General features: G+C 44.0%; 7 protein-coding genes across 16 annotated transcripts; 2 read left to right on the forward strand and 5 right to left on the reverse strand.

Annotated features, from left to right (window-relative positions):
* The first annotated feature begins 393 nt into the window (after positions 1-393).
* On the forward strand, positions 394-41,237 carry NPHP3 (nephrocystin 3). 4 transcript variants are annotated; one of them, XM_081164359.1, is made up of 28 exons: positions 394-2,132; positions 2,373-2,498; positions 2,994-3,144; positions 5,125-5,277; positions 5,971-6,104; positions 7,464-7,624; positions 8,199-8,346; positions 9,275-9,349; positions 10,783-10,962; positions 12,507-12,610; positions 15,452-15,566; positions 17,992-18,135; positions 20,047-20,144; positions 23,158-23,260; positions 25,148-25,230; positions 26,526-26,664; positions 27,880-28,044; positions 28,654-28,751; positions 29,348-29,470; positions 31,820-32,009; positions 32,916-33,157; positions 33,983-34,058; positions 34,153-34,280; positions 35,940-36,180; positions 36,475-36,600; positions 39,041-39,156; positions 39,514-39,701; positions 40,277-41,237. In XM_081164359.1, exons 1-27 carry the CDS (start codon positions 1,779-1,781, stop codon positions 39,692-39,694), a joined length of 3,954 nt encoding a protein of 1,317 aa, XP_081020485.1. In that variant the 5' UTR covers positions 394-1,778; the 3' UTR covers positions 39,695-39,701; positions 40,277-41,237. The 4 variants fall into 4 exon arrangements, with proteins under 4 accessions (XP_081020485.1, XP_081020483.1, XP_081020484.1 ...); XM_081164357.1 differs by having other exon boundaries at positions 394-1,225; positions 1,495-2,132; positions 39,514-41,237; XM_081164358.1 differs by having other exon boundaries at positions 394-1,121; positions 1,495-2,132; positions 39,514-41,237.
* A 1,566-nt stretch (positions 41,238-42,803) lies between these two features.
* UBA5 (ubiquitin like modifier activating enzyme 5) lies at positions 42,804-55,263 on the reverse strand. Of its 2 annotated transcripts, none has more exons than XM_081164802.1 (12): positions 54,978-55,263; positions 52,955-53,000; positions 52,779-52,868; positions 51,709-51,818; positions 51,342-51,428; positions 50,395-50,479; positions 49,506-49,610; positions 49,217-49,344; positions 48,286-48,421; positions 47,992-48,067; positions 47,204-47,310; positions 42,804-44,259 (listed from the first exon to the last, which is right to left on the reverse strand). In XM_081164802.1, the coding sequence occupies exons 1-12, from the start codon at positions 55,124-55,126 to the stop codon at positions 44,176-44,178; spliced, it is 1,203 nt and encodes a 400-aa protein (XP_081020928.1). In that variant the 5' UTR covers positions 55,127-55,263; the 3' UTR covers positions 42,804-44,175. The 2 variants fall into 2 exon arrangements, with proteins under 2 accessions (XP_081020928.1, XP_081020927.1); XM_081164801.1 differs by having other exon boundaries at positions 47,201-47,310; positions 54,978-55,254.
* Positions 55,264-56,266: 1,003 nt separating this feature from the next.
* On the forward strand, positions 56,267-96,514 carry ACAD11 (acyl-CoA dehydrogenase family member 11). The gene is made up of 20 exons (XM_081164549.1): positions 56,267-56,469; positions 61,868-61,967; positions 64,174-64,299; positions 66,048-66,209; positions 67,401-67,565; positions 71,851-71,998; positions 73,409-73,530; positions 74,301-74,407; positions 74,586-74,712; positions 75,742-75,819; positions 76,677-76,815; positions 77,355-77,462; positions 79,324-79,422; positions 88,006-88,072; positions 89,860-89,945; positions 91,341-91,412; positions 91,859-92,013; positions 93,306-93,422; positions 94,954-95,063; positions 96,253-96,514. Exons 1-20 carry the CDS (start codon positions 56,333-56,335, stop codon positions 96,365-96,367), a joined length of 2,340 nt encoding a protein of 779 aa, XP_081020675.1. The 5' UTR covers positions 56,267-56,332; the 3' UTR covers positions 96,368-96,514.
* On the reverse strand, positions 80,818-87,999 carry ACKR4 (atypical chemokine receptor 4). 4 transcript variants are annotated; one of them, XM_081164863.1, is made up of 3 exons: positions 86,842-87,999; positions 85,586-85,700; positions 80,818-82,134 (listed from the first exon to the last, which is right to left on the reverse strand). In XM_081164863.1, exon 3 carries the CDS (start codon positions 82,124-82,126, stop codon positions 81,071-81,073), a length of 1,056 nt encoding a protein of 351 aa, XP_081020989.1. In that variant the 5' UTR covers positions 82,127-82,134; positions 85,586-85,700; positions 86,842-87,999; the 3' UTR covers positions 80,818-81,070. The 4 variants fall into 4 exon arrangements, with proteins under 4 accessions (XP_081020989.1, XP_081020988.1, XP_081020987.1 ...); XM_081164862.1 differs by having other exon boundaries at positions 85,586-85,841; XM_081164861.1 differs by lacking the exon at positions 85,586-85,700.
* Positions 96,515-97,009: 495 nt separating the features above from the next.
* On the reverse strand, positions 97,010-164,812 carry DNAJC13 (DnaJ heat shock protein family (Hsp40) member C13). 3 transcript variants are annotated; one of them, XR_014000935.1, is made up of 58 exons: positions 164,577-164,812; positions 158,496-158,576; positions 154,983-155,058; positions 153,246-153,395; positions 152,072-152,113; positions 148,108-148,308; positions 147,269-147,475; positions 144,962-145,057; positions 144,614-144,705; positions 143,548-143,714; positions 143,338-143,417; positions 143,088-143,257; positions 137,982-138,081; positions 136,882-136,989; positions 136,394-136,549; positions 135,543-135,599; positions 134,054-134,175; positions 133,493-133,568; positions 132,913-133,008; positions 132,578-132,721; positions 131,300-131,314; positions 130,539-130,621; positions 128,224-128,377; positions 126,264-126,367; positions 126,019-126,178; positions 124,869-124,931; positions 123,381-123,482; positions 123,091-123,195; positions 122,065-122,267; positions 121,475-121,559; positions 121,154-121,308; positions 120,753-120,798; positions 118,708-118,862; positions 118,306-118,507; positions 117,144-117,259; positions 116,468-116,546; positions 115,156-115,291; positions 114,328-114,512; positions 113,686-113,760; positions 112,489-112,608; positions 111,886-112,065; positions 111,193-111,360; positions 110,426-110,539; positions 109,088-109,204; positions 108,363-108,540; positions 108,039-108,130; positions 106,952-107,051; positions 106,121-106,195; positions 105,855-105,967; positions 103,946-104,115; positions 103,587-103,629; positions 102,848-103,021; positions 101,608-101,787; positions 100,612-100,752; positions 99,465-99,608; positions 99,162-99,261; positions 98,713-98,828; positions 97,010-97,837 (listed from the first exon to the last, which is right to left on the reverse strand). XR_014000935.1 is itself a non-coding variant. In XM_081164253.1 (57 exons), the coding sequence occupies exons 2-57, from the start codon at positions 158,561-158,563 to the stop codon at positions 97,740-97,742; spliced, it is 6,738 nt and encodes a 2,245-aa protein (XP_081020379.1). In that variant the 5' UTR covers positions 158,564-158,576; positions 164,577-164,811; the 3' UTR covers positions 97,010-97,739. The 3 variants fall into 3 exon arrangements, 2 of the variants coding, with proteins under 2 accessions (XP_081020379.1, XP_081020380.1); XM_081164253.1 differs by lacking the exon at positions 98,713-98,828 and having other exon boundaries at positions 164,577-164,811; XM_081164254.1 differs by lacking the exons at positions 98,713-98,828; positions 131,300-131,314 and having other exon boundaries at positions 164,577-164,810.
* An 8,286-nt stretch (positions 164,813-173,098) lies between these two features.
* Positions 173,099-181,994, reverse strand: LOC308570067 (zona pellucida sperm-binding protein 3-like). Its single transcript, XM_081164689.1, has 11 exons — positions 181,527-181,994; positions 179,886-180,004; positions 179,702-179,805; positions 179,394-179,574; positions 178,529-178,649; positions 178,143-178,234; positions 177,925-178,067; positions 176,844-176,966; positions 175,306-175,422; positions 174,068-174,184; positions 173,099-173,964 (listed from the first exon to the last, which is right to left on the reverse strand). The coding sequence occupies exons 1-11, from the start codon at positions 181,914-181,916 to the stop codon at positions 173,873-173,875; spliced, it is 1,599 nt and encodes a 532-aa protein (XP_081020815.1). The 5' UTR covers positions 181,917-181,994; the 3' UTR covers positions 173,099-173,872.
* Positions 181,995-193,087: 11,093 nt separating this feature from the next.
* LOC308569459 (prostatic acid phosphatase-like) lies at positions 193,088-209,635 on the reverse strand (the record flags this gene model as incomplete). Its single annotated transcript, XM_081163381.1, has 12 exons — positions 193,088-193,129; positions 194,820-194,994; positions 196,589-196,695; positions 198,319-198,392; positions 198,905-199,037; positions 200,465-200,569; positions 201,588-201,689; positions 202,795-202,947; positions 204,068-204,102; positions 204,437-204,527; positions 204,854-204,952; positions 209,585-209,635. 12 exons carry the CDS (start codon positions 209,633-209,635, stop codon positions 193,088-193,090), a joined length of 1,167 nt encoding a protein of 388 aa, XP_081019507.1.
* Between the last annotated feature and the right edge of the window lie 7,964 nt (positions 209,636-217,599).

The following is a 217,599-nucleotide window of genomic DNA, read 5'->3' on the forward strand; positions in this document are numbered from 1 at the left end:
TCACAGGAGCCTACACAACACAAATCACTGTTGCTGTATGTAGGTTGTTTTTTTTTAATCTTATAGTTTGGAAACATACATCCCGTTTCCCCCCCTTAATTTTTTTTTTGGGGGGGGGGCCAAGAGAGTGAGGCCCTAAGCTATAGCTTGTTTAGCTTATTCGTAAATCCAGCAATGACTTGACTTGACTAAACCTCTGGCAGAAGTTTTTTTTAAAAATTAGTTTTTGTTAAGGGTTTTCTGTGCGTGTGTTACAAAACAGATAAAAGGTACCTCTATCAATTCGTAAGAGTCTTTTTTCACAGTTTGTTTACATTGAGCGAGAGACATTTTTTTTGGTCACAGACACCTCGCCTCCCTCGGGAGGTTGTGAAATCTCCTTCCCTGGAGGTTTTCCTAAGCAGCGCTTTAGCTGAGATTCCTGCATGGGAGAGGGATACGGGGTTGGACTAGATGACCCTTGGGGTTCCCTTCAGACTCTGCGGCTCAAGCACCCTCAGGCCGTTGACCAGCTGCAAACCCTCCGGATGGGGCTGAGCTGCGAAAGTTGGGAGAAAGAGAAGTAACCGCGCGGTGGAAAGGGCGAGCGCAGACACCGGCGCTGCGCCTTCTTCCCTCGACGGCGCCTCCGTCCGCTGCCCGAGGCAGAAGCGAGGGAGGGAGAAGCAGCCACGTCACTGCCTCCTCCTCCTCCTCCCTCTTTCCCCTTCCCTCCTTCCTTTCTCCCCCTCCGTTGCTGCGGGAAGCAGCGAGGGAGCTGCAAAAAGTCAGTCAGACAGAGGAAGGCGGTCTAGCGCTTAGCCCCTCCTGCCTTCTGCGTCGGGCGCTCTGGGAAACTTTTGGCGACTTCTGCCTTTCTAGCAAGAGGGGTGGAGATATTGACCGGACTGGGCAGTCTTGGGTCATCCCTGGGAGGGTAGGAGGGTTTCAGCCTTTTAGAAAAGTCACGTCAGAATGCAGCCCGGCCCTGCGCTCGCGTTTACTTGCGAGTCAGCGGGACTCGCCCCCTAGTAAGCGTGCATTATTAGGAGAGCGGGACAGGACGGGGTTTGCGCTGCAAATCCTATACGCGTGTCTGCTCAGCAGGGAGCCCCATTGAGTTCACACGAACTTGCCCTCAGGTAAGTGTGTCTAAGGGCTGCACTGCTGTTCTGTCAGCCGGTGCCGGGGATGAAAGTGGACCGAAAAGAAGACTCACCCAGACTGTTTCAGGAGACATTTATCGGTGAGTCAGGGATGGTCAGCTGGCCGGGTAAATTCAGAAGTCGGGTGTGGTAGTACTGATGGCTAGACTCACAAAATCTTTACCATGTGGCTGCAGTCTTGGCAGTGTAAGAATTGACCCAGGAGGAGAATCCAGTGCTTGGTAGTGTGTTGGGGTTTAAGAAAAATAATAAAATAAAATAACTTTTGTCAGGGGGAGTAGGGTTGTCATTCTTCATCTGTACGTGCTGATTTGCAAATTTTAAAAATATTTCCTTGTTGAGTATCTAGAAGATGCAGAGCCCTGAAGACTGTGCATTAAAAAACCCTGGCCATGTTGCGAACATAAAGAGCTGGCTAGCTGAAGCAGCCGGACAATCTTGGAACAGTTCATGGCTAAGTGGAATGGGAGAATGGAGGCCGACCTGTGGCTATAGGGCTGGCACAGAGCTTTAAAGCTGCAGTTGCAGGTCTTGGCATAAATACTGAGGATGGGTGAATGCCTGGCATTTTGGTGTAACCTTTGAGTAAGGCAGTAACTTCCATCAAGAAGAGACGGGGTTGAGGAAGGCGCTATGGGGACTGCTTCATCGTTGGTGAACCCCATCGGCACGGTCGGGGAGGTGATTGAAGACACTTACGAGGGAGGTGGTGGCGAAGCTTGCGAGATCCCCGTGGAGGTGAAGCCCAAAGCCCGCCTCCTGCGCAGCTCCTTCCGCCGTGTAGGGACGTCGCGGCCTGGAGGCCTCATCGGAGCCAGCTTCAAGTCCACAGCGTCCGTACAGGAGCTGGAATGCATGGCAGAGTACGAGCGCCTGAAAAAGGAATACGAGATCTTCCGCATCAGCAAGAACAACGAGGTGGCCTCTATGATGAAAAAGGAGAACAAGCTGGATAAGGAGAACAAGAGACTTCGGGCAGAGCTACAGGTAACTTGAAAGGCTGGGGCAGCCATCTTGGGCTAGCAAAAAGAGGCATAGGTTTACAAGACCAAACATAATAAAACAACAACAACAACACCGCTTTGGAATTGGAGAGCAGCTTCTTGCAAGCTGCCAATTTTTCTATTCTGACACTTAGACGTTAACAGTCAAAACCATTGCTTAGCTGTAATTTTTCATCCGAGGGAGAACTCTCTCTCTTTCTCAATAACACCGGTCTTTTTTTAGGCACTTCAGAAAACCTATCAAAAGATACTCCGGGAGAAAGAAAGTGCTCTAGAAGCCAAATATCAAGCCATGGAGAGAGCAGCTACATTTGAACACGACCGGGACAAAGTTAAGAGGCAGTTCAAGGTAAATCGCTCCTTCTAGCAGCCAATTCAGGTGCTGAGTGCCGGTAGCTTTTGAAACCAGGACTGGCCGCTGCGAAACAAAAAGGAGGTATCAATATGCTTTGGGAATATTCAAGGGGAGACCTCCCTGCAACTCGGTGGGCACTGAACATGTATGCTGAGTGTCTGTTAATGGGAGAAAACACAAAAGTAGAGGAAGGAATCAAATGGAGCATTTTGAAGAAGGAAAAGTGGCCGAAACCCTAAACAGGGCCACTCCACACTGCAAGATTTTGTTGCAGTTCCCATTTGTGTCTACTTATTTTCCTTCTGCCTTTCACATTGCGTCGTGGTGGGGGCTGAGGGTCCTGTTGCTTGTACAACGGACTGTCCCAGCTGGTGTTAGTTTCATGCCAGAATGAAAGGACTCTCACATACTATTAAGTGGTGTTTTATAACAGCTGTAAATTCTGGCTGGTCGTTAGGTTTATATAGTTAACCTTACTTTTTTATATAGATTTTTAGAGAAACCAAGGAAAATGAAATTCAGGATTTACTGAGGGCTAAGCGGGATCTGGAGGCAAAACTGCAGAGGCTACAGGCCCAAGGCATCCAGGTCTTTGATCCTGAGGAGTCGGATTCAGATGACAGCTGCACGGAGGTTACCGGTAAGAATTTTAACCTGCAGCTTTTGCCAGTAATTTTGGCAGTAATCCTCACGTGCACCACTGCCAAAAGATGCTATTTGACCCCCAAATGTAATGTTGCACCCCACCCCAAACTCCTAGCGGTGCAAGATTCCGTGGGTCTTAGGCGCTTCCCCAGTGTTCATGTTTCCTTTTGGAAACGAGGCACAGCAGAGACTGCGGTGTCTTTATGATATAAAGTTTTATCTACACATATATACAACCTGAGCCTATGATGAAGGGGTTGCAGCATTAACACTCCAAAAAGGTCTTGATTTTCCTACAGTTGCAGTGTTGGATTCAAACAGAAATCAAACAATTGCTCTCAAATACTGTTCTGACTCTCCAGCTTACTGATTTAATTCTTGGTCACATCACTGCAACTCAACTCCTAAACTCAGGCTTTGTCCTTCTAACTATTTGCCATCTCACACTGAGCGTCTTTCCTTTGTTTCCCTTAATGGCCAAACACCCAAGATATTATATCAACACCAGAAGCTAGCCTGGGTTATACAATGATAATAATCTGATTAAAAAAATTCCTTCCAGTAGCACCTTAAAGACCAACTAAGTTAGTTCTTGGTATGAGCTTTCGTGTGCATGCACACTTCTTCAGATACACTGAAACAGAAGTTGCCAGATCCTTCTATATAGTGAGAAGGTGGGGAGGGGTATTACTCAGAAGGGTGGTGGGAATGGGAGATTGGCAGATAGCTGAGATGAGCCTGTTGACGACTCTTAACGACTGTAATAGGTCTTACAGGAAAAGGCAAGGGGTGAGAAGGTGAGAAATGGCTTAGTCATGTATAATGAGATAAGAATCCAATGTCTTTGTTCAGACCAGGTCTCTCCATGGTTTTAAGTTTGGTAATGAGTTGCAATTCAGCAGCTTCTCTTTCCAGTCTATTTCTGAAATTCCTTTGTAGTAAAACAGCTACTTTGAGATCTTGTATAGAATGTCCTGGGAGATTGAAGTGTTCTACTGGTTTCTCTGTTTTGTGATTCTTGATGTCAGATTTATGTCCGTTTATTCTTTGGCGTAAGGTTTGGCCTGTTTGTCCAATATAGAGAGCTGAAGGACACTGTTGGCATTTGATGGCATACACAATGTTAGACGATGAGCAATTAAATAGTCCCGAGATGGTATGTGTGATGTTGTTGGGGCCAGTAATGGTGTTGTCCGGGTGTATGTGGCAGCAAAGTTGGCATCTGGGTTTATTGCAGGCTCTGGTGCCAGTGTCCGTGTTAAGTCTGGTTGTAGTATTATTGTGGGTTAGGAGTTGTTTAAGATTGGGTGGCTGTCTGTAGGCAATGAAAGGTCTTCCTCCCAGAGCTTGAGAAAGAGAACTGTCATTGTCCAGGAGAGGTTGTAGATCTCTGATGATTCGTTGTACTGTTTTAACTTGGGAGCTGTATGTGATGACTAGAGGTGTTCTGTTATTTTCTTTTTTGGGTCTGTCTTGCAGCAAGTTCTCTCTGGGTATCAGTCTGGCTCTGTTGATCTGTTGTCTAACTTCATCTGCTGGGTATTTTAGTTCTGAAAAGGTTTGCTGTAGATCTCTTAGGTGAGAGTCTCTGTCTGTAGAATTGGAACAGATGCGGCTGTAACGTAGTGCCTGGCTATATACAATGGACTGTTTGTATATACTTCTGTTTCAGTGTATCTGAAGAAGTGTGCATGCACACGAAAGCTCATACCAAGAACTAACTTAGTTGGTCTTTAAGGTGCTACTGGAAGGATTTTTTTTATTTTGACTATGGCAGACCAACACGGCTACCTATCTGCAAAATAATCTGATTGTGTTTTAAGCTGTTGTTTTATGTTACCTAATTTGATCATTCATCATTTGATTTATGTTATGCTGATTAAATTGTTGCATGTCGCCTAAATGACTAGGCAATTGATGACCAGTCTATGTAAACAATAGGTATCCACCAGTAAATGCTTGTTTCATTTTTAAGCCACTGGAGCTCAGACCGAGTATTGGACTGGCGGAGCTTTGGGAAGTGAGCCTTCCATGGGCAGCATGATACAGCTGCAGCAGTCCTTCCGAGGCCCTGAGTTTGCCCATAGCTCCATAGATGTGGAAGGGCCATTTGCAAATGTCAACAGAGGTAAGGGCTTGGTTCTCTCTGAAGCAAGGGTGATTAAAATTTTAAAAGACCTGAGACAAAATCTTGCAGTGTTGTATCACTTCAAGACAAACTGTGGCTGAAATGCGGAGTCGACCTGCAGAACAATTCATCTTTTCATCAGTGTTTTAGTTATATCATGTACCGGCACAAATTCCAGCTTCTTTGCAGATGACCTGTAGTGGCAATTGAGGTTTAAACTGGTGAAATAACGATTGATTGATTGATTGATTGATTGATTGATTGAATGAATGAATCTTCCCTCCCTATCCTGAAATGGGTGTTGTGTTGTGTTGTTGTGGTTGTTAGAAGCATCACTTTTCAAATTCAGAAGTCATATGTGTGTCTCTCTTTGTGTGAAGCCACCCAAAGGGACTTCTTTTCTTTTTAAAGAGAGCACTACGGCACACGTACTTGGTAGCACAGGATATTTTCATTCGCTGCTTCGAAACGTGACATTCAGTTTAAAGAAATATTGATGAATGAGCATCATTTTGTGGACCTTAAGTTCCAGCCTGGCAACATTGACAGGCCAGGCCAATTGCATACCGTCCCCTGTGGCTGTTGGAAGAGCTTGGTGGGAGGGATGGACTGGCTGGGCTGCATTAAGCTGATTGGTGGTTTTGAATCGGCTAACAATGTGTTTGTGTGTGTTGTCTTTTCTTACGTTTGCAGATGACTGGGATGCAGCTGTCGCTAGTTTGCTGCAAGTCACTCCCTTGTTTTCCCACTCTTTGTGGAGCAATACAGTTAGGGTGTATCTCATCAGTACGGAAGAGACTCAGCACGAAGTAGACATCTTCATACAGGTGAGAAAAATGCGTGCAGGATATACTAGTGATTTTCTACACTTTTCTGTGTTCTGTTGTCACAACACTTTGCAATCTGCTTCACATGGACAATAAACCGTATCCAGATTTCACAGTTTTCGAAACAGGGAACATTGCCCAGTTAGTAAAGCCTGTGTTTTGTATTGATAAGATTTCTAGGTTACTGCTTGCCATTTTCTAGTTTAAAAGTAATTTTGAGTCATATTGCTGAGCAAGGTGTCTGCCTCAAGGTATAGAGAACTGCTACCCACCAGAGCAGACAGTATAAGCCTTAAATATATTACTTGGCTCATAAATAATGTGGCTTTTTTCTGTCATATGGAGCGGAATTTTCTGAATTTATGTTGCCTTGGTGACCTGGTGTGTGACACAATGAATCACTTCAGTGCAAAGAGTGTATTATTCTGGCTGTGTGACACAGCAACTTTATTTTGAATTTTGGTTTGATCAGAATGTAACTTCCACCCACCTGGTTGTAGTCCACACTGTCATTTATTTACCTATCTACCAACAAAATCTCAGTATAATGTACAGCAACTGGATAAGTGTTTTATTATAGTTATGCTTAGCTTGAAATGCCCCTGGGCTTTTGCAAACCTTTTTGAGAAAGGGAAGTTCAAACCCCTCCAAACCAGAACTGCTGCCTTCAGTTTGAACCTACCTGAGCACTAAAATCAATGTTGAAATCTGGATTCTGCGACCATTGGAGGTGAAATGGGTGGGAGGTCCAGTGTTGTGGAACACTCTTCCAACAGGGGTCCGTCCGACACCATTGCTACCCATGTTTCTTGGAGCAATGAAAATACGTCTGTTCTAGTTAGCTTTTGGGTCTTACGTCAACTGATTTGAAACTCTTCTATTTTCAGCTGTGCGTGAAATTGTGCTGTGATCTTGGATATTATTCTTGTGCTGGTATAATATATTATTTTGGTCTTTCAGTACTATCTTTGCTCGGTTGTGTGGACCAGTTTGAGTATCCTTGTATAGAAAAGCGAGTTATAAATTATTGTAAGTAAATAAATCTGAGAAACGAAAGAACGGGACTGTCTCTAGGCATGTCCTTGGCATCATCCAGAGCGTCTTGTAGCTAACTGGAGAGAAAATAAATCGATTTAGGAAGGAAGGTGGTTTCCAGCATGTCAGGCTTACAACCCACTACTAGTAATCATTTATGAATGACTGTGGCTGAGAGTAGACTTAATGGTTAACAGTGATTACTGCTAGCCAGAGTTTCTTGTGTTAACCCAGCGAAACAATGGCTTAGCTTGCTCAATCTTGTTTTTTGTGATGGCAATTTAGCGCCCATAACAAAACCCACATTTTCCTCTTAACTTTCAGAAATACTCTCCCAAACTTCGGAAATATTGTGAAACAATGGAATACTTCTTCCAAGCTGTCCATTTTCCAGTAGAAACCGAAAGTACTTTCCAGGCTGTGAGAAAATGGGAAATTGAGAAAAGCTCTTTAGCCATTTTGTTCTTGCATCTAAATTTGCCAAGGTGAGTTAGCAGCTTAGGAAACCGTTAAACAGAAACAGGCAAGTACATCAGTCAAAGTGGACTATGTCACTAAGATGTTCCTGGGTATATGGAATATATTTTCAATCAGTTTTATTTTTAAATACTTGAATACAGAACCTGCCTTAAACCAGATTTAAAAAACTCAACTTGTCTCAACACCACAGGTTTTCTAACATATTCCAATTGAAGTACGCTTACTTTATTCAAATGTATACACCAGAATTCTTCCTAGGAAGAATACTAAGAGCGCAATGTCTAATGCCTACTTACTGTGTTTAATGGGGTTTATAGGATTGCAGCCTAAGGGTACTTTCCCTTAAAAGACCCATTTGGTTTTATTTATTTTTGTTTCTTTCTTTACAACTCTGAATCTCAGTACGTTTTTGCCCTCAGTTTTTTAAAGGCATGTTGCTTGTTTTGTGATAAAAAGGCTTGTCCCTTTTTGACTGGAGCCTTTTGTAGAAAAAAGTGCACCCTTGCGGCTGATGTTGATGAAAACTGTGTGCTACAGCAGAATAGTATATAGCACAAAAATGCTGGCTTTTCAATCTAGCTGCCTGCTGGATGAGTGTGAAGAAGCCTTCTTGAAAAACCCTGAAGGGAAGCCCCGGCTTATTTGTCACCGACTGGAAGATGGACAAGTCGGTTCGGATTCTGTGCAGCGATTAGTTGAGCAAGTTCGTTATGTGAACAAAACAAAGGTAATCAGAATGTGCTGAAGGTTGGTACGTTTATCAGTTTTCTTATTTTGTAACCGTTTGTAGAAGCTGGTGTTAACATAATTTGTATGTGACGCCTTAAATAATTTTTTTTTTTTTTAGGATAGTGCATGCAGGAAGATAATGGAATAGCACACATTCAGGCAATTGAATGCAACCTGATCGTGCAATCCCAAATCAATTTTGCTTCCCAGATAGTTGTTTACTGTCACGCTGCAATAGTTGTTTCTGTCTTTAATATAAATATCTAGTGGAAAAAAGGTTGAGGTTTCCCAAAAGAGATATTGCTTCTAAGATTGCTGTGATAGTAATATTATTCACCTTGAACCTTAATGAGGAAGGATTTTTATTTTTATTTTTTTGGCCTTTAAAATGTGCTTTTGTTTATGTAGTTCACTTCTGAAAAAAATGTTCTGTCCTTAAAATTAATTTGATTCAAAGAATGAAGATACTTCGAATTACTCTTCCCTACTAACATTCATGTTTGTCTTCTGTCATTCCTGCTCTTTGTACTACTGAGTTTGGCTATGATTGGGTGGTTATTGCATATTGGTGCAAATTTTAAATACAGCCCTTCATCCAAATACGCAGCTTGGCCTGATGATCCACACCCTTTGAAAAGCAACAACCCCGTTTAATTCTTTTTGTGATATTTAATTTTAAAATGTAAATAAGTTTGTGTATGTAACAAAGTAATTTTTAAAAGGAAAAGAGTAGCTCATCTAGGCTTCCTATGGAATCAGGAGATTGAATTATTGTTGCCTAGGAGAGTAGTATGCTGAACTGACTTTCTGTTTTTTTAAAGTGTGCAAATCTTTTCTGAATAAGATGTCCCAGGTCTGTAAAAACAACTTACTTCTATCTGGAGACGTAGTCTTTTCAGAATCATTTCTCTCTCCTCCTACCCCAGATCATCAGCCATATGGGAGGAGAAGAGGAAGGAGCCCGTGAAGTCTATAATTATGTGGAAAAGACCATAAAACAGGTATTTCCCCAAAGGCCAGTTGTCTGGTGGAAAAGCAGTGTATAAATGCTGTGATTTTTTTTAAAGGAATACAGTGGTGCCTTGCAAGACGAAAAGAATCCGTTCTGTGATTCTCTTCGTCTAGCGGTTTTTTCGTCTTGCGAAGCAAGCCCATTGACGGATTAGAGGATTAGCGCTATTAGCAGCTTTTAGCGGCTTATCTGCTGATCGGATCAGCTGATAAGTGGCTTAGCGGCTTAGAAAAAGGGGGGGGGAAAAACCATCAGGAACTCGCAAGACATTGTCGTCTTGCGAAGCAAGCCCAGAGGAAATTCGTTTTGCGAAGCACCTCCAAAACGGAAAACTCTTTCATCTAGCGAGTTTTCCGTCTTGCGAGGCATTCGTCTTGCGGGGCACCACTGTAAATAAACATGGGGTTCTTGACTTTCGTTTGCATAAATTGGGGTTGCTTCACACATTGCATTATTATATGCATATCTAAAGTATATTTTAAAGGATCTTATTTAAAGCCAGAGGGGGGAAGCCAAAAGCAATTTGGCTTCAGCTTTAAAACTAATTGCAGGTTTAGGTAATATGCAAACTTCAGGAAACTGTGGGTTGCTTTAACTATGGTTGGTGAGAACAAGCAAAGATCTGAAATTATGATTTGACCCCGGCTTGTTCTCAATAACCACCCTGAAATTGTAAAGAAGAAGAAAGGTAAATGACCCCTGGACTGTTAAGTCCAGTCAAAGGTGACTATGGGGTTGCGGCGCTCATCTCACTTTCAGGCCGAGGGAGCTGGTGCTTGTCCACAGACAGCTTTCCAGGTCTTGTGGCCAGCATGACTTAAACTGATTCTGGCGCAACGGGACACCGTGACGGAAACCAGAGCACACGGAAATGCTGTTTACCTTACCGTCACAGCAGTACCTATTTATCTACTTGCACTGGCATGCTTTTGAACTGCTAGGTTGGCAGGAGCTGGGACAGAGCAATGGGAGATTTAAGCCCCTGCACCTCCTTCTTTAGGGACGCGGGTGGTGCTGTGGGTTAAACCACAGAGCCTAGGACTTGCCGATCAGAAGGTCAGCGGTTCGAATCCCCACTACGGGGTGAGCTCCCGTTGCTCGGTCCCTGCTCCTGCCAACCTAGCAGTTCGAAAGCACATCAAGTGCGAGTAGATAAATAGGTACTGCTATGGCGTTTCCGTGCGCTGCTCTGGTTCACCAGAAGCGGCTTAGTCATGCTGGCCACATGACCCGGAAGCTGTATGCCAGCTCCCTCGACCAGTAAAGCGAGATGAGCACCGCATCCCCAGAGTCGGTCACGACTGGACCTAATGGTCAGGGGTCCCTTTACCTTTACTTTACCTCCTTCTTTGGACACTGACCACTTTATAGACAAGAGTCACTCACTGCTTCTTCATAGGATTTGTTTTTCTGCTAACATAGGATATACTGGGCTGTGAAATTACACAACTGGAAAGGAAGGGCGCAACAGACAGTGCTGAGCCTTCCATTCCCGAAGAGGAAATTTTTGGAGACGTGCTGTGGGATGCTCACGATGAACAAGAACAGATGGAGGCATTCCAGCAGGCGTCCAGTTCAACTTCTGAGCTTGGATTTGAGAAAGTAAGTTTGTGCCCTATTTTAAGGCACACAATAAGTGTTTGTGTCTGTTTTCCTTCACTTGCAGCAGGGCTGCCACTCTTGCAGGAAGAGTGGGGTTTGCAAACATCCCCGGAGGCTTTCAGTCTTCAGGCTGAAGGAGGCCATATGTCTCAGGCAGACGATTCGGTTGGTTCTGGGACAATTGCCAAATGTGCCTATACCAAGGAGGAAATGTAATGATCATATTCCAGCTGGCTGTATGCTTCCTTTCTGTTGAAGTAACAAGTACAGTGGTACCTCGGGTTACATACGCTTCTTAATTCGTTCTGGAGGTCCGTTCTTAACCTGAAACTGTTCTTAACCTGAGGTACCACTTTAGCTAATGGGGCCTCCTGCTGCTGCCGCGCGATTTCTATTCTCATCCTGAAGCAAAGTTCTTAACCCAAGGTACTATTTCCAGGTTAGCGGAGTCTGTAACCTGAAGCGTATGTAACCTGAAGCATCTGTAACCCGAGGTACCACTGTACTCACGTTAGAAATGTAGCTCACGGAATAGTGGTGCTCCTAGAGTTCAAAAAGTCATACATTGGAAGAAATTGTTTCATGCTAAGTGAATTTAAGAGTTTTGCGGATGTATCTTTTCTATCACATTTATATAAATCTATGTTGGAAGGATTGCATCTGTTTATGGGTATGTTGAATTTCAGTATATTGGCTGTAAGAGGCGATTCTGCATTTTGGTGGGGAAAGGGGCCTAGGCTAAAAGCAAAGCGGTCCCTCCAGAATTTTGAAGAATCATACTAAATCTTTTAGTTATAAGAGCATGTGCTATGACACTTTCAATGACATGATGCTGAGAGACCCCCTAATTGAATATCTGGATTTTTTTTTAAAAAAAGGGCAAAGGGATCCAGACATTCAAGTCTACTTGTGAAATATTTACCGTATTTTTCGCTCTATAACATGCACCCGACCATAACACGCACGTAGTTTTTAGAGGAGGAAAATCCGTAGGCATGCCACCCGTAGGCATTTCCTCCATAACACGCACAGACATTTCCCCTTACTTTCTAGGAGGAAAAAAGTGAGTGTTATGGTGCAAAAAATACGGTATGTGGCTTGCATATGATGGTTAGTGGTTTGCTGTGATCATGCCTTGGAGAGCTCTATTGCTCCTCCCACTCATGCATAGAGGAAATAAACAATGATCCCTGGTTCAGACATAAGCATGAAACCAGCGGTCATTACTTGCTAGCCTATTAACCATGTGGTGCATGAGAAAGTAAACTTAGCTCAGCTCTGCCTCCGCTGAGTGATGGTGAGCTAATCTGTGACCAAGACAGTGTCCTTAAGAATACTAATGTGGACACAGCCAATTAAATTCAGCATGACTTACGAGTCAATGTGGTTAGAACTGAGCGTTTGGGGGACCCAAGATGCTGTTATATCTTCTTATTATATCACACAGAGCCTCAAGATGAAGTAGATGCTTAGTTTTTTGAATCACTCTGTTTCTTGACTTAACCCCAGAGCTCTTTGTTACGATGCCTGATTTTCGTTTGCAGTATTACGAACGCCTGAATGACTTGGTGGCAGCCCCAGCGCCAATCCCGCCCCTTCTCGTGTCTGGAGGGCCAGGCTCAGGAAAATCTCTCCTTCTGTCAAAATGGTATAGTCTTTTAAGTGTTTTCCTTCTTTGTTTTTACGAGAGCCAGTGTGGTGTAGTGGTTAAGAGCGGTAGTCTCGTAATCTGGGGAACCGGGTTCAAGTCTCCGCTCCTCCACATGCAGCTGCTGGGTGACCTTGGGCTAGTCACACTTCTCTGAAGTCTCTCAGCCCCACTCACCTCACAGAGTGTTTGTTGTGGGGGAGGAAGGGAAAGGAGAATGTTAGCCGCTTTGAGACTCCTTAAAGGGAGTGAAAGGCGGGATATCAAATCCAAACTCTTCTTCTTCTTCTTCTTCTTCTATGGGTCCCCATAGTTGTACCCAATAAAGTTGCAGGATATAACGGAGAAAGTTCACAAGAGCAGCCTTTCAGAGCTGAACCAGATATGCCAGCCCTAGCGTGACAGCTAAGGGGACGTAATGGGGGTTCAGTTGCCTTGCTTAGAGCAGAGTTAGTGTTTCCTAGGGACCTTCTTTTGCAAAATGGAGTCAAAGCTGGACTCTAGCTCCTGTAGCAGGACAGGGTCTGTTCCTGCTCTGTCTCCTCCTCCTCAGCCTTTCAGTTCTGTGTGGGGTTTTTTTTAACAACCCCACCCCCCGATATTCCGTAGCAAAGATGGGGAAGCCATGATCCTCTGGGTGTTGATTTCCCTGCCTAAATCCCATGGATGCTGCTGAATAAGAAGTCCCAAGTCCACAAAATAGCTCTTGGATAGAAATAAACCTGGCAGATAGAAGGTACTCTGCAAATGTTCAAAAGCACGGTCCTTTTGGAAGCCAAGAGAAACTATTTCTCTTGGAAATAGGACCCTCGTACCTACGGGACTGCCTCTCCTGGTATGCCCCATGGAGGACCTTAAGGTCCATAAATGGCAACACCTTAGAGGTCCCGGGCCCTAAGGAAGTCAGATTAGCCTCAACCAGAGCCAGGGCCTTTTCAACACTGGCTCCGGCCTGGTGGAACGCTCTGCCTCATGAGACCAGGGCCCTGCAAGATCTGATTTCTTTCCGCAGGGCCTGTAGGACAGAGTTGTTCCGCCTGGCCTTTGGCTTGGAGCCAATTTCATTCCCTCCCCCTCTTTCTTTTTTCCTTTCTCCTTCTGTGATGGAACTCCTATTTGGGGACTTCCCTGGCTTTTGACATTTTCATCCCCCCCAAAGTTTTTGATTTGAGTTTCCACGGAAATGAGGCTGTATTTTAATGTTTTAATGTTGTATTTTAATCTTGTTTCAAGTTGTATTTAAATCAGTTTTTTTATATCGGGTGTTAGCTGCACTGAGCCTGGTCTTGGCTGGGGAGGGCGGGGTATAAATAAAATTATTATTATTATTATTATTATTATTATTATTATTATTATTATTATTATTATTATTGTTATGTAACAGGTGGGCAGCCTGTTGCCTTCCGGCTGTTGCTGAACTACAGATCCCATCAACCCCAGCCAGCAAAGCCAATGGTTGGGGATGATGGGATGGTAGTCCAGCAACATTTGGATGGCCACAGGTTCTCTGTCCTGCTTCTATTGTGGCCACGCCCAAGTGTTTTGCCTTTCTGTGGGTCGGAAGGAAATCCCGCACATGCCTAATAACTGCAGGGTCAGGTTTTTGCCATCTTTTTAGTGGTCTCAAAATGGTTGAAGAGCAAATCTGAGGTGGCTGGGAGGTGATCACACAGACCTTCCTCACCCACTGATTAACTACCTCTGTCCTGTTGAGAGAAATCATTCGGCTGATAAGCCCCATAAGCACGAATCCCCTTTGGACAGAGTGGGTTGTCTCCAAATAATATGCTGTACAGACTTTAAGTCCAGACAGCTGGCTGCTTCTGTTTGTCCACTTTCAAAATATGTGTATACACCCCCGGTTCCCTTGCAGCAAGACATGGATGGTCAGAATGGTCAATTTGGCTAATGCCCCCTGAAAGCACAGTGCATTTATAAGTGCTGTCAACAAACTCAGTGGCAGGGCACATGTTGTGCATGCAGAAGGGTCCAGCACCTCAAGCCGGGCTGGGAATGAACCCTGCCTGAGAACTAGTACAGTGGTACCTCGGGTTAAGTACTTAATTTGTTCCAGAGGCCCGTTCTTAACCTGAAACGTAACCTGAAACTGCCAACCTAGCAGTTCGAAAGCACGTCAAAGTGCAAGTAGACAAATAGGTACCACTCCGGCGGGAAGGTAAACGGCATTTCCGTGCGCTGCTCTGGTTCGCCAGAAGCGGCTTAGTCATGCTGGCCACATGACCCGGAAGCTGTATGCCGGCTCCCTCGGCCAATAAAGCAAGAGGAGCGCCACAACCCCAGAGTCGGCCATGACTGGACCTAACGGTCAGGGGTCCCTTTACCTCTACCTCTGGTTACGTACTTAATTCGTTCCGGAGGTCTGTTCTTAACCTGAAACTGTTCTTAACCTGAAGCACCGCTTTAGCTAATGGGGCCTCCTGCTGCTGCCACGCTGTTCTCATCCTGAAGCAAAGTTCTTAACCCGAGGTACTATTTCTGGGTTAGCAGAGTCTGTAACCTGAAGCGTATGTAAGCTGAAGCATATGTAACCCGAGGTACCACTGTACTGGGCTAAACGGACCAATGGTTTCAACTTGGTGCAAAGCATCTTCCTACATTCCTATACTGGTCCCAATATTTCCCGCATACTGATCATCCTTCTCTGCTCATTTTTTTTTACATTTAAATACAGCCGTCTCAAAATATTAAAAACAGTAAAAACAGTAAACTAACATTCCAAAAGATCATTGGCACCATTTAGATGCCGTAATGCAACTTTGAAAATGTATGTTCATGAGAAACCCATCTTCTGCCTTGTTTGTCTCTCCACCTTCTCCCTAGGATTCAGTTGCAACAGAAGCATTCGCCAAATACTCTCATCCTATATCATTTCGTTGGGAAACCTTTGTCTAGCAGTTCAGAGCCTGCGCTGATTCTCAGACGTCTCACTTTAAAGGTATTTCAAAAAAATAAAATAAAGTGAAAACTGGGCAGGGCAGAATCGTCAAAGTCTTTTTAAGGACCTGAATGCCTGTGTGCTAAAGAAAAAGTCAAGAACTATTTTAATGGAATTTGAATTTCTGATTTGACAGTAAGCCATCATATGGTGTACTGTGAACATTCTGATCCCTGGCAAGGAGGTCATTCCCATTTTTTCCTTCCCTGGGCCTTCGGGTCAACACGGGATTGCAGCGAAGCAAAGGTTAGGCTTAGTATGTTGTGGAATCTTGGACCACGGTTAAGGCCTCCCCTTGTTAACCATGGGGCGTAGCCAAGATTTGGCCTATGGTTACAGGTTGTGGTTGAGGAGAAGAGGCCTTAACCATGATCTTGGTTTTGGATGACATGTTAAGCCAAATGCTGGTCTAGCAGGTGTGCTCCATTGACCCCCATAACATGGAGAAGAGCAAAATGGCTGCATTTTCCTTCTTGGGAGCCAGTTAAAGATGGACTTCACATGATATTTGGACGTGAGCAATATCTGCTTTGTCTCAAATGCCATGAAACTGCAAAAACAATCTCTAGGACACTGAAATATATATATATCTTAGGAATACCAGTTAGTTCATAACAAAAAAACAACAACCCTGAGAGTTAATGCACTGAGTAATATGTTTTCCTGGCTATTCCCAGCCATCTGGACAAAGAAGTAGAGACAGGTGGTATTTCGTCTGTTTGAGGCTCCAGGCAAACCCAGTCGGCGTTTTTCAGTTGGCAGCACACTGCACTGCTGCTGAGTTCGTCTCTCTTGATTTAGATACATGCAGTCATATTTTTAGAATAATACCCTAATTCGGGGACCCGAAAGTAGTGTGAAGGCAAAGTGAATCAGTGTCTACTGTTGAAGCTGGGCTGTTCTGGCCTTGTGAGCTGCCTGGGAAGGGAACCATATGCAAGCCATTCTGCGAAGTATAAGTGTAGCAGTTGTTTAAAGATATGACTGTTCTTTTTTTAAAAAAGACGATGGTTCATTATGCTTGGCATTGATTCATACGTGGGTCCTCAGTCCCCTCTCCCTGCCACCCAGGATGTTGTGTGGTTCCTCATATGCTGGGCAATGCCAGGTCAACTACTGGGACAAAAATGGTGATGTAGCACTTATAACGACAGAGATCCCTTCTCCTGAATCTGAGCCAGTAAATCAACATTCTTCTCTACCCATCCACCTATTTTGCATTCTACGGACTATTCAGCCCCACTGGGAAGAAGCAGGTCTACATTCTGGAGAGGTCTACCATCCCATCATATACAGACAAAAGTTTTAATAGGATACCGCTAGGGCTAGGCAAGAGATATAGATATAGATATAGATATAGATATAGATATAGATATAGATATAATGTTGTTGCTGTTTAGTCATTTAGTCGTGTCCGACTCTTCGTGACCCCATGCACAAGAGCACGCCAGGCACTCCTGTCTTCCACTGCCTTCCGCAGTTTGGTCAGACTCATGCTGGTAGCTTCGAGAACACTGTCCAACCATCTCATCCTCTGTCGTCCCCTTCTCCTTGTGCCCTCAATGTTTCCCAACATCAGGGTCTTTTCCAGGGAGTCTTCTCTTCTCTTCTCTTCTCTTCTCTTCTCTTCTCTTCTCTTCTCTTCTCTTCTCTTCTCTTCTCTTCTTTTCTCTTCTCTCTCTCTCTCTCTCTCTCTCTCTCTCTCTCTCTCAATACCCAGATCGAAGTCCATATTGTGATATCGGTTTCATAATTTTTGACCTGGCAGTATATATTGAATCATGGTGTGTGCGTGTGTGTGCTATGCAACAATCACAATGTGAGGGAAACCGCGAAGCCAGCCAATTCTTCTCTCGATCACAAGAGGAGGTGCTGGGGGAAAATCACAATTCAGGAAAAACCGTAAAGCCAGCCAATGCCTCTACATAGCTCCATCATTATTTCAAACATTGTGATATACCGGTAGATCGCAATGTTTAGCTAGTGATTTATCACAATGTTGAAAAGCAGATATTGCCCACCATGACCTATTATGATGCAAGCAACAATTTGTAGCAAATCTATAGGGCTGGGCAGTCAGTGATAGCATAATGTGTCAGCGTCCAATTCTCAGTATTTTATTCTCCTTTCAGGAGAATAAAACCAACCTAATGCTCTTCAATCCTGACACGTCATAAAAGACTATATTTAATTTCAGCATCGTTCACGTATCTCTGGAAAGAATTATTCATCTTCTTATTTTGATAAAATCATTTTAAACAGATGGATACGGTATTTTAATCCGCTTTTTGGTTCTCTTTACAACGAAAATGTAATTAACAAGAAATAGCATGGGGTCATATATTGCCTTTAATTTACTGTTTCTGTGTGTTCCCTGCTGGAAAATTAGGTAAAGCATATTTTACTCACATTTACAATGTTGTAGCTTATGCAGCATTCCTGGTCAGTCTCACCTTTGACACTCGATCCTGTAAAGCTATTAGAAGAATTTCCTCGTTGGCTGGAGAAACTTTCTGCTCACCACCAAGGCGGCATTATAATAATTATTGACTCTATTGATCGGATCCAGGTAACATTTGCAGTATACTTGACTTGATAACAGTACTGAAAAATGAATTTAGAATTGTATTGATTATTGTGCATTAGCTATTTCACCATTCAGCCTTTTCGTTGCTAATGGATGATGCTTATTCGATATTACTGAGGTGGTTTTTAAAAAAAAAGTTTGGGAGTAGTGGGCCTAGAACACAACACTGACACAACACACACAACTCTTGCAACGCATTATGTAGAAGGGGGTGGGGGAAATTATAGATGTTTACTGCATTCCCAGTGGCCACAGATACATAGACTTGGAAAGTGAAAACCATTTCAGGGCCAGATTTAGGGTTAATGAGGCCCTAAGCTACTGAAGCTAATGGAGCCCTTTATATGCCCAACAAATTGTCGCTGTTTTTTGTGTTGGACACAGGTGGCACTGTGGGTTAAACCACAGAGCCTAGGACTTGCCGATCAGAAGGTCGGTGGTTTGAATCCCCGCGACGGGGTGAGCTCCCGTTGCTCGGTCCCTGCTCCTGCCAACCTAGCAGTTCGAAAGCACGTCAAAGTGCAAGTAGATCAATAGGTACCGCTCCAGTGGGAAGGTAAACGGTGTTTCCGCTGCTCTAGTTTGCCGGAAGCGGCTTAGTCATGCTGGCCACATGACCCGGAAGCTGTACGGCGGCTCCCTCGGCCAATAAAGCGAGATGAGCACCGCAACCCCAGAGTCGGCCACGACTGGACCTAATGGTCAGGGGTCCCTTTGCCTTTACCTTTAAACCATTTTAACCATTACCTGAAGGTAATGGAGCCCTTTATATGTCCAGCTGTTCTTTGTCAACAACAAATTGTCGCTGTTTGTTGTGTTGAATATATGCTCTATGGTAATTTATGGACTTAACAGGTATCTAAAGCCATTTGCACATGTTGCCATGCAACCAGTCCATGCAGAATGAGCAAACCGGTGATATTTTAGGGAGCAGGCTAGCAGGCAGGGCCCATTACTTACATTATAGGAGCCTACACGACACAAAACACTGTTGCTGTATGTAGGTTTTATTTTGTTTGTTTTTATCTTACATTTTGGCAATGTACCGTATTTTTTGCCCCATAGGACGCTCCGTCCCATAGGACGCACCTAGTTTTTTGGGGGGGGAAATAAAGGGAAAAAAAATCCCTTTATTTCCCCCCCAAAAGCAGGTCGGGGAAACAGAACCAGGTCGAGGAACAGCGGGATGGCGGCGCTGCGCCTCCTTGCTGTCCCCCGAGCTTGTGGGGCTGGCCGATGTCTGCCCCGCGCGAGGGGCGCTCTGCATCAGGGCGCCCCCCCCTGCGGGGCCGGCAGGCTGCTATCCGCAGCGTGGGGAGCCTTGCCGGGAAGTCCGGCAAGGCTCCCCACGCTGCGGATGTCTGCCTGGTGTGGGGGGCGCTCTGCTTCAGGGCGCCCCACCCGCCGGGCGGCAGGCTGCTATCCGCAGCCTAGACATCCCTGCCGGACCTCCCGTAGGGCTGCCTAGGCTGCGGATCTGTTCCTGAAGCCTGGAGAGCGAGAGGGGTTGGTGCGCACCGACCCCTCTCGCTCTCCAAGCTTCAGCAAAAGCCTGCATTCGCCCCATAGGACGCACCCAGATTTCCCCTTCATTTTTGGAGGGGAAAAAGTGCGTCCTATAGGGCGAAAAATACGGTACATCCAGTTTTTTTCTTTGATTTTTTGGGGGGCCCTCAAGAGAGTGGGGCCCTAAACTAAAGTTTGTTTCACTTATACATAAATCCAGCACTGCACCATTTTTCTGTTGGGGGCTATAGGAAATCCGTGCATTTGTGACTTATGGGGACTGCTGAAAGGGAAAAATCAGGGGTGTAACAGTTGTCCTGCGGTGGGGTGAAATCTGTGTTCTGTTCAGCATGCTTATGAGTTTGAATTCAACTCTTTGTTTCTTAGCAAGCTGAAAAGCATATGAAATGGCTGATTGACCCCCTGCCAGTGAACGTGAGGGTCGTAGTGTCTGTGAATGTTGAAACTTGTCCCCCAGCGTGGAGGTAAGTTTGTTCTGGAGATGCTCAAATGCAATCTGCTTAAACTGTTCAGTTGGCAGGAGTCAGGAGGTGCCTTTAAGTTGTCAACAAAGGGTGTTCTGCAAGAGCCTCTTCAGTCACAAACTTGATGCTCAAACGGCGCTTGCAGCATGACACCCTTTCCCAATACAGTGGTACCTCTAGTTAAGAACTTAATTCGCTCTGGAGGTCTTTTCTTAACCTGAAACTGTTCTCAACCTGAGGTTTTTATTTTTAATTTATTTAATCGTTTTTTCAATACAAACAGCAACCACAAAAAACACATACAAATAAAATCACAATAACACTAATAACACAATTTAACAATTCAGATTTGAGTACTGATATACCTATAACTACACCTTTTTGACAATATTTCCCCACGTCTCCTCCCCCTACTTCCCACCACTGTCCACCTTATTCCTTCCAGATTTCGTCATATTTATCCATTCTTAATTTGCGTTGATATGCAGTTTGTTTGTATGTAGCTGGTCTGTCCATATTATCAATCCATTTACTCAATGGAATCTTTTTGCGGCTCTTCTGATTCATCAAAACAAGTTTTTTTGCTTCTAATATGTCACGGTACATCCATTTTTATTTTTTTTTACCCCTTGTAATCGCCCACATTTCCAGTATATAATTTAGAATTAAATTCAAATCCCCTAAATAACAATTTCTTAACCTGAGCCGCGCCACCGGAGCACGGTTTCTGTTCTCATCCCGAAGCAAAGTTCTTAACCGAGGTACTATTTCTGGGTTAGCGGAGTCTGTAATTTGAAGCGCCTGTAACCTGAGGTACCACTGAATAAGAAATGGGGCAAGAGAGAGATGTAGGGGGAGCCACATTGCATTTTCCTGCTGGGGGAGGGAAGGATTAACTGCACTGAAAGAGGCCTAGGAGATGATTCAGAAAAGGCATGTATGGTCCTGGGACTCTAGCACTTCAGAGTGCAGGTGACAGGCGGCTTGTTCTCGTATCAAAAATGCCATGCATTTTAAAGCTGTCTCATGGGGGGGGAGAAGGCTAGGTTGTGATTCATCCTTGCGTCAAAGCTTTTGTTATATGCAATGTTGTCCCCACATAAACTGCATTCAAATAGGAACCCCTATGCACCCAACCCTGAATTATGAATCATTGGTAGACCCTGGAACTGGAAGGCTAAATTTTCTTTTGTTGTGTTCAGCGTGCCTTACTTTTAGGAAAGTGTGCATAGAATTGGCAGTCTTAATCTGGGCATTTCCATTTCTCAATTTTTCCAGCAACAGAGCAATACTAGAAGCAGGAGGCAACCTGACTGCTTTTCTTTTGATGGTGATGGTTTTATTATTATATGCCACCCATCCGACTGGGTTGCCCCAGCCACTCTGGGCAACTCCCAACAACATATTTAAACACTAAAAACCTCAAACACTAAAAACCTCCCTGTACAGGGCTGCCTTCAGATGTCTTTTAAAGGTCAGGTAGTTGTTTATCTCATTGACATCTGATGGGAGGATGTTCCACAGGGCAGGCTCCACTACCGAGAAGGCCCTCTGGCTGTTTCCCTGAAACTTCACTTCTCGCAGTGAGGGAACGGCCAGAAGGCCCTTGGAGCTGGATCTCAGTGTCTGGGTTGAACAATGGCGGTGGAGACACTCCTTCAGGTGTAGAGGGCGAAAGCCATTTAGGACTTTAAATGTCAGTACCAATGCCTTGAATTGTGCTTGGAAACATAGGGAGCCAATGTAGATCCTTTGGGACTCTATTATATGGTCCCGTCGTCAGCTCCCAGTCACTGGTGTCTAGCTGCCGCCTTCTTGATTAGTTGTAGTTTCTGAGTCACCTTCAGAGGTAGCCCCATGTAGAGTGCATTGCAGTAACCCAAGCAGGAGATAACCAGAGCATGGACCACTTTGGTGAGACAGGGCACAGGCAGGTAGGGTCTCAGCCATCATACCAGATGGAGCTGGTAGTCAGTCTCCCTGGACATACAATTGAACTGTGCCTCCAGTCTTAAGGTAGCTGCAAGCACTTCTGTGGCAGTAGGTAATGCACACTCAACAACAACAATTTAAAAGTCTTAGCGGTGGTGATGGTGGAATGAGTCCATAAAATGTGCGGGCCACTTAGGAAGGTGGTGCTTAGTCTCCCTATCATCAGTGATCATTTGGGCATAATGCAGTACAGTCATACCTTGGGATGAATATGCTTCAGCTTAAATATTTTTGGGTTGCGCTCCATGGTGACCCGGAAGTAACAGAGCGCGTTACTTCTGGGTTTCGCTGCTCGCGCATGCGCAGATACTCAAAATGACGTCACGCGCATGCGCAGAAGCGCCGAAACGCGACCCGCGCACGCACAGTTGCGTCTTACATTCGCTTCAGGATGCGAACGGGGCTCCGGAACGGATCCCGTTCGCATCCAGAGGTACCACTGTATGTGCAATAGCATTTGTGCAGCCACATTCGCTGTAGCACTGCAACAAGATGCAGCTGCTGCATAACCTGGAAGAAGAAGGTTGCCCCAGCAAAGTTATACAGCTAGGGAAATGTGGCATCCTTCCAGATCCTGTGCAACAAATGAACAGCCGCTGTGATTGTGCTGCATGGTAATCTAATGCCCGGAAAGGTCTCTCACCCATTTTAGGTCTTTGTGCAGCAAGGCTGATAATGGCTGGAATGTACCAAGGAGTAAAAAAGTGTTCAGTTCATTCTCTTCTAAGTGTTCCCTCTTAGCAGAGAATGGTAAGTCTCCCCCGTATTTAGGGCTTTGAAATACAACCATTATCTCAAAAAAAAAAAAAAAAAATATCTCCTGTGCGCTAATCTTGGGTATGTGCATGTAGGGACTTGCAGTACTTTGATATAGTCAGACTGCATAGATCAAAACTATATTGTCATCCAGAGCTCAATAGTAAAGGCTTCAAATTGTGCATTAGATTTTTTTAAAAAAATACTGTTCTAGTCTTTAAATCTGTTCTTTACAAGGAAGTGATTTCCACTCTCTCACTGAAAGGTTGTGGCCAACCCTTCATCTTGATCCATTAAATGCGAAGGATGTGAAATCTCTCATTAATGAAGAATGCAGCTGTGTGGACCTGAAACTGACAAAAGAACAGGTATTGATTCTTTATATATGTGTGAATGCTTTAGCCTGGGAGACGTTATCTACTGACAAAGTGAGAGAGACCTTGACTCAAGAAGAAAACTCCTAAAGCTCTACATGGGTAACTAAATTCTTTGTTAAAATGAAGCAAAACGCTGTAAAATGTGGAAAACCAATAACTGTAATTCACTCAAAGGGCTTGATTCATCATGCATAAAATCCCTTTGGAATTATTTGGTTAAAAAGGTAAAGGGACCCCTGACCATTAGGTCCAGTCGTGACCGACTTTGGGGTTGCGACGCTCATCTCGCTTTATTGGCTGAGGGAGCCAGCGTACAGCTTCCGGGCCATGTGGTCAACATGACTAAGCTGCTTCTGGCGAACCAGAGCAGCGCATGGAAACGCCGGTTGCCTTCCCGCCAGAGCGGTACCTATTTATCTACTTGCACTTTGTGCTTTTGAACTGCTAGGTCGGCAGGAGCAGGGACTGAGCAATGGGAGCTCACCCCATTGCGGGGATTCGAACCGCCGACCTTCTGATTGGCAAGTCCTAGGCTCTGTGGTTTAACCCACAGTTATCTGCATATAAATGCGTGCTTGCATTTCTTTCCTCCCTTTTCTCCAAGGATCCCACCCATTTTGTCTTCTTAATAACCCTGTGGTGTTGACTACACTGAGCTTGACTAGCCTAAGGTCACCCGGTGGTTATTTGAACGTTGGTCTCCCAGGTCCAACAGAGTAACCACTGAACCACACCAGCCCCCACTCCACAAAGCTTTGGCTTTTGTAGTGTTAGATAAATGAACAAGGAGAGAGAATTCTGATCATCTACATATTTATTTGCCAAAAAGAGTTAGCAAAATCTTTGACCTTACCAACACTTAAGCCGTCATTAGCTCAACCCAAATATCACATCAAATGAAAGGCAGCTAAACTATGATTTGGTATGTCTGAATTGGCAGATCATGGTTTGTGATCAGGCAAGCAAACCAGAAACTATAGTTTAAAGTGGTTTTTGCACACCATAGCCTGGGCTATAGCCAGAGTAATTTTGACAAAAACCTAGTTATAGTCATTGTTGTACCTCAAGAGGCCACAACACTTTAGAAATCAGGGTATTCAGCAGATGGAGAAAAAAGTAAGCAAGTCACTGTGAACCATGGTTTGCTGGTATGGCTTGGGAAAAAAACATGGTTTGGGTTCTAAACTATTAGTGCAAACCATGGTTTGACGCGATGTCTGAATTGAATCACTGCATTCTTCAAACTAAAACAGTACAAAAAGATTGCGGAATGAGTTTCCTGTGAGTAAGCATTTCTATGAGTGTGGCAGTTTGTAGACAATACAACATAAATAAGCTCAGCAAGTTACTCTCTAGTCTGTCATGTGCTTTATCTTTTCCCTACTGCAAAAAAGATCATCAACTAGAATGATGGCAATTGATACAGTAATGTGGTTTTTAAAAAAAGTCATATAATTTACATTGCACCGTCCTGAGTATATTTTGTACAGTGGTACCTCGCAAGACGAATGCCTCGCAAGACGAAAAACGCGCAAGACGAAAGAGTTTTTCGTTTTTTGAGTCGTTCCGCAAGACGAATTTCCCTATGGGCTTGCTTTGCAAGATGAAACGTCTTGCGAGTTCTTGCGAGTTTGTTTCCTTTTTCTTAAAGCCGCTAAGCCGTTAATAGCTGCTAAGCCGCTAATAGCCGTGCTTCGCAAGACGAAAAAACCGCAAGACGAAGAGACTCGCGGAACGGATTAATTTTGTCTTGTGAGGCACCACTGTATACTGCCCACAATGTGTTGCTGTTCTTGTGCTCTACTTCAGCTTGTATATTTGTGCAGAATTTTCAGATTCTCATAGAATCCTTAACGTTTGTGTTCAAACCTACTCTAGGAGAAGAAGCTTGAGAAACATGGTCATTCTGCTACAACTTGCAATGCCCTGTATGTCACTCTCTTGGGCAGAATGATGGCTGGGTATGTTGAAAGAAATACGGAAACTGTAGTGCTTCGCATGTGTTCTGTAACCACAAACTGTGGATGAAAAGTTAAAAGCTGTGTTTTTGGAATCCAGATCCACTAAATTCAATGGGACTTCTTCACTGTTTTTAGTGGGATCTAGATTTCACAGCGGCCTGATTCAGATATAATGGTACAATATTTTTTTAGTGCTGCATATGAACTGACCTGGGCTTTAAGATCCTTTGTGGAGGTATTCCCCAGAGGAATATAAATTTAATAAATATAAAATTTAACAAGCAATAAATTTTAAGGAACAAGACTCAGACTTGGTTGTCCTCGTCTTCTTTTGAAACATCCACTTCCTGTTTAAAACTAACCATAGTTTATCATGACATATTAACTGGAGGGAACTCTGTCTAGTTTAAACTATGACCTGATTTAGAATGTAAACTAAAACCATGGTTTAGTGCAAGGACAAAGGAACTACCATGGGTTCATGATGTCTTACATCCTTCTTCTCCTCCTCCCACTAAACTTGGACAAAGTCTAATTTCACTTTCCACGTGCACCCAGAGATCATCGGTTAAAACCAACTTTGGTTAGTTAAACAAACCAGCTTCACATCTCATGGTTTGAATTTGGCTTGTTAAAAAACCTGATGTGTTTGTTGGAAATCACAGCCCCTTGTTTGTACCTTGTGTCATGGACTGGCTGGATGCAGAGGAATTGGTGGTGGTGGTGGGGGGAGAGAGAGAGAGACACCAGCTGGGGAACCCCCCCCCCCCAAGGGAAGAAGACTCAGAGCCAGGGAATTGGTGGTGGGATGACAAGGAGTTGTCCGGAGGGAGAAGAAAAATCTGCAAAGAAAAACAAGCAAAGAAACGGTTGTAATTCTTGACAAGTGTCAGCAGCAAGGCTTATGTGGAATCACACCATAAAACATTCATCGCACAGATGTTTATGAACAATCCTTGTTTATTTGTTATACTTAATTTAGGACTCAGCTTGAATGTAATAAATATCTGCCTTGCTTTAAGTGTTTTTGTGCTAGTAGCTTTAATCTTTTAAAAAACAAAACTCAAAACTCTTACTTTATAGGATTTTTTTTTAACCTGAAGGCATTTTGCTTTGTGCCTGATATTTTGATTTCCCACCCCCACCCAAATTTAGAAACATACACCAGCAGATGTTTTTCCAGTTGGGCACAGGCGTGGCTGAAGTCCATAATAAATAGTCATTTTCTGTAGTAATTTAAATACTCAGTTTCAGGTTTCTTTTTAAATCCTTTGTTTCCTCCTCCTCCTTCCCAGTGCTGGAAGTGCAGAAGACATTGACGTAATCCTTCAGAAGTTTTTGCAGTGCCAAGACACAGTGTCACTGTACAAGCTAGTTCTGAATTCAGTCGAAGAATCCTTGAAAAGTGAAAAAGACAAAAACCTCATGAAAGAGGCAAGTTACGAAGTCTAAAGAAGCTCTCTTTTTTTGGAGGGGGGGTGAAATGTGTATGTACTTTAATAGAAACAGTTTTTTGTTAGTAAAATGAAAAGCATAGGGTGGTGGTAAACTCAATGGCCCCAAGTCCAAATTGTAAAATCCACATTTAGATCCCCACCTTTCGCCACCATGTTCAGTTGGTTATAACAATTGTACCGTAGTCTGTAGCACAGAGGGTTAAAGATGCCATATTCTACCACATGGCAATGTTGGCCTCACTTTTGTAGACCTTCCCACATCTCAGCAGATTTCAAGGACATGTACTACACACATAGTTTCTGCAGAACATGGACACATGCACAGCAACATGCATGCTTTATAATTTAGTAGATCAGGCGCAAGCAGTGCTCCATTAAAACAAAATTAAGTGCTTTACGAGAAGGCCCTGCCTTCAGGCTTGCTATCTAAAAATAAACTTTTCCATTCCAAAGTCAATGACCAAATGCACATTCAAAGCAATTTGATTTATCATGGAGTTTTATTTGGGCCGGCAAATAGGAAATTCTGAACAGTTGAAATGCTGACATTTTAAAAGTTACTGCTTGTTTAAAAGATAAATCCGTTCTTTCTTCAGTGCTCTGTTGTAGGTCTGCGGTGGCTAAAATCTTTTGTTACATCTCTTCAGATAAAGTATCTATTGAATTTATACTAATAAGACGAAAGATTTGCAGCAAACACAATTTATGCTGTAGCCAGTTTTCAAAAGCAGTAATTGATAAGTTTGCAGTCATGTTTTCATCTTTCAGCTCTTCTGAAAGAGCTAATATCAAAATCCCTTAGATCTAAAATCTTGTATGCCTGTCAAGCATTCTGAAAGCTTCTTATATTGTTTAGGCACATTTAAATCTCTGTGCTGAGATTTTTATGAGGTTACTTTTTGTTGTGGGAACTCCCCCACTTTTTTAAGAATGTAGACAGAACTGCCTGGAGAGCTGTCCATCATCTAGATTCAATGCTAATGCTTATTACGTTAATTGTTTCAATATTTTTTTAGCTTGATCCTGAAGCATCTACTGGTTTTGTTTTGCTGCTGTGCTGTATTATTTATTACTGGTCATACACCAGACTCAGAAAATAAATAATTTAATAAATTAGTAAAATAAATTTTATTAAAAAAGATAAATTAATAAAATAAATTTTATTAAAATTATTTGTATTCTTGCACTGTAGATACTTTGCCTCATCAGTGTTAGTCACAACGGAGTCAGCGAATCAGAACTGATGGAACTATGTCCTGCGCTGTCATGGGAAGTGCTGGCCTCGTTAGTTTACAGTTTGCACAAGATGTGCTTTTTGACGTACGGCTGTGGCTTGTTAAAGTTTCGACACCTTCAGGTAAGATGTTCTTGCAAAGGTATCTGACACCTGCCAGCTTCTTATAGAAGGCAAAATGAAAGAATATATGCATATCACTCCTCCTCCTTGCATTTTCAAATATTTTCTACAAAAAAAATCTTTTAAGATCCATTCTGTTATAAATTATAGTTCCAGTCCTGATGGGAAGCTTTGTCTCCCTCTTTCTCTTGCACACAGACATGCCCCAGGCATGAGGAATTATGTTCTTAATGTAAAATTCATTCCAGATTTTTGGATTTCCTTGCCTTACCAGCCTTATATTAAGCAGTTAAGTTATGCAATGTACCAGCCTTGGTTTTTCTTCATTGCTTTCTCTGATGAGACTTCGAAATCCTCAGTTCACGATTTACTAATCTGAGAGATTAATGCTGCACTCCTAAACCTATTTTATTAACCGAACCCTATTGTACGTACTATGACTTATTTCTGAGTAACATGCATAGGATTGCATTGTAACGCACACTTACCTGGAAGTAGGTCTAATTGGACTCTGTGGGGCTTACTTCTGAAAAGATATGCGTAGAATTGTGCTGCAATTTATACAATGCAACCATTGTCTTCTGTGTGTTTTATGTGTGTGTTTTTTAGGCTTGGGAGACTGTCAAGCTGCAATACATGGAAGACGGTCAGAATGTTTTTGCTACTTTCAGAGAAAAACTCATAGACTACTTCACCATGCAACTAAGGTAGACTTTTCAGGAAATTAGAGAAACAAATAATTCAGTATTTCCTATAGTTGACAGATGGTTTTTATAACTCAGTGGCTAAAAGTCTGAACTGTAGACCAGGAAGTCTTCATCTCAGATTTCACTTCTGCTATAGACTCAGTGGGTGGATTTAGGCAAAGCATTAACTTGGGACCAGGGCAAGATTTTGGTGATTCCCAGGCAAAAATCTGGCAATAGGGTCTCAACTTGGTTTTATCTGCTTTTTTTCATCTTCTGTTAAAGGTGTTTTAATAGTTGTTGTTTTTTCAATATCCTTTGCTTAGCTGCTTTGGGTGCTGATTTTTTAAAAATGCAGGATATAAATTGAAACAATGTGTGGTTTTATCCATCTAAGTTCTACTCAGAGGAGACCTATTGAAAGTAATAGACCAAAGTTAGGCATGTCTATTAATTTCAGTGGGTCTGCTCTGACTATGGCTAGTATTGGATCTAACCCAATACATTAGATAGACTCTATGCAGATAAGGCATTTTGCAGATGATGTGTTGTAATATTGCCCAATGTGGATGACTATTTTATCAACCCCTGTATTTTGCTTTCTGTTCTCCTATCAGCGAAGAAAGAGTGACTTGGAGGAGTGCAGATGAACTCCCCTGGTTGTTCCAGCAGCAAGGGGACAGGCAAAAGTTGCAGAAGTGCCTGCTGAATCTCTTTGTGTCTCAGAACCTTTATAAAAGGTAAGAAGAACTATGCCTTGGTTTGCAGGTTCTTATTGCTAGTGTGTCATTTCTAAATAAGCACACAGTCCTAGAAATACATACAGACACACTCATTCCAGATAGTAATATTGAGTAACATCATGAGTATCTAATTCAAGCACCCCAGCTGCTCAAGAGTTCTTAATTCCCTTTCCTCGGTGCAAATAGCAACAGAGGCTTTGGTTACATTTTCTTTTTGCGCCTTATTTCCCCCATATTTTTTGGCTCATGCAAGGGAGCCCTGGGTTCAAAAGAGAGGGAACTGCCAGGACCTTTGATGCTATTGTGTCAGGACTGGGGAGAATGAAAGAGAATCTGATATGTGTAGTAAGCGGGAAGACTCTGCAAAAGATTGTGGTAGTCAGAATTTGGGGGAACGAACTAAAGTGTGTTTTTCCTCATCTTTTGTGGGACTGACCAGTAAGGCAGAACCAATGGCTGTGTTGATTCATTGATTCATCATGCTGAGCCATAGGTGAGAATGAGCCTTGGGCTCATGTAAGGAAGAGTTCAGAAACCTTATAGAGTTGAGAAGACTCTCTGGTAGTAGATCTGGGAAAGACCTGGCCTTGGAGAGCTGCTTTCTTTTTCTTTTTTTAAAATAATTTTTATTAATTTACAACAAAAACACACAATAGTTTCACATCCAATTTTTCACAAAATATTTCTTTTCTGGACTTCCTTCAGCTTCTCCGTAAATTATCCATAGTCAATATTTAAGTTACGCATTCCTTAAGTTTGTATTGTCATTATTTAATTCTTTCCCCTTCTAGTCCCTTTTAACAATACTTCTCAAATTTCACAGTGCTTCTTTAAATCCCTCTAGCGTTATCTGCCCCTCACTTATACTTCTCAGATATTCCACAAATTTCCCCCAGTCCTCGATGAACTTTTGGTCTCTTAGATATCTAATCTTCCCAGTCAATTTGTCCAACTCAGCATGGTCTAACAGCTTCATTCTCTATTCTTCCATCGTCGGTATTTCCTGTTGTTTCCATTTCTGAGCCAGTAACACTCTTGCAGCTGTAACTGCATATTGAAAAAATTTACAGTCTTTTCTCTTTATCTCATTTCCTAAAATCCCTAACAGAAAGGCCTCTGGTTTCTTTACGAATGTGTATTTTAGTATCTTCTTCAATTCATTATATATCAATTCCCAGAAGCCTTTCACTTTCTTACACTCCCACCACATATGATAAAAGGAACCTTCTTTATCTTTACATTTCCAACAGAGCTGCTTTCAGCGGGAGTGGACAGTGCTAGGCTAGATAGCTCCTTTTGGCCATACATGTTTATAATTTAACATACTTAAATGGTGCAGCTCTTCTTATACGGTTTTAGACGTAGTTGAATTAAGCAGCAAATGACAATTGAGAGAGCCCATGTGTATACTTGCGAAAGAGTTGGCACGTATACTGATTGTGAGGGGGGGAGTGTCATTGTGCTGTCCTAGAGACCTCTCCCAAAACTTTGACACATTTTGGATAACTTGCTCACCCAGCAGCTCATAACAAAACGAGACTCAGAAGCCCTCCTATCAATTGCTCACCATGGTCTAGCTTCATAGGTTCCTGACTAGAGAAGGAGGACGATTAAATTGGATACTGTTATTAAGAGCTTGATTGGGGTAGTAATTTTGGGGGGATGAGCAGCCCTCAGACCTTGATGGACTGCGTTGGCTGTTTTAGACCCAGCGTGATGAACATAAGGAGTAACATAGGTGTCCACCAAATGAATTTATGGGGCCAGAACCTTTATTAAATGTTCTAGATATAGGTAGGTAGCCGTGTTGGTCTGCCGTAGTCGAAACAAACAAACAAACAAAAAATTCCTTCCAGTAGCACCTTAGAGACCAACTAAGTTTGTTATTGGTATGAGCTTTCGTGTGCATACACACTTCTTCAGATACACTGAAACAGAAGTCACCAGACCCTTATATATAGTGAGAGGGTTGGGAGGGGTATCACGATAAAGCTATTTTTGGCCATCTCACCTCTTGCTTTTTCCTGTAAGACCAATTGCAGTCATTAACAGTCGTCAACTGGTTTACCACACCTATCAGCCAATCACCCATTCCCACCACCCTTCTGAGTAATACCCCTCCCCACCCTCTCTCTCTCTATATATATATATCTTACTATATATAAGGGTCTGGTGACTTCTGTTTCAGTGTATCTGAAGATGTCTGCATGCACACAGAAGCTCATACCAATAACAAACTTAGTTGGTCTCTAAGGTGCTACTGGAAGGATTTTTATTTTATTTTATTGAATGTGTTTAGAATTTACTCCTTGGAACTTCTCCTGCATCGTATTTCCTTGCTTGCAGGGGCCATTTTGCAGAACTGCTGAGTTACTGGCAACTTCTTGGGAAAGATAAGAGCTCCATGGCGGCAGAGTATTTTAGCTCCCTTAAACTTTACGAGCAAAGCTGCGAGGGGGAAGAAAGCATGATCTCTCTTGCTGATCTTTATGAGACTCTGGGGCGATTTCTTAAAGACCTGGGTCTTCTCAGTCAGGTAAGTGCATTTGGTGGGCAAAAGAGCAAATGAAAATCTTATGTCCCACAGTGACACGCCACGGGTATGCCATTTTGCGCAGTTTTGGATACACGGAGAACTGTAGTTTTCATTCAAATGGTTCATTATTTTTTGCTATTACAGTGGTACCTTGGGTTAAGAACTTAATTTGTTCTGGAGGTCCGTTCTTAACCTGAAACTGTTCTTAGCCTGAAGCACCACTTGAGCTAACGGGGCCTCCCGCTTCCGGAACACGGTTTCTGTTCCCATCCTGAAGCAAAGTTCTTAACCTGAGGTACTATTTCTGGGTTAGCAGAGTCTGTAACCTGAGGCGTATGTAACCCAAGGTACCACTGTATTTTGTAAAAAGCTTTATCTATTTTTTTAATGGAGATAACTATATTTATCCCGGGGAAGATTACGGTGGAGGAGAACACCCACAGTCATTCTGTTAGGTCTCAAGAGACCAGAGATGGAATCTTCGGCTCACATCAAGCCTCTTAAAAGACAATTCAGACCAATCTGGAGGTAGTCCGTTGAAGGACTGGCATAGTTGTGGAAAGTGATTGGAAAAACCTGTATAAGGTGTACGCGGCATCTCCCAACACCCAGAGAAAGCAGTGTTTCATTTCCTCCTTCACAATGTATGCAACTACGTTTTTATATGGAGTCAAACAGACAGTTCGATTCACCTAGTGGAAAGTTTTCAGAGTCATAGAATCATAGTGTTGAAGGGAGCCCGAGCATCATCCAGTCCAATCCCACTACAATGCAGGTATCTCAACATGTGGTCTCCCATCCAGTTTAAAACTGTACCGGACCCTGCTTAGCTTTGCAAATGTCCTGGCACACACACACACACACACACACACACATATATATATATATATATATATTCTTTTACAGGCCATTGCTCCTTTGCAGCGCTCACTGGAGATTCGGGAGACTGCCCTTGATCCAGACCACCCCAGAGTTGCCCAGTCACTCCATCAGTTAGCTGGCGTTTATGTGCAATGGAAGAAGTTTGGTAATGCTGAACAGTTGTATAAACAAGCTCTGGAAATCTCTGAAAATGCTTACGGGACCGAACATCTCAGGGTCGCTCGTGAACTTGATGCTCTCGCAATGTTGTATCAAAAACAGAACAAGTAAGCACAGCCATTTTCTCCTTCATCTCTCTCTCTCTTTTTCTCCTCCCTAAGATGTTTCTCCAGAGTGGCAGCTGGGCTGCAAAACCTCTGGGGCAAAGAAATTTGGTTTTGGGACATCGGAAGGGTAGTTTGGGAAGGAGGTTGTGGAAGCCTTTAGGCTGGGGAGAGAGCCTCCCTCTCTTTAGGCGGACTAGTATGGCAAGGGATGTATGCTAATGATGCTTTGATGTTCAGCATTATTTTATGTCTCCCGAAAAATTATAGAGTGGGATAGGAGATTGGTTTGAGGCAGAGAGTACTGTTAAATTGCCTGGTAGCCTTCTTCTTTTCGGTCATCTGTACCAACTGATTTTGTGGGTCTTTTGAAATCAGGTTTTAAGGAATTGTTTTTGTTGGGCTTCACAGATGCTTGCTTCCATCCATGGGCCAGTTTAGATATTTATGCTCATGTTAATGTGATACAATGGGTGTCGAATTACACCCATGTCCCACATCTCACCTGGGCACCTGCAACTGTGCCTAATTTCTGTAATCCATGCAGCAAGTGGAATGAAAAGAGGAAATGTGCTTCTGTTTATACAGAAACCCAGTCACTGGTGGCTTTTTATAGGCAGCGGCGGCGGCTGTGTCGTCCTCCATATATAGGCCATTACAGTACTGAAACAAACCCTGATAAATACTTGCTCATTAAATTGCACCCCAAGAAGTCAAGATCTCCCACTAGCCTGGTGAGAAAGAAGGGTTATATCCCCCCGTTAAAAGCACTGTTGAACTCTTAGTAAGTTAGTCAAACAAAATCGTAATTGATTTTATTCATTTTAGATACGAACAAGCTGAACAGCTAAGGAAGAAATCCTTAAAAATTCAGCAAAAAGCTGTGAGACGTAAAGGAAGCCTGGTAAATGTTTTATTCCTTTGTTATATGGCTTTTGCTATTTCAAGGCTTAAAATATAGAAGGTCAAGGCAGTGAGTTTCTTAATCTCCTTTTTAGTATGGATTTGCTCTTCTTCGCCAACGAGCCCTGCAGCTAGAAGAGCTCACTTTGGGAAAAGATACGTCCGATAATGCTCGGACGCTTAACGAGCTCGGAGTTCTCTACTACCTCCAAAATAATCTTGAGTAAGTACTGATTCTGTAACAACCTATACGGCTTCCTTTCTCTTAGAACTGGCTGGGAGGGTGCCATTATTCCTGACAGGAGCAATGCCATACAAGTTTTGTAGCCTGCGTTCCATATGGAAGAAGGAACATCAAATATACAAACTCAGGTTGCAGGTTTGTATCATTGCTGCATTTCCTGCCATTTTGAAGGAAATGGCCAAAAGGACTTGCAATTCCAATGTGCAAGTTGTCAGGAGCTCAGCCTACACTCGAGTAGGACCCTGGCAGAGACACATGCCCGACTGGCATGTTCCCTCCCTCCTGGTCGATTGTTCGGGAGCTTCATAAGCTTTCTTCAGCCCGAACATCACAGCGACCGATGCCAACAAGCATCGGCACACTTAGGGATCCACAGAATTTGCGCAGTTGCGTAACAGGCCTCAGCAACTCAGCTTTTGGCTAATCTATTTACATATAAACACATACGGAGCACTGCAACATGGCTCCCTCTCTCTCTAACATAGTCTCCGTCGCTTCCCACTCTGTGGAGTCAAAACATATACCATCATGTGAAAGACAACAATCCCATGACTGCAACCATGGAGCAGGAATTCTAACACAAGTATCTTCCTACATGGACTTTGGGCCACTTCACACCTATCTACACCAGTTTCAAAGTTATAAGGCAGCTTGATTTTTATCAGCTTGGACCGAAGCATAATTTTGCAGCCAGCATTATCCATATGCAGGTGACATGTGAGATAGGGGGCCAGAATCTGCTGGACAATCCCAATCCCTCTCTACTTATTTTTCCAGATGTGTTAGGCTTCCTCAAACTCAGCCCTCCAGATGTTTTGAGACTACAGTTCCCATCATCCCTGACCACTGGTCTTGCTAGCTAGGGATCATGGGAGTTGTAGGCCAACAACATCTGGAGGGCCGAGTTTGAGGAAGCCTGTGTTAGGCATTGTGTTCTAAATGTGTATGCTTAATTTCAACCCTACCCCTAATTTTCATGGTGTCTGTTATGTAGAGAAGGGCTACATTATGCCCATAGTGATATCAGATGACTTCAGGACCATCAGGAGAAAGACTGTCGAATGTGGTCCTAAATGCATCGTCAGTTCTCTTATTGGGGTTTTGAGTTTTCTGCTTTGATTTTTGATAAAATTAGCAGATGCGTATCAGGGCAGGTCCAACAAACATTGAGCAATCACAGGTCCTGGGGTAAGTGGTGGTGCAATTATGGGAATTGCTGTGTCCCTGGCTACCTAGATCATCTGTTTCATTTGCATATGCAAGTACATTTTAAGGACAGTGGGTATTGCTCATGCGTGGAGCAAACTCTTGAATGAACCAGCACTTGCAAACCTGGTTAGGCAGAAACCTTTTTCCTTCTTGAAAGGAAAAGTCAAGGGTTGACAAAGCAAGCCAAATTCCTTGCACAATATACTGAAGGGTCACGATTCTTCATCAGCAGTGGAACACACTGGCTTTGGAGTAGAATTATACCATCCTGCAGCACTGGTAAAACAAAGGATGTACAACTGCTCTGCAAGTTCTGGTATGAGCTAATCCACTTTTGATGGATGCATTGACTAAATCACTTACAGTTCTGCGTTTTCAGTCTCGCTGCAGCAGATTTAATGGTTTCCCTTAAAACGGACATTCTTCTAGGACAGCAGAGCTTTTCCTCAAACGCTCCCTGGAAATGAGAGAGCGCGTTCTCGGGCCTGACCACCCAGATTGTGCCCAGTCTCTGAATAATCTAGCAGCCCTCAGCAACGAGAAGAAGAACTACGACAAGGCAGAGGAGCTGTACGAAAGGGCACTGAACATCAGGAAAAGAGCGCTGGCCCCAGACCACCCGTCTCTGGCTTACACGGTGAAACACCTTGCTGTGCTGTACAAGAAGATGGTAAGAGCAATAGACGTGTGAATGTGCTATTCATTTTAGGTGTCAGAAGCTCTCACCTAGCTTGGGGCTTTACGCAGTAGCTTGCGGTGACAGTGCGGTGGAAATAACAGAAGCAGAATAAATTATGCCAAGTAAATTAAGTCCAGAGTAATCGCACAGCGCTGCAAATAGTGACATTTTCATTTGACTTCAACCAACGGTTGATGACAGCATGGATTGAATGTGCTGCATTTTTAAAAGGAAAGAAGGCTATAGCGATCTGCCTCTCAAGCTCACGCTTGCTTTGTTTCCTAGGGAAAGCTTGACAAAGCTGTTCCTCTGTACGAGTTGGCTGTTGAAATCAGGCAGAAATCTTTTGGTCCAAAGCACCCGAGTGTGGCCACTGCTTTAGTGAACTTAGCAGTTCTTTACTGCCAGATGGTAAGTTTTCTCTGCCCTCTCCTTTTATACACAATATCAGGGATGGTTAATGAATGATTTGCACAACATATGCCACAATTCAATGTAGCCAATAAGAAGGGGGGGGGGACACCAGATTAAAATCTCTATTGCAGCTCCCTGAAGTAAATATAAAATGTTGGTTTTAAATAGGACTAAAAATGTGTGTTTTCACATTAATTGGAAGCAGATACAGAGGCACAGCATAGTATTATCATAAGATCTCAGGGCGGTTCACATTTTTGTATAGCTTTATACTACTTTTTGTAAGGGACGCGGGTGGCGCTGTGGGTTAAACCACAGAGCCTAGGACTTGCTGATCAGAAGGTCGACGGTTCAAATTCCTGCAACGGGGTGAGCTCCCGTTGCTCGGTCCCAGCTCCTGCCCACCTAGCAGTTCGAAAGCACGTCAAAGTGCAAGTAGATAAATAGGTACCACTCCGGTGGGAAGGTAAATGGCATTTCCGTGTGCTGCTCTGTTTCGCCAGAAGCAGCTTAGTCATGCTGGCCACATGACCCGGAAGCTGTCTGAGGACAAATGCCGGCTCCCTCAGCCAATAAAGCGAGATGAGTGCCGCAACCCCAGAGTTGGTCACGACTGGACCTAATGGTCAGGGGTCCCTTTACCTTTACTATAGTACTTTTTGAGCACAGCTGCCAATGACTTTCCCCATTCCACTTACACAAGTCCTTGCTTGCTAGCAAACCCCCAGAGCATGATGGAACCTGTTAAAAAACCCATAAGCAGGATCTCACAGGTGTTAGGTTGGCTCGCTTACCACTCATCGCTTCTCTTGCCCAAATCCTCTGGCATGCAGCAAGATTTCTCTCTCACACACAGCGGTTTGGATATGAAACAGCAGGGTTATTATTTTCTCAGTTTTCCTTCACCTTCCTCCCTGACTGCCACACAAGTTACAGTGGTGCAAGACGAATGCCTCGCAAGACGGAAAACCCGCTAGATGAAAGGCTTTTCCGTTTTGGAGGTGCTTCGCAAAACGAATTTCCTATGGGCTTGCTTCGCAAGACGAAAATGTCTTGCGAGTTCCTGCGGGGGTTTTTCCCTCCCCCCTTTTTCCCAAGCCGCTAAGCCGCTTAACAGCTGATCCGCTAAACCGCTTATCAGCTGATCCGCTAAGACGCTAATAGCGCTAATCCGCTAATCCGCTAATGGGCTTGCTTCGCAAAACGAAAAAACCGCAAGACAAAGAGACTCGCGGAACGGATTCTTTTCGTCTTGCGAGGCACCACTGTAGTTCACAGGAAGGGATGTGTGTGTTCTGCTTGTCATAATTCGCATCAGGCAGATCAGGCTCCCTAGCAAAGCCCTTACTCACATGGTTCCTTTGGGAGTTTCACAGAGCACCCTTTCTTATCTGTTTATAGCACAGGACAGAATAGGCAGAAAACCCCAAGGGACACTTTACATTGGAAAATTCTCCTACGCAAACCTCACCTACCATACAGTTTCTGTTTTTTGTGGTTTTGCTTGCAAATGAGGATATCCAAGTGCTCTGTAATAGCTGGCGATCTTTGAAGAAGACTCATGACTTCTTCAAATGTTTTTCTTTTTTGGCAGGCAGGCAGGGAGACAGACAAACTCTGGCTGCAATATTTGGTGTTCATTGCTTGCATTGTATTCATTCCTTTGGACTCAGTCTGCATTCAGGCCAACTTATGAGCCCAGCTTTTCTCATCTTCAGGAGTTAAGCCTTGCACAGCCTGTTTTAATTCTTTGGCTTGGTGTCCTGGCTTAATTTATAAAAGTTGCAGCACCCGTTCCTGCCTTCCAGCTCTCAGATTTTTATCATAACTGTCAGGGAACTGACATCAGAGGCACGGGAGAAGGAGAGGGTCTCTGATTCTGCAGGAGAAGGTCCCAGCGCTAGGGGGAGACTCAGCTGGGAAGGAGGGGAAGAGAATGAGTGTAACACCAGGGATCCAGGAGAGCAACGGGACAGGGAGGTGCAGGGGCTCCAGGACTCTTCGTTGGAAGTTAGCGAGGAGAGCCCAAGCACCCCGCTGCCCACGCCCACCCTGCGCAGGAGACTCCCGCGCAGTGAGAGGCGGAGACGATTGGGCGTCAAACAACTCTTATGTTGGCAGCGCTTTAAGAAACGCCCACAGACAGATTCTACGAGTGACTAAGGGCAGCCACGCTGAGATGGGCTGTGCAGTCCGGAGGGTTTAACCAGGCAATCCAATGCTCAAACGGGGCAGGATTACGCACGAGTAACTCCCAACCACTACAATAACCTTAGCCAAAATGTGAGAGTAGTTACAAGCTATTCTCCTAGGCTCAGACATCTTACGGTTTCCAGTAGTTGGAATGTAAAATTTTAATGAAACTTAAGTGTTCCGCTCAGATCTGAACAAACACTTTTGGCAATACCTGTTATCTTTTGTGCCCTAATACCTCTAGAAAAAACAATCTGAAGCCTTGCCTCTTTACGAACGAGCGCTGAAAATTTATGAAGACAGCTTTGGGCGTATGCATCCTCGTGTGGGAGAAACATTAAAGAATTTGGCTGTGCTTAGGTAACATTTAATCTAACCAACCCACCTTGTTATTTTAAAAAAGTGTATATGTTCACTACTTGCTTACTGAATAATCCTAGGTTCACACACCAGATCTTTGGACCAGAGCAAAAGCTGCAGTATGGTGGGGGGTTCAGAAATACCTGACAAAGTTTCTTTGAAGCTTTTTAATGTGATACAGAAGTAGTATATTTTGATTTGGGGGTGGGGGGTGACTTTAATCTCTAGAAAAGTGGGAAATACAAGTTAATGTTTGATAACTTTTTTCAGTTCTACTACTAATCTGCAAATGTTCTGGAATAGCAATGTGGAATGTTTTTTGTTCCTTTGTTTTCTCTCATCCCCCCCCCCCCCCAGCTATGAGGGAGGAGATTTTGAGAAGGCTGCCGAGCTCTATAAGAGAGCCATGGAAATCAAAGAAGCAGAGACTTTGTTGATTGGTGGCAAGGCAGCGTCCCGTCATTCATCCAGTGGAGACACCCTCAGTTTGAAGAGTGCTTTCTCTCCCAATGTTTTTTTGCAACATGGACAAAGGTGATGATAAGGTAAAGGACCCCTGGACAGTGAAGTCCAATCAAAGGCGACTATGGGGTGCAGCGCTCATCTTGCTTTCAGGCCGAGGGAGCCGGCGTTTGTTCAGACAGCTTTCTGGGTCATGTGGCCAGCATGACTAAACCGCTTCTGGCACAATGGGACACCGTGACAGAAAACAGAGCATATGGAAATGCTGTTTACCTTCCCGCTGCAGCGGTACCTATTTATCTACTTGCACTGGCGTACTTTCGAACTGCTAGGTTGGCAGGAGCTGGGACAGAGCAACGGGAGCTCACTCCGTTGCGGGGATTCAAACCGCCAACCTTCTGATCGGTAAGCCCAAGAGGCTCAGTGGTTTAGACCACAGCGCCACCCACATCAAATGGGTTTGTCTGAATAACAGGAGGATGCCAGTGCCCTGAACACCTTTTTCCCCCCAGTATTGCCGAATGTTTTGCAGACTGTTCCACACAGTTAAAAAGTAGTTTTAGTTATATTGACACTCCAGTCCTGCATACATTACATGGATTTAAGTCCCATTGATTATAAGGACAGGTACGTATATAATCTATAATACCTTTCTTAGGTGCAGAGTCTTTCCAGGAAGAGAATGGAGGCTCAGGTGAAGTAGTAACGATAGAGGTGCAGAAAGATGGAGGTTCTTGATTTGAGCAAAAACAGGGGGATGCTTCCTGATTGGGGCAGAAAGCTAAGTTGCATGCCTCCCTTATTTCCAGCCAAGTAGAGTTATCCAAGGTGAGTTATCTTCCACAAAAGGAACAGAGGCTTCCCCTTGTTTTTAACTCGCTGAACTCAAAACTGTCATTTGTCCTGCAGTTTACAGAGGAAAGCCAACTTCAAACTGGGTTTTATGATGTTCATTTGTTTCAATAGACCATAGTTAAGCTTAACCAGAAATTTTGGGTTGGACACAACACAATTGAAAGTGATGGCTAATGAACTCCTTGTGGCTGCACTAGAGAAGATAGGGAGTACACAAGCCCAAGGCTTATTCGTGTTACATAATAATGAGGTTTTTTTAGTTACAGCACCTTCTTTCCTTGACCAGGTATAGAGGATTTGTTGGAACTGAGCTGTCATTCTGTAATGTCTTTTCCTACTTCTGTTGGATTTAATGTGACTCTACAGTCAGAGCTTTTGATACCAAGAAGAGGGCCTTCTCGGTGGTGGCGCCCGCCCTGTGGAACGCCCTCCCACCAGATGTCAAGGAAATAAGCAACTATCTGACTTTTAGAAGACATCTGAAGGCAGCCCTGTTTAGGGAAGTTTTTAATGTTGGATGTTTTATCATGTTTTTAATATTCTGTTGGGAGCCGCCCAGAGTGGCTGGGGAAACCCAGCCAGATGGGTGGGGTCTAAAGAATAAATTATTATTGTTATTATATCTCCAAAGTGGAGAGAAAAAAGAAAAAACATTTGACTATCAATCTTTCTGTAAATTATGAAATTTAAAAGCAGTATTTGTAGCTGTCCAGTTATACATCCTTTGAGATATACATTAAATTGTGAGGAAGTGAAACTCTTAACTGAATAGTCTGCTTTGTGTTTGCCACATATTCAAAATCTAGAGCCGGGACTCAAAGACCATGTACTCTTGAGCTGTGTGGGGTGCTTTTCTTTTGACGTTCAGGAATGGCTTATGTGTGGGGCAGACACACAGCTATAGTTCGCAGTTGGGCATGAAGAAATACAGTGGTACCTCGCAAGACGAACGCCTCGCAAGACGGAAAACCCGCTAGACGAAAGGGTTTTCCGTTTTGGAGGCGCTTCGCAAGACGAATTTCCCTATGGGCTTGCTTCGCAAGACGACAGCCCATAGGGAAATATCCGGGACAGCGGGGGAGCGCAGCGCGTCTTCCCCACTGTCCTCGGACCTCCTCCGAAGCCGGGCGGTGGGGCGGGAACGCCTCCTCCCGCCGCCGCCAGGCTTCGGAACGGTGCTCCGAAGCCGGGCGGGGGGGAGGGAACACCTTCTGAAGGCGGGCGGGGGGCGAAAGTCTTTGCTCCCCCCTGCCTGCCTGTCCCGGAGGGCTTTTGAAGGCAGGCGGGGGGAGCAAAGACTTTCGCCCCCCGCCCGCCTTCAGAAGAGGTCCAGGACCTCTTCTGAAGGCTGGCGGGGGGCAAAAGTCTTTGTCCCCCCCCTGCCTGCCTTCCCAGGGGCTTTTAAATCGCCCCGGACAGCGGAGAAGTCCTCCGCTGTCCCGGGGCGATTTTAAAATGCCGCCCGCCAGCATTTTAAGATCGCCCGGACAGCGGAGAAGTCCTCCGCTGTCCCGGGGTTTTTTAAAATGCTGGGGGTGGGAAGAAAAGCCCTTGTCCCCCCCCCCCCCCAGCCTTCAGAAGAGGTCCGGGGACAGACTGTCCTCGGACCTGGTCTGAAGGCGGTTTCCCTAGGAACGCATTAATTGATTTTCAATGCATTCCTATGGGAAACCGTGCATCGCAAGACGAAAAACTCGCAAGACGAAGAGACTTGCGGAACGAATTAATTTCGTCTTGCGAGGCACCACTGTACACCATTTATTTTAAAAAATTATACACATTTGAAGGCTTCCTAATTTCCCTTATCATTTTTTGTTCCATCTTACCTGGTTCTATACAGCTTTGCTTTCTCGCAGTTAATATATTCCCCTTGATACGTGGCACTCTGCACAGGCCCTTTGAAGTGTTTTCCCTAGCACAGCAACCATATTCATGCATGCTTATTAGCAACCCCCACTGAAAACAAATCATACTTATGGGTGATTATTGAACAGGGCTGCAGTAAAGTAAGTATTAAATATTCCTTTCTTTGTATTAGGCATCAGGCTGAAGCAGTGGTAGCTTAGAAACAAATGGTTCAATTAGTCTTAACCCTATTTGTTTGCACTCCAATAATAATTTAATCTGAAATGTTTATAAGCAGGCCTTTGGCAGCAAAACTTGTATATGGTATAAACTGCACCAATATTAGTTCTGTTAAAGCGGAATTCTAGAAATGTTGGTAGTCTAAATTTCAAAACTCTTGTAACAAATTTAATAGTTGTCAGTTGAGCACAAAGTCCTGAGGTAGAAAGCAATCTATAAAAGCACACAAGTAGGTAACACATTGGTTGGTTGATGCTGAGCTTATTTTAGTAATAAAGTTTATTTCCAAGAAAGTAACTCACAGGAAGGACACACAAAAATGCTGTTGTAAAAATGCAAAATGGAAAGAGAATGGAGTGTGGTTGAACAAGTAGTTGAAGCAATTAATTGTGGGATTGCCTAGAACCATCAAACTTCCAAACCACTTTTTCCCCCCAAATCTGTCTTTATGTTTATGTTAATCACCAGCTAATGACAAAAGCATTTCTCCAACAGGCTTATCCAACTGACCGTACAACATTCAGTCCAGCAAGCATAAACTGTAGTTTATTGCTGGTGGTTTAAAAATAGTTAGCCTTAGGGCCATTGATTCTAAATAGGCTTCTCTTGGATTGCAGCTTCTTTGTTTACTAAAAATATACCTGGAATATTACTTAAATAAATACTACTAAGGTGACATTATTAGAAAGCAACTGGCAAGAGGCCTTGTAAGTGCTGAGCGACTGCAAGTGTCATTAACCCTGCCTAACTTTCAGTTTTTGGTTGACCTGCCCGGATTAGAAAGGGAATTAAATGCTTTGGTGGAGGAAGCCCTGGCAACTTCTGCTTCCCAGAGCTTTTTATCCTACACCACTTGAGTGATAATCTACAATTGAACATAATAGACTAGATCATTTGCCAAACACCATGGGGGCTGCAATCAACTTCCTCATAGTGCAGTTTTCTCTTATCAATTCAAAGCAACTTTCACCTCATTCCTTTATTTTCTTCTTATTTGGAAACTGAGGATTTTAGGCATGATGGCTCAAGAGCATTTCCAAATTCAGTATTCTCCCATAATGGTATATCGGTGATAGCAAATTTTAGCATTCAATGCTTCCTATTACACAATGCATGGCCAGAGGAACCAGATATTGGCTCGTCCCACATTTTCAGCCCACTAAGTCTTCCAAAAGACTTCTCTTGCGGCTAACAAAAGTATACCAAACAGTTACTTTTCCATGTAACGGTCATATATAATTGGCTAGGGTGTATGACAATGATAATCATTTTTTAAACAAGGCTCTCTCTATATATCGTATAGCTTTTCATTCTTCTAACTATAAGCTTAAGCGGATCAAGTGTTACTATTTTAGACACTTTTCCAATCCAGGCATCCTAAGGAGGAACTGATTACGCTCAACAAATTTACTCTCACCTGAACTGGGCTTAAAAGGCAGTTTGGCATTGTGTTATATATTAAACCTGTCAGCTTGCCTTGGTTTTCACTGGACCCTCATACCATAAAGTCTTCACATAATTAACAAAAAGACATGACGATGCACTATTCATGAAAGACTAAATCTGTTACACATCACTGGCTGCTGAAATTACAGTAATCTCGAAGTGTTCTTTGTGCTAGATGCTCTTCATCTTAGCCATAAGTTCTTCTAGACTTTCTTCAGATTCTGGAACAGTTTCCCCAGTAACAGCGTTCTCTTCCTGGTGAGGGGAGAAGAGTAGTAAATGCCTTTACACCTTTTCACTATAGCCTCAAATCCAAAAGCCCCAACAAGCTTGGGGTGCTGAACACCACACACATTATAGTAAAATAGGCCGGATACAAACGTAATTAAATACAGTGGTGCCTCGCAAGACGAAATTAATTCGTTCCGCAAGTCTCTTCGTCTTGCGGTTTTTTCGTCTTGCGATGCACGGTTTCCCATAGGAATGCATTGAAAATCAATTAATGCGTTCCTAGGGAAACCGCCTTCAGACCAGGTCCGGGGACAGTCTGTCCCCCGACCTCTTCTGAAGGCTGGGGGGGGGGGGACAAGGGCTTTTCTTCCCACCCCCAGCATTTTAAAAAACCCTGGGACAGCGGAGGACTTCTCCGCTGTCCGGGGCGATCTTAAAATGCTGGCGGGCGGCATTTTAAAATCGCCCCGGGACAGCGGAGGACTTCTCCGCTGTCCGGGGCGATTTAAAAGCCCCTGGGAAGGCAGGCAGGGGGGACAAAGACTTTCGCCCCCTGCCCGCCTTCAGAAGGTGTTCCCGCCCCCCGCCCCACTTCGGAACAGCTTTCCGAAGTGGGGCGGCTGGGGCTGGTGTCCCCGCCCCCCCCGCCCCACTTCGGAACAGCTTTCCGAAGTGGGGCGGCTGGGCCAGGTGTTCCCGCCCCCCGCCCCACTTCGGAACAGCTTTCCGAAGTGGGGCGGATGGGGCAGCTGTTCCCGCCCCCCCTCCCCACTTCGGAACAGCTTTCCGAAGTGGGGCGGATGGGGCAGCTGTTCCCGCCCCCCCTCCCCACTTCGGAACAGCGTTCCGAAGTGGGGTGGATGGGGCAGCTGTTCCCGCCCCCCCCCACTTCGGAACAGCGTTCCGAAGTGGGGCGGATGGGGCAGCTGTTCCCGCCCCCCTCCCCCCTTCGGAACAGCGTTCCGAAGTGGGGCGGATGGGGCAGCTGTTCCCGCCCCCCTCCCCCCTTCGGAACAGCGTTCCGAAGTGGGGCGGATGGGGCAGCTGTTCCCGCCCCCCCTCCCCCCTTCGGAACAGCGTTCCGAAGTGGGGCGGATGGGGCAGCTGTTCCCGCCCCCCTCCCCCCTTCGGAACAGCGTTCCGAAGTGGGGCGGATGGGGCAGCTGTTCCCGCCCCCACTCCCCACTTCGGAACAGCGTTCCGAAGTGGGGCGGCTGGGGCAGCTGTTCCCGCCCCCCCCTCCCCACTTCGGAACAGCGTTCCGAAGTGGGGCGGCTGGGGCAGATGTTCCCGCCCCCCGCTTCGGAACAGCGTTTTAAAATGCTGGGGGTCGGCAGCGAACGCTCCCGACCCCCAGCATTTTAAAATCTCCCCGGGACAGGGGGAGATTTTAAAATGCTGGGGGTCGGCAGCGCTTCGCTCCCGACCCCCAGCATTTTAAGATCTCCCCGGGACACGGGGAGATTTTAAAATGCTGGGGGTCGGCAGCGCTTCGCTCCCGACCCCCAGCATTTTAAGATCTCCCCGGGACAGAGACTTCTCTGCTGTCCCTTGGAGATTTTAAAATGCTGGGGGTCGGCAGCGAACGCTTCGCTCCCGCCCGCCAGCATTTTAAGATCGCCGGGGCAGGCGGGGGGAAGGCAGGCGGGGGGGGGGGAGCAAAGACTTTTGCCCCCCGCCGGCCTTCAGAAGAGGTCCTCTTCTGAAGGCCGGCTGTGGGCGAAAGTCTTTGCTCCCGACCGCCAGCATTTCCCTATGGGCTTTCGTCTTGCGATGCAAGCCCATAGGGAAATTCGTCTTGCGAAGCGCCTCCAAAACAGAAAACCCTTTCGTCTTGCGGGTTTTCCGTCTTGCGAGGCATTCGTCTTGCGGGGTACCACTGTACTAACACCTGTCAGTCACCCAACATCACCATCATGTCAGGGGACTCATTCTTCCTTCCTTGCATGTCAAGTACAGAAAATCCAAGCTTAGTCTCGCCAGGCTGAAAGTTACCAATGATCAATGCTGACTTCAAACTCCACCTTCTGCAGCGGTTGGCTACGCTACTGAATCCCTATGGGGGAAACTCAGAAGTTCATCCCAATGAGCTTTAGTTAAGGCCTATCAGGTGATATAGCATCCTTCCACAAGCAGAAGGACACTTCAAGGCTGCAAACTGTGCACTGGCAACTGCATCTCTGCATGCCCTTTGCCTGATATCTGGAGGCCTCACAAGCCAGAGGTTCCCACCCCATTGTAAAGCAAAGGTTAGCGAAGCAGGTACGTGCCAAGTGAGCAGAGGCTCTCTCCACCAAGGAAGCTATGACAGCCAAGCTTGGAAGGTGCACACGTCAAAGTGTGCAGTGCTGCTGTGGCTATGACAGCAGTTGTGGGCTGTTAAGATTGTCCTACTTTCGTGTATGAACCTGGTAGAGACACAGGTTCTGTGCCTGACTGGCATGTTCTCTCCCTCCTGGTCGATCGTTCGGGAGCTTCAAAAGCTTTTTTCTGCCCAAACACCACAGCGACTGATGCCAAGAGGCATCAGACACTTAAGATTCTGCAGAGTATTTGCATTTCGCACAACAGAACTCAGTAGCACTGCATTTTGGCTAATCTACTTTTATTTACATATAATACACTCGGAGCATTCTGACTTAACTCCTTCCTCTTTCTCATCAGACAGCAAAGAGGAAAAAAAACCAAAGGACAATAGTCCCACTTTCCGGAACACAGTAACACAAAACATCCTGTTTCCGTCACTTCCCACACTGTGGAATGAAAACATACACTGTCATGTGATACGACAACAATCCTATGACTGCAAACACGGAGCAGGAATCCTAACATCAACTTCATTGACGTACACGATGGAAGTGAAGACTGCAGAACAGCAGCACTGATTGCTCATTCCCACATGCAACTTGACAAGTTAAAGCCAATCCAAATAAAATGTTCTTGACGTTAGCTAAAAACAACTTACCACCTTGTTTGGTATTGTGTATGCCATTGTGATTCCTTCTGGAAGATCGAGAACTGGACCTGAAGCAGCTTTTAATTCTTCCTCTGAAACTTCCGATACCAACTCTATCCCTGAATAGCCCCAAACACATCAATGCAAGGGAAAGCATTAGTGCAGATTAATGGTATACACAGTAATTGTCTACAAATACAAAAAAGTTACAGACTGAACTTGTGTTTCAGGGCAGATAAAGACATTACAGTGGTACGTCCGGTTACAAACGGGATCCGCTCTGGAGGCCCGGCTGTATCCCAAAAACTTCGTAACTGGAGGCGCCCTTCTGCGTATGCACGGTGAAACCCGGAAGTATACACTTCCGGGTTTGCCGTGGCCATAACCCGAAGATTCTGTAACCTGGAGGTTACGCAACACAAGGTACCACTGTACTTCTTACAGTCAAAAACCTCTTCAGGCAATTGAAAGGGCAGGGAGTGGGGCTGTTACCCTCCCCCGTGTTGGACAGGCCCAGTGGATTTGGGAGCAGTGGTAATGTTTAGGGGTTTTTAAACCCTAATTAAGCATAACATGCCAAAGTGGGTTCATAATGTGGGGTACCCTTTCATGACAATAATAGATCACAATAGCTTGTGCTGCTGTCACAACTATGTCCTCACTTACAGCTACCTGCTTTTTGGGGCAGGGGCTCAATTGAAATCATTCACAAGAGAGAAAGCTGCTTAGGCTGATGGGCATTTTACTAGTTCCAAGAGTAGTAAGCTAGCAATTTGCATTGTCTTAGTATCTTAACTCACCCCAGTCATTCTCTTCATGAACTATTTCTTCTTCCTGTTCAATTACTTCTATTTTAGGATTTTCTGCTGCTTTTTTCTGGAAATACAAACACAGTCACAAGTGGTTTTTCTTCCCACTCTAAATAATGGGAAAAGTTAAATAATTATATGCTAGAGGCCCATTCAGAATGACCATACTAGGGTAAATAGCTCCAAAGAGTTCATGCCACATTTTCTAACTTCCGCTGGACAAGTTATCCACCCCTTTCAAGGAATTGGAAAAGGAGCCTGAACTCTTTTAGCTATTTATTTTACCTTGTACTCTTCCTGCTGGTGTCTACAGTTTCTGTCATCGCACTGTGGATTTGGCTTCATCGTCATGGAGGGGAAAAAATCCTGCATTGCGTTATAGCCAAGGTAAAAGCTCACTGTGCCAAAATTCAGTAAATATCTGGGGGGGAAATGCAGGAAGGATAAAAAAAGAGAACAGTTTATTGTTTGGATGTGTCAGACGGAAGACACAGCACTTTGGTTCATTATGGGTGATGTAATGGTTCTAGGGGTTGCTCGTGCGTAAATCGGCGCCACACCTGCCTGGGTTGCCTGAGTGAACCTTTTCTGTCCCGACAGCCACTCGCTCGTGGCTGTCTCAATCGCTGGCAGAATCCGTCAGTGGGCGTTTCTTGAACTTCTTCCAGCAAAGAAGTTCTTTGACGCCTAGTCTCCCTGCGCGGAAGCCTTCTGCGCAGGGAGGGTGTGGGCAGCGGAGGACCCGTGCTCTCCCCGCTGGTCCCTGGCGAAGAATCATGGAGCCACCTCGCCGATTCCCCCATCTGCCCCCCTTCTCCACTGGTGCGACGCTGATTTCCTTCCCCAGAAGATGTGCTGCTTCTCTCCCTCCCGGGACGCTCTCCGGAATCCCTCTGGAGCCCTCCCTCTCCCCCTGGCTCCGATGGCAGTTCCCTGACAGGTGACATCCAATTATGCTTGCCTACTTGCGCAACAGAACTCTTGCACAACAGGAGTTCTCCTTCAGCACCTGTGCACCCCGAAAATCTGCTCTGGAGGGTCCCTAACTATCTGCAGCAAATATAGGAGGGTGTGGAGGGAACAGATGGAGAATGCACAAGGACACAGCTGCTCACACTACTCTGGATCTCACCCAATATGCTTGATGTAATTCTTTTGCCATGAACCAATTCCCACTTAAACTTTTTTTTAAAATCGAGGCATCTCAGTCACTTACTTCAGGACGTTTTGAACAAGAAGACCGGCGACCACTCCCATAGTGGTGGGAAGGCTGGCGGCACAAACTCCCTCCCGTTTGAGCGTTTTCTCATCTATATTTGCCGCTACAACAAGTGGAGGTGCACACTAGCCAAAAAGGGAAGAGGAGTTTGAGAATCATAAAAGGGGCATTTGAAAAACCCACGAACAGGAGAAGGATCCAACAAAAATGACTTTAGATTCCAACAACTTTCACTTCACCTTAGAAGGACAGCACAATGGAACTTAGAAAGCATAACATCACATACCGCAAAACAAGCCGATTCACCAGGGATGATGAGTTGGATATGGCCAGACACAGCGTTTTCGCTCACTCCAGATTCCATCCATATTTGTCCAAGCTCATTACAAGCCTTAAAAAACATAAAACACGTACTATTTATACATGCATAAGTTGCACTTGCTGCAAAAATCTAAACTGCTTATGGATATAAGAAGAGTCCTGCTGAATCAAGCTAAAGGCTTATCTCAGGGGAGGGGAACTGTCTAGATCTTGAGCTCCCGCCCCCCCCCCCAACTGACCGGTGGCTACTTTGAAAGATGAGCCAGGACACCTTTGCTGTAAAATCACCTGCCCGTCACCATGACATCAGGTGACCCAAATTCAAAGGCAAGAATCGGTAGCACACTCCTGGTTTCCAGGCCTGAAAATGAACTCATTGTAGGGGAGTTGGTCATCTGAAGAATTCCAATTGAAAATAAGTTCTTAGGAAAGCAAAACTTCATTTGAGTTTTGTGACAGACTTCAGCAATCCCTCAAACCAGATCTGGAAAACGGATCCCATTCATGTCCATGTCACAGAAGTCTGTATTCACCCAAGGATGAAGCTGAAGTCGCCAACGAAATGCAGTTCCATCTCTAGTATTACTGTTTTTGTGTATCCTGCTTTCATGTAACATACACAGGCTCAAGGCACGATGATACTGCAAAGGCACCAAGCACAGCTACTGTGGAACAGCCATATCTTTTCAGAAGTGGCTCGCTTGGGAACCCTCTGCCTCCCCCACTGAGATGGCACAGCAGCCATACCTGCTACAATGTACTGGGTACGAGATCCACAGCTTCTAGCAATAGGTGTGCAATGTGTACTTGGGTGGTAACAGGAGGCATGTGTGCGTTGCTGTTGCTACACTTACCGTGTTAATTGCCATGCGTGCTTCAAAATTATCCACGCAGCTCAATACAAGATCAACAGGTTTCCCTTCTTCTAAACCTCCATTGCTATAAATAAAAAGGGGAGAAAATGGAAATATTAAGGTTCCTTGCAAGAAGATCAAGGAAGCTGTTTTACCATGAAACTCTCCATTCATTATTAGCATGGAATCCTCCTCTGCTCAAGGGTTGCATCTTCTCCTAGGAAATCTTACATGGCCCACATGCCAGCAATGGGCAGGGCCAGAATGACAAATGCCAATTTAACCTTTGTACAATTAGGCTAAGGCGATTGGGCCAGATCCGGCCCCTAGTTTGCCTACCCATGGGCTAGTTGCTTACAGAGACCCCTCTATCCTCCATCCAAAATAGGGAGAATCATTATAAGAGTTAAAGGGTTATTTCCAGCCAGCTAAAAGCCCTATCCATTCTTAAGGAAATCAGCCCTGAGTGCTCACTGGAAGGACAGATCCTGAAGCTGAGGCTCCAATACTTTGGCCACCTCATGAGAAGACTCCCTGGAAAAGACCCTGATGTTGGGAAAGATGGAGGGCACAAGGAGAAGGGGACAACAGAGGACGAGATGGTTGGACAGTGTTCTCGAAGCTACCAGCATGAGTTTGACCAAACTGTGGAAGGCAGTGGAAGACAGGAGTGCCTGGCATGCTCTGGTCCATGGGGTCACGAAGAGTCGGACATGACTAAACAACAACAACAAAAGCCCTCAAGGATGGGGTAAGGCTAGGCCAGACAGCAGTGTGGCCTGGGAGAAAGGGTGTGTGGCCTAGAGAGTCCCAAGGCCAAACAGAGAAGCCTGGAGAGCTGCATTTGACCCTCCAGGCCTGAGGTTACCAACCCCCTGATTTAGAGAAATGTGAATTAGTAGTGTTTCGTTACGACCACCACTACCAGCCCCCGAAAGATACGTTACCTGATCCTGTCCATAAAATGTTGAAAGTTGTCCACGGTTGTGATGTTGTAGTTATGTACTTCGAACTGCACATCGGGGTTGATGTTCCTTAAGGATAAAATAAACACTGCAGCTTTAACACGAACATCTCTGAAAGGAGCCCCACACGTTTGTGTTGCAAATTCTAACATACTAAGGTTGCAATCCCATGCTCTTCCTTGGGAATAAATCCTACTGGACTCAGAAGAACTTCCTTCCGCATAAACGTACGCAGCATGATTTCTTTAAGATTAGTTTCTCATGAAACTTTTTTTTTAAAAAAAGTTGGAAGTTCCGCATGTCTGAAGTTGCATTCCATAACTGGATGGCACCTCCCACTTTCACATACCTCAAAGTGTGCTCTGCTGCTTGCACTTTACTCAGTCCAGCTTGGTGGGGTTGGAAAAAGAGCCTGTTCATATTGGCCAGCTCCACCTTATCATAATCAAACAGGAGCAGCTAAAAGAAAGATTACAGTGACACATGAATGGCCTTTGGGCAGGTTCACGTTTAGGACAGACAGGGTCACAGCCCTTGGGCTAACAAATATTATTCCTACGGATTCTAAAGTGGCAAACATATTTATTTCTAAAACACCTGAAATTCAGTTTTTAAAGATTGTGATAGTTTAAGTAAAATGAGATTCAAAATTTAAATTAATCACAGACGCCCATCAGCTTTAAATAATAACTTTTTAAGGGTTACTTCCACAAGAAAGCTCCCATTTGTCTCTCATGTGCTTCTGTGGCAGAGATAAAAGAATCAGAGAACAACAGTACAGTGGTACCTTGGGTTAAGTACTTAATTCGTTCTGGAGGTCCGTTCTTAACCTGAAATTGTTCTTAACCTGAAGCACCACTTTAGCTAATGGGGCCTCCCGCTTGCACGATTTCTGTTCTCATTCTGAAGCAAAGTTCTTAACCCAAGGTACTATTTATGGGTTAGCAGAGTCTGAAAACTGAAGTGTATGTAACCCGAGGTACCACTGTACTGGAGATCGGGGAGGGGGGGGTTGGATGTAGGAAATAAAGCTTCAACATTGATGTTTGCTCTTTGGCCATGGGCAAGTCATTTCCTCTCTTCCTAACCTACCCTACAGGACTGTTGTTAGAATTAAATGAGATAAATCCATGTATGTTGCTTCAACAATTTTAGAAAAATGAAGTACCAGTATAAGAACCAAAAAGGACATGCAAGGAGAACTGTGTGTCCTAAAATGCACAGTAAACATACTTCCAGGAGCCTCTGCCAACTACAGCTTCTAAACAGTCACTAATCACCATGTAGGTGACCACCCTTTACCCATTACAGAGGCCACTGTGAATACATTTAAGTTGACAAAGGGAAATTAATCTTTCACCAAAGCACCACTGATTTTACTCAGGACAGTGTTGTTATAAGGAAGAAACGCATTATTACCTTACCAATGCCACATCTTGTCAGCATCTCAGCAGTTACGCTGCCAACCCCACCAACACCCACCACCGCGACAGCAAAGGAGCGGATTTTCTGCAACAAGAAACCAACACTGGTAAGCATTTTGTGCCATGTGTTTACATCACTAATGCAAACTTCTATAAGAAACATTATCCCACCTCATAGTCTTTCACAATTCCCATTCTTTTCAGCGCCATCAGGCGACTAGGGAGAGGGAAGAAACAAAAACACTTTTGTCAAGTGGGCGTCATTCACATGGCACAGCTATTTCAAAATCAAAAGGAGATTAGCAAATTCCATGGTGCACAATTGAAGTGCGCTGAAATCCCTGTTTGTCTTGGATATTTCAACAGCTCCAGATCTCCCACAGTGATTAAATTAAGTATGGATTCATTTAAGACATCCTGAAACATAAATCAACAGCCTCCAGATTGGTGAAAAGGGCTAAACGGAAACACTTTGAAGGTGTGGATACAGCCTGTTCATGCCACTAATTTCTGTGCTGCCACTAGGAATAGCCATTACAGTGGTGCCCCGCAAGACGAATGCCTCGCAAGACGGAAAACTCGCTAGATGAAAGAGTTTTCCGTTTTGGAGGTGCTTCGCAAAACGAATCTCCTATGGGCTTGCTTCACAAGATGAAAATGTCTTGCGAGTTCCTGTGGGTTTTTTTCCTTTCCCCCCCTTTTTCTAAGCCGCTAAGCCACTTATCAGCTGATCCGATATGTCGCTAAAAGCCGCTAATCCGTCAATGGGCTTGCTTCGCAAGACGAAAAAACCGCTAGACGAAGAGAATCACAGAATGGATTTTCGTCTTGTGAGGCACCACTGTACTTGCTTCTTACTGTTCCATTACAGTAGCTGAAAACGCCATACCACTTCTTGACCAGCTGTTAAGGACTTCCATCTATCCACTGACACAGGGCTGCCATATTTCTAAAAGTTAAAAAACCAGGGCTGCCTCTGAAGAGTTCTGAAACTCCAGCTGGTGCAGAATTCAGCAACCAGGTTGCTCCCTGGGGCAGGCTGGTTTGAGCACACAACACTAACCCTGGCCCAACTGCCCTGGCTACCCATGAGCTTCTGGAGCCCAATTCAAAGTGCTGGCTTCAACCTATAAAGTCTTAAATAGCTCAGGACCGCCGTACCTCAAGGACCACATCTCCCCATAGGAACCAACGCAGACCCCGCAATCTTGAGGCCCTTCTTTTGTGTGCCTCCAGAGGTTAAGAATAGCTGGGCCAGAGTGCCGAACTAGGATCTGGGAGCCCAGGATCTGCAAATCCAGCTCAGCCTTTGAAGCTGACTCGGAAACTACAACTAATCCAGAATGCGGCAGCTAGACTAGTGACTTGGAGTGACCGCTGAGACCATATAACACCGGTCCTGAAAGACCTACATTAGCTCCCAGTACGTTTCTGAGCCCAATTCAAAGTGTTGGTGCTGACCTTTAAAGCCCTAAACGGCCTCAGCCAGGTATACCAGAAGGAGCATCTCCACCGCCATCGTTCTGCCTGGACACTGAGGTCCAGCTCCGAGGGCTTTCTGGCAGTCCCCTCAATGCGGGAAGTGAGGTTACAGGGAACCAGGCAGAGGGCCTTCTCGGTTGTGGCGCCCACCCTGTGGAACGCCCTCCCATCAGATGTCAAGGAAATAAACAACTGACATTTAGAAGACATCTGTTTAAGGAAGTTTTTAATGTTTGATGTCTTATCGTGTTTTTAATTTTCTGTTGGGAGCTGCCTAGAGTGGCTGGGGAAACCCAGCCAGATGGGTGGGGAATAAATTATTAATATTTTACTTTGGAAAACTGCTAAAATGATATATAATGAAATTCAATCAAGGGGATTTGAGGAAGTCACTTAATAATGTTACCAAGATTTAAACAGGATGTATGTTTGTTTTATTATTTTGAAAAATTAATTAAAAAATTTGGAAAAAATAATGTTATTTTACATGGAGGTCACTGGGTGACCCTGGGCCAGGTAGCCTATAAGCTACCTCGTAGGGCTGTTGTGGAGGTGGGGGGGGGGAGAACCTTGCGCTCCTCCTTGGAGGGAAAGGGCGGGATCACAGAATGGTAGAGCTGCGAGGGGCCCCCGCCCCACAATGGTCATCTAGCCCAACCCCCCCTGCAATGTAATTCACGACCACTCTCCCCTGCCCCAAAGACCCGCTCACCTGTACGGGTTGGAGTCGGTCACCTCCGGGCTCATCTGCTCGATCCTCGCCCGCCGGCCTTGCCCGCCTCCTTCCCCCCGGCCCAGCTCTTCCTCCAGCTCCCGGACGCGGCGCCGCAGCTGCTCCACCAGCTTCTCCGAGGCGGCCATGGCGATCCCTCAGCGGAAAGACCGCAGTACCGGCTGCTCAGCCCAACCCCTCGCCGCCGCCGCTGCTGCTGCTGCCAGAGACACGTCTCCCCAACCGGCGCTTCCGGGAGTCACGGCAAAAGGCTTCCCCCCGCGCAACGCAGCGCCGGCGACCACAGTTCCGGCCTTCAGAGTTCTCGCTCCTTTCAGAAAGTTGCTGCGAGTTTCAGAGTCCGGGGGTGGCGGGCGAACCGTTGGGTGGGGAACCTGGTTGCAAGCAAAGGGGCGGCCAAGGAGGGGCGGGCGGGCAGGGGGGAGCAACTGCCCCCCACAATAAAAAAAGCTGAAGTTCTCTACCCCCCCACCCATAAAGCTGCCCCACACCAAAACAAAAATCCTGGTTGCCCCCCTTGCAAGCAAAAGGGCGGCCAAAGAGGCGTGGACGGGCAGGGAGGAGCGACTGCCCCCCATAATAAAAAATAACGGAGGTTCTCTACCCCCCCCACACACATAAAGCCTGCTCCCCCACCAAAACCAAAATCCTGGTTGCCCCCCTTGCAAGCAAAAGGGCGGCCAAGGAGAGGTGGGCGGCCAGGGGGGAGCAACTGCCCCCACAATAAAAAAATAACGGGTTCTCCCCCCCCCCATAAAGCCTGCCCCACACCAAAACAAAAATACCGGCTACGCCCATAAAAAGTGCACCATTTTGCTTTGCCCTCATCCCCCGGGTTTTGCATTGCCTTGCAAGTGGGTTTAAGGGGGGGGGGCAAGCTGAGCAGCCCCCTTCCACGCAAGACTTGGGAGTGGACCCATTGAAGTCAGTGGACCTGCTCTCTAAAGCAGCGACTAGGTCTGGGCTACGACACCGCCACCCTTGAGGGGGGAAAGCCAAACGCCTTGGGCAGACCCGATGAAAGAATTATTTCAGTCAGAGTTCAGCTCGGTCTCCAGAAAAGAGTATGGTCTGAGCCGCAGGGGAAGCAGCCCAAACAGCTCTTTCTGCTCTGGGTGAGGAGGAGGAGCGTCTTTGCAAACGCTTTGGAGTAACTTCAGAGGCAGCCCTATAGTTTGGAGGTATGTCGCCTTTGGAGGAGCGGCTGCAGCAACCTTTGCGCTGCAATGATTACTTCACCCCACCGCCCTCTTTGCTCTCGCCTCCAGTGTAGCAACAGGTCAGCGAAGCGGTTCGAGGACGCGACTCCGCAGTTGGAGAGGAGCCTCTGCAAAATGGCAAGTGAGCCCGATACCACCGAAGTGAGGAAGCCGCACAGATTTGACCAGGGAGCCTTGGAGAGATACCTGTGCCGGCACCTGCCGGGCTTCCCGCAGCACCCACCCGAAGCGCTGAGGGTCAGGCAGTACAGGTAAGGATGGCAGCTTCGCGGAGCAATGGTGCTCGGAAATCAGGGCACTGAATTCAGCGAGATTCCTGCATCGCAGGGGGTTGGGCTAGATGACCCTCGGGGTCCCTTTAAAGCGTAATTCTAAAGCGTAATTGCTCCGTCTCCGGTGACAGCCCCCAAGACTCTGCAGTGCACCCAATGACCAAACCGGTTGCCGTCCCCTAAACCCACCTCTGCCCCTAGGCTTCCTTGGGAAATAAATTGTGCTTTTAAGTTCACGTGTGTTCGCAGCCTTTGATAAACGCTGATAGCGCTGCAGCCTTAGGACTCTTAAATCAGTGTGTGGAGAGAGATGGAAACGAGTGCATTAAGCTGCAAACATTTCACTGAAATCTGATAGGATAAGATTGGTTTCCTTTCTCCTGCACATTCTTCCTTATCCCCTGAGGTACCCTATACAGTGGTACCTCAGGTTACATACGCTTCAGGTTACAGACTCTGCTAACCCAGAAATATTACCTCGGGTTAAGAACTTTGCTTCAGGATGAGAACAGAAATTGGGCAGCAGCGGGAGGCCCCATTAGCTAAAGTGGTGCTTCAGGTTAAGAACAGTTTCAGGTTAAGAACGGACCTCCGGAACGAATTAAGTACATAACCAGAGGTTGTTGTTGTTTAGTCATTTAGTCATGTCCGACTCTTCGTTACCCCCTGGACCAGAGCACGCCAGGCACTCCTGTCTTCCACTGCCTCCCGCAGTTTGGTCAAACTCATGCTGGTAGCTTTGAGAACACTGTCCAACCATCTCGTCCTCCGTCGTCCCCTTCTCCTTGTGCCCTCCATCTTTCCCAACATCAGGGTCTTTTCCAGGGAGTCTTCTCTTCTCATGAGGTTGCCAAAGTATTGGAGCCTCAGTTTCACAATCTGTCCTTCCAGTGAGCACTCAGGGCTGATTTCCTTAAGAATGGATAGGTTTGTTCTTCTTGCAGTCCATGGGACTCTCAAGAGTCTCCTCCAGCACCATAATTCAAAAGCATCAATTCTTCGGCGATTAGCCTTCTTTATGGTCCAGCTCTCACTTCCATACATCACTACTGGGAAAACCATAGCTTTTACTATACGGACCTTTGTTGGCAAGGTGATGTCTCTACTTTTGGTACCAGAGGTACCACTGTATTTTTAGAAGTGTGAATTAAAGATGCTTGAATAAGTTAGGACATCTCCAGTAGGTGAACAATAACCCCCAGATCCCCCAGCTTCTATCCTTTGTAGAACCTGAGATATGAAGCAAAACGTAAAGGCACTTTTTTTGTCAGAAATAAGTCTGCTTTTGCCTTTTCAGTGTTTTACTTCCTTCCCCACCTCCACCAAGGACACCCGTGTCATCTATTTTTATGGAAACATTCCAATATATTAAAAGAGGCAAATCTTCCCTTCCTAGTTCTACACAGAACATATATCCATGATTCTTTTTCTCCCAGGTACCCCTCCCCTTCCTCTCTCCCCAGGTTGCTGACAAGTTCTGCGACTTTAAAGCAGACTTTCCAGGCAGTTTTTGGACTCCCAACTGCCATTAGCCCCAGCAAACACTGACAACATCTAAAGGTTTTCTCACGCATGCTTTCAACCAGCCCAGTGCTGCTCTTTGAACCTACGAAAACCCAGTGGTTCAAAGAGCAGCACAGGGCTGTTTGAAAGGCTTTTTTGAGGCCAGAAAAGTGTTATGTAATGTTATTCGGCTTCTCAGAGTGGTGAGAACACTTGCTTATCCAGGTGATATTTAATTTGGAAAGAGAGCATTTGAAAAACATTGGCATTTTGTAATATTTGCACTCATTTACAAATGTACAGGCTGTTTATAGGTGGAGAGCTTCTAAACCAGGCATGGCCATACTTGGCCCTCCAGCTGTTTTGGGACTATAACTCCCATCATCTCTAGCTAACAGGACTAGTGGTCAGGGATGGTGGGAATTGTAGTCCCAAAACAGCTGGAGGGCCAAGTTTGGCCATGCCTGCTCTAAACAGTCCACCAGATAGCCAGTCTATCTGCTCTCAAATCAGATCTCTAGGAAGAAAGCCAGCAGTCTGAGAACCCATATACAGCTCTATGTATCTTTCTGGATCTCACTCACTTCAGTTTGTACTTTGTTTTCCCCACAGCTACACAGATTACAATAGTTTTAGCTAATGGGGGAGGAGACAGTAATGCCTTTCCCCCCATAATGGCTCTCCAACTGTTTCCTCATTGCGTGGCGAGTTCCCGCCCCCCACCAAGGTAAATAAACACACGAGACACCATAATTAAGGTTAATTGGGCGAATTAGGCCACAACTTTGGACTAACGTGGGGCTAGCCGGAGAAGAGAGGGCGAGCCCCCTCCGCTCCGGCCCTAAATAGGGCAGGCCACGCCCCCTCCAGCCAGCCGATTGGCTGGCCGGGAGGCGTGGCCGGACGGGATTCCCCTGCTCTCGCGGGGGCTGAGAGCAGCCCCCGCTCACGTGGGGAAGGGCGTGATGCCCGCAACCCCACCTCCTGGGGCAGGCCCGGAAGTGGCTTTGTGGGCCATTTACCTGTAGTTCACCTAACAAAGGAGAGACGTGGCAACTTTGCCAAGGTGGTCTCTTCTGTTGGAATGCCCAATTTTACAACAATCCTAGCCCATTTATGGTTGTAGCTCCTCATACTGACCTGCCTATCCTGGTTGTGTTTGAGCAATCCCCAAAGGGAGGAACAAAGGACGCAAACAGGCAAGAGACAGACTCTGTTGTTATCTTGGACCGTTGCAACTAATTAACTAGCTTTGAAACTGTGTTCCAGAAACCCATATCCTACCAGCAATACACCTGTTGTTTGTAAGGACCAGATAACTTTTTTTTAGTGAGTTATAGAGTCTAATTATTGCCCTCTGAACTCATAGAGCACACTGCATTCTGCTTTTGTGCTGTTTTTCCCCTCAGCACCAAATCTGGGGTTGTTATGGCTTCAGAGAGAAAACTTGCCACGTAATGAGCAGATGTGCTATGCGTGCTCTGAACGTCGACTCCAGATTTAGTATTTATATTTATTTATTTAGATTACATTTGTGAATCGCTTCCCATAAAGTATCTTGAAGCGATATCGGGGTAAAAGCATCAACAATAAAAATTGTGTTTCTTACAAAATAAAAATAAAATAAAATAAAAGCAATTTCAGATGTAAAAAACCCGTTTCGAATCCACTGGTATGCCTCTGCTGAAAAGGCTTGCCCCAAAATATGTTGCTTTGATCATCAAAGCAATTTGCTTGTGCAAGTGTTTCATGAGAAAATTTCACAGGTGTGGTTGTTCTTCCATGTACCCAGACTTTTAACTAGTTAAACCAAAGTTATTAGATTTGGTAAGGGTCTTCCAGATGTCACTGAACCAACAAGCACAAAACAAACCCTTGGCAGTGCCACTAATCCAACTCAATGGTGTAACTTTTGAAAATGTTGATCACTTCTCCTGCCTGGGCAGTTATCCTTCCACAATGGCTGACATTGATGCCGAAATCCAGCATCACCTGAACTCTGCAAGCATGGCTTTCTCTCAGTTGAATTGCAGAGTGTTTGAGGACCGGGACATTTGCAGGGAAACCAAAATGCTTGTTTGCAAAGCTATTGTACTACCAACCTTACTGTACACTTGTGAAACGTTGACCACTTATAAACACCATCTCCAACTCCTTGAAAGATTTCATCAACGGTGTCTCTGAAAGATGTTCCATATCACTTGGGAAGACAGGCGAACTAATGGCAGTGTACTGGAAGAAGCAAAGATCACCAGTGTCAAAGCAATGATTCTTCAACATCACCTTTGTTGGACTGGTCATGTAGTTCAGATGCCTGATTATTGTCTTTCAAAGCGACTATTCTATTCCAAACTTAAAAATGGAAAGCATAATGCTGGTGGTCAACAAAAGATGTTTAAAGACTCTCTCAAGGCAAATCTAAAAAAAATGGAGTATAAACACTGACAACTGGGAAACACTGGCCTGCGAGTGCTCCAGTTGGAGAACAGCCTTTACCAAAGGTGTCATGGGCTTTGAAAACACTCGAACTCAGGGCGCAAGGGATAAATGTGCTAGGAGGAAGGCACGCTTGGCAAATCCACACCATGATCAACTCCCGCCCAGAAACCAATGTCCCTACTGTGGAAGGATGTGTGGATCCAGAATTGGCCTCCACAGTCACTTGTGGACTCACTGTTAAAACCGTGTTTATGGAAGACAATCATGGTCGGCTACGAGTGATCGCCAAATAATAAGAATAAGACTGGACCACAACTCCTATCATCCCTGGCCATTGGCCATGCAGGCTAGAGCTGATGGTGTATGGAGTCCAGTCACATCAAAGGGCCACAGGTTCCCCATCCCTTTTTAATCCCTGATTTGGTTTCTGTTGCCTTTCATTTCACTTTTAATTTGTATACTGGCTTGCTGTATTACTATACACAAGGCAGTTTATAGGCTGAAGAAACAACAAAACAGACGGCAAAGATCACACAAGTATTAACAAATCTGATCCGATACAAAAAAAGTCACAATAACTTTTAAATAAGCAACTTATATCCAATAAAGCAATATTCAATAATCCATTGGAATATTATAGTAAACAGTAAAATTAAATATCAGCAAATAATAATGAAACGGTTTGCACTTATCAATTACAATAAAGAATTAATAAACTAGAATCAATAAAAAATATTGGCAAGTCACAATGCATGAAATACCGCAAAACATACAAAACCATGTAGAAGGATCAAACTGAGAAACAAGGACACAGCTTATAATTTTATTTTATTTTTTAATATCCCTGAACTCCTATTCTCTCTTCCCAGCTGCTTCTCAAAGTGCTGGTCTGGGGGAAAGTCCTAGGGCTGGAGGGTGGGGCAAAGCAGGTGGAAAAAGCCATTGATTGATGAATAGCAGAGTCTCTCTCACCCCTCACAGTTCTTCCTCTGGAGCAGCTCTCTTAGGAAGCCTCCTAGGGCTGGAAGGTAGGCCAAGATAGGTGGGAAAAGCCATTGCCTGATGGGCAGCAGAAAGCCTCTTATTCATCACTACATTTCCATGGCCCAAAGAGCTCAATGTGCTGAATTTTTGTTTGCTGCCCTAGGAATCTCCTTCATTCATACCTCGGTAGAGTGCGAGACTCTTAATCTCAGGGTCGTGAGCAAAATACTCCTGTGTCACAAGGAGTTGGTCTGGATTGCTCTTGTGGTCCTTTCCAACTCTACCATTCTATGATTCTATAACCAGCATGTGTTGGGGTGTACTTACGCTTACCTTCTTAAAATGTTGTAACTCACCTGGTGAGCTTTTGTGTGTGTAAAAAGTGACTAACAAGTTTTAAAATTAATAATAATAATAATAATAATAATAATGCATATCTTTGCTCACATAGCTCAGGGCAGTCAAACCCAACTTTTTACTTGGAAAAAGGCCTCAAGACCTACGTACTGAGGAAGAAACCTCATGGCTCACTCCTACCACAAGCTCATAAGGTAAATTTGCTGTTGTAAAACAATCCATTCATGAAATATATTTGGCTTTCGTTTGAAAACATTGATTTGGTTAGCAACAGGGTGGAGAAGGAGAATGGCTCCTTCAGTTGACCGTAAGGACTAGGCTCGCAGGTATAAAAAGCAGAACTGCTACCGTCCAGGATTGCCCCTGATCTTGTCTTCCATTTTATGCTAGATTTGTGTCGAGGATTTGTCAGTAGTTGGCATTAACATTTGTTACTAGCAATGTGATGTGGTTGTGTTATGGGATGGAGTTGGTGCAGTGTGTTGGGGCTTGGGGGTTTCAGAGTTTTAAAGACCCCCTCCTGTGACGAGGTGTATGTCTGAAACCACATGCGTGTCCACCACATGCATGAACTCAACGTGAAGCTCTGAGAGGGTTGGCACCCTTTGCGTGGAGCCATTACATGCATCTGTTAAAAATAAAATGTGATACTGTGTATACCTTTAACCCTCATGCCCAGTAACGAACTTGTCACATCAGGAAGTAGGGCAAAAAATGGTTTATTACGCGGAAATGAAAAGAGACAGAGCATATGGATGTTTCAGCAAACACTCATTAGACACGTACACACCTTAATTCTAAGGAATAGAGTCCCTAACTACCCCTAAAGAGTGAGTGCCACAGGCTCACATTAAAAAGAAAGAACTATAAGAGAGGGAGGGGTGTACACCTGTTCTAGAAGCACACAGAACACAAAGTCGGGGAATTAAGCTTCCCCTTTAAAATCCTAGGTCCACAAGCCAACATCCTCTCTCACCTGTGCCTTTGGTTGTCTAGCAAAGGATAGGATTGATCCTTAAGAAATAAAAGAGTGTGTGTGTGGGGGGGGTCCTGTTTGAGCTGTGAGACAATGAACCATTCAAAATCTGGGGTTTCGGTATAGCCTGAATCTAACAAAACTTGGTAGAGAAAGGGGCTTCCTGAATGACTGAAGACTGAAACGCCCACATCCTTTGAACTGTTGTTTACTCCTGGGATAGCTTCAATGTAAGGAGGGCACAGCCTTAATTTTGAGGAGACCACACATTTATCTATACGTTTACCTTGAAAGAGATCCCACTGTCTCTGTAAAGTCTGGCTCCTGCTTACAGGAGGGCGGTGGCCAAATTTTGCTGAAACAATCATTAGTACGTTGGTACTTTCTGCAACTATTGGGGTGCAGATGGTAGATATTCATTCCAGGTCACATCTAAGATAATGACCTGTATGTCCTTCGCATGCATATTTTATATTAAACTTATGTCAGCTGAACTGATCCATAGAAATAAACCATGTGAGATGGCTAGATTAGCACCTGCCTGCAGGTACCTGCACTTGTGTTCAGCTCTTGAGCCACAGAGAGGAAAGGAATATACGGGTGTTATTCTGGTTAGTGTGTTTGGTTTTTATTGGCTGTTACATGTGTGAGACTGATGTAAAGCTGTGTAATCAAAAAAGAAATATAACCCTGGTAAGGTTGCATATTTGGTGTGGGTGGCTAATGAAAGTGATAAATTGCGAGAACTGTTGTGTGGGTGGAATGTCTATGTGGGCTTGTTTAACAAATGATACGGTTCTTCGTTTTAGACTTTTGTATTGGCGTGGTTATTGTTACGTGTATGGTTATTGTCCTGTGCCGTACATCTGTGCATGTGGACTTTTCTTCTTCTAAAGTTATTGAGATGGTGTTTACTGTATATTTACATATTTGGATTTTTTTTTTTAAAAGTAAATTGCTTCAAATATTGTTAATAATCTATAAATTACCGTACTTAAATGGGCAATCAGATAGCACTTGCATACATTTGAGTAAGTGGTAACGATTGTGATTCATTTCTAATGGCTTCATTGCACCTTTAAGGATTTGTGAATGCTGGATAATAGGCCGGGGTATTTGAAGTAAGCTCCACTGAGCTCAGCTGAACTTGCACTCAGGAAATTTGGTACAGGGTTGTAAACTTAAAATTGCAGTCTTATGCATGTTTGCTGGGAGTCTGCGCCATTGAACTTAGCTGGGCTTACCATTGAATAAACTTCTATGGGATTGTGCTGTAAATCTTTCTGAAACGCATAAGAATTGCCCAATTCTTAAGTTCTACTGATCTGAATAGGGCAAGCGCATCCATTTCTGTGGATCACAGCTTTTGTCACTTAAGCTCCTATCACTCACATTATTGTATATCCTACCATAATCCTGTTCAGGTCGACAGAGAATATCAGGTTCAGAAAGCCTTGTTTGCCGTTGGATTCCCAGTTCCTGAGCCTCTCTTATACTGTAGCGATGCTTCTGTGATTGGAACGGAGTTTTATGTGATGCAACATGTACAGGTTGGTGCCTTGATTGCAACAGCATTTATTGCACACACTTTACCTGCTCCACGGGCAAATTTAGCCCAGAATGCTTAAAAACATAAGAATGTTCCCACTGAACCAGATCAAAGGCCTATGAAGTCTAACGTCTTGTTATTACAGTGACCGAGAAGCCCTCCAGCAGGGCATGAGCACAGTAGCCTCTACATAAAGCACTGGTCCCCTCCCACCCTTGTTCCTGAAATAAATCTTTATTCCTCCTCCTTGCTTCTGGTGTAGGTCTTCACTTCACCCGTGTTGGTGCTGACCTTTAAAGCCCTAAAAGGCCTCGGTCCAGTATACCTGAAGGAGTGTCTCCACCTCCATAGTTCTGCCCAGACACTGAGGTCCAGCGCCGAGGCCCTTCTGGCGGTTCCCTCGCTGTGAGAAGCCAAGTTACAGGGAACCAGGCAGAGGGCCTTCTTGGTAGTGGCACCCGCCCTGTGGAACGCCCTCCCACCAGATGTCAAAGAGAAAAACAGCTACCAGACTTTTAGAAGACATCTGAAGGCAGCCCTATTTAGGGAAGCTTTTAATGTTTAATAGGTTATTGTATTTTAATATTCTGTTGGAAGCCGCCAGAGTGGCTGGGGAAACCCAGCCGGATGGGCAGGGTTTAAATAATAAATTATTACCCCTTCTTCCCTTGGTTGGTGTGTGGGGGGGTGCATTTTGTGGTTCACCTCAGGTGCCAAAATGTCTTGGGTACTGCCTGGGACTCCCCATCTGGATCAGGACCCTAGAGTATGGGAAGAGGGGGACTCTAAACTTTTACCCTTTACTGCAGTTCTGATTGAGATCAGCTCTATGATGCTTGCAATATGCATTGCAGAAATGTTTCTTTAAAAATGGATGGGCTCTTTTCCTCCTCTCTTCAATGCATATTTTGTTTGTGGGGGGTGGCGAGGTGGCAATGAGGATCACAGCCAGGAGCAAAAGATTAAAATCACACACACCAGCCCCTTCCAATTTGTGAAAATAAATTCTGCATTCAAGGACAGAACTATGAAGTTATGATCACGTGTTGTTTTCCCCTAAGTATGTTACTAATCCGATCTCTTGGTTTATCTTCATTGCTCAACTAAGGTGAAGCAGCATATCTATGTCTCAGTGCTTCTGAAAACCAGTAAGACAAAGTCATCACTGACTTTGTAATTGATTCTGAGCCGATATATTAGGCTCTATCTGCACTATAAATTTAAAACAGTATCGTACCATACCAACAGTCATGGGTTCCCTCAAAGATTCCTGGGAACTGGAATAATAATAATAATAATAATAATAATAATAATAATAATAATAGTTTATTTATACCCCCCCCATCTGGCTGGGCTTCCCCAGCCACTCTGGGTGGCTTCCAACCAAATATTAAAATACAGTAATGCACCAAACATTAAAAACTTCCCTAAACAAACTGTAGTTTGTTAAGGGTTCTGTGAGACCCCTCTTCCCCAAATTTCCCTGGGAAGAGTGATTTGCTGTTAACCCAACTGTAAGACTTGTAGCTCTCTGGGATGAGGGGAGGGATACAGGTCTCCTAACAACACTCAGTACCCTGAACAAACTACAGTTCCCAGGATTATTTAGGGGCAGCCATGGCTGTTTAAAGTGGCATGATATTTCTTTAAATGCACAGTTCAGATGGTCTGGTGCATCTTGTGTTTTAAAGCTGTAATCCTCCCTATTTGCTTCTCGCCCACCTTATATTTGGCTCCTGGTGTCTTTAGGGTCGCATCTTCCGAAACACTGCGTTACCTGGCATAAGTCCAGTGGAAAGATCTGCTCTATACATAGCTGTAATAGAAACTCTGGCCAAGCTACACTCATTCAATGTGAATTCACTGGGACTTCAAGGCTATGGAAGAGGACCAGGTTACTGTAAGAGGCAGGTAAATGATCTACAAAACCTTTCCAATGTTTCAGCCTCATCATATGACTTTCTTCACCAGTAATGTTTTCTTTGCCATTTACAGAGTGACTGACTTCCCTCCACACACACACACACACACATTTTATTTTATTTTATTTTATTTTATTTTATTGTTTTATTGTTGTTGTTTTTTTGGTGTCAGGCAAAGGATACGTATGTCAGCTCTAAACAAGAAAGTTAGCTTTCTGCAAGTCTTGGGCGATATTTAAGTGGCTGGTGCCAGCAACTAATGGAGCACATTTACAGAAGCAGCAGCAGCAGCAATGGCCAGAGACCAATGGTCATTTCCAGTTTGATTTAACTGCAGCTGCTGATCAAGCAAATAGGTTTTCTGCAGGTCTCTTACACTTGCAGTTCTGCTTACACAAACACACCCCAACAGTGTTCACTTTGCCCTTTCTTGGCTCCTCCTCCTCTTACTTCACTGCTGATCTTCCCATTATCAGTTTTGCACAACAGATCACACCTTTACAACACCTGTGCTTCTGACTCTCATTAAAAAAACCCCATTTGAATTGTGCTACTCATTTGCTGTGTGAGGAAGTGTTGCCTTTTGAAAGAAGGAAATAAGGCTATGAATTGTATGGATTAGGATAGTGGTTCCCAAACTTTATCCCCCACGGAGCACTTGAAAATCGCTGAGCGTCTTAGCTGACCACTTAACGATTTTTCTTCCTGTTGCAGCAATTGTAATTCACTCTGCTTGATGCTGCATTATTTTAAAAGGTTTTTTGTTTTGATTTTTTGCTTCATTGGTTTCTTATAAATTGCATTTTATCCTATAACAAATACAATAAAATGCAATACGGGAAATGAAAGAAGCAATAAAAATTAACTAAAAATTGATTATGATGGATGTGCCCTCTTTCGTCTTCAATCACAAATCCATAGACACACTGCAGACTGCCTGAATGAAGTCCATGATTCACATTTTGGGAACTCCTGGAGTAGGATCCAAAAAAGTCTGCAATCTGCTTTTGAAAGCAATATTGTGATATAATCCAAAAGAGCCATGGGAAAGTCCTGTAGCGCAAACCTTTCGTCTGAGCTTAAGCAATTTATTTTTTGATCACAACCATAACATTTTCCCTTCAGTTAGGCCTCCGTCTAACATATATTTCCCCCCATCCCTTACTGATTTTGTTTTCAGGTATCAACTTGGAGAAGACAGTATCAAGCAGCTGCTCATGCAAACATCCCAGCTATGGATGAATTGGCTGAATGGTTAACCAGCAACGTGCCTGCTGGTGATACTGAAGAAAAGTTGGTCCATGGAGATTTTCGATTAGACAACATCATATTTCATCCAACAGAGGTATCGTGCATACGGCTTCAGTTAGGCTTGTAGCATTTGCAGGACTACGTGCATAGAGCCCTGAGATAAAAGTACGGTGGTGCCTCGCAAGACGAAAAGAATCCGTTCTGTGATTCTCTTCGTCTAGCGGTTTTTTTCGTCTTGCCAAGCAAGCCCATTGAAGGATTAGCATATTAGCGCTATTAGAGGCTTTTAGCGGCTTATCTGCTGATCGGATCAGCTGATTAGCGGCTTAGAAAGGGGGGGGGGAGGAAAAAAACCCAGCAGGAACTCGCAAGACATTGTCGTCTTGCGAAGCAAGCCCATAGGAGATTTGTTTTGCGAAGCACCTTTCGTCTAGCGAGTTTTCCGTCTTGCGAGGCGAGTCCCTCTTATTTCTGTGTGCTTCGTAAGATAGTGCATTTTCTGCCTCTGGGGGAGATGTCCAGATACTTTTGTGTGTCATCAGAAGCAAGTCACGGTTGACATTGCTCTATTGGTTAGGCGCAATTTGTTTAAATTTGTCACCAGTGGCCACTCTGAAAAAGGACTGGAATGAACGAACGAACGAAAGAAAGAAAGAAAGATCAGGCTATGGAATGCTTTGCAAATGATACAAGAATAAAGGAGTCTGTTAGAAGGGGGGACATTTCCACTCAAAGATTGGATGGTGTTGAGGGTGACTCGTGCAATTGGTTTCCAATTCTCTAAGAGTATGTCTGCATAATCCTTTTTGTCGTGCCTCAAATTTATTTATTCCATAGGTTTGAGTCAATTTGGTGCCATTACCCTCATGGATCATTCCTTCACCATATTACATAAAAAAAGGACTTGAAGGACAAACCCTCCCCATATAAACTGTCCCAGACTATGTGTTCATAATCTGAGGCCCTTATTTGTGTGTCTTCTGCATCCGAGGTCTGGAGGGCCTTCTCTGTAGTGGCTCCCAGTTTGTGGAAAGCTCTCCTCGGGAAGTTTGCCTAGAGCCTAAAATATATATAATGAAAACGTACCTCTTCAACTAGGCCTTGGGCAGATTAATATTCTACAGCCTTTTAAATGTGTCTGAGGGAAGAAGGGGGTATTATTTGGCTGTTTTGTTTTACTGATTTACTTGTTTTTATCGTGACAAGTAGACAGTTACGAGAAAGGACATTGATAACAATGTTCCTCGGTGAAGGAGGCCTCTTACTGCTCAATTAGATATACAAATGTCTTTAGATTTAGAAAGGAAAGATTTAGAATTATATTTTATATTGCTAATAGAATAATAGACTTCAGAGATGTACATAGAGATGTTGTAATACTGAACGGAGTCAGCAGTCATAGGAATCGACCTCCATGCTTGGGAAGCTTATCTGACTTCTTCTGAATGACATGTTGTGACAGAATGTCAGGGAAAAGGACAGTGTGAAATAAAATGCTTCAGAATGAGGGAAGAAATTTAAAATCTGGGCAGTTGAGCTGTAACCTCTAGGCGTATCTTGCTCGTGGTTTGAACCGAGCTGAGGAAACCAGTTGGGCATTAACCCAAACAGTTGGTCATTAACCCTGTAAATAAATTCACATAGTTACATAACTACCCGGTGGGAGGGATCATTCTAAAAAGAGCCCTTTAAAACTCCCCTCCAGCATCTCTGTGCTACCTCTTTTGTGAGTGAAAGTTGAGTCCTTTTTGCGCAAGGAACAAGTTACGCAACACTTGTAGAATAAAGTCCAAATCTCCGCTTCGGTCTCATGACCATAACGACAGTCAGTTCAGGCTTATTCTCTGCAATCGTCCCCTTAAGTGCAAATTCTTTCCACAAAATACTAGTCCGGTAAAGTAGCAGCATGTTATACAGGACACTGATACAAAGGTGGTGGTGGTTTTTTTTTGCAATTCTTGCTTGTTTCAGTGGACCTAGCCCTTGCCTAGTAGGCTGTGCCTCTAGTTCTGAGAGGTTTTCCTCAACCTTCCATTGCAACACAGTAATATCCTTATTCAGTGTGATGTAATAATAATAATAATAATAATAATAATAATAATAATAATAATAATAATAATTATTATTATTATTATTATTATTATTATTATTATTATTATTATTATTATTATTATTATTATTTATACCCCGCCCATCTGGCTGGGTTTCCCCAGCCACTATGGGCGGCTTCCAACAGAATATTAAAATGCAATAGTCTATTAAACATTAAAAGCTTCCCTAAATAGGGCTGCCTTCAGATGTCTTCTAAAAGTCTGCTAGTTGTTTTTCTCTTTGACATCTGGTGGGAGGGCATTCCACAGGGTGGGTGCCCACTACCGAGAAGGCCCTCTGCCTGGTTCCCTGTAACTTGGCTTCTCGCAGCAAGGGAACCGCCAGAAGGCCCTCGACCCTGGACCTCAGTGTCCAGGCAGAATGATGGAGGTGGAGACGCTCCTTCAGGTATACTGGACCGAGGCCGTTTAGGGCTTTAAAGGTCAGTACCAGCACTTTGAATTGTGCTCGGAAAAGTACTGGGAGCCAATGTAGGTCTTTCAGGACCGGTGTTATATGGTCCGGCAGCCACTCCCAGCCACCAGTCTAGCTGCCGCATTCTGGATTAGTTGTAGTTTCCGGGTCACCTTCAAAGGTAGTCCCACATAGAGCGCATTGCAGTAGTCCATTCCAAAGCAATTATTGGACACATGTGGGTGGGGGCTTGATACAATGCCAGAAAATAATGGGTGCAATCAGAATGAGCACTGTGCTTGCATGCTTTGTGATTCTCTCCCCCCATCACTTCCAATTTAGTGGCAAACCCTCATTTGCTTTTGCCTTGATACTGGGCAAACGGTGGCATATGCAAACTGCAGTTTACAGGCAAACCAAGATTGCAAACCACAGTTTTAACTGCATAATAATTGCATGGTTTTGCCATTTTCTAAATCTCTTAACATTGAGACAAATATTGGGGTGGCTCCCGACATCATGGAATCATAGTGAGAGACCCATAGAACCAGTCATTATTTTTTTAAAGTGACTCTTTAGAGATGGTAACACCAAGGTTGCAGGTTCGATCCTCCTATATTGCAGGGGGTTGGATTAGATGATCTTCAGGGTCCCTTCCAACTCTACAATTCTATGATTCTTTTTAAAAAATGACAAGGGTGGGGAGGGTCACAAAAAAAAAAAACCACCTTGGGGGCAGGATGCAGCCAATGGAACATGATTAGTTGCTGTTGTTTTACATGATAGATATAAATGCTTGTATGTAAATTCCGCATCAGTATTTTGGAGTGGCTGCCTATGTAATAAAAAGAAGCTTCTCAGAAGTTGAATGAATGGAAGCAGGGCACTGAAGATGGACTGGTGTTAATGGTCCCTTTATACTAGAGCCTTGTGTGTACGCTGGAGTCAGTGGTTGGGGACTGCTGACCTAATCCAGCCCTTGCAGAACTGCTGCCCTCCAGATGTTGTTGTTTTTTTGGGTTTTTTTTGGGAGTGTTTTTTCCTCCAAAAGATATTTATTAAAGTTTTTAAAATATAACAATGAAAATAAAAAACAAAACAAAATACAACATAAAAACAGTTAAAAAACAGATAATTTTCCAAAACTTATCTTCCTTACGCTTATTTCCCCAGACCTCCTCATACCTCCCTTCTTTGTATTCCACTTCAATTTGTTAGTTCAGCAAATCCTTACCATTAAGCTTTTACCCATTTATAAACCTTTTCTTTCGTATCTCCTAAAGCATTACAGCGGGAAACCCCTTAGTTTCTATCCAACATCCTTCTAACATTCATTAGTTTTACAATATTTCTGTAAATAGTCTTTAAATTTCTTCCAGTCTTCTTTCACCAACTCTTCTCCCTGGTCTCGGATTCTGCCAGTCATTTCCGCCAATTCCATGTAGTCGATCACCTTCATCTGCCATTCTTCCAGAGTGGTTAAATCTTGTGTCTTCCAATACTTTGCAATGAGTATTCTTGCTGCTGTTGTAGCATACATAAAGAATGTTCTGTCCTTCTTTGGCACCAATTGGCCGACCATGCCCAGGAGAAAGGCCTCTGGTTTCTTCAGGAAGGTATATTTAAATACCTTTTTCAGTTCATTATATATCATTTCCCAGAAAGCCTTAATCTTTGGGCACGTCCACCAAAGGTGAAAGAATGTACCTTCCATTTCTTTACCCTCCAGATGTTGCTGGACTACAACTCCCATCAGCCCCAGCCAGCTTTGCTGCAATCCAACAACACCTAGAGGGCACCAGGTTGATGAATGTTGATCTAAACCTTTTCACCATTGCCACTGGTCCCCCCCCCCTGTATTCCTCTCTCTCCAGGCCCGTGTTGTGGCAGTGCTGGACTGGGAACTTTCGACTATAGGGCACCCTCTGGCAGACTTTGCTTACAGTGCTTCTCTCTGGTTTTGGCCCAGATCCCTCAAACATTTGCAAATGGCAAATTTCCAGTATATAAACAATATTGCAGGTATGCACCCGTCTTTCTTTATATGTTCTGTGCCTATGTATTGGGGGGTCACCAACCTTTGGGGACCAGTGAGCTGAATGAAGGTCCTCGCTAGAGCGATGAGAGCCACTGGCTACAAATTTTAGGGTTCTTTTATTATATCGTTTCCTTCATGGAGAAGAGAAATGGATTTGGGATAAGGAATTTTTATAGTAGATACTGTCTTTCCACCGGGGTTCCTGCCCATTTCCACCTTGCAAATTAAGGGTTTGAAAGACTACCATCCTAGTGAAGAGGAACTGAGCCGGTTGTCTTTTGTCTGCTCCCTGCCTTCAAATTATCTCCTAACATTATCTTGATGGTCTCCAATCAAGGGGTGCATAGATTGTACTTGGCAACTAAATTTGCATGTGCTGATTTTTATGCAAGGAACTCAAGGTATGCCTGGATGCCTTTCAGGAGCCGAGGCTGGGATCAGACTGGTACCAGGGGCACAAAAATTCATGATGGGGTACCTCTTGTCATATTAGGTTATACCACTTACCTTGCATGTGCCACAATCTAGTAATAATCCACAGAAGTAAGTTCATATGGACACACACACCTTTTCACAACCAGACTTTTTTTGTATTAGAAACTCAATAGGGTAAAGGAAGTTCCTGCTGCCAGCTCCACGTGACTGGCAGGCAACAACACACCGCCTGAGCAAGTGGGATTATCTCCATTGCTCCTCTCTCTTTTTCCCACCCACCACCCCCACCAAAGTTTTTTTTTAAAAAAGGTTTATCTGTGGGGTAAAGGAATTACCAGCTGCCAGCTCCATGTGACTGGTAGGCAACAACAGCTCAGTGTATGCGTATGAGATGTGGGAGCATTCTCACATAAGCACTGCATTGGATACAACCTGTTAGCTATCTCAGTTGGTACAGCATGAGACTCTTAATCTCAGGGTTGTGTGTTTGAGCCCCATATTAGGCAGAATATTCTTGTTTTGCAGGGGCTTGGTATAGATGACCCTTGTCGTTCCTTCCAGCTCTATCTCTCTATGATTCTATGATCTGATAGCTATATTGCTGCATGAGAAAATAGATGCAGTACTAGTACAGTGGACGCTCAGGTTGCGAACGTGATCCATGCGGGAAGCACTTTTGCAACCCGCAGCATTTGCAGCCAGCAGCGCTGCATCTGTGCATGCGTGAGTTGCGATTCAGCACTTCTGCGCATGCGCCAAAACCTGGAAGTAACCCGTTCTGGTACTTCTGGGTTTGGCACGGTGCACAACCCGAAATCGCGCAACCCGAAGCGTCTGTAACCCAAGGTATGACTGTATATCTATTTACACCCCTGTTGCATACAATTAAGACAACAACAACCCTGTGTAACCAGCACACCAAAGCCAAGTTTTCACATTATTCCGTATCAATTTCCTAGGAATTCCTTCGGCTGAAGAAGTGATCGCGACGTACTGTCGCTGCAGAGGTATCAGCGCTGCTGTGCCCAACCTGAATTTCTTCCTTGCTCTCTCGTATTTTAAAGTGGCTTCAATAATGCAGGTAATAGTTGTGGCTATAACCTGCCCATTTTAAACATATTTTAAGTTTCAGGGAGAAATACTGCAAACCATACTCCTACATAATGTTAGTGAAGTTTTTTGAAGTTCAACAAGAAACTGAGCATTACTTTGATATGCATATTTCCTAGAATGTGATCAGATATGTCTCAGGCATGTGTCAATCACACAATTCAAATGCCCCTTAACATTCACATGAACACAAAATTTAATAACTGGGTGGCAGCGGGGAACCAGTCCTGTTTTTGGTTCACCTTAAACACTGGCAGATCCAGCTGTGAGATTTTGCGGGGCTAGTTGAGATTATTACTACTACCATACTTCATATTTAGTTCTCCACAGCCTACAGGAGCTGAATTTTAGCCACCCTGCAGTGGGTTTGTGTCAGTGTCCTCAACACCCTAACATTTTTTAAAAATAAACAGCTCTGGAACATCAACAACATTGTCTTACACTGAACGTAACGAGAGAGAGAGAGACATTGCAGTTCTTTTGTAATTCAAGAAAACCTTTAATAAAAAGTATTTCAAAATAAAATAACAAAGGTCATTATATATTACTTTAGCTAGTAACAAACAACAGCTCTCCAAATTTTATATTTTATCAGTTGTTTCAGAGGCAGAATTGTTTGGCTGTTCAGTACTAAGTGTTGTGCCATATCACAATTTCTACATGACATATTGTTTTAGCAAGTGGGTTCTTGAATGAAATAAAAAGCCAAATCACATATACTTTTGTTTATATGTTCCTTAGGGCATCTACGCCAGATACCTTCAGGGAAATTCCGTTGCGGAAAACAGCCACAAGTTTGGCAGTATGGTGAAACCTTTGGCAGAAACTGGATTACTGGTATCAAAAAAGTAAGAATGGTTTATTCAGATTTTTTTTTTAAAAAATGGCAACGAGTTCACTCCAAAGCAGTTGAGGTCGTAGTGTGGGGTATTGCATGAGGAGTCGGGGAGATGAATTTGTTTCTGCTTTAAGGTTATGTAGCTGAAGAAAAATGCAATTACTGTCCCATCTGGGTTTTTCTTCTAGAACATCTTTTGCCACTGAGAGTCAGCCCTGTAGCACAGGAGAATTATTCCACCAGTCTAAAGAGGGCAAAGAAGTGCTTGAAACGGTGAAGGATTTCATGAAGAAATATGTTTTTCCAGCTGAAATGGTGAGACATGATGTAGCATATTCAGAACACTGGTACTAATCAGGCACAGATTGAGAGCCTAATCATTGATTAGGAACAGAAATGTGGCTGGATTTTGCCCTGGTTTATTAAGATTTCTCTAGTATATGATTCAACAGTACAGTGGTACCTCGGGTTAAGTACTTAATTCGTTCCGGAGGCCCGTACTTAACCTGAAACTGTTCTTAACCTGAAGCACCACTTTAGCTAATGGGGCCTCCTGCTGCTGCCGCACCGCCGGAGCACAATTTCTGTTCTTATCCTGAAGCAAAGTTCTTAACCCGAAGCACTATTTCTGGGTTAGCAGAGTCTGTAACCTGAAGTGTATGTAACCTGAAGCGTATGTAATCTGAGGTACCACTGTAATGGCTTTACAGGAGTCCTTTTATTTTACAGTGGTACCTCGGGTTACAAACGCTTTGGGTTACAAACACTTTGGGTTAGAAACTCCGCTAACCCAGAAGTAGTACCTCAGGTTGAGAACTTTGCCCCAGGATGAGAACGGAAATTGTGCGCCGCAGCAGCAGTGAGAGGCCCCATTAGCGAAAGCGCGCCTCAGGTTAAGAACAGTTTCAGGTTAAGAACGGACCTCCGGCATGAATTAAGTTCGTAACCCGAGGTACCACTGTATTATTTTATTATTTATATGATGCCCATCTGACTGGGCTGTCCCAGCCACTCTGGGTGGCTCCCAGCAAAATATTAAAAGCAGAATAAAACGTCAAACATTTAAAAATTCCCTGTTGTACTGGGATGTTTTCTGAAAGTCATAAAGTCATTTACCGTAGATGTGTGAGGGGAATATTGCTTCGCTATTCATCCAGTCTATTGGACTTCAGGTGCTCATGTTCACAGTTCTGTGTCTTTATGACTCTTCCCTCCAATTACTCACAAACCATATGAAAAGCAGAGTAAGTAGCAATCTAGTGAAATGTACTGAGGGGAGAAAATGCACTGATGTGGCTTTATTGGCTGTTGTGTGTTCTCTATTGATGTATTTTATTTTCCTAGGAAATGGTGGAGTATTACGCCAGAAATAAAAATTCGCCAGACGTATGGAAAAAGCCTGCCGTGATTGAGAGACTGAAGGTGCTTGTATTTTTTCACTTTGTGGTGTTAATAATGGAAGAAATTACCTGATACAGTTCTGTAGCTGTGCAAATGTCACTTGAAGAATAGCTTATCTGATGTTTGGGGATCTTATTCCAATTAAAATGGCAGGTAAAGTTTTGAAGAGAAAGAATAGTTTATCACCCTGATCCACAGGCCTGATAAAACGGCGACACTTTTGCTTTAAAGCACTTTAGGTCAATTGATTTCAACTGCAGGCAAGCCTAGGCCAAATTTCTTCTGCAGTTTCACAGGCTTACACTCTGGGCCGTTAATCATAGATGTTTTGCTGAATAACACTGTGGAAAGACAGAAATCTCTGCAATGTGTAATTCTTAGTTTCTATAACCAAGAAGGAAAAAATAATTTCACACTAAGACACCTTGTCAGGAGTAAGATGCTCTGACTCATTTGGACTTCCTTAATGGAATTAGGTTGGTTGGAACCAGAGTTTAAGATCTGGGGTGTATATGAGAGAGAGAGAGAGAGAGAGAGAGAGAAGGAAAGAAGGAAAGAGAAAGGGGGGGGGGAGAGAGAGAGAGAGAGAGAGAGAGAGAGAGAGAGAGAGAGAGAGAGAATAAGTGAAGCTGTTTATGGCAATGCCAGAACCAATAATTTGGCTTGGTGTTTTCTGAGTGCTGTCAATCAGATTGGCATTTATTTTACTGGGATTATATTAAAATACATATATTTCCCCAAATGCTGTAAGCATCCCAGCTCTTAAATTATTTATTTTATTATATTTAAGTATTATCTATCCCACTTCTAGCTAAAATATTAGAATGGTCGTTCAGTGCCACCATGACTTGGCTGATCCCTCTTACTTCTCTCATCAGGAAAGGGCCAAGGCAGAGGGTCTCTGGAACCTTTTCCTGCCAGGGGTTAGTGGTCTTGGCCAGCTGGACTATGCCTTAATCGCAGAAGAGACCGGGAAGTGCTTCTTCGCGCCCAACGTGTTCAACTGCCACGCCCCAGGTCAGTGAATTGTTATGACACTCATACCAGGGATCGTGGAATCACAGAGCTGTAGAGTTGGAAGGGACCTCAAGGGTTTTCTAGTCCAACCTGCTGCAATGCCAAACCTGGGAATCGAACCCATTACCCTGAGATTAAGAGTCTCATGCTCTAACCAACTGGGCTATCCTAGTACCTGACGGGGAACCTTTCTTAGCTCAAGTGCCATGCTTTCTCCTGAGGGACCGCATGCCAGAGACAGATGTGCATTAGACCTTTGACTGGTTCCTACAGACACCATTTGCACACCCCTCATCCTACATCTAGAAAGGTAGAAGCATTTTCAGAGTTGAAGGGCACATTCCAGCCAGGCAAAAACACTCAAGGAGGGTGCAAAGCAGGGCTGGTGACAGACGTGACCTTGGGAGTTGTCCTGAGGGCTGGATAATGAGTCCTGAGGTGCTGCAGCTGGCTCCCATCCTTGCCTCTATGCAGTGATCACTGTGTGTCTGATGGAGCGGGAACCGCAACAGCGTCTTTTCTGTTTGTCTCCCCCCCAGACACAGGAAACATGGAGGTCCTGCACATGTATGGGACCCAAGAACAAAAGAAACAATGGCTGGAGCCTCTCCTAGAAGGGAAAATAAGTTCTTGCTTCTGCATGACAGGTAATAGTTTCTTCTTCTCCTCCTAAAACTAAGGATTGTGATACGGTGCTACAAAAATCCTCCAATAGGGACTGCACTTCTGACATTTGTATTACATACAGAGAAATATAATGGTTTTAGTATTGATAGTCCACAACAGTTCCTCTGTAGTATTTTGCCAGGAATATCTTTTCTTTATAATTTACATCTGCTCCAATTATTATTTTTTGTACGTTTGTCTTATTTTTATACTGTTTTTAAATAATTTGAGATGTTTATATGTTTTGTTATATAAGTGTGAAATTCAATAACCTGTAAGAAACATTGCAGTAATAAAACAAATAGAGCTTAAACCAGGTTTAAAATATTCCCTGTCCTTCTCATCACCGTTCATCTTTCTACATCACATAGAATTGCATGTTGCTAAGAATTCTCAACTAATAAATCTACATATATATTTGAGCTCTTTGACATTCTCCTTAGATTAACTTAGAAACAATCTGAGACAGTGGTGGCAAATGTATGGCACCTGTGCCAGAGTGGGCATTCAGAGCCCTCTCTGTGGGCACACGCGCCATCGGTTCAATCTGCACCGTTGCTTGGGGTTGGCAAAGTGGGCAGGCGCCCCCCCAACCACTGTGGGCAGGAAAGTCTCACTAGAGTTCCTCTGCCCCCCCCCCCATGCCACTGCGAGCCAGAAACGGGTTATGTTTTGCTTGTGCGAGCCGGAGATTGTCTGCGGCGATTGGGCAGGAGATTATTGCCTGTTGTCGATTGGCTTCCTCTGTATTAGTTTGGCGGCTGCCTCCCCCCAAAAAGCTCAGCAAACCTAGACATTCCCCCCAATGAAAGCTCAACAACAGTGTGCAACCCCCCCGCAAAGAAGTTCAACAACTCAGGGCACTTTGTGTTGGCACTTTGCGAGAAATAAGTGGGTTTTGGGTTGCAGTTTGGACACTCGGTCTTTAAAAGGTTCACCACCGCTGATCTAAGATCTTCAGCAGAATAAATAGTAAGGCCACTTCCCAAACCAATCAAGAAGGACCAGGAAAAATGCCAACCAGTCTGTGTGGTCCCCAGAAGTGCTTTAAAACAACTAGGGGAACATTAAAGGTAAAGGGATCCCTGACCATTAGGTCCAGTCGTGACAGACTCTGGGGTTGCGGCGCTCATCTCGCTTTATTGGCCGAGGGAGCTGGCGTACAGCTTCTGGGTCATGTGGCCAGCATGACTAAGCCACTTCTGGCGAACCAGAGCAGCGCATGGAAACGCCATTTACCTTCCCGTTGGAGTGGTACCTAGTTATCTACTTGCACTTTGATGTGCTTTCGAACTGCTAGATTGGCAGGAGCAGGGATCGAACAACGGGAGCTCACCCCGTTAAGGGGATTTGAACCGCCAACCTTCTGATCAGCAAGTCCTAGGCTCTGTGGTTTAACCCACAGCGCCACCCATGTCCCATAGGGGAATATTAAGCAACATAATAAAAAGGTAAAGGGACCCCTGACAATTAAGTCCAGTCGCGAATGACTCTGGGGTTGCGGTGCTCATCCCACTTTACAGGCCGAGGGAGCCGGCATTTGTCCGCTTCTGCAGACAGTTTTTTCCGGGTCATGTGGCCAGCATAATTAAGCTGCTTTTGGCAGAACCAGAGCAACGCACGGAAACGCTGTTTACCTTCCTGCCGGAGCAACATAATGAAACCACATAAATAGACACATCATCTGCTGAGGGTGGTGGGGACGGACGGACTGCCTTTTCTCCTTGCAGACCACTGATGCTGCTTCTATCACCTCTGCTTGGTGATAAAATGGGCTAAGTTAAATTCTGTTTTCAATTACTCCAGCTTCAGTAAGCCATGATTGGTATTTTGTTTGAACAGAACCTGGCGTCGCTTCGAGTGATGCCACCAATATGGAATGCAGCCTCGAGAGAGATGGAGACAGCTATGTAATCAACGGCCAAAAGTGGTGGAGCAGCGGTGAGTAAAACAAAGTTTTCCTGGAATGATGAGGTCAATTCCATCTCAGAATTCTGTCCTCCCTCCCATGTTTCCATATTGAGTGCATGAGGACTAAGAAAGATGACTTTTATTTTTTTCCTAGCGTCATGCTTGAACAGGCTTTCGCATTTGCATGCTAGATATTCCATTATATTTTATCAATGGATTAAGTCACATGGGACTCCAGCATTAAGGTTTGCTCCTGAACTTAGGTGAACTGAAGTCACCTAAGGGCCTTCTCAAACTGAGTGTTCTATAAATAGTGGAGAATACACATTAATTGTGCTGAGTCTCAACGCTGTGCTGCGTACATGTAAATCAGTGTTTCCCAAACTTGGGCCTCAAACTGGTTTTGGACTACAATTCCCATCATCCCTGATCACTCGTCCTGCTAACTAGGGATGATGGGAGTTGTAGTCCAAGAACAGCTGAAGTTTGGGAACCCCTGATGTAAACCAATGACTCCTTTGGAATATGTTTTACACACAAGTTGTTTAACAATGTGTGAAGCTACAGACGTATCCATCTTTTGAATCGGAATAGTATGGGATGCTAATTAGCTGATATCCCAAAACTTCTGCAAGGCAATAAGGGACCCTCCTGAATTTTGAGTTTGAAAGATTCCCCTATAAAAAAACCCCATAGTAGTTCAGGGATTGTTTTATACGCTTGGTTCCTTTCTCTTCCGTTGAAGCTCTTTTATTGTATATAAAAATGAAGCATAATATATATTAATAAAATACAATAGGAATAACAAAACATAAGATTGTGTTGTGGGTGACTTAATGGAAATGCTGTAGGTGTCGTTACGTGACAGTTCTAATCGTATTAGGAAATTCTACCCATTAAGTCCTGCACTTCAAATTCCATTAGATGAAGAAATAAGGTTCCCCCTGCCACCGAAAAATTACTATTTGTGTAAATAAGTGTTTAGGTGTATTCTTGTCCATATAAGTATCCAGATGCATTCTTGAGCAGCAACTGAACATGGCATCCCCATGTCTAGTATTCCATCTTTCAGGAACACAAGGCAACATGTACCCCATGAACTGATGCCATTATCCTATGCGTTTTCTGGATTCCTGTTCCATGTAAATTATCTGGGTGGAGAAAACTTAGCACAATGGCACCAGGATTTATAGCAGGGCTTGGGGGGAAGCATTGATCCATTGGGGTTGTTGGACTCTGGCTCCCATCAACCCCCATCAGTATGATCAGTGGCAGGGCCGTCTTAAGCATATCCGGCGCCGTGGTGCAAAGATCCCGCCGGCGCCCTCCCCTTTCCCAGAGTTGACCTTTTTTTAGGGCTGGAGGAGGCGGGCAGCGGCTGGAGGGTTTGTATTATTTGATGCTAGCAATAATGTGCAGCATTAGTTTGTATTATTTGATGCTAGAAATAATGTGCAGCATTTCCTGTATGCATAGATCAGCCCATTTAAACTAGGTTAGCAGAGAGCAGGTATGCTAGGTCCAGCTATCTGCTCAATTGGAACAGCTTCATCCTACCACGTGAAGCAATCACAATCGATACTCAGTTCTTTTATCAAGGATCTCTCTGTGTCAACCCAGCACAGCCAGGCATTGACTGGCTTAAGCAAACACGGATTGCTTTCCTTCTCCCCATTTTCTAAATAGTGAAGCTACTGGTCTCTTGCCCAGAATCTTCATAGTCCACAGGAATTTCTTCATTTGCTGCGCTCTGCTGTCTTCTCCAGTAGCCGCAACGCTTTGCCATTTTGACCATGTGCATTTTGAAAGAGGCTCCCATAAAAAAATAAAGGATGGGGTTCAGGCAGCAGTGGAACAAAGCAATGCTGTTAGTCACCTGGAATACGATATCAATGGTTTTGCTTGTGCTGCAGTCTGTAATAAGCGGGTAGATAATGTCAATGGCTTTCCAAAGCTTGACGATGTTATAAGGCAGTTGCGTGACGATAAAGACCGACACCGCTGCGACAAGAACTTTCAGAGGCCGGCATTTTTTAACACTGGGGCTCGAAATGAGAGTTCTGGCCACAGCCGAGTAGCAAACCAGCATGATGAGGAAAGGCAGCGCAAAACTCAGCAACATTTCTGCTATTTCGATGGTTACGTTAATTACGTTCCCCGTGCTTTGAGGAAATGCGGGAAAACATGTAAGCCTGTTGTTGAACTCCACGACTGTGTTAAAGACGAGTTCAGGAATGCAAAGGAACATGGCGGCTGCCCAGACAAGGAAAGACGTTTTGACGCATTGGTTGATGGCCCCTGGTTTAGCTTGGGATTTGACAATGGCTTTGTATCTATCGACGCTGATGCAGGCCAGAAATTGCATGCTAGCACTAAAGGTCATTGTGTAGATAGCGGACGTGATCTTGCACAAAGGGATACCTAGGACCCATCCGTGGGCGGCACTCACAGCCCAAAAGGGAAGAGTGCAGAGTAGTAACAAATCGGCGATCGCCAAGTTCATGATGTATACATCCACCCTGGTCTTTAGTTTTCTGATGTAGGCGAAGAATGCCACCACCAGGGAATTCCCAGCGAGCCCAACAAAGAAAACGGCAGAGTAGAATGCCGGTAGGAACGAGGTGATGAATGCTCTGACCTCACCTTTGTAGCAAAGCATTTCGAAGGAAGCATAGTCAAAAGTAGTGTTCAGTTCATAATCATTGTAGTGGTATCCTTCTGTAGAGAGCTCCATGGTAGAATCTGAAAGACAGGGTGGGGTGGAGGGAAGTTAATTGCACCCAGTGGATGTTAGTTTTCCAGGAAATTTTGGATTGGGGGAATTTCCTGTACAAATTAGATTGATTTCCAGCTTGCCTCAGAAGATTTTTTTTTTTAAATAAATTTTTTATGCCTCACCTCAGAAGATTTCTTGATGCCTTATGATGTGATTCAAGGATGATGATGATGATGATATATTATTTCTACCCGCCCATCTGGCTGGGTTTCCCCAGCCACTCTGGGCGGCTTTCAACAGAACATTAAAAACAGAATAAAATCAAACATTAAAACTTCCCTAAACAGGACTGCCTCCAGATGTCTTCTAAAAGTCAGATAGTTGTTTATTTCCTTGACCTCTGATGGGAGGGTGTTCCACAGGGCGGGCACCACTACCAAGAAGGCCCTCTGCCTGGTTCCCTGTAACCTCACTTCTCGGAGGGAGGGAACAGCCAGAAGGCCCTTGGAGGCTGAACGATGTGGGTAGAGACGCTCCTTCAGGTATACCCGGCTGAGGCCATTAAGGCTTCAAAGGTCAGCACCAACACTTTGAATTGTGTTCGGAAACATACTGGGAGCCAATGTAGGTCTTTCAGGACATGGTCTTGGCGGCCACTCCCAGTCACCAGTCTAGCTGCCGCATTCTGGATTAGTTGCAGAAGGCTGTTCGTTTCACTTTTGTTTAGTAAAGGGAGATAAATACCTTTTGTTACATCAGAAAATGTACTGAGATCCTAGAGAGTGATCTAATTTTACATGTTTATTTTACTTTTATTTCATAAAGAAAACTAAAGCATTTGAAACTGACACACTTGCGTAACATTATATTTTTGCAGCTGGTATCCATTCATTGTTATGAATGAACAATGTGGGGAGGGGATTTTGTTCCACATCATTGGTGGCATTTGGAAATAGATTTTAAATACTTGAATCAAAGACTCCAGACATACACTATAATCTTCAAGGGCTCTTACCCTCATGCAGGGCTAAACTAGGCATTACAATGAATAAACACATGGGTGTTGCTAAACATAGCACCTCCTCTCCCCCATTCCTTCCTTACTATTACAACAGCCTCCAACCATTAGCAGCCAACTCCTAGGGCCGAGTAGTCTCCCCCCCCCCGTAAAATATTTGAGGGGGCCGGACCCCTCCAAAGTTAGTGGGCATTGCCATTCCATGCATCTGTGCGCTGCAGCATGTAATCGTTTATGCAGGGTAGGGGTTTATTTGCCCTCCCCCCCCCCATATTTTATTCAAGTTGGCACCCCTGGGAGCCAACGATGTGAAGTGGGACCATGTCATCAGAAAAAACAGACTCTCAGTTTAGATGATATTAATTTGTTCCAGTGAGCAAAGACCCAGAATCACGCCAAAAGAAAATACATCAGAAAACTTATTAAAAGTAAATGGTAAAAATTGCTAATATGTAGAATGAAGGCAATGTAAACGATGCATTTATGAACAATGATGCAAAATAAACAGTGAGCTATATAAAAAATGATTGCAGTATAATAATATAAGCTTACAGCGAGACTAGTCCAGGCAGTAAAGCCCTGCAGCTTTCAAAATTAAGATAAGGCAGACTTCCGGGTTGGCGCGGACAGCTAATGGCGGATTCCCTCCGAGCTCCGGAGGGAATCGGCTCCGCTGGGGACGGGTCCGGCCGCGACGGCGACGCGGGGACCCTCAAAAACCTCAGGCGCGGATGCCTGAGGACCTGGTGACTCGGTGGGCACCTTAAGCGCCCTCCCCGATTCACGAAGAGCCTTTTTAAAGGCTACGGAGAGGATACGGAGAGTGGCGTGGTGCTGAGAGTAAACCGCTACCCCAGCAGAGCGAAGCCGTGTGCCATGGCTGAAAAGCGCTGACTTGCTTCCTTGAAAATTTGGACTGAAAGAATCACCCGTGAGTAACGGATTGGGACTTTAAAAATTTTTTCCCTGAATTGGAGACGACCGGGGGGTGTGCTAAAAGGAAGTCCGCACCCCCCCCCTGCAGACGATTCAAGCAACGACATAAGAGCTAAGCTGGAGAGCCTACCCTTGGTGGGGTGAGTTAAAAAGGACACTAACTTTCAAGATTTAGTTAAAGGAAATTTTGTGCTGGAGAGTGGAGTTTTGGAGACCTTCTTTATGTTTTGAACAACCCCCCCTCCCGGGCTCGGGAACGTCCTGCCTTTGAGCCTGTGTAAGAGCTGCGGAGTTTGACAGCTGTCAAAGCTGTCAAACGGGCAGTTTAAAGCGGAAAAATAACTATTTAAGATCCCTCTGGAATAAGATGAGTTATAATTGAGTTAAAATTGTTGGAAACAAAGTAACAATAACAAGCTAAAGGACTGTTGGAGAAAAGACTAATAAGTAACCAGATTCCCTCTAGGGGGAATTCTGTGAAACTACAATGGATACAATGGCTGTGGATGGAAAGTTACTAGTGGAAATCGAAAGGATGTTTCAATTGGTGGGAACCTTACAAGAGCAGAGTTTAGCCATGAATAAACAACTTAACATTATGACCTTGGGAACAGGCAACTCTGCTGTTTGTATTGAGGACCTGAATGAGAAAGAATTCACAGCTGAATGGGAAACAATGTCTACAGAGGTGGAAGAGACTAAACAAGAAAAAGAGAAAGTAACCTTGGGAAGCAACAACCAAAAGCTGACATCTGCGGAACACAAGCAAGGAGACTCTGGGAACACATCTACCACAAGTCTGCGAAAGATGCAGAAGAAGAAGGAGGAGGCTCTGGGACAATATGCACAGGAACTTAAAATAAAGAAATATGATTGGGGCCTCCATTTGGACTTTGACTTTGAGGATACAGGCTTTGTGGAAACACTCCAGCAGTTGCTTTCAAATCTCCTTGTGGGAAGAGAATATGTTTTGATGGTGAAAGATCCTTTTCCAGACTCGACGATTGACATAAAGGACTACCAACGAGACCGGCGGAGAGGGACTGAAAGGGACTTGAAAGCCTCGGACGTGAGGAACCCAGGCTGAGAATCTTGACTTTGGATTTTTATTGGGAAGGGACAAAAACCGGGGATGGGAGGGAGGGAAGAGGAGATTCTTAAAAACTCTTAAGACTTTCATGTTTGGTTAATATGACTTTTATTCAAGACAAAATGAAAAATCGATGGAAGAGAACTTAAGTCCAACTTAGGAAAATCCAATTTTTTTTATTAGAAAAGAGGCAACAAAATGAATAAGATGGTTAAGAGGAGAAATACCAACTTGCTGATATAATCTTGGGAATTGGGATGCATGAGGGGGGGTGGGGGGAAGTCAGGGAACAAGGTTATGAGAAGAGGATCTGCTGAATTTATACATGTTTGTGTCTTGTGTTATTGTTCGTATTGTCTTTATAAAAGCGGAAAACCCAATAAAAATTTTATTAAAAAAAAAACAAAATTAAGATAAGGCAGGAATGCCAAACCTGCGGCTTTCTTTCAACGGTTTGCCCTTGAAGTTCTTGGTCCAAGTAATTAATTTCAGCTGAGTTGGCGGAAGACCCGCTTTACTCCTGGGCTGTCCTTTTTGTTTTCCTGAAGCTGCAAATGAGCAGATGGATACAGGAAGTTCTTTTTTTAGATGTCGGCGGCTAGATTCCTGAGAGTCTCAAATTGTTCCTCCGTGCGCCCAAGTGAAATCTTCCAACATCTAACTAATTGTAGCCGGTGGGATTTCTTTCGCTGATCGACAAAGATCCCAAGTATTATTTTTTTTGAAGTCGAAAAGTTTTCTCTTGATCTACCATGTGTGCCTGGGGATATTCCAGCCTCCCACTTTCCTCCATAAACAGCTAGGTGACTGCTGTGGCTGGTTGGAATGGCTGGTTTCCAAGACACTACATATAATACTTTTAACAGTGGTGGGCTTTGTTATCTTCCCCCTGGCTGCTTTAAATTTGGATTCCTGCATTGCAGGGAGTTGGACTAGACAACCCTTGTCCCTTCCAACTCTACAATTCTATGATCATCTGCCTGTCCCCTAGTAACCCTATCCTTTTATCTGTGTGCATTTTATCCCCCTTGGCTTCTGTCTTTGGGCAGCCCTAGTGCCATGGGATGTTTGAGAGCAGGATTTTATCTGTACAAATAAGAGGTTAGAGCGCCAGGAGGGCTGCACCCTTCCAGTTGCAGGCAGAGCAATGGGCACAAATTTAACAATCAGTACAGTAGTCTTGCGTCCTTTTTGGGCACCCTTCAGCTGGGAAGGATGCAGCAGCTCATGGCACCCTGTGCCCCCTCCCAAAACTGCACCTGGGGCAACAGCCCCCCTCCCAGCCCCTCCACGCTACGCCTCTGGGATCCCGCAAGGAAAAAGGAGTGTAAGCCTAGTAGTAGCAGCAGAGCACATGTTTTGGTCCCAGCTTTAATTCCCAGCGTCTCTCTCTTGTAAACGCCAGAGAGCCGCGGCAAGGTCACATCTGTCCTGCACCTTAGCAGTCATGACTCCCCCCCCCCAAGAATCCTGGGAGTTGTAGTTCGTTAAGGGTAGTTCGTTAAGGGTGCTGGGAACGGTAGCTCCGCGAGAGTTCTCACAACAACTCTCGGCACCCTTCGCAAACTGCAGTATCCGGGAAGCCACTTGAGGGAACACACACACACACACACACACACACACACAGCAAAAGGTCACTGCAGACTGTTTTCTAATCATTTATAAAAATGATAAAATGAAATTGCTGACCTGTTTTCCTCTTTTCAGGAGCTGCTTCATTGAACTCCTCCTGTGCAATGCTGTTTTGGTTTCTGACTCACAATTATTCTCCAGAACCACCCCCCTTACATTTCCATTCTCTTTCCTCCGCCCACCCTCATTTGCCAGCAGCACTTGTGCTTTCCTGGAAAACATCTGTTTCAGTTGAGCCAAAGGGCAGCTCCGTTTGCTGGCTCAGCGTTGCCTTTTAACCTGAAAGACAGAAAAAAACTTTGTTGAAAACCCAGTTATTGGTGTGGAGTTTCGACAATGGGAATAGGATCGAGGTAGAAGTTTGGTCAGGGTTGCTAAGCGTATTTTAGCTCAGATAAGGGCTGCGTATGTACCATGCCTTTAAAGCACATCTCTCTCCCCCCAGCTCCCCTAAGAATCCTGGGCACTGAAGTTTGCTGTTGCAGGGCTGACAAGTGGCAGTATGGCCTATAGGGCAGGTATCTGGCTTTAAATGGAGGGTGCCCCATTCCCCTGCTGCAGCACAACCGTCAGGTTATACTCAACACAGTCTGCTAAAAATTGTTTGCATGCCTCAAACTGGTATTTCAAAAATATACATTTCATGCATCCTAACAACCAGACCAACAAGTCAGTTAAGCCAGTTTAAATCTGGCTGGTTTGTGGATCATTTCAGGCAGCTGAATGTGTGGGATTTCCACCTTAAGCTGCCCTTTCTCGAATCCGACTGTTGGTCCATAAAGTACAGTACAGTCATAACTTGGTTTTTGAACAGCCTAGTTCTCAAACGCCTTGATTCCGAAACGATCAAAACCTGGAAGTGAGCATTCTTTTGGAAGCCGAACATCCAACAGGGCTTCCACAGCTTCTGATTGGCTGCAGCAGCTTCTTGCAGCCAATCAGAAGCCGCGCTTCAGTTTTCGAAGATTTTGGAAGTTGAACGGACTTCTGGAACTGATTCCGTTCAACTTCCAAGGTACCACTGTACTGTCTGCTCTGACAGGTAGTTGGGTCTCTAGATTTTCTTTTCCCATCAGCTGCTCTTTTTAACTGGGGACAGAATTTGCTTTCAAGTAAATGTGTACCTAGGAATGTTGTTTCTTGCTAAATGAGATTGGATTAGTATCACAGCCTTTTAGCCCAACCCTAAAACTGTTCACTGGGAACTTGTCCATTTTGTAGGAGCTGGAAATCCAGACTGCAAGTTTGCTATTGTGATGGCCAGAGATAAAAACACATCTGCATCCAGGTAAGAAGAAAACCATGATAAAATGTTAAGCCAGGTCTAAAAATGGGTCCATCTAACTCGATATTGTCTCTGCTAGGAGTTCCCAGACTGTGGTCTGTGAGAGCTGCACTGCAACCTGTCTGTGAATTTGTGGTTGAAGATGGGAGATGGCACATCCATCACATTAAATATCCATATCGAGTTTGAATTGCATTTGTATTGCTACTTTCTTATATTCTATTTTTATACAAAAGCAATATCTCCAAATGCAAGACAGATGTTCTTATGAACAGAGAGGAAGCTCAAGAAGGGCTATGGCATGCAAGAAGAGGCTGTCACCACTGCATAGTGACCAAGGGGGACCACCTTGTGTCCTTCCTGGCCAGCATGCTGGGGCAGAAGGTGCCCGAGTCAGTCTTATGCAAGTGCATGCATGCAACTGCACAATACCTTGCACGAGCCTTGACCCCGGCATTCGTGCTCACACTGCCTGAACTTGGACCAGTCAGTAGCTATGGCCTGCATGGCACTGAACAAGACACCTCTCTGCCTTCCCATCCCTGCGATAGAAGACCCATAGGTTAGGTATGCTTTGCATACTTTGCAAGCCAAGAGTTTCGATCCTTGGCATCTCCGTGAACAGCTGGCAAAGACCCCTGCTGGGAATCCTGTGGAGCTTTTGCCCATCAGGCGCTGTGGGTTAAACCACACAGCCTAGGGCTTGCCGATCAGAAGGTTGGCGGTTTGAATCCCCGTGATCGGGTGAGCTCCCGTCGCTCGGTCCCTGCTCCTGCCAACCTAGCAGTTCGAAAGCGTGTCAAAGTGCAAGTAGATAAATAGGTACCGCTCCGGCAGGAAGGTAAACGGCGTTTCCGTGCACTGCTCTGGTTTCCCCAGAAGCGGCTTAGTCATGCTGGCCACATGACCCGGAAGCTGTACGCCGGCTCCCTCGGCCAATAAAGCGAGATGAGTGCCGCAACCCCAGAGTCGTCCGTGATTGGACCTAATGGTCAGGGGTCCCTTTACAGACCAGAGAGGGGGAACCTTTTTAAGTCTGAGGGACATATATCCTTCTGGGCCACCCTCAGAAAGGGGCCACACTGTGGTAGAGGCGAAAGCAGACAGAGCAACAAATGTGCGGGTTACCTTTGTGCAGCAGGGTACACATTCTCATGTCCCTCTATCTTGCCAGAGTTCCAGCTAGGCAAAAATAGTGCAAAGCGGGGTCGGTGAGTGGCAGGGCCTCAGGAAAGTTCCAAGGGCCAGATTGAAAGGTCTGAAGGGCCAGATTGAGCCTCCAGGTCTGAGCTTCCCTATTCCTGGTGTAGACAATACTGGACCAATGGCAGCTTTCTGTGTCCATTAATAGTCAGCAGTTTCTGTGTTCATTAATACTCAGCTGCTGCTCAAGAGGTAGAGGTAATAAAAGTTTAGTTGCCAGATTTCTAGTTTCAGTGCCTCTCTCTCAGGGCCGGATTTAGGTTTGATGAGGCCCTAAGCTACTGAAGGTAATTCAACCCTTTATATTTCCAGCTGTCCTTTGTCAACAACAAATTGTCCCTTTATTGTGTGTTGAATATATGATATATGGTAATTTATGGACCTAATAGGTATCTAAACCCATTTGCACAAAACAAAGTATGTATTTTATCATTAAAAATTTTTGGGGCTCCCAAGAGAGTGGGGCCCTAAGCTATAGCTTGTTTAGCTTATACATAAATCAGGTACTGCGCTCTCCATCTCTCTCTCGTATCTGTTTTTTTAAAAACTCACAGTTAATTCCCAGCACCACTTTTTAATTTTTTTAGATATAAACAGCACAGTATGATCATTGTGCCAATGGATACACCGGGTGTCAAACTTATAAGGCCTCTTTCAGTCTTTGGATACTGGGGTAAGTTGGTTTGCCAAGTACTTACGATCATCATTGTCATCATCAAGCACCTTCCAAGCCCTTGGATTTGGCTCCTAGATCTCGGTGCCCTAACTGGTCTGAGCTGTTGCTTTAATTCAGGCATAGGCAAACTTGGCCCTCCAGATGTTTTGAGACTACAGTCCCATCATCCCTGACCACTGGTCCTGCTAGCTAGGGATCATGGGAGTTGTAGGCCAAAAACATCTGGAGGGCCGAGTTTGCCTATGCCTGCTTTAATTTAAACCACTAAATAAATGGGTGTCCCTTACTCTCATGTCTTGATGCTCTGTCACTGGATTGGAGACACTTAAGACTCACAGAATCGTAGAGTTTGAAGGGACTACAAGGGTCATCAACCCCCTGCAATGCAGGGCTATTTTGCACAATGTGAGACTCGAACTCACAACCTTTGATTAAGCTGTACTTGTTACGATATAGAACCAATGCGGCCGCGAGCTGCTAGCTGGAAAGCAAAACATGATGGGAATGTTGGGACTGTTCGGTGGGAAACAGAGGGACAGTCTATTCACAGTGCGAAGCACCGGAATTAGCTCAGAGTGTAATATGAGCTGTACAGGAAGTATAGGAGGAGTTTGTCTCTCGGCTGTTGGGGTTTGAAGAGAGCAGACGTGTTTTCTGTAATGCTGCAAAGACAGAAATAAAGGCATGTAAATACGTTTTCTGTCTATCTCTTTCCCCTGCCCGGGGGGGGGGGGCAGGAAAGAGGGGGTGTGTTCTTCTCACGCTTAGAAGGATCGCCTATTGCGACCTAGCCTGTATCCTGCCGGGAAATGCAGACAGGAAGGTCAACCGGAGATCAAGCCGGGTGCCTGGAGAGTGGCCAGTTTCTCCTGATAAAGGCTTGATTCCCAGCAGTACTGACTGAGCTATCCCATAGGACAGGGCTCCCAGTAGCTCATGCAGCTGCTGCTGTTGGGCTGCTATACTGTGAATACTGGATATAGAAAAGACTGGCACAGATCCTGCAGTTTTAAAATATGTACATACTGGTCGGCGGTTCGAATCCCCGCGATGGGGTGAGCTCCTGTTGTTTGGTCCCTGCTCCTGCCCACCTAGCAGTTCTAAAACACATCAAAGTGCAGGTAGATAAATAGGTACAGCTCCAGCAGGAAGGTAAACGGCGTTTCCGTGCGCTGCTCTGGTTTGCCAGAAGCGGCTTAGTCATGCTGGCCACATGACCCGGAAGCTGTACGCTGGCTCCCTCGGCCAGTAAAGTGAGATGAGCGCCGCAACCCCAGAGTCGGCCACGACTGGACCTAATGGTCAGGGGTCCCTTTACCTTTACCTTTATATACTGACGCTAGCAATTTCCCTCAGCTGACACTTGCCTTTGTTCTTTTCACAACTTTATAGATTATTTCCATGGCGGACATTTTGAGGTGCATTTTAACAACGTCCGGGTACCTGCCTCTCATTTAATCCTTGGTGAGTCTCAACATTTCTTTGCTAGAGAAGTTTTTTTATGTTTGATGTTTTATATATGCTGTAAGTCGCCCAGAGTTGGTGGGGAAGACCCAGCCAGATGGGTGGGGTATAAATAATAAAAAGTATTATTATTTATTATTACAGAGCTCTGCAAAACTCTGCTGCAACGTCTTCCCACCTGGTGCCCTGTGTATGTTTTGGGCTCCAACTCTGATCAGCCCCAGCTAGCCTGGGGTTGGTGGGAGTTCTCATTCAAAACATCTGGACAAACTGACCTTGTCTGTGGTCATTTTTTCCATGTTCCCATGTATCCCCACTGAAACTTCAGCAGTCTCTCCACTGTTACGTGCTAGCTATGGAACAACACCACATTAGTGGTGCAGATGCAATCTCGTTCCCAGAAAGGCAAAGAACCTTTCTGTCTCTCTCTGTCTCTCTGAACCCAGGAGAAGGAAGAGGATTTGAAATCGCGCAAGGAAGACTTGGGCCAGGCCGCATACATCATTGCATGCGGTCCATAGGGGCAGCTGAAACTGCTCTGCAGATCCTGTGCAAGCGCTCAGCCCAGAGGGTGGCATTTGGGAAGAAGCTCTACCATCACGTGAGTTGTCTCTCTACTTCAGTAGGTGTAACTCTTTTCTTAACTCAAAGGTGTGTCAGATCCAGTGACAGGAGGCGTAGCTAAAGCTTCAGTAGCACGCTAGGAAGCAGAATGTTTATGTGCTAGATAAGAGACAATTTTGAACTAGATGGACCAATAGTCTGATGTTGTGTTTTCATGCTGTTCAAAATATCTCATGAACGGAACCACTGGGCAGCAGGGACTGGGGAAAAATAAAATAAAATTGAGAATACAGGCTTCCTCTCATTTATGCAAGGGTCACGGTGCATGTTACGGGGACACGGGTGGCGCTGTGGGTTAAACCACAGAGCCTAGGATTTGCCAATCAGAAGGTCGGTGGTTCGAATCCCCGCAACGGGGTGAGCTCCTGTTGCTCGGTCCCTGCCCCTGCCAACTAGCAGTTCGAAAGCATGTCAAAGTGCAAGTAGATAAATAGGTACCACTCCGGCGGGAAGGTAAACGGCGTTTCCGTGTGCTGCTCTGGTTCGCCAGAAGCGGCTTAGTCATGCTGGCCACATGACCCGGAAGCTGTACGCCAGCTCCCTCGGCAAATAAAGCGAGATGAGCGCCGCAACCCCAGAGTCGGCCACAACTGGACCTTTACCTTACATGGTGCATGTCAGCAGAGCATGCATAACACCCCGTTCTGCCCCTGCCCTGCCCTCTTCCGGTGCTGAACATGGCGTTCCAGTTGCGATTGCACATGCATTGAATGCGCACAAAATGGGAGTTGCTTGTAAAGTCTTTCAAAGTCGTTTAGCTCCTATAGTTTCTATCACCATTAGCAAAAATTGCTAGTTTTAGCAGGCATCAGTGTACTGTGGTTCACGAGCATGATTCTTCAAATCAGTGACCCAGTGTGGTGTAGTGGTTAAGAACAGTAGACTCGTAATCTGGTGAACCGGGTCCGCTTCCCCGCTCCTCCACATGCAGCTGCTGGGTGACCTTGGGCTAGTCACGCTTCTTTGAAGCCTGTCAGCCCCACTCACCTCATAGAGTGTTTGTTGTGGGGGAGGAAGGGAAAGGAGAATGTTAGCCGCTTTGAGACTCCTTCGGGTAGTGATAAAGCGGGATATCAAATCCAAACACTACTTCTTCTTCTTCAAATCATCTTCCAACTGGAAGTATGTATTCTGATACTGTCCAAAACTGCAGATCTATATTAAGTATCCACGTTCAAGTAAGACCGCTAGTAGGTGTAATGAGATTGGTTGTGTTACTTAAGCGGGGTGCTAATTTTCACTTTTCTTTGGTTATCCTTACGACTGCAGGAAGTTGTCGCTCACTGGATTGCTGAATGCCGCATTGCTATCGAACAGGCAAGACTGCTGACGTTGAAAGCAGCCAGCAAAATAGATGCCATGGGCAACAAAGAAGCCAGAAAAGAGGTAACAGGGCAAGTGCTGCAAGCTGGAGAAAATAGCATCTTGTTAGCAGATGTGTCTTAAGCCAGGGGTAACTGGGGTGGAGTCCTCCAGAGATTGTGGACTACAGCTCCTATCATCCTTGACCACTGGCTATGCTGGCTTGGGGCTCATGGGATAGCACTATCTTGGCTTTCCTGACCTAGGAATTAGAATTTCACCATCTCTGCCAATAGCAAAAAAAATCCATTATTTCATACCTGGACAATCAATCCCACCTGTGTGTACAGTTGTACCTTGAATCCTGAATGCCTTGCAAGTCGAACGTTTTGGCTCCTGAATGCCGCAAACCCAGAAGTGAGTGTTCCGGTTTGCGAATGTTCTTTGGAACCCAAATGTCTGCTGCGGCTTCTGATTGGCTGCAGGAACTTCCTGCAGCCAATCGGAAGCCATGCCTTGGTTTCCAAACGTTTTGGAAGTTGAACGGATTCTGTTTGACTTCCAAGGTACGACTGTATTTTGGCAAATACAGCAACCTTGTAATTTTTCTTGGCGAACATGTCGTGGATTTAGTGCAAGCAGCCTTGGCGCAGGCGCACAGCCAGTGTGGTGTAGTGGTTAAGAGCGGTAGACACGTAATCTGGGGAACCGGGTTCGCGTCCCCGCTCCTCCACATGCAGCTGCTGGGTGACCTTGGGCCAGTCACACTTATTTGAAGTCTCTCAGCCCCACTCACCTCACAGAGTGTTTGTTGTGGGGGAGGAAGGGAAAGGAGAATGTTAGCCGCTTTGAGACTCCTTAAAGGGAGTGAAAGGCGGGATATCAAATCCAAACTCTTCTTCTTCTTCTTCTATTTTGGATGCAGAAGGTCACCCTGCCTGGAAAGCCCCTGCCAGTCAGTGCAGGAGGACCAGTGGTATGACTTGTTCCTACACATGGCAGACCATTCCAATAAGACTAATGGCAATCACCACAGTCTTCCAGCTTTCAAGAAAGCAAACAGAATTTGATCAGGAACTGCATTTTTTGTTTTAATTCAATGCTGTTTCATTACCTTTGTGCCGTTATCTCCAGGGAGCACCCAATGGGCTTCATGGCTGAGTAGATATTTCAGCTTGGGTCTCCTGATCTGAGTCTGACCCTCTAGCTATGTGCTACAAAGATCGCTTTGGCTATTCTTATTCAACTGTGGCTATCGACAAGTTCAACTGGAAGTTCACCAAATTCTCAACAATCAGTGTTCTTGCTTAAGCTGGCTGGGTTAGATTGGCTCTGTAGGATCTGGATTTTCTCAGAAACAACTTTTAGTAAGCACTCTAGAAACTACAACCTCCCACTACACCAGCAAGCATGCTGCCTTGGTGTATGTTGTCCTGCACCCAGAGTCGTCCTGGCTTTTAGGCAAGTTGCAAAACAGCAAACAGAAACGCTCACAAATGTGTCCAGTGGCATGGGGGTGCTTCGCATCTTTTCTGAATTGCAAGCCTGCAATAGGGTTTTGCTTGTTTGTTCATGAGCAAATCTTTTTTTAAAAAGCATTTCCTCATCTTTACAGGTTGCAATGATCAAAGTGGTGGCCCCCCGGGCAGTCCTTAAAGTGATTGACTGCGCCATTCAAGTTTGTGGAGGTGCCGGAGTCTCCCAAGACTTCCCATTGGCTGAAATGTAAGTGAAAGTTATTCTTAGGAGAGGCCAATATTGTAAGCCAAACACATCCCACGAGCTGTGTGTGGTGGCTCAGTAGAGGCTCAGTGCTCCTCCTTTAGCTGCCAACACACAGGCGTCGTGTCAGGCTCCTGCACATATAGCTCCTGCACAAGCTCCTGTTTGCACATAAAGCTGAGCCATAGTTTACTTTAACCATGGTTTGTTCAACAAACCACAAGTTGTCTCGCAGATGAGATAACAAGCCTTGTTTCTCCAAAGCTTGCTCTTGCTTTGGGTCTCAGTTGCTTGGAAGCACATGGGGTAAGGTGGAAGAGGTGATCCAACAAACCATGCTTAATCTAAGCTGTTGGGACTGAATTAAAAAATTTCCTTTGCTCACATTCTAATCTAAAAAATTAGGATTTTTTTTAAAAAAGGTATAGTAGCTGAGCTTAGTTTTATTTAAAGAATGTATCTAGTGCTCTCTTATTCAGAAGTCGCTCTGAGAGTAATAAAAAATTAAAATTCACAATACAAGCTTTTGAGCCATAAGCGTTATATGCGTTTATAGTCATTTAATCCTGGGAATTGTGCCCTAGCAGAAATCCATGTACAGTACTGTATCCCACAACTTTTGCATGGTGGGGTTGGTTGGATTTGACCTACAAAGTCCTTTCCAAAGCCGAATCTGTATATGGCATTATTCTTATAAACTGCTTGGAAGTGTTTTTGTTTTACAGTCAAGCAGTGTAAAAGTGTTTTTAAATAAAAAAAAATGATTCTGTTGAAGTTGCACATTTTAAAAGCCCCACTGACTGTGCTGAAAGAGCCAAGATGCTCATGAGACTTACAGCGGTCTCCAACTTGTTTGCCTCCAGATGTTCCTGACTACAACTCCCATCAGTTTTGGCCAGCATAGTCAGTGGTGAGGGGAGTTGTAGTATTGCAACATCTGGAGGGCACCAGCTTGGGCTAGAGTATGAAGTCTATATCATCGAAAGCCGTCCTTGGTATGTTAAGAGAAAGTGGGGAGTGACAGAGCACGAGACTTTTGACTCAGGGTTCATGGGTTTGAGCCTCACAATTCCCTTCTAACTCGACAATTCTATATAATTAGAGGTAGAGACCTAAGGTATAAACCAGCAAGCCTTCCTGTTGTGGTGTTGAAATGGCCAGACCATCTGCAACTGCTCTGTTCCTCCTGCAGGTTTGCCTACATCCGGACGTTACGCATAGCAGACGGGCCCGATGAAGTTCACCTCTCCGTAATTGCAAGGCAAGAGCTGCAGGACCAAGCGAAACACCTGAGTGCACATCTGTAATATTTTGCTTGCTTGAAGTCGTGATGGTACCACAATAATTTTAAACCATTTTCTTTAAGTTAGGCTGAAAGCTTATGGGGCAGGGGACTGTAGATTTGACACTGTTCTCAATTATGGATATTTCTTAAGTAAACTCACTCTTACTAATTCTACTAGCAACAATTCCTTTACTGATACTTTCACTTGCAGACAAAATGGCTTCACGCAGAAGCTTACGTGTTGGGCCATCTAAACCCAAGAGGGAAGGTCTAGAATAGGCCTGTCATCAGAATTTTGATACCTTTCCCTGCAGTTGGGTTGCATAAAATGTAAGATTCCTACTCAATTGCACACTGGGTTTTGCTCCTTCTGTTGTTTTTTTTAAAGCAGGGGTGGGACATTTATTCAGCCCCAAGAAATGCATTCCCAGCAGTGTTTCTCAAACGGGAGTCCCCAGCTGCTGTTGGACTACAACTCCCATCATCCCTAGTTAGCAGGACCAGTGGTCAGGGATGGTGGGAATTGTAGTCAAGTAACATTTTGTGCGCCATCTAAGATGCAGGTTTGGTTCTCTCGCCCTCAAAATAGATTTCAGGTATCGAACCCTCATTTTCTTTCCAGGTTTACAAAGGAATAGAACAGCAGAAGTACAAGCCTGTCACATTAACAGTTCAGTTCCCTTTATTTTTTAAAATTTTATGTACATACGAATGATCTGTATAATGTACATTCAATATAGAAAGTTTTATATACTGGATAATGTATAGAACATATCACAATTACACTATGCTTTTTATATATAACATGTTAACGTCATTTTTAAATAGGTTTTTTTTTTTGCTGCATTTTAATTTTTCAATTTGGTAAAGCCAGTTATACATACAAATATCTTGTTAGGTCTGGTGAAGGAAATGTTAATGATTGAGGAGAGAGGCAAACACCAAGTCTGTCAAGTTTTGGGAGGATTATCTTGTCCAACTTGGAGAGGAGTAGGAGGATCAAGTGATTTAGCCCAATTTCTTCGAGACTGCAGTTCAACTTCAGTCATGCTTAGCTCATAAAATACAAAAAACTAGGAAAAAGTGTTTCGATTCACAGTCTTGTAAACAAAAATATAAAGGAACAAAAAATGTGCTTACGTACAGCAAGAAACAAAAACTTCTTGCGTACCCCTTTAGGCTGATCCCCAAAGTACTTTCTTCTTATGTTACAGTGTGATAGAATCGTGGAACCTTGTCTTTCCCCCCTAAAAAAAATATATTCATAGAAAAAGGAATAACACTGTCATGAAACTGGAAAGGCAGGCAGAAATCTGTTTCGGTGGACAGGCCAAGGAATGGGGCCTTCCTCACCCCCGCCAGTCTGTTTCGGAGTCTCTTGCATTTCATGTCCTTTAGCTGTGGTCTCCAGCTTCGTGGTCTACTGGAGGGGGGACACTGGGCAGAACCGATGAAGACCTCCCTGCAGTAAGATAGCCAGCAACTCCAGGACCTGTACCAGGGGGGAAAGATAGGAAGGAACAAACAGTTTTCTTTAAAACGCTGTATCATTAACACGAGTGTTTTCAAAGTTGTTAGTTCTGATCAGACAAACCAGAGTGATCTGTCTTACCCATGACATTTGTGTCCAGCTTACATTTATCTAGATTGATACACGTTACTGGAGATCAGATTTCCATATCACTAGTCACTATGTTATCTAGGATTTATGTTTTAACTCAACTGCAATAATATATCCACAAAAATATACATATACACATACACAAACACACATACATGTACCAGAGGTTTTCAAACTATGGTCAGTTCGCAGAAAGGTTGCAAAACAGACAAGATTATCTGAACTTCACCCTAAACTTGATTTGTTTTTTAGGCTGTTTGGACCAGGGCAGGATGATTAAACTCGCCAATGAAACGGTGGGTCAGTTGTTTACATAATAAGCCTACTAGCTTTGTCGATTAGAGGTACCTCTCATTTTTTGCAACAATGCTAGTGTGGAAGCAAAAAATGTTGCTTGCTTTCATAGTTAATCTATCCATCATATTAGAAAGGCAAGGCTAGATTGTTCTTTTGCGCTATAGAAGAAAATACTAAATGGCCCGTTGAGACTCCTTGCAAATTTTTCAAGTGGTCTGTGTGGGGGGAAGAGTTTGAGAACCACTGATACGTACCCTCAGGCACCTACCATTTGGAACCCTGATGTCACAGTCGCAGGGGAATAAAAATCACGAGTTCCAAAACGTGGCATTGCGCAATGTTCTACAACAGTCACATGTCTGCTACCACTGTACTGCCATGCACCTAAGGAAGCATTTTGTTCTAGGAACTGCGCCGATGCAGCATGCACTGAGCAAAGTGGTATCTACCTGCTTTTAGAGAGTGCTAGAGAGAAGTTTAGCAAGCTGCCTGCCAAAGTAGATCTAAAGCCCACTTCTGAGATGAAGAGGACTGCTACCAGATAGAAGGGAAGGAGAGGAGATACCTGGGGGAGAAAGAAACCAGACGCAAGGGAAGTACAGACAGCAAAGCCCTTGGAAGCAAAAGTGAAGCATCACTCCGTAGTGTCCCGAGGTGGTTTGTAACGGACACATTAATCATTTGCCCCCTTCAAATTTCTACCCTGGATATGTCCAGAATTAAAACTGAAGTCCAGTTGGAGCATCCATTGCTCCTTGTGGCCCCTTTTCCAACCTTACAATTCTACAATCAAATTAAGGGGGCTGAATTAAGATGTTATCCCAGAATAAACAAGCCACATGATACACGAAAGAAGGGAAACACAACAGGAAAAGCCTAAATTAGAATGTTTACTGACCAGTGAGGTATCCTGCTGTTTGAGTCTCAGAAATGAACAAGTCATGTTTCTGATCTTTGAAGGCACTCCACACAGAGGAACGAGAGAGAATTTCATTCACCTGCAAGAAACATATAGCTCAGGAAACGTTTGTTTCATTTCCCCTGCTGTTCTTTATAACTGGCTGCTGTCATTATGAAACTGACCCTGCCATTAGCAGCAGCTTTTGTAATTGCACAAATCTGGAGCATTTTTTTTTTTGGGGGGGGGGTCAAAAATACAAAATGCAGATACCTCAACTGAAAGGAATTCAGGGTGCTTTACCTGCTCTCCATACTGTAGACTGCGAGACATAGATTTCAAAGCTTTAACGATCTGAGCTTTCGTGGCCGAGGGGCTTTCCAGATTCTCAAGACCGACGCCTTCAAGCAATCGCAGGAGGTATGGAACCAACTCTACTTTCAAAGCCTGCAAAACAAGGTTACAGGGTACTTAATGATAGCCCAAGGGCATTCCAAAGCAAGAAATGCTCCTATCCATCAGGCAGGTGAAAAAGAACTGATGGACCGAGCCTGCCTCCTAAAATTCTTTGCTCTCCTGCCTAACTCAACAACTCAGGTCATCTCAAATATGGCCACCCAGAACCACTGCAAAAATACTAAAGGGTGAATTCACCACCTTCCCCAACGTTCTAACAGTAATTCCACATGATTTTATGGTAAAGACAACTCCAGCTCTAATAGACAGATAGGTACAGTCGTACCTTGGCTCCCAAACACAGCAAACCCAGAAGTGATTGTTCCAGTTTGCAAACGTTCTTCTGGAAGCCAAACGTCCAATGGGGCTTCCACAGCTTCTGATTGGCTTTCATTCCATTCAACTTCCAAGGTACGACTGTATTACCAAAATCTTCATCAGTGACTGAGGAGGTAATGAGTGGCATGTACCATTGGGGTTAGTCTTGCCCTGAGATGCAGGATTATTGCTGTACGCAAATGCCTTTTTCTATACCAGATTCCTTTTCTGCACAAGCATGTGCCTCTGTTTGGCCATTCAATACACACTGCTCCTACTGGTAAGGTACTCCAAACAGCAAATGTTAGGAACTCTGCATTTAGTGTTGCACACAGAACTCTGCCAATAACTCAGGGAGATATTTATGGTGTATTACGGATATCAGCATGCATGGCAACATCCCTGTGGTGTGGTCACTCTTAGAAAATACGGATACATGTGTGAGCGAATGAGCAAGGATGCATGTTAATGCAAGGACATTCCACCCGCAGCTTTGTAAAGTGAGCCTCACTTTTTCTTGTTGCCCTAAGCAACCCACACACAAGCTGCCGCAGGGAAATGCTTTCATTCCACACCACTCCACACAACACCACGAAGCTAGCATAACAAATTGAATGGACACATATTTAGATTGCTATACAAATGCCTTTAAAGGGCACGGTTCCGGCTTGCTTACTTGGACTACAAGATCATTTTGTTCCTTTTGAAACATTCGATTAAGTGCCTCGCAGGCTACTCCAATCGTATCTGGCCGTTTCTTCATTCCATTCATCACGGGTCCAATGGTCTCTAGCGCTGCCATTGAGCGAACACAAAGCTGTGGAGGGGGAAAGCAGTTTGATTTAGGCTGTTGAAGATTCTCATTTAAAAGATGAGGTTACAAGACCCCAAGAAATGTCTAGCACGGCGGTAGGCAACCTAAGGCCCTGGGGCCGGATGCGGCCCAATCGCCTTCAAAATCCGGCCTGTGGACGGTCTGGGAATCAGTGCGTTTTTACACGAGCAGAATGTGTCCTTTTATTTAAAATGCATCTCTGGGTTATTTGTGGGGCATAGGAATTCATTCATTTCTCTCCCCCCCCCCCAATATAGTCCGGCCCCCCACAAGGTCTGAGGGACAGAGGACCGGCCCATGGCTAAAAAAGGTTGCTGACCCCTGGTCTAGCATACCAACTTGAGTTAACACCCATTTTCCAACCTGGGCTGCAGAAGTAGTAGGCAACATTCCTTAAGGCTAATTGCTGCTAATTTTCCATACCCTGGATTAATTCAAACTATTGGTTGATAGAGAGTTCAAACAACTAGGCAACCAACATAGTTTAGGGCACCACATCAGGATAGTGTTGGGGTTGCTACATACTGAGAGACTGGAAGCAACAGTTTGCCTGCAATGTAAATAGGTTGAAGCGTGCATGGACCTGATCTCTTCAACTGACTGAGTTGACAGTTTTATATACTATGATCCCAGCTGGAGACAATCTAATCTAGGGTGTAATATGAGTTAAATTGAACCCTGCTTTATACTGTGCCTAGCTAGATTTACCATCCCTGGTACTGGTTTCAGGGGGGGAAACATTTGAAATCCAATCTACATCATCAGGAACATACAACAAGCACCTGAGATGAAAGTTCTTCCAGCAAACAATAACACAATAAATCCATATCCTCATACCTCATTATCAGACAGCATGTGTATGACACGCATTGCGCTTTTCGGAATGGCGTTGTTCTTGTGATTCAGGGCCTGGAGAATCTTGGGAAGATGACCAAGAGGGGGAACTTGGTCTGCCAGCTGAGGCTGAGCACTAAAGAGGCACACCGTCGCTGTTGTTAAAGTTTCTAAAGTTTCCCCCTGTTTCGGAACACAAAGCACAGAGCAAGTCAATGAAATTTCCTGCTCCACTATTGAAGTCAGTCAACAAGCGGCCAGTTTACAATCAACCGTTTAATGACACTCAGGAGTCGCATGTATGAACATCTTGATTAATTTGTGGGAACGTAGGCTTATCTTAAAGGGACGCAGGTGGCGTTGTGGTCTAAACCACAGAGCCCTAGGGCTTGCCGATCAGAAGGTCAGCGGTTCGAATCCCTGCGACGGGGTGAGCCCCCTTTGTTCAGTCCCTGCTCCTGCCCACCTAGCAGTTCGAAAGCAGTTCGAAGTGCAAGTAGATAAATAGGTACCACTCCGGCGGGAAGGTAAACGGCGTTTCCGTGCGCTGCTCTGGTTCACCAGAAGCAGCTTAGTCATGCTGGCCACATGACTCGGAAGCTGTCTGCAGACAAACTCCCTCGGCCAGTAAAGCCAGATGAGTGCCGCAACTCCAGAGTCATCCGCGACTGGACCTAATGGTCAGGGGTACTTTTACCTTTAGGCTTATCTTGTTAAGAAGCAGAGAATGACAGCCATAACCTGAAGAATAAGAACCTCTTCAACGTACTGAGCAGTTACCGTTTCTTCGGTCAGAATCTTGTATGGGGAAAACCCAAACTGCACGCACAGATCTAATGCGTGTGCATAAGCTGTTTCGAACAGCTGCCTGATCACCTATGCAACTGCATGCCGCACAACGGCTTGTGCTAGGATGCATTCATTTAGTGGCCATTCATTCGTTGTTCTTCAAACTAAACAAATTGCTCTCCTACTGCCTTTAACCACCATGGGTTTGCTGCTGTTATGTGCCAATTATTTCACAGCACAAGCCTAGGCAGGTTTACAGAGCAAGAAGCAGAACTAACCGCATCCTTAAAGGTCTTTATTGTAAACTGCTCAGGGCAAGCTATTCATAAATGAAACAAACAGTGGTAGGAAGTAGTAACAATAATAGCAGCAACAGCACCTTTCAGTGGACCGGAGCTCGCTTTCACAAATGCAGTTGCACAAAGCTAACACGCAACCAATCAACTCCACTTACATGGGGGTTGTTTTTCTCCAGGAGTTCGGTGAATTTTTCTAACAGTGCAATGAGAAATTCCCTAGGTTTTCGCAGCACCCAGGCCGGCTGGGCAATAAAGATTCTTAGGAAGACCCCTCCTACAGAAAGTTCACCCTCTGCTTCACCGTACACCACAGCAAAGTCCTCAGGCAGCTGGATCAACGAGAGAGAAAAATGTCACTGAGTTCGTGCATTAGGAAAGTTACATTTGGTTTATTAGAAAGGGAGGGGGACTAACAACACAGGTGTGAGCCCAACTACGATTATAAGGGTCTGTAGCAATGCAGAATACTTTGCAGCAGGGCTGTTGAATGCTGGATGCTGGGCTCCTGCTTCCATAGGACCAAAAGTAGCATGACGTGGCCAGAGCGGGAGTTTTAGTGCAGGAACATCCAGAGTTTCATTGCCCCCCCCCCCAGTGGCGTAGCGTGGGTTGTCAGCAGCCGGGGCAAGGCAAGTAATTTGCGCTCCCTAACCCGTGGATTTGCGCCCCCTAACCCCCAGATGTTGCGCCCGATGCGGCCAGCCCCCCCGCACCCCCCACGCTACGCTACTGCCCCCCCGGTCTCTGTCCTACCATGCAGTTTCATGCTATTAGTCATGGTACAGCGAGATAAGACTGAGCAGTAGCGAAAAAGAGAAAATGCAAAAGGATACAAAGGAAAACCACACCCATGCTTTGTCTTAATTTCCCCCTTAACGTTTAAATTTTGCTTACCTTCCAGTTAATATCAGGGTTGTCTCTCTGTAGTTTAAAGTGCCTTAAAAAAAAAGTCAGAAAACCCATTAACAAATTCTTCTGCAAGCAAGGGGTAAAAATGAATTAAATTCTAAACGGTTCCCTCGCCTGAGGTTAAAATCAAACTGGCTTATTTGCACTCTAATCGCTTTCAGCAGTTTTGATCAATACAGAATATCTGGTTATATTTTTTGCATTATGCCGCCTGGAATAGACCCTGTACTACAATCCCAGAGGATTCCAAACTGAATCTAATCGTTGGCTTTACAGTTCTGCTACGTTTTACCACGAAACTGACTACAAAAGTACAACCATTATTCACCACAACTGTAACATACTCTAGCATCATTTCTCGAACAGTTGTAGACACTTTCTCTCTGGAGTTGTCATTCCATATCAACTCTGGATTTTCATGCGTTCCTTCAAAAATGTGAACAGCAGCTTCAGGGTTATCTCTCATGGCATCCATAAAGACACCAGGTAGAAACTTCATTAGGGTAATTCTAACCTAGAAAAGAACACACCAGATTGCAGATTCTGTCACCGCTAACAAAGGTTTCCAGTGAATCAAATGAACAGCTTGTAATACTGACATCTAGCAAAGCATGGGGAAAATGTTTTTGAAAGGAATTTGCCTTATCAACACATAGCAATTCTTAAACCTGTGTGGGGAATGCCTTTGTATGGCTGACTACTGAACTTGATGGAGGGGCATTGTGAATCCCCATTGTTCAGCCCAGACAGAGATCCAGCTCTGACAGCCATCTGCCTCTTTCCTCGCTGCAAGGTGACAGGGAACCAGGCAGAGAGCCTTCTTGGTAGTGGCACCCGCCCTGTGGAATGCTCTCCCATCAGATGTCAAGGAAATAAGCAACTATCTGACTTTTAGAAGACATCTGAAGGCAGCTCTGTATAGGGATGCTTTCAATGCTTGATGTCTTACTGTGTTTAATGTTTTAATTCGCTGGAAGCCTCCCAGAGTGGCTGCGGCAATCCAGTCAGATGGATAATATAATATAATATAATATAATATAATATAATATAATATAATATAATATAATATAATATAATATAATAATATAATATAATTTTAGGTTTCACAATTCATGAAGAATAAGGGTGGTCTAAACCACAGAGCCTAGGGCTTGCCAATCAGAAGGTTGGCAGTTTGAATCCCCATGACGGGGTGAGCTCCCGTTGCTTGGTCCCAGCTCCTGCCAACCTAACAATTCGAAAGCATGTCAAAGTGTAAGTAGATAAATAGGTACCGCTCCGGCGGGAAGGTAAATGGTGGTTCCGTGCACTGCTCTGGTTCGCCAGAAGCGGCTTAGTCATGCTGGCCACATGACCCGGAAGCTGTACACTGGCTCCCTCAGTCAATAAAGCGAGATGAACGCTGCAACCCAGAGTCGGCCACGACTGAACCTAACGGTCAGGGGTCCCTTTACCTTTACATAAGGCTATCAATGGCTACTATGCCCACTGTTGGAGGCAGAATGCCTAAAGGAACCCGTTGCAGGGATTCGCATTTGGGGAGAATGCTGCTATACTCCTGGTTATGACTTCCCACAGGCATGTGGTTGGCCATTGCGAGTATTATATGCTGGGCCAAATGGGCTGCTGGCCTGATCCAGAACGGCTCTTCTTATGTTGCCATGCTTTCCAACCAGCATGTTGCTCTACAAGACTAGTAGCTTGCAGAGAGTGAAATGTAAAGCTTGCACCACGTGAGGGCTGTTTATTCGAAGTGATGCACATTGGCTGCATCCAGACAATCAGATCTTGGACTGAGAAGCCAAGCTACGAACAGGCAGACAGCCACTTGGCTCTCCCCACCCTTCACGTTAAGTGGAAAAACCAAGGCAGGAAGACGTCGCCAATTCCTCTTGCGTCCAAACCAGGAAAACTATGACTAATGGCTTCCAAATAAAGAATGGCAGTAAGTCATATTTCAAAGCTGGCTTATGTATCCTGGTTTGCTGGGAAGCTATTAATCATAGTTTGCTAGCTTAGGTATAATGGGAAGCCATGGTAACAGCAGCTTCGTGGCTTGTTTCCCAGCCCATATGAAGGGATGATAAAGATGAATACGGCCTGTGTAATGTTAACTCCTAGTACAGGGTTGAACAGCATTTTTTATAAGCTTGTTGCAAATCAAGTCTAACAGACATTGTGCTATTTAGTGTTAAAAGCATGCTTTTAAAAGGGCCAGTTACAATGTCCAAAAATGAAGCAAAACACACTCACCTTTGGACCAACCAGCTTGTCGGCTGTCATTTTAGCAAAAAGCTCTGCAGTCTGAGATCGAACTTGGGGATGTGTTGAGTTGCAGAACATATCAAGTAAGTAGATTAAAGCACCTAGGAAGGGACAGAGAAACAGAGGGCCTTATGGCAGCCTATGAATATTCTGATAGATAAAAACAAATGAACTGTTGCCTCTTCCAATCACAGTAAGTTTGAAACATTACTTTTGGGTAATGTTTCAACAAAGAACAACAGCGCTCACTGTACCTTTTGCCATGGCCTCTTTAACTATTTTGGTACTGGATGTCAAAGCATACAGAGTTTCCAGAACAAGCTGCCGACCTGCCAAGAGGAAAAACCGTGAGCGAAACCCAGCTTTTGTGTGTCTCTGTTTAGCAAAGATGAAGTAAAAACACAACAGGGCTTGTTTAGAGTTGGACAATGGGGCCTGCACTGTTGCCTAGTTTAGCTGGCCCCTCAGGAAAGAGCTGTTTATGAGGCGAAACAAAAGCCTTCCATGGACTGAGTTCCAAAGTCAGCAAAGGTACTTAAAAAAAAAATCCTATGAAAGATCAGCTTAAGTCAAAGAACTAAGCACTAGTAGAATTAAAATATATGCATATTTAAAAAATCACAGACATATACAATACAATAAAAACATCACAGGTCTAGCCTTTCCCTTAAAAGCAAGTCCCTAATAGAGAAAGAAGTTCCAAAGGGCTGATTGTGGCAAGATGCCTTCATTCACAAAATGGGTGTATTCTGAACACATACTGAAAGTATGACCTAACATTCACTGAGGGTTTTTCTCTAGATCTATTTTGAATGCCAAAGACAACACCCCAACACAGGCGATTTTACTTCATTAGTGACCTCCTATAATTTCCCCAAGAGATCTGTAGTCAGAGGGCAAGATCTCCAGTTTAGAGAATATTTGTCTCTACACAGGCCTGAGACCTCAATGCCCTTCCCAAGTTGGAGCCACAATTTTATATGCACGCTTGTAAAGGGGGGGGGAGGAGTTTATCTTTTGGTATCTAAAGAGTTTTCTAAACGTGTATTTTTGTCACTGAATAAGTAAACTCACGCTCTACGTACTTGAAGGTAGTGAATGTAGGAGGGCTAGTAAGTTGGAAAGAACCATTGCTTCTGCAATATTATTTACACATTCTTGGTTACTAGTCACTATGTTCACCACCTGTGAAAGAAATAAATAAAATAAAATAAAAACAAAAACTGCTAGACTGGTATGGAAGCAGCTAGTTGTCAATCTTGATTCCTTCAAGACAAGGATTTTCTACATATTGATTGGATACATAAATTCAAGCTTTGCTTCCAGAAAGGCCGCTCTGAATTTTCTGTGAATATTTATAGCAGAAAATGTCTTTCAAAATATTTGACCAAATGCTGTTTTCAAACAATAGTTTAATTTTGCAACAGAAGGAGCACCATCAGGTAAAAGCCGTGACCCTAGTTCTCTATCTCTTCCCAACCCAGCATCGCTGTCCCTACCCATTCAGAGTGAGGTCAAAGCAAAGGCTTCATTTACCCTTGGCGAGGTAGCCAAATCTGATTTGTGTAACGACAGATATATGACCTGTGATTATCTGGGATCATGTGGGCTGAAAAAAGACTCGCTGTCCCCCAAAAATCTGACACTTAGCCAGCTTCTTAGAACAGGCAAATAGCTGTGGAAATGTAAGCCGGGGGGGGGGGGAGTGGATATTCGTGTATAGGGGTGGGCGAGGGAATAACCGTTTTTTAATACTCTGGATAACAGTGTCGGTGCAAAGATATCAGTCACTTTTGCCAAGGCAACTCGGGCCATTGCTTCTGCCAAATGATGCGACTTCTGGTAAGAGATTAAGACTGCCACTGTTGCCTTCAGAAAGAACATTTGGACAAATGTCATTGTGTTCTACTGCCTGCTAAATGCACATTCCTTAGTACTATTCACATAGTCTCTGAACTGAAGGTATAAAGTCATGTACGGTAGCTATTTTGATGCCCTGAACTCCATTCTCTAGCTAGAAAGCCCAAAATCAGAATCATTACTGGCTGAGTGTAAAATAACGTCCTTACATTTGTCATAAAAGTGAACACCGCTTTGATTAATCTACACAATATATTCCGAAGTAAAGAACTTTCTCCTATGGCAAGAAACTTTTATCGCTTTGGTTTTTACCTCCAGAGCCAGCTGTTGGACTTGACCAGCTCCGTGGACACGCAGAAGGGAGAAGATTAACTTAAAGTGACCTATGCATTCACATTCTGAACCTGCGTGGAGAAAAACAGCTGCTATGGTTAAAGTGGACTAAACTAAAGCACTTTCAAGCAAAGGTATCTTAAAAACATTTTTTAAATTAAAAATATCCACCTTAATCAGCTTAAACAGCCATTTTAGTTTGGTGATAAGCTGTATGACTAAGCATTCATCTAAAACGTCCAAAATCTAAAGTGAGGTTTCGTTCGACAGGAATGTTTAAGGTGTCTAACATGCCTCACTTACCTGGGTTGTGTTTTATTACATTTCTCAGAGCCTCCAAGGCCATCTCAACCCTTCTGAGCCTCTCTCCATGTTGGTTTGACTCCACTTTCCCTGTGTGAGTCATGGCCATTAATGTATGAAGGTACTGGGCTTGTGAGCCTATGTAATCCAAGAGGCTTGCAGCAAATGATTTTGGAAGCTGTAGGATAACAAACAAGCAAGAAGGAAAATTAAAAAGATAGATAGGAAGTAAACATTTTGTTGCTGCTTCTTAACACAGTGTATCCATATTTTACAAACTATTTACAATTAAGGGATGAACAATCAAATGCTCTATCAGGATACATCACCAGTAAGTGTTTCAGCTTCATGTGGCAAGGCTTCCTCACAAGATTATAACAAAGGAAGGGTAAGACTGCTATATAAAAGTCTAGGAAGTTCTATAGTATAGGGTTACTCCATTCTGAAAAGATTGCTTTCCCATCGTTTGAATTTTTTAACCAAGAGTTATAACAAACATGTAACAAAATTCAGAGGGAATGGATATAGATCCTCTGAACGTTTCTGCTGTGTTGATGATTTACTGAGAACAAATTAGTACATCCTATATTTTGACAAGGAAAGGAGCTTTAATATCTAACATGTTTTGTATTGGTATGCAAAGAAGAAGAAGAAGAAGAAGAAGAAAGGGATTAACCAATTTAAAACCAAAAGACTTCACCAAATAACAAGAAGTAGAATCTTACCTCCAGTTGGAATGTGGGGACTTCATTGTAAACTCTAACAAAAATCTCTCCTACAATAAGCTCTTTTGCATGATCACTGAAGATGAATTCAGATCCATAGCTTTTATCACAGTCACCCTTTAGAAAGTAAAAATCAATTGAATATATTTGCAGCTTCCCATAGTAAAAACATTAAGCCGAATGGACGCAAAAGCAGTACAGTTCCCCAATATGAATTGTCTACTTTAAGCTTGGAGCCATGAAGCGGGGACAGAATTTGATTTCAGTTCTCATTTCCTTTGCAAGAAAAAGCTAGAAATGTAAGCAGGTGAAGGTAGTAGGAGAGTTGGCCAGCACTTGGGAAGAGATCTATTACTTCTGTCCTTTCCCATGGCTGTTGCTAATTCCTGCACAGGTCGCACTTTAACCCTCAATGATCTTTTAACACGTGTGGTGCTACAACAGGAATCCTGCAACCAAAAGCAGCTTGTTTTGAAATTGTTCTTTTACCTCCAGCTGCAGAACTTGAATACGTATGACAATCATATTCAGCTACAAGTGATAAGAAGAAGATGCTAAGCAAGAGCTGAGCTGTACTACTGGCAAAGAAAGAGCTCTCGATCACTCAATTGAGGGCAAATATCTGAGGGAAAACAAGTCACCCCTCAGCCCCTTGTGCTGCTTCAACATCTTCTCCATCCAGAGCAATATGAGATGCAACAAAGGGGATAAAGGAATCAGGAAAAACTGTCTCCTCCACCTCTGCCACCAAGAGCCTCTCCTGGTTTTAGGTCATGTCTGAACTGAAGGAGCCTTTCTGTTCACTGATGGCGAATTAGGATCAGAGTTATTTACATTTGCTTTTGTTAAAGGATGCTGTTTACAACATGAGACCATAAATGGAGAAATGAGAGGATGAAATCTATAAATCCCACGGGAGGACACCAAACTTTTGTGGCCTGGTACAGTGGTACCTCGAGTTACATATGCTTCAGGTTACATATGCTTCAGGTTACAGACTCTGCTAACCCAGAAATATTACCTCATGTTAGGAACTTTGCTTCAGGATAAGAACAGATATCGCATGCCGGCGGCGCGGCAACAGCAGGAGACCCCATTAGCTAAAGTGGTGCTTCAGGTTAAGAACAGTTTCAGGTTAAGAACAGACCTCCAGAACGAATTAAGTTCTTAACCCGACGTACAACTGTACATTAAAAGAAGCTGGCCGTGTGGCTTTTGTACACCTCAGTTTAATGATTCTGAAAAATGCAGCGACAAGAATTACTTGCTGCTTCTTTCAGTTCCCTGCCTCAGAAACTCCCAACTAACAAGCCTGACAAAAAGGAAAAAGTGCCTCACTCTTTTAATCATGCTTTCCTGCTGAGATTCCAAGAACTCAAGGAGTTCAGCTCTTGTCCGATTGTTCCAAATAAGGTACGGGCTTTCTGTGTTGCTGTTCAGCATTTTCAGAATCTAGGTTAAGAAACAGTTATGGCAAGACAGATTTGAATGCAAGACAAATATTTCATTTTTTCTACAGCATCTACATCCGGCCAGCTTAATACCACAACAAAACCACTGTAACCCTTCTAGCTTTCTCAATGTGCACGTTATTTCCTCTTATTTATTCTTTAACACGAGTCTATTTGGAATTTGCTCTTAAAAACTCCAGCTCTGGCTAGATGCACACTTTATGATTTCAAGCGCTACCGAAGTAATCTGAAACAGTCTCTATTCTGCAACTATTGAGTGCAGCAAGCACTGTTTCTCTCTTCTGTTTGCGTGCACACACACACAAATATTCCTGGTTTGCCATATGCAGTAGTCACTCAAAAATACTGTAGCAGTAATATCATGAGAAATAGCCCTTAGTATCTGGCAAGAAAGACACGACAAGTTAGAAATAGTAGGATGACTACTATACGAATCAGCACATCTCTATTAACACTCCACTATCTTAAACAAAAATCCATTGGCTGTAACACAGAGGACTGAAGGTGCTCGCAAGTGCCTCAATCAAGACTCCTTTTCTAAATTACTAAATTTTCATACTGAACTTACATGCTCAGCATACTTGTCAAGAAAAGCGGAAAAACATTAACGTGGATATTAAAATGTTCTTGTACCTCAGCAGGATTGACCACAGCAAGTTTTCTTGCAATATATGGCGTCAGCATGCCTGCAAGACTTTTTCTGATGGTTGGGTTTTCAGGCGTAGCTTGTTCTCCGGGAAGATATCCGCCAAGACGGCTCAAAGCAAGGAGGCTAAGCTTGGCAAGGGTATTGGCTACTTCCTGTTAGCAGAAAATAGGGAATCAATCTCATGCATAGATTTCCTGAGTAGATGAAGAAACAAGACCACCCCTCCTTCACAAGCAATACCGCAAAATAAAATGGACACAACTTGCAAAAATGTCATTGCCCAATTTGGGGCGACTGCCACTTGCCATTGTGTCTCCTTATACCCCACTGTGCACTATTCAGGAGGGTTCTCAAACTCTCTAGAGGGGCTTTTTGGGTGCTGCAGATGGGTGTGTTGTTTTTTTAAAAGAATTTAAAGAAGTTCCCTTCTTCAAACTTCCTTTTCTCTTTGGATCAAAGCTTGGCACAAGCAAGCACAACTGATCTTGAGAATGTCATTTGAATCGCACAAAAAAAGGCTACAACACACAGGCATAGTTTTACCTAAAAACACAGCACATTAAGCAATGTGTTTGATTTTAAAATAATGACTGTAAGTTCCTACAGTCATCTCAGAAATGCTGCCCAGGATATATTTAAAGCACAGCAGTCTATTCACAGTTCCTTATTATCATTACCTGCTGATTGGAATCTTCACTCTTCTGAATCCCACTCTCTTCTAGTGTGTAATCATAGTTGAAGATGTAGCCGAGCAAATACCACAGAACTCCAGCTTGGAACAGATGCGTCTGTAGCCAGTAGTCCACAGCAAAGGAGCTGACACACTCAACCCCTAGGGAAGCCACGCGGGGAATGTTCTGAGTAGGAAAGAAAACATTTGCTTTGGGTGAGAAATGCTTCAGTTCAGCAGGGACGAGACAAGCGGTGTTTCTGACGTAAAAATGACAAAATGCAATAGTGGCACGTTCTTCACACTTTTTGTTTCTTGCTTCTGCAGTGTGGCGCTTTAATCACATTGCAGAATAGGGTAAACAGAATAAATAAGAATATAATAGGGTAAACAGAAGGACTGTGTCTGTACATTCCATTGACAATGTGCAAACAAAACTGTCTACATGCCCCAGGAAGTCTTATGTGAACTGGGGCTCTGACAGGAAGTTCTACAGCTTTCAAAAGGAAGGCAATAGGCCCAAGTGATTGCATCCACTTAATGGACACTCCAGAGGTTCTACAGAAATGGGAGGCTAGAAAAGGAAGATAGGAGTCATACAAGAGCTTACCTTGCCATAATACAGTACTCTGCAGAGATCCTTGATGATATTTGGCATTTCAGTTATTTTCTCCCTGCAGTCTTCAAATTGGGCTGCCACACTGTAACATTTACTTACATGCCCACACACCTATTAAGTGAAAAATGCGAAGTCATATGGTGTTGGGACAGTGTATAATAAGAGGCACTACAAATATACACGCTTCAGAAGTTGAAAAGGAATGATAAAGAGCTCCCTGGAAGGCAGACACAGCATTGTAATTTGCCAAGTGATTACTTCTTTCAGTCTTGTGAAGCATTGTTACTTCTTTTCAATTTATGAAGTGTCTAATGTTGGCACCTGGGACGTGGGTGGCGCTGTGGGTTAAACCACAGAGCCTAGGGCTTGCCGATCGGAAGATCGAATCCCCACGACGGGGTGAGCTCCTGTTGCTTGGTCCCTGCTCCTACCAACCTAGCACTTCGAAAGCTCGTCAAAGTGCAAGTAGATAAATAGGTACCACTCCGGTGGGAAGGTAAACAGCATTTCTGTGCGCTGCTCTGGTTCGCCAGAAGCGGCTTAGTCATGCTGGCCACATGACCCGGAAGCTGTATGCCGGCTCCCTCGGCCAGTAAAGCGAGATGAGCGCCGCAACCCCTGAGTCGGCCACGACTGGACCTAATGGTCAGAGGTCCCTTTACTCTTTACCTTTAATGTTGGCACCAGAAACGGGCTGTGGCAAAATGGAAGAACGGTAAGGTGCACATTTTGCATGTGGAAGTTCTCAGGTTCAGTCTTTGGTACCTCCATCGTTAAAAGAAACTATGCTTTAATGAGAATAAGCAGAATGCTGGTACGCACCACTGAAATTGCAGGTGCTTTCTTCCTTCCCTGTTGCTGCTATACCACCAAAAATAAGCCATAGCTTCTTGTGTTATCCGAGCCTGGACTGGTGGTTTGTTTCTCTCCAAACCAACCACAAGCAGGTAGCCAAGGTTTGTTCTTATTCACATTAAACCATAGTTTATTTTATCTACAGTTTTAATATGATGTGAGAAGTATGTTAGTGTAAATAGTTATCTACAGTTTTAATATGATGTGAGAAGTATGTTAGTGTAAATAGTTAGAACAGTTGCCCAAATATGGTCTCCTATGGCCAGTTCACATTTTAGTTCACATTCACACGTATGCTAAATCCTCCATTACTGGATTATTCTGTACACTTACCTGAACTGACATATCATCTGTTTTACTAAAGTGTGTCAGGACAGCAACACAGCGATTAAAAGCCTCTTGCAGAATCTGTGGAGATAGAAAAGACATTTTTCCCCCCTGAACACTGTCAGCAGCAAAAGTTGAGACGATTGTTCTCATTTAGCAAATATTTCTCTACAAATTTTTGGATGCCATTTTAAAGCCACAATGTAAAATTTAATACTTCAAATGCCTACTTGTTAGAGAAAGAGACGTTCAAGTATTCTAAGCCAAACCAATAATCTGAAATTATCTGGTGTAATATTAGCAACATTTCTTAGAAGCCCAGTTATTGTTTCTTTTGCTTGATATTAGTTAGAAGTTAATATTTGTGTTTTTTAATAACAATCTACTTGCTTATTCTTAGGCAAATTAAGCCAAAGACATGAAATATTCAGGATTGGTTATGCAAGCTTACAGAATAGTCAGCAACAGCAGTTCTGAGATGTACTTACAGATAGCTAGAAAACATGAGGGAAAGCTGGCTTTGCAGACAACACCCAGCCAAAAAGGGTTATTAAAATGCATTTTGCAAACCAGAGCTTAATAGAAAGGATGCAAAGAATAAAACTCACTCTCTGCAAAACACAACCCACAGGAGGATTTTGAGCCTACCTCAATACCGTTCTCTCTTCTTAGTTCTTCTGCATTAAGTGCTGAGCAGTTGACAGTGTAGAAAGCTAACTCAGTAGCAGCAGGCAACAGGGGAGATTCTTTGGAGAACAAGAGGTCGTCTGAAGTTTCTATTGTGATTGTCTTAATCAACATGGGGTAGCCTGCGTATTTATAAGGCTTCAAATCTTGAAAAGAAAAGAATGCCAAGAATTAACATTCACATGTGAATCAGTCTTATGGTGACACTTACTCTATATCAAACAAATTATTTTCTGGCTTCTTACTTCAAAGGCCAACAACACAGGAGAAAGGAGAAGTGTAACACAGAATGCACTAAACAAATTAGCTCCTAACACGTATTGAACAAGGTTGAATTCCCCAAAATTCTGGGCAGCTCCTCGGAAAGTATACAGGTGAATCAGAGCAACATTTGGAAAATAGAATCTCAAGGCTCTGTTTTGAATGAAGACTTTCTGCTTTAGAACAAGTCCTAGGTTTTCTACCAACAAAGGTCCACCTATTAATCAGTGGAGACTGGGTGATTTTAAATTGCTGGAAAAAAGAGTATTCACTGCATTCAAAGAAATGTCCATTTTGGACTGGACTGTAGCCTCCAGAAGTACAGGGGCCTCCCCTCCTTCAGAAATCCACTCTCCAATGAAACCAAGGTGATGCACCTGAGAAGGTAGAGCTTGATAGTTTGCCACATGATTTGTATCGGTTGTAATCAGTGAGCTCCCAAATAAGCCCAAAGTTTTCAATAACACATAAATGAGATTTAGTATTTTACAAAACAAAATTATGTCTTCAGGTGCTAAGTATAATTACCATCTTTGTGTCTGTTGAAAAGGATGCTTTGAGCTTTCAAAATTAGAATTATATTCTCAGGATCTGGACCATCCACCACTTTGGCTGACTTTGTACACAAAAACTCATACGCTTTATTCACCTTTTCAAACATATCCTGCAAATACAATGCATGTAAGGAAGCAGATATGAATCCAATCTCAAAATAAATCAGTTGATGTTGCAAAAGAATCAGGCCAGGATTTTCGAGAAAGACTGTCTCCTACTACATAATCTTCAAAGACACGGTTCTAATTTTGAGCTTATTTTAATGTTTTTCTGACTCTTATTCCATACTCTTCTATGAAAAGTCCTACACGTAGACACACAGAAGGACAACAGAGTTAACAAGAAACGTAAGTACAACCTATTCAGAACAGCCACGTGTACAGACAGCATCGCACGCAGTATTCCAGTATTTGGCTAAGGATTACTTAATGTAAAGAAGGGATGAGACCTGCACTCAGATTTCCCCTCCCAACCTTAAGTTGTACAGCAGGAAGGGAAAGGGTCTTTGAAGTTGTGCAAATTGTGCAATTACGACTTCTTCCCTCACAATCAGATCAAAGACGAAGGAGAAATTAACAGACCTGTATTCCTGGCAGATGTGCTAAAAGTAGTCCATACAATTTTGGGGATGCAATTACATTTTGAAGTTTGAGGCTTAAAACAGTTGTGATTAAGGACTTCCAGTTCAGCGATGTGCTGACTTCATTTACATTCTTCTGCTGGGATTACAGAGCTTTGCCACATTTGCACAGAAAGGACAGATAAAAGGGGCATTGGGAGAGCTATTTCCCCCCACAAGAAAATGGAAGGTGAAACTTGAATGGAGTTACTAAAAGGAAATATATGCCTCTGTTACCATGGGGAAAAGGTGTAGGGGTGTGTGTGTGTGTGTGTGTGTGTGTGTGTGTGAGAGAGAGAGAGAGAGAGAGAGAGAGAGAGAGAGACTCTGATTGTGTGTGGATCTGGCAACTTCCACTACTGGAATGTAATGGGGTCCATAACTCAAAATTGTTTCCCCTTTCTGATGTAAAAATGTATATATTTAAGAGCTTTAGCAAACAAACAGTTGCACTTCTATTATGCAGGAATTTGTGCATAAATGGGCAGTCCTGATGACATAAAAGGAGTGACTCTGCACATTTGAACAAATGCACACTTGAATCTGCTCCCCCCATTGCAGTAACTGGGATAGATCCATGTATACAGTAGAGAGCCTGTGCTCAGACACCAGACCAGACCCAATACATCCTATAGGCATAATATATATTTAATACATAGCACTTACTCGACCTTCTGGATTCTTGTCAGGGTGGTATTTCTGGGCCAGTCTGAAATAAGCCTTCCTGATTTTGCTCTCATCGTGCCTGTCAGATACATAAAGAATTTGCTTACCTAGGATTCAATATGCTGTCGTTCAGTCAGGGCGGGGGGGAATATAACATAGATTTCAAACTAAACTCTGGCAGGTTATTTTGAACGACAGATTTTAGGTCACTTTCCAAAGCATGTTTTATGAGTTAGCTACAAAAGTTATCCATAAGATCTAGGCCAGTCTGTCTCCTATGTAATGCTGAGTAGAGGTGGCAGCGCTAATGGTGCATTTTCAGTGACTTCTCAGGACTGCCGATGGGACAATAGCAAGGCCTGTGTAAACTATTATGGCAATCCGGTCTTGGAAACTGGATTCCCCCCCCCCATCCTCTCTGCACACTGCTATGTGGGCTCCTGCACTTTAGTTAACCGCTATGCCTCCAAATCAATAGGTCAGGCTGGTCTGAAATAGAGGCGGTCCAATGCTGAACCATTATACTATTGTTCCTGTACAGAACTTCAGCCATGCCAGCTGTTCTTCTGGTTCTAGAACTTAATCACAGGGCAACTAAGTTTAAAAGATACAAGATACACAAGCTAAGGGTCATTTATATGAAAATGTCAGTGGAACCAAAGAGCACATAACTTACTGTCCTTGTCCCTTTGGGAGATGGAGAACTTCATAAGCATCATCTATTGACATTGTGGGCGCCTTCTTATCCACCTCCTTCTTCCAAGCATCTAGGGTATCTTTTAAGAGTTTAACCTGGGCAGGGTGGTGGGAGACAGAAAATTCCAAATGAGTTCTTCTAATGTAACTTCCAGATCTTCCCGGGGTGGGGGTGAGGGAGAGGAAGGGGGAGATAGCTGCTATTACTCAGCCACCTGGCCCTCCTCTCTATTAGAAAACCTACAATATAGGAGTTTTGTTGTTTATATTGGAAAATTAGAATACACTCCTTTATTTATTTTAATTTTTATTGATGCTTTAACAGTAAATTGGTACATCCATTTCACAATAATCTTCATTATCCTCGTTTTTATTCTGATTATATATGCTGTGATCTTTTCTGTGAACTGCCCTGAGACTTCCAGGTATAGGGTGGTATATATACTCAATAAAAAAAAATAAGAATACATTATTCAACTTTCCCACCCCAGCCCTCCCATGGGTTCCCTTTTACTCTTAGCTGTGATACACATCTTTCTCTACCTTCTAATTGATTTAGCTGCTGTTCATCGATCTAGTCCTACTTGGGAGATTTATGAAACTGTTATAATTCTTTAAACAATCTCCAAAGTTTTCCCATTCCTCTCTTATGGTATGTTCATTCTGGTTTCTTATCTTTACAGTCAGCATCAACTCCACATATTCTATTAACTTATTCTGCCAATCCTCTTTTGTTGGACTGTTTTTATCCTTCCACATTTGTGCATAGGCTATTCTGGCCGCAGCAGTTGTATAAAGAGCAAGATTTAATGCATTCTTAGGTATCTCACCCTCTATCATACACAAAAAGAACATCTCGGGGGTTTTTTTTTGGGGGGGGGAATGTCAACCTCAGCATCTTTTTTTATTTCTGTGTATATCATCTTCCAATATCCCTTAGCTTTCTTACATCCCCACCACATTGAACACACTCCTTGTTTAAACTTAACTGGCTTTGAAACTGTATAATTTAAAACAGAACTGTTAAGATCACGGCACACTCAAGATGCCAGTAAAGCAGTCATGGCTCTCGCATTTCCCCTTTTTATTTTTCAATTCTGCTTTGCTGCAGATTGAGGAAGAGTGCAAGGCATTTAACTTACAGGGTCTTTAATTGGCCAGTCAGGAAACCGAAGTTTATCACAAAGATGCCTGAGGTAATAGATGTTACAAAACAGCTCGTTCTCCAGCTGAGGATAGTTGATTAGTGGTATCGGGCAGTACTGGTAAAGCGCTCTTGTGTTACTTTGAAGACGAGGGGTGAAGTCCGCAAGATGAGCAGCAATCTTCTCTATCATAAGGCGCCTGTGAATTGCAAAAGGCATTTTGAAGCAAACAATTGCTAACTTTCTTCCAGATCACTAAACCATTAAACCTTGTTATCTGTGGCAAGTCACAAAGATATCAGGTGAATTTAATTACAGTCAGCAAACTGAAAAAAGGGGGGCGGAATACTGATGGGGGGGAACCCACCTCTTTTGCTGGAAGCGTATAAATCAAATTACCTCATTTCACTGCTCCAAATAGCTTCTGGAGTGTCGAATTCGCCCAAAAAAATTTCAGAAAATTTTTCTGGTTCATAGTTTTCCAAGTAACACACCATAGCTTCCGGCAGGATGTGTCCAAGAATGCTTCTCTGAACTATATCTTGCCCTTTCATCTAAAAAAAGAAGTTGTCGGGATGTAAGTGTGAAAATGAAATGAAAAGGTATTTAAATATACCTTCCTGAAGAAACCAGAGGCCTTTCTCCTGGGCATAGTTGGCCAATTGGTGTTAAAGAAGGATTGGTGTTTTTGTATTCTTTCTGAATTTTTTGACTGATAAAACATAATAAAATATTAATTAAAAAAAAGTAAGTGTGAAAATGAAATGAACACGCTTTTGCACGTCTTTACCGGTTGCTTTTGTGATAATGGAGGTATTAATTTTCACAAGCCACTATGTGCAGCACAACTTGCAGAATCACAGAGTTGGCAGGGGGACCCTGAGGGGCATCTAGTCCAACCCCCTTGAAATATATCAAGAGTTAGGAGCCTCAGGCGCAGAGTCCAAAGGCGGCCCTTCATGCCTCTTTATTCCACCCTCTCCATAGTAAGTAAGTAAGTAAATAAATTTTTATTTATACTCCGCCCTCCCTGGCCAAGACTGGGCTCAGGGCGGCTAACATCAAATACATTAAAACACAATCAAACAACTGATTAAAATACAGCTTAAAAATTAGAACCAGGATAAAATTAAATGACTGCCCATGAATTACAACTATAGGGGTCGGGAAACTCAAGTATTCATCAGGACCAGCTATCCATGCTGGTCCCACACGAGGTGATAAAAAAGCCAGAGGGGTAACTTACAGGGTCCATAGAGGGGAGTCAAACTGGGCCCAGACCGAAGGCCAAGTGGAACAGCTCCGTCTTGTAGGCCCTGTGAAAGGATGTCAAGTCCCGCAGGGTGCTGGTCTCCTGCGATAGAGCGTTCCACCAGGCTGGGGCCAAAGATGAAAAGGCCTTGGCCCTGGTTGAGGCCAGTTTAACCTCGAGGCCCAGGACCTCCAAGATATTATTTGCGGACCGTAAGGTCCTCCACGGGGCATACCAGAAGGCGATCCCATAAGTATGAAGGTCCTGGGCTATATAGGCCGCACCAAGCACTGTCTTGGTCTAAAACCCCTACACCCCCGACCCCCAGTACTCTTCCCCGGCTGGAATGTGTCATTGAACCATGAGAATACCTTTATAGGAGAAGGAAAAGCCTCTGACTTTTGCATGGATGGGATACAGTCTGCTATAAAAGCCAGATTCTCTGTATCTGGTCTGCCCCCCCCCCCCCGGGATATGTGGGCCCTGCAAGGCTGCCCAGAAGTGAATGGAACGAGCCTGAAGGTTTATTGCCCTTGCCGTACAGTGGTACCTCGGGTTACATACGCTTCAGGTTACAGACTCCGCTAACCCAGAAATACTACCTCGGGTTAAGAACTTTGCTTCAGGATGAGAACAGAAATCGTGCTCCAGCGGTGCGGCAGCAGCAGGAGGCCCCATTAGCTAAAGTGGTGCTTCAGGTTAAGAACAGTTTCAGGTTAAGAACGGACCTCCGGAACGAATTAAGTACTTAACCCGAGGTACCACTGTACATGTGTACCCAGCAGTGAGTGAGTACAGCATTGCTGTCTTGGTCTCAAGGAATTTCAACTCCTACAACTACAAACTGCTCTGCGGTTTGCCTCCACAATCACATTGCAGCACAACTACCAATGCATTTAACGCTTTTGAGTTGTCTCCACATTCATCTCCACCAAAACTTCCTAACGCTAAATTCAGTTACATATTTCCAACTGTTTGGTTAAACATGGTGTAGCTAATAGCGCAACAAACTTTTGTCAATTTGCCTTTTAAAAGGATCCAGCACATTCTGAAGAGAGAGAGTTGTTTCAGATAGCAACAAGACCCCCCAGACATTTTCTCTGTTTAAATGCTTATACTTAGCGCATACTTGGAATTGACTTGTTTTGTTGAAGCATTGCCAGTTTCTTTTGTAATATTAATTGCTGCTTACCTCTTCAGACTTGAAGGCCTGCTTCGAATGTGTATACTTCAAAAACCTAGAAAATAATTCATATATACTTTTAGCTCAATGGCATGAGCTCAGAATGCAGGTTAATGGGACTATAAAACTTGCACCTGCCCTCTAACCCGTCTGATTCTTGGGCTCTCACTGGCCATCTAGCACTAAATACAGCCCCTAGGGACTCTCTTCATCAAACGACCCCTCACTATTACCATTATACAATGTAGCCTGGTTTCTTTAAGGTGGTCCAGAGACGAAAAGTGTAAAATGATTTTTTGACTTAAAATCTCTCAGAAACGAATGCTATATCCTTGCATTCACACTTACCTGGTGTGAAACTCTATGTTTAAGTAAACATACAACAGATGCTAAACATTTATTGCTTTCACCTTGCAACGGGGAGCACGTTGGAACCGGTATACATCATGATGAAGAAGAATACTCCACTGAGGTAAAGGCGAGGTAACTGTGGGTTGTCTTGCATGATGTAGAAAAGCAATATGGCCACTTTCTCAACAAGAATGGGATCAAAGGTCAGCAGCAGCTGCAATGCAAAAAAACAACAACTTAACATGGTTTTAAATTGTGCATTTCAGATCAGGGCTACTGCTCCCAATCAAAGTTCCAAGATTTATTCTCTTTTCAAAAAGCAAAATATGCTGAAAAGCAAGCCATCTAAATCTTGACGATCAGACTGCAGATCAGCTTACCTGAATGATGTGAGGAAGGCAAGTGCTGTCAGAAAGGAGCCTCTTCACTCTGGGCAAAGGCCTTATAATGGCATTATCCTGGTCTCTGAAAGGGAAGAAGTTTCCCTAATCAGCGTTTGAAGTGCACAATGGCCAGCTGGTACAGTGGTGCCTCAGGTTAAGTACTTAATTCGTTCCAGAGGTCCGTACTTAACCTGAAACTGTTCTTAACCTGAGGCACCACTTTAGCTAATGGGGCATCCTGCTGCTGCCACACCGCTGGAGCACGATTCCGGTTCTCATCCTGAAGCAAAGCTCTTAACCCGAGGTACTATTTCTGAGTTAGCAGAGTCTGTAACCTGAAGCGTATATAACCTGAAGCGTATGTAACCCGAGGTACCACTGTACTGTAAAACAGGGTTACCCTCAAAGTGGTTGATACAGACCTCCTCAGGTCGATGGAACTGTGTAGGGGGTGAATAAAGGCTATGGGTGTTTGCGTGAAAAGAAAACCACAGAACTGTAGAGTTGGTAAGGACCCCAAGGATCTTCTAGTCCAAACCCCCACCTTCCCAACTCCCCCCCACCCAACTTCTTTGTTTACACCTTACCTACTGGGGAAATAGCTACACATTGTGACAAGCATGTTGAGGATAAGTGTAGCAAGGTCCGTCTCATTCAACACAGCTTGCCCAGTGGCAAGCAGACACCATTTCAGCTGAGGGATAACTTGCAGCGGACGCCATCCATCCATGCCCTGGGCCCAGCACCTGGTTTTGGAAGTCAATACCCCTTTGGTCCACAGTTCCTGCATCTATGTTAGGAATGGATTGCCACAGAGAAAACAGAAAGCCATAATGCAGTTGTCTCTTTTAAACTATGTCTTTAGGAAGTTGTGCTGAAGGCACTTTCGTTCCGACACTACCATACCCTTTAAACAACCTATCCCTGGATATCATATCAAGACACTACAGAATTTTAGCAAACCTAAGAACTTTTGACTCAACCAAAATGGGCAATCAAACAGGTTATGGATCCGCTGAGGCCACAAATGGAAGACATTTGCAATGCAAATAGTGCCAAATGACTAAGAGGACTAAGTTTTTAAAAAAGCAGTTGCTAGCAAATGTGCAGTACAAAAAAACCCCAAAAGCCAGTCAGGAAGAAATGGTAACATCCATTTGGCGCAACCTGCCAGCCATTCTTTGTCAAATTCTCCCAGTTCTGCAGACCCAAATGAAGGGATTAATAGGAGGTGCCCCACCTTTAGGGAATTGTCAACCAAGAAGTGGGACATTTCCCCTCCAAAGCAAACCATACAAACCACACAGCATGTGCTGGCTCTGAAATTATACCTGTTAATTGTGGAAGCTGAAATTCCCAAGAACAACAATGACCAAATGAGATATGTCTATAAGCACATCCTTTCCTCAAGTGTTACGGGGCATGCTGTAACACAGCCTTTCTCAACCTGCTCTGAAACCCCCTGATAATTGGCCACGTTGGATGGGACTGATGGAGCGAGAGCCCCAAATATTTGAGGGTCACCAGAGTGGGGAAGGTTGCTCAAACAACGTTGTGCTTTTTGTGTTCGTTACCTTTGACTCAAAAGGCGCAACCGCCACTTGAAAAGTTACCTCGTTCAAGCTGTAAGGACCACTCCTCTCTTTGTCTGCATTGCCAAAGTACCACTCTTTTTCACTCTCTCTCTTCATATCAGGTGATGCTTCAATTACATTGCTCTTAAAAATGAAAAACAACAACCCCATTTAGAGTCAGAAACAACACACATATGAACTACTTTCACAGCGCTAAATGCTTCGATTTGAAGCTTATTTCATAGAAACTACAATATGGCTAAGGAGCTTTTTAATAACCCACTCCTAAATTATATACATGGAAGGAAAAGAAATTAAAGATGTCCTACTTGCAACGGCACGGTTGCCCGACTTGTGTGCAGATGGGCAAGAGTAAGGAGGTCCACGAGGATCCGAATGCCATTTGAATCCATGAGCTCCTTGACATTTTTCTGCAAGAAAGGGAAAACAACGGTCACGTGTGTTCAACTGCAACATAAGATACAAGATTAAGTGATTTAGTTCAGCATAATCCATTAACTTCATGCTACACAATTACCCAGTACTTAATGACACTAATACACACAAATACATAAACTGATGTACAAACAAATACGTCAGAACCTTTAAAATTAGCACACACTTATAAAAATCACAGATATATTCTAAGAGCCATAGCTATCTATTTTAACGGGGGGGGGGGCACCCCTGATGTCTATTTTTACCTTATTCCTTAATACAAGAATAGAATTTGTTTTATGGATTTGGGATTTTTAGCTGAGCCTATCTCTTAAAAGATCAGGACAGGTAAAATAAAAAACATACATATGAACTGTGTTTGTCCATGAAACATCTAAAATACTTTCTTAAAGCCAGTGGACTGACAGCTGGGGTAGCGCAGTCAGTAGAGCATGAGATTTTTAATTTCAGGGTCATGGTTGGAGTCCCACGTTGGGCAAATGATTCCTATATTGCAGAGGGGTGGATTAATAGCAAATACCAAATAAATAACTGGTGAGACTTTTATAGGCCTTTCTGTTCAATATTTGTGATTCAAAGGGTAACAAACTAGAGTGGCTTACAATTTTCCAACCAAAAGTATCGTATCCTTTGTGAAATAAGGAAAATATTAGGTGGAAGTGAAGTTACAGGGAACCAGGCAGAGGGCCTTCTCGACAGTGGCACCCTCCCATCAGATGTCAAGGAGATAAAGAACTACACAATTTTTAGAAGATATCTGAAGGAAGCCCTGTATCAGGAAGTTTTTAATATTTGACATTTTATTATTTTTTACATTTTGCTGGATGCTGTGCAGAGTGGCTGCGGAAACCCAGCCAGATGGGCGGGGTATAAATGAGAATATCATTCTTATTATTATCTCCTTGTAAGACATGCAATATTCTCTCAGCAATTCAACAAATCTAATGACATGGTTTTTGATCAAAATTGTAGTATCTCCTCCAATTCCATAACACAAATGAAAGAGAGCGACAAGATGTTTGGAGAAGGAGGCATTTATGAGCACCCCAAGCTACAAATAAATGCTGCTGTGCACGTACAGTGGTACCTCAGGTTACATACGCTTCAGGTTACAGACTCCGCTAACCCAGAAATAGTGCTTCAGGTTAAGAACTTTGCTTCAGGATGAGAACAGAAATCGTGCTCCAGCTGCGCAGTGGCAGCAGAAGGCCCCATTAGCTAAAGTGGTGCTTCAGGTTAAGAACAGTTTCAGGTTAAGAACAGACCTCCGGAACGAATTAAGTACTTAACCTGAGGTACCACTGTATTTAAATTTATTAAAAATGGCACAATTTATGCAGAAATGTGAGGTTGCTCACCTTGTTGAGAATCAGCTTGTTTAGGAACACTATCAATCGGTCCCGCTCAAGTCTATCAGTGCACTAGAGAAAAATACAGGAATAATAGGGAAAAGTCTGAAAATGTGCTACAATGTTATCATTTATTTAAGATTAAATATGCTGCTATGTTGAAGGCGCAATTATCCTCTTATCAGTGCTAGAAAGTGATCTACTAAAACATGGATGAACAAAAGCAAAGCAGATCTATAGCTGAAACCAGAACTGAAGCAACTGTAGGGATTGCTCTCCAAAATGTACCATTTTAGCTCCTTTATTTTACTGCTCGCAAGTCTAAAGTGTAACCGTCAAAAAAGGATCAACACAGATGTGCCGCTTGACCAGGCAGAACACGAAAAGCTAGTTGTCATTTTTTTATACTTAAAAGTTTACATGGTTTGTTTAGCTTCCTTAAAAGTTGAAGGTGCAAATGCTACAGTTAATCACATCCACTCTAAAGTAACTCAGAAAGGTTCAGCAAATTATAAAATTCTCAAAGTAAGTATTTTTTTTTAAAAAAAACTTTATTCAAGTACAAGTCTGAAGGACAAACCATAGGTCACTGACCATGTTCAGAAGTAGCATTATTGTGAACAAGCCTAGTTTTCTCCCTGACTCTCCCACAAGAATCTTTTGCTGAAGTTTGGCTTCAACACTAACTATGGTTTTAAAGCATAGCGTTATAGCACAAACCCCAATTCAGAACAAAAAGAGAGAGTCAGAGTTCAGCAGGAGTTTCTGAAACTCCCCCAAGTTATGTAGGAGCGGGGAGAAACAGGCCAAGCTCAGAGGAGGCTACAATTAAACCATGACATCTCACCAGAGCAATCAGTGGCGTGCGGTGAATTTTTTCGTAGGGGAACAGTTAGGGGAAGAAACACTAGTTTGTAACGGCAATTTTTCAGGGGCGTGGAGCTGATGTCACGCCTGTGATCATCGTACCTCCCTCCCTAAGTCAGGCAGAAGCTTCCTGGGGTTTGGGAACAACGCACCATGGGAACAATTAGGGGACTAGTCTAGTCCTCTTAGTCCAATGGCCACATGGCATTGTTAACTGAAATTCCAAAAAACAAACTTCAATATGCCTGCTGTGCTCTCCCGAATTGTGTGCAGTAATTTAAAAAATGCTTACCCTCTCCAACATCCCTATAATATATTTAGTGTCGCTAAATGGGCCAATCTCCTCATGGCATCTTCCATAAACAATGGCCAAGGCTTGCAAACAGAGGCATTTCATACTTATTTTAGGAGTGAGCAGGAAACGGTGATACAACTCATTGAAAAATTCATACCTGTAGGAAGAAAAAGGTAGAACAAAAGGTTTATTATGCAGAAAATTAAGATTTCAGAGGGAATATTAAGATAATAGTAACTCACGATTTCTTTATCGCTCCACTGTCTTCACTTTCATCTTCTTCCAACAGCAATCTCAAGTAATAATCCCCTATTTTGATTTCATCCGACAGGCATTCATACTTCACCTTTTGAAGAGAAAAATAAGATACAGGAAGTGAGCAAAAGCTCCTGACGTAATTGCCAAGGAATCAAGGTTGTGTGGTGGGAACATAACTTTTGAATGAAGTTCCAGAATCAACAAACTGGTCAGTTATAATACTCTATTTTACATTTTAGTTTGTAAGCTAAAACATACAATGAAGAAAAACCCACCATACATATATGAACCTCATCAACAGAGAGAGAATGGATTGTGTTTGTATGTGCCAGAAGATTAGCTTAAAATACTCAGTTTAAGATATTCAAGATAAGCTTTTCTGAAACACCTACGTATCAGGCAGTTTTCTACACCTGATAATAAATATGAGGTATTATTTGACTAAAACAGTCTGATCGATTTAAAATGTTGCTTTAAAAGAGGACCCCAATTAACTGCATAAAAAATATTATTTGTAAATAAAGAGTATAGATGACAAACACCATCTTAGAAGCGGTGCATCCCTCGTACACAAAAAAGGGAAGGGGGAGAGCTGTTATATCAGGGTGCTTGCTATGGCACAGCCACAACATCTAAAAGCAAAGTGTATGTTTTCTTCCTTTAGAACTGTTGCCCTTTTTGTCAGTTTAAATGAAATCATCAAAAGACTAGGGCTGCAATCCTATCTGGGAGTAAAGGTAAAGAACCCCTGGACAGTTAAGTCCAGTTGAATTCAACTATGGGGTGTGGCGCTCATCTCGCTTTCAGGCTGAGGGAGCTGGCGTTTGTCTGCAGACATCTTTTTCATGTCATGTGGCCAGCATGATTACATTGTTCCTGGTGCAACGGGACACCGTGACGGAAGCTAGAGCGCATGGAAACACTGCTTACTGCTGCAGTAATTTATTATTATTATTATTATTATTATTATTATTATTATTATTATTATTAATCTGGGCAGAATGATGGGGGTGGAGACGCACCTTCAGGTATACTGGGCCGAGGCTGTAGTACCAATTTATCTACTTGTGGTAGTATGCTTTCGAACTGTAGCTGGGACAAAGCAATGGGAGCTCACCCCATTGCGTGGATTTGAACTGCTGACCTTACGATTGGCAAGCCCAAGAGGCTCAGTGGTTTAGACTGCAGCGCCACTTGCGTCCTTATCTGGGAGTAAGCTCCACTGAACTGAAAAGGTCTTGTTTCAGATTAGAAATGCTCAAGTAAAATTAGAGCAACGACAAAATAAAATCAGTAAGATGAACTGATTAAATTTCTTTGCTATAATGACAGTCCCAGTAATTACTGTAAGCAGGAACTGCGCGGATATAAAAGTTTCATTATGTAAAGGTCACTGAACTGTAAAAAGCTATTTCTTTTTTTCTTTCATATAATTTTTATAAAATTTTCTGTTTTATAATTTAAAATACTCATTTTGCATCCTTAAGGTATCAATGACTTATCTTCTTCTTCTTTCCCTGGTTCATTTTACATATCATAAATCCCTGCATATTTTACATAAACTATACCATTCAGTATTCCATTATTGCATCCATCCAAACTTATTTACACTGTTGAATTTATCTCAATGCTGCCAGCGTTTTCAGCTGTACACAATTATTTCCCATATATTCAATAAATGTTTTTTTAATCTTCTGTAAACGTATGTTCTTCTTGTTCTCTTATTCTACATGTTAAGTCTGCAAGCTGAGCAAGGTCCCAACCAAAGAAGAATGGCAACTTAAGTTGACAGAATCTGCAGACTATATAAAGCTATTTCAAACTGAAGCTCGCTTTTTATTCTAGCATCTGTAAGTAACAGCACACGTATCCAGGTATCAATACAGGGATGTTCAAAATCAACGATGACTTTACATGAAACACAAGCGCTGTGTAAAGGCGTACCTCAAATTCATGGTGATTCCAGGAGATGACATTAGCACTGCCAAGTTCTCTGTCGATCTGAAATGCCCGCATCTCAGACTCCAGGGTATCTCTTAGTTCTTCCCGCGTTTTGAAATTCCAAATCAAATTGGATCTAGCATGATCTTGGAGAAATCTTAGTACAGAAACACATGGGAAGCAGATTGTGTGTAGCATTTAACTACATGTTATGGGGGGGGGGGACTAAATTTCTGAATTTAAAGCACCCACCCACTGATAACAGTACTGGAAAGTATCAAACTGGCAACCGTGACTCACCAAGGACTAAACTAATATGTACTATGTAGTATATTCTGCTACATATATCTACAGATCTGAAAACTGCTCAGCAATTAGCATTCAAGCTAGCCAGTGTCAGCATCACCCTTGAGCCAGTGTCACCAACTAGACTCATCCACTTCAGCCCCGACTGGGCTAGGCGAGCTGGGTAGCACTTCCAGAGACCACCTTCTGCACAGGAACAGGTCAAAGTGCTGTGGACTCACAGCTTAGAGTTGTGAGCACCGGATTCACTTCCACAAGAAGACAGTCGTCGCACAGCAGAGTATAGCAGAGCATAAATGACTCGGAGAGCAGCTCTGTAGAATATCTTCTTTATTCTATCTACAACTATAATACACAACTATATACAGAGCTAAGTGAGGTCTAAACGAAAAATGCTGAACTGCACTGAGTGTCTGCAGCTGCTCTTAGCAGCAACCTTATCTATACACACGATCTCTCTCTAACACTCAGTCTCTCTCTCTCTTTCTGCTCTCTTTGATGTGATGCTGGAGCGGAATAAGTAGTGAGCAGAAAACCGGCCCTCCTCTCTGGAGAATCAGCAGAGAACATCAGCAGATTCTTGGATATGGGAGGGGTGAAATCTTCTCAGCCAGATGCTACTCTATACCAACTACAGTGGTACCTCCGTATATGTCCGCCCCGTCCAGCATCCATTTCGGCGGACGTCCGCGGCAAAGCAGGAAGGGCTTACATCTGGGTTTGCCGCTCGTGCATGAGAAGCGCTAAATTGCGCTTCACGCATGCGCAGAAACACAAACCGCTCCGCGTGTTTGCACAGAGCGGCGCTTTGTTGAGCACACTTTTCGTCAAGTGTCTGGGGCTCTGGAATGGATCCCAGACTCAAAACAAGGTACCACTGTATAGTTTTAAAGCCAACTTAAATCAATAACTTGAATGTTTGAACAAATGTAAAATAATTTAAAACTTTTTAAATTGTATTGCCCGCTTTTGGTGTTGTAAGGCAAGATATACATTAAAAAAGAAACATAAAGTATGTTTCAAACTTGTAATCCACACGCTAACCAGCTCAGGATAGCAAGTAAATAATGCTGACAGTCAGTTCAGGCAGTTTCAGTCCTTTTTATTGTATGTGTAGCTTTGGTGTAGTGGTTAAGAGTGGTAGATTCGTAATCTGGGGAACCGGGTTCTCATGTCCACTCCTCCACTTGCAGCTGCTGGGTGACCTTGGGCTAGTCACACTTCTTTGAAGTCTCTCAGCCCCACTCACCTCACAGAGTGTTTGTTGTGGGGGAGGAAGGGAAAGGCTTTGAGACTCCTTTGGGTAGTGATAAAGCAGGATATCAAATCCAAACTCTTCTTAAAGTTACAAACTATGTGCTTAAAGTAATGCACATTTAATAGGAATTAAGGGCAACAATCCCCAGAACCACTTAATGATATTCCCCCTGTTGTGTTTTTAAAATGGCTTTGCACCCTCTTTCTATAAAAGTGAGCATCTTTTTGAAACTTGGGGAAACCTCAAAAGGTTGCTTGCAACAAACCTCGGCAGCTGCTATTTAAAAAAGCAGAGTGCGCATCCCATTGGCACATGAGCATTCCTACCAAGGTTTCTCTAAATCTTCCTAAAGCACACTTCATTTCTGCAACGCGCATTTTACACAAAAGTGGCATTGCTCCAATTTTGATCTGACACGCAGTTCTTCTAATCTATACCAAAACAGGGGCGAGGGCCTGATCATTACCCCTTTTAGCAACCTTCCAGGAGCCATACATGCTTTGTGGGCGTGGAGGGGAGGCAGTGCTGGAGACAGAAGTGGGCAGCACAATGAATGCAGATTTTACCTTTGTACCTCATTTTGACACACATTCAAACATCCCTCTCTAGCCTCCATTCTGGCAAGCACAAGTCACTATCTGAGTTCCAGCCAGGCAAGGGAGAAACAAGGCCAGTGAAGATTTGTGACCGAGGGAGGGTTCAAAGGGCCAAAGAGAGGTTTGCCCATCCCTGGGCTAAAGCAAAAGAATTGTACCTGTAATAGAAGAGATCCCAGTTTGCTTGTATTTTTATCCTTTGCCTTCGTTTCCTCAGTATGACCGGCTTTTGATTAACGTTCTGCAAAGGAAGATTTGTGAATCCAAAACTGTCAACACGCTGTGAGATGAGATCGCATAGATTCCAATAAACTAAACAAAAAGTTAAATGTGTTATGTTCTACTCCAACATAGGTCTGTCTCATTGCTAAAAAGAGGCACATTTTTCCTATCTAAAGCAACAAAGTGGGGGGTGTTAGAAAACAAGAATGAACAACTTTACCAGCATGTACCAATCATATAAAAATTAAGAGAGCAAATCAAGTAAGGCTGTGACCTCTTGACTGTGACCTGGCTATCTCTTTGATTACACTTTACTGCCAATGAGTCCAACTTCTTTGGATCAGGTACTGTGGGAGCAATGCAATAAGACCACAACTGTGTTACAGAATAAATGTGCATGCAGGAAAGCCACATCTTTAGAGTGTTACCAAAATGAATGGGAATGACAAGACAATCAATCATGCCTGTTAAATCTGGAATTGTGTAACTAGAACTGGATGGATGGGGTTTAAATTGGCGAGTAGAGGATTACTTCCTTGCAGAATGGAGACATAAAGGAGCAGCTCAGAAGAATGCAAGCCAAACTTGAACGAGAAATAGTTCAAACTAACATATACAGACAGACAGGTCACTACATGCCAGGTATAATTCAAGGCCATCTACACTCTACAGAAGGGAATAAGGACTCAAGACTCACCATATTATTTCTGTCCTGGTAGTATTTGGGAAGTAGAAAGAAAAACAAAAGTTGAATTTTTAACAAAAGCTCCTCTCACATGTTTGAACACCTAGAATAATCATCTACAAGAAACCTTCCAAGGTAACTTCATCACAGAATAGAATCCTCAAATTCACCCCCAGATTCTACAGCCCATAAGTAGCTAAACACAAGACTATTTGGCAGTTAACCGTAAGGCAATGTAATTGTAGCTCTGGAAAATCTAGCTACAGTCCCCATATCATGTGTTATCTACGAAGCAACTCAACAGAAAGACCACCTGTAAACCAAAATGGAAGCCATGCCCCATTTCTCAACCTGTCACATAAAGTTTTGATATAACAGCTATATAATTTGATGTGAAGCTAAGTGGGGGTTTTTTTGGTCTTCATTTATTTCAGGTCAAGTACTTTGGACAAAGTACTTGCATACGATGCCCTGCATAAGATGCATCACCCCTTATTCCCTGCCAAGTCAAAAGCAAGTCAAATGACAAGCCCTCACACAACAAAGTGAAAGCACATTTGACAAACAGGCCATTGCGATTTAGACTTCCGTTTGTCCGAGATGCCAAAGTGCAGAATGCCAGAAGAATCACAAGTAAACCAAATGCACAAAAGAATACTAAATAAAAGCATGGGAAAACAGGATCCAGATCCTGAAAAGAGGAATTCCAAGAGGGAGCAGGGATCTAAATCACACCATTGCCCCTCCACACTTATCTAACCACCATTCATCAAGCACCACTAACAGTACATTTGGCATCAAGGAAGAGTAGCAAATTTTACCACCGCACAGCAGGCACAGAAGCCTGTTAAACTTCACAATTGCTACAAGAAGGAAGGTAGGAAAGAGGTAAAATGAATGGACAGCTTTGGCCCAATGTTACTGAAAGTATTAGGAAAGGAAGCACCAGGTCATGCATTCTACAAGGAGCGTACCAGTTGCCCAAGCTCAAAAGGTGAAAGTATGGCAGGAGCACTGCAGAACTCACACTATTTTGACCTTCTTTTTTGAGACCACAAAGAGCACTGATGTTCATTATGCAAGTCCAGTCATCACCTTTAATGGAGAAATCCTCTCCCCCACCCCTGCAAATTTCTCTTTGGATAAAAATGTATTTGGAACTTAATTAAATGCACAAAGATACCAATAAAATAAAAGCTAAGTCTTCTTCGTTAACTTTTCGGGTGGTACTATTAAAAAAAAAAAAGCATTGGTGCTTAAAGTACAAAGGCATAGGATTAAGCGTATTACCTCTTTCTGAGCTATCCCCATTTTGTCTCTCCAGTGCATCAATACCAAATCCACCTTCTCTTTGGCAAATTTTTCAACTTCTTTAGCAGCTTTTCCTGCAAGCCTTTGCCACTCTGGCACTTTATTAAATTTTCCGTATTGATCCTGCAGAACAAAGCTCATCGTTAATCCAAATTAATTTCACGGGAACTGCGAGGTGAAACACTGAAATATGTTACAATGATTATATCCAAGGCTGCCTCGTCCTCAGATCATGCACCATGTAGGGCACTAAGCAACAACAATGCAAAGGAAGGGAATTCCAGCCTCTTAAAGGTGGAGCATGTCATACTTACATTTGCAATTTTTAAGTTATCCCTAATATGCATCCGGTCAGCATCTTTTTCAGGAACAGGGTCGCTACTGTCCAGGTATAAGAGCAGGCCTGCGGGCTAAAACCACAAAAAGCTTCAAGTTTCTTGAGTCGAAGAACATATGTTTATTAACAAAACCAGAGTGGTGCATGCTCAAGTTATCTCCCGCTTCGACTACTGCAATGCACTCTATGTGGGGCATTTGAAGGTGACCCGGAAACTACAATTAATTCAGAATGTGGCAGCTAGACTGGTGACAGGGAATGGCTGCCGAGACCACATAACACCAGTATTGAAAGACCGACATTGGCTCCCAGTACGTTTCCAAGCACAATTCAAAGTGTTGGTGCTGACCTTTAAAGCCCTAAACAGCCTCAGCCCAGTATACCTGAAGGAGCGCCACCATGAAATCTTCCGTCAATATGTGTACATCCAAGTATAACATTTATTCAACACCCATTTCTACACAGCCTACTTAAAGCATTTGTTGATTAGACAGAGCTGAGTCAACTACAAAACAGCACAAGCAAAATTAAGAATGACATTTAATGTAGACTCTTACCAAAATACGCTTCAACAAGTTTAACGCCGTTGCATTTTCAGCTGTCCAGAGGCCCACTAGATGCCTACTCAGCTGTCTGAGAAATACAGAGATTGATAAATGTGCTACTTATTTGCCAGAAAATGATTAAACTTCAGACCATGTAATACGTTTCATTGTTTTGCAGCTGCTGTTAAATATATGGAGTCTAACTCCCAACTTAACTGTATTTCTGCTATGCAGCCTACACTTCCTGAAGTCTTAGGATAGACTACAAATAACTGTACTTAGATTGCAGACTTCTTAATGCCAACTGTAAGCACTGGTTATCTGTGGTTATTTTTCAAATTGCCATTACCACAGAACAGTGGTTTTCAGCATGTTCTCTCCAATAATTTTGCCTACTGATTTCTAACCTGCTACCTTCAATTCAGGTGGTCTACTCAGTGGTAGGGTGGGACGGGACAAAACGTTAATGAGACACGTACTGTCTGTGCAGTGATCAGTTGGGAAAAGGCAGGTTATACAATTAGGAGGTTATCATACAAGAGGAATGATAGCAAGCAAGCGACATAGACTTACCTATTCGTAAGCATCCTTTGATCTGTGCTTATTGTAAACATAGCAGTGTGCAAATGACGAGGTAAGGCACCTTCGCTGAGGGCAAGATCTTGCATTTTGGTTGCTATTTCCTTGTCTCCCTCCTTTGGAAACAGAGCAAGAGGATAACCATGAAAGAATCTTAGTTAAGTTGTTCTGCCTTTAGCTTGCAATGCCAAACAATGGAGTGTTTGGAATCAGAGATAATATACTGCTTTCACAGCGTAGACGGTATTTAAAATGAAGGTACTTTATAAAACTATGTGCTTTTTTTTACCTCTGCCATGTCCCTTGGCTACAGGGAGAACTGAAGAGTAGTTTGCTTTCATATTTTTCAAATAGAGAACGTGGCCATGATGTTTTATTCTGTTTTAATATTCTGTTGGGAGCCGCCCAGAGTGGCTGGGGAAACCCAGCCAGATGGGCAGGGTATAAATAATAAATTATTGTTATTATTACTCCTAGCTCCCAGGCTATTTCGGCACAAACTAATGTGCATTTGTTGGTGGCTGGGTAGATTTTAGTTTCATGATAATATCTCCCTTTTGGAGTTAAATGATTTGCCTGTGGTTGCTATTTCTAAGGATGTTAGGTATTTAGAGTTGTTTAGGATTCAAAATTGAATTTTACTGAATTCACTGTATTTCATTCTGTGTGCTACCTAGAATTTACGAAGTGGTTTGTGTGTGTGTGTGTGTGTGTGTGTGTGTGTGTGAATAATTCTCTGTATATTGGGTCTGCCATCCTTTTGGGGCTTATGAACACATTTCATTTCATTCCAAATTTCAGAAGGGTGTTTCCTGAAGGTGATGAATCAAACCACCCAGTTGGCCACAGTTACCTTTTTTACTACTATACGTTTAGTACAGTGTTCTTTCAGTAGTTTGGCTGATGTTCTTGCTGTTTTTCCAATTATAGTGGTATCTAGGTTTGCAAACAGTCTGGTTTGCATACGTTTTGGATTACAAACACGTCAAATCCGGAAATGTGTGTCCTGGTTTGCAAACTTTTTTTGGATTACAAACAAATGTTTTTTTGGAGGCCCCATTGGCAAAAGCGCGCCTTGGGTTACAACCTGCTTTGGTTTACAAATGGACCTCCAGAACATATTATGGTTGTAAACCAAGGTGCCACTGTACTATTTTCCTTATGTGAGCTGAGTTATATAGCCTGCCTGTTCCTGTAGCTTGTCAGTCAAGAGATTGAAGTGATGGGTGTGTGTCTCATGGACAAAGAACAGTCTACGATTCCTGTCTGCAGCCACAAGAGAGCAGCATCACTCAACACCCCTGAGAAAACACCCTCAAGATGTGAGCCAACTTCTCCTTCCAAACAGCTGAATGCCTGTGCAATAAGTTATAACAGAAAATTTTCTTCCTGGAAAAAAAAGGCTTTGGATGCATGTCCGATTAACTAAGCAATTCCTATTTATAAGGAAGTAAAACATGACAAGACTGCATAGATGCATTACCTCTATTATTGCCTTCATAACCAATCCAGCTCCTTTCACAATGGCCATGGAAGGATGCTGCAAAACAAGTAATAAAAAGGCGTGTATGGATAGCAAAGTTGGTTAGAGCATGGTGCTGATAATGCCAAGATTGCAGGTTCGATTCCCATGAGGGACAGCTGAATATTCCTGCACTGAGGGGCTGGACTAGATGATCCTCAGGGTCCCTTCCAACTCTATGATCTATCATTATTATTTCCCACTACAGCATTAAGTGACCTGTTACAGTAAAGAATTTACAGTACTGGGACAGATTTAATACACAGATCTAGAACCACAGCTGTCATTCTGGCTCTTGCTACTTGTTGAGGGTTTTAATGGGTTTTCCAATCAAAAGCCTCTCTGCTCCAAAGCTGGACCTGTTCCCATACAACAAAGTTCTTAGCCTACAAAAATGGGAGTTAGTAAAATAATGTGGGACAGCTTGCATTATATGTTATGGCAAATTACCATCATACGGTGTTAATTTCCCTCAAGAGTAATAGGTCAGTTCAACTAGCAGGAGAAACAAGGTGGAATCTTTGCTGTCTCCCTTTGCTGTCTCCACACTGAGAGCCAGTGTGGTGTAGTGGTTAAGAGCGGTAGTCACGTAATCTGGGAAACCGGGTTCGTGTCTCCGCTCCTCCACATGCAGCTGCTGGGTGACCTTGGGCCAGTCACACTTCTGTGAAGTCTCTCAGCCCCACTCACCTCACAGAGTGTTTGTTGTGGGGGAGGAAGGGAAAGGAGAATGTTAGCCGCTTTGAGACTCCTGAAGGGGAGTGAAAGGCGGGATATCAAATCCAAATCCAAACTCTTAACGTTAAACTCACCTGAAAGAGCTTGAAGAGGGTTCTCCCATTAGATGCAACCATCTCTAGTAACATATCAAACTGCTGCCCTTCCGTCGTCTCACTATATGGAGCACAGAGGGCAAAAGTAAGGAAGTCCAAAAGTGAACTGATAACTAGGGCACCTGTTCCATGTTCCTGAAATTGAAAAAGGAAGATCAGATATGTCAGATAAAGCAGCATGCAAAAATAGATGAATATGCTTTTTGAAAAACTCTCGCTAAAATTGTCTTTGGCTTATGAGCTACAAAGTGGCACTCCCTTGCTATGTCTCACTGCCTCCGCTTAGGTTTTCAAATACAACTGTGTATTCAACGGAGAGGCATGATCAGACCAAAACCAAGACGCAAGACAGAACATCCTTACAAATCTCTAAATTATCTAAACTGTAGGACCTCTGTCCCACATATCCACCCCACCCCCCACAAAACATAGAACCCTTTATTATTTGACTGATGTGAAATATTTACCACATGGGAATTAAATTTCTCCAACAAGTTTTCCAAGAACTTCTTTGAAGAAAGAAGAGATGCTTTATTTAGTTGTTCTTGCCTCAGGTCATAATCATCATGCATAGGCTATGGATAAAAGATAGCATTTCATCAGAATGTAGGTCTCAAACACTCTTAAGGCTCTAGCTAAATGGAAACACGTGCTAGCAGGAAATGCATGATAAAAATTAAAGAGTTCATAGTTTGCCTTATTTGTTCCAAAATAACATAGATAGGGGATGCGGGTGGCACTGTGGTCTAAACCACAGAGTCTAGGGCTTGCCAATCAGAAGGTTGGTGGTTCGAATCCCCGCGATGGGGTGAGCTCCCATTGCTCGGTCCCTGCTCCTGCCAACCTAGCAGTTCAAAAGCACGTCAAAGTGCAAGTAGATAAATAGGTACCACTCCGGCGGGAAGTTAAACGGCATTTCCGTGCGCTGCTCTGGTTCGCCAGAAGCGGCTTGGTCATGCTGGCCACATGACCCGGAAGCTGTACGCCGGCTCCCTTGGCCAATAAAGCGAGATGAGCGCCGCAACCCCAGAGTCGGTCACGACTGGACCTAATGGTCAGGGGTCCCTTTACCTTTAACATAGATAGGCTATGCTCTTGGGAGGTCATATATCAAGACAACATCCATTCTTTAAATGAGATACACTGCAATATCCTACTTGCTAAAACGATGGTTCTTATAACATCAGAAAATCTACTTAAGCTAAAACAAGTCACTCAAGCTTCCTTGTGTAGCTAAGGCTCTCCGCCCTTTACTCCTCCCCTGCTCCACCATCAAGGATCACATAATCCCCACACCCGTAAAGGAAGAGAGAAAAAGCTTCTTGCTCCTCTAACATTGTCCCCACCATTGATTGATTAGGTATACAGTATTTAGCCTTGGGGAGAGCTGAATAGGCAGTTACCTGTTTATCACTCAAAACCTGTACTGATGGGGTTCAGATAAAGCTATACAACTCCACATAGTGCTGCTTCTTCCTATGGAGGCTATGACATTGTAGGAATTATAACCCATCAAACCAAGAAAATAAATATCCTATTTTAGCTTACTCGTATTAAGAGTACTCACACACATGAGGGCACATAGCATATCAATGGAAGCGTGAGTTACTCCATCATTGTTCCTTTTAAGAGCTTTCACGACCTTCACTCCCAGGCGCTCTCGAAACCTTTCAAAACATAGCAAAGCATCAGATCGAATACTGAAATAGTAGCAGTATTTTGACAAATATCAAAAGCCCTAACTTAAAATGTATATAAATAAACACTCAAGCATAACTGACAGCAGCATATTTGGGGAACAGTAAACTTGAACATTACTAAAAGTTCAGTCAATTACTTCTCTTTTTAGATTTTTCAAAATTATTCATGAAAGTTCAATGATATGGCCTAGCAGTTGTGGACAGTATAAGTGCCAGTAAAAAGAAAAACTTCTAATAAGCTACAGCTAAATAATTGCCCCTTCATGGATCACTGCCTTGCCGTGGCGAAGGGGCTTGAAGAACTCAGAGAAGCTATGAACTATGCTGAGCTGGGCACCCAAGATGAACAGGTCATAGTGGAGAGTTTTGACCAAACGTGATCCACCTGGAGTAGGAACCGGCAAGCCACTCCAGTATCCCTGCCAAGAAAACTCCATGGACAAAGACAACAGGCATATAAAAGTTATGACGCTGGAAGATGAGCCCCTCAGGTCGGAAGGTGTCCAACATGCTACTGGGGAAGAGCGGAGGACAAGTACAAGTAGATCCAGAGCTGATGAAGCAGCTGGGCCAAAGCCGAAAGGACGCTCAGTTGCGGATATGCATGGAAGCGAAAGGAAAGTCCAATGCTGTAAAGAAAAATATTGCATAGGAACCTGGAATGTAAGAACCATGAACCTGGGTAAGTTGGATGTGGTCAAAAATGAGATGGCAAGAATAAATATTGACATCCTGGGCATCAGTGAGCTAAAATGGACGGGAATGGGCGAATTCAGTTCGGATGACTATCATATCTACTACTGTGGGCAAGAAACCCGTAAAAGAAATGGAGTGGCCCTCATAGTCAACAAAAGAGTGGCGAAAGCTGTACTGGGATGCAGTCTCAAAAATGATAGAATGATCTCGATACGAATCCAAGGCAGACCTTTTAACATCACAGTAATCCAAGTTTATGCACCAACTACTGGTGCTGAAGAAACTGAAATTGACCAATTCTATGAAGAATTACAAGACCTTATAGAAGTGACACCAAAGAAGGATGTTCTGCTCATTATAGGGGATTGGAATGCTAAAGTAGGGAATCAAGAGATAAAAGGAACAACTGGCAAGTTTGGCCTTGGAGATCAAAACGAAGCAGGGCAAAGGCTAATAGAGTTCTGCCAAGAGAACAAGCTGGTCATCACAAACACGCTTTTCCAACAACACAAGAGACGACTCTACACATGGACATCCCCAGATGGGCAACATCGAAATCAGATTGATTATATTCTCTGCAGCCAAAGATGGAGAAGCTCTATACAGTCAGCAAAAACAAGACCTGGAGCTGACTGTGGCTCAGATCATCAGCTTCTTATAGCAAAATTCAAGCTTAAACTGAAGAAAGTAGGAAAAACCACTGGACAGGTAAGATACAATCTAAACCAAATCCCTTATGAATACACAGTGGAAGTGAGGAACAGGTTTAAGGATTTAGATTTGCTGGACAGAGTGCCTGAAGAAATATGGGTGGAGGCTCGCAACATTATACAGGAGGCAGCAACTAAAACCATCCCAATGAAAAAGAAATGCAAGAAAGCAAAGTGGCTGTCCAACGAGGCCTTACAAATAGCGGGGGAGAGAAGGCAAGCAAAATGCGAGGGAGATAATGAAAGATACAAGAAATTGAATGCAGATTTCCAAAGAATAGCAAGGAGAGACAAGAAGGCCTTCTTAAACGAGCAATGCAAAGAATTAGAGGAAAGCAACAGAATGGGAAGAACCAGAGTTCTGTTCAAGAAAATCGGAAATATGAAAGGAACATTTCGTACAAAGATTACCATAATAAAGGACAAAAGTGGTAAAGACCTAACTGAAGCAGAAGACATCAAGAAGAGGTGGCAAGAATACACAGAGGAATTATACCAGAAAGATATGGATGTCTCGTACACCCCAGGTAGTGTGGTTGCTGACCTTGAGCCAGACATCCTGGAGAGTGAAGTCAAATGGGCCTTAGAAAGCACTGCAAATAACAAGGCCAGTGGAAGTGATGGTATTCCAGCTGAACTGTTTAAAATTTTAAAAGATGATGCTGTTAAGGTGCTACACTCAATATGCCAGCAAGTTTGGAAAACTCAGCAGTGGCCAGAGGATTGGAGAAGATCAGTCTACATCCCAATCCCAAAGAAAGGCAGTGCTAAAGAATGCTCCAACTACCGCACAATTGCACTCATTTCACACGCTAGCAAGGTTATGCTTAAAATTCTACAAGGAAGGCTCAAGCAGTATGTGGACCGAGAACTCCCAGAAGTGCAAGCTGGATTTAGAAGAGGCAGAGGAACCAGAGACCAAATTGCAAACATGCGCTGGATTATGGAGAAAGCTAGAGAGTTCCAGAAAGACATCTACTTCTGCTTCATTGACTATGCAAAAGCCTTTGACTGTGTTGACCACAGCAAACTATGGCAAGTTCTTAAAGAAATGGGAGTGCCTGATCACCTCATCTGTCTCCTGAGAAATCTCTATGTGGGACAAGAAGCTACAGTTAGAACTGGATATGGAACAACTGATTGGTTCCAAATTGGGAAAGGAGTACGGCAAGGCTGTATATTGTCTCCCTGCTTATTTAACTTATATGCAGAATTCATCATGCGAAAGGCTGGGTTGGATGAATCCCAAGCCGGAATTAAGATTGCCGGAAGAAATATCAACAACCTCAGATATGCAGATGACACAACCTTGATGGCAGAAAGTGAAGAGGAATTAAAGAACCTTTTAATGTGGGTGAAAGAGGAGAGCGCAAAATATGGTCTGAAGCTCAACATCAAAAAAACGAAGATCATGGCCACTGGGCCCATCACCTCCTGGCAAATAGAAGGGGAAGAAATGGAGGCAGTGAGAGATTTTACCTTCTTGGGTTCCATGATCAGTGCAGATGATGACAGCAGTCACGAAATTAAAAGACGCCTGCTCCTTGGGAGAAAGGCGATGGCAAACCTAGACAACATCTTAAAAAGCAGAGACATCACCTTGCCAACAAAGATCCGTATAGTAAAAGCCATGGTTTTCCCAGTAGTGATGTATGGAAGTGAGAGCTGGACCATAAAGAAGGCTGATCGTCGAAGAATTGATGCTTTTGAATTATGGTGCTGGAGGAGACTCTTGAGAGTCCCATGGACTGCAAGAAGATCAAACCTCTCCATTCTTAAGGAAATCAGCCCTGAGTGCTCACTGGAAGGACAGATCGTGAAGCTGAGGCTCCAATACTTTGGCCACCTCATGAGAAGAGAAGACTCCCTGGAAAAGACCATGATGTTGGGAAAGATGGAGGGCACAAGGAGAAGGGGACGACAGAGAATGAGATGGTTGGATGGTGTTCTTGAAGCTACCAGCATGAGTTTGATCAAACTGCGGGAGGCAGTGGAGGACAGAAGTGCCTGGCGTGCTCTGGTCCAGGGGGTCACGAAGAGTCGGACACGACTAAACGACTAAACAACAACAACAACAACAACAACAAATAATTGCTGCCAAGAATAGCAGGGGGAAAACAAGCGCATCAAGACCTTGTCTGTCACGGGAAATGAATTACATGGCTAAGTGCAACTGAGCTGCCAAACTGTGTTTGAAGAGCAAAGTTTAAGAATAGTAAAAGCTGGGGATCAATGGCTGGACCTGGGAACACAAAAGCTGTAGCATTACTGAGCCTAATGCATTTGGTCAGCAATCTGGATGGGAGGCCACTGAGAGGCCCATAAAAGATCGGGTGGTACTTTTTATTTAACTAACAGAACTAAAGTCATCAGGTGTCCCAAAAACCCCAAGCACAATCAAAGTAAATAGATGTGCAGAAGCCAAAAGGGAAAAAAATCATTTCCAGCACTAAACCTCCAATACATTTATAGAGTTGATCCAGTGATTATTAGAAAGGGTAACAGTTCTTCCACCTGCTTCTACACCTTTTAATAGATACTCATAACTGTGTGCATGCTTGCAGCACTAGGTACATAAATTTCACTCTTAAGATCTTTGTAATTACTGCTGTACAGAGCTATAATCAAACTTGTAGTTTAAAATGAGTGAAAAACTTGAGGGCTATTTCCAAGACGCCATCCTCCTTTAACTGTAGTTAAATAACCCAGCACTGTCCATAAATTGTTGGCATCCGGCAGTCTTGGGAGACAATGGAGGAGTGCGCTGTTGAGGATGAAATCAAATCGTTGGTAAGTAACAGTGCCTGCTGGGGCTGTAGAGACTGATATGGGAGAGACATGTTTTGTTGCAACTGGGGCAAATAAAGGCATTTGGTTGTGCTGCTTGCATTCTGTGGACATAAGCAAGCCAGCACAGATGTCGCTGAGACAAGAGTTTGAACATACTGGGAATGTGGGCTTGGGAGAGCGCATCTGTTTGAGACTCCTGCCACGTGATGCCCCAAATCTCCCTGACACAGTGCATGTGGAAGGCATTGAGGTGCCGCTCTGTGTGGTCGCTTGGTTGTCCACAATTCGCTTCCATAAAGCAGCGTGCTCAACACGCAATCTTCATCTTAGTACTGGTCATTAGCATCACATTCTCCCAGGCCGCTTTGGAGAGGTGAGCCATTGCCATAGCTGCCTTGCCAATACACCTGTCCAGCTCAGTGTTGATGGAAATCTTGCTGGTTATGGTGGAAACCAGGTAGACAAAACTGCCTACCACCTCAAGAGTGTGGTCACCAGTGCTGATGCATGGGGTGCAACACAAGATGTTGATCTTCATCGGGCTAATGGTAAGGCTGAGCTATCTGCTGGCTTCGGCAAAACTGTCTATACATACATCACTGATAATATGTACCACTGAGATCAGCTAACAATAGTGAAGAGCAAAGCAAGGGAGATGGGACAGTTACAGCAGTATTGATGTTGCTTCGCAGAAACCATTGTGGAAGACTCAAACTTCAGAATTGGGCTCAGAACACAAGTAACTCACAGACTTGCTGCTGAAAGCCAAGTACCTACCTTGGAAGTTGAGTGAAAGCAAGGAATCCTGCTTTGGATGCAACTAATCTTCTAACAGCTTGGAACTGGCTTTCAAGCTCTGCGGTTGATGCTGTCATGTCACCCTCTTGCGAGAGCAACGCTGTTATGGCATTGTTGATTAGCTTCTCTTTGTTTTCTGAAAACAAGCCCTGAAGGAAGGCGGAAAGGTGTTAACCCTTTGGACAGGAGCAGAAGAGAAAATGTACAGAAGAATGACTTTTTAACTTACATCCTGTGTCACTGCATGCAGAACTCCACTATAGGAAATGTTGGAGTTGAACCTAAAAACAGCATCTGCAAAGTTGCCATCTGCAACAGGACAGGCATGGATATAAGTGTCAGGCAGACTGATATTGCAGCACCGTCAGCGCAGCTTGCTTTGCAAAAAGCTTGCAACGCACTCGTTTCAAATATTAGAAACCGAAAGCAGAAGACTTACTTGGAGGTGCTGCCAAGAACCTGAGATGAAGGCTTTCGACTTCCTCTTCCACGGGCATGCTCAACAAGCCCCACCGCTGCCCCTTGTCCGTTGGTGTCATTTTCACACAGACATCCCTATTTCCAGAGGCTCTTACTCCATCCAGCAAACTGGCTAACAATGAGTCCCTAGGAAAATTGTCCCAACAATTAGCTTTTCCAGCCAATGATGCTAAGCGTGCTTATAAGAATACAAGAACATACACATTTCATTCTGCTAAAGATTATATAGGGCAAGTGCTGCAAACACGGAATTTACTTTAATTTGTAGACTGCCCTTCATCCAAAGATCACACGGCAGTTCACAACGTAAGAATGCTGCGTAATAGGAAGTTTTAACTGGATAGTCCTTTCAATACACTCTAACCTGTATCACGGCACTGCAGGGGGTGACTTGAGGGAAAGGAAAGTGATTAAGGCAACATGTTGACATATGGAGATCTGATAACTAGCTTGTGATTAAGTGAGAGGGAAACTGTGGTTTAATGAATAGCTTTCTGCAAGGTAATAGGAGAGACAACAATACATTTCCCATATCATCATCATCATCTGCACTCATCTGCAGAGATAGGGAATAAAACTGATAGGTTTAGGTGAGACATTTTCCAGTGAGTCCTTTAAGTATTTTTAAAACTCAGTAAGGACAAAAGCCTACCTGCATATCGCATTTTTACTGGTAATTCATTGCTTTGTGTATCTGATTTTTCTATTTTTCCTTCTGGGATAGAACTGGATTCTTTAAAAATACAAACAAACAAACAAACCCTAATGGCTATTCCTACCTACCTATACCTATCTGTTGGGTAACTTATTTCAGAATCCTATTTGAATCCTCTGTAGTTTTTGCAAGGCTTGATGTCAAGAAGCTACTGTATTCCCTCCCGGAGGTGGCATAAGCTTAAAATGAATCAAATGTAAATGCAGTATTGCGACCTGGTTGTAGGAGTGAAACTAACTATGTAAGCACTGCGTGGTTTACCCAAGACATGCCAGTAAAGAACAACCGTTCAAGAACTGTTTAAAAATACCTCTCTGTTGAAGAATATTTTCGGATTTGTCCCTTGATAAACTCTATGGTAAAAAGCTGTGGATTTTCAGAATCGCACACAAGCGCAAATACCTTTAAAGAAAGAGTGTATCAAACAGGTTGTCATTATTCTGCACACTGTATTTAAATGACACACTCAAAGTTTCAGTACTGTAAACGACATACTCTTTGTTTTTTCTACATCCCACTATGGTTGCATTTGAGCTGGTTACCAATCTTGTTGTGTAAACTTCAGATTTTAATAGACGTACAACAGTAGATTTAGATAGCTTAAAGGTTACTATTCCCTCCCACCCCATCCAAAGCTCTAAAAAAGTTTCCGCCCTACCTCTCCTAAGGGTTTCAGTGTTGCAATATTGTAGGTAGCTGGGTCCCGTTCCACTAAGCACGTTTCTGTAAGAGCCAATATCCTTTTCACTGGTTCCTTTTAAACAAAAAACAAAAATAAAGGGAAGAGGCTTAAATTCAAATTGCTATAGTCACAGACACCAAATAAGATTGGGTCGCCATGTTCCAAAGTTCAAAAACCCAGACAACCCCCCCCCCATCACACACATTTGGGACACACACACACAAACACCACCCCACATCTCTGTTGCCCGCCTTACTTTTCTATCTTTGGCTTCCTGCTCAAGGTGTGAGGGTGCTGGGCTTGTCCCTAGTCTCTGCTTGTCCCTAGTCCAAAGAAGCAGTCCCAGTGCCTCATTGGAGAAGCCGCTGATGCCACTGCTACCAAAGGCCGCCTGGCGAGTCCACTGCCTGCACCAGATTGCAGAGGCCCTCCGTGATCTGCTGCGAGCAGTGGGCTTGCCAGGCGGCCTTTGGTGGCAAGCTCCTGTTGCTGCTGCTGCTCCTCCAGCGAGGCGCTTCTTCTCGGCACGTCCCTAGTCTGCTCGGAAGCTGGGGTGAGCTGAGATGAAGCAGGCCCAGGGCCTCGCTGGAGGAGCCGCCAAGGGCCGCCTGGTGAGTTGCCAACCAGGGCTGCCGTACGTCTGGTTTCTCCCATTTGATCGATTTATGGAAATTCCGCCTGGATGTTACTGCCGCCCGCCGAATCCCAGATATGTCTGGGGAAAGCCAGATGTATGGCAACGCTAAAGTAAGAGATGTCACATTAGGGACAATTTTCTTCTGGTAGCAAGTAATGTCGATTGCTATGATTTGGATCCAGACTCGGCCATAATTAACTGCAGGCTTCCAAGTGTTTTGGACTATCAATCCCATTAGCCCTGGCCAACACAGCTGATGAGTGTTGTAATCCAATATACCTACAGGGCATCAGGATGGAGAAAGCCTGTTAGTTTCTATGGGTTTGTTCTAAGTATGACCAAACCTTGATTCAACCCAATGGCCATGATCCTATTGCTTACCCCCTCTCCCCATATGAACGTACCCAGACCCTGAGATCATCTTCTGAGGCCCTGTTCTTTCATCTCCTCCATGGGAGGGGTCCAGAGGGTGGCAACATGCGCACGGGACTTTTCTATAGTGGATTCCCATTTGTGGAAGGCTTTGCCCAGGGAGGCTCACCTGACACCTTCATTATACATCTTTAGGTGCCAGGCGAAAAAGTTCCTCTTCAACTAGGCCTTCGGCTGATTAACATTCTATGCCCCTTTCATAAATGTGTTTGTGGGAGGGCGGGGGTTATTGGTCTGTTTGGTTCTTGTTCTGAATATGCATTTGTGCTTTTGTTTTGCATTTACGCTGTGAACTGTCCTCCGGATGAAGGGTAGTATACAAATTAATTATATAATTTTAAAAAGTGGGTACAAATCCCCAGAAAGGGTAATATTTTCATCTTGACAGTACCACCAACGTTCATTCTGTGACTCAGCAAAGAAATAATCCTAGAATGAATGGCAATTGCCAATCTACCTTAAAATATATAAAAATAGAAGGAAGCTCAGTTCTTTCTATTTGGGGGGGGGGGGAATCATAACCAAAGTCTAAGTGTAACTGATCTTTTAATTAAAAAATTTGATAGAATGTCTAAATTTTCATTCATTCATTCATTCAATTTGTATACTGCCCTTCATCCGTAGATCTCTGGGTGGCTCAGAGCATAAAAATACAAGCTAAGAACAAGAACAAGAACAAACACAAACTGAACCAATAATATTAAATCTAAGTAGATACATGATAAACAGTAGTTACAGGCAATGCTTAGAACAACTGCATCATCATACTATGTCTGCTGCCCCCATATTTTACTATTTGATGTTAAAAATCGACAGCTCCTTAAGCTAATGCACGGGGTATGGCCTAGACTAATGCAACTTTCACTTTTCCCCTTGAAACTTGAAAGACAATGGCACTCCACCATCTTCTGTGGAAACAATTCTCAAATGTAGTGGGACATGGATGGATAGCTGCCATCCACAAAAGAGCACGTAAAGCCCCTGGACTTACTTAACTAGTTTTCTCTTCTTTGTATCCTAGCCATTTGATGTGTCCAAAATTTATTTTAAAAAATAATTTTAAGGGTAACACAAGGTTACATACTAATAGTCGTGCACATTCTTTACAGAAGTTGTACATATTCACACAAAGAAACACACAATTCAAGTTCCAAAAGGGATTTCCCCCCGCAAGTTCAGGACTCAAATAATGTATTCACATTTTTAAGCCTTACCGAATGCCTAGGAGATATCTTTTGGACCACAAACTCGGCTAAAGAAGTAATAGATTCATCATTGCTGTATTTTCCAAAGCGAAGCGTCAAATACTGCTCAAATTCCAAGGGTTCCTTCCTTATCCTCAAGGAAATGCCAACATAGTTGCCAGCATGTTCTATTGCACTTTTAATAATTTCTTCCCTTTGCTCAGAAGCAAACAAATGCTGAAAAATTCAAGAGACCTCAATAAGTTCCTAAGAGCTATAAAAGAATTTGTAGAACTGAACACAGTGAATAGTGATTAGTATGAAATAATTCATAGCTTATCATCTTCTGTCAACTGTCCGGTCGCCAGCTGAACAAAAGAATCAAAATATCCAAGAGCCATCAGTGCATAACTGTGTTTTGCTAAGGATCAGTTGTATTTTCTAGCTCAAACACCTGGGCACAATGCAACCACACTTGGAATACACCTCAAAAACACCTCTACAGGTGGAAAACATGCAGAAAAGATCAACCAAAACGACTGAGAGGATGTGACAACTCTCTTATGAGAAAGGGCTACAAAATTTGGGGCTTTTTAGTTTAGAAAAAAATGTGAATAAGGAGGGACATGAAGGAGGTGCATACGATTATTCACAGGGTGGAGAAGTTTTTCTTTATCAAGATACCAGGACACAGGGTCATTCAATAAAGCTGAATGTTGAAAGATACAGGATAGGAAAAGGGAGGTGATTCTCTGGCACAGCTCACAGTTACAATTTCTGGCCTCGTCAAATGAACCAAGTCTACTAAATTCAAGTTTATTGGTGTCTTGATTTAGGCATAGGTGAAGTTGTAATGTTAGGATACTTACTAGTCTACTAAATCCACCATAAAGTATACAAAAGCCTCCAGCATAATCAGACAGATCAACAAATCCTTCAATATTTCTGTAGTCATAAGAACATAGGACTTTGTTTGTTGCAGGATCAATCTGGTCAATGCCTCCAGGAGTGACTTCCAGAATTACAGGTTTTCTTGTGTCACTCCAGTGGTGCTTATAACAGTTGTATCTCTGTGAAAAGGAAGTGGTAGGTAAGGACACGGAGGGGATACACACACACACACACACACACACACACACACACACAGTACCATAACGTAGGGGAGCAGTTGAAAGCAGAAGAACAGAAGTCTAAAAATATTTTGTGAGCACAGCTAGCCATGCAGTTAACTATATTTTCAGTGCTGCAAATCCAACAAGCACATCAGACTCTCTTCATATACTGCATTCCTGCCACAGATTTCAGGTGTGTAAGAAGCAACATTCAATACATACAGTGGTGCCCCGCAAGACGAATGCCTCGCAAGACGGAAAACACGCTAGACGAAAGAGTTTTCCGTTTTGGAGGTGCTTCGCAAAACGAATCTCCTACGACAATGTCTTGCGAGTTCCTGCTGTTTTCCCCCCCTTTCTCTAAGCCGCTAAGCCGCTTATCAGCTGATCCGATCAGCAGATAAGCCGCTAAAAGCAGCTAAAAGCCGGTAATAGCGCTAATAGCGCTAAGCCGTTTATCAGCTGATCCGATCAGCAGATAAGCCGCTAATAGCGCTAAGCCGCTTATCAGCTGATCCGATCAGTAGATAAGCCGCTAATAGCGCTAAGCCGCTTATCAGCTGGTCCGATCAGCAGATAAGCCGCTAAAAGCCTCTAAAAGCGCTAATCCTTCAATGGGCTTGCTTCGCAAGACGAAAAAAACCGCTAGACGAAGAGAATCACAGAACGGATTATTTTTGTCTTGCGAGGCACCACTGTATATAGATTGCAGCATGATGGAGCCACACAGCTCACCATTTGATTCTATGCAGTATGCATAATATATTGAAAAACCGGCATTAACAGTGGTTTCCGTGAACATGTAAAGGTAAAGGTAAAGGGACCCCTGACCGTTAGGTCCAGTCGCAGACGACTCTGGGGTTGCGGTGCTCATCTCGCTTTACTGGCCAAGGGAGCAGCACGACTAAGCCACTTCTGGCGAACCAGAGTAGTGCACGGAAATGCCGTTTACCTTCCAGCCAGAGTGGCACCTATTTATCTACTTGCACTTTGACATGGTTTCAAACTGCTAGGTTGGCAGGAGCAGGGACAGAGCAACAGGAGCTCACCCTGTCGCAGGGATTCGAACTGCCAACCTTCTGATCAGCAAGCCCTAGGCTCTGTGGTTTAGATCACAGCGCCACCCGCGTCCCGTGAACATGTACAAGCTGTGAAATACTATTAATGCACGACATTGTCACAGAAAAGCTACATGAAAATTTCACATTTCCCGCACAAATGCTTTTTTTGTTTTGTTATGTTTTAGTTGGCCATATAAAGGTATTGCCTAAATATGCATTTTGTTTTTTTTTAAAAATTTTTTTTAATAAACTTTTATTTCCAATATTCACTCTTTTAAAATCACAATAAGAAAGTAAAAAAAAGACATCGCAAAATAAACAGATGTAGACAATAAAATATCAAGACGTAAATACATTTCTCCAAAAGTATTATCATAACATCATTCTGACTTCCCTCCACCACGATTTAAGCTATATTCCATTGATACCCTTCTTGCAGTTCCTTCTTTCTACCTTTATCTTAACTTCGCAGATTCTATAATTCACCTACTGTTATTTTAATGTTACCTAAGTTTTTCTCCATATATGATATAAATTTATTCCAATCATTAATAAAGATTTTATTACTCTGATGCCTGATCTTCTGTGTCATTTTTGCTAGCTCAGAGTACTCAAATAGCTTGTTTTGCCATTCACTAATAGTTGGGATTTTAGATGATTTCCAGTTCTGTGCCAACAGTAGTCTAGCTGCTGTTGTTGCATACTGGAACATGGTTTGATCTTCTTTTCTAATCTCCTCACCGACCATTCCCAGAAGAAATGCCTCTGGTTTTTTAGGAAATGTGTATTTCAGTATCTTTTTCAATTCATCATAGATAGAACCCCAGAACCTCTTCACTTCTTCACATGACCACCACATATGATGGAAGTCGCCCTCTTTTTTTTTACATTTCCAACATCTTTTGTCTCCAGTCTTGTACATTTTTCCAAGCTTAACAGGAGTAATATGCCAGCGATACATCATTTTTTCCATATTTTCACGGAGGTTAACGCATGCTGTAAAAAATATGCATTTGGATTCCCCCTCCACCACCCCCATGGGCCAACACACCTAACTTATTTTTAAAATGTTTTGTGACCGAGGAAAAATTAACATATGAAAGACTGCTCTTGCTAACATTAATTAATGATGTTCTATTCCAAAAAAGATGAGCAATTTAAGGCTGATTTCAATACTGTGAAACATGACAATGAGTTGCATTGACCAAGAAGGAAATGCAACCTTAAATTGCTTCATAAAATTAAACAGAAGAATAGAAAGTTCCTTTTCTCACACATAAGCGAAGTAAAAATTGCAGGAAGTAAAAGAAACTCTTATGCTGTTCATAATTTTGAAAGAAACACATGGTGTACGCTACTGTAAAATCAACTGACATCTGTAGAAAATAGTTACAAAGAAAGTAAGATATTTCTGACTTCAGCCTTACGCTACACTTACCAAGGCAACACTGTGAAAACCACACACTATTCAAGCATGCACTTTTAGAAGGCTACTAATGTTCACAAATCTATGGGTGGTAATTTTTATTTAAATTTCATTCAGTGCATAGATTTGACAAGAGTACCAAAATCTGTCAAGTCACAAGGCAGGAAGGATGTCAGTCTGAGGTAATTTCATATGTTGAAACTTGAACGACTCTAACTCAAAACATCTCTAGCAGATTATTCCCATTACAATTAATTCAAGTAATGAGTAGAACATGAAAAGAATACACAATGCACATAAAGCTAAAGAGTCATTTTAAAAGTCATTTTAATATTTCTATTCCAACTTCTGATCAAATGATCCTGAATGCCGTTAACGCAATTTACAAGTTACCCAGTACCCTCAAGTCTTCCAATGCGTGGAAATGGACAAAATTACTGTACTTTTCCGCATATAAGACTAGGTTTTTTTTTTTTACTGAAAAATAATGTTAAAAGGGGGGTATTAGTCTTATACACGGGGGCAATCTCCCCCATTTTCTTAATTTTTAGTCCACCAAAATAGGGGGGGTCTTATGCATGGGGACGTCTTATAGACGGAAAAATACGGTACTTTCCCCCTCACTACTGCAATCCCAAAGCAGCTGGAAGTTGAGAGTAGAGTTATTTCTAGCAGGCAGGCAGGTCTGCAATTGCTCCTTCCTTTGCCAAAGGCTGGAGCCAGTCTAGTCTCCGCCTTACCATGGTGCACTTCCTGGCCCTTGAACATTCAAATGGCCCTTGTTTTTCTGGCTGGCACCAAAGGCCAAAGTCCCATCACCCTCCCTTCTGCAGTCCCAGGGCACCGAGTTATGCACAGTGTATAGAAACACACACAAAGCGCATTTACGATCAGAAGGTCGGCGGTTTGAATCCCTGCGACGGCGTGCAGGTAGATAAATAGGTACAGCTCTGGTGGGAAGGTAAACGGCGTTTTCGTGCGCAGCTCTGGTTTGCTAGAAGCGACTTAAGTCATGCTGGCCACATGACCCGGAAGCTGTCGGCGGACAAACGCCGGCTCCCTCGGCCAGTAAAGCGAGATGAGCGCCGCAACCCCACAGTCGTCTGTGGCTGGACCTAACGATCAGGGTTCCCTTTACCTTTACCTTTAAATGCCTCAGCCTTGAAGGGAAGCAAAATTTTAATAAAAACAAGGTTTGTTTTTTAAACCAAAATATGTGACAAAAGATACTTGCCCTTCCTGTGATTTTTCCTTCAGCAAAATCAGTTCTAAATCTCTGGGGCAGAAAAGAGGGAGGGGGAAAAATAGAATGAGCAGTAAGCACACCAAACAAGTTTCTGTAAACTATTTTGCAGATAATTCAGGTTCAAGCACATCAAACTGGACCCCTCAACTCACAGGAGCTTCCAGTTAATGGGAGGCCTATTTCATACTTCATACTAGAGCATACTAAATCCAAGATAATGGATTATATCCAGCGAATTCATCCGGTTTGTGCAAGAACATATGCCTTTACACCAGAGGTTCCCTCTTCTTCCCTGTGTGTCCCAAAATCCTCTCTGGGGGTTCCCCATTCACTTCATAACAGACTGGGGGTCATGGCGTGAAGCAGAGGTCTGCAACCTAAGGCCCATGGGCCGGTAGCGGTTCACGGGGCTCGTCTATCCAGCCCATGGTGACCCCTGCCGCCCCCCCACTCTTACCGGTGTGGTACAGTGCGGCGTGGCATGGGGACAGACTTCAGGGTTGATGGCGCCTGTGCGCATGGGCACTCCTCTGATCTGGATGTGCGCCGGAAATAGCGGGTGCGCATGTGTGCAGGACAGAGAAGCGCCCGTGCGCATACGCTATTTCCGGCACACATCCAGGTCAGAGGAGCGCCAGAAATAGCGTGTGCAGACACGCGCACTCCTCCAACCTGGAAGAGAGCAAGTGCGCACATGCTCTGGCCCATCCCCCGACAGACGGAGTGTGGACTGGCCCATCTTTCGGTAAGCTTGCCGACCCCTGGGGTGAAGAGATGTTCCACTGCACAAATGGCAGGGTTTCACTGGATGCAACCAAATGTTTTGTATGGGAAAGAACTTGCATAAGCAGAAGCATAAATACTGCTATTCAGCCCATCTATTACATAGCATTGCAAACTTGTAAGAGCACTAGGTGGCTATTTTCCTTTTGATCACTGTTGTTTTAGCCCAACCCTGTAGCTTGGCTCCAAAGTATAGCTGGTGGAGGTGTAATTGCTGTCCTGAGAGTTATCAGTAATTAAAAAATGGCAAGCATGTGTTGCATATTGCACTAAAATCATGCACCCAGCAGAAACTGAATGTTCCTCATTACGTTACAGTTAGCAATAAAGAGTGCAAGGCAGCCAGGAATTCAGATTTTTAGAACTAGAAGCTTCCTACCAGGGCTTCTGTGAGGAGTTCTGTTCTGTGTTCTGTAGAAAACTTAAGCGTTTCAGACTTTTTTCCACTTCCCTTACGAAATGTGAGGCTGAATTCTGTTCCTTGTCCTTTGCCAACAGGGCTGATGCTACAGATATCTCCATAAGGCCACTAAACCAAAAGATCAGAGTTGGAGAATGCTCTATTTTATCACCATAGTATCATAAATTCATATATCAACATAAATGACTCAAACGTATACAGAGATTTTTGTCACATGGTACATTGAAAATAAAAAGAGAAAAAAAAGTAATAATAATATTTAAAAACAAAACAAAAAAACCATTGCCAACTGACTTCAAACAGGAAGTATTCCATCCTTCCTGATTTAAATTAGTATAGGGAGTCATATTTAGGTATCCATACAACATTTTATGCATTCAAATGCAGAAAGGGAAGTGAGATTTTTAAACCACTGGGTGAGAGCTGTTTGTCTTCCAACCTTAGGAACTATAAGGCTTTTAGCCACTAGGTACATTAATTGTTTGGTTACCCATAAACCATAGCTTGAATCCCATCCTATTAACCTACAAGTGACTGACAAGAGATGTTAAGGTGCTCCAAGTTTAGAAGTTCTTATATTGGAAGAGTGAAAACAGGAGATCATTTATGCCTCTGAAAGCACCGGTAGCAGAACTTCAAGCGCAGAACACCCAAGAGCCCAGGTAGCGAGACCATTAGTCAGTGGCACTGTGATAAAGAACCAGCACTGTCCCATATTCCTAGGATCAGGCACAGAAACCTATTCTAAAGTTCATCGCCCTTAATTAGCCAACTCTACCATTGCAAGATGCACAAAGATAAAAAAACCTGACACCTCCAGTGTGTCCCCTAGTGTCAGAAATCGCAGCAATCTGCATGTTTAACGAGAATGTGATAGTTAAGCCCCAGGTTACCCAAGGCAGACTGCCAACTCTAAATTTAAAATGTATTCTATTTTCATTTTTATTCATATTAAAACTTTTTGATACCAACAGTCCTAGGTATTGCATATTCAGCGTTTCTTTACTCAATCATGGCACCAAAGGAAAAAAAATATCCATAATGAGAAGGCATTAAAAGATCCAGGTTAAATGACACACATTTCGCATTGTGATTAAGTCTATAGTCCTTCAGGTTTCTGTCTCCTCAACAACAATCATTGCCAAACAGGGATATCAAGCAATCTGATATAAAAAAGAAAACTAAAGAATTACGCTTGGTAATTTTAAAATTCTATTACTCCCTCATATCAAATTGCTGATCAACCCCACAAAGCATTTGGAGAGTGTACAAACTTAAGGCAACTAAATATAACATTTCATTTAATCAAGGTCAACAGCTATTCTTCATTATCTGATACCAGACACCAAAAATATACTCCTGGGTTCCAAATAACAGCGCTACTTCATTCCACATTAATATTAACATTCACTAATATGGATGGAAATCTATATATTGTTGCGAAATGTGCAATGAAAGGATGGGGAAAATATACCTTTATTATCCCAATCCCAATCTTACTGCCAGTTTGAAGGATATCATGAGGATATACCAAGTGACGTAAGTTAGCCAAATCCTTAATGGTGGCATTAACTCATGCAACTCCCTCTAGTCCCCAAACATCCTTCCTCTCTCAATAGGATTGGCATATAAACCAACTCAATCCAGTTTTGGAGATAATACATTTTCATGAAGTTACTATGTATTTGGCATTACCTGATTTGTAACTTCTAATGTGTTAGGATTGTATGTTGTGATGGCATGACTTCCGACTGAAAAGACTCGCTTATACCTAAAAAACATACCAACAAGAAACAAGACATTAAGGGAAACTGCAGAATTAGGAGAGAGATATTGCAGCAAAATTCGCTTTTGTTTTATAAATAAGCCATAAACATTCATGAAGCTTCTTTCAGGTGAATCATCAACATGACTCACCAATATCTGGGGCAAGGAAAATTATCCCCTGCCCACTTTGTCATGTTTCTAAGAGATAGAAGTTAGGCATTCATTGTGGAACTTGAGATCCCACCCTAAAATATACTCTGATGGCAAGCAGGAGTTTGAAATGGGATGCATAAAAGCTGCTTGGCCACTGCTGTATCATAACACGGATTACGCAGGCATTGCAAGAAGCAGCGTCACAGCAAATACATGGGATTATAGTTGTGTGAGACCTGCAACAATATGTTGCAGTTTGTTGGTTTTTTAAAAAATAATATTTATTAAAAGTTTAAGAATTAAAGAAAAAAGAAAGAGAAAAAATAAACACTACAAATCAATACATTACAATACATATAAAAAAAGCAAAAGACAATACATCAAAACAAAACAAAAGCAAAAGCAGTTAAAACACATCCATCATTTCCATATCTTTATCTTTCATTAACTTGTTTCATCGACCTCCTCACACCTCCCTTTTTGTGTTCTAGTTATTAATTATTTCAGCAAATCCTTTCCATCTTTCACTGTTTTCTATCATTTAATTATCTTGATTTATTTTAACCTTATCTTACCATTAAAACCCTAAAACTTATTTATACTTAACTCCTTATAACATTTCTACTAAAGCCATATAATTTCATTCCAACATTTTTCTATCACTCATTAATTTTGCAACATTTCTCTAAATAAATTTTTAAAAACTTTTTTCCAATCTTCCTCCACCGTCTCTTCTCCCTGGTCTCGGATTCTGTCAGTCCTTTCTATCAATACCATATAGTCCATCAACCTGGTGACCTTCTGTCCGAGGCTCTTAACTCTTTTCCATGTCCCTTCTGCAGATCTTCTTCATATTTATACATGCATTTTACTTTATCTTCTGCTGATCTTGTTCTTAATTTCCTTCCTTTGGCACTGAGGAGTAGATCTCGTGGAAACTCCAACCTAACAGTGTCTTTATTCCTTCTTGACAGGTCAGCCCATTCTCCATAGTCAGAACTAAAGTCCAAAAGATATTTCAGAGCGTGTTTCAAAATCCCTCCAAAGCTAAAGGCCCCCACAACTCCAATCTCCCCCTGACCCAAATCCAGATCCCAAAGGCCAGAGCATCCCTGCATAGGAGGATCTATCCGACTTTCCTTCTCCAATCCAAGCAGGACTCCATCCCACCAAGTCTGGATTTCTCTAGATTCGATCATAAAGGGCAACAGCTTATGTTCATCAAATTGCCTCTGTGAGGCCGGGGCTCTCTTCACTTAAATTACTTGAGGTTCAACAACAACTTTCTCCTTCGTCTTCTCCACAGCTTGCCATGTCAAAACAGATTCCTGGGTTAATTCCTGAGTAATTTCTGTATAGGTATTCCCTTTTTGTCCAAACTCAGTCATTTTTTGTCCCGAATTGTCAATTTTAATAATCATCACATCCATCTTCTCATGAAGCTGTTCCAATAAAGCACTTGTCTTGCAAGGCTTCTTCTGTCAACATTCTTGTCCAAAGTCAGACTCTGATTCTCACGCTCTTTAATCTCTGCAGCTGGAAAATTCCCCAGCTCCACTCCTGCAACAGTTTCAAAAGCTCCCTCTAGGGGAAACAATTTCTATTTGTATCCATCCTTTTAAACGCAGATCCAGCGACAGAGTTAGTTTCGATTTTCAGTTACTTTTTTTGCTCCTTTTTAAGTGCAAAAGGAAACAGTGGAAACAATATATTTCTCTTGTTTAACTATCTGTCAACATACATTTTATTCACAGTCAATGAACTTTCCCAAAACGTCAATCTTACGGGCAGCCCGTTCCCAGGTTCGAAACGGTGGTGATTTATCTTTCTTCACTCTCTCTCCTGCAGGCTTAAACGATCTAGAATTTCCCCCCTCTTCTCCTGCTTCCAAGGGGGGTTTAGTAATTTTAACCGATGGAGATTTAATCCTTTACAAAAGACTTTCCAGGCTTTAGCTTGCAACGTCTTTGCTTCAATCTATTTACAAAAGAGGAAGGCGGACTTCCTGTTTGAAGCCTTCCCGTTTCGATACCAAATTAAGAAGTTTAGAGATCCAATTTTCCGTTCTACTCACGGGTAGTTGTTTTAGAGTCCAATTGTCCACAGGAAAAAGTCAGCGCTCTCCGGCAACAGCAATGCGGCTTCACTCCGTGAAAGAAGCAGTCGATTCAAAGCACCGCGCCACTCACCCCACATCACTCTGGATCCCCAAAACCGGGTTTCCCCGCGAGTAGAGGAGGCGCAAAAGGTGCCAGCCGAATCCCACGTCCACAGGCTTCTCCCGCCTGTGGTTTTTGGTGGGTCTCCGCCTCACCGTGGCGGTCCACACCCTGATTTCCACGGAGCGGATTCCTCCCGATCAGAGGAAATCCGCCACTGCCGGAGGCGCTAACCCGGAAGTCCAATATGTTGCAGTTTGAGGCACTTCTCTCCAGAGTTCCAGTCACCAACTCATGCTTTCTTTCAATGTATTTTTTCCTATTTCCCCTTTCCACCCTACCCTACCCCACCCAGCCTTCTGTGCCTACTGAGCATGCTCAGTCCTCACTGAGCTGTTTGCCCCCCCCCCCACTCTCTTAAGTGTACCCTCCCAGCCACCACATAGGCTTTGTTGGTCTGCAAACGTTGGAGTTTCCCCAAAACTGCTGATACCTCCCTCTTGTGCTTGGACGGTGCCATATAGGCTACAATACGTATTAATACTCTAATGGAGTCTAATATTAGTATATTGGATAGTTACTTCTCTATAATATTGTACTTAAGATACTAAATGCTGTACTGATTAGTTTATCATATGACTTTTGCTGTAATTGTGATGTTTAGCTTATTTTTAGTCGCTTTTTGTTAGCAGTTTTATAAACTGTAATTGCTTCATTGATGATTTGTTAATTATTTTACGATTTATGTTGCATTTCTGATATTCTGATCTATTATGTTATTATTTGAGATTCATTTGAATGAAAAGCGGCATAGAAATGCAATAATCAATCTCTAGTTCATAAATTGTATAGGAAGCAGTTAATAAATTGACCACTCAACAACTGATTGTGTGAACATGTCCTGAAACTAATAAATGCTGTTTGAAACATAAGCTGACATAAAAATATGCTGTTTAGGAGATCAGTGCTATTTATGATTAATCACAAGGAGATTATTAGATTATTAGCATATTCCAATTCAAAGAAATTTTAGCAGACCAGTTTGAAAACTCACAGCTGGACAGCAGAAAGGTTATTGTATGTCATTACCACCTCAAAACTGTAGAATAAAATAAACTAGGCTACTTACTTTCCCCTCCATGAATGTTTAGTTGTGTAGAAACAGGCCAAATCTTTATTTTCCCTAATTATATTCATTTTGTGCCAGAACCTGTAACAAAATATGCTTGGGATTAATAAAAGCAATTTGTCACAGAACAGAAATACATTTTCTACTGAATACACAATACAGTACAGTTTACTGAAGGGGTTGCTTGTTACTCAAAACGTTGCATAACTATTAGGCAAGAGACCCTGACTGACAATAGTTCAGGAGTTCTCTCACATCTCTTTACTAAGCAGCTTCACATAGACTACACAATTACGTGATAAAAGGGATTGTACCACTTCAAGGCACTGTACAGCTGCAACAAACCACTTTTGAATACCTTCTCATGTACAAAAGAATTCCCTGCAAAGATAAATGTAGTATTTCAAGGGCAACCATTGTAGTGCAGGCTTTTGTCTGCTGTACTGTTTTTTATCTGCAGGGTAAGTAGCACAGAGGAGCAGTCAAAATTTGATCACCTATCTGCATTCAGTGATACAGGGTGGAAAATCTTCCAGCTCTCTTTTTTCCAAGTTCTTTAAGTTCGTTAGTTACAATGAATGGGTGCCAACTGCAAATATTAGGCAAGCTTGACTCTGTTTCAAAGTTTTTAGGCTTCTTTACTAAATAAACCACAGAGCCTAGGGCTTGCCGATCAGAAGGTTGGCGGTTCGAATCCCCGCGACGGTGTGAGCTCCTGTTGTTTGGTCCCAGCTCCTGCCCACCTAGCAGTTCGAAAGCATGTCAAGTGCAGGTAGATAAATATGTACGGTTCCAGAAGGAAGGTAAACGGTGTTTCCATGCGCTGCTCTGGTTTGCCAGAAGCAGTTTAGTCATGCTGGCCACATGACCCAGAAGCTGTCTGAGGACAAACGCCGGCTCCCTCGGCCTACAGAGTGAGATGAGCGCGCAACCCCAGAGTTGTCTGCGACTGGACCTAACGGTCAGGGGTACCTTTACCTTTACTAAATACAAGGGAAACATGCTGCGCTGCCACTCCCATCACCATTAGTCAGTAGGGAAAATGGTAAAGAGATTATGGGAGTTGTAGCTCTGCCATAACTGAGTCACAGGTTAGCCACCCAAGCTAAAGATTGTTTTTAATGCAAACTGTAGATTTTTGCAATGCAATGCAAATTTCAATCCCTGCCCCCCGCCCCAGAAATCCGACATGTGTTACTGCAACCTGAAGTTGCTCTTTCCTTTCTATCACCTCATTCTGCTGGGTGTGTAAGTGCATGAAAAGTCAAGTACTACCACAAATTTTTACTGACCGCAAAATATAAGCGTTAAGTCTCAAATACTGCAAAGAGACAAAACAGTTTCATTCAGCCTTTTCATACTAAATGCTTATCTATTTAGAGACTTTGCTCCCATAAATCTGGAGAAATGGATCCAATTCTTTGGCAGTTACAATCAGCAGCATTGTACATGATGTACTTATTATGCAATAACTTAGAGAAGAAGGGGAGGAAAGAGGGAACAAGCATACAGTACTACTAAGGTAAACAAGAGGCTGTAAGGAATATATTTGATACAGGTACAAGTTACTAGGTTACAATTACTTTTTGCCACTATAGCTACAGGCAAGTTTCAGCTTTTCCATGCCACTGGGCCAAATTATCACAAGCTTTCATTGTTCAAAGAATGTCATTTGCAAAGAGCCAGTCAGGCTTTGTAGTATCATATAACCATTTTATCAGATTTGTAGAATATAATAATTTTCATCATTTCCATCCTAACGTTATTAACCCAGAGGGTCACTCAAAAATAATATTCAACAATATGTGCAATTAATATTCCTTTTTTGGGTTTTAAAATTAAAATACACTCACTAACACACATCTCTACCCAGCAATGATCTTAGTTCTGATCTCTTCCCTATTACTGTGTGCAATTTAGAGCTCCATATTTTAAGCCTAAATAACTGTTACTTATATGGATAATGGTGAATTGCTACTCATTTTCCACTGGCTAGCTTTAGAAGACATTAAAAGATCAGCTGCCACGTGAAGTCAAGAAATGAAGGCTGTTTTAACTCTTCATTATGCTTTAGCTTGTATATAGATTGAAGTTGAATTATAAACCTTTCCACCCCACCTTTTAATGCCCAGAAGGGCAACAGATAACAGCACAATGAAATACATAAAAATACAAAAAACAAAACAATACACATTGAAATCCACTTAAATGCTGTGATGCCAGCGATCACAAAATCGATCTCAACAGTCCTGATGAAATAATGATTTTACCAGCTAGCGAAGGGAAGCAAGGGAGGTGGCCCAAATTTGGTAGATACCAGCATGGTATCGTTATGTATACTATAAGAACTGGCATCTGTGAGTGTCTGGCACAGTAACAGTCACAGGGAGAAGAAAAGGAAGGCACCAGCACAGCTAAGGAGTCTCAAATGGTGCACTTAATAAAATGTTAAGGCCCAAAGCATGTTGAGTCAGATGACTCAGGAACAACTGAATCAGGCAAGACAGCTGAACCAATTAGGTATGCTCCGTTAAAAACAACCTGCTCAATAAACACCAGTGGAAGTTTAGAGAGCCCTGAGTTGAGAATGAAAGCACACACATACACAAATATCTTTCTATCCAAAAATTCTACTAGTTTGTGCAGCTTCTCTCACTAAGCAACTTGGTTGCAATGTTCCACTAACAGACCTGGTCTACCAAATTATTCCCCAGTTCAATTTCATTGTTAGCAGCTGCCACAGCCAGCATGCAATTAATGCATTCTCACTTTGAAGAAAAGTAATGCTATTCTCTCCCTCCCTCTAACATGACTTTCAAGATATCTGAGACAGCTGATTTCTCTTTCAAGTAAAGCAGAACACCCGTTGTCTATTATACTAATTCCACACACATCCTTCAACCTCTCAGGTTATACATTTGTAATGTAACTTATTATGACTTCAAAGAAAAACTGAATTCCACCAAATCTTTCATTAGATGCAAGTTTCTAATGAGTGGCTACATGTTTTTGACAGCTATTTTAACTAATCTGAAGATGTGCAGTAAAGTTGGAAGTATCATACACAGCATAATATTTGCTGCTTAAGTGCATCAGCCATTCTAACAAAATGAAACAAATCAGCTGTAGAGGTTGTTTGAAGGGAAAAGGTTTCAGGAAAGGAAAAAAGAAGAGCAGAAAGGTGGAGCGTTGATGAATGACTTTTCCATTGACTCAGTCAGTTTGAAAATCAATAATGAATTATTGCCATTCGTGTAGTATAGCATTTGTCTCAAAACAAAACAAAAAAAACCCTGAAGCTAAGAAATCATGGACAAAGGTCTATAATATTATCTCGTATCAAATGTGTTGTACTAGTTATAGGTCAGGGACAAGTAACCTTTGGATCGTTGGATGTTGCTGAACTATTACTATTATTATTTATTAAATTTGTATACCACACTTCTTCTGAAGATCAGAGGGTGGTTCAGACAAAATACAAAATGAGAAGACAAAATACATAATACAAAAACAAAGGCAAAGCAATAATCCTCTTCCCACAAATACATTTACAGGGCCATAAAATGATAATCAGCCAAAGGCCTGGTTGAAGAGAAATGTTTTCACCTGGGACCTAAACATATGTAATGAAGGCACTAGCTACGCCTCCCTGGGGAGAGCATTCCACGAATGGGGAGCCACCACAACACAATTCCCATCACCTCTGGCCATACTGACCAAGGATGATGGAAATGGTCATCCGGCACACAGAACCCATTATAAAGGAATAAATGTTTAAGATTGTAGTTCCAAATATTCTTACCCAGTAGTTAAGGCCCACTGAACTCAATGGGGCTTACGTCTGAGTAGACATATATAGGATTGCCCTGTACACTACAAACCCTTACCCACCAAAGCTCCAATAAGATGCTAAAACAGGGGTCCCCAAACTAAGGGCCGCGGGCCAGATAAGGCCCAAGGGACTCATTTATCCGGCCCGCAGCGACCCCCACCGCCCGCTCTTACCGGTGCAGCGCTGCTGCTCACTTCCGGGTTGGAGGAGCACCAGAAATAGCTTGTATGCATATGCAAGCGTTATTGCTGGTGTACATCCGGGTTGGAGGAGGCCCGTGCACATGCGCCCAAGCTATTTCCAGTGCTCCTCCAACCCAGAAGTGCGCCAGAAATAGTGTGTGCGCATGCTTATGGGCACGCGCTCCCCCGGCCCACCGCGCGATCAGCACTGGAGACACCGGCCCGAGGCGCAGTAAGTTTGTTGACTCCTGTGCTAAAACTTGGGAAATCCAAGGTCTACCACTAGTAGCATCAAGACAAATAGTTAAAACATTTTTACCAAGTTGTATCTATTTTCCTGTCTTTGAACTCAACATTGACACTACAAGGCTGATAACCAGGCCTTGGGCTGATTAATATTCTATTTCATTTTAAATGTGTTTGTGGGTGGCATGTTACTGGTTTGTTTTTGTTCTTGTTTTTATTATGTATTTTGGGTTCTCTTGTATTTTTGTTGTTGTGAACCATCTTCAGATAAAGGGTGCTATACAAATTTAATAATAAACCACTGTATCTGACTACAAGCTGATTAACTTTTTAAAAAAAGCATACATATATTTCAGAAGAAAAACTGATTTGCCTTATCTAGATCCAGTTTCCAGAATATACTGTGGTTATGCATTTTACACATTAACTTGCATACTTTCCTAGGAGAATAACCACATGGGCTCCTGCATTCATCAAATTATGTATGGAATTAAAAGATACTGCCACTCCCTTGCCAGATGGCCCAATTGCCAGAGTTATTTCATTCGCCAATCTACCACAAAAGTTAGCTGGGTTGTGGGCTTTCTGGGAAAATGCAGCAGATAAAGAATTACAAGGACAAAAAAAGCAGAAAGCAGCTTACTTCTGGGTGTTAATGATTAAATGATGGCAAGTGGAAAAACATTTACTCAGATACTCATGCATGTGAACATGCATTCAAATTACTCAGAAGGTGGGGGGCATTCCAGAATTGCTTTCAAATTATTTGTATCAATTCCTGGATGCCAAAGACAGCACATACATTAACATCTTGTTTAAAGTCTATTATATATATTGATTGTTTCTTTTTCCATTCTGGCTCAGCGTGAGAAAAGCAGCTCTCAAGTAGAGTCTCTTAAAAGCCACGGCTTGCAGTGCACAAGTGTAAGTGCAGTTTCCTTGAAGAAAAATTACTCCCTACTTTGTGGTGAATTATATAAAACACCCTTGCTAACCCTACAATACAAGCCCAGGATTCAAAACACATATTGGATGTGGAACTTCCATTTGGAATGGAACTGAAGATGCAGTTCTCAATCACAGCATCATGCAATTCAGGAGCTATTGTGCACAAATTCTGTCCACCTCCCAATAATTCATCTACCTTACCACATTTCTAAAGAAAACTCCAAGGCGGGTGGAAATTAAACGCATATTGACTATACCATTTTTATGTCAGTCAATGAATTTTCTTCCCAAAAGACTGGATGGAGCATGCAAGGAAGCAACAAGCCGTGGGAAAGATGAACTCTAGCCAGCGCATGAAAGTTTCTGGCAGGGGTTTGAACCCACCACCTTTGCAGCACAGGGGTAGCCAGGCAAAGGGGGTGCCCCCAAACCATGGGAACTGTTCCAAACACATTGATAAGATACAATTGTGGAAGCATGAAGGCTTTTGTGCTTAGAAACACAACAGTTAACATGCTATAATAGTGCACAGCCCGCTTCTCCCCTGTTGCTTTGGCCACAGAGAAAGAAAAATAGAAAGAGGGGTTTTGCAAGCGGGGTGCCAGCCTCCCTGGAGCAAATGCGGAAATGAGGGCTAGACACCTGTTTTAACCCCCCACCCCAACCTGTTTGCCACCATTTGCCTAGGAGAAATAGGGAGGGGGTGCTTACTGAATTGGGGGTGGGGAGAAAAGAGAAGTCACTGGCTCGGATGAATAAGGGGGGAAGTCCGTGTTTCCCTTCCCTCCCCGCCCCCCACTGCATGCAAAGCCCTCGGAGGATCCCTTCAGTCTCTTTTTTGTGCCCTCAAGGGGGGGGCACCCATTTATTTACCTGGCCGGGAAGCGGCGCCGTCCAGTCCCGCACCCCCAAAGCCTCGCACTGACAAGGGACGCCGCGAGCCAGCAGCCCCCAGTTGCTGCCGAGAGGGCTTCTCCTCTTCCTCCTCCTCCTGGGCTGCAGGCGCTACCCCTCCGAAGCGCTGCCGCCTCCCCTCAGAGCCTAGCCCTGGAGGCCGCCATCTTCGCTCGGGCAGGGGAGCCACCCTCCGCGCGCACGCGCAGTCCAGGCCCAGGCCGCCGCCGCCGCCGCCGCTTGCCCGGCCTGGTCACGCGACGAGCTCAGCTGACCCGCTCAGTTAATCGGCCGCCTTCCCCTCGCCTCGCTTCCCATTGCCGGAGGGAAGTGGGCATGCGCAGAGCGCGCAGCTGGAGGGAGGGAGGGAGAGAGGGGCGGAGCGAAGGGAGGGAACGCCCCACGCTCTGGTCGGGGAGGGTGAGGTGAGGTAGAGTTCTCCTGGGAATGGAGGTTCTCTCTGTCCATTCCCAGGGCAATATTTATAAAGGTTTTTATTTATACTTTTCAAATTTATACTTTTCATTAATTTTGCAATCATTTTAACATTTCAAAGTTTGACTTCCTCCTCTTTCTGTGGGTCCTTAAATTAATTTTTAAAAAATCTGCTGCATATCTAAATTCATTTAATTTGCTCATTTAATTATCTACTTTAAATATGCGTACCCCTGCCCATATGGGCCAGTCGTGTCTGACTCTAGGGTTGTGCGCTCATCTCACTCAAGAGGCTGTGAGCCAGCTCTGTCCAAAGACACTTCCGGGTCACGTGGCCAGCGTGACGAAGCTGCTCTGGCGAGCCGGCACCAGCGCAGCACACGGAAACGCCGTTTACCTTCCTGCTAGTTGTTGTTGTTTAGTCGTTTAGTCGTGTCCGACTCTTCGTGACCCCATGGACCAGAGCGCGCCAGGCACTTCTGTCCTCCACTGCCTCCCGCAGTTTGATCAAACTCATGCTGGTAGCTTCAAGAGCACCATCCAACCATCTCATTCTCTGTCGTCCCCTTCTCCTTGTGCCCTCCATCTTTCCCAACATCAGGGTCTTTTCCAGGGAGTCTTCTCTTCTCATGAGGTGGCCAAAGTATTGGAGCCTCAGCTTCACGATCTGTCCTTCCAGTGAGCACTCAGGGCTGATTTCCTTCAGAATGGAGAGGTTTGATCTCCTTGCAGTCCATGGGACTCTCAAGAGTCTCCTCCAGCACCATAATTCAAAAGCATCAATTCTTCGGCGATCAGCCTTCTTTATGGTCCAGCTCTCACTTCCATACATCACTACTGGGAAAACCATGGCTTTTACTATACGGACCTTTGTTGGCAAGGTGATGTCTCTGCTTTTTAAGATGTTGTCTAGGTTTGCCATCGCCTTTCTCCCAAGGAGCAGGCGTCTTTTAATTTCGTGACTGCTGTCACCATCTGCACTGATCATGGAGCCCAAGAAGGTAAAATCTCTCACTGCCTCCATTTCTTCCCCTTCTATTTGCCAGGAGGTGATGGGCCCAGTGGCCATGTAGTAAGTGGACTGCTAGTAAGCGGTCCCTATTTATCTACTTGCACTTTAAGGGTGCTTTCGAACTGCTAGGTGGGCAGGAGCTGGGACCGAACGGCGGGAGCTCATCCCACCGCGGGGATTCGAACCGCCGACCATACAATCGGCAAGTCCTAGGTGCTGAGGTTTTACCCACAGCGCCACCCGCATCCCACTTTAAATATAAACTCTTATAAAACTGCAGGTCTCTCTCAGGTCTATAGGCTTTGTTTCCGATCACTTTTCGGGGAAGAAGGCATGGCCCTTGGGGGGGACGGGATGTATACAGCCCTTCACCCAAAGATCACAGGGCTGTTCACAATATTGAAAATGCAAAGTGGGAGCACAAAATGTATTGGCATCCGCCTGTCTCGGGAGACAATGGGAGAGCGCACATTTCAGGTGGGGACATCAAGCCGTTGCAGAGTTACAGCGCCCGCTGTGGCTATAAAGACTTAATACTGGAGAGACATGTTGCAGAATCATAAAATGGGAAAAGGTCACAAGGGTCATCTAGTCCAATCCCCTGCAATGCAGAAATGTTTTGCCCAGTGCTTTAAAATAAAAATAAAAATTATGCCCCATGGGGTAGGGAAGAATTTATTTATTTTTGTTGGGTTGTGCTTTAAACTCTGTGCCAGTATCCATGGGCTCAGTTTTGTAAACGATGCCCCCAGGGACGCGGACTTATAAAAAATATTGGGGGGGGGCCCGGGAAAGCTCATGAATAATAAATAAGCTCATGAATATGCAAATAAAGTGGGTGGAGCTTTTGCTCGGGAGGGAGGGCAGGAGGCATGCAGCCCGACCCTGTGCATTTTGGGCTGGGGGAGGGGCGGCGATGGCGCTCTGCTGGAGGGGCGCCGGAGATTATTGGGGGGGCGGAGCCCCCCCCCAAACGAATTTTTGAGGGGGCTCGGGCCCCCTCAAGCCCCATGGAGTCGGCGCCTATGGATGCCCCCCTGCTCCAAATATTATCACTGTTGGCTAAGCTCATTCGTGTATTTATTTATTTACATTTATATCCTGCCTTTTCTCCCAGGAGCTCAAGGTAGTGTTCATCTACCACATGGGTAGGCAGACTAAGGCCCGGGGGCCGGATCCAGCCCAATCACCTTCTAAATCTGACTGTCTGGGAATCAGCATGTTTTTACATGAGTAGAATGTGTGCTTTTATTTAAAATGCATCTCTGGGTTATTTGTGGGGAATAGGAATTCGTTCAGTCCCCCCCCCCAAAAAAAAAAATATAGTCGGCCCGCCACAAGGTCTGAGGGACAGTGGATTGGCCCCCTGCTGAAAAAGGTTGCTGACCCCTGATCTACCCATTAATTAGTGTTCTCTCCCCATTTTCTTCTCACAACATCCCTGTGAGGTAGGTTAGACTGAGGGACTCACTGGCCCTGGGTCACCCAGTGAGCTTCATGGCTGAAGTGAGGTGGGGGGTGGGATTTGAACCCTGGTCACCCAGGTCCAGCACTCTTAATGACTATACAGTGGTACCTCAGGTTACATACGCTTCAGGTTACATACGCTTCAGGTTACACACTCCGCTAACCCAGAAATAGTGCTTCAGGTTAAGAACTTTGCTTCAGGATGAGAACAGACATTGTGCTCCGGCGGTGCGGCGGCAGCAGGAGGCCCCATTAGCTAAAGTGGTGCTTCAGGTTAAGAACAGTTTCAGGTTAAGAACGGACCTCCGGAACGAATTAAGTACTTAACGCGAGGTACCACTGTACCATGTTGGCTCAGGTGATCAGGAATCAAGTAGTTTGGCCAGTAGGACATCTGTACCACTCCAAATGGTGGCTCAGGAAAGTGTAAGGAGGCCGGCACAGTCCCAAACCTACAACTGAACAGCTTTGCCTCTCTTTTTTTACTGCCTGTTTTTGAGAGTTCTTCCTCAAAACTTGAATGGTCGTAGGGCACTAATGCTTCACTGTCACATAGCTCCTTCCTTTGAAATTGTTACTCATAGGCACTCATTAGCTCTCATTCTAGGAAGATATGATATGTAATTCTCCATAAACTGACCTGTAAATGTGAATGGCAGGGGCAATGCTGTCTCTGCTCCTGGAGGTAGCATTTAGCTACCTAGGTCTTTTTTTCAGCTGGAACTCACCGGAACTGAGTTCCATCACCTCTCAGGTGGGTGCCATTGTTGTCATAAGAGAACAAGAGAAGCATTCGTGGTGAGTCCCGGCACCTTTTTTTCTAGAAAAATAGCACTCATCATTAGTAACTACTAGGAGTATTATCCTCCATGAATTTGTCTAATCCCATTTTAAATCCTTATTTTTTGCTCAATAAGCCGCACCGGACCATAAGGCGCACCTAGTTTTTAGAGGGGGAAATCAAGAAAAAAAATATTCTCCCAGAGCTTCTCGGGGCTGCCAGGGGAAGCCCGGGCTTCTCCCCCCAGCCCCAACGAGCAAAGAAGCCAAGACAGTGAGCAAGATCCATCCTGCTTTCTGTCTTGGCTTCCTCCTTAGCCGTGCGCAACCTCTCCGGCCAGGAGAGGCTGCACGTGGCTAAAGAAGCCAAGACAGCGAGCGCGATCCATCCCGCTCGCTGTCTTGGCTTCATTAGCTGTCTATGGCAGAAGCCAAGACAGCCAGCGGGATCCATCCCTCTGGCTGTCTTGGCTTCTTTAGCCATGCGCAGCCTCTCCGGCCGGGTAGAAGCTGCGCACAGCTATGGTAATTCCCCCACCTCCCGCAAAAACCCACAGGAGCCGCGCACCCTTTAAGGAGCACGCGGCTCCTGCGGGCTTTTCTACGAGGAGGGAGAAGGGACTGACTGGTTGCGTCAGTCCCTTCTCCCTTCTGGGGAAAAGCCCGCAAGAGCCGCGCGGAGCTTGTGTGCGGCTCTTGGGGGCTTTTCCTTCCTGCCTGCCTCCCCCCTGCATTCGCTCCATAAGACGCACACACATTTCCCCTTACCTTTTAGGAGGGAAAAAGTGCATCTTATGGAGCGAGAAATACGGTACATCTAGTTTTAACCATGCACTGTGATACTCTCCCCATCTGTGGAAGGCTGTCCCCAACAGGGAAATTCTTGAGCATTTTATGCTTTAGCCATCCATGCCAGCGGTGTCAGTTGAAGAGTCCTGCCTGCATTTCTGCCTTTCCCATTTTGTCATCTAAAAAACTGAACGGCCAATTCCGTCCAGTCTCATCTCTTAGCTCTTGTAATTCGAACCCAGAGAATGTTCCATTTACCTTTGATGCTGGTGGGAAGGAAGGAAGGGTAGCGTTGGTGCTGTCAGAAGAAGCTTGCATTTCTCACCCCAACTTGAGGATCAATTCAGCATCCTATATCAATTACTTTTACTGCTATGCAAACACAAGTTTCCGCATGAACTCCACTGCCCTTGAAAACAGGTGGTGTGGCGTGTTGCACGTTCAAACTCTCTCACAGTAACATCCAAACTCCCTGGACACGCATGTTACTTTTCTGGATGCAAGCAGGAAAAAACTGAAAACAACCAACTACACACTCTATGGGACGTGGGTGGCGCTGTAGGTTAAATCACAGAGCCTAGGACTTGCTGATCAGAAGGTCAGCAGTTCAAATCCCTGCGATGGGGTGAGCTCCCGTTGCTCAGTCCCTGCTCCTGCCAACCTAGCAGTTCGAAAGCACGTCAAAGTGCAAGTAGATAAATAGGTACCGCTCTGGTGGGAAGGTAAACAGCGTTTCCGTGTGCTGCTCTGGTTTGCCAGAAGCGGCTTAGTCAAGCTGGCCACATGACTCGGAAGCTGTACACTGGCTCCCTCGGCCAATAAAGCGAGATGAGCGCCGCAACCCTAGAGTCAGCTACGACTGGACCTAATGGTCAGGGGTCCATTTACCTTTACCTTTACACACTCTCTAGACTTGATATGGGATTAATAGCCGACCTTTGTGTATTGTTATGACATTTCACACCTGATCTCTTGGTTGGTAGCAGAAATGCAGAATGCAACGACCGGCTTAACCTTTTTTCCCTTTTATTTCAGAGCTTTCCAAACACATTAGTGTGTCGGCTGCAGTGTGTAGGTGTGTCATCAAAACACTCCCTGTGCTTCTTCCAGGGCTGGAAAGGGGTTGGGTTTAACCTGCGGTTTGCTAGTAAAACTGAATTACTGTGTCATGAAATGATGCATGGCTAAAAAGCGTGTCACCAACATGAAACGTTTGGAAAGCTCTGTTTTATTTTATAGTCATTTGAATCATGTTTGGGTTTTTTTTTTACTGAATTTGTTGTGATGAAAAGGGAGTAGAGTCATTTATAGTTTCCAGAACCGCTATTGCAATTTTGAACAAGGAAAAATAGAATTACCCACATCTTTGAATCATGCTGTAGACAATTCATTCACTATTAAAAAAAAATAAGAATTGTCCACTAGGATCAGGTGCTTAGGGCTGCTCTTCTTCTGGCACCATAGTTACTGTTTGCATACTTGCCCCTCACTTTACTTAGAATCACAGAATTGCAAGGGACCTCGAGGGTCATTCAGTCCAACCCCTTGCAATGCAGTAATCCTCTTGCCCAATGAGGGGCTCAAACTCACAACTCTGAGATTGAGTGTCTCATGCTTTATCGACTGAGCTATCCTCCATGCCACTGTTGGGAAAAAAGGTTGCTGTCTTGGAAAGCTCTTGTGAATGTCAGACATCCTCTTACACCCTAGGGGTAGAATGGGAAATCCATGACCCTCCAGATGTTATTGAACTCCAATTCTCATCAGCCCCGGCCAGCATGGCCAGTGGTCAGGGATGACAGCAGTTGGGGTCCAACACCACTGACTCCCCATCCCTGCCCTTCAGAATAAGTCCTACTAAACCAATGTAAACCTTTGGGTGGGGTTGATACGCCATTGCCAGTATATGGATAAAATTTTCACAGCATGGCATTTGTCCTTCCGCCATCTACAGAAAGGACTGTGTTATGGACTGAGTTGACTAGGATCCAAAATGCAGCAGTCTGATTGGTCCTAGAACAATAGGATTCAGAATGCAGCAGTCTGATTGGTCCGCAGGAGCCACCCAATCCAACTCTAGGTGGAAGTGAATCCGCAACCTGATTGGCCTACAGGAGAATCCCAGAATTAGACAATCACGTGGGGCCCATTGTGTAAATAATGTATATAAAGCAGACATTTCGGGGGAACTTCCATTCCTCACTACTGGTACTCTGAGCTGAATAAAGAGCATGAAATCCACACTCGACTCAGAGTATATTTCAGACTGTTTTTTAATTGTGTGATAAAAGCAGTGATCAAAGGGCTAGAAAAGGAAGCATGCAGTGGAAGGGAAGCAGGAGATAAGACTAGCCGCTGGGAAGGTGAGAGGGAGGGCAACTGGGTGCCTGTTCAGAGTGAGGGCGTGTGTACGTCTCAAGGATGAATAAAGCAAACATTGCTGATCTACATGGACTTAGATACTGCAAAATGATTGTTTACGGTGCCTGAGTTCAGCACGGTTGCTGTAAACATAGCCTTGCCTCCAAATGAAGCATAAATGTAGAAGTAGTATCGGGTACAGCAAAAAACAGGAAGGAAGCAGGAATAAAATGCTGGCAGCAGTATACTGTTTCTTCAAGCAACAATAAGATTTGTCACTGTATTAGCGAGTCATCAGTATATTTATATGGAGTGGATAGGCCTCAGCTGTTTGAAGCTTTCAGGATAACAGGAAGCAGACAGACAATACCTATCAATCTTCTCAAATATTAAATAGATTTTTAGAAGTTGACCAATAGTACTTGTGTGTGTGGTTTTTTTGGGGGGGGGGATTACAGTGGTACCTCGGGTTAAGTACTTAATTCGTTCCGGAGGTCTGTTCTTAACATGAAACTGTTCTTATCCTGAGGTACCACTTTAGCTAATGGGGCCTCCTGATGCCGCCGCGCCGCCGGAGCACGATTTCTGTTCTCATCCTGAAGCAAAGTTCTTAACCTGAAGCACTATTTCTGGGTTAGTGGAGTCTGTAACCTGAAGCGTATGTAACCTGAGGTACCACTGTATTCACCTAGCATAAATGGTTAAAGGCCTACAAGGGCTTGGTCAAATAACTGAAATTTTAAAACAGGCCATTAACATCTTACCTCTACAAAAGAAAAGAGATAAGAAAACTGAATAGAACTTTGCTTGTATTCTACAGCTATACTGTTCTGAGGACTATTGCAGCAGGCGCTTTCTTTTGAATAATAAACAGGGGTCTTTTAAAATATTTCTCTTTTTCTGGTCAGGCTGAAGAGGGAGGTTTTAAAGTCGAGCTCCGAGCTGTCACTGTAGCCCCCCCCCCTTATGCAATCATTGTTAGCAGTTTGCTGCTGTTGGCTTAAAGCTATGAAAGCAAGATTTTACAGGGACTCCGAATGATGACTCAGCAGACAAAGACCAAAAGCTCTTGACTTCAGCTGCCGGCATACAAATGGCAAAATACCGGCTCTTCTGGTTAGACGCTAAACAAACTAAAGAGAGCTTGCCAAAGGTCTAAGTTCAAATGAAATGATTTTAGCTCTGCTTCCTTTGACCTACAGCAGCCTGTTAAATAGCTGTTAAACAAGGTTGTGCCAAGCACATGACTTCGCCTCATACTGAAAATCTGGCATGCTTTTTCGCCAACGGTAGGGTACTCCTAGTCTTGAGGCATAAAACACAATATTTCCACTTAAAAACATGAGTTCTGTAAAGAATTCCTGCTAATTAGGAGCAAGATGGAGATTAGAAACACCCATACACCCCGACTCAACAACTAGGATCAGATGATAGACGTTCCAATCTAGTTTACAGTTTATCATTGCATGTTGCATTTGGCCAATGCACAATATATTTAGCATATCAAGTACACAGTGTCCAGTATTTCAAATAGAGGACTGCCCTCTGCAGACGTTGGAAACCAAGAACTGTTCTCTGCAAAGGGGAACACGTGGCCACTTGCTAGCCACCCGCCCTGGTGAAAATGTGAGAAAATATGCCTTTAAACATCTTCATTTGTTGGATTTGTATCACTAACCAAGGCCTTAAGGTAACTCAAACCCGAATAATACCAGTTTAATTGCAAGTTACAGCAGAAAATTATACTTTACCTTCTCAGATTGTCTGTTTTGTTTTACTATATAGGCTTGAGGCTATGCGTTTCAGCTGTTAACACCACTGAGCCATTTTTTAAAAGAACCTCAGTAATTTGAGGTTCTTCTACGACAGGACTTTTTAACTGCTGCAAGAAGATTTGAGAGGGAAGTTTTGTTGGAAGGCAGAATTTCTCTGCCAATGGAGTGTTACAACTGAAGGCGTTGATTTCCATTTCTCCCTGTATTAGTTTGCATGCTGTGCAGCTACTGTTCTGCTGCAGTTCGGCTTCCAGCAAAAGCTGTGTTATTAGTCTCGCTGTGATGAGATTTTACATAAAACCATAGCTATTTAGAGTTGCTTTTGTGAGTAAAGCAACTAATGTAGATAATTATTATTCTGCACTATCTAATTCAAAGGAGACCTCACCTCAATGTAAATGGGGGGAAAACAATATCAATTGCATATTGTTATGCATCAATTGCCGATTGAAAACAACAGTGAATACCACATGCATTTTATTTTTCATTTCAGTTTTCTATTTTGCTTAAGCCCTTGCAGAGGATGATCCACCTGGCCACGAGCTTTGCTTGTGCAGCAGACATTACATAAACAATTGTTGCCAGCTCTACAGTTTCAGGCTGCAAGAAAAAAACCTCCGTTTTCAATATACAAGCAAATGGATTTATCCACGTATCTAGAGGAAGCAGCTCAGTAGTACAAGCACCACGATTGCAGCTGCTGTGGTTTGGATTCGTTCCAGGACAGTCCCCTTCTGTGATGCAGTGCCTAAAAGGAGTTTAAGAAGTATTAAAACCAAGAGCTCCATCTCCCATGGCTCGCTACCCAACCCCTTTAGTAAACGGTGCCATGCATTCATTATGTCCATTACCTTGCAGGGACAACTTTGTTATCTCCACAGAGGGTGCCAGTTCACCCAAGCTTTCATCTGTAGCAGAGGTTAGCTTGGCCTCAGCAACATTTTCAGATTTGGTGTGTGGTGCATCATCTACAGTCAAGGGAATAGGAGGGTTAAGAGTTTATCAAAGAGTTTGTCAAGAACAGCAACTTTGGAGGCTCAGAGGCAAAGCCACCATTTTGCTTTTTAAAAAGTCTTACAGGGCTTTAAAGAGGAGGAGGAGGAGGAGGAGGAGGGGAAAGGAAGGAAGTTACAATTCCTGTTGCTTTTAACTGCATCTTGATTTGTTCTGCGTTAGCTACAATTAGCCATTCATTACAATTCTGATCTTCACCTCTCTACCATGGTATCTTGGAACTCAAATGGAATCCATTCCGGAAGTCCATTCGAATTCCAAAATGTTCGGAAACCAAGGCGCGGCTTCTGATTGGCTGCAGGAAGCTCCTGCAGCCAATCAGAAGCTACATCGGACATTCAGGTTCCAAAGAACGTTCATAGACCGGAACGCCCACTTTCAGGTTTGAGGCGTTTGGGAGCCAAACCGTTTGACTCGCGAGGCATTTGGGATCCACGGTACGACTATCTTTCCAATCCGTGAGTGCCAGACCTTATGCAGCCTAAACAGCACCACCCACCCACAAACTTTAGAGGGATTCCCTCAAAAAAACAGTCAGATGAGGATTGTTTTTGCTCCGGAGTTGACTGACTGGTGGTTTTTGAATCCTAAATAGCAGCATTACACACTGCAACATTTTGTTTCAGGTCCCATTTGTCTATTCCATTCTGGCCTCAGGACTTATTTGGGTAGACAACCTCTCTAACACTTCTCAAGATCCCAGTATATTGGTTTAGGAAAGAAAATCACCATAGCTGTAGTAATTATTGGAGCAGATTTCTTAGAGCAAAATTGCAAAAGGTGGAACAGAAGCCATGACTACAGTTACTGAGAGGCAAGAGCCATTGGGGAAATCTATGGATTCTTTTATATTGAGCCATCTATTTATTTTACTACATTTATATGCCACTTTTATCTTCCAAGGATATCAAGGCCACATAGTTCTCCTCATTTCATCCTCACAACTAGACTAAGAGATGGTGAGTAACTGTGGCATAAGGTCACCCAGTGAGCTTAAAGACAGGGTGGGGATTCGAACCCTGCTCTCCCAGGTCTTAGTCCATTACACCACACTGGCTCTCTAAAAGGACCTTACCAGTTGTTGTCACAGCCTTATCGGAATCCAGGAGCCATCCGAGTCCTTCGTCTGCTTTGAGGATAAACTGACGTCCAACTGTAGAGTCAGCCTCGGCTTCTATCACATGAGATTCACCTTTAAGAAAGGAATCACAACAAGACAGATATAAACTGAACTTTCTGGCCTTGCAGTATAGTTAAGTATTTAATAAGTTTCCTATGTACTCATGAACCGCCAGGAGGCCCTTGGCACTGGACCTCAGTGTCCAGGCAGAACGATGGGGGTGGAAACGCTCCTTCAGGTATCCTGGACTGAGGCCCTTTAGGGCTTTAAAGGCCAACACCAACACTTTGAATTGTGCTCGGAAACGTACTGGGAGCCAGTATAGGTGTTTCAAGACCGGTGTTATATGGTCTCGACGGCCACTCCCAGTCACCAGTCTAGCTGCCACATTCTGGATAAGTTGTAGTTTCCGGGTCACCTTCAAAGGTAGCCCCACATAGAGCGCATTGCAGTAGTCCAAGCGAGAGATAACTAGAGCATGCACCACTCTGGCGAGGCAGTCTGCGGGCAGGTAGGGTCTCAGCCTGCATACCAGATGGAGCTGATAAACAGCTGCCCTGGACACAGAATTGACCTATGCCTCCATGGACAGCTGTGAGTCCAGAATGACTCCCAGGCTGCGCACCTGGTCCTTCAGGGGCACAGTTATCCCATTCAGGACCAGGGATTCCTCCACACCCGCCCGCTTCCTGTCCCCCAAAAACAGTACTTCTGTCTTGTCAGGATTCAACCTCAATCTGTTAGCCGCCATCCATCCTCCAGAACATAGAACTAGCAAGGGTTTTATATGTTGTAGCCTGTAGACAAGTACATTTCATGCAAATAGCAAGTTCTCAGCCTCCAGGCCATTTGTCATCAATAGCCCTTCCTTCAAGAAAGATCATTCCACCAATACGAAAGTAAATATGTTTCACAAAAACTTGAAGAAAACTGATCATTTCTTCCCATCGCAAGGCTTAGATGAGAGGCTTCCATTGGTAAGTGGCTTGAAACTCTCTAGGAATGCCACATAGACATGAAGACAAGGAGGGTGATAAAATTTGTTACCTGCCTTTAACCAGCAAGTCCTGGGGTGTGTGTGGCAAGAATTCAAAATTCAGTATTTAAAAAAGTTAAAACAAGTTACAGGCACAAGAATAGGGTGGGTCCTGAAAACTAACACCTCAAGGAGAACCTCCTCTTCTCTGTTGGGGAACTGCACACTTGTTGTGTGGGGGCCCAGCCCCCCCAATTTCTCTCTGCACCTCCACTTCTCCATCCAGTCCACCTCAGGAGGTTGCCTGGGAAGGAACTGATCATTCTCGCCAGGTCTGAACTGAATAGTTGCGGAAGGAGTCAAGGCTTCATCTGTTTTGACCACCTTCCCTGCAATTTTTCCCTTCTTGTCCCCTTCTAGGATTTCCCCACTTGCAGGAAGTTAGGTGGAGGGCCACAGATGCCCACCCCTACTTTATCATAGCACAAGCCTTTGATTTAGCCATTTCCTTTCTTACCTTGGGCCCCCATGTCTGTTGTTTCCACTTCCCCTCTCTGGAGGTCCCAAGGAGCATCGAGGATTAAGAGAGGTCCCACCAGAAGGTCTGCTTCAGCTTCCCCTTCCGAGAGGCCAATGATGGCTAGAAGCGAACAACAGAACAAGTTGTTTTAGAGCATTAAAGCAAGCTTATCCCCAGTGTTAAAGGCAAGAGCTGGACCCACAAGCTTTCTGTGCCATGTGGAAAACAATACTGTACATTTTTTGAAACTCCTTGCGCACGGCTTTTACCTTTGAAATATACAAAATGTATAGCATTGCTCTTAGCATCACTTATGACAACATGCAAGCATTCCCACTCAGTTTAGAGATGCAGAAGGTTCCAGAATATCCAGCTAGTGTGTAGTTTGCAGTTCTCAGTAGCTGAGCTACTGCCACAGAGTAAGTTGAGAGCAGGGTCAGGAGTCTGTGGCAGGCCAGTTATTGTTTGGGTACAAGGTTACACCCATACTATGCACTTATAATAATTTATTCTTTATACCCCACCCATCTGGCTGGGTTTCCCCAGCGACTTGGGGCGTCTCCCAACAGAATATTAAAAACACGATAAAACATAAAATATTAAAACTTCCACAGAGATGGTGCCACTACCGAGAAGGCCCTCTGCCTGGTTCCCTGTAACCTCACTTCTTGCAGTGAGGGAACCACCAGAAGGCCCCTCGGAGCTGGACCTTAGTGGGGGTGGAATGATGGGAGTGGAAACGCTCCTTCAGGTATACTGGGCCAAGGCTGTTTAGGGCTTTAAAGATCAGCACCAACACTTTTAAACATACTGGGAGCCAATGTACATCTTTCAGGACTGATGTTAAGCCCAAGGCTTCCCCCACAGAATCCTGGGAACTGCAGTTTACCCCCTGCCCCATTAGCAAACTGTGGTTCTTGGGATGCTTTGGGGGAAGCCATGTGCTTTATAAATATGGTGTAGGATGTGACCCAACCCCCCATTATACCTGGCTATACTGGAAGGAGCTGGTGGCAGGTAGAATCTAACACCACCTGGAGGACCACAGGTTCCCCCACCGCCCAGGTTTAGAGCATACCTGACCCTGAAGTCACTTGTTCCCTCTGTTCTGATGTACGGCGATTGCTGGGGTTGTTTGTGCTGGGCCATCCTTTAGATGACACACAGTTCCCAGTTTCACAGCAGTTGCAGATGTCCTCAGAGCCTTCTACTGGTAGCCAACTGATACATACAAAAAGGTCACATTAGTACTCCTCAAAGCCCTGTCTTTCCCGTAATGCAAGCTATGATACTTACAGGCTTCTTTGGCTGTTGAACGAACAAGCTTTATTTAGAGGATCTGGTCCTTTGTCAGTCGCAACGACTCTCAGGTGGCAAGCAATGTAGATCTTGAAAGGAAATTAAACAGGGTCAGAGTGGGGAATGCCACCATCTCACTGTAAATGAATAAATGTAAACAGGGCCAGCTGTCCAGGCACAAGACAAAATATGGCCTGCATGGAAAGACGTAGACTGCACGGCCAGCTGAATCTTACTTCAGCACCGCTAAGGACAGCAGGCACTCTTAAGGAGGTGCAGGGCGGATCACCCAGCCTTGCCCATCAACACCCTCACTCTCACTTTTATTCTGCCCAATGGTAGGGCTGGCCCTGGAACCTAGTGAGACGAAGGAGTCCTCTCACCAAGTTCCTTATGTCCCCAGAAAATCTGAACGCTTCTATGGTGAACTGGAGTGTTTCCAGGCGCGGTCTTGGGATTTTGAAGGCGGATTTCACATCATGAATTCTCCCGTCGACCAGGCATCTGGATCCAAAGATGGTACAGTCAGAAAAAACGCTTGAGTGTTATTCCAGTGTGGCAATTATTTGGGAATGGAGGGCCCCATTAAAACGTGCAACTCGATCTCATGTATGTTTATGCAGAAGCAAGCCCAGGGTGTTTACAGTGGTACCTTGGGTTAAGTACTTAATTCGTTCTGGAGGTCCGTACTTAACCTGAAACTGTTCTTAACCTGAAGCACCACTTTAGCTAATGGGGCCTCCTTCTGCTGCTGCGTCGCCGGAGCACGATTTCTGTTCTCATCCTGAAGCAAAGTTCTTAACCCGAGGCACTATTTCTGGGTTAGCGTAGTCTGTAACCTGAAGCGTATGTAACCCGAGGTACCACTGTACTTCCAAGGAGGTGCGTGTAGAACTGCAGCCTTACAGCACAATCCTCACCATGACCACTCAAAGGCACGTCCTCCTGCATTGAAAGGGACTTACTCCCAGGTAAGTTGCATTAGGATTGCAGCCTTAATTGATTCTAGGTCGGTATAGGCAGGAGTGATTCTGTGTGCATCTCTTCTGGAGGTGGGCAAGCAGACACAGATCCTCTGCTGCCCGTGAGGATTGGGTCACTAACAGGAATTTACCCCCCCCCCCCCAAATCCCTATGCTGTTTTTCACCAGAGAGAGCAATCACTGTAACTCCTGGAGTCTCACACTGCTCAGAAATTGGAGTGACATGTAACATTCCCTTTCCACAGGTTCCACTAAAGCTACTTACCCATGGAAGTCAAGAATTGCATATTGTAAGCTGGCATCTTCCTCTGGTGTTTGTTTGGCCACACAGCTATCGACCAATAGCCTGAGAGGTAAATGGTCGTCTTCCCTCTCGATGTCTGCTTGGATATGGAGATAGTCGCCCAGCCAATATCGAGTAGACTCCCTCTCGGCACTCCAGTCATCTATAGTCATCCATAACAAACAAAAGAAAGGAGGAGGAGGAGAAGGATGACGAGGAGGAGGGGAGAGAGGGAGACTTAAAATAGTATCTGACAAACTGTCCTCTTCAGGGTTTGGAATCTCCCTTACCGGTCATCAGACGCAAGGAAAAGCGGAACCCTCTTTCCACAGACTTTGTCGAAGTAAAAGGAACCCCGGTGGGCTTGGTGCCATTGCTGCTCACCTTATCTTCCCTAAAAAGAAAAAGAAAAAATACAACTCAGTGGATGTTGACATGCAAGTGGGTTATTGAACTGTGGCCTAAGATGCTCACCTCGGGTAGTGGCACTCAATAGGGATCTCTACCGAGCTGTTTCTTACAATTCCAGGGCTGCTTGCAGAGCTTGGGTTATAGTACAGTCTTGTGCGGTAGAACAGGGAGTCTGCTGTTGTCTGGAAGAATAAAGCAACCCGGTAGTCTTTAGACAATTCACTTCACAGCAAGTTTCAATACAGAGGTACCTCAGGTTACATACGCTTCAGGTTACAGACTTTGCTAACCTAGAAATAGTGCTTCAGGTTAAGAACTTTGCTTCAGGGTGAGAACAGAACTCGTGCTTTGGTGGCGTGGCAGCAGCAGGAGGCCCCATTAGCTAAAATGGTGCTTCAGGTTAAGAACAGTTTCAGGTTAAGAATGGACCTCTGGAACGAATTAAGTACTTAACCCGAGGTACCACTGTATTCTGTATTTTTAGTTTTCAGAGTTATGGCCCATTACCTATTAATACAAAGTGGTTGTGGAGTGAGCATAACTAAGGTCAGGCTATTTTCACAAGGGATGATTAAGGGCTGGTTTTTAATTTTTGCATAACTTTGGTGAGCTGCATTTTCAAGGAACTACATTCCTGGCCAGGGATGGAGGAGAAATTAGAATCAGCTTGCATTTCAGGAAGAAACTAACCAGTCCACTCTAGCCAAGCAATATGTGAACTGAAATGGAGTTGTCCTTTGGAACTTTCACTTCTCCAAATTTCACAATGCAAATCGAAAGTCAAGTAATGTGTATAAGAATGCAAACACTAGGGTGAAGTATGCACATAAATGCATACACTGGTGAAAATGACATAAAACTGCATTATGGGGAAACTGCTGCACAAACGCAAAGCAAAATTCACACTAAAATGTGAGAGCTTAAAAAAAACAACAACCCACAAACTTATGTGGAAATGTGTGTGTAGCAAACTGAACTTATGACTGGAAAAAACAAACTGAAAAACTCAAGTTGATATATTTCCCCATCCCTAATAATGGATTCAAACAAGCACATTTCATGTGATCACTTTTAATTTTCAGAGAAGACACACTTGCAGGACCCAGCATAAGTTTTCAGTTGCAAATTGCTCCCCAAAGTGCTGTTTACAGGACAGGACAGCCTATTCATTAGGCAGAATAAGGCAGCTGCTTCGGGTTTGGGACATCATAAAAAGGGCAGCAAATTATTATGTAACTTATTATTGCTACACTTTATTCTGCTGGGAAGAGGGAGATATTTCGGCACCTTAGGCAGAAACTCCCACGGGAATAACTCTGTAAAGTAGGAAGCCCCACTGAATACAACAGGACTTACTCCAAGGTAAGTGCATATAGGAATACACACACACACACACACACACACACACACACACACACACAGAGTGGTACCTCGGGTTACATAAGCTTCAGGATACACACTCTGCTAACCCAGAAATAGTGCTTCAGGTTAAGAACTTTGCTTCAGGATAAGAACAGAAATTGTGCTCTGGCAGCGCGGCGGCAGCAGGAGGCCCCATTAGCTAAAGTGGTGCTTCAGGTTAAGAACAGTTTCAGGTTAAGAACAGACCTCTGGAACGAATTAAGTACTTAACCCGAGGTACCACTGTACACACACACACATATAAACAAGAAGGGTCTTATTTGTACACAAGTCTCACATTACCTGTAGATTGATGCCACACTCTTGAAGCCCCACCTCAAAAACAACCAAGTCAGAAGCACCAGCAGAAGTATAACGGCAGCCTTGCAGGCCTAAGTGGAGATCAACAGCTTGGATCAGCTGCCCGGTCCCAAACAGATCTCTGTGAACGGCTATCACCATTTCATCTTTGTGGCATTGCACCGCAACAGGCCGCGGAGAGCTGGTGGGTAACAAAGTCAAGGGCTGCGTAGGAGAAGGTACATCAGTTTGCCTTGAAGATTCTTCACTAGCGCCATTTTGCAGCTGCCCAGTCACTGGCTTGTGCCTTGAAGACTCCCCAATAGTAGCACAAGCCACTCTCTCAATCACGCAACACAACAATAAGCACCCAAACCCTTTGGAGTACCACATCCTGCTTACGTTATTTCTGAAATTCCACCACCCTAGAGAAAACTACCCAGCAGCAATCGTTTTATACCTTCTCCCCATTTGCTATCTATTGCAGGCAATGAGCCTCCTTTATAGAACATCAGTTGTTGCCACTCCGCCCCCCTGCTGTTAAGACATTTTTAACAGGGAATGCCAAGAAAACCAGCTACACCTGGGTCACAATATCTGACTAAGTAAGGATCTAGTCCTTTGTGCACTTAGGCTCTCCCCTTGGCTGGTTTTAGGCTTGATGGTTTTAGGCTACTGAAGGTAATGGGGCCCTTTATATGTCCAGCTGTCCTTCGTCAACAACAAATTGTTGCTGTTTTTTGTGTTGAATATATGCTATATGGTAATTTGTTGACCTAATTACTAAAGCCATTTGCACATGTTGTCATACAACCAGTCCATCCAGAATGTGGGCACCCTATATATAGAAATGAGCAAACCAGTGATATTTTAGGGAGCAGGTTAGCAGGCGGGGCCCATTGCTTACATCATAGGAGCCTACACAACACAAAACACTGTTGCTATATGTAGGTTTTTCCCCCCTTATATTTTGGAAATGCACATCCAGGTTTTTCCCCTTTAAATTTTAGGGGGCCCCTAAGCTATAGCTTGTTTAACTTATACATAAATCCAGCACTGGTTCTCCCCCAAAGTCATATGTGTATATAGATAGATAGATAGATAGATAGATAGATAGATAGATAGATAGATGATAGATAACTCACACACATACGACTCAGGGTGACTCTCGATGCATCTGTTGAATGGCCCCTTATGCCACAATAAATTTGCAAGTCTTTAAGTGCAACAAGATTATTTGGCATTCAGCTGAATCTCACTCAGAGTAGATCCACTGAAATTAATGGACATGACTAGGTTAAATGTAAAGGGACGCCTGACCATTAGGTCCAGTCGTGGCCGACTCTGGGGTTGCGGTGCTCATCTCGCTTTATTGGCCGAGGGAGCCAGCGTACAGCTTCCGGGTCATGTGGCCAGCATGACTAAGCCGCTTCTGGCGAACCAGAGCAGCACACGAAAACGCCGTTTACCTTCCTGCCGGAGCGGTACCTATTTATTTACTTGCACTTTGATGTGCTTTCGAACTGCTAGGTTGGCAGGAGCAGGGACCAAGCAACGGAAGCTCACCCCGTCGCGGGGATTCGAACCACTGACCTTCTGATCGGTGAGTCCTAGGCTCTGTGGTTTAACCCACAGCGCCACCTGCGTCCCTTATGACTAGGTTAGAGCCACTCATTTTGATGAGCCTTTTCTGAGTAAAACTTGAATGCCACCCTTGGTTCTTTTATTTGCTGCAAGTGGCAACAGGCGACTCCTATGGAAGTTGTTGCTCAGACTCTTTTAACGCTTTGGGACTTATTTTGAAGAGAACATGCCTAAGTACCACCACACCACTAAAACCTTACTGCAGTTGTGGCCAGTTAACTCTCTGGCATTTTTATTTTTCCTGATTGTTCAAGAGGTGCTATTTAGGTACAGAGGGTGATTTTCCAGATAGCCTCTAGAACAATTAAGCAGGAACCTGTCTGGAGTAGCAGCAGCTGCAGGAGGCAAATGTCTGTCTTGGGGATCAGAAGACTTGCATAAAGGGGTCTTCAGCTGGACATGTGTAAACCAGGCTGGCTGTACTCAGGGCTGACCCAACCATAAAAGCAAGTAAGGAAACTGCCTGGGGTGCCAATATGGCAGGGACACCTATTTCAGTTATGTAGTGTTTGCGTGGCTATTCCCTCCCCCACCACAGATGGTAAATGAAGACACAGGACACCAGAATTTAGGTTAATGGGCGAAAATGGCCACAACTTTATTGATTACAGGCAAGAGTGGTATTGGCTTTAGGCATTGGCCCTACCAGACTAATCGGTCTAACCGGTGAGGGTTAAGCACCAACAGGGGGAGCCACCCGAGATGCATATCCCTAGGCGCTCCCGAGGGGTTACCGCTCGGGGGCGCGCTTTAGGCCCTAGCCTCCGTAGGTTTCAGACGAGGCGACGCCCCTCGGAGTCCTTTAACGAACTACCCTCCAAGCCTTGGGGGAGGTGATGGCGCTCCTCCCCCCCGATCTCATCTGCATGACAATACCCCTGCCAATGCCTACCGCCAAAACCCATGAGTTGTGACGTTTTACTACGAGGTAGGCGAAAAAACCAAGTGGCTTCAAAATCCAGCTAATTAGCCAAATGGAAAAACTCCTACCAGGCCCCTTGCGGCGACCAGTCGAAACCCATAGCAAAGTCAAGGACGAACCTAAAGGGCGGGTGGGTGGGAAACCGCGTTGGAAAGAAGAGAAAAGGGGCGAGCCGAGGGCTGCCCTGACCTTAAATGGCCCATAGTAGGCCCGCCCCCGCCGCCAGCCGATTGGCTGGCGGCACGAGGGTATGCTAATTAAGGGAATCCCCGGCTCCCGCGAGGCTGGGGCCAGCCCCGCGGGAGTGTGGGTGGGGTCGTGAGCCCGCAACCCCACCCCTCCTGATATTCGGTAGTGGCATTGGGAAATAATAATAAAAATCTATCATTTGAACCCCGCCCATCTGGCTGGGTTTCCCCAGCCACTCTGGGCAGCTTACAACAAAGATTAAAAATACATCAAAATGTCACACATTAAAAACTTCCCTGAAGAGGGCTGCCTTCAGATGTTTTCTAAATGTCAGGTAGTTGTTTATCTCTTTGACATCTGATGGGAGGGCGTTCCACAGGGCAGGCGCCACTACCGAGAAGGCCCTGTGCCAGGTTCCTTGTAGCTTTGCTTCTCACAGTGAGGGAACCGCCAGAAGGCCCTCGGCGCTGGACCTCAGCGTCCGGGCAGAATGATAGGGGTGGAGACGCTCCTTCAGGTATACTGGGCTGAGGCCGTTTAGGGCTTTAAAGAGAGTCACTGGGTGCAAAAAGGTCGTTTAGTACTCACTGACTGCGTGCTGCTTTTTCATTGTAAGGGGTGTGATTGAGGACCTCGTAGAAGTTTCTGGAGGCTCTTTAGAGACAGACCCTTGCACTGCAATCAGTAGTGATTTTTTTTTTTTTGGTATGTGTGTGTGTCGGGAAATAACTGCATTGCAATCAGCTGCAATATTTTTCGTCAGGAAACACAGCCAGAGATGCCAGTTTGAGAGAGTGATGTTGTGACGTTGCGACATCGCAGTGAGCATCACGCCTCCCTCCCTAAATTGGGCAGAAGCTTCCTAGGCTTTGGGAAAGAGGTGCCAGGATTTAATCCTCTAATTTACCAGGAACGTTTAGGGGCCAGCCCAGTCCCGCTAGTCCACTGACCACACACCACAGATTGCAATACAGTGGTACCTCGGGTTACAGACGCTTCAGGTTACAGGCGCTGCTAACCCATAAATAGTACCTTGGGTTAAGAACTTTGCTTCAGGATGAGAACATAAATTGTTTAGCAGCGGCAGTGGGAGGCCCCATTAGCTTAAGTGGTACCTCAGATTAAGAACAGTTTCAGGTTAAGAACAGACCTCCAGAACGAATTAAGTTCCTAACCTGAGGTACCATCCAAAAAGGATGTCATTAAGGGCCTTCTGATCTTCACTAACCATAACCAAATTGCCAGTCCTAAAATATGAAAAACTTGTAGCACAAGGGACAAATAACAGCAGAAAATGTTGTGCTAAAAAGCTGGGTTAGTTTAGCAACATTCCTCAGCTCAGCAGGTCAGATAGCAGTAAAAAAAAAATTAAATGTTTCTACGTGGCAGTGGATGGCTAAGGGCTACAGAGTCTGTCCTTTAATTAGGCAGAGGGAGGCAGTTTTACGAATGGGCAACAAACTGTTAGCAGTTTAATTTAGTATTGCTGTATTTTTTACTACCAGGGAAGAGGAAACACACTTATGTAGAAAGCTGGTTCATAGTGAGTCAGGCTGTTGGTTCCTCAAGCTGGGTATTGTCTATGCTAACTGGAAGCGGCTATGCAGGGTTCCTGAGAAGTGACATTCACAGCCTTTCTCTAAGATTCTGAGGATATCATAGCTGCTCTTCTGCTGCGCTATGATGTCCCTTCGCTTTTTCTGGGATTTTCTGCCTCAGGTGCCAAGAACGACTTGGCCTTGAGTTGGAGGGTGAGATCTCATTGCCTGCTCCACCTCAGATTTGAACTGGAGCCTCTCTGACTTGTTTGGATTAAGGTGCACATGCCAAAACGATGCCCCTTCCAAGGCAGACTGGTCTACACCTGCAGAGATCCAGCCCACCCTGTCCTGTGAGCTTTTGTGACCACTCAAAAGAGAACATAGAAGTATGGGGGGGGGGGGAGAGACAGAGAACAAAGATTTGATGATGTCATGTAAGTTCCCCATAAAAGAGTGTGTGTGTGTGTGTGTGTGTGTGTGTGTGTGTGTGTGTGTGTGAGAAATTCTAGAGTGAAGTAGTGTGGAAATATTCTTGGTTGATTATTTCTGAGATTTGAAGGAATAGAGTGACCTCTAGTGATTAAGTTGCTTTTTCATCATTTTGGATGTTTTGGAACATCCATTTGCTATATAGACAGTATTTGTTCTGCATGCTTTGTTTGGGGTCATTCATTATAGCCGAAATGGGTTTTGTTATCCTCCACTAAGTACCCTGGTTAATTATGAAAAGCCCACAGGTAACCATATGAATTCCAATTGTTTTTTCATAGGGTACATTTCTGGGTTTCGAATAATCCAGAGGTATGTGAGCCCAGAAGTATACAAACCTTTCCTTCAGTTTCCATAAATGGAAAAACGGTGGTAAATCCTCAAACATTTCAATACTTATGAAGTCAGAAGAAGTCAAGAAGGTATTAACAGAGCGCAATATGATTTGATGACCAACTGGATATTTGAAAATGGTTAACTGCTACTGCCCTTTAACTGATTAACCCACTACATAGAATTGGAAGGAACCCTGAGGGTCATCTAGTCCAAACCCTGTGCAATGCAAGAATTTCAACACGACATGGTCCCCCATCCAATTTCAAAACATACTTCACTTTGCAAATGTGCTAGCAGTTTTATTGCTGCACCACTAAATGTACACGTTGCAATATGTACATGCCTCCTGTTTGAGAACTCTAGAGGAAGGAAACACCTTTTCCTTTTGTTTATGTAGTTAAGGCAAAGGATCCCTGGATGGTTAAGTCCAGTCAAAGGTGACTATGGGGTACCAGTGCTCATCTTGCTTTTCCGGGTCATGTGGCCAGCATGACTAAATCACTACTGGCGCACAAAACACAGGTCAGTTTCACTTGGGTAGGAAGCTTCAAAGGCAAATGAATGGCCTGCAGGACAAACCATTCCTATATTTCTTTTTCAACATATCTGGCACAGGGAGGAGGGAGCTAGAAAACCTATACAGATTGCATGGGGGCAGGGACTTCAAAAGTCCTGTCTAAGTCCCATTGAAATTGTGGGAACTGTGCAAGAGCTTCCATTCAATAGAACAGGGGACAGCAAAATTTTCAGCAGGGGGGTAGTCCACTGTCCCTCAGACTTGTGGGGGGCCAGACTATATTTTGAAGGGGGGGAAATGAACAAATTCCTATGCCCTACAAATAACCCAGAGATGCATTTTAAATAAAAGCACACATTCTACTCATGTAAAAACACGCTCATTCCCGGACTGTCCACAGGTTGGATTTAGAAGGTGATTGGGCTGGATCCGGCCCTTGGGCCTTAGTTTGCCTACCCATGCAATAGAAGCTGTAGAAACAGAACAAACTTGCAGTGATAACCTGAGATCATGCAAAGATTGTTCTGATAGGACATCTAGTGTGATGATTACAGCATATCCCTCCATTTTCTGTTTTTCCTTTATTGTTTCTGGCGAGTTTTCTCCCTTTCTCCACTCTCAGTTAGTTGTCAGTGTTTTTACTGCACAGTGACTCTCGCTGGGTCTAGATGGGGTGTGAGAATTTAAACCTTCTGACTAATCTAACAGCTGGATAAATAAGAGTGCCAACTGAAGTTATTGTTGGCAGCTATCAGCCTTGGAAGACAATTGAAGAGTGTGCCTTCAGGGGTGAAGTCAAACCATTGCAGACTTACGGCGCCTGCTGCGGCTGTAGGGACTGATACAGGGTAATATATTAAATGTGTCAACCATTTTGGATGAATGGGGTTCTGACAAAGGTTGTTAAGCTCTGCAGCAGTTTGGAATTAGGAATATCCATATATTCCTAACCCTTAGTAAGGTTGCAAAATAGACCCCTGCTTTCCCCACCCTCAAGTAATTAGATTAAATCTATAGACACACATTAACTTGCAAATTATGCTGTTTGTTCAAGCTAATCTAGTGCACCTATGTGCCTGATTTTATTTGATTGGAAATCTCAACGAGAAGAAGAAAATCTTGATTATGAGCACCACACAAAAGCATCAACAATCATGTAGTGTTGCCGGTGATTTATAACTTTGCCGTCCAGTTTCCTTCCTGAGGAGGTCGGTTTACTGATTTCCCCTTTCTTTGGCTTTCCTTTTCATCCTGGTAGAAGATGAGAGACAACAGCAACATGACAAAAGGTCAACAACACTGCAAACATTTAGAAATACATATTTAGGAAATTTGCAGATAGTCATTACAAGTTATGTATACATTTGCATTCAGAGAATCTAATGACGAGTGTTTTTATGGAAGAAAGGATGCCTTTTTCAGACTATTTAAAGAAGTGTTATAGTGTGATGAACTTGCCAGCAGGGTTTGAGCTATGAACAACAGAAGGAATTAGATTATAATGTTGTGGCTTTCATTTGATAGCTAGAAAACAGGGTGTAGCAGAAGGGGAGAAACAGCAACTCACCCCCCCCCCGATATCTTTACTCTCATTGTTCCTTGCGGAACAATGAAATTGAAAAACTACATAAAACTACATAACAACTACATAAAAACTACATAAAACTACCACAAAACTACATAAAACTACATAAAACATTCAAAAACCCCTAAAAAACTCTAAAACCCCATTTTAAAATACACTATACTACAGAGACCCCTTATGCTGCGTTTAGAACCAGAATTGCATTAGCGTAGAAACTGTTTTTCAGGCGGCGAGTCCTGGCCTTTATAACCCTATACCTTCTTCCAGAAGGCAGAAGCTGAAAGAGATCATTTCCGGGGTGCGTACTATCCTGCGCTATCTCTGCCGCTTTCTTATGGCACCTGGCAGCATAGATTTGATCTAAGGTGGGAAGAGTGCACCCAATAATTCTCTCTTTACAACCCTGGATAGCATTGTTTTTTCCCTGGCCGTGCAGTTCCCAAACCACACGCACAGACCATAAGTTAGTATGCTCTCCACAGTGCAATGGTAGAATGCCATCAACAGGTGTTTGAGAGATTGTTTTTCCGGAGGATTCTCAGAAAATATAACCTCTGCTGTGCTCTCTTCACCAGGTCTTTGCTGTTCTCTCCCCAGGTTAGGTCGTCTCTCAACTCCATTCCCAGAAATTGAAACACTGAGACCTGTTCCACGCACTTCCCCTCAATAATAAATGGCTGAATATTCAATTTACATTTCCTAAAGTCCACAATGATCTCTTTTGTTTTCTTTAAGTTAAGCAGTAAGTTGTTTTTCCTGCACCACTCCCCCAACTGCTCAACTTCCTTCCTATAGGCCGCCTCCCCCTCTCCAGCCGTAATTAAACCAACCACCGTTGTATCATCTGCGAACTTAATGATCTTATTACTGGGGTATTGGGGGGCACAGTCAGCTGTATAGAGCGTGTATAAAAGCGGGCTCAACACGCACCCCTGCGGCGTCCCCGTATTCGTGGTGAGATCCGCAGAGACGTGGGAACCCAACCTGACCCTTTGGGAAGGGTTTGATAGAAAGTCTAATATCCACCTGCACAAACATGGTGGAAGTCCCAGGTCTAATAATTTGGGCACCAATCTATGTGGAAGAATAGTATTAAATGCAGAACTAAAGTCTACAAAGAACAGTGTCGCGTAGTTCCCTTGCTTCTCCAAATGAGTCAGGACAGCATATAAAGCCATTGCCACAGCATCCTCTGTGGATCTCTTTGGCTTGTACGCAAACTGGTAAGGGTCAAGTCCCACTGGCAGACAAGATAAGATGCGCTTCCTCACCAGTTTTTCGAAACATTTCATTATAATGGATGTCAGTGCCACAGGGCGAAAATCATTCAGACTGTCTATCTTTGATGTTTTTGGCAGGGGTATAATGGTAGCAGATTTCAGACAGGGTGGAACAGTGGCTTGGGCCAGAGACTGGTTACAAATCTTCGTAAAGATTCCTGCCAGTTGGTCCGAACAATCTCTTAGCACCCTGCCAGCCACCCCATCCGGGCCCATAGCCTTCCTCGTGTTTACCTCCTTTAATATTTGCCTCACTTCTCCCTCTTCCACCCTGGCAGCATTTTCTGTAGGTAGTGACGCCAATAGCTCTGGCATCCCTGTTGGAGTCACTGTTGGTGTCACCTCAAATCGGGCAAAGAAGGTATTCAACTCTCCCACCAAGGAAGCAGTACTCTCTACCACTGATGAATTCCTTGATTTATAACCAGTCAGATGTTGGACTCCCTGCCACATTTGTCTAGTATCATGATTTCTCAGATGGTCCTCAATTTTTCCTCTGTACTCCGCTTTTGCTTTCCTGATAGCCCTCTTCAAGTTCGCTCTTTCTATGCCATACAATACCCGGTCCCCAGTTCTAAAAGCAGAATTTCTGGCCTTCAATAATCTCCTAACCTCTCCTGTCATCCAGGGCTTCCTATTCGGATACAACTTAACATACTTTTCCCTGGTGACATTTGCTGTGCAGAATCTAATATAATCCAGGACCGTTGATGTATAAGTTTCTAGATCTTCATGGTCGAAGATATTCCAGTCGGTCTCCTGGAAACAGTCCTGCAGTTGCTGAGAGGCTCCCTCAGGCCACACCGTAACCATCCGTGTTTGTATCTGGCCTTGTTTCCTGAGGGGTGTGTATACTGATGTCAGAAGCAGGGACACATGACCTGAACCACCGAGGTGCGCCAAGGTCTTGACCTCATATGCCCGTCTAATGTTTGTGTACACCTTGTCAAGAGTATTTTCTCCTCTTGTAGCACACTCAATGTGCTGATGGAATTTTGGGAGTACTGCCCTCACATCTGTGTGATTGAAGTTCCTCGCAATAATCTGCACAGCCTCCGGGTATCTGCTCAATTTAGCATTGATGTTTTCATGCATACTGCTCATGGCCCTGATATGTACACCGCTGTTAACACCACTGTTGTAAATTCCCGGGGAAGATAGAAAGGTCTGCATTTAATTGTCAGAAATTCCACATCCGGAGAACAGTAGGTATCCAACTTGACAGAGTCCGTACACCAGTTTTAATTTACAAAAATACACACCCACCCACCTTATTTCTTGCCAGAATCCTGTGTCCTGTCCTACCGGTACGTTGTCAACCTTCAAACTCTATTATCTGGAAAATGGGGTGGGAAGTCAACAAAAATAAGAGAAAATATGAAAGTGTGTTTTGACTGTGTATGTTAAAAAGGTTGAAATTTAGTAAAGCATTTTTTTACCTATACAGTGGACGCTCAGGTTGCGAACATGATCCGTGTGGAATGCGTGTTCGCAACCTGCAGCGTTCGCAACCCGCACCTGCGCATCTGTGCACACGTGGGTTGCAATTCGGCGCTTCTGTGCATGCAGAAAGTGTGATTTAGCGCTTCTGCGCATGTGCGACCGCTGAAACCCAGAAGTAACCCGTTCTGGTACTTCTGGGTTTCCGCGGTCCTTAACCCGGGAAAAATGCAGACTTCTGGGTTGGTGCCTCTGGTAAAGGCGGAATTCCTCTGATCGGGAGGAAGTTTCCCTGTGGGAATTTGGGTCTGGCTGTCACGGCGAAGGTGGAGACCCACAAAAAATCACAGGCGGGAGAAGCCTGTGAGCGTGGGATTTGGCGGGCACCTTTTGCGCCTTCCCTACTCGCGGGGAAACCCAGTTTCGGGGGTCCGGAGCGACGTGGGGGGAGTAGTGCGGTGCTTCGAATCGTCTGCTTCTTCCACGGAGTGAAGCCGCATTGCTGTTGCCGGAGAGCGCTGACTTTTTCCTTTGGATAATTTGATTTTAAAGTAATTAGCCGTGAGTAGAGCTGAAGCGGGAGAATTGGATTTCTAAAAGTTTAATTTGGTATCGTAATGGGGAGGTTCAATACAGGAAGTCCGCCTTCCCCTTTTGTAAATAGACTGAAGCATTGAGGCTGTAAGCTGAAGCCTTGGAAAGCCTCTTGTAAAGGACTAAATTTCCATCGGTAAAGAACATTAAATCCCCCCTTGGGAGGCAGGAGAAGATGGGGGGGGGGAGTTGTGAACGGAATATGCCTGCGGGAGAGAGTGAAGAGTGTTAAAATACCGCCACTCAGACCCTGGAAACTGGCTGCTAGCAGGACTGACGTTTTTTGGAAGGCTCACCGACAGCGATTAGAACGTTCCTTGACAGTTAGCTAATAAGAGAAATACGTTGTTTCTACTGTCTCCATCTGCTTTTAAAAAGGAGTAAAAGTAACTGAAAATTGAAACTAACTTCATTGATTGAGCTGTGTTTAAAAGAGGACATTATTGACTAATATAAACAGAAACTGTTTCCCCCTAGAGGAAGCCTTTGAAACTGTTACAAGAGCTGGGCTGGGGGGATTTCCAGCTGCAAGATAAAAAGCTGTGAGACTCTGGGACTGACCTTGCATCGTTTAAGTGTTATGGCAAATGGAAAGGAAAAAACGGACTAGTCAATTCTTGAAAAAACATTAAGGTCTGGGAGGACTTGGCAGCAATCTAGGAGAGCCTCAATATCAGGCCCCCCTGCTTCTTCTCCTATTGCGTTTGTGACAATATATTCAAAATCAAGAGGTATGTCGACAGAAGAGGCCTTAGCGGATGCATTAAGTAAGATAAATGATTCACTGGAACAGCTTAACAAGAAAACAGACGTGATAAATGCGAAAGTGGATGCTGCAACTATTAAAATTGACTTAAATACAGAAAGTATAAATAATCTGGGACAAAAGGTGAATATCAACACAGAAACAATTCAGAAATTGATACAGAAATCTATTTTGACACGGCAGACTGTGGAGGAAGCTAGGGAGAAAGCCGTTGCTGCTGAATGTAAAGTAACACAATTGGAGAGAGAGAGAGTCCCAGCCTTACAGAGGCAACTTGATGACCATAAGTCGACGCTTGCTATGCTTGAATTTAAAGAAAAACAGATGAATTTGAGGATCAGAGCCCTACCTGAATTGGAGAAGGAAAGTTTGATAGACTTCTTCACACAGAAATTTGCTGATTTTGGGGACTTGGATTTGGGTCAAGAAGAGATTAAAACTGTGAGGGCCTTCAGATTTGGAAGAGGAGGGAAAAAAGAGAAGAACAGAATAAGAGACTGTACCAGAAGAACCTAGAAGTACAACAGCCAAGAGTGGAAATTTTTAAAGACGTCCCGAAATACCTTTTGGATCTTAGGTCTAACTACGGAGATTTGGTTGCCCTGCTGAGAAGGAATAAAATCATCTTTAGGTGGGAGTTTCCCCAAGGTCTATTCTTCAGCTTCAAAGGAAGGAAAATAAAAATAAGATCAGTAGAAGACAAAGTAAAGTTTTTGTATAAATATGAAGAAGATCTGCAGACGGGACTTGGAAAAGAGCTAAGAGCATCGGACAGAAGATCACCAGGTTGATGGACTATATGGAACTGGCGGAAATGACTGGCAGAATCCGAAACCAGGGAGAAGAGTCGGTGGAAGAAGAATGGAAAAAGTTTAAAGACTATTTATAGAAATATTGTAAAATTAATGAATGTTAGAAAAATGTTGGAATGAAGTTATATGGCTTTAGTAGAAATGTTATAAGGAATTAGGTATAAATAGATTATTAGAGTATTAAAGGAAAAATAAGGGTAGAATATGTTAAGAGAATTATAGGATAGAAAATAGAGGAAGATGGAAAGGAATTGCTGAAATAATTAATAGAAGTGGAATACAAAAAGGGAGGTGTGAGGAGGTCGTTGAAACAAGTGAATGTAAGATAAGATATTGAAATTGTATGATGTGTGTTACTGTTTTTGTTTTGTCTTGATTAGTTTATTGTGTTAGTGTTGTGTAATTTTTTTATATTGTATTGTATTGTCTTTTTTTTCTTCTTTCCTTTTTTGTAGTGTTTAAAAGTAATAAATATTATTTTTTTAAAAAAACATAACCCGGAAAAATGCAACCTGAAGCATCTGTAACCCGAGGTATGACTGTAAGTATTTACTAAAAAAGTAGGAATCGGTGAGGAGGAAGAATAGTCTGCCTTTATGTCTTCCACTTCATTCCCTTTTTAGGTAACATATTACAATTGTTGTAGCTTTCCTCCCAACAGTGACGTCCTCCAAAGTACACTGGGAATTGCATTTTACCCCTCACAAAGCTATAATTCCCGACAGCTTTAACAAACTATAGTTTCCAGGATAACAGGGCAGTCTGCTTTCCAGTTTCTCGAGGTTGGGGCAGGATGAAGGTGGGGGGTGGGAGCTGCATTCCTAAAGCTTCAAACTTCAAACAGGCCAGCCCCACTAATTACAGTGGTACCTCGGGTTACATACGCTTCAGGTTACAGAGTCCGATAACCCAGAAATAGTACCTTAGTACCTTAGGTTAAGAACTTTGCTTCAGGATGAGAAGAGAAATCGTGCTTCAACGGTGCAGCGGCAGCAGGAGGCCCCATTAGCTAAAGTGGTGCTTCAGGTTAAGAACAGTTTCAGGTTAAGAATGGACCTCCGGAACGAATTAAGTACTTAACGCGAGGTACCACTGTATTATGATTTTGAGAGGAAAGTCAAGCTGGGACCTTGAATGATGACACATCCGTTTTACACGTGTTTGTTTCAACCCTATCTTACCTCTTGGTCACGCATCCACCAATAGTTACATTCTAATTCCCAGTATTTTGGTATGACATCAGAAAGCAGGTGTTTAAACCGACCAAAGGGACAAACCGCTTCACAGCCTGGCAAAACGAGCTGTTGGGGTGGAGCATCAGTACTGGTCCGATAGTACATCTCGACGGTGTACTCACTGAAAAGAAGAAAGTCAGGTCACCCCCTGATTGGATTCCTATGTGGTCATTCTCATAAGATGCAGCCATATATTGCCCAGGGACATTGGCGCTAACTCCAGGGGGCCGGGGGGCCGGGTACCCACAGAACTTTTGCTGTGGGTGCCTGGCCTCCACCCCTGCCCCCACCGCCCACTATCCCTGCTGTGCACTGCTGTTGTCTGGCAATGCCCACTCCATTTCTTTCCTTCAGTGCATCTATCCTGCAATTCAAGCGTGTCCCCACCTGCCCTCTCAAGCACACCTTTGCATGCACCACAATGGGACTTGTGCAGAGGTGGCAAAACACCGAAGGACCTACATGCAAAATGCAGCTGTTGCTTCAGCAGCAGCCTTATGTCTTAAGACCGTCGATGTTGCAGCTGTAGTCCAACAACATCTGGGGACTCTAGATTGAAGAACGCTGGCACAAAGTGTGGCTCAACCCTTTCAATCCCTTTCTGTCTTTCAAAGGCAGGTACACCTCAGCCATTCACCTATGAAATGCACTTCCAATAGCATTTTGGACAGCTGGGTGTCAAGCTCAAACACAGAGGAATGCATACACTCCAACATTTCTCCAATGAAAATAGGGACGTCCCATTCCATAATGATAATTCATACCCCACACATCTTACTGGGTTGCCCCAGCCACTCTGGGCAGCTTCCAACGTATCATATTCTTTCCTCTATAGGACACACTTTTCCCCCTCCAAAAATTAAGGGGAAATGTGTGTGCGTCTTATGGAGCGAATACAGGCTCCTTGGCTTCAGCGATAGCAATGCAAAGCCTCCAAAGCACAGAAGGAGTGCTCCCTCTGCACTCCGGAGGCTTCGCGTTGCTTTCGCTGAAGCCTGGAGAGCAAGAGGGGTCGGTGCGCACCGACCCCTCTCGCTCTCCTGGATTCAAGGATAGCTGCCTGAAGCCTTCGGAGCGCAGCGCAAATTCCCGCTGCGCCCCACAGGCTTCAGGTTCCTTTTGCTGAAGCCAGGAGAGCAAGACTCTCCCGGCTTCAGCAGAGAGGGAGAGCTGTGCAGCGTCCCTTCAGCCAAGCAGGAGGAGAAATGGAAGGGGCTCCGTTTCTCCTGCCGCTTTGCTGAAAGGGCGCTGAGCAGAGAGGGGGAGATTTTTTTTTTCTTGTTCTCCCCCTCTAAAACAAGGTGCGTCCAATGGCCAGGTGCGTCCTTTAGAGCGAAAAATACGGTATATAAAAACATGATAATATGTTAAACATTAAAAACAACCTTCCCTATACAGGATTGCCTTCAGACAGCTGAGGGCTGGGATAATTCCATACCCTCCAACATTTCTCCAATGAAAATAGGGACTTTCTAAGAAAAAGTGAGAAGTTCTGGGATTAAATCAGAAACTGGGACAGCTTCTCTAAATTGGGGGTGTCCTTGGAAAATAGGAACACTTGGAGAGTCTGGGAACGCAACTTTTTTTTGACTCATTTTAGCAGTGCACGAATTGTGAGAAGAAATACTGTGTTCTGTGCAGGTTTGAGAAGGTGAGTGAATCTTGTTTACCCAATATACCATTGCTGATTATTTTATCTATGCATCAGTACTTACGCATTGTCTTCTTTATATAGCTCAAAAAAATGGCAAGCGGCGAAGGGAGGTAGATGTTCTTTGAAAACACCCAATGCTACCTGGAGAGCTGCTAGTGTGACATCATGCTATAAAAAGAAAATAAAGAATTCCTTACTACTCCCATGACAGAAGTGCATTTGTGTATAGAGTACTTAGACACTGTTAGCTCTAAGCCGGGCCGGCCCACCCATGAGGCAAGGTGAGATGACTGCCCCAGGTGGCAAGTTGCACAGGGGCAGCAGGTAATGATGCCAATCTTTATTTCCCCTTTCTTCCTGAGGCAGATCTTCACTACATTTTGTGTCCACCTCAAGTGCCAAAATGTCTTGGGCCGGCCTTAAGTTCCAAGGATGTGGTATCAGACAAAGTCCTCCACTGTGGTCTATGGCATGCGATGGATTTAATTGCAAAAGGACCCCTTTCGCAAGATTACCCAAGCAAGAATTTAAAGAGAATGAAATGTGCAGCCCCGGGGATGTAGGACCTTGTTTCAGACATTTATTCAGTATTGTTTAAACATGTAGTTACTTCACATTTGTGCTTCATTCTGCATACATCCATCTGAAATAAAGTTTATGCTACTCACTCTTCTGCATATGAATCCAGGACTGTATACACATATTGTACATAAAATGTGTGTACTCCAGTCATGCAATCTATCTGCCCTAAAAAGGATTGCACAGGCAGGTCCTATGTATGAACAATGGAAAGGTAGAGTATGTCCCTGTTGGGTCTCCTTGACCTCTCAGGGGTTTTTATTGCCACCAGCCATGGAATTCTTCTGAGAGACTATCTGAGTTGGGAGTAGGGGAAGTTGTTTTGCAGTTGTTCTGCTCCAACTTGGAGGGTTGTTCCCAGAAGGTGGTGCTTTGGGAAGGTGGCTTGGGTGCTGTGGGGTTCTGCGGGCTTTGATTTACCTTCCATTTTGTTTAACGTTTACAAGAAAGTACTGAGTAGGGCTATTAAGCATTTTGGAGTCAATACGCAACTCTGCTCCCTGAGGGGCGGAGGCACATGTCTATATTCAGCGCCAATAAGAAAGTGAAACTTGACAATGTGAATTATGTAAGAACCTGTCATATTCATATTGAAAAATGAATGATTTGTGGTTTGGAATACAGAATGTGAGCGGTAACAGAATGGAGAAAGCCCTTTAGCAAATACATGCCAGCACTGAAACGGACAACATGTTACAAGACACTTGGGATCTCCCCTTTCTGCCCTAGAACATGACTCCAGAATCTAGCTGAGATTTATTTATTTTTTGCATTATTGTTGTCTTTTAAGTTATACTCATGAGACCTGGGGATGGCCTTGAGGTTGCCTTCAGTATCAGTGAGATGTTGCATTAATCTTGTATATATGTGAGATTTCCACTTCTGTTTTGCAGAAAGAGCACACCACACCTGACCTGGGTTGGAGGGCTCTGCAGGTTTCCTAGCCTCAAGCCTCCCCATATATTCCCAAGTACAATGTACTGTGTGGGGCCCAATCCGAATCAGGAGGGCAGGGCCACAGATCAGGGGCACAGCTGCTTTCCCTTCAAATTTAAAAGCGTTAGCTTTTAACCCAACTTTTAAAATATGTGACGAGCGTAATGTGAATTGAGTAGACAAATAGTGTTGCCAAACAGAAAGGGGAGCTAGAAAGGAGCAGGAAAAATGTGAGCTACAGAAGGTTTGGTCAATTTAAAAACTGTTCATACGTACAGCTGAATACATTAACATTTTTCTTCCTTTAGGAAGTTGTGTCATCTGATCCAAAATCTCTTGCAGAAGGAGACCTTAATGGTGATGAAAAAGAATACAAATGATGGTGAAACCAGTAAGCCATTCCCAGCCTTTCACTCCCCTTTATCACTGTGGTGACTCCTCCCTGCTCCCCAAAAAGCTGGGACTGAGAACATCTAACTTTGTTGTTGTTGTTGTTGTTGTTGTTTTCAAGGTGATATGGAATCCTAGCAATGCCCTCCAAACACAACCACTGTCACCAATAATAACGTGATCAATACATGTTGTAGAGTCTGGCTGTTTCCCTGGCAGAGGCTGGCAACCACAAAGGCATTTGCTCATCACTCTCTGGATGGTGACGCGAGCAGCCTAGGCCCATGCTGGACGGGTGCAGAGGTAGGCATACACACATACATGTGCTTTTGCACACATGAGTCATGTGCCCCTTGAGGTATGTGTGTCCAACCCTCAGTGCAGCCCCTGAGGCAAAAAATAAAAAAATTAGCTGCCCCCACTTAAGATAAAGAAGGATACATGCATGTCATATTGAATTTTCCCTCCTTACCTCCTTGTAGTTGTGATTTTTCTTCTCTTTTGTGTACCCCAAACATGGCATGTAAAGAAAAGGCCAAAAGCTTTCCCAATTTGTCCATGGCTTGATCATCAGCCCAGTCTGGGCGAGGCAGGTTATGGATTTTCTACAGTGAGGAAAAAAGAAGGTTTTTCCCCCTCCTGTGATCCATGCCCTCCCCGCCCCCCCCTCACAGTTACCTCTTCTCTTGATTCATATCTATATTTAGGAAAACCCATTACATGCCACCTTTTGGTTTACATAAAGTGGCTCACAACCACCAACAAAAACCAGAGCCGATAAAAACATGTTATAATGAGAGGAGGCTGGGGCTGGATCTACACACAGTTAAAAAAAAGGGTGTCACATATTTATAACACAGTTATAATGATATAGTTGACTGAGTGTAGCTGAGTCCTTGGTCTGAATAAATTTCTGTGGTTCTAAGGTCAGAGTTAGACTAAATAGGTTTTTGGAGTCGCCTCCCCAACCCTGTGACTCTGGTGTTTAAATAAAATGACTGCTAGAGTGGTCAGCCAAGATGGATGAGCTTAGCCTGATAGATTCTCCTTTTTGGGAGAATGGGCCTTTCCATAACTCAGGAGGTGGCCCAGTACAGGTGATGTGTTGCCTGTGCCACAGAAACTAAGTAGCCGGAGCTCATGATGGGACATTTATTTCTTCCCTTTCCCCTACCCTGGTGACATAGGAGCCAACTCCTAGAGGCCACGGTCCCTTCGGGCCCCCCAATAAAATATTTGAGGGGGGCAGGCCCAAAGTTGATAGGCATTGCCCCCAAATGGCGTGTGTATGCCACATCATGTGATTGATTACGGGGGTAGGGCTTACCTGCCCCCCATATTTTATTCAAGTTGGCACCCCTGGGTCTAAACAGTAGCTTGGACCACTCTGCAGTTTCTGTTGCTATGGTGACACAAGCAGTATTGAAAACAGGGCCGCTAATCACACTGGTGGAGGAAGAGGGGTGTGGGGGGAGCGCACGCCCCTGGGGCGCATGCTAGCCCCGCCCCCACCTGCTCTCCGCCCCCCGGTGCCGGAGCATGAAGCTCCGCCATTGGCTAATCATTGTTCCACATGAAGTGCTCTCATTTGCCCTTGGTTGCCAGATCTTGTTCTAACCTATTACAGTGGTGCCTCGCAAGACGAAATTAATTCGTTCCACGAGTTTTGTTGTCTTGCGATTTTTTTCGTCTTGCGAAGCACAGTGTCGGGAAAGTTTTGGAAAAGCTTCAAAAGTCACCAAAGTCTTTAAAAACCTCAAAAAAGGCTACGACACCGCGTTCTATGAGTTGCTCCTCGAAGTCAAGTCGCAACTGTATTAACGGTGTTAAGAAAAAGGAAACAAACTTGCAAGACCTTTCCGTCTTGCGAAGCAAGCCCATAGAGAAAATCGTCTTGCGAAGCAGCTCAAAAAACAAAAAACCCTTTCGTCTAGCGAGTTTTTGTCTTGCAAGGCATTCGTCTTGCGAGGTACCACTGTATTTTGTTGTTGTTATTGGAGCCGGATGAGTGATAAAGTTCTCTTAGAAATACCTGAACAACTAAAGCATCGTATGCCTTCCAGAGTTTGAGACTTTTATAATCCAGAACCGTTGGCAAGTCGTATCCCATGTTAGCTGCCATTTTACCTAGAAATTCCTGAAAGAGAAAGAGCAGAAGGATCAATAAATCACTAAGTGCGAATGGGTACGCAGGGATCAATAGCGCCTGTTCCTGTTGGTGTGTTATGATTTGGCAAAGTTTAGCCCTGTCCTTTAATACTGTACAGGCTTTTCAAGAATAAAAGGATCAGTTTCTCCACTTCCCAGATGATGGGAAGGGAGCAAATTGGGGGCCCTTTCCCCTCATTCCGACCTGCCACTCAAAGAAAGCGGAAGGGACCCTTCATTCCCTTCTGGTATTCAGAAGGGAAGGGGTTAAGCACACTGACATTGGACCCTGTAAATCTGGAAGTGCTCTTGTCTTCCTTGCCAAAACAACAAGACCATGGGTAGGCAAGCTAAGGCCTGGGGGCTGGATCCGGCCCCATCGCCTTCTAAATCTAGCCCGCAGATGCTCCGGGAATCAGCGTGTTTTTACATGAGTAGAAGGTGTCCTTTTATTTAAAATGCATCTCTGGGTTATTTGTGGGGCATAGGAATTCCTTCATCCTCCCCCCCCAAATATAGTCTGGCTCCCCACAAGGTCTGAGGGACAGTGGACTATCCCCCTGCTGAAAAAGTTTGCTGACCCCTGAACATGACAATCTGTCTAGACATCTTTCCCTTTTGGGAAAATTTATTCTCTGTTTATTTTGCAAGCAAGTGAGAACAAGAGAAATAAAACACTTCCAAGCTACATACGCAAGTACATGGGTTGCATTTTCAGGTAGAGAAAGAGTTTCCCTATTGGTCAGTTGATACACCTCTAGTTTTAAGTAGCCTAGAGGAGCGCTTGCACAACTAATTTTTTAAAAAATGACCTGGAAGAAAACAGCAGCGACAAATTTGTCATGAGCAAACAGGTTTATAGTCTGGCGCTACAACGGTTTGGCTGTCAAATCAGACATTTGCTGCACATTCCTCGGGATGTCTACTCAAAAGTAAGACCCACTGACGTCAGTGGGACTGCCTTGCAGGGACTGCAGCTTTAAAGTTACCACCTCTCCCTTTCTTACCATGTGCTTTTTCAGTTTCCCCCTGACTGTTTCGGATTCAAACGTTTCCTTTAGAAGTCGGTCATACTTCGGACATTTGGCTTTGACAGGAAAATACAACAACTAAAATAAGAACAAATAAATAAAATGTATTAACTAACTACAAAGGCCTCCTGATAGTGTCTCCTGCCTGTGCATAATCCATGTGTCCATCCTAAATTTGGATTATGATTAATAGTCTGAGGTTGTTTGCACACATTCAAAACTTTGGCAGGCGGGAAAATGCTTAAAGCTTGATGCTGTTGAGACTCTTGAGGCTGGAGTCTGATTTCTGTTGCATTACACCTCCAACCCAGCATTACAGGTCTAAGCCTTCTATTTCTCTCTCTTTATATATATATATCTCAATCTCTCTTAATATATACCTGTCTACACCTTGAATAGGTCTGTGTTCTCTCTGTTAATGTGTGTGTGCGTGCGTGCATATCCCGTATTTTTCGCCCTATAGGACACACTTTTTCCCCTCCAAAAATGAAGGGGAAATCTGGGTGCGTCCTATGGGGCGAATGCAGGCTTTCACTGAAGCTTGGAGAGCGAGAGGGGTCGGTGCGCACCGACCCCTCTTGCTCTCCAGGCTTCAGGAACACATCCGCAGCCTAGGCAGCCCTGAGAGCAGAGCACCCGCCGCTTCGGGAACACATCCGCAGGGCTCCCTACGCTGAGGATAGCAGCCTGCCGCCCGGCGCAAAGGCGCCCTGAAGCGGAGCGCCCCGCGCACCGGACAGACATCGGCCAGCCCCACAAGCTAAGGGGACAGCAAGGAGGCGCAGTGCCGCCATCCCGCTGTTCCTGGTTCGGTTTCCCCGACCTGCTTTTGGGGGGGGGGAAATAAAGGGAAAAATCCCTTTATTTCCCCCCCCCAAAAAAAACTAGGTGCGTCCTATGGGACAGAGCGTCCTATGGGATGAAAAATACGGTATATATTCTCTTTTAGGTTACCATGGATTCAGCTGGAATGGTAAAGAAAAAGTGTTTTGTATGTGTTGTATGTGCGATATAATATTGAGCCACCAGGAGGCGACATGGAGTCCTGTTTTTCTCTACTTGTTTTCCCTGTTTAAATTGACCACACTTTAAACTGAAACGCTTCTTTGATGTGTCTGGATTCAGCCCATGTTTTCATTGCACAGGGAGCAGGAAAGGTTAAAAATACCACACGCTTTCTTGCCTTGTCATCTGAACGTGGCACAGTATGAACTGGAATTGGTTGCCAAAGGATCTCTTTGTTCCAGATTTGGTTTCCTTTAGGAGGAAAGAGTCCGGCCAGATTGGCTTGAGCGCTCATAATGGTTCGATCAGTATCTGTACTTCGGACATAAATCTAGAGAGTGGAAAAAAGGAAAAGTGTAGTTATAGGATAGTGTTGTGTTTTTTTGTTTTGTTTTGTTTTTTGATCCTACAACCGAAGGTATAATTCTATGTAAAGTTGATTTGAATCCCAGTAAAATACTCTCTTGGGGAGACTTGGACATTAAGCATATACCCCAAAGAGAAACAGAAGAAAGAACAACATTTGAGAATCCTTGGTGAATATTTCTTCCCTTTTTCTGCCAGGAGCCATGAGGTAGATTTGACTGACAGGCCACCTGTTCCTGCGTGTTCACTCTGTTGTGAGGGCTGGCGAGTTCATGTGGGTATGTGAAAGTGTGAGTCGTGTCACTGGACTTCACAATTCATTTTCTCAGAATACAAACCATAGCAGTTCATAACATGTGCCTTAAAATATGGCGGGCATTGGAACCCAGTCCTTCTCCAGCTTTTGGTTTAGTCCAAGCCAGTGAAGAACCCCCTTCTCTTCCTCAATCACCAAATGCTGGGAAATGTCAATGATTTCTGGGGCTTATTCCCCAGTGTTGTTCTTATTCTTTTTGTTGTGAGTGTTATAATTTTAATTTATTCCCTGCCCTTCACCGTAAGGTCCCAGGGGACGTTACAACAATAATGGGGGTGGGTCAGAGAGGACCAAAGAAGAGGAGGACATGGGAAAAGAAAGAGAGGGGTCTTCACCTTCTTTCCTCTGCTGCCATGCTGATAACAGAGGAGGAAGCATGGAAACAGACATACTGTATTTTTTGCTCTAAAAGACTCACTTTTCGCCTCCTAAAAAGTAAGGGGAAATGTGGGTGCGTCTTATGGAGCGAATGCAGGCTGCGCAGCTATCCCAGAAACCAGAACAGCAAGAGGGATTGCTGCTTTCACTGCGCAGTGATCCCTCTTGCTGTTCTGGCTTCTGAGGTTCAGAATATTTTTTTTCTTGTTTTCCTCCTCCAAAAACTAGGTGCGTCTTGTGGTCTGGTGCGTCTTATAGAGCGAAAAATACGGTATTTGGCAGCAGTCCCTGACACTGCTGCTGGACAAGGAGATTTGGGGCACATAGGGATCGCAACTGTGAGTAAGTTTAGAACCCCAAAGGGAAATCATTTGTCGTTCCCTCCACACACATTCTCCACTTCTGCTTGTATTTGCTTGTCCCGATCTAAAGAGCATGGGGGAAACGCATCTGTTATGTTTCCATAAATGTTACTGCTAAATGAACAGGGGGAAAGTCTCTTGTTAGCTCTGCCACTGCTGCTGGACAAGGAGATTTGGGGCACATGGGGATGGGAATTATGAGTAAAGTTGGGTAAATTTGAGTAAATAGGGGAAATCAATTCTCAGTTTCCCCTTGCCCTGAAGACACACATCCTGCACTTCTACTTGCAACTGCTTGTCCCAATCCAAAGTTCACCTGAAGTTTGACCCTAACGTTATGTTTGTATAAATGTTAACACTAAATGAACAGGGCTAAAGTCTCTTGTTAATTCCAATACTTGCTTCCTTTGGCTTGTAGTCAGTACTTAAGAAGCCCTCATATCTCTTCCTTATGAATTGGCCCAATTCGTATTGCTGCTGCATTCCAAGCTGAGGGGGAAAGAAAAGAAAAGTAGGCATGTAAAACTGATTGATACATTTGACTGCCCATTCCGAGGATAAAGACTTTGTGTATTCTAGGATGACAATGTTGATTGTACATTACAGCATCATGAAAAAGCTAAGCTCTGTTCTTTTTCACAACTTCAGGACAACAGCAAGGTTAACACCTGTATTTAGATATTGTTAACTTAAAAAAATAAATAAAAATAAAACATTTGGAGTATATTTTGATTAATTAGTATCTTAATGAGCATGAAATAAATGTAAACATATGAAACAAAATATGCTTCCATTTCTAAGAGCAGCTATCAAACCTTCGTGAGTTGTCCGAATCCTTGCGGCCAAGCATCTTCTTTGTTGTAAACATTAGTGGGAAAAGATGAAAGGGAGCTTCTGTCGCCATGTCGGTAAACCTAGTAAAATGGTTCGGAGACCGTATTAGCTTTCAGAGAAACTATAATTGTTTGCAATTTATCTGAATTAGACATTCGCTTTCTTGCCATAGCTCAAAAAATCAATATGACTATTTAATGAGGACATGCTGCAGATCACCTGGATAAAAGTGATGGGTTTGGAAACCCCTGTTCTAGAGGGAACAGATTTACAAACTAAAAGGCTGTCAAGAATACAGTTCTGTGCTGCAAATTATAAGTAATAATTTACATGTAACTTTACTGGGGTTCATCCATAAAAAGGAAGCAAAGAAAGAATGAAACGTTTTCTTATACTCAAAATACATATACTTTGCAAAATCAGCTCCCTGTCTCTTGAATTTATATTCAGGTTCCAGCAGAATATTCCATGCGCTGTGTGTTCTTCACAAAGCTAGCCACTTTAAATTCAATTCAGCAAATGCTTGCTCAAGCTCTGGCGTCTTTACTTACTTGTTTGATTTGACATTTTTATTCCCTGTCCTTCAGACAGTGCTTTTTTGTGTGATGGTACTCAGAAGTTCATGATCATCGTCTCTCTCTGTCTGCTTCAGCCATTTTGTGCTGGCACCCACAACACTTTTTATCAAGAAATGAGTACTGCAACCTCATTTTTTACACCCCCTCTCAAAGCGCTGTGGTTTAGTATAGCCTTACTTTATCTGGTTCCTTTCCCCCTTTTTGACTACAACTCCCATCATCCCTGAACTTGGGCCATGCTGGCTGGGTTTGATGGGAATTGCTGTCTAAAGTAGCAAGTTAGGGAAAGTAGCTGGTTTAATATCTGCACATGTCTTCTCCATCCCTCTCTTTCTCCCATGGAACTGCTACATTTGCTTCCTTTTTCAACCTAGGCTTAAACTGAGAGTTACAGATTATGGTTTTGCTGAATGACCAAGAGTCATAAACCATGGATTTGAAGTAAACTGTTAAGGGCAAAGCACGGTTAAAACCAGCCACCGTTTGGAAAAAAAGATGAACTGCAGTTAGTCGAACATGGAAGTAAATGCTTCCAGCTGTGATGGAGGAGGAAAGGGAATGGGGGAATTACAAACCCAATATTCATTCATGCAGTACTTAACCATAGTTTTGTATCACATCTGAATGCAGGCACCAGAAACACAGATACTGCAAGTCACTTTGCATGTTTTCATGCTCTGGTTGCCTCCAGGATAGACTATTACAATGGAGTGCAAAAGGGTTGCCTCTAAAGACTGTGTGGAGATTGCTTCTCCAATATAATGCATTTTGTATGTGAGCTGGATAATTACATTGCAAAATTCAGAAAAATGTGAATTTACAAGGATAGCTGTTTTTCAGCTGCCATCATAGGAGCCAACTTCAGCCACCCCCCAATAAAATATTTGAGGGGGCTGCCTCCCCAAAGTTGCTGGGCATTGCCATTCAAATAGTGTGTGTGCACGGTGTCATGTGATCGATAATGTGGGGTGGGGCTTTTCTGGCCCCCCCCAATATTTTATTCAAGTTGGCATCCCTGGTTCAGAAACTGAAATGAAAAATGAATTGAATTTTGCCCCAGTGACAACATAGAAATAAACTGGCTTTATATGCCTATTTGATCAGATCCACGATGTGTTCTGTCAAGGTGGAACACAATGCTGTAAAGGTAAAGGGACCCCTGACTATTAGGTCCAGTCGTGGCCGACTCTGGGGTTGCGGCGCTCATCTCGCTTTACTGGCTGAGGGAGCCAGCGTACAGCTTCTGGGTCATGTGGCCAGCATGACTAAGTCGCTTCTGGCGAACCAGAGCAGCACACAGAAACACCGTTTACCTTCCCGCCGGAGCGGTACCTATTTATCTACTTGCACATGACGTGCTTTCGAACTGCTAGGTTGGCAGGAGCAGGGACCGAGCAACGGGAGCTCACCCCGTCACGGGGATTCAAACCACTGACCTTCTGATTGGCAAGTCCTAGGCTCTGTGGTTTAACCCACAGCGCCACCCACGTCCCTACACAATGCTATGGCTGGGTGCTAATTGCCTCTCAAAAAACTCCATTCTGTTTGTGAGCAAAGGAATTGGGGGACAATTTAACCAAGTTTCTCCTGGGGAAGGAAAATTCCTCCCAACGGTGTCTTGGGAAGGAGGGCTCAGCAGCAGCAGCACCACTGCTCTCATTTTCTCCTCTCTTTCTTGGAGCAAATGCGTTGGAAGCCTGGCCACCATTTTGCATGCTCTGCAATGCCCTGTACTGAACATCATTCCCAGGCATTGTGTAGGAAGAAAGAATTGTGCAAAATGGCCTTCCTCCCTGCCTGCCCCCCCCAAAGGGAGGGGATGAGAAAATAAAAATATCTGAAATCATCTTTGAAATAAGACTATTGCACCTCAGCTGTACATTATAAAAATGCACATTATTATTCATGGAATCCGGCTATAGAAAGAGGAATTGCACAAATCTGCAATGTCAAGGTCATTGTTAGCAATGAAAAGAAGACCTCATGCTTACCACTACAACAAATTTCAGTTCCCTTCCTGTGATACTCGGGAGAAGGAGACCCAAGAACAGGATGAAGAAGGCGAAGCCACAGCTATTGAAATTGTGTAGCAGATGCATCACTGACCTCGTTGCTCCTGGCAGTAATTATGAATTGCCTAGTTAGTGAAGGTGGGAAGGGGGAAAGTTGTGTTTTATAAAGAGCAAACCAAGGGGTGGAGACTCTCTCTAAATCGGCTCTGGATCCATTCCAGTCCAGCTTCCACACTGGTCATGGGACCGAGACGGCTCTGGTCGCCCTAACAGATGATCTCCGCAGGCAGCTGGATCGAGGCAGGTCGGGGCTGCTGATTCTTCTAGACCTGTCAGCAGCCTTCGACATGGTCGATCACGAACTCCTGGACCACCACTTTGCCGACGTGGGGATCCAGGGCACAGTCCTTCAATGGCTGCGCTCGTTCCTCTCTGGTCGGGGACAGAGGGTGGTGCTTGGGGGGGAATTGTCATTGCGCCACTCCTTGGTGTGTGGAGTGCCTCAGGGTGTGATACTCTCCCCAATGCTTTTTAACATCTTTATGCGCCCCCTCGCCCAGCTTGTCCGGAGTTTTGGGCTGGGTTGCCATCAGTATGCCGATGACACCCAACTCTGTCTGTTGATGGATGGCCATCCTGACTCGGTCCCAGACACACTGACCAGATGTCTGGAAGCTGTGGCTGGATGGTTACGTGGGAGCCGGTTGAAGTTAAATCCTTCGAAGACAGAGGTCCTCTGGCTGGGACGGTACAATATGGGATTGAGGGGGCAACTCCCATCTCTTGCGAGGGTACAATTAGTGCCAGCACCGTCCGTTAAGAGTTTGGGTGTAATCTTTGATACCTCCCTCTCTATGGAGGCACAGATTACAGCTATACCAAAGGCGGCATTTTTTCATCTCTGCCAAGCTAAGCAGTTGGCCCCTTATCTCTCTCGCCCTGACCTAGCCACTGTGATCCACGCAACGGTCACCTCCAGACTGGATTATTGTAACTCACTCTATGTGGGGCTGCCCTTGAGACTGACCCAGAAACTCCAGTGGGTGCAGAATGCCACGGCGAGACTCCTTATGGGGTCTTCGCTGTGAGATCACATTCATCCGGTACTATACCAGCTGCACTGGCTCCCGGTGGAGTACAGGATCAGGCTTAAGGTGTTGGTTTTAACCTTTAAAGCCCTATACGGCCTAGGACCCTCGTACCTACGGGACCGCCTCTTCTGGTATGCCCCACAGAGGAACTTACGGTCTGCAAATAAAAACATCCTGAAGGTCCCAGGCCACAGAGAGGTTAGGCTGGCATCAACTAGAGCCAGGGCTTTCTCAGCTGCGGCTCCAATCTGGTGGAACGCTCTGTCACAAGAGACTAGGGCCCTGCGGGACTTGACATCTTTCCGCAGGGCCTGCAAGACAGAGTTGTTCCACCAGGCCTTTGGTCAGGGCACAGCCTGACTCCCTCTTCTGGCAACCTGCACAGAATTTTGCTTAACGGTTGCCATCAATTTGATTTTAATTAATTTTTATAATGAAATGTTTTTAGAATGTTGTATTATTTGATTGTTTGATTATTTCATTGTTATTATTATTATTATTATTTGATCTTGGAGTTTAACTTGATGGCTACTGATTTATGTCTTTTTGTAATATAGTCAAGGACTGAAAAGGAAATGCCAAATTCTGTAGGCCTGGAGGACCACACTTGCCTGGAGGCTGTGCCCCATGGTTTTTCTCCAAAAGGAAGGACACTTAGGTCTCTGCTTATGGGCAGGGAACCAAAGATAATGGGGAGGTTGCAGTCTCAGACTTCCAGGAAGAACATCAGGCAGAGGAGGAGGGGTCAAATTCTGTAGGGCTGGAGGACCACACTCGCCACCCAACAGATGCCCGGAGCCTGTGCCCTATGATTCTTCTCCAAAAGGAAGGACACTCTAGTCTCTGCTAATGGCTAGGCAGGCAGCAATACACCAGTGCTCTGCCATATTGGCTGTTCCTGGTTGCTAGTGCGCGTAATAAGTCATCCAGGACCGAGGTACAGATATGAAAGTGATGGGAGCAACCATAGACCAAGCGTATCGATAAGATATTCTGCATAGATAGCTATGCATAGAATCTCACAGTCTCACTTGAAGTATTCGCATGGGCAAATAATCATGGACATCAAGGTTCCACAGCATGGTCAGTCAAGGAGGACATCAGCACAACACAATACCATTAGCTCCATAGATTAAGTGCTCATTGAACAAGAGAATGTTAAAAAGTTTATTGCCAAGGGGAAACAACCACCAGTGGGCCATAATGGCATTAACCCTTAGCAGAAATTGAACTCAGACATCTAAGTTGTCATGACTGCCTCCTATGGGAACCCCTTCTTCTCCTTCCGTGGTTCAGTTTGCATGCCATACATCCCTGCATAACCTAAACCACTGAATATTCCATTGTTACATCCATCAAAACTTATTTACACTGTTGAATTTATCTTAACGCTACCAGCGTTTCTAAGTATACACAATTTTCACCCAGATATTCAATAAACATTTTCCAATCTTCTTTAAACGTATGTTCTCTTGTTAAGTCTGCTGGCTGCATATATTCCATCAGTTTAAGTTGCCGCTCTTCTTTGGTTGGGACCTTGCTGGTTTTCCATTTTGGGGCTAACAAAACATGGGTTGCAGTAGTGGCATACATAAATAACGTCTGGCAATCTGACACCTGGGAATTTCCATCTGAATTATCATCAACAAAAAGGACTCTGGTTTTTTGGGGGGGAGGGGGAGTACTTTAAAACATTTTTTTCAGGTCATTATAAATTATTTCCCAGTACTCTTTTACCCTTTTACAAGTCCACCGCATATGATGGAACGCCCTGAGTGCTCACTGGAAGGACAGATCCTGAAGCTGAGACTCCAGTACTTGGCCACCTCATGAGAAGAGAAGACTCCCTGGAAAAGACCCTGATGTTGGGAAACATGGAGGGCACAAGGAGAAGGGGACGACAGACGATGAGATGGTTGGACAGTGTTCTCGAAGCTACCAGCATGAGTTTGACCAAACTGCAGGAGGCAGTGGAAGACAGGAGTGCCTGGCGTGCTCTGGTCCAGGGGGTCACGAAGAGTCGGACACGACTAAATGACTAAACAACAACAATACCCTGAACCTCATTGCATCTCCAGATGTACTTTCACATATCTGTCTGGATTCTTCCAGCATTAATCTCCACTGGATGTCCATGAGTTCTACTGTTAGGAGAGAGAGTGATGGAGAAACTATTCCTTAGCCACTATATCTATGCAATGAATAACTTTATAAACTTCTCTCATGTTACCTCTCAGTCACCTTTTCGCTATACTAAAAACTTTCTTCAGAGGTGAGTCACTTGATTATTTTGGTTGCCCTATTCTGAACCCCTTCCAACACTGCAATACCCTTTGTGAGGTTTTTGTACACAGTATTCAAAATGACTGGCCAAAATTCAAATTACAGCTAGTGGGAACTCCCGCCATTCTAAGCGGCTGATCTGGGGATTCCTCTACTGCCAAGCGCCCAGACCAGCGTTGCTCCCTGAGGCTCAGAGCCCACTACTAAGAGCTTGGGTAGGCAAACTAAGGCCTGGGGGCAGAAGCCCAATTGCCTTCTAAATCCAGCCCATGGAAGGTCCAGGAACCAGTGTGTTTTTACATGAGTAGAATGTGTCCTTTTATTTAAAATGCATCTCTGGGCTATTTGTAGGGCATAGGAAATAGTTCATTCCTCCCCCCCCCATATAGTCCGGCCCCCCACAAGATCTGAGGGACAGTGGACCGGCCCCCTGCTGAAAAGGTTTGCTGACCCCTGACTAAGAGCCACAACCGCCACCCATCCCAGGACTGGGTAAGCAGCCATTATAACCACAAGGTCTTGTTCCTGATCATTCCCCACCAGTTCAGACCCCATAAGTATAAATGTGCAATTAAGATCTTTTTTAATGCCAACATACATCACTTTCCACTTGTTTACACTGAATTGCATTTTACATTTAATTGCCCACCCACTAAGTTTGGAGAGGTTCTTTTGAAGCTCTTTCATAATCTCTTTTGGGTTTAACAACCCTGAACTCTTTAGTCTCCTCGGCAAACGTTGCCACCTCACTTGGCAATCACATACCATCAGCCCTTGAAGTGTTTAAAGCTAAACCCCAAGCACAGTTATTATACGGGGCTCAGATTTGGACAAGCACTCACCTTGGATTTACAAAAGCTGTTCAATCCGAGTTCCTAAGGCAATTTACCCCCTGTTCCATCCTGTGTTCCAAATGCTTCATTGCACTTGGAGGCTAATCTCCCCTCTGTTGAATTACAGATTTGGCGTAGGACATTTAATTATTGACTTCGGCTAAATTTAAACCCCACTGATCTACTACCCTTAGTATCGCAAGATAGTCATGAGAGTGCTTGGACTAAAATTGTCAACCAAAAGCTTTACTTTTCAGGTTTAACAACAGTTGTTAATACTGGGCTTCAGTAAAGCAAATAATTTAATTAGACAGTGCCTATATGATATTGAGCGACAGAATAATTTGGCCACGATAAGGACATTTTGTCCATGGTATGATTATTTTCTACCTAGCCATTCTGACACGTTGGCACCCTCTTTGCAAAATTTAACAGTTCCAAAATACAGACGCGCTTTCACTTTCGCAAGATTGAATATGCTGCCTTCGGCTGTACTTGAGGGTCGATTTCAAAAAATTTCACTGGAAAAATGGTTATGTCCCTGTGGAGATGGCAGTATTGAGTCTTTGGCTCATGTGTTTCTGGCTTGCACTCTTCATAAAGATTTGAGGAGTGATGTTATTACCCCTTGTCAGGGAACTGCCATCAGAGGCAGGGGAGAAGGAGAGGGTCTCTGATTCTGCAGGGGAAGGTCCCAGCGCTAGGGGGAGACTCAGCTGGGAAGGAGGGGAAGAGAATGAGTGTAACACCAGGGATCCAGGAGAGCAACGGGACAGGGAGGTGCAGGGACTCCAGGACTCTTCGTTGGAAGTTAGCGAGGAGAGCCCAAGCACCCCGCTGCCCACGCCCACCCTGCGCAGGAGACTCCCGCGCAGTGAGAGGAGGAAACGATTGGGCGTCAAACAACTCTTATGTTGGCAGCGCTTTAAGAAACGCCCACAGACAGATTCTACGAGTGACTAAGGGCAGCCACGCTGAGATGGGCTGTGCAGTCCGGAGGGTTTAACCAGGCAATCCAATGCTCAAACGGGGCAGGATTACGCACGAGTAACTCCCAACCACTACACCCCTCTATTACTGTTGCTCAACCATTGCTACCGTGTCCTTTCTTTGAGCAGATCAAGATGATCAGGTGACAGCAAAAACTGCAAGGTTTTTTAGCAGGGGCAATTAGAATAAGATCTATTATTTGATTATTGATGAAAACTTCCAAAATGTATTTTGTACAGTTAAGTTTTTACCTCTATCTTCAGTACATTTTATTTTATTTTATTTTATTGCGATGGCTAGTGGCTAAGGCAAATAAAGATTCTTCTGATCTTGCCACCTCACTGCTCACCCGTAACACTGCTGTTTAACAGATTCCTGATCCAGAGAGGACTTCTCCTCTTGTTGCATGATTGCTAAGCTTACTCAGGAGTACTTGGTGAGGTAGCTTGGCAAGAGCTTTTTTAAAAGGACATGGGCATCCATTATGGTCACAATCACAATCGTGCTCCTTGGTTAATACAGGGCAACTAAGGACGGCAAGGACGTGGGTGGCACTATGGGTTAAACCACAGAGCCTAGGACTTGCCGATCAGAAGGTCGGCGGTTTGAATCCCCTTGACCGGGTGAGCTCCCATTGTTCGGTCCCTGCTCCTGCCTACCTAGCGGTTCAAAAGGACGTCAAGGTGCAAGTAGATAAACAGGTACCGCTCCGGCGGGAAGGTAAATGGGGTTTCCGTGTGCTGCTCTGGTTCGCCAGAAGCGGCTTAGTCCTGCTGGCCACATGACCCGGAAGCTGTACGCCGGCTCAGTCGGCTAATAAAGCGAGATGAGCGCAGCAACCCCAGTCGGCCATGGCTGGACCTAATGGTCAGGGGTCCCTTTCCCTTAAGGACGGCAAGACAGGAGCTGAGTGTGCCTGGTTGTTAGGGTGATAGAGGTTATAATATTTCTCTATATTTGTGGTGTTTATTTTAAATTATGTTTAAAAGTCCATTTACTGTTCCCTGAGACAAAGCAAGAGACCACTAGCTTCTGAGGTGATTTCTTAATTATTTATTCTCGGCCCATCAGACTTTCCCATTTGGCCCATGAAGCTGTTTTGGGCAAACCATAGCCATTCGCCCTACGCCTGATGTCATGCAGGTGAGGGCAAGGCTTGCCTGCCCCTGAAAGCACCTGACAACCAGGCACCTTCCCCTGCCCAAGTCCATCACTTTAGGAGCAAGAGAGTACAAATCACCAATCTCCTTTTGCTTGGCAAAGGTTCTCTCAAACCCTATTTGCCTTATAGAGTCCCCAGTTCTAGGTTCCTAGAACCTCAAACATTCTCCCAACTACTGGTATTCTGCTGCCACCATGTAAACACTAATATCTCTGACTTTGCCACAGCAAATATGTTCTCAGATATGTTCTCTTGAACTGGAGCACCTTTGACTTGTTTGGATTAAGATGCATGTGTCAAAGCTACGCCCCTTCAGAAAGGCAGAACTGCTGTGCCAAAATGATCTACACCTGCGGAGATCATGATACTGTTCGGTTCTACTCCCCCCTTTCCCCAAAAATGAGGTTGGGCAAGTTCTAGAAAGAAACCATAGGAACACAGGAAAAACACAGAAGAACAATGCTGTGTAGGTAAAGGGACCCCTGGACAGTTAAGTCCAGCCAAAGGCGACTATGGGGTGTGGTGCTCATCTCGCTTGCAGGCCGAGGGAGTTGGCATTTGCCCATAGACAGCTTTGCGGGTCACGTGGCCAGCAGGACTAAACCACTTCTGGCACTTAGAAACAGAACTGTTAGAACCCAATACTAAGAACTTGTCAAGAATGTATAACTTGCTGTTGAAATGGAATACACAAGATGAAACAGTGAAATCAGCTATGATAAAGTGGGCACAAGATATTGGTCATAACATCATGTTTGCTGACTGGGAACAGTTGTGGACCACCAGTATGAAATTTACGGCATGTAATACCTTAAAGGAAAATATTATGAAAATGATTTATAGGTGGTACATGACACCAGTCAAGCTTGCAAAAATTTACTACATGCCTGATAATAAATGTTGGAAATGTAAAGAAACTGAAGGTACTTTTTTCCCCTTTGGTGGACGTGCCCAAAGATTAAGGCTTTCTTGGAAATGATATACAACGAAATGAAAAAGGTATTTAAATATACCTTCCTGAAGAAACCAGAGGCCTTTCTCCTGGGCATTGTTGGCCAATTGGTGCCAAAGAAAGACAGAACATTCTTTATGTATGCTACAACAGCAGCAAGAATACTCATCGCAAAGTATTGGAAGGCGCAAGATCTACCCACCTTGGAAGAATGGCAGATGAAGGTGATAGACTACATGGGACTGGTAGAAATGACTGGCAGAATCCGAGACCAGGGAAAAGAGACGGCGGAAGAAGATTGGAAGAAATTTAAGAACTATCTTAAGAAACATTGCAAAATTAATGAGTGCTAGAATGATGTGGCTTTAGAAATTAAATGGAGTACAGCTGTAAAGATTAAGTTAAAAGAAAAGAAAGGTTGACAATTAGATAAAATTAAGGGTGAGGATTTGCTGAACTAAATATTTGAAATGGGAATGCAGAAAGGGGAGGTATGAGGAGGTCGGTGAAGTAAGTTTTAAGAAAATAAGGTTCTGAAATTATACTTTTGTGTGTGTGTGTGTTTGTGTGTATTGTTTTGTTTGATATAATTTGTAAAACTTCAATAAATATCTTTAAAAAATTAAAAATAAACCACTTCTGGCACAACGGGACACCGCGACGGAAACCAGAGCGCACAGAAATACTGTTTACCTTCCCGCTGCAGGGGTACTTGTTTATCTACTTGAACTGGTGTGCTTTCGAACTGCTAGGTTGGCAGGAGCTGGAACAGAGCAATGGGAGCTCACCCCATCGTGGGGATTCGAATCACCAGTCTTCTGATCAGCAAGCCCAAGAGGCTCGGTGGTTTAGACCACAGTGCTGCCCACTCCCTTTAATGTCATATAGCTTCCCTATAAAACACGAGTGGAGGGAAAGTGGAAATTCTGGAGTAAGGTTCTGTGGGAACATCTTTATTTGACCTTAGTCTTATTTTAAATAATGGCATCTAGTGATTAAAATGGGTTTTTTTTACAATCTGTTTCATCAATTTGGAATGATTTGGAATAACCATTCACTATATACATTTGTTCTGCATGCTTTGCTTGCAGCCATTTTTTATGGCCTGATAACCACTGTTTCAGAAGAAGTCTATATTATTTATAGAGCACAATATGATTTGATGAGCAGTTGTAGATTTTAACATGATTAACTGCCCTTTCATTGTTTAACCCATTGCGTGGACAGGCGGAGTCCCCAGATCCTGCACGGTCCCCCCGTCATGTGGAATAATGACTCAAGACAACGTGCTATGGGATTAAATTGGCCACAACTTTATTAAATTTCAAATGTGGGTAGACCTTGGCTCAGGCATTGGGCGTTCTCCCTCCCCGGTCCCCAGCCGGGGACCTAGGGAACATCAGGGTTATCCAGTGTGTGGGGGGGGGATGGGCCGGCTCTGGAGAACATATGTTCAAGCAGAGATGGCCGCCCCCGTAACGCCGCCGCCGCAGGAGAGAGCAATGACGACCTTTTGGTGTACGGCCAAAGCCTCCCTTCAGAAAACCCCTTTAACGGGGAACCCTGGTATCGCCGCCGCAAGAGGAAGATGGACAAAACGATTCCGCCCAAGGCCTGATACCGCCAAAGTTGTGATGTTTTGCTACGGGAAAGGCGAAACCTGCCAATGCAGGGAAATTCCTTTCCGGCCCTTTAACAGCGACCTTAACGTAGCAGCGCCCGCATACCTGTGAAGAAAAGTTAACCTACAAAACCTGTGAAGAAAAGTTAACCTGCAAAATAAGACATTAACTGAGGGTGGGTAGGGTGGGAGAAGCTCTGGAGCCAAGTGAGGATTCCTAGGTAAGATCCTCCCTCTATTGTGTGGGCAGGTAATCCCTCCCCTACCTGGCCTGGTCTCCTTGGCAACGCTTCCCCCAGGTGGGATTGGACAACTGACTGAGGTAGGCGGAGACCTCCAGGTATCCCACCTGAGGGAAGGCAAAGCCAAGCCTATGCTGTTGGGGCCGCTCCAGATCCAGGGGCTGCACGCGTCCACGCAAAGGGCGCCCCCCGTTTTAAGCGGGGGGGCGGTCATTACAGGTAAATGTACACATTGTCTGTGTGTGTGTGTTTATATATCTAGATAAAGATAGAGATATGTGGATATATATCTACTGTTTGAGAACTCTAAAGGGAGGTGAAAGGGAAGAAACAGTCACATAAACAAAAGCTAACAGAGAAGGAAAGGACATCCTTAATAGCTATGTCATCATTGACTTTGGGAATATAGAATCTGAATTATTTGTATTATTTACCATAACACAACAGAGTCTAAATGCTTTGACAACATTAATAAATTTAAGGATGTCAATAATTTGGAAAATGCAGGTTAAAGGCACAAACAAGTTCAAGGTTACCAGCATTAAGCAAAATACAAATCTAAAGGACAAGGTGTCACTGATGTTGATGGAACACCTGTCCGTTTCAGTTGAGTAGGAAGGCAAATGCTCTGCAGGACAAAACATTCCTATGTGTCCTTTTCATCTTATTTGGCAACAGGGAGGAGAGGGCTAGAAAACTTGTACACCTTGTATGGGAGCAGGGACTTCAAAAGTCCTAACACCCATTGAAATGAATGGGAACTGTACAAGTGCTCACTTTCACAGTTATATAAGAATATTTGAAGAATATGGGGTTTCACATTTATATAAGAGTGGTATTTGAAGAATATGAATATGTCCAAAATATGTAAACCATTTTTGATAAATGGACTTCTAAAAAAAGAATATGAAGTTCAGTTGCACATTTGAACTTTTTTTAAAAAAAATCAGTATTTAAAAAATA

This window comes from Podarcis bocagei (assembly GCF_964188305.1).
Source record: "Podarcis bocagei genome assembly, chromosome: 12".
Taxonomy (NCBI): Eukaryota; Metazoa; Chordata; class Lepidosauria; order Squamata; family Lacertidae; genus Podarcis; species Podarcis bocagei.

Excerpts from the sequence above, each read along its gene's own strand:
- NPHP3 (XM_081164356.1), top strand. The coding sequence starts at position 1,779 with ATGGGGACTGCTTCATCGTTGGTGAACCCCATCGGCACGGTCGGGGAG. Across the intron at positions 10,963-12,506 it reads CTGAGCTTGGATTTGAGAAA|TATTACGAACGCCTGAATGA; the intron begins GTAAGTTTGTGC and ends TTTCGTTTGCAG. Across the intron at positions 15,567-17,991 it reads TCAGACGTCTCACTTTAAAG|CTTATGCAGCATTCCTGGTC; the intron begins GTATTTCAAAAA and ends ACAATGTTGTAG.
- UBA5 (XM_081164801.1), bottom strand. The coding sequence starts at position 55,126 with ATGGCCGCCTCGGAGAAGCTGGTGGAGCAGCTGCGGCGCCGCGTCCGG. Across the intron at positions 53,001-54,977 it reads ACCGACTCCAACCCGTACAG|TCGCCTGATGGCGCTGAAAA; the intron begins GTGAGCGGGTCT and ends CCCTCTCCCTAG. Across the intron at positions 52,869-52,954 it reads GAATTGTGAAAGACTATGAG|AAAATCCGCTCCTTTGCTGT; the intron begins GTGGGATAATGT and ends TTCTTGTTGCAG.
- ACAD11 (XM_081164549.1), top strand. The coding sequence starts at position 56,333 with ATGGCAAGTGAGCCCGATACCACCGAAGTGAGGAAGCCGCACAGATTT. Across the intron at positions 75,820-76,676 it reads CCGTGATTGAGAGACTGAAG|GAAAGGGCCAAGGCAGAGGG; the intron begins GTGCTTGTATTT and ends TTCTCTCATCAG. Across the intron at positions 91,413-91,858 it reads TGCCTCTCATTTAATCCTTG|GAGAAGGAAGAGGATTTGAA; the intron begins GTGAGTCTCAAC and ends CTCTGAACCCAG.
- ACKR4 (XM_081164861.1), bottom strand. The coding sequence starts at position 82,126 with ATGGAGCTCTCTACAGAAGGATACCACTACAATGATTATGAACTGAAC.
- DNAJC13 (XM_081164253.1), bottom strand. The coding sequence starts at position 158,563 with ATGAATATAATTAGGGAAAATAAAGATTTGGCCTGTTTCTACACAACT. Across the intron at positions 126,368-128,223 it reads GGAATCACCATGAATTTGAG|GTGAAGTATGAATGCCTGTC; the intron begins GTACGCCTTTAC and ends TCTCTTCAAAAG. Across the intron at positions 124,932-126,018 it reads TTATAGGGATGTTGGAGAGG|TGCACTGATAGACTTGAGCG; the intron begins GTAAGCATTTTT and ends ATTTTTCTCTAG.
- LOC308570067 (XM_081164689.1), bottom strand. The coding sequence starts at position 181,916 with ATGTGGTACTCCAAAGGGTTTGGGTGCTTATTGTTGTGTTGCGTGATT. Across the intron at positions 176,967-177,924 it reads ACAAGTGACTTCAGGGTCAG|CCATCATTGGCCTCTCGGAA; the intron begins GTATGCTCTAAA and ends GTTCGCTTCTAG. Across the intron at positions 173,965-174,067 it reads AACAAAGTTGTCCCTGCAAG|GCACTGCATCACAGAAGGGG; the intron begins GTAATGGACATA and ends AACTCCTTTTAG.